A 244,915-nucleotide genomic window follows, 5' to 3' on the forward strand; every position below is an offset into this window, starting at 1 on the left:
AAAATACATAATTTCATAGCATCTAGCTCCAGTTTGTTTCATTTCATGTCATCTGTATACAAGGGGGCAGGCAAGCATTGCAATTGAATCTATGAAACCTACAACCATATGATGATTGATGTAACAGACCACACTATTAGATCTAAAAATGGGCTGTGGAATACACTTGATGTACATTAAAATAGTATTTTCATCTGTCTTTGCAGATGAAATAATTAGGTAGACTTTCTTCCCTAACTTACATTATTGACTTAAAAACTAGGCTGAAGGATTTTGAGTTGTGAGGAGTGTTGCTTCTTAGTTTGTGTCTTTAGGAATTATGTTCACATTGCTTTTTCTGAAATTGCTAGGCCTGGAAAAAAAAAAAAAAAAAGTAAGCTTAAATGTATTCCAGGAACTGGAGCTTAAAGAAGCCCTGTGCCAGACAGGCAAAGCTGGAAATGAAATCTCCCTTATCATAATCAAACAGCTCATCGTTCAACCTGAAATTGGAAGGGAAGGACCATTCTTTCTCCATTCCTGTTTTCCATCCATGAAGAGGCTTGGATGGTTCCACCAAGGGGCTCACCTGCCAGCCCACCCCTTCAGCAGTGTTCAGTTTTGCTTATCCCTTACCTTTTCCTGTTCTGGTGCCTGCCCATTACTCCCACTCCACCTGCAGCCATGGAATAGCACAATTTTCTGCTGAAATGAATGTTCATGAAATACTTCTCCTCCAGGGGCTGGGTAGCAGACTAAAAATGAACAGGGGGATCTGAGGGCTGCTGATAGTTTCCTCCAGAGTATGAGAAGGCCAGGTTTGCCAAAGTCTCTCTGTTGGCTGCTCTGGAGCCATCTCCATAGTTCTTTCCTGTATCTGGCACTTGTTTGCCACAGGGTGATTTTCTGGCTGGCCTAAGGCATCCGTACCCCTTTTGCTACTGGAGATCCAGTGGCACAGGCTCAATCCCCGTTTCAGCCTGCCCCTCCCACTGCTATCACATGCAGCTCTTATCAGGCTGCTGCTACTGTGGCTAACAAAGTCGGTGTTCTTGAGGCACATCCAGAAATCTGGCACCCAGCCCTCAGCTAGGGCTCAGATTCTGCAACAATAATGTTTACGTTGGCAGCCCATCGAACAGAAACTCGCGTCCTCTCCAGCTGACTGGTGTGATTCTAGCAATTAATTCAGCTTTTCCAGTCACAAAAGTTTGTTGATACAGCTTGTGGCTCTTCCTGTTTCCAAACACATCAGTAACTTGGAAAAAAAACTGGCTCGGCAGTCACAGAATCACAGAAGTGTTGAGGCTGGAAGGGACCTTTGGAGGTTGTCTGGTCAAGCCCTGCTCAGAGCAGAGTCAACTTGCAGCAGGTTTCTCAGGGCTGTGTCCTCTCAGATTTTCAGTATCTCCAAGAATGGAGACTCCAAAACAACTCTGGGCAACCTTTCCCCTTGTTTGATTTCGTTCCCAGGATAAACTTCTCATATTTAAATGGAATTTCCTCTATTGTACTGCATGTCCATTGCATTGCCTCTTGTCTGCTCGTTGGGAACCACAAAGAAGAGTTGGTCTCTGCCTTCTTATTCCTTCACATCATGGATTTATGTATATTTAATCTCTAACCTTCTCCAGACTGAACAGCTTCTTCAGTCTCTCCCTATATGACAGATTCCCCAGTCCCTTCGTCATCATCATGGCCCTTTGCTGGACTCTTTCCAGTATGTCCACATCTCTTTTGTACTGGAAAGCCCAGGACTGGGCCCAGCACTGCAGATGTGACCCCCACTTGTCACTGTCATATTTTCTGGAAAAATTCCTTTGCCAGGATTTCTCTCCTGGGAAGCTGATAAGTCTCAGAGGAAAAGGAAAACAATATTATCTTGTTTGCTTCTCGTGTGTTTTACTGCTTTGGAATGTGGTTTAGAGATTGTTTATCCAACAGGTGGTTTCATGTGAATTGTTTTTACTTATTGGCCAATCAGGGGCCAAGCTGTGTCGGACTCAGAGGAAAGAGTCATAAGTTTTTCAGTAGTATCTTCTAGCCTTCTGTCTGTATCCTTTCTGTATTTCTTTATTATAGTTTAGTATAATTTAGTATAATATAATATAATATAATATAATATAATATAATATAATATAATAATAAATTAGCCTTCTAAGAACATGGAGTCAGATTCCTTCCTTTCCTCGCCTTCGTCGGGGGTCCCTGAAAATGCAAGACCCACTAGTGCTGAAGAGAGTATCACTTCCCTTGACGTTGACCTGCTGGAGATACTTTCCCAAATGCAGCCCTGGATGCTGCTGGCCCTCTCTGCTGAGTGGTCACCTTGCTGGCTCGTGGTCAGATTGTTGTCCACCAGGACCCCCAGAGCCTTTCCTCCAAAGCTCTTTTCCAAGCTGTTGGTCTCATCCTGTAACTGGTACTTGGGGGTGTTAATATCTGGATTCAGGACAAGGAGCTACTGGAGAGGGTCCAGTGGAGGCCACAGAGATGATCAAGAGCCTGGAGCATCCCTCTTATGGGGAGAGAGGAGGGAGCTGGGTCTACTTAATCCAGGGAGGAGAAGACTGAGGGGGGATCTCATAAATGTGTACAAATATCTCCATGATACTGCCATAAGGATGGTACCAGATTATTTTCTGTGACGCCCAGTGACAGGTTGAGGAACAGTGGCCACAAACTAAAGCACAAAAAGGTTCATCTCAGTGTGAGGAAGAACTTCTTTACATTGAGGGTAGCAGAGCACTGCCCAGGAGGATTGTGGATTCTCCCTCTCTGGAGACATTCCAAACCCATTTAATGCATTCCTGTGTCACCTGCTCCGGGTGGCCCTGCCTCAGCAGAGGGGTTGGACTTGATGATTTCCAGAGGCCCCTTCCAAACAAAACTAATCTGTGGTTCTGTGACTTTGTAATTCTTTGAGTTGACTTTGATGATATTGCTGTTTGCCATTTGGAAGTATTTATAAATTAAATGCTTGGGATAGAGGGATGGAGATGGAAGTGTCTGAGGTTCCCATAAAATACACACATCATGTTTTACTTCATGGCTCTCACACTTGTAAGACCTCATCATCCTGAGCTCTGGAGGCTGTTAGAACTCTGAAAGTGGACAAAACCAATCCATACAAGGATTACCTGTGTAAATCTCTATTGAAACAAGAAGCTTCAGTTATTTAATTCTCTGTGTTGTAATTTGAATCCTAAAATGTTGTATTTGTAGCATTTATGCTTAAATGATGGCAATGCTGCCCTGAAATAAATATGTGTAAATGGAATCTTAGTTACAAATGAACCACTTATTTTCTGTATATTTATGTGACTGAAATTCATAGTTTCCTTTGTATGCTGTTTTTTTCTGCATTGTTGGTCTTTCCAACAGCAAGACCTCACTGTCTCTGCCTTCAGCTTACCAGTGGTGAGAATGTAGAGTGTCCATCTGGTTTCCTGAGTACAGAGGATACAGCAAAATGCTGGTTGTGAAATGTCACTGACTGGAATTGCCAAATGTCCTGAACATGTCCAATTTGTTCTTTGCCTTTAAAATGTTGCATGCTATTTTGGGGTAGAAGGACCTAAAGACCTAGAACTGTGTGAGAATTCTGGTCTGGTTTTTAGCTTTGATTTGCCATTCACATGGGACAGACAATGATTCACGACACGGGTTTACACCCATCTGTGAAATCTGTTACTTTGTGCTTTACCTTGAATCCAGACTTTCCTCTCTATATTGGATGGCTCAGAAAATGCACTCAAGACATTGAGAGCACAATCCTGGTTTATGGAAAGTCAGGAAGGAAGATGCTTTTGTGCTGCCTTTTTTCATGTATTTCCAAGCATTTGGAGATCAGGAAAATTCAGACCTGTTCCTTCACCCACACTGAGAAATTTAAGCACATTCAGAACCCTCTGCCTACCTTTCTTTACCCAAACTCACTGACTAATTTTTAACATTAACATAGTTTACTTTTATTTTACTTCTCTGGTTTGAAATGTCTTCATTTTCTTTCAGGTTTTATCCTGAAAATTTATCAATAGTACCAAAAGTTAGATTTGTCAAAAACATGTGGGACTTGAACAACAACATTTTAAAGGGGGTGCAGCAGAGAAAGGAAGTAGAAATGTTGCTAAAATAAATGTATGGTATTTACAATTAATCTACTCACTTCTAACTTGGCTGTTGGAGAAGGTCAGGGCAGAGACTCTTCATGGCATGGTTGTATGAATCTCTTTGGGTTCCTGAAAATCAAGGCAGCAGATTTTGACCCCTCAGCTCCATTCCTTGCATGGCAGGACATAGCCCAGTGCCTTGCCTCGGGCTGCCTTGCTCTCTGCTTTCCCTGCAAGTGCAGCTCCCCATGCCTTCCCTTCAGAATGCTTCATTTGAAGGTTGGAAGAATGGCCTTGAGTTTAAGATACTGGACTGAGATGCATCCAGGCTAAAATAGTGAAAAAAATGTTTTCTTTAAACAGATGTGATTTCTTGTGACCTTCTGTAAATCTGCTAACTTCAGCTTCCCCCTGCAAACCAGGTACTGTCCAACTGAGCTGGTTGGGTACCAGGTGGTAGGAGGGAAAACATAATTATTAATAATAAAACCCCAAATCCTGCTTCATGTACAGAACTCATCTCTTACAAGTAGGTCAGAGCCATTTCAGAGAGCATAGCCACAGTCCCACATTGTTTAATAGCCCCTGTTAATGTTTCACACTTCCCCCCCCCTTTTAAAACTTCCATTTCAGAGTCAGATGAGTCACTCCAATATGTTTTTTTTGTTTTTCCTTCTGCAGTTCACACATTGTCCCGGCACCTTGGCAGCAGCGCTGGTGAATCCAGGTCCCCCGGTCTGCGAAGGAAACACCCCTGAACGGGTCCCTGGGATTAGGCAGGAAGCAGAGGTTTTAATGAAGCAGACTCCATTCTTCCAAGGGGTGAAGGGAGGTAAAGGAAGCTCCTGTTGCTTATGTGATTATTGCTAATTACTGTAATTGAACATCCTCATGACAGGAATATTTGGTGCCTGAGGTAAAGCTTGTTTGCTTCCATTCCTCTTTTCAGCTGTCTCGTGGTGCCCTCTCGAGGTAGGAGAGCAGCCCCTTTTATTCCCTTTTTTATAGCTGCAGCTGCAACACGAACTGGAAACACAGATGCTGGTGAAGAAGCTGGGAAATTACTGTTTGCTGTGAAAAAACAAATCAAAGGTGCTAGAAATCCATGCAAAATCATTGGGGTTTGTTATTCCCATTTATAAAAGCACACTAGTCTCTTTGTTTCCATCTTCTCCATGAGACCCAGCACTTGAAAGGACACAGGGGATTCTTCTTTACAGTGCCCTGAGGCCACAAAGGTGCATGAACCAGCGGATGAGACAAGGTTAAAGGCTATTTCCATGAAGGAAGGGAATGCATTTCCCAAAACGTGCTCTTGTGCCCTTGAGGCAAAGCACAAAATGCATCAGGAAATGCTGATGTGTTTGGATATTAAAGTGGATTAGGAAAGTTGACACAAGGGGAAGGCTGACCTTAGGGCTCAAGTCAAACAGAGGGAGCTGTGCTTGTGAGGGAGGTGTGTGAGGGAGATGCTGGTCTCTCCAGGCTGGAGGAAGCCAAATGCCTTGGATGTCATCACCACCTCACTGTGAAGGACTGCAAACTGTTGGTTTCTTTTTAAATGTGACTGTTAGATGCATGGTCTTGAAATAACTCTCTCCAGGTGACAGCAGATTGTCCTTCCAAGGATGCTTCATCTTAAATTCATCAAGGAGCAGGGATTGGAAATACATTGGGTCTTGAAAAGGCAGTGAATTAATCCGTTTTGGTTTGGACCGGGACAGGGTTGATGCTGAATGTTTGGGGCAAGGACATCCAGTTTTAGACATGAGCACACTATGGTGCTGATTTATTAAAAATACTCCTTTTCTAAACATCTCTGCTACTCGTAGATAACTTTTGATGGGGATGAATGTAAACAGATGCTGAACAACATGCTGGATCTGAAGGCATAAATCCTCTCCACAGAGCAGCAAATTGAAGATTCAAGGCTGTGGTTGTGTTGAAAAGGGACTTTTTGAGCCCAACAAGGGGTAAGATGTTAATAAAACCTTTGTTCACTGTTACAATAGGGAACAGCTAAATGTGGTTTGGGGTTTCTGCCAATTTGACTTATACCCATTGCCACAAATGCCACTAAGGAATCTCTTAACATCTTACTAAAGAATGAAAAACAATTAATACTCTTAATTTTAAATACTGGAGTTAAATAAAAAGCTTTCATTTTTAAAATGTCATTTATTTCCTTTCCCTTTTGGTAGACTAGGGGCTTTGAAGAAAATTCACATTTTATGTGGCATTTACTCTCTTTTTGTGGGGAAAGAAAACCTTAGCTTAAGTGGCCTAAAACTGGCACTGTCTTTAATATTTATGGAGTTTTATTTTCTCTAAGGTGAAAGTTCAGGTGTTCTGAATCCTCCCAAACACATCCTAACCTGGCTTGTTTTATTATTTCTTTCTCTTTGGTCTATTTGGCTCTGTCCATCTGTGGTTTCTCCCCCTGTTGTCATCAGCAGGAGCCATGAGCAGCACATTCAGACCCAGGACTAGACAGAATTGCTGTGGCAATTGAAATAGCAACAACAAAAAGCCATGGAAAAATAAGACAACATTAAATTATTATTTCCCCTTTTTATTTCTTCAGCAAAGAAGGGAAAAAGGGAGCTGGTTTCTGTCTGCAGTCTTGCCTTTCACTGTGCTGTTAGGGAATCAGAGGATGCACATGATTTTGGAAAACCTGTGAGTGTGAGGTGGCAGGAGGTGTTGGTTTAGGGGCATCTCCACATGACATTATTGAATTATCTTGAGAACAGGTAAGAGATGAAGGAGAGAGGTGTCAGGTGTGTCTGGGTGCTCTGGTCAGGACAGGATGTCTGGAGCATCAGGGTCACACAGGTCCCATGGTGTTTAAAATCAGGCTGGCAGAATATGTTGGGATGACAGTCACAATCCCTCCCACCATCATACTCTCTGCTCTGCTCTGTGCCACCCCCTCATCTAAGGAAAGGTGGCATCTTTGTTCTGGTAGAATTAACTAATCAAATTACGCTGTTGGTGATTTCAATTATGAATGTTCCCTCCCATTCTTAAAATGTTTTCACTTGTTTTCTTGGCAGGATCTTGAGGATCTCTCCTGAGAGCTCCTTTCACATAGATATGCACAGAATGAATAGTTTATCTCCACCTCCTGCTGACTTTCATGAATAATTTGATGTAAAAAGCTAAGTTGGACTTCTGCCGTGTTGAATAAGTTGGGAGTACCAGCTTCTAATATTCTAGCCACAGAGAGAAACTGATTTTCTAGTTTTAGAGGACAAAGTGGCCTCTCTGGTTTCCACTTAGTTCAAATACCTAAATTTTCCCTCCTTCCCAACCATAACCAGGCTCCTTTGGGCTTCCCAAAAAATGAGAGAGGCTTCAGAGGCTTCCAGCTGACCGAACATCCCTTGTGAATGAAAACTCTTTATTTAGACAAAAAAAGATTTACTGGAATATATGACCATGACTTTTGCAGTTTCTTGTTTGCCTCCACAGGTATATGCCAGAAAATCCTGTGGTCACTCCTGAAGCTGAGCAGCTCATTTTATGGACTGCTTTTTGCTGCCCACTCTCACTGAAGGCAAAGAGAATTGCTTATCTGAGTAATGTCACATGTGTGCCTAAATGATTGCAGAAGACTGAAAGGAGCTGGGAGTAGAAATAATAGCACTACTTCATCTCTCACAGAGCAGCGCCAACAAAATAATGAAGCCTTGTGAATAAAGAACCAACATAATAATCAAGCTCTAACCATTTTTGGAAAATTAGCACTTCTTCCATAACAGTCACGGCTGCTGGGAAAATGGTACAAAATATTAACTGTCAGGTTAAGCACACCTTAATCAACATGTGCCAAGGCCCACTGATGTGTCCTCAAACCTGTTACTTAAGTACTTGTTAAGGCCCATTAAATAAACAAAATTTTAAAGCTTAATAGCATAAACCACATAAATAACATAAAAGAACCATAATGGTTGAAGGGGCGGGTGTTTAGCCCTTCTTGATTTAAAACAGTGAAGTGAAAAATGTTGGAGCCCTTGAAGGTGATTTCGAAGACGAGGAAGTGACTGTGCTACACAAACAGCAATCAGAGACAATTAAGAGAACTGGGACAAGTGCCTCATTCTCCCCGCAGACTGCATGGGAAATTGCACTTTACATTTCAGTCTCATTGCATTTTCAAATAAGGCCCCCAGCTATGTCATTTTTCAAGTCCAACTCAAATCAAAAGATATTGCTTAAAATCTTCCTATTACTCCAGAAGTAAAAGGAATGATTGTCTATGCTGATGAGCCTGGAAGATTGTCTTGGAAAGAATTTGACAGTTTTGTCTCCCGGTCCCATTATAGTGTTATTACTGCCCTGAAGAAGGCTGACAGAGGCTGAATGCCAGAGTAAGGACAAGGGTAGCTGAGGATGGCTCTGTGCTGCTGCAGATTTTGTGTTGGTTCTCTGCAGAAACAGCAGAGAAAATGCTCTATGCTGTGCATATGTTTTCTCTTAAATCTCAGCCGATGAAGAATCTCAGTCAGACCCTAAGTTAACAATACAACAGAACATACAAGCAAGCTCAAAAAAACCCTCATAAAAATGGAATTAATTAAAATAGGGAAATTGGAAAATAGTTATCCATGTCTAAATATAGCCCTGTGCCTATACAGAAAGCACAACCCACCACAATACTTTTTAAAGAACTTTCTGTTAAACATGGGAAATGTTCCAGTACAGGATTCAGAAATTTCCTCAAGTGTTGGAGCGGTCCCACTTTTGCAGCCTTCTCCCCACAGACGGGAGCACAATGGTCTTGCAGAGCTGTTGGAGCTGTTTAGGTTTGTCACAATGAGTGATGCTGCCCAGGAATGAGCCCTGCCCTCGTCCCTGGCTCCTCAGGGGGAGCCAGTGCTGGCCCAGCCTCTGCTGCTGCTCCAGCACAGGTTGGAGTGCAGAGGGAAGCAGGAGGAGACCTTGCATCCCTCTGACTGCCCTTGTGGTGCCCAACAAACCTTCCCTTAACCAGCCCTGACACCCCTGCTCACTGCCATGGAAGCTGTGAAATGGGGGAGCTGTGATGCATCCATAGATGTGATGCAAGCTTTGCCTTAAAGCAATTTTCCCATGGAAGTATCTGTGTCAATCTCATCTTCCTGTTTCCTTTGCACAGGGCACATTTTTATTTCAAAGATTTTAACTTAAACTCCAAAGAGATGCTCCCCTTCCCCTGTTTCCATCTGGTGACAAAGGGATAAAGGCAGAGACTCTGGGCTGAGATAATTTATTGACAACAAACAGCCATGGGATGAGAAATGAACAGTAACAGCAACAATATTTTAAAAACAGTGTACAAAAGGGTGATTTACACACAGAGGGTGCTCCAGTACCTCAATGCAATTCCATGTGGCCACTGAGACAAAGACAAAAAGGCAGACATTTTTCAGCCCTGTGTGGTGCAGACACATGGCATCACACACATCACAGTAATCATCAGTCCTACTGCAGGAGTGCTGAACTGTCAAAGCCATCACATCTGTGTGTGAAAATACACCCCCATGTGATGGGGTGAACCAGATGGAAACTGAGCATTGCATCAAAGTTAGCAAAGGTTTGACTTAGTTGTTGTATTCAATAGAACTCTTTGCTCTTTCACCAGGGCTGAGCCAGCAGACTGAAGTCTTTGCTTTTGCTACTCGCAGAAACAATCCAGTTCCACTTGGATCTCCAGACTGTGCCCCCTTCTCATCACCTGTGAGAAAAACTAGGACAGTGCTAAATGGAAAAGTTCATTTATAATGCTAATTAATAGAAAATTAGCCTAAGATCCCTCCATTCAGATACAATCAACTCTGCATAAATGAGGTCATCATTGAAAAAAAGAATGTAAATCAATTATTTCCAAATTAAAGATTCAAACTTTTATGTTTCACTCTGTAAAAATTGTCTGAGAGATAAATTATGGTTACAGTGACAATCTGGCTCTTGCTGCCCTCAATCCAGAACATAAACTATTTGTATCTCAGAAAAAAAAAAAAAAAAACCATGCGTTGTTGCCTAGTGATGGTTGTAAAGCAAATATACCCACTGAAATTAAGAGGCATTTATGAAGGAAATAGCCTGCTTCCAAACCAGGGATTTTAGAAGTAATTATTATTTGTGATGGCCCCGAGAGGAAGATTTTTGCAGGGTGGAGTCAGAAAGCACCTCCAGCATGATCGTTCACATATGGAACTATGTAAAAGAAAGAAAAATACTGCAAACCCACATTCTCTGCACTCAGAACTTTATCTCTGTCCACAGAACTGCAATGGATAATGTCTCTAGCAGAAATTAATTAATTTTGGTGGGACTTCCTTGGAGCACAGTACTCTTCAAATGATGTTTGCAAACTTGGGTCCTAACCTGCTTGTTTTAAATCAGCTTTAGCAAAATTACATTTCGGATGAGTTCTTGTCCCAAGAAGACCAAGAGGATTTTTGTGATTGAGTTTTCAAGCTGTACAACAATTCCTTTTTGTTACACATTCATGTACCTCAAGTAGGTAACTCTGAAGTGGAACAAACACATTTATGTACATAATGATGTACATAAACATTCAGTATTTATTGTTTTGTGTTCACTGGTATCTCTGTGGCTCTGCATCAATATCCCTCTGTCATTCTCTGAAACAGAGCCGAAAGGCCAACGGGAGCGAGATACCAACCTGAGATAGCAGTCTAGCAAGGAAGGCAGTGCTGTCACTGCAGAGGGACTTGGAGCAGAAGAAGTGACACTTGCAGTTACTGAGGCTGTCAGTCCAAATCCCTGCTGCTTTGGTACCCTGGGTAAAGATGGGGCCAACTCAAGAGCTGGCGACGCGCCACGCAGACAGATGGACACGGTGGTGAGCAGCAGAGGCTGTGCTGGAGCATCAAGTGGGGGTTCTGAAGGCAGCATTCCTAGCAGGAGACTCCAAACAGCTGGCCAGCCTGAATTTTTTAAAAACAATTCATGTTTTAGGAAATGCTGCAGTTTGTTTGGTTCTGGGTGGTGTTACACACTGAACAAGCTGGAGATGGGGAGGGGTGTTGTTATTCAATGCTGGTAAATATGGCCTGAGCTGCACAAAGAGAAGGAAGTGAAAAAGGGCATTCCCTCTGAGCCCTGGAGAGAGTGAGGATGAGAAATGAGAATAGAATTTCCTTGTGTTTTTCTGTGACAGGGCAAAACAGATCCCACACACTTCCAGGCACAGCAGCAGAGGGAGTGTCAAAGCTGCACATTGGAAATGGGGAGGAGAAATCTCCCCCTGGATTCAGAGGCTGGAATTCATCATAAACTCACACTTCAGCCTTCCTCTCCCAAGAGGATCAGAGTTAGGGGAGAAGCCCAGTGGGACAGCTCCTTCCCTGGGACAAGGATAGACATAGGATAACTTGAATTTTTATTACAAACTGAACCCCAAAGGTGAAAATTGGATACCAGTGCATTTCTTTTTTTAAAAATAAAATAGTTTAGAGGAGTTCATCTGTATATTTAGTTTTAAGCAGCTTATACTCTTGGACAACAAACTTTAAACAGTTTAATTAAACAATGCAAGTGTAACTAAAAATTAGGCTGCTCTATTAGAATGTGAATGGATGTTCCTCATTTCCATCAGCATCTCTTTGTCTTAGAATATTTAATCCCTTCTATTTGCAAAAGGTGAAGAGTTTTCCCAGGCAAATACTTTATCTGGACTGCACCATATTATGTTTTTGAATAATCAACCCAAGCTGCATGTTCTCAATTTTCTGTAATTGAGTCCTTATTTACCTTAAATTCCTGGGTTGCCTCATGTCTCTTTGCCAGCATAATGCATATTGGGCAATCAGGTCATTTCAGATTGCTCTTGTTTGTTTTGCACCTGTGAACTCAGTTTATGCTTAATCCTGAGACTAACAGACATAAAAGGCCAACACCAAAAAAATAAAAAGATGATGCATCCAGTGCAGTCAATATCATGTCCAGTCATGGAGTTAGAAGGGGACAGAATCAGTGAAGAGGTTGATGAAGGGCAAAAGCTTTTTGAAATTGGTTTAGGTTTGATAATTTAGAAACCTATTATGAACTAAGGTCACTAAATTACTGCTGGGTTCCTCTCTTTGGCACAGCACTTCTAGTGTCATCTTAGTTCATTCTTGCATATTCCCTGGCCATAAAGGTAACAGGCTGGGTGGTGGTCGTGTTGTACTCAGGATGTTTGGACGACCAGAGGCCCAGGACCATAGCTATCAGCAGTGACATTACCTAATTGTTTGCCTTATCTTGGCTGCAAAGAGCAGGCACAGACCATTGTGCACCACCAGCAGAGGGGACAAAGCTACCACCACGACCCCAGCTCTAAGACAATGTTACAAAGGAGTGAATCAGGATTTAAGTCTGCCTCATTTTTTTTAAGGTCACTGATTCTCTTTAGAGAAACAAAACAACACACAGACTTGTGTGCACACAAACACACACACTCTTAATAATTAAAAGAATTAACACGGGAATTAGTTTGTGTTGCAAACCAAGAGACTGTTGTTAAGTGGAATTTTGCCATATGCTCTCCAACAGTAGACACAAAGAAGAACCTTTTACCACTTAAACCTCTGTTTTGCTGTAGAGTTGGGATGCCCAGTGCTGTTGATTGGCTCGTTTAAAGAGCATTAATGTTTCTTGTGGAGTCTGTATATCAAGGATATCAAGGTTGCTTAGAAGTTTTTGGAAACTCTTTCTCTCAGACTGCTGAGCTTTTATTTTGAGGAGAAAGTAACGTAAATAATAAAAGACAGAGGTGCCAGTGGGCTTAGTGTAAAGAAGACTTGGAGGTTTATATTTCTTTCCCTTTTTTTTTAAACAGTCCAGCAGTCCAATTATGTACCACATAGCAGCAACTGGGCTAACACCAGCCATATGATGGAATAGCTTGTAATCCGGTTGTGGGTCTAACTCCATGAGACAGACTCCAAGTAGATGAGTTTTAAATCTCCTTAGAATTAAGAAGGGTTTGGCAACCAAATTAATTGTTTTGGAAAAATCCTGCTTTATGGATCACGAAGAGGATAAAAAGGGAAAAAACATGTCATCTGTAGTGGTTAGTCAGATGTTCTTTTGGAGTTACAACGATTTCCTCTCTAATTCCTCTTCTTGTTGACATTCCCGTTAAAAGAATAATGAGCACGATGTTCGTTGCCTTAGCGCTGCTCATCCCTGTGTACATTACGAAATCTTTGCATTAAGCCACCCAAATGGATTGAATCATACCGTGAGGCAGACACTGAAAAAACAACTGCACTCAGCTGTGAGCAGGCATGAAAGCCGCGCATAAACTGATACAAGCGGCGGTAATCGCCGGGACCCTGTACGGGAGTTTGTTTGAAAGCAGCGCCGGGGCCCAGGCAGCCAGGAGAGAGCCTCGCTCTGCTTTAGCAGGGCTGAATTATTTTAAGTCTTTGGGTTGTTAATATTGATGCAGTTACCCTTTTACCAGGGAGGTTGTGATGCGTTGGAAAAATGTGTTCTATGCATTATTAACGGCATGTTTAAATAATGAGAGACAATTAAACGATCGCTGGGTGATAGTTTCCCAGGTGTATTCCTGTTTTATATGGTTTGTAGATCTATACTGTACTCTCACAGAGGCTGCATTACTTAATTACCCTGTGCTTTCACAGTATTTTGGTAAAAAGTAGGTGTGCAAATAAAGGTATTATTATTTCACAGGTGGCATAAAAGCAGCTTCATTAAGGAGCTTGGTACTAATAGTGCTTTAATTCAGACAGCCAGGAGATGAGTCTTCACATGGTACATTAAACAGTGAAATATGCCAATTTTGACTCGATTTCTATGCTGCTAAACTACCCCACATTCATTTGCTTCAGCTTTAAGCCCTTCCATTCTCATATTCTCTAGCCCTGGTTACAGAATTGCAGCTTGCTTTTCACCTATCTCCTAACAGTTTAACATGGATGTCTGGGTCCAGCCCATTGTTCCAATTGTATATAGTTTAAAAAGCTCTGCAGTATTTTACTCTTTCCATTATATCTTGGCTTCCCTGAGCGCTCTGCTTACTGCATTTTGCTTGTACTGGCTCTGTTTTCTAAACCCATTTATGGCTTTTTTTTTTTCTGTACACACTTGTTCATTGGGGAGCTTAAATTGACTTCTCTCCATTCTGTTTCCTTAACTAAAAATGCACCATTAAGGTTGATTGAAGTCTTTTGAAAACACTTCATAAAAAATGAAAGGCCACAAGAAATTAGGCTACCAGTGTTTGCAAATACCTGTTTTCAGACAAATTGGTGGGAAGGAATAAGAACTGAAATTTAAAAATGCTACTGATATGTATTTGGTTGCTGGTTATTTTTACAAGAATTAAAAAAGCGTGTGTAAAACATTTTGAGGAATAAAATACCAAGACTTTAACAAAATGTGCTAGGCAGTAGCTTGTTTTTGCACAAAGCCTTTTCCCCAAAAAACCATCAAGTACAGTTCTGAAAACAGAAAATGTCAGAATGAGCAGAAGTATCTGGATCAGTTATTTTTATAATTTTCTATTATAGAAAACATTTTTTACTCTCAAGTATTTCTCTTTAACATTTGAACCATGGAATAACAAATTTATCAGGAATAGGAAGAGTTATTAATAAATTTCTTTACAAATGAGGAAAAAAGTTTAATTAAAGCAGTGAAACTTTGAGTGCCTTTCAGAACAAAAACATCTGTGCAGAAGTTGAGGATATTAAGTATGTTTTACATTATGTACATATATCCTTAATGAACAAAGCAGCCTCATTTCACAAATCCCCCACCAGGAATCAGGGAAGTCATTCTGAGCAGTGTTGAATTGTCAAGGAAACTTTTATGGACATATGGAAATGCATCTGCTTTAAAAAGAGAAATATCAAGAGGGATTTGCACAAAGTTAAAAGCAAAGCAAGTGCTTTAGAATCAAAAGTGATTACATTGAAAATGGCAGCTTGCTTGTCAGAGCAGCTGAGGCGGCTCCTCACCAAACAAAATACTAATTGTTCCAGCTGTTTCCAGGCTCTCCTAATACTGCTGCTTGTCATTAAAAAATATGTACTTTATAGAAATGTGGAAAGCTCTAAAAGAAAAATCATTAGATTTTGATTTATTTTTAGATTTTTTTTCCAGGCAGCTGCCAAACATATTTTATTTACAAGATGTGTGGCTTCTATGGCTTTTTCTCATTTTCAGAAATATAGATATTCATTCTGACAGTCATCTCACTAAGTGGAGACATCTAAAATGCAGAAGACTTTCAGTATAAGACTTTCATTGCAGAATAGGAGCAAAAAAATCTGCATAGGGTGAGTTTTACATTCTAATGGACTTAAAAAAAAAAATTAAAATCTTAATATGGAAAAAAACCCCCATACCTTTTGAGCCTCAAAATCAAACTCAGGCTTGAATTCATCAACAAAATTGTAAATGACAGCTGTTCTCAGACTTTGCCTTTAATAATATGATGAATTTAAGACTTTTGATCATTTTTATTTTCTGAAGGCAACGGAATCGCTTGCCAGGCCTTGGCTGTGGATGTGTTTGAAGGTGTATATAGCACAAACTGCAGGCTGTATCCTGTGCTTTATGAATTCTCCCCTTAATGGAGGAAGAGAGCAGTGAGATCAACAAGCAAAGTAGCTGAGTACAAGGAGGTCATGCAGCAGCTCTGAGTTCTGCTGCAGAGCTACAAGGAAACCCTGTCAGCTTCCATCCCATTAAACGAGCCAGGAGCTACGTGTTGGACTCGCTGGGATTACCAGCAAACCCCTCCCAAGCTGTCTGCTGGCTCTTGCTCACATCCTCCATCAATTATTCAGTTCCTTTTATGCAAATAATGTTTCATGGAAGCGATGGAGATTCATAATGGGGAGAAGAGTAACATCCATTTAGGAGAATTAAATGGTAGATGAAAAGCATGACACTTTGTGGGCAAAAGCTATTGAAGTGGTGCAGTAGCAGGGCTCTTTAAATGCATGCAGAGAGAGAGACAAAGTTTTGTTTGCTTTTTTTTGACAATCAGCACTGTACAAAATTAAATAAGGTGGGAATAGACACAGACTGCAGCCTCTCTGGTTCTGCCCAGGGGACAGAGAAGTGTGGCCTCTGTAGTAGATCTGTCTGTGCTCTGCAGGCTCTAAGCTCTCTGTGTCTTACAGGGGGTCTGTGCAGAAAGCCTGGATGCCAACGTGTCTGTACTAAAGAGAGGCTTCACTGCTCCTTAAGTCAGCAGTAACCAAAAAAACCAGGGCCATTTCTGCCTTCTTTTATCAGGCAAAACATTAGTTTCAATGCAAATATTGGATCAAAACTTTGTGTTGGCCCCATTACACTTCACAGGGCCTGCTTCTTTCAGAGATTCTTCCCACAGAAGAGATTGGTGAGTAAATGCAGACAATCCTGGGTGCATCCAGCCAAAGGACTGATCATGCCTCTGCTGCAAGCCTTTAAATCCTTGTCTGGGATTTTACTTGCAGGTTTATCCTTTGTCTTGTCAGTCAGCTCATGGTGGTTTTCCTGCTGAACTGTCTGTGGGCTGTTTGGCCACTTGTGTCTGGGTCTGCAGTCAAGTTTGGAAGTGGTGGTACCCCACTGATGTCTCCACACTGCAGAGGTGGTGGTGGAGCTGCCTGTGCTGAACACAAACAGATCAGTGGTAGTGAGAACACATCCGCCATCCTGTGAGCTCCAACATCAATTACAGAATCTTATAAAAATGTTGGATTTTATACCAGCAAGCCAGTGTTTGGTAAGGCAGAAACACAGAAACAGCACCACAGCCTCAAGGCTTCTGTCTGTGTCCTGCTGCAGCCCCTTTGCTGCACTGCTCCTCTTTGTGTGCAGGGAGTGTGAATCAAAAGCAACCAAAAGTTATTAAAACACAGAATCATAGATCCATTTAGGCTGAAAAGACCTTTAAGACCATTGAGTCCGGCCATTAACCCAGCTCTGTCAAGCCCACCATGTCCCTTCTTTCAATCTTTCAACTTCATTTGGGAGACAACAGCCAAGTGCTAAGAAAGTTCTCACGTGTTCTGTATTTCCTGGAATGCACATACAAGATCATTTAGACATAAAGACATCTCTTTTAAAAGCTTTGTAATGCAAGTGCCCTGTATATTTATGGTACTTCAGCATTTAACTATCTTTAATGACACTGTTTTTCAAAAAGGAAATTTTTTGCTACACCAAGAGAGACAGAAAGTGTGTTCTAATGGAGTGCAGTTAGCCTCCAAAAGCAAAATAGGCTTCCATTATAAAATTGTGCACTTAGAGGAGCCCTGGCTATAGGCAGAGATGGAAATTTGAAAGAGTGTTATGCAGAATAGATAAGTTCAAGAGAATTAAATTATAGATAAATTCAGAGAATCAAAAAGAAGCAGGGGGTACAGGAATATTTCTGATTTTCTGTTTGCCACATTGTGCTTTTGCAGCCCAAGGAGATAGAGGCTCTTCCCCAGCAACAGGCAGTGCTGTCCCTCTCAGGAGGAGGCAGCAGGCCAGTGAAACTCCAAGACCTTGGGAAATTTTGGCTGCTTTAGGATAATTCTACTCAGGATGATGCAAGGCTCTTTCTGTAGGGTTCAGAATTACACAGAGAGCACAAGAGCAAAACGCTGCTCAGAGCACTGAGCTCGCTCAGCCCTTTCCTCTCCCCTTATCCCACTTAAGGCCAATTGCTGAGTCTTGCCTTAAAATCCCGTTCTACCTCTGTGGGGCTGGAGCTGCCCTTGTACAAAGCACCAATTCTGCATGAGCAGTTCTACTCTTCTTCTCCCTCCACACCGCACTTTCACAACCAGCTCACTCACAAGCGACTGTCTCCTGTTGTTTTGAGCTGCTCCTCTGCCAGCTCCAGCTACGTTTGTGTGCCTCACTCCTTCAGGCTCCCTTGGCAGGTACAAACTGTGTTCCCATCCTTCTGCCTCAGAGGAGCACCTGGGAACTGCTGCCAGGTAACAGCCAGGCAGTGACCAGCGTGATTCAAGTTTTCTCTACCCAAACCCAGCCAAAATGTAAAGAATGGGATTTACATCTTCGATTTATCCTGTTACAAATCTGCCACAGCCCGGCTGAAGAGGGTCAGCCCTGGTTCTCCAGTGCTGTGTTGGGATCTCTGATGTGGAAATTCAGCGGAGCAACAAAGACACCTCGTGGCTGCCCTGCAAAGCACACACAGACAAAGCACCCGGGAGAGTCTGCTCGGGTGGCAATCTTCACCCTTACCCCCTGACAGCTACTTAAAAGTGTAATTAATACCAACCCCTCTTTCAAATCGCCTCGGAGAAACGAGGAATGATACTAATAAACTGAGTACATTATGTTAACTGTGAAGAATAAATAATGCACTCATTAGAAATGGGATGTTTGGTTCTGAATTAAGCTTAGAAATTCAAATTATTAGATTAAAAAACCCCTTAAAATTCAATTCAATAATTTAATTAAATCTGATATGTGAAGTGAATGTTGTGAAAGATTTATCAAGTCTAGAAGTAAGATCTTATAGTTCTCTAAAGTCTTCTAAGAACTTTAATTTCACACTAACATGCTAAGTTATCCACATTTGCTTTCAAACTACTTACAATTTTATTAGAAATCAGCAGGTACATGTTTAAAGTTTTGTATACCAGTATGTATTTTAAACCCCTATATAATACTATACACCCTACCTCAAACACTATATTAAAAAAATACGAAAAGTGAAATGTATTTTTAAAAAATAGATGGAATAATAAAGTCCATAATTACAATCAAATGTAGTTTTACTGTTATCCTTGACGTCGTCTCACACACACATATATGTGAGAAAGGCTCTACAATGAATCCATTTATTTTAACAAATTCGGATTAAACTATTTCTGAGCAGCAAAACAAAGTCTTGCACAGTGAATGTACCAGCATAAAACCTTGAGCTGATGTGGACTGTTGTTTTGTTTCCTTCCTCACCTTTGCATGAAAATTCATTGTATCATAACCAGGTCAGTAAAAAAGAAGGGTAATTAAATTAGATAATTAAGATCTTGGAAAATAGACCAACCCACTGTGTAGTAAAATTGGAGAGATCAGATTCTGCCCTCCATTTTTTTTTCCAGTGCAGATCTGAAGAAATCATGTTAAATCAGACTTACTGTAAACTAAAATCTTAGATTTTATTGCTGATTTCTAGCAGGGTGACTGAAAAGAGAACAAACCAAAGGCACCTCTGAGTCCCACAGGTATTCTGCATGTGTGTAAATGGTTGCTTCACTGAATTAAATAATTTCTTTACATAATTGATATTTCATTTTCATTATGCATTCATGATCACTGTATTAAAATGAAAGTACAAATGCCCAAACTCTCCCTTTGGTAACACCACTTAAGTCTGTGGAACAATGCTCAGAATAATTCTTTTTTTCCCCAGAATTTATCTCATTTTTGCAGTTCTTTAAACCCTTAGGTTTGATTTAGGTGGGGAGGCTAGAAACAACTCCACATTACACCACAGAGACTTTGTTTTTAAAAATATCTATTAATTTAGAGAAGTAATAATTATAATAATACTTATTTAATATATTAGCAAGATCACAGTCCTATCATGTACCCCCATGACAATAACTTTAATATGTTCTGTTCATGCATGAAAGCAGGAATTTGTTAATTTATTTTGAGTTCTGCTGCTAATACAGACAAGTCAGGGCTTCACCATCCACCTCACAACATCCCTCTAAAGCATCTTTAGAACTTTGTTTTAGAAAGAAGAGATTATTGCAAACAAGATGAAATACTGAATTTGCTTCCCTAAAACAGGACTAAAGAGCAGAGGAATGTGCCATTGATGGTTCCTGAGTTTCCTCTGGCATCTTTTAGCTCCAACTTGTTGATTTCTCTGGTTAATCAGAAAGTGTTCCAGTTGTGACACCATGAAAGCACCACTGCACTGGGGCACACGTGTCCCAGGAGGGGACCTGAAGAAACCCCATAGATAATAAAAAAATTATTAAACAAATTTAATAACAAATTGTTATTAACAAATAACATTTATTAACAAATTTAAGAACAAATTATCTCATTATCCCTCTCATCTACAGGCCTCTGGTGCATGGAGTGACTCAGTCCAAACCTGCTGCCTGATGCATGAAAGGATGAAATCCCAACAGTCTTAAAGCACAGGTGTTTCCATTAGGGTCCAAATGATCCCTTTAAAAATCCTCCTTTTTTTTTTTTTTCCCCTCCAATTTCCCCCTAGTGAAATATAATTTACAACTAAAATATTTAAAACAGAACAAAATGAAGCCTGGAAATTCTTAATATTCAGAAAAGCAGACAAATGCGATGCTCCCTTTTAAGCTGGGGACTGTAGTGGAGACTTTGTAAAAGAAGTGTAGAATTGTAAAAGAAAGTTGTTTTACTAAATGAGCAAGGATCCAGACTCCTTTTTTTGTACATGAAACAGTGCATGCCTTTGTACATTAAAGAGGTCATTACCATCCTTCTAATAGAATGGGAAAATTCAAGCATTTGTTACTTTTTGAAGAACAGTGAGGTGAAATTCTGTCTTTTAAGAGCTTTGCCTTCCTGGGTGGGTTGTTTCTTTTTGATCACATCAAAGGAAAACACTTTAAACTTTTAAAGAAAAAAAAAAATCTATTATACATAGAATATATTCTGTGTATATAGAATATACATAGAATATGCATATTCTATGTGTATAATATATTATATAATATATATATATTGTACATAGAATTACCTTAATTATCTCACAGTAAATTTAAGTTGCAATTAAAAATCATGCACAAGTGTTATGATTAGTTAGGCAACACACAAGCTGAGGACAAAAATTCAGTAACTGCACAAAGGAATAAGGGAGAAATGCATGGGTTCAGATGGTTTTTGGGGCTGGAATGCAACTAAAAATTTAGCTCAAATGATTACTTTAGTCTTCCTGCTTTGATGCATCAGTGAATCTTCCTTGGAGTTTAAAAAATAAATGCTGATTAAAGACAGATCCAGTAAGCAGAAACAATGAACTGTGATGCCTAACAGCATTTTTGTTTCATTTGTATTTAAGTTTTTTGTTCAAGATTTCTCCCTTTTAATAAAATCAATTGTAAATAGAAATTAATAGGTAAATATTAGTAATAACTGTAAAAGATGCTACAAATATCATGTCAGTTAATAAATTTAGGGAGGATAATACTTCCAAGCAATCTAACCACAGTGAGTAAGGTTTAGGCTGTCAAGACACCAGAATAGCTTTATTTTTGCCTAAAGAGATGCTATCTTTTTTACAGATTTAAAGAAAAAGGTCTCAATTGCCCTAAACCATCACTTTGTCTGGTCTGGAATTATGTGACTTGCTTAGTGAAAGGGAAACATTTTGCTGGCTTTTTTTACTGTCTAAGTGCCTTTGTGGTGTTCTTCTTCTAATTTTAGCATGTTTGATTTAATGAAAAACACTGTTAAATTGGAAACCCCCAGACACCAAACATGGAGTTGTAAAGTTAGAGCAGGCTAGAGATATGGGGAAAGAAGAGAAATGGGAAAAGATCAAAGAGCAGATGTGGCATGTGAGGAAATGCAAACAAAACTACTGGCACAGGATGCTTGCTGCAGCACCTCATCTACATGGCTTCAAAATACGTGGTGTCCACGTGTTGGATTTTTTAAAAAATGTATGAGGATCAGTTACAAAATAGGGAAAACTTCATGGATGCTGCTTTAGGCCAGAAAAGCCCATGTTTTAAATAGCTGAGAGAAGTAAGAGGATGCTGTGCAGAGGTGGAGTCCAGCCTGTGGAGGGGCCAGCTGAGGTCAGGAATTGAGCTCTGTGTAAATCAGCCGTGCTGTAATGGCACTTCCTCTGACCACTGCCTTCTCATCTGCCACATCTGAGTCAGCACGGCCCAGCTTTGTTTAAGTGAGCTTTATTTAAAGTGTTTCCCCTCCAGAGGTTTGGTGGTGTCAGTCGTGTTCCTGTGGAAACTGCTCCCATCACCACTGGCTTGTGTAAACACCAGCTGAAGCTGGTCGTGGAGAAACATCTTTGGGAAGAAGCCCTGAACTATCACTTTTTCAGCCATACAATTTTTAAATTTCTAGCAAAGAAAAATCACAGCTTATATGTGGTGTATAAATATGATAATACATGAAATATGCCTAAGAAAAATGTTTGTTTGGGACTAATCTTCCATGAAAAGCAACTTTGCAGAATGATTGCAGAATGAATCACCTCACTGGCTTACACACCTGATTTTGAGAAAATCTCTCCTGGTAATAAATAATAATCAAGGTGGAAATGTAAAAGTCCAAAATTCCAGGAATTTGTTCACGTCCCTGTTGTGAAGAAACATTTGATATGATGAGAAATGTTGGTGTAAAATTCAATCATGTGCTGGTTCCAGCCTCTGGCAGTCAGAAATAGCAAGATACTGCTGTTTGCATCGTAATTATTATTCATAATATTGTTTAACATAGTATTTATAATATTAACGATGACTATCTTAACTATAAAATATTAAACTGTAGATATTTAACCACAGTAACAGCTCTACCCACACATTTTCTTCCATACTTAATATTTTTAATTGCTAAGAAAAAGTAGATTTCATGCAACAGAAAACAAACAAAAAAAGCAAAGTCTTGAGTTAGGGATAGAAAAGGATTAAGTGTGGATTTGGGAGATACCAGCTTATTTCAGTTAAACAGCTGGCTCCTTTTTATAGTTCAGTCATTGTTCTAATTGCAAAATTTTAAATTGTTGTTAAAATGCTTTCTTAGATGCATTGCAAGTTTTATCAGGAGAAAGAGAGTAAATATGTTTTTAGTGCTCTGGAAAATGAGATAAAGAAAATAGAGAAAGGAAAGCAATGTTTGGAGAGCAGTGCTTTGGCTGCACCCCCCCATCCAAAAAAACCCCAAAATGGGAAGAAACCAGAACGTTTGGGGCTGGTAAGAGCCTCACCTGCCTGGGTTCTCCGTGTGCCCTGGTGCAGTTGCTGGTTCGAGCTGCAGCACTGTGATGCACCAAATGGTTTAGAAGATTAGTTGCTGCTCCTTTGGCTTGCCCAAGAACTCTTTCCACATGGATGCTTCAAAGATTATTTGTTGTAATTCCCGGGTTCTTAGGCTTATCTGTAACACAAAATGCACATGGATATTATCCCTGAGTGGCCTCCCCAGCTGCCAGTCACCAAGTTCAGCACACATTCTTATTTTCTTCTCAATTTTCCTCACCAGAACAATGTTTTCTTAATTTCTTTTCAGATCCTAGGATAGTTAAAATTTACAGTCTGAAATTGGTTAATAAATTGAAAGAAAAAAAACCAAACAAAACAACAAAAACCCCAAAGCTTTTGAAAGCATTGAAAGGCTAATTCTTCTATCTGAAGGTCCATCCAAGGGTGAAGAACTGAGAAAGATACAAATTTTTCCAGAAAACACATTTTCCAGCTCAGAGAAGGTTGTGTAAAAGTTACAGTTTTGCAAAACACCCAGGAAAGATAAAATTGTACTTGTTAAAAATGCTCTATATGACCATGTCATATGTAGTATGAAAGACTATGACTGTGTTAAGTATCCAGAATATCACAGAATCACTGAATAGTATAGGTTGGAAAGGATCTTAAACATTCTCTCTTTCCAATCCTCTGCTATGTTTGGGACACCTTCCACTATCCCAGGTTGCTCCAAGCCCTGTCCAACACGGCCTGGAAAACTTCCAGGGATGGGAAGGGGCAATGAAAAAATGTAACCTGAAGGAGTGCGACTGTATTAAGTATTCAGGAATCTATAATCCTATTTATTTATGTTTGCTTTCATTTGAATTATTGAGGAGACTCTCTTGTGTTCATGGCCAAGTATAAGATCAGAGCGAAATAAATGGTAAATGTTTTCATTCAGGTTCCTATTTGTTGTTTTGAGAGGATTATGTCTTGTAAAGTTTGCTGGCATTCCAGGAAATCCAGAGTCCCCTGGTGAGTTTACAGCTGGGAAATTATTCATAAGAAAAGAAAAAAACTCCCCCAAACAATAAAGATTCTGTATCATAGTCTTTATGATGGAAAAGTCTTTTTGGTCTTGCAGTAATATAAACAGTAAAGATCAACTTCTTGTGAGTAAGGAACTGTAAATCATCTCAAATTTGGCAGTGAGAAGATTAAAAGAGATTTAATCAATAGCATGAAACAAGAAAATATTATTATGTACAGAGTGTTCTGGTGTCTACCTAACCTGGTACTAAATAAAGTGCCAGCCTACTCTTCTGGGAAAAATCTCTTTTGAAGCTTAAGATCAAAAGCACTTTTTAAGCTTAAGCAACACCATACGGTTTCAATTCTTTCTTTCGAACAAGCACTTTAAAAAGCACAACTAAAATGCAACTGACAAACGCAAAAAATCTTTTGTGTTGTTCCACTTGGATGATCTAATGAGAAAATGGCTCAGTTCTGTTGTAGCTAATGAGGTATAACATCTTCACTGAACCTGAATATAAACCAGATACTTCTCTGAAGATGTAGTCTGAACATGCTTCTGTTGCTTTGCTCACTCATTCTGCCATGTTTTTATTTAAGTGATGTCCAATGAATAAAAGCACGGGTCAGTTTTGAAATAGAGCATTTATATGTGAAACAACTCATTCCGAAAGTGCTTTGAACTCTGTATACAAGCATTGTGGCTTCAAGTGGGAAAATGTGGTTTGCTGACTCCTGAAGGCCCTGAGTCTGCAAACAGAGATGTTGATGCAGCCAGCCAGAGATCTGTGCTGACACTTTTTTGACAGATGAAGTTCTGAGACAGAGCCTGACTGTACATGGATTTTAACCTACCTGGCTTCAGCAGTGACCTGCTATCAGTGTGAAAACTGAGTTTTGGCAAAGCAGTGAAATAGTGTCAACTCACAGCATTTGTTCTGGTGGGACCTAGAAGGTAACATCCTGCTAAAGAGTTTTATTTATACAGTAAAATGTTGATGGCAAGAAATTTATACAAGGATACGATGAAGATGCTGGTGTGGGGAGCAAAGGAGTGAGATTTAGTGCATCAAGAAGCATTTGCAGCTCATCAACAGTTTAGATGTGGCTGAGCATGGGGACAGCACCCTGGCAGCAAAAAATTTAAGGAGACAACTGGAAATAGAATATCCTTGTGCTATAGGTGTATAGTGGTAGAGCTTCTTACCATAGAACCATGCAATCCAAGAATGGTTTGGGTTGAAAGGGACCATAAAGATCATCTTATTTCACCCCCTGCCAGGCTAGGGACATCTTCCACTACTCCAGGTTGCTCCAAACCCCACCCAGACTGGCCTGGAACACTTCCAGGGATAGGGCAGCCACAGCTGCACCCTGTGCCAGGGCCTCACCAGCCTCACAGCCAAGAATTCCTTCCTCATACCTGACCTAAACCTGCCCTCTTTCAGCTTTACATCTCTGAATGTTGGTATGGATATATCAACTTCATCATTAAAGCAAAGAGGTGTTAGGAAAAGTTGAGCAGGTTGATGAGGATGTGAAAATAAAAGTGATTGTACTGATGCTTCTCATCATCCTTAATACTTATGTTTCAGATCTGTAAAAGAACTGTTTCTGTGCTTCATAAATACAAAACCGAGAGAAAAGGAGAGAATTGGCTTGCAGAACACAAAGTGGGAACAGACTCCACATCTCCTCATTACTCAGTGGATCCTTCTGGATACACCAATGTTAAAAGGACTACTGCAGACTTTTGAGCTGGAAGGAAGGAATTCCACTCATCAAACAAATCTCCAGTGAAGTTTCATGCTGTGATACAAGAAATACAGGTTTGCTGTGGGACAATGAGCTGCTTCAGTGAGTGGGGTCTTGGTGATGAACTGGACCACAGAGACAATGACCCTTCTGTTCTCAGGAGACACGTGCTGGGCTGGCCTCTTCTGTGGCTGTTATTCCTGTATTTAGGAAACCTAGCAGTGAATCTCTCTAAAAATCTCTGTTCCAGTGAATTTATACTGTAAAATGAGATGAGGCACACCCAACGAATGCAGACAGACTGACAGATGGGTGAGCACAAGCAGATAATGAGCAGTGAAATCGGTCAGCGTGGCAGGCAGTGAGCACAGCAGATGCCCAACTGTGGGAAGCTTTCTTCTGAGGTTCACAGTCAGTGAGGATTTCAGGGCAAGGTCTGGAGGAAAACAAGGTCCAGGCAGCCCCCTGTCACCAAAAGGAGCAGCAAAAGTTGAAATATGGCAAAAACGGGTGTTGATGACCAGTAGCAGTGGTCATGCTCATGAGGCAGGACACAACCTCACACTCCACAAGAAGGATGGCCAAAGGCAGGACTGAATCACAATAATGGAGGAGGAGCACTGAGAGCTGACTCAAACCAACAGGCTTGTGGCAAAGCAATAAATAAAGACTATTTTCTGTGTTATTTGTGGAAGAAGATGGGACAAAATAGCATCTTTCAAGACAAGGCAGTATGTTCTTCCATTATCAAATTAATGTTGGAAATAATTATGTGGGTGGCGATCATCAAGAAGGTAAGCTGGAGTCCCAGTTACTGATAAAAGATGGACAGGGAAGTTTTAAGGATGAGTAGTGCACCTTGAAATTACAGTTTCCAACAGTCAGGCACAACTGCTGTTAAACTGCATTATGTAGTGACATTATGAGGCAAGAGAGCAAGTTATGTCTGAAAGTTGAATGAAAAAAATATCAGATAGGGATACCCTGTGAAAGTGTGGGTATTTCTGCTCTTTCTCTTCTTGTTCCATGGGGATATAGTTGCATGGCATTGTGTTGTGGTTTAACCCCAGCCAGCAACTGAGTTGCCACCACTCATTGTCTCACCCCACTCCCAGGAGAAATAAGAAAAAGGGTAAAACCTGTGGGTTGAGATAAGAACACTTTAATAATTGAAAATTTAAAAAAATTCTTATAATAATTCTAATGACAAGGAGGACAACGAAAGCAGAGCAAAAATGAAACCTCAAAAATGAACCTACACCTTTAATTTTTTCTGAGTTTACAAACCCTGAGGTTGCTATAGAAATTTTATCTAGAAGAGGGAAAAAATCTATTTTAATGCTATGATAACTGCATTAGGGACCCATTATAGATTGCATTAATATTGTCCTTGATATCTGAATAACACTTATTTTACTTGTTCAAGAGGTTGGTAGGCAGCTCTCATCCTTTTTTGTGCATTTGCTGGCTGTCAAAACGCAGGCAATGATCAGTGGTTCTACCTCAGCAAAAGCCACTCATAAGCTTTTTGAATTGCTTGTGTGTTGTTTTGAACCACTTCAACGACAGTGGATGACAATGGGTTTGATTTCATTTATCTGCCATCTCTACTTAAAACAAAATATCTTCCTAAATAAAATCTGGGCATCCTGAGAAACAAGGCTCAGGTCAATCATGACGATTGGCATTGGTTATATATGTAATTAGGAAGAGTACATATGGATGACTGCAATTTGATTAATCACTGGCACGGATTTTGTAGGAATTATATCTGTATATTATAAAAGATATGTGCTGAAAAATTAAACCTATTACTTGGAGGTGTAAATGTTACATATATGCAGTCCCATTCTGTGGAAGATAGATTAAATCTTCTGCATCCAGACCATGAATATCAAACAAATAAATAAAACCACTCCTCTGTTCATTGAAGCCTGGGCACATGAAAAGAAAACAGCTGTAAACTGCTGCTTACTTTGGTAAAATACTTCTGGAATCACAGAATAGTTTGGGTTGGAAGGGACTTATTTGGTGACTTCTGTGTGTATTCTCACAACAATTGAATGACAGCATAATAAATCAACTAAATAAATCAACATGCTAAATAAATCAACACGAACTGTTCCACTCATCTGCTTGTGAAAGCTTCCTTTATGTTCTGACCTGTAATTAGGCAACATGAGCTAACAGATTAATAAGAAAGAGAAAAAACCAAGAGTTCTCATTTTACCTTTGCTTCTTCCTTATGACACAGCTAATGCAACAATGGGCTTGGAAACCCAAATTTCCACAAAATTGCTGAATATTGGTGGTTGCTGAGCAGGTGGAGGACATGAGATGGTGACATTCACACGTCACACACAAAACGATATCCAAACTGTACGTTGATAGGCAATATTAATTTGTGATAAGGTGTGTAAATATGTTCTATACTTTACTACACAGGCTTATCTCAACAAGGCTGCAAAATAAAGGGCTAATTCAATTTCTGGAGAAAGTATCAACAGGATCTGGGGAGTGTTTCACACATTTTTTTTTCTGTAGAATACCTCATACTTGAGAAAGAAAACAACAGTCGTTAAGAGGAGAGTATCCACATAGTGGGAAATTGAAAGCAGATAGAATAAATGGAAAAATAAAGAAATATACAGTAAGAAGTAAAAACTTTTTTTTTTTTCTTTTTTTTAAATGTGATGGAAAGAGCAAATGCAGAAAAGAGGAGATGGGGAAACAATTTGAGTGTATATCTATACCAGAAGTAGTCTGGACAATATTACTGTACTATTACTAACTGAAGATGGTAGAAGCATCAATAAATCTGAAATGAGGAGTGGGTATTTACTAAATACTTTTGTGCTGCCTTTGTGGGGGAAAAAATGTCAATGTTATATATGTTATCATATAGAATTAATCATACAGTAATAATGAAATTATTTTCATTTCAGTATTGACTTAAATGTTGTTTAATAGCAGCTACTGAGCCAAAAGCTGTTTAATCAGTGACCCTGAGCAAGTCAGATTCTAAGAAGATTCCTGAGAAACATCATGGAATAGTTATGTTGACTTACACTAAATTTGGCAACATCAGCCAGGTATCAGGGGTATTTAAGAAAGGCACATTTTCTCATTATTTAAGAAATGAAAGGAGAGGAAGCTGGAAGGTGTTAGAGTGAAAAAAATATTTTCCATCAACAAGAGGGGCATTCCTACAGTTACTGAACAATAATTTCAAGACCAGTCTGTGTAAGGAATGTTCATCTTCCATGAGGAAACAGACTCACAAAATGAGCACAGAAATTTGTGCTTTTGTGATGAATGGACAGACAGTCCATATCCATGTGTGCTTCTGTCAATGTCCCTTGCTTCTTTTCCCCAGAAAATCTGAAAACAAATTCATGTTTTTCCTACCCTCGAGATGCTGAGCATATAAAAAGAATGGAGGCAAGAAGAGCTGGGTGAAGTCTTGAGAAGGATGCACACAACACCTGGGTTCTATGGGGTTCTCTGATGCTCTGCCTCTCTTCCTTCTATAAAACTGACCAATGCATGGGTTGAATTCTGCATGGTGACTTTGCCAGGCTTGTCTGAGGTGATGAAGCTGAATTTGACGATGGATGTTGCCTTATATATACAGAAATGAGTAAATTAATCCTGACAGCTCCCGGAAGTTTCAGCCCCGAAAAAGTGCCCAGATGAGAAATGCAAGCTGAAAGGTGATTTGAAAATGCTTTTTAGGACACAGGCAGATCCAACATTGATGGGAAAAAGAAGGTGAAGGGAGTACGGCCGTCTCCTTCAGAGGATGACGAAAAGAATTTCACTTATGGAATGAGCAGAGGGAAGCAGGGTTAATGGCAGGATGAAGGACTGCTCAGACTACACACAGTGCTGCAGAAGAGCTTGGGATGAATCTAAAAAAAAAGCCTTCTCTATGCTCATGGAAGGTGCAGTAATCTGAACTGAGTGAACTCATTGATTCTAACAAGGAGTTGTGACTGCCATCGGAGCATCATACACTGTAAGACAGCTGAGTTTTCACAGGTCAGGCTCAAGGGACTGAAATACTATCTCAATATATTTCTCACCATCCGAATATATATTTCTAAAATTTTGTTGTGTGATGTGTTACAAATTTAGGAAGGAAAACAAAACTTCAATGATCAATCTGATTGGATACACATGGACAAAATCTCCTAGATCAAAGCAGCAGAGAGACAGGTGGTTCCTTTGCTCAGAATGAAATCCTTTGCAGTATGGTGAAAAAAATTCAATGTATGCCTGGCCCCCTATGCAAAGAAGGATCCAAAATACAGATGATGGCAGCCTGGTACAGTTGGTTGGATGAAGAAGTGGCCTAACAAGCTGTTCACAAGGAACTTAGCTAAGAAAAGACAACAAGGTGATGCCCCACATGCCATAGGTGTGAAAAACAAAGACACAAAACCAGCTACCTAATCTACTGGGTTTCTTCAACCTCAGAAGAGGTAAAAAAAGGGAGATCCATAACTACTGGCACTAAAGGCACCTCCTTCCTCCTCCATGGAGTACAGGAGAGATAAAATATATTTTAAAAGCTGATGGCACTTGCTTCTTCACATCCTTGCTGTCCACAGTCACAAGGCCACCTCTGAGCACAGCTGCTCCCTCTTTGTTACCTGATTTGGGAGCTTTTGTCCAGGCAGTATTGATTCAATGTGACTGTAGCTCAGCCATAATTCATGTAAAAAGGAAACGCAGTTAATCAAACAGAGTGTTCCTCTGCTAACACATTAGCAAAACTGCCAGTTACACTCTCCTGATTTGGGAATTTGATCTTTAGGGGGATGATTGGTCAGTCTGAGAAAGTTTGGTGCAATTCACTGATTTTGGATCAGATTGCTGCAACAGTACTGTAAAATGGAAAGAGTCGTTGCAATCAGCTGGTGATGAGTGATTGCTGTTGTTACAAGACCCACAAACAACAGGGTATTAAAGGAGATTAAAGATGTTTTCAATCAAAGGAAATTAGTTTATCATTAGTATTATTACAAAAAAAATAGACAAGACTGTGTTAGGAATCCCCTTTGGCATTAGGGAGGAAGATTTAACATGAAAGACATGAGATCATTGTTCTATAAATTCACACTGCAGACAATTCCAAACTGATCTGTAAACACCACCTCCACAGTTCTGAATTAAACAACAACAACAAAAAAAAAAAAAACAACACAAAAAACCCCCCCAAAAAACAAAAAACCAAAAAACAAACAAACCCCCCCCCCCACACACACACAAAAAAACCCAAAACCAAATATGAGCAGAAAAAATACAAATGTCGATACCAAATAGCTATTTTGTTTTCCTGGTTGTCAAATGGATTTCTTAGACAAGATCTGACTTTGGACACCTGGCAAGAAGTTTCCTGTAAAGGTAAGGCAGTCAGGGATCATGACTATGATCAGTTTGTATGACTGGCACTCTCTATTTCCCATCTACCACGGTGTATTAGCAATCATTGTTCAACACAGAAAAAAATCACAGAGTCCCAATCAAAAAAATTCAGATTATATTGTCAGGGCCCAAATCATCAAGTCTGTCTGTAAGACAATCACTTTAATAATCAGTACCATTATGTTGCTTTTTAATGACTAAAGAACATTTTTGGCTGTATTATTTTCTTTTCCTAAGTATTTATTTTACCCTTTATGAGTCCCTTCTCTCTGATGTCACAAAACATACATGACATATGCTAAAGCATTAATTTTCCTGGCAATTTTTCTAAACATGAGTTCCCAAATGCACACAGAATGAAATGCTACAGTTATCAGCAGAAATGTGTTTTCCTCTAGCAATTCTTTATTCTAATAACAAATTGAACTGACAGAGCAGCTTTTAACCTTTCATACTGGGCAGATTAACATGATTTCAGCTGATGGATCAGAACAGGTTAGGATGACCTTGGATCTTCCTCCACTGAGTCTTGTGGCTTTTTGCTAGGTCACTTTCCTGAGGAAACAAGCTAATGGGATTATGCTATGTGTATATCCATCTGCTGGCCTTACTGCTAATTTTTAAACCTATTGATGAGTTTTGGACCAATTTGTCAGACCAGCATTTCTTGCCTTCCTACAAATTCAGTGAAAATGAGCAGTTGAATGAATGTTATAAACTGATGGCCCCTGTGAAGGAAGAGCTGTAATACTGACTCAAATACAATGCCTGGCACAAATATTGGCTCAAATGCAATGCCTGGCACTGGAGGATCCAGGAGAGACCTGTTGTGATTGATCTGAGGAACCCTGAGAATTCACATCTGATTAAGCATTGGGTAACCCAAAGTTCCCTCCTAAAGCAAAACAGTTTCCCACAGTCCTGCTGCTCATCACCTACTACTTAATTAGTTTGTAATTTCAAGTGGTCTTTCAAGGTAAGAGATGATGCTCAGAGGGTTATTCTCAGTGTTTGCCGGTTTGAAATTAGATGTACTGGCTCTCCCCCTGCAATCTGCTTTTCATAATGGTGTTCAGCAGAACTCTGAAATTTTAATCCTGCCTGATCACAAGAAATGGATTAGTGTGGAGGGTTCAACATGCTCGTGGCAAAGCTCATTTGGCTTTAGACATGAAATATTCCTAAGCCTCTAAATTTTAGGGCAGGGTATATTTGAAGGGTCAGCATTAGAAAACTGTGTTGCTATATATATAGTAGAGAATTTATATTTATAGAGTTTGCTAGGAGAATTAATGTTTCAACATTATACTTCTGTGACATCAGAAAAAGGTTAGGTTCAGAATTGGCAGAATAAATAAACTGAGCACAGCTGCTGAATGTTCTAATGAATAATTCTCAGGGCCAATTTCTAAAGATCAGAGGGAGAATGCAAAGGAGCTGGCTGCAATTCCCTGAGTCACTCTGGTTCTGTCCTTACCTTTGCCACCAGCATCCTTTCTCTTTAAAAAATTGCTCAGTCTTCTTGAGGCTTCCCTGACACTGTCCTTTGAAATACTTCCAGAGCATTTAGAATTCCTGGAATCCTTAAATGAAGCAAGTAAATTAAGCACTTGATCTAGGCTTTAAAAGAACAAGCAAGTGTGTCTCAGAAGCACATCCATTGTACAGCCTTGATGTTCTAAAAAAGAAATTTTTCATGTGCTACAAGCAGGCACGAGCAAAATGTCACCAGAGTGGCACAGAAACTTGATCTAAAAAATGTAAAGGCTGTTTAGGAGATGTTTAAAGATGCAGAAACACTAAATACTTCATCAATACACACTCATTTACATTAAAAACATCTTCTCTCTCTTAAGTTTACAGATAAAAGCAAATGTTCATGAGCCCTGATGGGTCAGGCCATGGCCCTTTTATTCCACTATAGAGGAAGTGAATGAAAAATAGGAAAAGTGATAGCAGTGAGAATTAGACCCTTGTTAGAAACACAGATTGCTGAAAATGGAAGCTAAAATGTCAATGAAAACTTGAAGGCTCATACAGATCACAGTCAGGACCTAAGGAAATTCAAGCAATGCTGTAGGATTGAGCCTGTCCAAGGGTTTAAAAATAGTCAGAATACAGAAGGGAAAGATAGCTCCAATGAATGTTTCTCTACACCTTTGGGAAGAGCCATGGTGAGATACTTATAATTTCCATGGGTTAGAGAAAATATTCTGTATTTTGTTTGCAACTGAAAAGAATCTAAACATGCTCATGCTTTTAAAGCAGGCATTTCTGAATTAGGGAAATTAATGAATCAGTTGCAGAATTTTCAGTTAATTTTACACAAATGGTAGTAAGCTTGGGAACTTGTAGAAGATTATGAGCAAATGAAGTGATAAATGTCTTTGAGCAGAAAGATAGTAGGTTTAGATTAGAAATTAGGAAAAAAAACCTTAACTGTGAGGTTGGTGAGGTCCTGGCACAGGTTTCCCAGAGGAGCTGTGGCTGCCCCTGGATCCCTGGCAGTGTTCCAGGCCATGGGGATTGAAACAACCTGGGATAGTGGAAGGTGTCCCTGCCCATGGCAAGGGTTGGAACAAGATGATCTTTAAAGTTCCTTCCAACCCAAAAAAATTTATGATTCTCTGATTTTCCACTCCATTGTTTCTATTTGTCAAACAGTTACTCTTGCATTCTGGACTCAGCAGAATTTGAACATGACTGTTTCCAAGATCATGCTAGAATGAAAAATTTGATACCAGCCAAGATCTTTGTAGGATCAGTGTTTAATAATTAATTTCTGACCTACTGCCTGAGGCAAGGACAAAACTTCTATATTCACAAAACCCAGAAAATGAAATTTGCATTGTAAAAACAGATGCAGAACTTTTCCCAAAAATTTCCTTTTCAACAGTACCTGGTATAACTTGCAACAAAACAGAACATTAAGCCTCATTCATCTTTGATCCTGCAATATTTTGTGATGCTTCTGTGACTTCTTAATCAGAAATCAGGACTTGATTCAGGTCACTGAGAGCCTTTAACTGTCCAATGACACTCAGCTGAAAACGTGGCTGGCTTGGAGATAAAATAATTTAAAATTTCTAATATAACTTAAATAAAAGAAATATACTTGTATTTTCTTTCTGTTTGGTGTAATGTCACCTTGTTGGTGACAGGAGCCTGAGCTTTGCTCTGATTCCAGCAGAGCCACTGTGCCATCCATGCTTATGTTGTTTGCTGAAATCACAAGGGACAAGGTTCCTTTGAAAGTTTTGATTGTCCCCATTTTCTGTGACATTGATGGTGATAAACTGCTCTGGAATCACAGGGGCTAACTCTGAGGCTGACTCATCTTGCACAGCTCAATAATATATAAGATGTATTAGTATTTGTTTTTATAATCCAGGTATTTCATTTATGACCTAGAAATAATACCAAAAAAACCCCAAAAAAGCATCATAGGACACATGAGAAACACTTAAAAGATTTACATGTGGCACTGAAACCTCAAAGCATCACCACAAACCTGTGTTATATGTACAGGATAAGTGGGACTGCCCATGTTATATTAAGCATATCATACATGAAATACACACTTCTCACATCATGAGCAAAAATGTCTTTGTGAGTGAAATATTGGTATATTTTAACAACCAAATAAGCCAAAAGCAATCATAGAATCACAGTGTTTTGGGATGGAAGGGACCTTAAAGATAATCTATTTCCAGTCACTTACCAGGTTTAGTGCTCTGTAATACTCAAGAGTTGTTGACACATAAAGCTGGTGACAAAGAACACAGAAAAATTAGAAGTTTATTACGATAAATGCCTAAGGAATAGCAACAAAGAACCAGAGACTGGAACTGGTAGCTCTTATTATTTTGTTTACATCTCAGCATGTGTTGAAGAGATTAATTGGAGCTTAATTGACAGGACAAATAGACAAGGCAGCGTCTTTTTGGATGTTTCCTGGGTGCCCCAATGGAGTTCTGTTTCCTCTGTTGGCTTGTTCAAATTGTTTCAGAGCTGTTCTGTTCAAGTGGTTCGCCTGGCTTTGACTAGTACAAAACATTAAATTTAAGTGATCATTTAAAAAAAACCCCAACTTTTTAAAGAGTGTCTCAATGCATCAAATTTTTGATGTTTAAATCTGCAGGTTCTGATGAGCCCTTTAAATAATGCTAAAATGTACTCATTCAAGGGGCATAAAGCACAGAGAGAAAGATTTGTTCCAGAAGCTGCTTGGGCAACAGGGATGAATGAGAGTCAGAAAAAGGGCTGAGTGTTGGCTGTGTCCCCAAAGCTGCAGCCAGCACAGCTGTGCTGCTGCAGGCACATCCAGGCAGAGCAGGGACTCCCAGTGTGCACACACCTCCCCAGGGCTGGGAATGTCTCTCCCCAGGGCTGGGAATTCCCCTGCTCCCACCCCTTCTTCGGGGCAGCTGAGACAGCAGAATTAACACAAGGGTTTGGTTTTGATACCTGGCACAGGCCACAAATGTGTTTTGAATCCTAAGGGAAGGGGAAAAAAAGAAAAAAAAAAAAAAAAGGGATTATGTCTCAGAGATGTCTCTGTATTGGTTTCTCTGGGTCTGGATTGAAGGCACTTGAGACATTTCATGTTCAGACTCAGGTGTTTATTATTTCTTATCAGTAAAACAGTTTCACTACTGTGAGTTCAGCAGCAAGGCACAAAATGGCCAACAATCTCTTGTTACAAGGACTTTTAAGACTAAACTGTCCAATTAAGAACTGACACCTTGATTATTTTCCCTTTTAAACCAATAACTGATCCCACAGAGCTGCAATGCAGACTTTTCTGCCCAATTACAAAATGCCACCCAAACCCAGGAAGAAGAAGGAAGAAGAAGCATGAAGAAGAAACCCAGGACAACACCCTGTGCCCTCCATCTTGCTCCCATCCACAACACACTAAAAATCCCAAAACCTCAATTTCTCACCAAGTGATACACCTGCACCACTCTCTATAATCTGTTTCACACTTCTGTGGATTCCAGTCTACCTTGAAGTCTAGGAAACTTTCTCCATGAATGAGGGTCAGAATCAGTGCTCCCCTGGGGGCCAGAACACCCCAGAGTAGACAGAGAAATATTCCTGTCCCTGGGTTTCCACATCTCTGTGCAAAACTACTGTGTTTTATTCACTTGCTTAGGATGGGACTGCAAAAAGCAGTGAAGGCCCTGTGAGAACAAAATGCCACAACACAACCATGAGGCCTCTTACATTGCAAGAGCCTCAGAAGTAACAAGGTGGAGGAGCAGATTTAAGCCTTTACAACTGTTGAAATGCCTCCCCAGGAATTCCAAGTGCTGCTGCCCACCTTGTGCCATGGGTTGTGTGTGATGTCAAGACTGGCTGTGTTAGTAATGCATTTTTGTTAAATGTTTACATCTTCCCTGGGCCTTTTTAGCTGGGTCCCCCTCAGGTTGACGAAGTGCACTTTGTTCAAACCTCTGTTGCTCTCAAAAGTGATCACATCAAATTGATGTGATTCACATCAAAATATTTGGTTAAAGCAATCAGACACATTTAATGTTGAAGTACTCTTCTCTGTATCCAGAGCCCAGGACTCCCCTTGCTCAGTATTGGGCCTGTTGAGGAAGACCCAGGGTGCTCCAGGAGTATTTCTTTATTTGTTGAAATGAAATTACCATCATCAAGGTCAGATGGATGATAAATTGATACCACATTGATGCTGTAATTTAAATTGGAGGTCATATAAACAGACACCAAAGCTTTTGGCTGCTACTGATATTCAGTATTCATGACCCAGGTTCTGCTTTCCATGTGCATCCTGGCCCAGTCCTGTCCTGTGGGCTCACCTCACAAAGCAAGCATATTTCTGCTACTAAATGTTCCCTATGAAGGAAATGGAGCTTATTTTGTCACCAGATCATACATTTTATTTAAGGAAGTAAATTCATCATAGCTGAAGATAAGTTTTAGAAGTGTGTTTAAGTCTAGAGATGTCCCACAGTGAGCTCAGGCTGCTCCTGCTCAAACTCAGAACCCAGGCCAAAAGTAGATCAGAAATTACAATTTTGCCAGACATGCAGGCAAATTATCTAATGCTCCATGGCTGCCTTTAAAACGAGAAAAGTTCAACTGATGGAGTGCTAATAAAATATTGTCCTACTGCTAAACAATAAAAAATACTATAAAATGGGAATATGTACTGAATGAAATGGTGAAAAGTCAGCACAGGCTGTGGTGACTCTTCTTCAGTTTTTTGAAGCCTATTTATTCTCTAACTTCTTGAAATAAAAGTGCTCTGGGCAAGATGGGGGAGTCAGAGAGAAGGGAGCAGATGCTGTTGATGGAAAGGTGGCACCTTGGTAAAATAGGAAGAGAATTGTTATTCACCTCTTTCTCCTCTTCCTGAACATTGTCCCTAGAATTTCTGGGGTTTTTTTCCCTAAGGCTGCATTCTGGTGACGTCAGATTTCACAAAAAGGAAAATATTTTCCCAAACAACTGACATAATGACATGAAGTCATATATTTCATAAAATTCAAAGGACAGGGTGATAGTTTAGGTTGTGTCCTCTTTTCAGATACAGTCACTTTAAAATATTTTTTCTTTGAAATTTTGTGTCCTTTACACAATAAGATATGTAATTAGGATTCAGCCCAATAATTATAATTCACATTGCATAATAACTGATAGGCAGAGAAATACCAGTTCTAGTTATGTTAAATAAATGTAATTGATCAGAATCAAGCCCAAATGTTAATTTTTAACTTTTGTGTTTGGTTTAGGTCATGGGCCAAGCTGAATAACAAAGTAACAGTTATATAATGCATTCACTGCACTGAAAATTTGAGAAAAATATCTCACTTGTACCTGACTAAATATTGGCCTTAAACACTGTAAATACTGTGGGCTTTTTTCCTTTCAGCAGTCTGAGGCCTGACCTTTACTGTCAGTTCCATGTTCAAAACACCATAATCATGTTACAAATCATGAGACAGATTAATCTTTCTGTTTTTCTTTTCTTCTTCCACAATTATGTTGAACATAGGAAACAGATGCTGTTTTTTTTGAGCTATATAAAATTAAAGGCATTTGGAATCTGCAAACTTTCTGCTTTTTAATTAAATTATAAATGCAATGCTGAATGTAAGATGAGAGGAGCTCGATTAGTAAATGAATAGAAATCAAGTCAGGAAATCATCTTTCTATAACACTGACCTTCTAGAAACTGGGTTTCATTTCTCATAATCAAAGTGTACCAAATTCCAGTGTAAGACACTAAAATCCAGCAGTGTGTTCTGGCAGGACCAGCTCTTGCTCAAACACAAACCTCTCACAATGCACGTGGCTGCAGTCCCAGTTCCCCTATCCCAAGGAAGCCCACATTCCCAGAATGGCAAAACAGGGTAAATATATTGAGGTTTTTAAACTAGTTGTGATAATTTCAGAATGTTCAGTCAAAGGTACCTTTTTTTGTGAAGATTCATCAGTTTAATTCCTTTCCACCACTGGAGTTCTTTGCCACACAGGCTCACACAGACTGATAAAGGAGTTTAACTTGGCTGATACCCTGTGCAGAATAAACAACTGTCAGATTCCAGCATGAAAATCTCAGAATGTCAAAGTCTGACTTAGATCCTGAGAGCATGGACAGCTCTCCTGCAGTGCTTCTCTTCCTGCACTGTCCAAAACTACTCCATACTTGTGAGGATTTGAGAAGGAATTTTGAATGAGTTAGAGACAGGACCTCTGAGTTTTTTAGATGAGGCAATTTATTTTTCTTCTACACAGAAAGGAAGGGTGAGCTCAGCTCACACCTTTATAGCATGGTTTAGAAGGTCACAAGACTTCTAGTTATGAGACCTTTTAAGGATTTATTGACCAATAAAACACTGCCAACAAGGATATTTATGTTTTTCACCCAATCCTTAAATATTTTGTCTTATGGACTCATGCTACAGTGTAAGCTTTCTTAGGCAATCATGTTATGACACACAAACCCACAGTGCTGCATTCTAAACTTCTTGTTTACCTTTGTAACTGCTTTTATTTTTTTCTATATCTTAAACTCTAAAACTCTAAACTTTCCTCTAAATTTCCTTAATGCTTTAAACTATAAATCCACATTCTCACTTCTGGCACCTAAGTCTGTAAGCCTCTTCCAAGGTCTCAAATCAAACCCTGTGTTTAATTCTAAGCTTTGGCTTCCAGGCCCAAAGTTCTGGGAATTCCCTGCATTTCAGATTCCAACACATACTCTGGTATGATCACCTTCCAAATTAGCTTTCATTTCTTCCCTTCTGAGGACCCAGAAACAATCCCAGTTCCTTCAGAGAGAGAGAGGTGTTGCTCCTTGTGAGCACTGAAAAGCTTGGAGGGTGTATCAGAACAGATTAAAATGATTACTGAAGTGAACTCTGTTTTCTTGCAAAAAATAGGGTAATGCAGAATATATCAGAGGAGAAATATGATAGTGATTTAATCTGGTTACTTATAACTCTATTTCTCATTCTTATTTGCTCAAAGACTGTGGGTTTTAAGGGTGAAGATTTCCTCTGTGGTATTTGCATTTTGCTTTTTGCAGCCCTCACCCAGTCCCGGGGGATGGAGGGAAGGTGTGAACCTGATTTTAGTGTGGACCCATGGCTAAGGAGCAGCGTGGCCCCCTCACATCCACCCTGTCAACTAAACAAGCACAAACCTTTCAGAGAAGATTCAAGGAGGAATCTTCCTGCCTGTTATTTCTTAGAAAAAATGCATTTCAGCTGACCAAAGATTGTGTTCTGAGAAATGAAAACCCTGGCACAGCCCAGAGTCAGAGATGAGTTTAGAATACAAATGTTAATTTAACCTTAACTTTATGCTAATGAGTGCCTGCAAATACACACCACTGCCAGAAGTAGATGCATCACTTTCGTGGCATTTCCATGGCCTGAATACTGAATCAGCTCCTGGGTATTTGGCTTGATGGATTTAATTCATTGCACAAGCTGGAGAACTGTGGCCAAGGAAAACGCTTGCAATTATCACTTTCCCTTGGTGAGGGAGAAAAGACAGTTAATGGTTCTAATTCTAGCTTGGGAGTGCAGATAGGATAACTCAACAGGGATGTCAATGCAATAACAGGCAGGCTGCATCTTGGTCTGGCAAATGAATATTCTAATATAGATGTGGTACATATGAATAAAAATAAGTATTTAATCTATATAATGATTCTGAGTTTATTGTTTTATTAATTAAAATATGAACAAAAATAAGTATTTTATCTATATAATGATTCTGGGTTTATTTTTTTATTAATTAAAAAATATACTTTGGCAGGAAAAAAAAAGTGATTGTATTGTGAAATCTGACATTTGTAGCTGCTAGTATTTAAAACCTGTGAAATTCAATATGCAAATAATTTCATAAAGACTGGAAGCTGTGAGGCCAGATATCCTTTGGATAAATACTTCATTACCTTTAAGACTTCCTTACTTTTTTTTTTTTCAACTTTGGTTGAAATCTGAGCAATCCTAAGCCACTGCAGTGGCAGAGTCACACAACTAATTGGTGTCATGAAAAGATCAGACACATCTAGATATTTCTCACTCTTCAAACTCCTGTCTGGGAATTACTCCCAGTAGCCAAAGTCCTTTGTGGAGTTATTTAACGTGCCAAAATGCCACTGGGAAAGAATTCAGCAGTACTTCAGAGCTTCTTTCAAGGCTGCATGTGCCACCCCATGGCCATCTACAGTATCTACAGACTGTTCTTCCTGCAGCAGGAATTATTCCAGCCCTACAGCACATATTTTACAAGATCTCTCCAAACTTAAAAGCTTTTTTTGTTGTTGTTGTGGGGGTTTTTTTGGTTTTTTTGTTTGTTTGTTTCTTGTTGTTGTTAGTTTTTTTTGTTTGGTTTGGTTTGGTTTGGTTTTTTTTGTTTTGTTTTTTCTGTCAGACTCCTGCAAAGACTGAAACAAGGACCAGGTATCTTTATTTGACTGAGACCATGTCTTAAACATTTAAGGAAATTTAAGCATTATGAAAATAGAACTATAAAATAATATGAAATATACCATAAAATGTATGATAAGGGATGGCATGCAGCGAAAGTAAAGAGCAGTGAACAAGGAGACAGTTTGTGGTGTCATTGTTGCAACAGAATGGGAGACAGGTGCAAGAAAATCAGACCATTAACTGGGGAACAGGATCTTTTTCCTGTATGCTCATTTGGCATTTAACACCTGTGTAGTGCTTGTAGGAAGGACACAATAACAGCAAAATGATGTTGTGTTCAAGTGAATAGAAATGAAAATAGTTTAAAAACAGCTTGTAAAACCACGGAGCCAATCTGTTCCACGGGGGAGGGGGGTCTGCCAAACTAGTCCTGCACCACTCCCCCCAAAACCCTGGTGGGGAGCACTGGTGAGAAATGAGTGTGAAGAGACAATTTGCAAAAAAAAAAAAAAAAAAAAAAGAGAAAGGGCAAGGTAGGAAGAAGATCGTAATGAGAAGAAAAAGACAAGAAAATACATTTTGATAATTTAAAGTTTACACATACTCAGCAGTTACTAGGTACAACAGAGTGTAGTTAACACAAAATCCATAATACTGTTTTTCACTGTCACCATGAGATCACTTGTAAGACTTTTTTTTTCTCTTGCCTCCTTATAGTCATTAAGAGGAGTGTCCATGCTCAGTATTACATAAAAAGTCCCCAAAACAATACCCAACCAAGTTATTTTCCTCAGGACACCTTCCACTATCCCAGGTTGCTCCAAGGCCCATCCAAGCTGGCCTGGAACACTGCCAGGGATGGGGCACCCACAGCTTCTGTGGGCATCCTGTGCCAGGGCATCACCACCCCAAATCCCCAAGCAAACAAAACAAAACCCTCTAACAAAGTCCCAAAACATAATTATGCCATGAAGTGAAATACTGCATCTCTGAATGGGAATGCTCTGAAGCTCAGGGAATTTGTTTTGATCTTGGCAGCTGAAATGTTCTGAGCTCAAACCTGCTGTCCCTCAGGGAGATGAGATTTTGCTTTCAAGATTGAAAAGGTCTTTTTGCTCCCCTCAAGCTCTCAGCTTACATATAAAATAAACTTTTACATGCTTATGGTAAATGCACTTTAAAAAGATGAAAAGCACCGTCTTTACTAAAATTGTAACAATACATTCACAAATATTAAATATGCAAAGGAAGAAATGGATTCAGCTGTTCTGTCTCAGAGGTACAAATGGGCAACTGGCTGTCCTCAGAGCACTGGTGACACAGCTCTGAGCTGCTCAGGGCAGGGCTTATGACCTTGGAGCCAAATGTCTTGGCTCCATCACAATCTCAAAATTATTCTTGTAAGGCAGTTGAAAAAATGAATGCAATCATTGAAATTTCAAAGCTGAGATTTAGCCAGAAATTGTTTTGACTTATTTGCATGGATAAAATCCACCCTGTGAGTGTCCTGACATGCACGTGCTGTCCTGTGATACAATGAAATGCAATATCTGGCTGGGATTTGATTTATTTCTGAAGTCCAAGAGCCACAGAATCACCAACCATAGGGACTTCAGGGGGCTTCAAGGCACCTCTGTCTGGGTAAAACTTCTTAATAATCTTCAGTTACTTGCTGCTTTGCAAAATGTTTCTGTTCTTATGATTATAAAGTTAAGCAGGCCAATGCTGCATTAAATGCCTCGTAGAACTTAGGCACTTATCCTGCTACACTGAAAACTTCTTTTTACAGAAATGCTTGAAACTTCTTAAATTTCAGCCTCAGAATTCAATTGGGCACTCTAAATATGCATTTTATTTTCATTCCTATGATACTGTTTACTCTGAAGTCTCTGGTAGAGAATCATGATTGAATTATGCAGCATGAACTCAACTAATGTGCAGAAACGCATACAGAGAAGAAGCTAATAGTGTTTTTTCTCCTTTTGCACTAAATTTCTTTCAGTTCTTTCTGCATGATTTTCTTCTTTTTCCCACTCAGAAAAAAAGAATCACAAGCACTACCTCTAGCCTGTTTCATTTCATTATAACTTTGCTCTCTTGAGTGGAACCAAATAAATTTATTTTATTCAAGGGCTGCATTCCAAGTTAAGCACGAAATACCAATATCTAATCACATAGTGTTCCTTTTCTCTTTTTGCAGTGTCATATTTTCAATCTGTTTAAATCTTTCTCAACCAATCTTGGTTTGCAAATACTTACAATAGTTTCTACAGTCAAACTTGAGAAAAAACTCCCATACTTCCATCTGATTCTATAAGATTCTTAAAGAATCTGTGGTAATCAGTCACCTTAAAAAGAGAATCACCCTAGAAAAGAAGCAGGTTCCTTAGCTTTTTAATTAATGGAAAGTTTTCTTAAAAAGAATGAACTGTGAACGCCAAAGTAATTACTGCAGCTGTTAAAAATGTTCTTTCTCAAAAATGGCTGTGTGCTAAGATTACTCATCCAAAACCCTTTGGTTTGGCTTTCATCCCTACAAGGCTGATTTATTAATTTCTCCTTGCCAGAACAAAAAGATCCTTGGCTCAAGAGAGAGAGGCATTTAAAGCAAGCAGAATTCTATTTATAAACAACCTCAAATGCAAGCTCTAAGTAGAGGAGTACCTGCAGCTCTAACAAACATCTCTGAGCAGGGAAAGGAGGCACACCTGAGGTGGACAAGCTTGGAGTATTCAAGCAGAAAACAGTCCTTGAAATACTGCCAGTCTAAATTTGAATCTCCCCTCCACCGAGTGTCAAGGTTGTTCATACAAAGGTTATGTAAGTGACTTCCAATGCTTCCCTGCAAGAAAGGATGTGTAGCAACTCACAATAATCAAATTGCTGTTGTTAGGAGGCAGTTGGATAGCTTGCTTGTTCTTTCATATTTCCTTTTTAAAATCAAGACCTTCATATATAGAAAGAAAATAAAAAGGTGACAAAAATTCATTTGATGTGGGCTCAAAGCTTCAGCTGCCTCCACGAGAAGGAGTCCTTGGTCTCTGCACCCTCACTCAAAAAAACCCTCTGTTGCCTCTTGATCAAAGCACTTTTAGGGGTCCTGTTTGTGTAATCAAGATTTTCTGGTTCTGTTTTATGGATATATGTGCAAAGACTCCTGTTTTGATGCAGTTCCTTCTAAGAGCCCTTTGGTCAAAGCTCCTACCAGAGGTTTGAGGTATTTGGTTCAAACAGTGGCGAACCCAGAAGAACTGAAACTGGAAATGGATTCCTGCAACACATGAAGTGTTCTAGAAACTTGGTTGTTGATTTTGCTGAAGAATAGTGAACAGTGACATCATAAATGTAATAATTATTAATTATTTTCTGTGTCCACTCAAATTGTATGGATAGCATTTTGAAGATTGCTTTTTGTTACAGATGAAGATACACCAAGAAAAAATATTAGACTCTCTAAAATCTGCTTAGAAATGCAATCTTTATTCACATTTCCATTTACAACTGAATAGCCTTGATTAACATTTAAATTAAATGTCCTTTATACTAAAGGCACTGAAAATTAAAAATAAGTATATGAACAGATCCCACTGATATGTATTTTCTGTCCTTTTTGACATGACTTCATTTGTGGAAAGGACTCTATAGTACACAAAGATGAGCCCTGGGGAATTTTAACACAGGCTTTGGGATGCTCAGAATTGTGTATTTTGGGTATGACTTCAAATCATGCAAGTTGGTAGGAAATTTTTATTAGAATGAGAGAAAAATGAAACCATTTACATAAATTCTTGATAATAATGAGAATGATCATGATAAAAATGCAAGACTGGTACCACCTTCCTTTTTTTCCTAAGTTCCCAGTGAGGCTGACCTCTTGCAAATTCTGTATGTAAGCCCTGTGAATGTTTTAAACAATACAGTTTTAATCTAATATAGCACTGCAAATGCTGAAGAGCCTGCAGGCTAACAGGCAGATCATTCAAATGTAAAAACAAATTTGACTGGAGTCTAAACAATGTTGGCCTCTGTTGTGAACTATAGCTTCCTTTTGACATGGAAAGAGAGAATGCATTTTGCCAAGAGGGGATTAGCTTGGAAAGCCTCTGTAAATGATACTGAGATGAAAATAAACAGTTTCACAGCTGGGCATGAGGAACCTCAGAGATCGTGCCTGTGTCAGGAGTGCTCATTAGCTTTTGGCTGCAGCCCATGTCTTGGCCTGGGGGAAAGCATGAGAGCTGAATCACTGGTGTCAGTCATTTCCCTCCACCATGACACTGCAGCTCCTTGCAGTGAGGTGCCACTTCTGTTTGCAGTATCCTTGCCTGTGGAAATCAGAAAAGCAGAAACTTCCACAGACACTGAAGAGCTTGATCTGCAGCCTTCGCATTTTAGATTGATGTAAAAACACAGTACACAGACACTAAGCAGAAAAATCACAAACTTATGTTTCTATAGTTGTAAGTAAGAATATGCCTTAAGTGAGAAACTGTATTGAAAAGATGGTGAAGGTTTTTTAATGTAAAGTTATATATAGTTTATAATGTGGTTATATAGTGTAAGCTGAGAGTTTAGAAGTTATAATAGAAGCATATGTGTATATGTGTGACAGAAGCCCATTAGGCAGAAGTACTGGCAGTGCAGCAAAATTAAGTAAAAGTAATAAGTTAGAAAAGCGAAATAATCTTTGTAGCATCTATCCATTAAACGGAAAAGTTAAATATTTTCTTATAACAAAAAACTTGTAACTACTCTTAAGGTAAAACCACCTGCTTACTCTCATAAGTCCACAGCCTGTAAGATTGATATTTAGCTAAGTAATAAATTGTTCTTAGCCCAAAAGTAGTCCTATTCCTTCATTAAAAGCAGCAATAATGATACTTGGTAGTAAGGAGTGATTTATGGAAGTGCTCTGCTCCCTTTACACTTGTGCTTTGTCAGCTCTAATTTCTCAATCTTCCCTTTCCTTCTCATCATGATCCAATTTCTCTCTCTCCTTTTTTTAACAGGTTTGAAGACTGACAGTGATTTGGCCTCACGCATCCTTATCAGCATCTCCTGCTCGGGCTGCTTTTGTTTTGGGATCGGTATCTCCCTCTGCCTTTTTGCCCATTCTCTCCCAAGGGAAAATGGAGAAGCTGCAGCAATTCCATCTCCCTGTTGGGGTGTGAAGAGCCAGGGAATCCAGAAAGCCACAAGGTCTTCTGCTAGAAAAAGGCATTCACACATTTCTTCTCCTTTTATCTGCCAAATTTTAGATCACAGAGCTCTTGCTGGTTCTGGACCAGCTTCCAATTCAAAGATTAGTATGCGGGGAAAAATAATTCTTCATAGAAGATAATCTGATATCTAAGAGCCTAAGAAAAAGACAGGATAAAAGTTCCTTCTGAAAAGGAGTTTATGTCTCCAAGTTATACCAGAATAAAAAAAAATTCCAAACATACAAAAACCCCAAAACACAACATCCCCCCCCCAAAATAAAACAGAACAAAAAAAAAAAAAATCAAACTAAAAAAAAACCCCAAAAGAAAACAACAACAGCAAAAACAAAAACCCATATGGTAATCCTTTCACATAATACTGAAACTGAGACAAAAATCTGAATATATAAGAAAAGTAAAACCCCCTTTTTATTATGAAGAATCTCAGAAAATATTTCGAAATATTTGGACTTATGTATATGCAAAAAACTTTGACAGTTAAGAAAATCCAAATAATGTTTTAGCCTTAATTCTTATAAATTAAAGATACAATTTTTCCACCTTGTTCAACAGTTCTTTAAGTTCCCTACTTATTAGACATATTTATACACCATATTATTTAAGTACTATACATCAGACCACTTAGAAGAAAAGAAATCCTAAAAAGGACACGAGACTCTCCTCCATAGTCTTCATCAGGTTATTTTTCAATCAAAGTAGGTTGAACTTTTTTAGAGATTTTCAATCCAGGAAATTTCATTATAATAACAATAAATATTTTGCAAGTTTACACATTTTTGAAGACCATCTATTTTTTATTTTCTCAGAAGAACTATTACTTTGCACCACTGAAAACAAAATATCACTTTTAAAATCAAAATATTAATAACAAAAAGTTGTTAGGTAGTTCCAAATAATTTGGGATCCCACTCTCTGGGCAGAATTCTGAGAAAGCTTTTCAATCAAGGAACAAAGTAGTAGCAGCTACCCCAATTCAAGATAAATCATTATACAATTTAAAATTATTATATTCATTTCAGTGTCTTGTATCTAACCAGTTTCTTGCAGAAGGTTAAATTTAATTATATTTTTAAATATTGTTTCAAATGAGAGAGAAAAAAAATCCAAAAAGAGGTTCTAAATTACAGAACCTTCTAATAAGTAATATTTGATCCATACATAAAAAGGGGTTTTTCATTACTTAAGTGAAAAAGTGCCAGATCCTGATTGCTTTAAACTGTGCCTTCTTCCTTGAGCAGAAGAAAGGAGTGCTTGTGAAATAATATAATTATTATTGGAAGGTGCTGGAAATTGTATAAATTTGCCTAGAAAGGAAACTCATATTTAACTTCCCATTAAGCAGCAGAAGAATCTACAGCTCCTTGAGCAACAGGCAGTACTGAAACCTTTTGAATATTTTATCCAGGGAAAATGTTATATTAAAAAAAAAAAAAAAAAGTTTGGGGAATATTTTTTGCACAAAAACTTGGGATAATCTGAGAAAACCAGTTCTCTTTTTAGTCCCTCTTGATCAACATCCTCATAAGACAATCCATTACATCTGTACTGGAAATGCAAATATTATTCTATTTATGTCCATGCTGTACAAAATGCATTATGCAGTAGAATGTCTTAGTGCCATTACAGCCAATCAGAGGGAGCTGATTAACATCAAATGTGTCTTTTAAAACTTTCTCTGCACTGAAATCTGCAGTGTTTGCAATTTTGGCCCTGTGCAGTATATAGCAGTTAAGTACCTCTTTTTCTGCTCCCAAAGCACATTTACAGTCTTACAGGAGTGCTTTACACCACACCCCAAAATGCACCTTCTGTCTAAAATATTTTACAATTATTTTGAAATGTTTTCCTAAATTAATTTTCAATTATTGCATTGCAGAATCTGTATTTCTAATAGAATTATGATGGTGATCACAATAAAAGAAATTTGAAATTGGTTGGAATACTGCACTGCCTTTTTAATAAATGTTTTTTTCTTTCTGAGATTCCAGAAAAGAATATGGTAAAAGCCCTTTTGACTGCCTTCATAAGGAAGGGTGAGGAATTGCACTCACTTATCCTTCTACTCAATAAGATGTATTTACACAAAGCATAAAGATGAAGTAAAAACAAACCAGGAAGAGCTCATAATCCCCCAAAAACCTCAACAAAAGCCCCTCTGCATGTGTGAAAAAATCTACCAGAATATAATTGAGAGTATAAAAACCTCTGCCAGAATGTTTTGAAGCAATCACACAGCTGCTATGATTAATCCTTAGAATTAGCACTTATTAGCAATGAGTGGGGTTTTTGAGCAGGTTTAGTTCCTTTTGCTCCACTTACACGGTATATTAACCACACTACACGTGAAACTACCCTGAATAAACCTGGATCAGGCTGCTCCAAGCTCTATCCAGCCTGGCTTTGGACACTTCCAGAGATGGGGCAGCCACAGCTTCTCTGGGCACCCTGTGCCAGGACCTCACCACTTTCACAGGGAAGAATTTCTACCTGAAATCCAATATTACCCCACCCTCTGGACTTTAAAGCTTTTCCCTCTTGTCCCATCACTCCAAGCCTTTGTCAAAAGTCCCTCTCCAGCTCTCTTGTAGGTCCTTGAGACACTGAAATGTTATTTAAGATCTCCCTGGGGTTGGGTATGATGGTGGCTGGGAGATTCTAAACATCTAGATATTTTTATAATAAAAGCTATTCTGGCCATCTTCATAAGGAAGGATGAGGAGTTATGCACTTCTCCTTCCATTGGACTCAGTAAATAGCAGAGTAAATAATTCAGAAATAGCTGTACTCAAAGCCTGTCTCACATTTATGGGCACATCTTCTCTGTATCTTCATTATCGTGAAAATTTTCAGTTTCCAGATTCTTCCTCCTCAGAGATTCATTACTCCATGTTTCACCTGACATTTGCAGACTGGCCAGTTCCTGTGGCTCTCCCTGGAACCTTCTCCAGGCTGAAGTACTCCAGTTCTTCCAGCCTCCCTCCTGTGCTCCAGCCCCAATGGAACAGTGAAAACTGGATTTTTTTGAGCTCCTCAGCCCTGCTTGGCTGGCAGTGTGACAGAACCCCTTCCCCACCCCTCTGCTGGGCTGCAAATTTGAGCTGCAGTGACATCTGCTCTTGCTCTGTTCTTGAACGTGTAGTGGGGTGGAGTGAGGCTGATGAGCTGGGTTGTGGAATGTCAAAAAAAGAGGGTTAGGGTTAGGGAATTTTCCTCTGTCCTGTGCCGTGGGAGGGTGTCCTGTCAGTGGGGCAGGGGAAATGCAGATTAACTGTGCCAAGCTGCAGGAGTTTACTGAAGCTGAAATCAGTGACAAATGTGAGCCTCAGCTGACACAGGCCACTGTCAAACCAAAAAAGAAGTGCTCACTGAGCCATTTACACTGGAATAATTTTATCAGTGTAAGATCAATTTTAATTAAATCACTATGTTTTGTTGGGATTTTTTTTCCTACCATTATTTTGCTGACACCAGCTGCACATTTCCCAGGGGTAGGATTACTTGGCAGAAAATCAGATCCTCACTGAAACAAATGTCATCAGAGATGTCTGGTTTGTGAGTTTGGAGGTTAAATTTATTGAAAATTGGGAAGATTTTTGTTGAAGTCTTTGCATTAATTTTTTAAAAAACATTTTTAGTAGAGAGGGAAAAAATTGCTCAAGCAGCTGCTGCAGTTCTAAGGTGGATCCTCTGTCTGCAGCTCGCTACTTGCGCTGCTTTTTCCTGTCACAAGATGTCCCTCCAAATCCATATAAAGCAGAATCTTCCACATTTCTACGTTGCAAAAGATGTTTTGGCTTGATCTTGGACTTTGTATCTATAGGTTCCTTATTTCACTTACACAAAGACAAATATATATATATATATATATGTTTGTATTTAAATGTACTGCTTCTTTTAGCAGAAGTCTGTAACAAGTCTATGATTCCAAATATGTTCGTATGAATTAAAATATCATGGCTAGTACATAATGGAACAATTTGAAATTATGATAAAGAGATGTTAATCAACTGAAAATTGTGCACGTTTTCTATTTCAAGGAAAAAGCACCAAAGCAATCGTCTACTCTGAGCTTTCTTTAGAGATATTTTTATGGAATTTTGTGTAAGTGTTCTGTTCCCTTTACACCACCTCCTACAAGAAAGAGGGTCTTGTATAGCAAATTCTTTTCTTTCTCCTTGACAACAATTTATTCCTTTTTTCTTTCCTTTCTCATTGACAAGGAACTTTAGGGACAACCTGCTCTGCAAATTAATTTATGCAACAAGGCAAACTGACCATTTTGTGATCTGCTTGATATTTTTAAACAGTAATTGAATGAACAAGCATTAAAACTGGACATGGCATCCAAATTCAGGGATTCATTGGTACTATCAGCAGCAAATTGGAGCTGCTTTTGTTCCTGAGTGTCTGAGGAGATGACTCAGTGTTGGCAGTGAGGAAAGCCAAATGATCTAATTTGGGTATAGGGATTTCTGCTTGACTGGAAAGAGCTCCTATCTTACCAGGAGGGAATTATTGTACAAATCAACACCTTGGCCCTTTCTAGGTAACTGAATCATCTCAGAGTGACCTGCTCTGGCAGCCTCAAATCTGAGTGCCTAAGAGTCTTAATCCCTTTAGCTGCAGCAAACACACAGGGAAGCATTACAATATTCATCATTAACTCAGCTCATTAGAAGCTTGCTAATGTTACTGCTAGATAATCTTGTGGTGGTTCATAAAGCCATTAAAATGTATACTTGCATGTACAATATTTTTAAAATGTCTGGCAGCAGTTGCTAGGTTTCTCTTTCAATGTAAAGGATTTTCAAATCTATCTCAGACTGAATTAATCACTTTGAGTGTTATCTTTCACCTTCTGCTGTGGCACATTCTGCTTTAATTCTCCTAATGCCTTTTACTATAATTTGAAATCATTTCACAGCAGTGAAAGCAACTGTTTAAGTGCTGATGGTGCTTTGCTGCTGTATATTTACTTTTGGAATTGTCCTTGTACTTTTGCTGACTGCCATGGAAACTTTTGAAACTGATGTTCCCCAGATTCTCATGGATCACTCTGTGTCACAGATGTGTTTCTGTCTCTGCCTTCTCTGGTGTTGATATTTGATTGTTTCACTGACATTGCTAAACAGTGCAATTTTTTTTGCATTTTTTGTAGAAGAGTTCCCCATCCTTTAAAAAATACTGCTTGTAATGGATGTGTGGCTTTTTGTCTGCTTCTGCTTTGTATCTCTGGGGTATTTATGACTGTGTCATTTATTAATCCAAGTGCTTCTAGAATCATCTCTGCAAACCAGTGTGTGTCTAGATGAAATGTCAGATTAAATGGCAAGCAGTCATGATAGAGCTCATGTAAATATTTAAGAAAGATTACATTTCAGAAACTGGGCTCTCTGTGCCTCAGCCTTAATAGAACTGTTGTCATTTAGCTTTTAGTATCAGGTAAGATATATGAGACAGTTTCTGGATTGGGTGTTTTTTTCCTAACAATTTTAGCAGTAAAAATATTTGATATGAAATGCAGCTATGACTTATAAGCATTTAAAATAACAGATTTACAGACACTACCTGGGTAATGTCACCCCTTCAGCTGTGATTGGAAGCAGGATAAGCACAGGCAATAGTTGGAAAACTGATTACTTACACTGATGCCTCCATCTAACAAGGCAGAGTCCTTACTCTCACTGAAGTTGAGAAAAATATTACTGAAACTGATGGTGTGGAGTGGCTAAAACGGAGGTTAGACAAAATTAATAGAATAAAAACAGCTGAAGGCCTTCGCGAGGTGCACCTTGGGCAGTCAAAGCCTCTGAGGGGCTACACCCAAGATGGACAATGGTCACAAGTTTTTCACACAGTTACAAGTTAGGTCCATTTCCATATCAAGGGTTAATCCTGCAATTACAGTTTCAGGTAATGAAGTAATTTACTCCAAGTTTGCCTCCCCAGTTCACTGCTATTTGCATCTCTCAGGGCCTGAGATAATGAGGTGTCCTTGAGTTTCAGGCCTAGAGAGGAATTGTTCTGTCTGAACAAAAGGGGAGGACAGCAGCTGACAGGCTATGGAGTTTAAGAGTTACACACTAAAGCAGTACAGGATCTGAAAAACATAAAAGGCAAATCCTAAGGCATCAAAACAAGACTTTGAGGGTTTGATGCAGGAGTGGTGATGCAGGAGTGTGCTCATACGAGTCCCATGAGCCACAGGCATGGATGTGCTCAGGGGAGGAGAGCAGAGAGCACTTGCTTGGTTTTGGCAGTGCCAAAATTAGATATTATTTAGGGAGCACTGTGGCAGTATCCCAACCTAGTTACAGCCTCATCTTCAGGATTCAATGGGGTAAAAGTGTTTTTTGTCAAGTCTGTCACTTGCCTGCATGGAATGGGGCTGCTTCTCATGTATCTGCAAAAGCACAGAGGCAGGCTGAGTTATCTCAGATTACTTTGGGCATAGCTGCTGGGAGTCCCTAAGGAGGTTATACACCAACCGATAAAGCTTCACCTGTGCTTCTAAAAACAACAGGTAAGACATCACTTGTAGAATGTTTTATTATTGCAGTAACTTCCTCAGCCAGCTCTGGTCTGGCTGTCGTGCTCACAGACAGAAATGAGATCAGCATTGATCTATAAATTAGCAGTTGCCTAGTGACTCATGGTCTTGGCATGCTCACTTTATGCAAACAAAAAATATCACTATGCAGTAATGGATGCATGCCAATTTTTTGTTAGGGTCACTGTCCCAGAGCTCACAGCAATTTTTGACATAAATTTTGACAGGGAGAGTTGCTTAAAAATGGAAAATGTTGATGGAAGCAGGGAATTGTTCAAAAACCATCAGCTAGGTAGCTACAGAGGGATGTTGTTATAAACAGACTGCAAGGAGAAAAGAACATGCACAAATTATGAACCCAAATGTATGAAAATAAGCAGTATAGAATAAGATAGAATTTGCAGGGCACAAGTTAATTGTATAAGAAATTGACTTAAAAGCATATCTCAAAATGGCAAAAATAATTTTAATGATTATTGATCAATTTAATAAAGTTATCTAATCATCTTATTGACCATCCAAATGGGAATATGGGTTCCTGCCAATTAAATTTGCAAATGGCACAGACTTGTTGAGTAGTAAGTAATGAAGTTACACCCACAAAATTATTTGAATTACCTAATTAAAAGCTGATGGTCCAGCAATATGCACTTCAATAGAGCTAAAAGCTCTGACACACCAGGTGTGTATGGGCTACAGCTCCCAGTGGGATTCCAATCTTGGAAAGCTTTGGCTCAGAAAAGGGATAAAGGGCCATCCACAGCAAACTGCTGCAGCCTGAGCTCCTGCTCTAGTACTCTGCTTAAATTAACCAACATGATCCTCGGGTTTATTAAGTAGATGAAGACAGAGAAAAGGCCCAAAGAAGGGATTTTTCTTCGGTGTGCAGCACTCATAAAACAGCCCTTGTGATGGTGCTCATTTATTTTGTCTGAGATCCAGAAAAGGAGGCCGCAATCTCAGCTATGAACTGGAAAGCAAACCTGATTGTTCACTGCTGACAGATCCTCAATGATGGATGCTGAAATGAATTGAATAGGAGCTTATAAAAAGATACAGAAAATTACAGCTGGTAGCAGTAAATAGGGCTTTTGAGTATGATGAGGAATGGTACTGCAATGTCCAGCCTCTGCAGTTTTAAGTTGGCCAATGCACTGTAAAATGCATGTGAAGTATTGTCAGCATCAGTGGGGTTGTGCTGTGCCACTGCTGAATCCTCCTGAGCCATCAATCTCAGCAAGATCAGCTTAGAAATCAGCACCTGTGAAACTTCATCCTGGTATTTTCATGGACAATCTGGGAAAAAAAGTGCAAAGTAATGCTTTTCACTAATTTCAGCTTTATCCTTCCTTGTAAATTATCAATGATATCCAATGCACTAAACCCTTTAAAAATTACAGTTTATATTTTTCAAACCCTATGAATGGTAAAGTAAATAATTTCTCCGAGAGGGGGAACAAAATTCTCTAAACTTTCTAAAGAAGATCTGCATAGATAGGAATTTGAGTGTGCTTCTCATCTTAGTAGTGAAGAATATTTCCAATTTTTATAAAAGAAGAAACTGTGCTTGCACCATTTCACAGTGCTTTGAGAAACATCACTGTGCCATTCACATTCTCTGAACATGTTTCCTTCACCCAGGGTTTTTCTCCTGGGAAGCTGAAAGGCAGTGAAAGAGGTCTTAGAGAAAAGGAAAGCAATTCTTATCTCATTTGCTTCTCCTGTGTTTTGCTCATGTGGAATGTGTTTGGAGATTGTTTACCCACAGGTGATTGTTTCATTGGATTCTGCTGTGAGTTGTTTTGACTCTTTGGTCAAGCTGTGTCAGAACTCTGGAAAGAGTCATGAGTTTTCATTATAATCTTTTTAGCATTAAGTACAATTTCTGTATTCTTTAGAACAGTATCGTATAATATTCTTCAATATAATATAGTATAATAAAGTAATAAATCAGCCTTCTGAGAACATGGAGTCAGATTCATCATTTTCTCCCCTCGGGGGTGCCTTGTTTTAAACACATCACTGTCTTTGTCTCTATCCTTTTTGTCTTTCTTTTCATCCAAGGCCTGAGCAATCTTCACTGGTACAAAAGTAAATCTTCCATTGGACATGGAGTCATTACAGGCTTGTGAATCACAGAATCATGGAATAGTTTGGGTTGGAAGGGTCCTTGAAGACCATTCCATTCCAACCCCTGCCTTGGCAGGGACACCTTCTACTAAACCAAATTGCTCTGAGTCCCATCCCACCCAGCCTTGGACACTTCCAAAATTAAATCCACAGAAGTCTTTAATTTTGGCCCGCATTTGCAGTCTCTGTGCACTCCTGCAGCTCCACTGGATCCCATGAAATGATGCCAGTTTGTCCCCACTCAAGGCTGGATTCTGGTCATATTCTTCCCTGGTTTTGGCTTTATTCACACACAGGACACGAAACCCAACTGCCAGAGCAGGTGTGGAAGAATCATTTCAGTCTTATGGGGCATCCTTATGGACAATCCTTATGGACAATCCTGTCCCAGAGCCTGGAGACACCAGGATCAAGAACCCCTGCTCCAGGGTGGCAGGGAAGAGCAAAGAAAAGGAGTCAGGAGAGCTCTTGAGTAAATGCTGCAACAGCAGCTTGCAGAGGACTCTAGGAAATGTGAACCTCAAAAAAATTAGCACTGAATATTTTGTCTACCATTCATGGCAAAAGAATGGCTCTTGAGAGCAGCAAAGAAATGCAGTGAGGAATTCTCACCTGAGGAATTATTTTCCTGCATTCTTCCACAGTGAGCAGCACATCTCTGCCTCTCTGAGGCACAATGGAAATTGCAAACCTGCAGTACTGGAACAAGTGCCCTCAGCTTTCCAGGGTAAAATAATACTTTAATGGTTCTGTCTGTATGGAAAAAAAAAAACCAAAAACCAAAAACCAAAACTTGCCCAAGCCCTATAATCTCATTCTGACAGAAATTATGAAAAAAACCACCCTAGATCTGATATCAGCAAATCTTCCTTGAGCTATTTGTATCTCTTAATGAAAAGAACTGCTGATGTGATTTGCAGAACAAGAATGCTTTAAATAATTGTTTTAAGCATGTAATGGACTCCTACATAACCAGCTTAAGGAAGTCTTTAAAAGAATATTTGTATTTTATTTATTAAAAGAATATCTTGTATTTATTTTTTTCATGAATATTTTTGGCCTGCATCAGAGAGACAAGGCTAGCAAGCCACCTGGGAAAGGCACCCCTTCACTCCAAGCAGAATGGACTTTCTCCAAACCATACCCCAGTCCTGTTTCTGTAATCTGCTTCTTAAAGCCTCTGGTAGTGGAATTTCCAAAACCAAAGACGAATGGAAAATTTTAATCCCAATGAGCAGAGAAAGGTAGTGAATGCAAGAGAAAATAGTGTTATTCTTAATGACCCCTTGATATTACATTAACCTGTAAATTTTCTGTAGGATAGCAAGAACCTGGAAGTTTCAAAATCTCATCTGTGTCAGCTCTCTGAATTAATTGTGCAAATTTGTTTTCCTGTATGTTGCCCAAGGAATACCTTTCTTGTTCAAAGCCATGAGCTGAAGATTGATAGCAGGAAATGGAATTAATTTGCTTTTTGACTTTTAATTGTGATAGAGGAGAACCTCCCCCCCCCCACCCCCCCCCAGTTGAGAGTTTTGAACAGTGTAAGATATCAAAATCCTTCAAAATATAAATATTGAAAACATCCAAAACATAACTCTGTTTTTGAAATAATCTAACAGGAAATCATATTTAGTTGTCACCAGGTCCCCACTGTAAAAAAGTTAGCACACAGTCTAAAGAACTCAATTGCTAGAAATATAGAATTAATAATTAATAAAGTTAATATTGTGAATGAATAAGTTAATGAAACATCCATAAAGCTGCTAAACAATGTTGTACTTTAGGCAAAGGAAGACCGAGATTATCAGCTTGTATTACTATAAAACAACTCTATTTTGGAAAGAAGAAATTAAGGTTCTTTCTTTGTGTTATAGTTAATTTGAAAAAACGGGAAAAAAAAGAAAGTGAGGAAGTCCAGCCGGTTCTGAGGACCACAATTGATGTATTTCTTTTGAAAAGGAGCAGCAAAAATGTGTCTTTGATCCCTCTTGTATAGCCATAGGTAAAAATGTTCCAGGACAAAAGGATTATGTATGAGTTTCTGTTATGAAGTGACTGTGCTCTGACAGATTGATGTGCTGATTTTCCAAGGCAAAGAAGAATTTTGAGAAGCCCAAGTGACTGAATCCGTCTGAAATGTGGAATGATTCCATCAGGAGAGGTGTCAGCCAGTGCAGCCCTGAGTATCAAGAGTCCTACAACTCTCTTCAGTTGCTCTGGGAGGGGGATTATGATTTCAAAAGTGTGGCTGAAAGGCTGCATTCACGCTTCTGGGAATTATTTTAGCAATATAATACACCAGTCTTTCTGGGCATAATATAGGAAGTAGATACTAGGGCTCAGGACACTGCAATGTTTCATTTTTGGAGTGAAGAAAATGTTTCCTCTGATGCTTCTGTTGTTTGTGTGACATCTGATGTTGAAAAGTTCATGTCTACACCTTCTCCAGACCTTCATCTTACCACTGCTCTCATTATTTATAAGAAAATAGAATAGAAAAGAATGATAGACTATAATAAATAAAAAAGATAGAATATCTTTTTGTGTGATAGAATTTTGAGTGATAGAATAAAATAATTTAAAAATCATTGGAAGAGACCTTCAAGATCATTAAGATTTAACTCCCACTAAACCATAGCATGACCACGTACACCCACTTTGTGAACACTTCCAGCAATGGGGGCTCCACTATTTCCAGGACAGCCTGTTCCAATGCTTAACCATTCTAAAAGTGAAGAAATTTTTTGTTTCCTAATATCCAACCTGAACCTGTCTGGGTGCAGCTCAAGACCATTTCCCCTTGTACTATCAAGACCTGGACCTTTTGTGCCCTTTTAGATGCAACTGGAGAAAGAGCAGAAACCAAACACCACCACCCCCCCACCCCCACAAAAAACAAAAACAAAACAAAGCAAAAAAATCTTGAAGAAAAAGCAAAAACCCACACATGAAGTCCAATGTGTGGCATTCACATTCTCTGAAAGAATCCCTTTACCCAGGATTTTTCTCCTGGGAAGATGAGAATCCTCAGAGAAAAAGGAAAACAATTCTTATCTCACTTGCTTCTCCTGTGTCGTGCTCATATGTGGAATGTGTTTGGAGATTGTTTACCCACAGGTGATTGTTTCATTGGGTTCTGCTGTGAGTTGTTTTGACTCTGGCCAATCAGGGCCAGGCTGTGTCAGGACTCTGGAAAAGTCATGAGTTTTCATTATTATCTTTTTAACATTTTAGTAAGTATCCTTTCTGTATTCTTTAGTATAGTATAGTTTAGTATTCTTTGATATAATATAGCATAATAAAGTAATAAATTAGCCTTCTGAGAGCATGGAGGCAGATTCATCATTCCTGCCTTTGTTGGGGCATTCCCTGCAAATACAATCCACATGGCCTAAAGGCAGTCACTGTTCATTCCCACAGTGGGGCAAGTCCTGGGTGTGTTCTCAGGAGGGAATTTCCACCCAGTACAACAAAGAGGAAAATTTATCTGTTGGCAGAAATACAAACACTGACACCATCAGGTGGTTGGCTTCCTGCAGAGGAAGGGAAATGTGGCTCCCCAGAATGTTGGTTGTTGTACAGCATCATATTCTTGAGCACATCTTGGGCCAGCTGTGCTTCAAATTGTTTATTTCACTAAACTGAACCCTTTATAAAACCCAGTGGAGCAATAGTAACAAAGGCTGGTTTGCTACCAACACCAACACTCACGTGTGAGCAGAGAAAATGCCTTCTGGGGTTAGGGGGTTCAGCAGACTTAATGAATTCAGCTGATGAGACTTTTTTCTTGGTTGTGCTTCCCACAGACCAAATTAATTCCAACAGATGAGTAAAAGATGGAAAGACATGCTAATTAGCAGCTTTTTTTAATGAACCAGTTCTCTACTTCAGAATCTAATTAGCTTTCTAGATAAGGCTTAGGCTGAAGTTTGTTTCTCCAGTGTAAGGATTATGTTCCTATTTTTCCAGTGTTTGAAGAGAAATGCTTTGGATTGATGGATATTCACTTCTATAGTCCTTACTTATATATTTATAAATTGTATATAAACTTAAATAGATGATGAGGGCCTTCTCTCATTACAGCTCTGGGGAATTAAACACCACATAAATTCCTCCAAGACAGAGAAGGCAGAGGGAACAGAAAAGATTGCAAATTGTGGGTAAGAGCATTTTACCAGAGTGATGGAGAGCAGTCGTGGTTGTGAGACAACAAACTGAGGGAGAAGTGAACAGGAGGACTCTGAAGAGAACCACAGTAAGAGGAGAAAAGACAAAAAGAATTTCCAAAATCTATTTGCTTTTCTTACAGTTTATATGTTGAAGGAAGAAACCAGAAACTATTTAATGGAAAACAAGGATAGAAGCAAATGTGAAATCTAGATAAAAATAGAAAAAACCAACTTGCTGTTTAGGTTTAATTGTCTGTGAGGATAAGATAATCTCCTGACAAAAGTCCTGTAGGCTTGGGGGGAAAAGGTAAGTATGACAAATAGTTGTGCTGAAAGAAATAGAGTCATAACACTCTGTTGTTTGCAGCCCAGCACAGTGGATTTACTACCATGAAACATGCAATTTTAAAAATTCAAAGTGGTACTGGTGAGTAATTTCTTCCAAACTCCCAGGCTACAATTTTTAATCAATTTTTTTGAGGAAAGAGGCTGACATGCTAGGCCAGGGCCAAACTTGACTAAATTTGCATTAAGTCTGATTTCAGAAACATTGAGGAATTTAAAAATAACGGATGCTAAAATATTCTCTGATTCATGACATCCATGAATAAATCCACAGAGGAAGTGCATGTACTGTGCTGCAATGGTGGTGGCAGGTAGTGAATAAAGCATTTTTGACTGTCTTAGCATGTCTGGGAGACAAGCTCTGAGCTTCAAGGCTACACAAGTAGAGGACTGAGGTGAGTTAATTTGCTGCTTGGTGTTGGTACAGGTCAACCACAAAGGATACTTTAAAAAATCCACCCAACACCTCAGCAGCTTCTAGCAGTGTGACAGATCTAGGACTGTGCTGCCACAGAGGTAATAAAGACAGGCTCAGGAGTCTGCTTTTCCCTTCCAAAACTGGCTCACATTTCTAGGGACATGCTGAAAAAAAAATAGAGGAGAAAGAATGAGAAAGATGTTAAATTTGGCGATGATAATGAAACTCTGCATATTGAACGAGGATCAAGTTAGACTGATTCTCTCTTGCCAGGGAAATTTGATTGCTTTTTCAATAGAATTATAAAATGTAATGGAAAGAGGGAATCCAAAATTTCCCTTGTATTTGATGGAATATGTATTTGAAACATCTCAAAACTTAATTCAAGGGGATTTCGAGGGGGTCTGGTGTGAGACCCAATAATGAAACCAGCCGTGATCAGGTGAAGTCTTCAGCTTTCCAATAAAACAATGACATCTCAGATGTGTTTACAGAAGTTAGTGAAAACACAGCGTGGTGCTGACTCCATCAAATCAGTGACAGAGGGCACTGGAGCTGCTCCTGCTGCAGGGGAAGGAATGGCCATGCTGATTTCCCCACCCAGACACATCAAACTCAGCCCACACTGTCCTCATCTCTTCCACTCAAAGTTAGGGCCAAATTAGTCTGCCTGCAGTATATGTGTCCCTGAGGGCTGTTTGTGAGATTATAGTGTGAGAGACAAATCAGAAATGGGTGATGTGTGGATGGGAAGCAGCAGACTGTGCAACATGCTTCTAAATTCTGGTTCAATGGTCACAACACTCCCTACTCTCTCACTGCAGTGAGGTTTGGTGTTGACAATAATCTTGGAAAAGGATTTGGTCTTTCTGTGGGATTCTAATGCCTCTAGACTCTCAGTCACCACAGGAGATACCAGAGGTCCAAGCTGGGTAGAAGCCAGGCAGAAAGCAACAACTTTTTTAGCATTAGTTTACACACCATTTTAAACTCTAGAGTTTTGGGTTGCAGTTGGATTCAAAAGATGATTATGTGGGTCAGATTCTATTGCTCCTGTTTGGTTGTTGTTTTGTTTTTGTTTTTTGTTTTTGTGTTTTTTTGGTTTTTTTCCCTGGTGTTCCACCAGGATTGGAGGAGATGGATGAAGCTCCTGTTAAGACAGCTGTAACAAATCCAGGTGGCCTCCAGGCTTCCTGAAGAGCAGGGCCTCCAAAACCAGTGCACACGAGTGGCTGAAAGGATCTCTGTCCCAGCAGAGCTGGAGCAAGGATTCAGAGCTGTGAGAAGAATCAGCAAGCTGGGCATGAGGGAGGGAAGTGGGGGGAGGCTCAGTGAGCTGGGAGCAAAAGAGTGGGAAATGATGGCTGGGAAGGGGAGGCAGAGAGGTCAGAATATTCAAAGGATGGATCCTCCCAGTAACAATCAGGGGGACAAGTGCTGGCTTTGTCCTGCTCATCATACCCATAAATAATGTGGAAAACAGAGAACAGTTGATGGAGCCCTGGATACTGAGAATTTCAGACTTTCTGTGCTGAAAGGCACAGACCATCAAGAGAACACTACATTTGACCTGAGGCCATGGAGAAGGCTTCCACAACTGAATGATAGAACTGGGATTATGAATGTGGAGTTTGAATAGAAGTGTGTAATATCACGTGGTGGAAAATTTAGAGTTTAAGGTTTTAAAATATAGTAATATATATAAAGCTAAGATGGAGGTTTCAGGGTGGAGGCTGGTCCTTCTTCACTTTCTTCATGGCTTTGGGTTGTGTTTTGTAATTGGACAGAAGTTCTGCATTGAGGGACACGAGGGATTATAAAAGTGAAAATATTTTAGGTGTCATTTCTTAATTGGATAGTTTAGCCTTAAAAGACCTTGTAGAGAAAGATGGTTAGCCATTTTGTTAGTAGAAGGCTGTAGAACTCACAGCTTGTAAGACTGTGATATAGACAAGAAATAATAAACATTTGAGTCTGAACATGAAATACCATCTCAAGCACATCAGTCCTGACCTTGACAGAGGCAGAAAAGAAGTTAAAGAATTGAAAATCAGTGATGTGACAAGGACTACAAATTATGTGGAATTAGATTAGTAAGAGCTAAAGCTGTCTGCAAAGAGTTGCAAAAGGGACCTCATAAAATGTGAGTAACTGGATCATGAAAGTGTAGATATCAAACTCCACGTTGATAGCTGGAAGAGGAACAGGCATGAGGAGATATGCACCAATGAGCTCCAAATTAGCTACCACATCTCAAGAAAAATTATCTGAGTCATTGTGGATAATTAAATCAAAATATCAGGAAAATATTTGGGAGCAATGAAAAAAAAAAAAAACACAACAAAGAAACAGACAAAAATTTAATTACAACTGAAGGGTGAGACAAAAATCCAGCACACTGCAGCAGCAAATCCCCAGTGTACCCACACCTTACATTGTGCAAGCAGTGTGACCTCTTCCCACTTCCTCACTGACAATTTTTTTTTTTAAATATAGCTAGAAAAATCTCAGGGAAGAGTACTGAAAATGATCATCAGCATGGAATATTTTCCATACAAGGAGAGGCTAAATAGAAGTGCGCCCCTTGGAAAGCAGAGGACTAAATCACAGAGGTGTACAAAATATATAAATTATGCTCCACACATGGCATGGAAGAGGTAAGTGAGGAACTGTAGCCATTATTTCTTACTGTACAAGCACACCATGAAATCATCAGCAGGTCCTGAACAAACAGAAGGAAGTATTTCTGCAAGCAGTCTATAATTAAATTGTGGAACTCATTGCTACAGGATGCCATGGAAGCTGAAAGCATAAATGAATTAAAAATGAGATTAGACAAATTTATGGATTTGCCTCCATCAAAGGCTGTTAAACAGAAGGATGTGGTTTCAATATCTGACTCAGGAAATCTTTCAGCAAAGATTGCAGGAAATCTGCAAGGATATGTTGAGGAAGGAGAGCAGAGGATTTTCAGTCCTTGTGAAAGGGATCATTTGGCACCTGATTTTCCCCTGTGCACATTCTCTAAACAGCTGAAACTGGATTGTCTCAGACACAGGATGCTGAACAATCCTTTGGCTTGACTCATTATGACTCTTTATAATTCTTACTTTATTTCATTTCTCCTTTCCCTTTATCTGCCTTCAGTTTTTATGACCAAGCCATTGGATGAACAAAGTCTCTCAGTAGCAGAGGCAGCTGCTGTCTGACCAGACTTCACAACCCTTTTTGACTTCTGGGGTTGTTGGACAGTTTTAGCTGTGTCTTGTCTTAATGCTCAGCACCTGGAAAAAGCAGGGAGGATTTTCAATTAACTCCTGGGTGCATGAGCCATAGAATTAATTTCCTTTGATGCACACTGGAAGTTTTTTGAAGACTCTGCTAGGCAAGACTGGGCAAACGTCTGAGGCACACCATGGACTGAAGGCACAGCTCTAACTGCTGGGGATGACTGTGAGCTGAGCTGGGCTAAAAAAAATCTAATGAATTTCCATTATCTAAAAGAGCACTTAAAAGCACAACTAAAAAAAATGTGCAAACAATCCAGCACTGGAACAGGATGCAAACACCAGTCAGGAGAAAAAAAATTGAGCAACTAGGAAATGGAATCTGGAAATTAGTTGTAAAAAATTACCTCCTTTGTAAGCTGATACATCTGGGAATCACTCTCCCTTTCCTCTTCCCCATATTCCTATTCTCAAGGGGAGGCAGGAATGTAAGTAGGTGCATAAAAAGCAGAGGTTAAGTGCACAGCAGCAGGGAAGTGAAATGACAGTGATATATTGAGATGGAAATGGGGGTGGTCAATTTGATCTGCGTATACAGGGGCATTATGCCATGAAACCTCTTGAATTTAACCATGGTAGAAGCACATCTGTGACACTGCAGCTAAATTCAGAAAACTGTTAATAACAAAATTAGAATGAACTGCACCAAGTTTAAAACCCACAGCAAAATGAAAATAGGGAATGACTTTAACAAAGCCATGAATACATCAGCAAAGAAAACACGAGGAGGGGGAAAAGTTCTTTAAGCTGAAGTACACTGCTGGCACAAGAACAAATAGCTGTAAACTGGCCATGAATAAACTTAGGATGGAGATTAGAAGAATTTGTCTAGCCCTAAGAGGAGTGAGTTTTTGGAACTGCTTTTTAGTAGAAACAAGAGAGACAGATCACTCTATTTTCAAATGACAGAGAACAGCTTATATGATATTGTTGCCTGAAATAGAAAAGGACTGTTTCTGGCAAGCCAGGAAGTCCCTTATATCTTTATATTTTAAGCAATTCTGTATTATAAGATGAAAGTAGATTTGAGATCATAAACATTTGAAGGGCAGGGAGAGAATTAGTTTCTTGAGAAACTTCTGAGAGTGGTTATGCAATATTTTCTCAAAGGGACTCATGGATGACTCATCATTTGGGTTGTCTAAAATAAGGCTGAATAAAGCAGCAATCCAGGTAATTTCAAGATGTGCCAGCACGAAGAACAAGTCAGTCTTAATTGTCACTCTTCATCAGGACTCATGTCATGGGGCCTTGGTGATTCAAACCCTGGAGCTCAATGGCAAAAGTACAAAACTCAGGGAGGTGGATTCTCTGAAAGCTGCTGAAAAGGAAGAGATGGTGGCCAAAAGTTATGAATGTTGGCCTGGGGATTCGTAATTGCTCACCCCAAGTGGTGTAAGGTTCCCTTTTTGTTGGCATGAACAAGATCTGCTTCCTAGAGAGGATGATGCAGGAGGAAACATTTCATGTGGAGGATGCTCATGGACCCTGAGCCACCTGGGCTAGAGGAAGGTGTCACTGCCCGTGGCAGGAGAGGATTGGAACAAGATGATTTGCAAGGTCCTTTCCAGTCCTCACTATTCTCTGATTCTATGATTTCAAAAGGAGGTTCAGGACCACCAATTCCAACTACATAGTTCAAAATGTCATAGAAGAACCTCAGATTTGGGGGCCACGTGGCTTCTGAAAAGTTCACAAAACTGAGGCAAAAATAGCCATGAAGGTCAGTGTCTAAAAGATCAGACCTCAGGTACAAGGGTTGGCCAGTGCAGACTGAAAAATTAGCTACTAATTTTAGTTTTGCTAATTTTTAGTTTTAAAACTAATTTTAGTTTCATATTTGAACAGCTTACTACTCTCTGGATATTGCTTGTGTTTTGTTTTGGTATTTTTTTAATATTAACCTGCCATTTAACTTCGAGTTTCACATTGGGAAAACAAGATGTTGGAAATGTTGAGTGATCCCCTCTCCCCTTTCTCAGGCACACAGGAGGGTGTTCTGTCATCAGAATGACAAGCACAGCAGAGGGCTTCTGTTCAGAGCTGCTGGAACTGACCAGTGGTGAAAATGATGGCATGGAGACTGGAATTTGTGGAAAATTGGATGGAAAAGGAGGTCAGAATGTTTTTGTCTTACAAGAAGAGTCACTGGTGCTTGGATTTAGTGCATTTTTGAGATAACCTGGATCCTTTGTAGCTTATCACTGTGGCACTAGGACAAGGCATGCTTTAGGTAAATAGTCATAAGGTAATGACTTCACAGAGGTGTTTTTAGCAAACTAGAAGAGATCTTTAACAAGATGAAGGTACAGATTGTGGCTTCATTGATTGGCTGTTTTAATAGAAAACAAGCCAAAGTTAAAGTAGTCATGCTTGGGAAATTAAGCTCTCCCAATGAGTTTTCTGATTTTAATTAAAACTGCAGTTTTGATTCTTTGCATTGTAAGACTAATTTCATGCATATCAGTACAAGGTCATTTCATTGTTCTCAGAGATATCTTTTAATCTGCCCCCTTGAGACTTGCATTCCTTGATTAAATAAATATGCTCTGGGAGCATTTATTATCTGACCGTGCCCACTCACACATCAGATGCCAGGCAGTTACCCTTTCTTCTTAATATACCATCAAATTGGTAAAAGCATTGGAATTCTGGGCTCTGTCCAACACTGACAGATGAATAATTAAAGTAAAAAAAGACTTCAAGTTCTCACTTTTCTCTTTCATGATCTCACTTGATGTAACTTTCAATACTGAGAATACCAGAGCTGGACAAAACTCTGACAGCAATACTTTTACCACCAAAAATATAGGTTCAGAATCATTAATTATTTCCTACTGATTCTGCTAAACTGCTTCAGCTGGGAGATGAAAATGCAAACCCAGAATCCAAGCTTCTGCTTTGAGATAGTGTAATTCAGTTTCCACGGAAGTGACCATATTAACCAAAATGATTTCCAAACTTACTGTATATAAAACAGCGAACATTTAAAAATGCAGGAAAAGCCCCTCCATGCATCCACCATTAATGAGCACAAAGGTAACAAATCTGGTGGGTTGATACAGCTGCAAGTAGAGAATGCTAAGAAAGCTCTGAAAAGTCAGATAAAAAATGGAATGGCAACTAATTCCTCCCTGTTTCCACAAGTCAAGCCTCAAGCAGCATCACGCAGCTTTTAAGTCTTCAACTCTATATTGACTCATGCAGTCACTTATTATGTGTTCATCTCACTTTGATTCATCATCCCTAGCTGGAGAGTCAGACTTGCCAAGATTCTGCCTTTTCTCAGAAGCCTTTTTGGGAATGTCACAGGAATTCTGTGGTGTGACACGGAGCAAGGACTCAGTTGTGGCATCCAGGCTAATTTTGTCCAGAAAGAGCTTGTGAAACCTGTCCTACCAACAGCTGAAGAGAGACACTGCTGACCTGAAATGTTTCCTTTTAGCATCAAACCCTCCTTCCATCTGGATTTAGCCTTTCTGTCCTGCAAGTTCATCTGTCTGTTTTTTCCCCCCAGAGCCCATCTCCATTTTTCATTGTTGGCTGAGGTCCTGGACCTCACAAAGCTCCTGCTGCCTGGGCTAGATGACAGGATGATGAGGACATGTGGCCTTTCCGTCCCTTGAACACAGGAAAATCTTGGGGGAGGGTTGGTAAGACTTCCAAGTATAAAGTGCAGAAAATATTCAACTCCTTCCACTTGCTTGAATTTTTCTCTACAATTCCCCAAGCTGTGTGAAGGTCAAGAGCTCATTTCCTCTTAGAGCATCTTCACTGGCTCTGCTCTGTCTCTGTTTTCTTATCTATTTCTCTACCATGTTCAGCTGTAATGAGCTGATAAGAATTCAGATAAGGAAATTACAGTGAATGGGGTGTTGTTATTTTTTCTTCTTGGACACAAAAAGGACAGATTCTGTATGCCTTACTCTGGGAAACCTTCCCTGTAGCTGCTTGTGAGCTGTCACAGAGCTGTAATCTGCAGTTCTGTTTTCATAAAGGCAATGTTAAAGGCCAAAGGTTTATGTTGATGCAAACTCTGAACTTTCCAGGGCAGCGAATAATTTCAGCATTTTGAGGAAGATAAGGATTTCGTCATAATCCAGCAGAGGGCCCTGGATCTGATTTCACTTTTTTTTTTTTTTTTTTTTTTTTTTTTTTTTTTTTGGCAGAAAATTATTTTACTTATACAATGGAGCTGTTCACAGGAAGCCAGCTGAGCCTTGCATTCAGTTCAGGTTTTAATTTTTTGGTAGAAGTTAAGTTACATTAAGAAAAGAATATGGCACAGGTTATAAAAACAAGCTATCAGACTTATTTATTTATCTACTAACTCCACTGCAAAACACAGAGAATAAAAAATGATGATTTTAGAGGTTATTTATATCAGGGATTAATCCTGCCTGGTTTTGCTTTTTCAGCACTGACATCAGCTAGAATTTGGGGAATGTAGGCTTGTGTTCATTGCAGGCATTTAATTCACAAAATAAAGCCACAGACGAGTAGAGCTGGTGAGAATTTGCAGGTTGTTCTCCCCAGTTTGAATAATGTGATATACAGAATGCACTACAAAGTGATTTTGAAATGTAAAACATTAATGTTCCCTTTGAAGGGCTGATATCAAGTGCCAAATGATATATCAATTAAATGGAAAACAAATACCAGCCCTGCAAATATTGTACAGAAACAGCTTCTTTGAAGTCAATGGGACTAATTACAAGTGTAAAATAAAGCCTGGTTGTATAGCACTTCAGTTAACTGGAGTTTAATTCCATGAATTTAATAAAAAATAGATCTCGGAACAACTCCAGCTCAGCTTCACGCTGACAAAGTGCAATTCCTGCCTGGCTCAGCCATCTGTGGGTCTCTGGTACCCAAAATCCTCAGGACAGGGTCTGACACTGCACTGCAGAGCTCCACAGTTCCCATCTCAGAGGTGCAGTGTGTGGGCACTGACTGGACAAGGGTTGTGTTCAGTGTTCCCAAATCCTCTGGAATCACACCCAACCGTGCCATTCAAACTCTCTGAACATGATTCCTTTGCCCAGGGAAAGGAATCTTCCTTCTCCTGGGAAGCTGAAAGGCAGTGAGAGGCCTCAGGGAAAAGAAAAACAATTATTTCATTTGCTTCTCCTGTGTTGTGCTCATGTGTGGAATGTGTTTGGAGATTGTTTACCCACAGGTGATTGTTTTGTTGGTTTCATGTGAATTGTTTTGACTCAATGGCCAACCAGGGCCAAGCTGTGTCGGGACTCTGGAGAAAATAATGAGTTTTGATTGTTATCTTTTTAGCATTCTGTAAGTATCTTTCCTGTATTCTTATTACAGTATAGTATAGTATTCTTTAATATAATATAGTATAATGAAGTAATAAATCAGCATTCTGAGAACATGGAGTCAGATGTATCGTTCTTCCCTGCCACAGGGCTCGCTGTACATTTACAATGCCCAACCTTCTGCTCCAAAGGGCAGCTGGACACATCCAGAATTTCCTGTTTTGGGATAGAGTTGCTGTGCTCAGGCTTGGCTTGGTGACAGGCATCAGCCTCTTCCTCGGATAGCTCCTTCCCATGAGCAATGTTTAAATTAAAAGTGAGAGGTGGGGGGTTCTGAGCTGGATTTTAATTTATGGATTAGCCCTGATGGATGCTGTAAAGCTGTTCTTGCTTCTAATTTGTTTACAAAGCAAGAAAATTAGTTCTGTGCCATAAAAATGGAAGAAAAGACAAATATGTAGCTCATAGGGGGAATATGATTCCCAGCTATCAAGGTTACACTGAGGCAGCAATTGCAATGTTCAGCTTTTCCACTTAGATGAAATTTGATCTCTCAGGTTACCAGGAGCATCATATCTTTAGATGTACCAATGTCCTGCACATCAACATCCTCATAGCAGCTCTTGGAAGCACTGCTGATTGCTCTCAGGTGACAATTGCTTAGAGGTATTTCTGGGCAGAAAACATTGTTTTCACCAAGCATGTGTTCCCTTTCAGTGCAGTTCTGTCAATATTTTCATATTGCAGCAGTTCTGGATCCTAGGAATGGAGGTTGTGCCTCTCAGTTACACTAAAAGGAGCAATCTCTTGTGGGTTTTGGAGGGGATTGTGGGTTTTATCTCCACAGGCTGAGTCTCTGGTGCCCTCTGTGCCATGACAAATCATCAATGAAAACCATTTGCGTCTCCTCCAGCTCACAAGCTGTAATCTTTGTTATCCATGGGTTTCCAGAGATGTGCAAATGGTGCATAATCAACACTCAGAGCCTGATAAAGGCATGGATCAGCATAAATCAGGACTCAGAAGCCAACCCCTAATGGACTGGCTGAGGAGCTGGGTAATGTACAGAGCACTCTGTGCACAAATAACTTCTGATGTAATGCAAGGGAATGAGAATTCATTAAAAAATCTGTTTCTGCATCTCTGGCTGTACCTTTCAAGTACCAGCCCAGCTGTCCTATGATTGACACAATTCTGGCCAGACCATTGTCCCCCTTTTTTCAGCTCCTCCCTAAGCAAATTTGTGGATATTTTAATTGTAATTATCTTTTTGTTTGCTTTCAGTGTTTAACCAGGATCAAACCATTGCCCATATAAACTTCTGGGATGGTCTGCTCAGGGCTCACACGGACTGTCTTGTCTCATACTTTCCTTTCAGCTGGATCATTAGCAGTGCAATTAAATAGCACCAGACCCAGTGGTGTCAGTCTGAACATTTTCCTCAGTGATGACTGGCCTCTGAAACTGCTCTGCCAGGACTCACAGAAGGAAGTCCTGTTCCATGCAGCTGGGAATCTATACAGGACAAATTCTAATGCTTCTTCTTTTAGTATCTCTGGGCTGGGCTCCCAGGATGAGCACTGTAAAAGGACTTTTAAAAAGATAATAATAGAAAATAAAATATTTATATATATATATATATATATTAGATTATAGATAGATTATATATAATACATACACATAGAAATATATAAAATCTATATTCTATATAGATTATATATAGATTTAATATATCTACATATAAAAATAATAAAATATTATTATTCTGAAGATGTTCCTGAGCAGCACTTGCAGTGGCATGCAGAGATCCTGCTGCCTCATGGAGGATGCACTTGCAAAGAATATCCTCAGATGAGACCATGGATTCAGATCCAGACTCCTGGGCCAGCCCCCTCCAGGACAAGGAGCCATTTCAGTAGCTGTGTGCTCTGGAGGGGAGTGCAGAGCCTTTCACACCCTTGGGTGGTGAATCCAGCTGCCAAGCCCTGCTGAAACTAGGCCAGTGCTGTGTGAATCTTGTGTGTCCCACCTACTCACCTGTCTACTCTGCTCAGCTCTCCCTCTGCAAAGAGGTTGAAGCTGGAAGAAGGGAGAGCTGGCCTTGTTGGGTTTCCTCTTCCCTGACACCTGACCAACACCCACCCATGGCTGTGCCAGCTCACAGGTCTGACAGTTCTGCTGTTTGGGCTCCTGCCACTGGATTTCCTTGCAGAAGCTTCTTTCCAGGGAAACAGAGGTGATCCTCAGCGCTCCTAGAGCAGCTGCTGATGTGCAGGGATGAAGGATGGAGCAGTCAGTCAGGCTTACCCAGGGAAAGCACCACCTTTAATCACGTTGCATTACAACTGGAGGGCTGCAGAAGCTGAAAGCTCTGGCATGATGTGGGAATTAAAGGGCCAGGCAGGGTCTCTGTGCACTGCTGTGATGCACCCAGCAAACCTCAGAGCAGTGAAAGTGAAGGGAGGTTAAATTACACAGCATGCAGGGAAAATGCTGTTATTTAGACTCTGGTGTTGTTGAAATTGCACTTAGTAAAGATCCAAGGTGAACCAGTCTCCCCATTTTACAGCATGTGGTAAGAGTGGGGCTATCCAGGAGATAATTTCAGAGAGCTGCAGTTTTGGACTCGGTACCTGTCTCATCTCTGAAGTTGTTCTTTGCAAAGGGAAGCACTCCCTACACAGCTGTTTGTCTGGGAAACCTGGAAGGGTGTGATCACACCTGTCCCTTCTGCCTTTCCTGGCCTTGACCCGTTGTCCTGGCACTGAGAAGCTTGTGCCTTCAGAGCAAAGCTGGGTCTAAGACCCCTGGCTGGTGCAGACACTCCAAATTCCAAAGCAGTCTGGAGCAGGAGCCTGTGGTGGCTCCCAGGAGGGCTCTGGGGAAGGTGGGGAGTGGATGATGCCTTGAAGCTGAGTTTGGGGTACCTCTTTCCAGAAAGACCTGAAACATTGCCACAATTGTGGCAGAGGGGGAAAAGATGGAAAGGACCTTGGAGGAGCTGCCTGGCCCTGCTTCACTGCCAGAGCTTGTGGAGATGGACAGGGAGAAGGGGGAAGACCAAAACCCCAAAGGGCTCCCTGGGAAGGATTCTGTGGACTGAAAGATGATGAATGGCCTCTGCTGTGGGGCAGCACCCACAGGTCACCTCTCCTCTCAGGCCTTTTGCCTCTCTGTGGTGACAGTTTGGAGTGGTTTGGCTTGCCCAGGAGGAGTTGTTATTCTCACCAGGTTTCCAGACTCTCTTTGGGTGTTCCAATACCTCTCTATGCCTTGTAAGGTGGGTGTGTGCCAGATGAACCCCACAGCTCTGGGGCTCCTAGGCTTCTGTGTCCAAATGGGATCTGATTGCAGGCTGTGGAAGGGAATTCCTGCCTGCTGGCCAGCCCAGTGCTGCCACACACTGCCAGAGGTTTGCCTGTGTGAGGGTGAGGATGTGAGACACATGGAAAGCAGGGGGGCTGCAGTGCAGATGTGGTGAACTGAAAAAGAGACTGCAGCTCCTTCAGTGTTGAAATATTTTCTGTGGGACCGGGGAGGTTGTTTTACTTATCTTCATTTTCCTATTTATGTCAAAAGCCCCCTTTTCCCTTTTTTATACTCTTTCCTTTTTCCTATTGCGATTCATTTATTCTAAAACCTTGAGAATAAATCCTCAAGGAAGAGGAGATTATTTTTTTCCATTGCTGAATCCCTTGATATACCCTGCCAGGTCCTGTGCTCTTTACTGGTAATGTTACATCTGAGACCACAAATCCCCTCAAGGTTCAAAGTCACTTTGTCCCAGCATTGTGCAGCATCCCCAAACACAAAGGGCTGTACTGGAAAAAGAAGCAATTTGTGTGTCTGTGTTCTCAGACTTCATACATTCAGAGGTTTATAATGTCCAAAGGGTAGATCGAGATAATTAAATACCAATAAGCAGAGATAAATGAGCCCCATGCAGGTCAGACTGCTGCACAATACAATACCAGCTACCAGGAGCTTTTGTAAACACTTTGAAAATAAAAAGAATTCATTTTTGTTCCTTGTGCCACTTAAAACTCACACCTCTCTTAAATAGGTATTAGATTAAATCTTCATCCAGCCTGATTTTCCTATGGGGACCTTAAAAAAACCCCTGTAAATTAACTTCATGCAGGACAGCCCAGGTTGTGCCAAGCTCAAAGTTCTCTTTACAGCATGAAAAATGGACGAATCAAGTTTTTTTAATGTTGTCTTATTGCTCCTGTTGATTTTTTCACTCATGCTGGCAAACCAAAGCTTTGCTATCAGAAATGTATGTACCACATCTGTGATGGTCAGTAGGAGCTCAGGGTTTGTATCCAAGGTTTGAAACCAGACCTCTGGTTTTCCCTTGCAATATTACATGGTGATGAGCAGTGCTGACTATATTGCATGAGGCTGTTCCAGGTCACCTGAGGACTGTACAGGAAATGGTGAAATAAAGTCCTGGGTTGCACTGCAATTGGGATTCCTGAAGCAAAAAACCCAAAAAACAAAACAACCCCAAACCAACCCCCCCCCCCCAACCAAACAAAAAAAACCAACCCAAACAAAAAAACCCAAACCAAAAAACAAAATCAAAACAAAAGAAACAATAACAAAAACAAAAAAAATCAAAAAACCCAACAAAAAACTAAAAAAAATACCACAAAAAAATAAACCCAAAAACCAAACCAAAGCAAACAAACAAAAAACAAAACAAAACAAAACAAAACAAAAAAAAAACAAAAAAACCCACCCCCAAAACACCACCACCAACAACAAAAAAACACCCAACAACTTCAAGCCCAACCTTTGACCAATCAATGCCCTGTCAACCAAACCATGGAGTGCCACCTCCAGATATTTCTTGAACATCTCCACCACCTCCCTGGGCAGCCTCTTACAATGCTCAACAACCCTTTCCTTGAAGAAGTTGTTCCTGATGTCCAACCTGAACCTCTCCTGGTACAACTTGTGGCCATTTCTTCTTGTCCTGTCCCCTGTTCCCTGGGAGCAGAGCCTGAGCCCCCTTAGCTCTGTCCTTCTGTCAGGAGTTGTGCAGAGCCACAAGGTCCCTCCTGAGCCTCCTCTTTTCTCCAGGCTGAGCCCCCTTCCAGCTCCCTCAGCTGCTCCTCATCACACTTGTTCTCCAGGCTCTTCCACAGCCCCTTCCCTCCTCTGCAGCCTCTCAGGGTTTTTCTTGTCATGAGAGGCTCAAAACTCACCACAGGATTTGAGATGCAGCCTCCCCAGTGCCCAGTACAGAGGGACAATCACTTCCCTGGTCCTGCTGTCACATTTTTTGGTACAGACCAGGATGCCATTGGCCTTCTCGACCACCTGGGCACTCTGCTGACTCCTGCTTGTCCCCATTTCTACTCAGTAAGCAGAACACACAATCCACACTCTTCCTTCTCAGTCTTTTGCTGTAGCAACCCTGCCTTGTCCATGGAGCAGCCTCAGCCCACGATAACCCTTTGGTCTGTGGCCATGAATCATTCCCAGTGGCTGTGTGCACACATCCTGATGATGCTGCCTTATCACAAGGCCTTTGTGATGGCCCATTGCTCACACAGCAGAGCTGCCAGGGGCTCAGTGCTCTCACAGCCCTGCTCCTGAGAGCTTCAGTCCATTGCACACTCACACAGACTTGTGGGGCATCCCAGGGAGTGGATGCAAAGGAAAACTGGGAAACCTGAACAAGGATGTGCATTAAGAACTAGGGGAAAACATATTTTTAATAATATATTTTTATTATTAATTTCATTAATATCAGTGTTGATATCATCAGAATCTTGCTGAACTCATGATCAGACATTGTATATGTCAAAAGGGGAAGCATGAATTTGGAAAATTGATCTCCTTTGCTCATGAGGTAAACCCTGATGTTATGGGATGGGATTTGGCATTACAACCATGATGACTAAAATCATTGCTGCTGATGTGCAGCAAACATGTCCTACCTTGAAATAAAGAAACTTTCATTAGCCTGGGCATGTTCTTGACTGTGAGGCTGGTGATGCCCTTGTCCCACTGCCCACAGAAGCTGTGGCTGCCCCATCCCTGGAAGTGTTCCAGGCCAGCTTGGATTGGGCTTGGAGCAACCTGGGATAGTGGAAGGTGTCCCTGCCCTTGGCAGGGGGTGGAACTGGATGGTCTTTTCTCTCTTAAGTTCCTTACATCCTAAACCATTCTATGATTCTCAGGCAGCAGCAGGACAGAGTGAGGATAAGGGTGGCAATTCCCTGGGAAGAGAACACAAATGGAAATCCTCAAGGCTACTTTTGAGGATTTTCATCTTGTATTGTGGTTTAACCCTGGATTTCCCCCCACCTTGTCTGGAAAAAGTGGAAACATGTTCAGTTTTCAAGCATAGGCTTGCTGTAGCTGGACAGGGTCTGAAGCCTGCCTAGGGATGCTGACATAGAGACCACAGCTGGAGATCCACTGCTGCAGCAGGCAGAGAGCCAGGTGGGAAAGGAATCTTCTGGCTGGGGCAATTATGCTTGACCTGTCACATGACAAGAGAGAGGCCCTTCTGCAAGGCAGGGGATTTATTTCCTTGACCTGCCAGTGCCAGAACACTGTGCAATGCAGGAACCATCCCATACCCTTCACCGGAGCCCATTTCCTCATCTCTAAAAGGACAGCAAGGAAACTTGTTCCTAGTTGACCTCAGAAGTGGCACAGATTGTGTGAAAGCAGAGACCCTGCCCTGTGCTTTCACCTTTGCTGTATCTCATCCTGCTGCTGCTCTCACTGACAACAACAACAACAAACCAACCCCCCCCCCAAAAAAAACAACCAAAAAAAAAAAAAAAACCAAAAAAAACCCACCAAAAACCCAACAAAACCCAAAAAAACCCCATTTCTCATTGCCGCGGTACACACATTACTTTTGTGAGGCAGTAAGCAAGCAAATATAATGGCACAGCAACAACAACAACAACAAAATCAAAATTAAAAAAAAAAAAGAAAAGAAACGAGAAATAAAAGGCCCCCCAGACACCTGCTGTGAGTTTATTTTGACAAGTGCCAATAAGCTGCGATCATGTCGCCGCGTCCTGCAAACAGAGCGGAGCCAGCCGCGTAAACAAACCCGGGGGCAGAGCGCGGCTTCCCTCGGGTTAGGGGCTGGCGGAGAGAGGGGATCGGGCCGATTTTAGGGTGGGCTTGCGGGCAGCTCCCTGCCCTGCCGGTGCGGGAGGAGCCGGCTCTCCCGGCCCGGCTGCGGCGCCTGCGGGATGCTCTGAGCGCAGGGATGCGGAGGAGGGGGAATGCGGGAGGGGAGAGGGAGGCGTGTGCCTGCCTGCCCGCCTGCCAGGGGGCATTTCTTCCCTTCCCCGCACAAGCCGATGCCTACCCTGCCGAAGCGGTTAAACGGGGGAGAGCGGCAGCCCGGCTGGCAGCTCGCTGCCCTGTGATATGCCAGCCACAGGGTGACGCAAGGGCTGCGAGGCTCCAGCTAACAAGCCATTTCCACCTGCGTAACAAGCGCTAGCGGAGATAGAGCGGCGGCGGCTCCCGCTCCGCGCAGCCGGCCAGAGCCCCAGCAGCAGCATCCAGCCCGGCGGCAGCGCAGCGCTCCCGCTGCATCCCCCGAGCCGGAGAGCAGCGGCCGCCTGGCAGGCAGCATGTCAGCCCCGCCGGACCCGCAGGAGCTGCTGCTGGCGGGCGCGGGGGTGCACTGGGCTGCGGACGGGGCTCCGCTGCGGGATGGAGATGGGGCTGAGCAGCGGGAGCAGCTGGGTTTCGGCTCCGCCAGGGAACACCCGCCCGTTGCCATGGCGACTGCATCCCCAGGTAAAAAGGAGAGGGGTACCCAGGGATGCTCAACAAAGGGGCCCTGGCAGCAGCGTCTCACCGTTGTCTCGTTGCTGAGGTTGTCTCTGTTTTCCTCCCAGCCTGGCTGCTTGGAAACATTGCCAGTTAGTGAGCGCATGTGGGGAAACAGAAAATAGCGAGGAATTGCGGCCTTTGCAAATAGTTATTTTTTGCTGATGTGGGGGAGGGGGGACGCAGGAGACAGCCAAGTTAAAAGCTCTTTGCAGTTTGTTAGGCACAAGACAACGAGATTTCAGGCAAATGTCGAAAGGCATTTGATTTCACCTGGCTTGATGTGGATCTGTCCTCATTTGTCGTACACCTGTTCACATCTGGAGTGACAGATCTCAATGGACTTACTTCAGCTATTCCCTGTGCACCTGGAATTCCTGCATGGCCACTTATGTTATTTCAACATCCAGCTTTTAATGGTGTGCCTATTCTGAAATGTTTGCACATTTTGTGCATGCTTTTGGGACTTGTTCATTTATTTGTGGACTTCTTGCTTGCTGTGTTTTCCACCTTTTGAGCACAGATGTGTGTTCAACTTCAGGTACATTCAGTTTAGGGTCTGCAGGTTCATTGATTTTCAGTTTATTTTTGGGATGTGTTCAATTTCCTTTGGTTTAGGGTTGCTTTCTTTAGTAGGTGTATTAACAGCAGGTGTATATCTGTTAATGGACCCCAGGAGGCTTCAGATCCCCATAGCTTCTGGTAGAAATGTTTGGGGAAAAATGACTCTCTTTCATTCTGGGTGACAATTCTCTACTTTCTTTCCCCCTGCTGTCAGAGAACCCAAAGAGCCAGAAGCCCCAGCCCTGGGGGAGCTGATGCATCCCATCTCCCTGGGAAGTAGATGTTTCCATTACAGAGCCTGAAGCATTAAAGTTGTCTTGAGTAAGTTGAGGGTCAGGGCTGGGGACAGGAATCGATCTCTGTTATGCAATAGCTGCAGGAGCATTAGGAACTGCGTTTTTGGGCTGAGTCCCTTCTAATCCCCTCCAGTCAATCAGCACAAAGAGAATCTGGCCAGGAGCAGCACAGTCTGTGTGGCTGTGTGTGTGTTCTGCTCATACCCACACGTGTGTGAGTGTGCGTGGTGCCCGTGTGCGCTCCCGACACGGATGTGTCCCTGCTGCCTCTCTGTCTGTCTGTCTGTCTGTCTGCCTGATGTGACCGAGCTCGGGGGTAAAACAGGACCTAACACCCCGCAGCTGATGTGGGAAATGTTTTGCCCTGTAGCTCTGGGCAGGCAGCTCGTCTGCTGATGTGCTGCTCATTCGCTGAGCTGAGTGTTGGGTTGTGAAACGTGACTTTCCACTGGAGGCAGAGGGCTGGGAATGCCAGGCTGTGGGAATGTGTGAAGAGGGGCAGGACTGGGGTCTCCAGGTAGGGCTGCCTCAATCATACAATGGCACAAAGAAGGGGGGAAAAGAATCTTGTGAGTATATTTTTTTGTTCACTGGTGGATAAAAGTGTGGCCATGCTGAATCTTAGCATACAGAACAAAGAGGGGTGGTGTCTTAAACTGTGTAAAACACCATTAAATGGAATCACTGTGGAACTGCTTGCAATTAATGAAGGCTTCTCCAGGCTTGACATGGCTGTAGATTTACACTTAGAGAAGGCTTAATAGACAGATGGAAAGAAAAGAAAAAGAAGGAAAAGAAAAAGAAGAAAAGATTAAAAAAAGAAAGAAAGAGAAAGAAAGAGATGCAAAGAAAATTTTCAGCTTTTGGAATCCTCTGCAAAGGGGTTTTAGACATGTTTGTTTGCTTGTGCCAAACTGTGGCAAGGTGGAGGCAAAGTGAGTGATAAAGATATTTTTTTGGTGTTTGCTGGCTGTGGACTCTCAGGCTGTCAAATCAGCAGTACTGTAAGAGTAGTAGCGTGCTTTAGACATTTCCCATTTTGTTTTCCCTGTTCAATAAAGAACTGTTGTGTGGCTGTGTGCGTGTCTGGCCGACCATGGCAGGCAGAGCAGCATCCCAGGCAGTGCAGCCCTGCAGTCTCCCTCTGTTTGTGCCTGCAGCAGCTGTATTTCTGTGCCACACTACCTAGAGAGCCACGACTCCCGCCCCCTTCACCGGGGGAAGTAAATAATTTCCTTGTTCTCTCTGTGTGACTAAGTATTCATAAGTTTCTGAATAAGAAGACTGTCATATTGTTGAATATCTGAAACTGTCAAGCTTTTCTGAAAAGTCTTTATTTCTCCTGCTCAGAGAGAGATTCCTGCCTGTTCCTAAGCCATAGGAATGGACCCAGCAGGAGATACACAGCTCCAGCTTTTTTACAACACTGCCATAAACTCAAACACTCCTGACACAATGGGCTGTCTGGGGACACTTTAGACAAGGAGCAATCCATCCAAACAAGAGTGAACTGGACAGAATAATTCTCAGGTAGCTTCCCAGCTCGTCCTGTGTTCCTCCACACCTGTCAGACCGGTCTTTTTTTTTTTTTTTTTTCCTTTTTTGTGAAAACCGTGGTTATGCTTTCTGAGGCAAGAGCAGGGTCTGGAGTCTGGGAGATTCTTTAAGCATGAAAATATATAGGGGGAATTTATCACAGGTTGTGCAGATATTTTTTTTTATACAACCTAAAAATTTGTAAACTTTCCCTGATCTTGGCTTTTGTTTTAAGTTTGAAAACCAGCCAGGGATTGTTGAAAGGTTCAGGAATATTTTCAAGCTGGCCGTGGGCCCGGCTTTGAGCCAAGCTGGCTTTGTGTCAAAACCTGGTGAGTGGTTTCTGAATGATGAAAAGCAATGGATTTCACTCCCCATTCTTTGGATCAACCAAAATCAGCAGTGATTGAGACTGCAGAAAAAAATTCCCACGAGGAGTGGAAAGCTCAGAGATTTCTCAAGTAAAGTCTGGGCAACAGGGAGCTGCAGATCCCTCATCAGCCTCTCCTCTTGCAGGGCTCCAATGAAGATAAACTCCAGTAGCTTCTGATCAGAGATAAGGCTGTTTCTCTTGCTTTTTTCCTTGGCCCCTGAATTTTGCTGAAAATGTCTCCTTCCTCAAAGTTTTCTTCCTTCCCAAAAATGAATTTGGTTCAGGGTGAGAGGACCTTGCAGGCAGCTCTTGTGAGGACTGGTGAGGGAAGCAGTCCTGAAGGGCTGGTGAGGAATTACATGTTGGTGAAGAGAGCCCCATGTCACCCAACACACCATCTGGTCACAGATTCTGTTATTTTATTTTTATGCACCAACAGTGATTAAAGTCCCTGGAGAGGAATTATTTCCAAAAATATTACACAGGCTAACAGGCATTCCCCAGGATAAATACATATGGTTTCCTCCAGAGAAATGGCAAAATGGTAGAATGGACTGTACCTCCATGCTGGATGTGTTCTTCAGAGAAAAAAATAGCAGGGAAAGGGCAGGAACTCATAAAAATTGTGATTCCTGTGTAAGGATCTGGGAAATTTCATGCAGCCTGGTGCATGGGTGGGTGTCTGCAGGGTGATAGATCACTGGTGTCGTGCCCCCATGTCCATGCAGCTGAGATTAGAGAGCTGCCAGCTCCCGCTCACTCCAGGCCTTCAGAGAGGCCACAGCATCAGGACATCCCTGGCAATCCTGGCTCATTTCCAGCTGCCTCCAAAGCCAGGTCACATGTGGGGTCCAGCTGCCCAAAGGAGGGGAGGCCAGTGCCACAGGGGATGGCATCAATAACTGGGACATGTCTATAGGGACAGGATGGGATGGTGAATATGGCCTGTGGGAGCCCTCCTGGAACAGCATCCAGGGGCTGGCTGGGGTCCCCTGGGGGATCAGTGGTGTGGAAGCCCTGTGCTCGTGGGAATAGAGCAGCCATTTGGTGTGTGCCAGTGAGGGGCTCAGAGCTGCTTGGATGAGGCAGATGAGCTGAGGAACAGCCTCTGCCTGCTGAGGAGCAGGGGGAGACCAAATCCCAGGAGTGCTTCACGCTCTGATAGGAGCAGATATAACACAGAAGACTGTGAGGGGTGTTGGCTCCCACTGCTCCATGATGAGGACTATCTAATGTCAGTGCTTTAAGTAAAGACCATTTAAAAAAAAAACCTTTCTAATCCCCATGGGTTTGAAGGTATGTGCTGTGTACTCAAATGCTCTCACCATGAGATACCCACCAACCCAAGCCTCTGCCTGCAAGGGACTGCAGTGAGGAGCTCCTGCCATAAGCCTCAGTTTGCATGGATAATGCTGCACCAATGAATCTCAGTTTATGGTTTCTCTCCAATTACTGGCAGCTTTGCACCTCAGTATGAAAGAGATTTCTGGTGGTTTTCAGGCAGGTTGAGAGCCCCGTGGTTCACCTGGGTGGAGAGAAGCAGGCATGGACATGAGTGTCTGCACTGCTTGGGTTTGGCACTGACACTTCTTGGGATGTCAGATCATGGACAAATGCAGCAGATTCCTCAAGAGAAATGGCTCTTTGTGGCCTTGCCACCCCTTCCCAGGTGTTGCTGTAGGAAGATCTCCCCAAACATCCATAGCAACGTGCTGCTTAAAGCCAGTACACTGGAAAGGCCAAGACCCAAAGCCTAATTTTTCAAGTTGCTGTAGAAAAGCCTTGATATGGTGGATCCACTGATCCAAGCATGACACAGGGGAGCCTCAGCAGGTGTTTGGAGATATGTCCTGAAGTGCCAGGCAATCCTGCTCAGACTGACCCACCTGAGGCCAGATTTAGTCTCACTTTGGAAGAGTATATATTCATGCCAGTTCTACTGTCAACATTTTAGTCCTTTCTGATTTAGAGAACTGAATTTAGTTTTTCCTCTGCTGTCTGGATTAGCCACTCACAGCTTCTGATCTACTGCTGTGAGTGAAGGGGACAGAGATCATTTGGTGGAGGTTCTCCCCATTCCCTGGTGTTTTGTTAGTGCAAGCAGATTCTGCAGAGGGACAGAAACAAAGCGGATTTCTTCTTGGATCTTTCTGTTCTGGTAATCCTCATAAAGCTTGAAAAAGTAGCCTAAGCCCACAGTTAGCCATCCAAAAAAAAAAAAAATCCTGTTGAAGTACCACCCTTCATTCTCACCTGGGTAAAGTTGGAGCAATGGCTCCTGTTGGGCTTTTCCAGAATTGCTCTGCATTTGGGGTGCTCTCAGAGGTGCCTAAAACTCCTGGCATAAAATCTGTGCAGCAGTGTAGTACCCAACTCCATGCAGATCAAAATGCAGCTGGTTTTTCCCTATTCCTCACAGGGATGCAGATAGTTCTGCCTGCTTTTACAATGCTCTGCATTTTACTGCCACGCTGATGAATTTCCTTCAGCCTTCGGGGCTGCAACTGGGTTGAGGAAGAGGATGAGGCAGATGAAAGAGTAAAGTAGTACCAGGGAGGGTGACTCACCTGCCTTATTTTAACCTTCATCACTCAGTAATGAAATGTTTTATTTATAGATGAGGAACTGAGGGGGAGAGTTTGGGGAGGAGGAGAATGGTGTGGAGAGGAGAGGCTTTGGATGTCCCAGTTACTGCAGGTGTTGGGTTTTGTGAGTTGCAGTATTTTTCTGGGCTGTGAATCTCCCCTGGGCTGGGTAGTTCATTATCTCTCACTGCTGCCAGGGTCCCAGCAGACACATCTGTCTCCTTTTTCCTTCAGCTCTGGAAATGCCACTCAATGACATGTCTTATGCCTTGTTTTTACCATAAAACCTGTACTGTGCAGGTGTCAGTCTGTCTGGGGACAGCAGCCCCAGAAAACGCCTGCATGTTGTCTCTGTTTCAGTCCTCCCAGAAAAGTCTGGGCAGATCCCAGGTCTGTTTAGCACTCACACACCTTCCCACGAGGGACCCTGCCCAGCTGCGTGGCCTGGATTTGGCCAGGATGCTCAGGACTAGAGTTAGGCTCTGCTTTCAGCCCTGAGGTCTGAGTTCACCCCGAGATCTAATTATTTACTGCACAAGAGTGTTAGCTCCAAGTTCCTGAAGCAACCAAGGAGTTGTGCTGCAGCTCTACATCTCAACTCACAAACTCCATCAACAGGGAATGGAGTTTTTAAATGGGTGACTTCTTAGGAATTTCCCTCACTCTCCCTCCTTAGAAGCTGGTGCCTGTAAAATGGGCCAAGTACGCACGGAGATTTTTCATTTTTAATGTAGCATTTATGTCTGTTCTTCATGTGCTGTTCTCCTACTTCTAAATCAGGATTGCTTTCAAAATTTTGGAGGTTCTTGTTTTTCTTAAGTTGTTTGCTGTTTGCTTGGTTTTTTTTCAAAAGAGAAGGTGGCCTCCACATGGCAAACCATGTTTCAAATAATGAAGCATTATTTGTAATTAGTTTTCTAATTTAGGAGAAGCTGTAGAGTTGGCATGATTCAGCACTCAGGAGCACACCTCACATTTAGTGTTCTTGTTTTTTGAGACATTTCTGATTTATGGTCAGTCTGTTCCTCCAAGAAACCTTCAACAGTGAGAATAAATTCTTGGCAGTCACCTGCAAGGCAAGACTTGAAATAGAGAGAACCTTAATCATCTATTTCAGTCCTCCTTGTTTCAATGAAGTATTTAAGATTCTAATTTTATGGAACGTAAGTGCATTCTTTACAGTTATTAAAATTAAGATGGTCTTAAGTATATGCATAAAGGTGAGAATGTTTTGTTTAATTTAGGGATAAATGAGGTAGAAGATATATCATGTATAAATTGGCTTTATTACCCATTAGACCAGACTGCTTCAGGACACTTGTATGTAAAATGGAAGCACCAGCACTTACCCATCTCATTACAGCACTGTGAAAATTAACCTTTAAAGAGATCAAAAACTTTGAATGAAAATCATAATCATGTTGCTGTAGTTTATTTTGATCTATCATGTGCTTCTAGGTGAGAATAAAAATTGTTAGAAATGACTACATCCTTCATAAGCCTGTCACTTTCAAATATTAAGGTGTTACCTCACAAACATTGGCTTTGTGCTTTAATATTCGTTAAGAGAGGGCTTTCCCACCTTTATTTAAATAACAGCTGATGAAAGAGTTACTTGCATATTTCTCTCACTGCTGTTATGAGTCGCCTGCCCTTGATGCAGCCTCCTGCTATCATGGGATCTGGTGTGAGGAAAGGTAGCTGCTCCTTCAGAGATGATTTGGACACAATTGCCATTAACAGCTGCAGATTCCCACCATCCCTCCCTGAGCAGTGGCTCCCATCCTGGATGCAGGGCTGCACTGGGGTGCAGGAGGTGATGGGGCAGGGAAGATGCTTTCTGCACCAGGGTGACTCTGCAGACCTGCAGAGTTATGTCAGCTCGAGGTTTTCTGTGCCATTCAGGACATGAGTTATGGCTTATTTTTCAGCAGTGCTGAATTTATTAACTGCAGCTGATTTATTGCCTGTAGCTTTAAAGACATTGAAGGGACTTATTAACTGTGGCCAGTAAAAAGCAAATGCACGGGGCAGCCTTGTCAGGCTGGAAACTTTCCGGCTTCCAGTCCCTCAGGATCTTGTGCTTCTCATCTCTGAGGGGTTTTTTTCCTGTCTAGATTGTCAGTCCATGTCTTGGGTGCACATGTGGGTGCCCCTGGGTGAGCCCTGTGGCTGAGAAAGAGGAAACACCAAGTCTGGCCAGGGCTTTGTAGCCCAAACACAGCCCTGGATGCCGTCCTTCACCCCGCTGGAGCCCTCATGGACATTTCAAAGGCACAAATGCAGAAGTTACAGATCCAAATGACATCCCCAGCTTTCCCTGCACTGCATTAGTCACTGGCTGCGTGACCAAAGAAAAATCCTCACCCTGGGCAGGCTCTGCAGCACAGCACAGCTGTGCACAGAAGGGCTGCAGACAGCCTGAGCCATCTGAGATTCTGCTGATGTTCTGCTGCTGAGCCTGGGCTCCTCCACAGCTCCCAAAACACTCAGGGGCACCTGTGAAAGAGCTGCTGGAGGGACAGACTCCAGCAGTTCTTTCTTCTTCTCCTGCATTTAAGGGTTGTGATTGATGTCTTGTGAAGGCTGACCTAGAACAGAGGCCAGACAGAGCTAAAGAACAAAGCAGGGATTTATTGAAAGGCCTCAATGCATCCACCTTGGGCAGCACAAGAGCCCAGCCAGGATTACACCCAAGATGAACCAAAATGGTCACAAAATGGACAACTGGTCATGGGGTCTCTCACTTTTATAAATTCTGGTCCATTTGTATATTGGACTTAATTGTCCAATTACAGCTTTAGGTTATGAAGCTTATCCCATCCTTCCTGGTTTTCTCTCTTCATTCCAGTGTTGTTTCTGCTCTTGGGCCTGAGATTTGGATCATTTGTCCTTGGTCCCCAGATAGAGCAGGAATTGTTTGGTTTCCCTGCTCTGTGCAGAGAGCTCACTGTCTCCTAATATGAAGCTCAGAAGCACACACTAAAGCAGCACAGAATATGAAAAATATAATAGCTAAAACCTGAGGCATCATGATCAGCAAGAGAGTTCTGCCATTCACAGGCCTAATCCATCCCCTAAGTAGGGGTTTAACCTCCACAAACATAATTTTGCCTCTCAGGAAGGTGGGGACTCCCTCACCCCACACAGGGTTTGGTGCACACGTAACCAGCAGAGCAGCTCTGCTTGGAAATGGTTTTAATGCCAAGCTCCTGGGCAGGCAAAGGGCTGGATCCTGAGCACAGCTTAAAGGTTGCTCTAAATCTGCCAGCACAGTTCAGGTGCTCACCTGTATCCAGGTGCATCCCTCTCCCTGTGAGAGGCACCGAGGCCAGGGCAGGGCTGGGAGGTGAAACCTGCAGCCAGCAGAGCTGGGGATCAGTGTCTCATCCCTGCTCTCTCTGTGGAGCAGCATTCCATGGGCTTTGTGGGAGGGGGAACGAGCTTTCACAGCTCCCAGCTCTCTCCTGGCTGCTGGAGCACGGAGGGGTCTGAATCCCAATCAGCTTTAATTGGCTCTTTCCCTTGATGTCCTTAATGCAGGGGTAAAAAGGGATGCACTTGCTGCTCACGTGCGGGGCAGATGTTTTGCATTTCGTGATATTTTCATTCCTGTTGACTTCAGCAGTGGAGCACGACGCAACACGCTGGAAATGAAATGTGCACTCAGCTGAGCTGGAGGCTGAGCTGCCCGTGCAGGTGTGGCTGTGTGATAGCAGCAGCAGTCATTTCTTATTTGCAGACTGATTTTAGAAAAACGGGAAACGTCTCCTCCCGCTCCTTATGAAAGTTACAAAAATGTGTATTGCAGCTTTTTCATCCTCTCTTTAGTGTTCATCTCTAGGGATGTAGCATGTTGCTGAGTTGGGTTTTTTTGGTGTTTTTTCCTTTTGTTACAAAGGTTTATAGCTTTGGTAAACATTGAGCAAATGCTCTAAACTGCAATATTGCTGTGCACTAAATTTGAATTGAGACAGTTGCCTTTGATGTAGGGCTAACCTAAAGCTGAGGCTGATTCCTCTCTTTTGCAGCTTTTGCAGTTCTTCAAAAAAAGACATAATGCAGCATTTATGTAGTTGCTGATTTCTCCACTGCTCTAGCAAATTATCACTGGAGTGGAATGTAGAATTGATTCCTCAGAATTTCCTGGTTGTCCTGAAAGTCTCTGTTTATAATTTGTGATTATCAGAGCTTAATTAGCTTGTAGAAAAAGTGTTGGGCCCAAGGGTGATGCTCCAAGATGATGTGTGAGAGTTAAAATCCCAGAGGAGTCACCTTCTCTGAACACATAATTTATGGGAAAAATAAAATAAAATAAAATAAAACAAAATAAAATAAAATAAAATAAAGTAAAATAAAATGGGTTTGGAAGTTCTGGGTAGTAACTCTATTTATCACTTTAACTAGGAAATCCTTATAGCAAATTGGCTGGTAAGTGGCATCTTTATTGCATGTAAGAGAGGATTTTTGTAGATTATTAGTGTTTTAGGTGGCATTTATTCTTCCATGTAAAAAGTTCTGTGAATGTTTAATGAGGGTATATTGCACACAGGACTGAAAAGTCAAACAAGCAATTAATTGATTGCATGGACAGATGTGGAGTCATTAAGTAAAACCTGGATTACTTTTACATGGATGAAATAGGAACTCTGCCTATGAAAATGCATACCTACCTCTGCTGCCAGGAGAAAAGACTGAATTTCCTGAAATTTAAATTTTTTTTAGAAATTTGTCATCAGACAAAAAATCCTTTCCACAAGAGATACATAGATTAAAATAGTATTAATGAAAATAGTGAAATCTTAGAAATAAGTGCATATATTTTCAAATTATTCTCAGATCAATTCATGTTTCACCTTATTTGTCTGGCAGCAGTGTTTAGAAAAGTACCTTTGCTTTTGTAGGAAGACATTTATTCCAAATATACATAAATTCCATTTCAAATGCACTAATTCCAGCCTGCAAAGTTCTTGATTCTATTTTAGAATTGCCATGTCATGTACATTTTTTTCTGTTGTGTTTTTATTTTTTTTCCCACTATCCCAAAAAATACCACTGGAGATTATAGAGGATTACCAGAGCAGTTATCGTAGTAAAAGCCAGTTGCCATTTTGGGAATATTTTTTTTTTCCCTCCAAGTCCTTTTGACATTAGCCTTTATAATTCGGTGCTGTGTAGTAGAAGTTCAGGTCAGAGCTGAGGAGACAGGCCTGGGGATTAATGCTGTGTGAAATAAATGCAATCTCCCTCCACTTTGAACGTGCTAAGCAGACCATGCATAATCCCTGGAATATTTGGTGGATCTGCCAGGCCTTGAAGATGGCATTTGTAATATCTGTCTAGCTACATGTATTTTTACATCTTGTCCCTCCATGTGCCATCCAAACTCTATTTAAAAGTGAGGAGAGGGGGCTGAACAAAGAGTGAGAAGCAAACCATTCCTAGGAGGGGATTTTAGAGTTTGGGCTTCTTTTTTCCCCTGCCTCTCTCTGCTGTTTCTTTTTAATGAATCGTTCTTCTAACCCACTTTAAATTGAGCTTCTAGCATGCTGGATGTTTTGCAGATGAATCATACTGTGCACTGCACTTATGCATATCTGCTGTGCAAGTACACTGTCAGCTTGTATTTGATAACCTACCAGCAAGCAGGATCTTTTTTTATGGAATCTTGGGATGCTAACGTTGTTCTCCAAGTGAGAATAATGCAGCCACTGTTAATAAATCAGCCTGGGTCTGGGGATGTCTCACCACTTTCACTGCATCCTTGATTAGCATTATCCTCAGAGGTATAAATTAAAGAGGAAAATATATAATCTGGGAAGCTTTCCAGCATCATCTTTGAAAATGAGAGCTCAGTGCTTTGCTGGGATTTCTTTGGTGGAGGAATGCTAATAGCAAAGCTGAAGATGTGCCCTGATTGCACCCTAAAGAGTAGGAAGATGTACAGAATAGCTTATTTTTTTTTTCTTTGTCATCAAGATAATTTCTGATGTGATCTGCACTGGTGAACAATTTTCTACACGGTTCTGTGAATTGATCCCAGAAGTGCACCTTTAGTTGCTCCATTTTCTACTACTTGTTCTCTTTGTCTGACATCTGCATAAAACCTGGAGCACGGTTTCCCACCTCAGCCTCAGCCAGCTGTGGGCACAGCCCCTCTGAGACTCTGGCCAAATCTTGAACTTCAGCAATAAAGGCTTCAGGAATTTCTTCTGACTGTTCCTACAAGGTGTCACCACAGCTGGATGGTAACTCCTGACACCTCCCTCCCTGCCAAGGGAAGAAAACTGTGCTGCAGAATGTGCTGATTTGCAAAATCAAAAAAAAAAAAAAAAAATTCACAGGGAGGGTTTGGTTTTTGCAATGTTCCAGCTGTGCTAAATGAGCAGAAAGGGGAGTTTTCAGCATATCAGCAACATCTTGGAAATGGAAATGCCACATCTTCCAGCACTTTCTGAATAAGTTTTCCCCTTCCCTGCCCATAATCCACTCAGCATTGACTGGAACTAGGAGTCTGGCATGACTTGTGCTTGGAGTTTTGCTGTACAATGTCTGTGTTTCTATTTGCTTTCCCTCGGCCAGCTCTCTGCCAACATGTCTCTTTGCTTTCCAAGAGATGGCAAAAAGCACAGAAGGCAAGACAAAGCTGTTGTTCCTCAGGTTGCCTTATGGGGAAGCATAAGATACCTTTATTACGATTTTTCTGATGGAACATCTGCCCCACAGGGTGGTGGAAGGTCTTACAAAAAGCCTCCAGGAGCTGCATTGGAACTCAGCCTGGGTCTGATGAGGTCTGGGCAGTACCAGGCTTCTCCAAAGAGGTTTTTGCTTCATCATCAGTGACTCAGTTTACAGGGCCTTTCAGGCTGAGACTCCTAAAAGTCATTCCTCTACCCTAAAAAAAATGTAGGACAGTTATTTTTACTTAGTTCCTGAAGATAGTTAATTTTTTTTCCTGCATGTTATCACTATTAAATTAATATTGAGGATATTTAGTTATGTTTTACAAAGACATTCACCCTTCCAGCTCAACAAAATAGAGGGAATACCATGTGTTATTTGCCAGCTCTACTGACTTTGGTAGATTTGCTGAAGCAACGTGTTTCAACATTTCCAGACATTTTTCCTGTGGAGCTTTCTCTTCCATAGAATGGTTTTCTGTTTCCCCTTGATTTGAGATGAAAAGAAAATTAAAAATAATATGAAATTTTCCCACAGGACAGAATTTCTTTTGCAATAGCTCAGCTTCTAGGTAATGTCAGGAATAACACAAACCACTGTGATCAGTGTGCTTAATTTCAACTCTGCATTTATGACTTATTCCTTGACATTTCTGTCTGAAGAATAATGACATAAACCCACTATTCTCAGCTTGGAAATACCCATTAAAACTGAGAGCTACTGCAACAGCAACTAGGGTTTGTGAGCATCTATTTAATGCAGTCAACAGGGCTGTGACCTTGGTTTTCTGTCACTGAAATGAAATTGCCTCCTGGTCCAGCCCATCTCATGGCTGTAACACCAACCAGGTTATTTTCTCTTTATGGCAGATGACTTTGCCAGCACTGTGGTGAGGAAGGCAAGAAGTGTTCCCCAAGTCAGCAGCTGCCCAGGGTCCTTGGATTTCAATAATTATAATGGAATCACAAATTACAGAATAGGTTGGGTCGGAATGGGTCTTAAAGACCACCCAGTTCCAGCTCCCCTGCCATGGCAGGGACACCTTCCACTATCCCAGGTTGCTCCAAGCCCTGTCCATCCTGGCCTTGGACACTTCCAGGGATCCAGGGGCAGCCACAGCTTTTCTGGGCACCCTGTGCCAGGGCTTCACACCCTTACAGCAAAGAATTTCTTCATAATATCTGACCTAAACCTACCCTCCTTCAGCTGAAGGCCATTCTTCCCTGTCCTATCACTGCATGCTCTTGTCCAAAGTCCCTCTCCAGCTCTCTTGGAGTCCCTTTAGGCACTGGAAGGGGCTCTAAGATCTCCCTGGAGCCTTCATTTCTCCAGTCTGAGCAGCCCCAACTGTCTCAGCCTGTCTTTATAGATCTATTCCAGACTTGTGGTAGCTCTCTGCTGGACTCATTCCAACAGGTCAACATCATTATATAGTGCTCCTTCTTTACTCACTTAAAAGTGTGACTTGCCTGCTGATGCCAAGCAAGGGAATTAAAGTGAGGGAAGACAGAAAATGAAACTCTTTCTTCTTAGTCTCTATACAAGAGTTTCCTTTTGGAAAAGCCCTCCCCTTCTCAAGCTGTGGGAGCAGGAAAGCAGTGCAGCTCCCCATGAGTGGGAAGTGAAGCCTTTAGGAGCCATCAGGTTCCCTTTCCCGACCCTGAACTTGGAGCTGCAACAACTGCTCCCTCAGATTTCCTGTGCTGCTTGTTTTAGTCAGCTTTACAGAAAAAAACCAAAAATTAGTCTATTCCAGAAGTTTTCAACCAATTCAGTCCCATTCAGCTGGATGACAGCAACTGCTAGAGCAGGTAAAATCCAAAATTTACCAGGAGTCCTCCTGCCTGCTTCCAGCACCAGGTGTCCCAGGCTTTAGTAACTTTTAGAAACAAAGAGCCAGATGTGAGCAAAAAACATACTGAGCAAAGAACCTGCAGAATTGCTCACTCAGATTTCTAGTTACAACTGCTCTGCTGTGCCAGGCACAAGCCAGTTTCTGAGAAGATTAATTAAAGAAGCTGGTTTCTAACCTTGTGCAGCATGGAGTTGAGAGGGAAAGGGGTGTTTGCTCTTGGTGCTTGGTGAAACTGACAGGAGAAATGAACTACACTAAAAATCAGTGTAGGCAGAAGGGTAAAATTGTGTAAATTACACAGGAGTGTCAGTCCAGGGAGGAGAGGAAGCCGGCATGGAGGGGTAAATGGATGGCAAGAAAAGAAACCCAAACTCTCAAAGAGTTTGGATTTCTCAAGCAATGGATTTCTCACCAGTTTATGAAGGGATATAGTGACAGGGGTTAAGTTTATAAATTCAGCAGATGCCTTTTTGTCCACGTCTCCTGTGCTCACAAGATCTGGAGGCGAAGTTTTCCTGCAAAACCATCTCCCTCCAGCCTTTGTTCAGTTGGAGCAATTAACATAATTGCATTTAAAAAAAGCCTTTGAATGCATTTTTGTTTCTCAGTTATTTCTTTCAGTCAATTGAAAGGGCTTGAAATCCCCATTCTTCAAAGCACAGACAGATCTGTTGAGCCTTTCACCATGTGAGTAGTACCTGGAGGAGTGCTGAGCTACAGCAGGAGTGCGAGTTCACTCTCCAGACCCTTGGAAGTTGGCTGAGCTCTCCTAACTCCTACATCTAGCACTGGGAAACCACAAGGAAGACCATGAAAAAGCAGAATGGTCTTGGCCACCTGTATAAACATTCAGAATAAACAGGAGGAGGTCATGCAGGGACAGGGCACCTCAGCAGTCAGAGCCAGCTTCCCAAACTGGGATGGGAATCCCCAGATGAATCCATCAGGGAAGGACTGGGGTGCTGAGGGTCACAAGCCAAACCCTAACCACCACAGGCTGCAAATCTTGTGCTGTTTTGCTAAACAGCAGATGCCAGGCTGAGATGTGGTGACGTTCTTTTGACGTGCAAGATGCAATAAATGGCCTGGGGATGAGCGTGTGTCTAGTCTGGAACACAACACATCAGGAGCAATGCAGAAAACCCAGAGGAGAGGCACCAGAGTGATCAGATGTCAGGGAAATTCAGCTTAGGAGGTGAGATTGAAAGAACCAGGCTTGTTCTGGTTCTGGAAGTTCTGGAATTGTCTGCCTGGGGATGTGGTGGAGTCACCATCCCTGGGTGTGTTTAAAAGCCTGGGTGTGGCACTGGGTGCCAGGGTTTATTTGAAGTGTTGGGGCTGGGTTGGACTCGATGATCTTGAAGGTCTCTTCCAACCCAGTGATTCTGTGAATTCTGTTTAAGCTAAAAGTGAGAATCACTGGGGCGCCAACCAAGATCAGTCTCTAAGTGCTTTGAGTTCATGAAAGCCCAAGCAAAGAGCCTGACTCAACCCAATCTCCAGAAATGTGTGCGGCTTCAGCTGCAATATTCAAATTAAACATTTGGAAAAAACCCTGGGACAATGTGGACCTGTGGAACAGAGAAACCCAGGTTGCTGGGTGGGTGGTGGCTGCAGTGGTTCTGGAGTGAGCAGTGCAGAGGGACATCACCTAGATGACAATGGAAGTGATGCTGCTGCCTGGGGCCAATGATGGAATCAGGGCTTTCAGGTCTTTCAGGTCTTTCTGGCCCATTTTTGGTGAATCTGTAAGCTGAGGTGAGGGATGGCAGCAGGAAATGCACTAATTTTTTATTTTCCCATCTTACTTTGGTTCCCATCTGGTGCAAACCAGCAGCTTCTCTTCCTCTTTGAAAATGTGCATCAAGCACAAGTCACAGAAAAGTAGGAATGGCTGATATTTCTGTGTTTCAGTGTCTTTCTTATGGTAATTATTTATTTTTTAAAAGAAAAATAGCTTTATATGTGTTTTACACAGAAAACCCAGGTTTCCTTAGGGAGAGTGGGTGAATTGACTCCTGCAGAGAAATCTCAACTTAGCATTCAGTAAGCTGGACAAACAGCAAACTTCAGCACAAAATAATAACAGGGATTTTTAATAAATGCAGGCCTGGCAGAGAGAAATTATAGAAGATAAAGTGTGCAGTGATAGTTGGATACTAAGAGCATAGTGCCTGCATCCAAGGAAGGAGGAAATGGAAAAAGATACAGCAACTACAGTCTTATTAAACTGATTTAATTAGTGTTGTTGCAAACATAAAGGGAAGATGGGAAAAGCGCATTTATAAATGTGGACTGTGAAAACAAACTGGATAGTTTACTTCAGTAAGAGTTTGATTGTTTTCTGACAGGCTTACAGTGAAGTTTAAAGCCCAACACTGCTTGGAACACCTCTGCTGGGGAGATAGGCTGAGAGATTTGGGGTTCTTCACTCTGGAAAGAGAAGACTCCAGGGTGACCTCATAGTGACCTTCCAGTACTTAATAAAAGTAAGCTTATAAAAGAGAGACAGTGACTTTGTACATGGGCAGATAGTGATAGGACAAGGGAGAATGGAACTAAAATTGAAAAACTTTTAAACTAAAAGAGGGGAGATTCAGAGTAGATACTAAGCAGAAATTCTTCACTGTGAAAGTGATGACACCCTGGCACAGGTTGTCCAGAGAATCTGTGGCTGCCCCATCCCTGGAAGTGTCTAAGGACATGATGGAATGATGGATTTGGCCTGCAGCAACCTGAGATAGTGAAAGATGTCCTTTATGTACCTGGGATGAAGCAGTGAAAACAATGAGAAGGACATCAGAGAAAAAGAGTTGAAGTATTAAATACCTAACACTTGGTTCCAGTGTTTCTGATTTGCTTTGAAGCAGTTTTAATTCAATTAAAAAAAAAAAAGACAAAAAGTTTCCAGTTTTATAGAAATTAATTTTTCCAGTCAATTATTTTAAGTAAAAAATTTCCATGCTTCTGAAAGGGCAAGGAAATAATCAAAGAGCATTGTTTGGAGAAATATAGCACCTCTTCCCAACTGTGCTAATATTGGTGAGAAAACAGCATTTCATCAGACCAACTTGTGAGTCAAATTTGGAAATGACTCCCTTTATACTTGGGCTCTGTGGACTGCTCATGAATATTGGAAGCGTGAGCTGTGCTGTTTAATTGTAGCTTCTTGTATGAGTCACATGATTATTTAATGAGGATCCTTGATTGGAGGCATGAGCAAACACATCTCTTATACACACTTGATTGTGCCAATTTCGGGGCTCATTTTCTCTCAGTGCTGATACATAACACATTTGTCATTGGCCTTGGCAAACATTTCTTTACCAGAAAAAAAAAAATAATTTCTCAAGTATCAACAAAAAATGATACATGGGTTTAGCTAATATAAAGTGTGTAATAGAACAACAGAGTCATAGAATCACAGAATCATTGAGGTTGGAAAAGACTTTTAGGATTATTGAACCTAACCATTCCCCCAGCACCAAGGCCACCATTAACTCATGTCCCCAAGTGCCACATCCACATTTCTTTTAAATCCTCCCCTTCACTACTTCTGTGTCATCTCCCTTGTAACAAAATTAAGAAAATAAAATGAAGATTCACTTGTGAGATACACTTGGGTGGCAGCAGCATGTGGGAATTTTATTAGGTGAAGTCAGAATCCTCTTCAGGAAAGGCTGACACATTTGCTTAGCTCTGCTGTAAGCTGGGTTCTTGGGGTTTTTTGGTGTTTCTGGTGTGTTTAGGTTTCTCCCGGGCATGAGGGTGGCTGTAATTCTCACCTCAGAACAAGAGTGGGTGTTGCAGCTCCAATATAGCTGCTCCAGTGCCACATCCTCTGCCCATATCTGGGTCTCATCCTGCATCCAGCATTAACGGAGATCAAAAGTTCTCCAAAAAACCAGAGAAAAGCTTGGGTAGGAAGGGACTTCAAAGGTCATCTAGTTCCAGCTAGAGGAGATGGGTACTTTTTACCATTTGTGGTACACGGCTTGTGTGACAATTTTCTCATGGAAGTTTCTTTATTAAGTTTGGAGAATAAAACCTTTGTGTTCCCCGAAGACTCTATTAAAGCACACAGCCACACCAAATTTCAGGAGAGACTTCTCTGAAGTACCATTTCATTGGATTTAAAGCTGTGTTTCATGAATATAAAACATGACATATGCGATCTTCCCTCTGCCTAGCAGCAAAGGCTGATGCTGATGTAAGACAGAGTCAGTGACCTGCCTGGATTGAAAAATTATCTTCATTTTTTTTCACTGTAAAGGTCAGTACAGTTGCACCAGTCCAGGGTACTTGACCTACTTGCTTGCTGAAGTTACAGATTTTTAATAGAGTACAAAAATGAGATTATCTCTTTGGAAGCGACTCCACAGGTACAACACAGTCATTTTCTGTTCCAGCTATGATTCCACCATTCCAAACACTAATGATTGTTTTGCAGCTCAAGTGAATGTTGTAGTGGCATGGTTATTTCCAAAAATTCCTTGGTCTATGTGTTGGTTTAAATTATTAACAAACTATCCTTTCAATCACACTGTCAAGCCAGCCTCAACCCCTTGAACAACAAACATAATCAAAATAAAATTCTTTCAAAACAAAACATTGTTTTTTGAATAGATTCACTGACCAAAGGAATGACAGATTAAGGAAGAAAAAAGAGAAAGAAATAGCAGGCTTGGAAATCTGAAGCTGGGCATGGAAAAAAAGAGGGGATCATGGCAGTTCTTTGAGTATGCAGAAATCTCATGTTTAGAAACAAAAAATGGAGAATGGTTGGCTAGAAAACATCTGTAAGGTCTGGTGCCAGATGGTTGTTTCCTTTTTGATCAGACCAGTATTCTTCTCATAAAATATGAAGACCCAATTTTCATGTTTTTCAATATTTACAGATCTTGGTCTGTATGTAAGAAGGAAAATAAGGTCTCAAATAGAACTCTGTGCATGCTTAAAATAATTTTGATATTCTTTGCCTTGCTGACTCAGCCTTAATGACCTAAGATTTTCAAGTTCTGGGAATGCCCAAATCTTTTCTCAGTTGCTGGTCTGGGAATGCTACACCCCTATTACAGAAAGGATTTTATTTAGAGAGGCAAACTCTGGCCACTTCATGATTAGAAGGTTTTAGCTTATGTTCTCACCACAGCAAAATCTTGTTGAGCTGGTAGCAGGGTGGCATTGACTAGAATAATTTTCCTTAATTTCTGCTTGTGGCTGGTGGTGCAGTTCTTGAGTGAGATATTTTAAACTGCTGGAATACACTTTCCCCCATCAACCATTATGAAAAGCCAAGGACAAAATCCATTTTTTAAACAGATCCCTAGACTTCTGTTTTAGAGCTTTGAGGTATCATTGTTTTCCCCTCTTAGAAGGGAACATATGCATTTTATGTAACCTTGAGTAGCTATAACAGCAAATTGTTATGTTTTCTACAAAATAATTGTGTTTTCTTTCACAGACCAATAGTCTTAAACTTATAAACCTGATATTAAAGTAGTGTTCAATTGTGGGGGGTTTTTTCATTTGATTGTATGCTATTCTGAGATAAACTTCCATACAGCCTTGACATTCAAATGCTGGGATTTGAGTGGAGCTGTAGTTAACATCATTGTCCCATGGGGCAAAACCATGATTTCTGAGGAATTAAGAGAAGTTCTTTTGCCGTTTTCCATCTGGGGTTTTCTTGAGGCTATCTTGAGGATGCTCCCATCCACCTGGACGTCACCTTTGCAATACAAGATGCTCCCACATTTTAGGGACCCTCAGGTCCACCACCTGCTGAGAGCCTCATGTTTTGGGGATCTGAGGAGAGGACATGGCACAGCTGTGGGTGCTGTGAACACACCTGGGAGGGCTCCAGGCTCTGCTGTCCTGTTCCAGCCCTGAGTCACCCTCCTGTCACCTACCTGCTCTGTGTCCCTGGTGCCACATGGGTCACTGAAAGAAAGCCAAACCTCTCCATTACTGAAAGCAAATCACTTCCTGCTCAGGCAGTGAATAGCATTAGAATTTTTTAGGGTCTTTCTTCAGTTTTAATTGGATTTCAGTAATTTAAAATTCATCAGAACTTTGATAGCATAGTCTGAATAATGCATTTGTTCACTCAAACACACTTGGGCGTGTTGCAAACACATGGTGCAGTTATTTTGCCTGAATGATGTGCAGAGGTTCTGGTGGTCAATAGGATGGGCTGGAATAAGCAGTGTGGGCTCAGCCACGGGGCTGAGAGAAGAGGTTTCTTCTTCCCTATTTCTTCTGTTCAGCCAAGGGTGGATAGAAGGGAAATTGAGGTTTGAAATGCCTCTGCTTTGAGCAGAGCTTGGACTGGAGCCCTCCAGAGGTCCCCTCCAGCCAGATTTTCCCTGTAATTCTGACTTTTAAGACTTGGTTTTATCACCTTTCTCTCTACTTTTCTTCTACCTACTGTTCCTGACCACTTCCACCTGTTCTCCTAATTTAGCTATAAAGGTAATTGGAGCTTTTTTAAAAGTTGGCTGCTGGCCCTTGAGGCATTTCTGCCAACCAACAAAGGGCTTGGGTTGCTTCTCAAACCCCACTGCCTTTCCTGTTGCTCTGCTGTGTAAGTCCCTTCATTCTTTCTGGTTCACACTCTGAATTAATGAAATAAAATATATGTATTTCTGCCTGAGACTAGGAATTTTCACTTTCCTCAGGAAAACAAACCAACAAAACAAATAAAAAGTTGTTTTTATTAAATCCCAGGTGTTCAATTTTCTCCCTTCCATTTCCTTCCACTCCACTTTGGAAACTACTTATTACTTTTATGAAAAGTCAGCTTGGGAAAAAGGCACTGCACATAAATTGCAGCACAGTCTGCCACCACCACTGTGCAAGCAAATCTTTCTTCTTAGCTAAAATAACTGCCTGAATTTGGCAGAAACTTCCAAACATTGGGGTTGATCAAGTATGGGCTTTTCACTCAGTCACCTATCAAGACCCCAAATCGCAGCCTTCCTCAATTCTGGCAATGCAGCAGGGAATTCCTGTATCCCTTATTTGTGCTGCAAAAGCCAGTTTTTAACAGTGTAAAGCAGAGATTTGCACTGGTGAAGCTGCTGCTGGTTTCAAGGAGAAATAATCTGGCAATGGAGTGGTTTTTTCTTGTCTTATAGGAGTGAAAAGCTGAGCTGAAACTAAGGAGAAATGTGAAGGTGCAGGGGTGAGTTTTCTGTGAGGTGACATGACCGGGCAGCTGGAATGGGGACAGCCATCTCTTCTGTGCACATCTCTTTTCCTGTCTTTGTCCCTCTTTTCCCCACCCTCAGAGGTGAGGAATGGTTTTCCCTTGGAGCTGGCGCTCTTTGCCGGCAGCGTTTTGTGCAGAGGGGTGGTGATAACAGAATAAGGGCAAGGTAGTGACAAAAGTGCTGATGTTTGCTCATGGCTGGAAAACCTGATTTACACCTGAAGTCTTCATTTCTCCAGGGGAAAAAGGGTTTGGCCATGAATCTGCTGCTCCCAGTTGCACAGTGGTGGGACCCAGCTCACATCAGCTGGTTTGGACCAAGGCAGAGGGAGGAGAGCAAGAGTGTCTGGCCCCATCTCTCCTGCTGTGGGTTGGCTTGTTTATTTTCTGGCCTAATTTCCATGGGCAATGTGCACTTCTCCTGCTGCTCTGCTCACTCTGAGGTTGTTACAACTCTTGAGCAAAGCAGGAAAGGAAAAACAAAGCACCATTATCTGTTTCAGTCAGTAGCTGCAGGCTTTGAGGACATGCTGGACCAAAAGTGGTGCTCACTTTGGATTCTTCAGGTCTGGATTTTCTCAGGAGAAATTCCCTCTGTTGAATGCTGTGGTATGAGGACAGAGTGATGTGGAGTGGGTATTTCCAGGGAGACCAGAATCACAGATTCTGTGAATCTGCGTTGGAATCTTCTCTGGGTTGGAAGAGACCTTCAGGATCATCAAGTCCAACCCAGCCCCAACACCTCAACTAAACCCTGGCACCCAGTGCCACATCCAGGCTTTGTTAAACACACCCAGGGATGGTGACTCCACCACCTCCCCAGGCAGACAATTCCAGACTTTATCACCCTTTCTGTAAAAACCTTTTCCTAATATCCAACCTGTATTTCCCTTGGGGCAGCTTGGGACTGTGTGCTCTGGGTTTTCTGTCAGTGCTGCCTGGAGAAAGAGACCAGCCCCACCTGACTACAACCACAGTGGGAATGAGAGAGCTCCAGGTAACGTGAAGGCAAAGCAGGATGTTCAGACAGAGAGAGAATGGGAAATTGCTCAGAGAGATGCTGTTGAGAGGAGGCCAGAGCCAGCAGTTCATTATGGATGAGCCACCTCTCCAACCATCCTGGGCAGTGCCATGCTGTGTGAAGGTGCCATCCTGGCCTTGTGAGCTGCTGTGCTCTGCCTGTCTGCACAAAACAGAGCTCTCAGCAGGACTGAGCAGCTGCCCAAGGACAAAGGTGGACATTTGCCACCATCCAGGCTGTAAAAGGTGAAGGGTTTGAAAACAGTCAGTCTCCAGCTTGTGATGGTGACTGGTCTACAGAAGGATTGGGAAACCAGAGGACACCCATCAGGACATCCAGTTATAGAGGATTACATGGAGATTGTAGTCAAGTGGAGGATGGGAATGGCACACAGAGGTTTGTAGGATAGAGGGGTGAAGGTATTGACAGAAAACTGCTGTGTTTTGCTGCTAGTTTATAGAAGCTGTGAGGTGTGCAGCCCTGCTGAATCACATTTATTTCCTAAGTGTAGTTTTCCAGAAGTCAAACTGTGCTGCTGAGCCTTCATTCCTAAATACTCTAATACAGTCTGCCCCAAATGCCATCTGCTGTGCCATTTATCTGCACAAAATAGAGTCTTTTCTCACAGCAGAAACTCCAGCAACCCTTAACTGGGTGGAGTGGATGAAAACATGTATTTGAATCCTGAAAAAATATGAAGCCTATTGTTAAGCCTAAATGTGTTTTGAAAGGAGGCCTAAACAAAGAAGAAATATTTACCACAGATATTTACTGCCTCTTTTTTTTTCAGAATTCAGCCTCTCTGTTGTTTGAAAAATCTCAGCTGGAGTTCCTCCAGTAAGACCAATGACATGCACAACTGCTAGGTTCTTTTTCTCGGGCCAGGTCTTATGAACCCTCAAAAGGGAACCTAACACACCCAAGGATAGCTTAGCTATTACCTTTGGAGGCAAAATAATGAGCAGGATGGCTTCTGCTGCAGTGTTAGAAACAAAAAGGTTTAATAAAAGGCAAAATAACAAACAGAAAAACTCGAGCCAGGTACAGCGGTCTGCCCCTGGTATAAACACCTTCACAAAAGCCTCTTCATTCTTTTGTTCTCTTCTTTTTTACCTGATGGGCTAGGCGGGACTTTTTGGCTTCTATCCAATTACAAGGCCCCGAGTTTTTGGTGAAGCCTCTGGGGTCCTATGAGGTGGCTTTTCACCTAATCGTTGAGAGAAACTTCTGGGCTTCTTTCCTTTTTTGGGGGACAAAGGCTAGCTTTGCCACTCTGTCATTACGGGGCACATCTCTGGCACCCCTGCATGGGCTGTGCCCTGCTGTGAGTGCCAAGGGTGACATGTGGGGTGGCAGACCTGGACCCTTGGTGAGCCAGCAGAGCTCCACTGAGGTCTCTTCTCTTGTTCTTTGAGTCCAGGTGGGCCATGGATTTGCAAAAACCCCTTCCAAAACCCTTCTCTGTCCCAGGACTATCCTTGGGAAGGATGAATCTAATCCCTCATAGTCTGCACTTTTTTGAATTTTCCCTGCTGTGTTCCTATCTTCATTTTCCCAAGAACATATTTGGCAATTGCTTGGGGGACTTCTGGACTCCCCTTTCTGTTTTCTTTGGACTGCAGGCATGGAAAACTGCATGCACAGTATGCTAAATACTTTCATTAATTTCACATTGTTTATGAGTTACTCTGTCTCCTGACCCCTCGCAGCAGCTGACTAAGCTGGGGTTGAACTTCCTCTAATCTGAAAATTGAGAAATTAGGCAGCTATACCCCTTAGTTATGAAACTGGGATGGATAAAATATGAAGACCATCAATCGCTCTAGTGGAGCTTCTCTCTAGCTGGAAGCAGGAATACCAGGAGTATGAAACCAGATGGCTGGGTGCATTTTTGGGGAGTGTGCACCACCTCTTTTAAATGCTACACTTAAGCCAGGATGTCCTTTGTTTATGTTCTGAGTAGGAAAATGAAGCCCTTAGCACTGTGCTCTGTTACAGTAGGAGTTAAGCTGTGGTCTGGTATCCAGGCCATTTCCAAGGAGATGCGATGTTTGCAGGTCATCCCGAGTATCCAAGCTTGTCCTACTTGCAAGCAACCAAGCAGCTCTGCTCCTACTGGGGAATGTAACCTCACCCTGCTTGGTTTTGCCTCCCTTTCTCTCCTGAGCACCAGCTGGACATCCCTTTATTTGCTCCTGTAACTCCCCACACAGGAGCTGAGTCACAGGGTCCCTGCTGGTCCCTGTTGGTTCCTGCTGGTCCCTCCTGGTCCCTGTAGGTCTCTCCTGGTTCCTGTTGGTCTCTGTTGGTCCCTGCTGGTCCCTCCTGTCTCTGTTGGTCCCTGCTGGTCCCTGTGGTTCCTGTTGGTCCCTGCTGGTCCCTGTGGTTCCTGCTGGTCCCTGGTGGTCTCTGGTGGTCCCTGTGGTTCCTGTTGGCCTCTGTTGATTCCTCCTGGTTCCTGATGGCACCTGGTGGTCCCTGTGGTCCCTGCTGGTCCCTGTAGTTCCTGCTGGTCCTTGTGGTCCCAGTTGGTCCCTGCTGGTCCCTCCTGGTTCCTGCTGGTCCCTCCTGTCTCTGTTGGTGCCTGTTGGTCCCTGTTGGTCCCTCCTGGTCCCTCCCGGTTCCTGTTGGTTCCTCCTGGTCCCTGTTGGTCCCTGCTGGTCCCTGTTGGTCCCTGTGTTCCCTGTTGGTCCCTGTTGGTCCCTGTGGTTCCTGCTGGCTGTCACAGCCCTGGTGTCAGACAGGCCCCCTCTCCACCAGCCTGTCACAGCCAGCCCCTGCTGACACCACGTCTGAGATGCCTCCTGCTTCCCTCCTTCCCATCTGTCTCGTGGGGAAAAGCACAAGGAGCAGCCTTATCTGCTCTGACAGGCAGGGTTATGCAGAGGAGAGCTCCTCCTGGAAAGCAGATGGGGCCAATTGAGAGTGGACAGGGAGATGTGCTGAATAAATCTGGACCAGCCAGTGCTTTGGGCAGGTGGTGGGGAGAACACGTGTGCCAGGCATGGAAAGGTAACCACCTTGCACAGGCTTGACTTTTGGCTTTTGTAATCTGCTAAAACTCCCATGCAGGGGCTCAGGGACATTGTTGTAAGAATAATATTTATTATTGTCTCTACTGAATGGTAAAAATCCTGCCAGATCATCCTGTATGATGGTGTTTCCCTTATGGGAGTGGCTCCAGCTGAACACATGTGCTGCTGGGTGGGACGTGAGGATTTGCTCTGCAGCTGTGAACATGGTTTTTGTGTGGCCTTTCTGGCCCATCCAGGCAGACACCTGGGGCGCCAAAAACAGTTAAATGCATCTTCAGGAAAAACTAGGAAGAATAAATGGGTCTTGAGGGCTATGAGCAGATTTCAGAAATATTTCTGCTTCCTGCTTTGATCTGTTCCAAAGACGAATTAGCTGCTGTTTCTGTGTTTGGAAATAAACTGTGAAAAGGGGCATCCTTCAGAAGATACTGAGCTGTGAAAGGTGGGCTCCCATTGGGATGCTGAAATTGAGGGTGAAACCCCAATGGAGCGAAATTATCACATGTGGACCCAAAGTTCTGGAGAAGGGTCATTTTTCCTGACCTTTTCCCCTGTCCCTGCTGTTAGTGAAACCAGGGAGAATCCCAGGATGGTACATGGCAGTACCTTGTAATGTGCCCAGGGTCACTGACCTGGCAATCTTTGAAGGCATCAAGAAACATCCCAGTAAATACAGCAGGGGGATGTTTTCCCTGTCCATAATAGGGAAAGCTCCTGGAGGTGTTTGAAGAACGTGGTATATTTGCTACAACTTTGTTTTGACGTTTTCCAGAACATTTCTCATGCTGTTTGCAACCAGAAGCCAAAATTTAGGTAGTTGTTGCTACTAAAAAATTGAAATTCTTTGATCTAGAGCTGTTCAAAGCAACAGAGACACAGTGCAGGACAGGGAGAAGGAGGAGGGTCAGGAAGGGGGTCAGTCTTCCTGGAACAATTTCCATGCCATCAGATAGCAACATTTTCATGCTTGGAATGAAAAACAAAAGGCTTTGACCCAAGGAAAACTCAAAGTGCAGCCTGGAATAGTTTATTTTATTTTCTGTGTTAGTTGGTTCTTGTGTCCATTCATGTGTCCAGAGAAGGGCAGTGGAGCAGGGGAAGAGTCTGGAGCACAGGTCTGATGAGGAGCAGCTGAGGGAGCTGGGGGAGTTGAGATTGGGGAAAAGGAGACTCAGGGGGGATTTTCTCACTCTCTAAAACTCCCTGACATGAGGACAGAGCCAAGGGGGCTCAGGCTCTGCTCCCAAGGAACCAACAACAGGATGAGAAGAAATGGCCTCAAGTTATACCAGGGGGAGTTAGGATTGGATAATACGAAAAAATGACCACCCAATGCCTAGAGGTGGTCAAGCATTGGAATAGGTTGCCCAGAGAATTATTACAAATGCCATTGCTGCAAATGTTCAAGAAAGATGTGGATGTGGCACTTTGGGACCTGCTTTAGAGGTGATCATGGTGGTGTTAAGTGTGTGACTCAATGGTCTTAGGGGTCTTTTCCAGCCTCAACAATTCTGAAATTCTGTGATTCTGTTCCTGTTAGACGGTGAGCACCTGAGATCAGCCACTGCATGTCTGCCTGCCCATCCCATGTCCAACTGCTTCTCCATCACTGGGATGCACAAGAAGGAAACTGCAACAACCAGACCTCATAGGTCTGCTGGGCTTCAGCCCTTATTGCCCCATCCTGCTCTGGAATCAATGATTCTAGCAGCCCATGGAAACCCCTCAGCCTTCTGCTTGTGTCACTTTGTAAAAAAGCAGGCATCTTAAGGCAGGCAGGGGAACCCTGCTGGGATGCTGCTATTTTCCCAGTCCTCTGGATTTGAAGCATTTGCTTTGTGGTTCACCTTTAAAAGGACAAAAATGCTGATGAGCCTGAGAACAGGCTGAACCCCTGGTTACACTCAGGAGCCTTGAGTGGTGTTGATAATGAAAATCTTGCAGGAAGGACTAAGACAGTCCAGGGCTGCACCTCTCTGGGAGAAGGATCTCAGAGCACAGACAGGATGGGCATTGGTATCTGCCTGTGGAGATGAACCTGCAGTGTTGGCCACTGACATTTTCCCCTGTGCACTGCTCCTGTTAAGGTTAATGGGAAATTTTAAAGCCAAATTTTAAATACCTTTTTAAGAGGACTGAATTTTAGATCAACTCTGTTTCATTTGTCTTTTGGGCTGGTTTCCTGACATTCAGTGTGAAGAGGTGTAAATAGGAGGGGACTTGTCCCTGTGGGTTATAGTCCTGCTGACTTTAAAAAATGCCCATGGTGGGGTTTGCCAGGAATGGGGGGAGTTATGTGAAAAAAAGACTCCATCAATCACAAAATCAGAACAGAGGATCATGAAACACAGTGAGGAGTTTTTTCCTACTCTTTTAGTAGGAAAGGTGCCTTTTCCAGCAGCAGTTCTGCCAGATCCCCTGCAACCTGCAAGGAGCTGAACAGATGTAATAAAAAAGAGAACAGTGGAAGTACATCCTGTACTTCTGTTGTGGTTTTGCCCTCATGGTGCCTTTGCACAACCACTCTTGTTGAGGTGGGAGTTCCAGTGCAGCTCAGGGACTGGGCTTTGTGCTCCCAGTGCTGCTTCCCTCTGCACCCTCCCCACACGCTGTGTCTGTGCAGCAGGTCCTGGCTGCTGGCTCTGAGGGCTGGGGGTTCCCACAGATAGCTGGCATTCCTAACTAGCAGCTTCTTCTCAGCAGCTGAGCATGCCAGGCACTTTAATCACCTTCCTGTTGGCAAACACCCTCAATTCTCCCCTCTAGGATGGGCAGAGGAGGCTCAAATCTGAGCCACCACCACCCTAGCCCAGGTCTGAGCGGGCAGGGGAATTGCTGAACTGCTCAGAGCTGTGGCAGGCATGAACTGTGTCCAGTTCTGGGCCCCTCAGTTTAGGAAGGACGTTGGGATGGTTGAGCACATCCAGAGGAGGGCAACGAGGCTGGAGAGGGGCTTGGAACACAAATCCAGTGAGGAACGTTTGAAGGAGCTGGAGTTGTTTGGCCTGGAGAAAAGAGACTCAGGGGTGACCTTATCACTCTCTGCAACTCCCTGAAGTCAGGTGGGGCTGGTCTCTTTCTCCAGGCAGCACTGACAGAAAACCCAGAGGACACAGCCTCAAGCTGCACCAAGGGGAATACAGGTTGGATATTAGGAAAAGGTTTTTACAGAAAGGGTGATAAAGTTCTGGAATTGTCTGCCCAGGGAGGTGGTGCAGTCACCATCCCTGGGTGTGTTTAACAAAGCCTGGATGTGGCACTGGGTGCCAGGGATGAGTTGAGGTGTTTGGGCTAGATTGGACTCTATGATCTTGAAGATCTCTTCCAACCTGTTGATTCTGTGATTCTGTGAGCACAAAGGTTTTTTGGGCTGTGCCACCTGGGGCCTTTCTGCTGCTGGGAGAGCATCCTCCATGGGCAGTGGTGCAGGGAGGTGAAGCCTCCTTTAGCTCTCATAAGGAGACACCAGCCCAGCAGGCTTGTCTGCCTCTGTGAGACCCAGGGATGGCCTCTGCATCTGCAGCTCATGTGATATTTTTGCAGCTGATTTGGTAAATAGCAGGGGTTTTACTCTTTGTTAGGTGGGTGAGTGACCCCTCAGCTGTCCCAGCCCTCCAGAGAGCTCTGTGGCTGCCTAGAGAGAGGTTGTGAAGCATCATTTCCACAGCCTTGTGCAGATAAATTAGGTTTCAGTGAGCTCACACATGAATAAATGCAGTTTTGGGACAGGTTATCAGTGTTGAGGCCTCATAAAACCTGTGAGGGCAAGACACAAGTGTTTGCTGAAACTGTGCAGTGAGTCTGCTTAAGCACCAAGGAAGGGGAGATCTGTGAGGAAAAGTGGCAGACCTTCCCTAAAGCCTGGAAAACACCTGAGAAAAGAGGAAAGTACAGCAAGCAGGACAAAGCCTTGCCTCCAAGCCATGGTCTGCTGCAGGACTGGGGTGAACCCTGAGAGCCCAGGCCACTGCAGCCCTGCAGGGAGGAGGATGAGGAGCAAGAGGAGAAGGAGGAGAAGGAAAAAGATCTCCAAGGACTTCCTTGCAATGCAGTGGGAGGTGTGGGGAGGCCCTTCTCCAAGGGGATGTCCCCAGATTGCCAAGGTGCCTCTGGCACTTCCCCTTTCCTGTGCCATGCTGACACCATGGTTACACACCAGCTCTCAGTCCCAGGCTGCTCCTGCAGCAGCAGCAGCAGCAAATTCATCTTTGCCCCTTGCCAAATGTGGATGTGGGAGAGCCCATTCACTGGGCTGGGCTGAACTGTTAATTAGGAGCCCAGTCTGAGGCTATCAGGACCACCCCAAAAAGAGATTTAGGGACATACCCTGCAGTCCGTGGTGTTGTTAAAACCAGTAAGTACCTGAGCCTAACTCAAGATTTCTGTCTGCATCCTAATCCTAGGGCTGAGTGTCTCAGGGTCGCCTTTCCCCCTCTCCACAGATTTCCCTCTCCAGCATCTTGGAGGCTGCACCAAGCACCTCTAAATCCCGCTTTCACCCCTGGAGAAATTCTTGGTGGTGAGAAAAGTGAGGTCATGGCCCTCCAAACATCACATTTAACAGTGCAATTAAGGGGAAGGCAAGGAAGCGTGCTGGATTTTCACTGGTGTTTATTACTATTCACCCATGGAACTGTAGGCCATGGACCAGTTTTGTGAATAGGCATTCTCCCATTTTTTTGCAGCCTGGTTTCACATGACAGCTATAGCACAGATAATGTTGCTGCAATAACAATTTGTTGGAATGTGTTGGGCTCCAAACCTGCTTGGTAGTGATTTCTCTGGCAGAGGGGAGAGCCCCTTTTTAGCAGCATATGGAGAAATGATGGAGAGCCCTCTGAACCAGAACCCTTATGCAATTATGTGTGTTTTTTTGACTCCAGATCCTAAGAATGTCTCTCTTGAATAGCGTGTTTCTTGCTAGTTCGTTCATCTGTGAATTTCCCTGGCAGGTAGCGTATAAATAGCTCTGAGACACAGGCGATCCACGAGTTCTTTTCAAAATACAGCATTGAGTCATTTTAAAGCCTCCTACTGTAGCTCTTTTAAAGATTAACTCATTATTTTAAGTGTGAGATTTGTGCCTGAGAAAGAAGGATAAAATCCTGGCTTAAGATGTTCTTCCAACAACGTACCTTGTTTAAAAACCACTGAATAAAATGTCATGGGAGCTGGCCTGTGAAGTGATCAGGGGACATCTGCCCATCCCCACCAGGCTGTTCATCACCCAGAGGCTACACTGCTTTCTAGAGCCAGGAATAGAAACCAGAGTTCCTCATTCCCAGGAGCCCTTTGCCATGTAGGGCAGAGCAACCCAGCTGGTTCCCCCCAGCCTTTTTTCTCTGCCTGACCCCAGGCACCACTCAGCTGTCAGTAATTAGGGCAGAATTAGGGCAAGATCCCAGGGGATGGAGGCTGCTGGAGCAGGGCTTGTACAGAGGGCAGAGCTCTTCTATATATTGAGCTGAGCCTCCTTTACCACCTGGAAATGTTATCCAAAGGGAATTAGGGGATTTGACACACTTGTACAGGTCTGGCATCCCAGCAGGTCACAGCAACAGCTCTGCCCCTGGGTATCCAGAAATAGCAGCTGTGTCTGCAGTGCATATTCAGATAAACACCTGCTGTCAGTGCACTGGGCATCCAGAGCCTCCACTGGCACGGGCTGGAACACAAAAGTAAGCAGGAAAACCAAAAAGACATCATTTCTCTTGTGATATTGCTCATGGTGAGCAGTGTTAGCAGCCTGAGGAACAATAGAGTGTGGCTGGTGCTGACTGCACTCATCAGATGAATAACATATTTCATTCAAGCAATAGGAGAGCTCCTAAACAGACCAAAATGTAGTGTCCTGCTATGGAAGCAGCCCAAGACTCTTCTCATGTGCAAAATACCACTGCAGTGCCTGTGCTTAATTAGTTAAGGACTGTTTTATGCATTGTCTTTCACATGGATCTACCCCAGCACAATTTTCAAGAGCTGGGTCAGGATTTACTTCCCCATTAAGTTTGACCAACTTTTTTTTTCTGGGACTGTCTGAAAATCTGAAGTGGGATATGCAACCAGATTAAGCCTGCAAAGAGAGTTTCCATAGGATACCTGGGTGGAATTTTCCTTTCTTTTATCATCAAAACATGCCTGACTGCCCTGCCCAGAGCTGCTGTCTTCTTTGCTTGATGCATTGTGCACACATATATTGGAATTAGTCCCGTGCCTTCAGTCCATCCATCTGAAATGTGGCATCAGGATTCTGCCCTCACCATGAAGTGCAGTAGTGACTTGCAGGGTCAAAGGAACAGAGGCAATTTCTGTAAATCATAGACATCTCTGACGTCTTTAAAAGTTCAAGGTGAAAATCAAAAATAGCCATTTGATGCCTGAGACTTTTGATGCATCTTTAGCTTGTGGTTCTGCTGACAGGAGCTGTGTGACTCACACAAGCCATCAGCACCCTGCTGTTTCCCAGAGCACTTTTAGGGCTCCTCCCTGGGACACTTCTGCCACATCTGCTGTCAGCCAGGGCCCACAGAGCAGCAAGATGCAAAGCTGAAGCCCACAGGGACACAGCACAGTTTATTTGGGGCTCTTGGGCTGGGACAGACCAAGTGAGTGGGAAAAATCTGCTGAAGATCAGGCCCTGTGCTGTGGTGCAGATGGACCATGACACGCTGAAATTTGCAGTCTTAATGGCTGCTGATGTTATGATAAAGTAATATATCAAAGTAAAAAGTGTTCCTTCTTAAAGACCATGAATAGATTTGAACCCATCTATTATTGAAAAGGCAATAAGCAATGTGCTGTGCTGGGTCTCTTACAGGGGCTCCAGGATGCATTAGTGCATTGCTCCTTGGCAACCCTGGGAGGTTGCACAACTTGAAACTGTAGTTACCATCCTGAAGAGTTCAAGTATCCATAAGAGCTAAAAATACACAGGGAATTGTGGTGCCTGAGTGTGGGCACCTGGGATTCAGCAGAGTTGAGATGGAAGTGCAGGAGGAGGAGCACGTGGCCTTCTCCATTCACTGGAACAGTTTAATGTAAAAAGAGGGAAAAAAAAAAGAAAGCAAAGCCAAAGATCAGTTGCATTTCATGGATGGAGGGTTACTGGTGGAAGGAAATGGTCCTTGGATTTAAATCAGAATTTAAAATTGCATCACTTAATCTGACATCCTGCAGAACTCATGCTTAAAGATTTTATCTTATAGTGCTATGGCAAGGTCAAACTCACTCTGTCAGTAATTACCTGGGAAGTCAGAGTGTGTTTCTGTGCATGTCCACACTTGGAAGGGATGGGGAATAGAAGAAGCCTTTTCATTTCTTCCTAGCTTTTGGTATATTTTAAATAAATTCCCTTACGTTGTGTGCTTCTTCAACCCTTTAATGGATTCTAATTCACACGTGCTGCCTGTTCTCATCGTGGGTGTGGAAATATCAAAGCCAAGTGAGTAAACAGATGGGGAAATTAAGTGGAGTGCCCCAAGGCACACCCCTCTCCCCAGACATGAGTTTGCAGCCCTGTGCTGTGTGCAGGCTGCCTGACCCCATCTCTCTCTTCTGTACTATCCACGAGTGTGAAAACACACAGAGATTTTTTTATCAAGTCCTCTTTTGCTCTGAGGCTCAAAGCTGGAAATTATTTCACAGCACTTCTTTTAATCTTCCTTGACAGCTTTTTTGTTTAAAAATAAAGGGGTTATGACAGTGGGATAAAGCAGCACTCACAAGTGTTTGCTGGAGTTCTGATCAAGTGCTAGGTGGCTCATCCAGCAATGCTCCTCTTCATTTCCATGGGGTTGTTCCTTGATAATGTGGATATTTGTTATTCATAATCTGCTGCTGGTTACTCTGATCATCAGCTGAAGGAGACAACATAATGTGAGTTAATTGTTTAGTTCTGCAGTGTCTAATGAGCAGTGTATATATTCCAATATAACAATTTTCCACAGCTCCATGGGAGGGAGTATTAAGTGTTCAGTGACAACATGCAAATTATGAACGTATTTGTAGAAAGCAGAACTGAGGGACAATAAAAGGGCCCAGGTTTATGGATCATTTATTTGAAACTAACAATGTGATAGTAAAGGAGGTTCAGATTAAAAACCTAGATATGCCATTTGGGAACTCAGGTGTAATTCCTAGCTTTTTAAAAGTTCAAGCCTTTTACAGATCTTATTGAAAGCAGTGGGAGGACATCTGTGAAAGATGTGTTTGGTTAAAAGCAATCCAGCCTTTTTGTCTGGCACTGGTGATACAGTTCCCTCCTAAGAAAATTTCTTGCCAACCTGTTTTCAGCAAGGCAGTGCTTGATTCTTACTTCCAGCCCTCAGGAAACCATGGATCTCAGGTGAGCACACTCGGAAAATGTCTGTCTTATTATCACATCCAGCTTATAATACCAATCAAGGTCAAGGCACTATTGAGATTAGTACTCTACGGATATGTAATAAAAGAGATTCTCCCTCAGAGGTGCACAGAACCAAAATAGTAAATGGTCCCAGTTCCACTGACATGACTTCTTTGTGTTTCCCGTTTCTCCTTCACTTTCTGCCTCTGGCTTTCCAGGCTGTAGCCATTTGAGGCAACACTCTTTCTTTTCTCAGCTTTCAGCCCATAGGAGTATAAACCACTGCTGGGGCTCCTATTTCAATTAATTGAAATTGAAATTATCGATACTAATATTACGTGCACGGCAGTAATGGACTGTGTTCTTGTGTGCAAGAGCACAGGTTTTTACAGCCCTAGGGTACCAGTGCCTCAGATGTGCACCAGAGAGGCAGGTGACATATTAAAAAGCATTTCTCTTTGGGAAGTATGGCTTGAAAGTCAGCCTTGAACCTGTTTTGAACCTATTTTGGGCACCCTGCACTTATGTATTCTAAGAACAGTGCAGTGTGGAGACACTGTAGGAGACAATAAACCCACCTGCAATGCAGAGTGACTGAGCATGAGTGGGGAGCAGTTGTATCTCCTCACAGAGAGCAGCACCAGCAGCTGCTACTGCTCCACCTCTGCTTTTAGCGAGCACAACAGAGCCTTTGAAGAGCTCTTGAAATTCCCATGTTGCTTCTTAAGAGACAGGCAAGGCTTTCCGGGCTGGCTTTTTAAAAGGGTATTTCATTGTCATTGTCTGTTAAATCTAGATTATTAGAGGTTTCATTGACCCCTGGACGCAGTGATCAAAGGACATTTGCCACACTTGATGGCAATGACAGCCACTGATTTCAGCAGAAGGATTAATGAATTAGTTGGGTGATAGATATCTTTCTTTCTTTTAAACACCCAAGCCAGAAATCAATCCTTACAGTGACAAGGTTTAGTGTGCTAAATTCCCTTGGCATTACAAACTCTCTCTTTCTTTTCCTACCCTTGAAAATAAAAAGAAAGCAGGCAGAGAGAGCTGATGCCGTGTGGCATCCCACGCGCTCGTGTTGCTCCTGCAGTCTGTTGCTTTTTGGGATTCACACACACATTTGCATTTGCAAGCGCCACTATTGCTTTGCAGTAAACACTGCTCACAGCTCTCTCCTCAGAGAATCCAGATGTCTTCCTCTCAGGACTCTGCATTTCTCTTTAGGTTTCTCAGCCCATTGCTGCCTGCACTGGATGTTCTTTGCTTCTGCATAGAAACCCCAATCCTCATCACAGAAATTGCATTTCGTGGTGAGGATGTTGATTGGGAGGGAAAGGTCTTTATCTGCCAAAAACCAAGGTTCAATTTCATTCTCCTGATTCCATCAGGTGCCCATGGATAGGCCTGTGCTAGGAGCACTTTTCCCATACAGCCAACTCTGCCTCCATCAGCTGTGTGCTCTTTGATTGCACGTGGTATGTGCAGGTATTTACTGGCTTTTGTGAGATGAGTAAGAGAAGGATTTTATTTTTTCAGTAGTTGAGATGCGGGGAGGAAAAAAGGGAAAGAAGACATCCAACTCATTTTTTTTTAGCAAAGGAAGGAGCAATCTGAATGAACAAAGGGGTCAGACCCCTCTTGTTGGTGAAGAAATGAGGAGTAAATCCTGATCACCCTGAAGTCTGGTGGAGTTCCCAACGAGTGCAAGGATCAGGATGCCATCCTGTGAAGTGCTGCTGCAAGTTCAGTGAGATCTGGAGAAGGGTTCATGTGTTTACTCTCCCTCCCCCTTCAGTCCAATCTTTGTGGTGTTGTAACACCTCAGACTTGGCCTTCAGAGCTGTTTTTTCCAGAGTCAGAGCAGCTGCAGCCGTGATGGCCTGGGGACACGAGGCACAACTGGTAAGGAGAGATAACAACTTCTAATGGACCAGCTAATATTGGTAGGGAAAACAGACAGCTCCCAGGCACAAGTGCTCCCTCATGTCTCCTCATGTTTGCCAGGGGCTGTCTCCAGCGTTGTGGACATTCAGAATGACGATTTGCATCTCCAGGGCACAAAGTTCCTGCTGACCAGGATAAAGGACCAGCTCCTCTAGCTCAGCACAGGCAGAGGGTGATTGTTATAAGTGAGCAATTCTATAATTTTGTTTGCATCCCTGGGTAGGAACCTTTTCTTTCTTTTTTCCACATGATTTGCCAAATCAGGACACTAATCAGGTTCAGATGGCTACTGGGAGCAATCACAAACTGCCTTTCCCCCCCTGTTTTGCTGCAGTAAAGGAAAGGAGAGGGGTTTTAACAATCTGTAGGCTTTTCCTAATCCTTCTAGGTGAGATGTGCAAGAAATTTTCTCTAACCCCACTGGTGTGCTATTGTATTGCAGGGACCCTTGTGGCAGGAAGGAATGATGAATCTGACTCCATGTTTTCAGAAGGCTAATTTATTTTTTTATGGTATTATATTAAGGAATTCTATACTAAACTATACTCAAGAATACAGAAAGGATACTTACAGAATGCTAAAAAGATAATAACGAAACTTGTGACTCTCTCCAGAGTCCCGACACAGCTTGGCACTGATTGGCCATTGAGTCAAAACAATTCACACCAGAATCCAATGAAACAATCTCCACACATATTCCACATGAGCAAAACACAGAAGAAGCAAATCAGATAATTATTGTTTTCCTTTTTTTTTCTGAGGCTTCTCAGCTTCCTAGGAGAAAAATCCTGGGCAAAGGGATTTTTCCCAGAAAATATGAATGTGACAGTGTGTCATCCTGGGGGACTGAAGTTATAATATAATAATATGAATGTTCCAGTGTTAATGTCTGCTCAATGAGAGACGCGAGTAAAGAGCAGATCAAGCCAAGAGATGGTTGCACTCAAGGATAGTTTTCATACAGCAGACATCTGCAGAGAAAGAGAGACAGAGAGAAAAAAAAGTCCCTATTGAAAGATTTTTGGCTGCATGCAACCACAGGCAGCCTCCAGGGAGAGCTCTGTGGAGCCACCAGGGTGATCCAGCCGTGGAATGGGAAAAGGCTTTTTAACAGCCTAGCCTGTGGATGGAAACACTCCATGGCACACCTGCTCTGCCCTGTGTGCTCCCTGATTCCAGCAGTGCCAGTGGGACATCTCTGAGCCCTCCTGTGCTGCTGCTCTTGGCCCCCATACAGCTCAGCACTAGCCATGGGGCTGGCCATGCCACCAGCATGTCCCCTGCCTCACTTGGACCCTCTGTCTCCTCTCCCCCTCTCTCCATAACTTCTTGTAGGAGGAAAGTCACCTGTTGGAGCTTGGCTTTTTGCTGTCTTTTTTCCAGAGGCAGATGGGAAAATAGAAGTAATTTGACTTTTGATGCTCTTTCACCTTTTTGTCTCCTTTATAACCTCAATCTGCAGGAGAGGAGTTCCTGTAGGAGGAAACCAGGATGACTATGATGTACCAGGACTGCACCAAGGAAGATAGTTTGATCTGTAAAGCAGGGAGATTTTATTTGGAAAATACTCAATGTCACTACCAGAGGCCAGTGTTTTCCTCCCTGCACAGGCAGTGACTCAGCTGGTCTCACGCACGTGGAAGATCAGGGGCTCAAAAGGGATTTGATTTAACATGACCTGCTGTTTCAGCTGGTGCACATGGCTCCCATAAGCTCACAACTTATCAAAACATGTGCCTGCAACTGAGCATCTCATCTGTCACTGGACTGCTGGTTTGCAGATGGGGGATGCTGTTCATTCAGCGTGGGTTTGGGTGAAGATTTATTACAGGACAAATGCTGAAACCATCAAAAAAATAAAAGGGGTAGGTGAGGTTTTCAGTGCATTGCTTGTGAATGGAGCTGCTGACAGCCAAATACTTCAGCAGAAAAAATGATTCATTTCATTGCTGGTTGAGCCAAAGCAGAGGGAGTTCACCTGCCTTGAGTAGCTCTGCCCTACATACCCCCTGTTACTGCACAGTTCACCTTAGTGGTATTTTTAGTATAGACTAAAATCTTTCCGTCTTAAAACATGGAAGTTTCAGCCAGTGATTTTAAAATTTGAGATTTGCATTAGGATTTCTACTCATGCTGCATTTGGAAGGTAGATTCCCTGCCCAGCAGCAAGGACTGGGCTCTGGGCTGGTCCAAGCCCCTCAAAGGCATTCTGCCTTCTGCACTCACCAGGAGAAGCAGATTCTTTAATGCCTGAAATGGCTGACTACAAATCTCACTCTTTCCCCCTAACAGTTACAGAGCACAGGTGTTTCAAAGCTGAAATCTGGAAAATAAAAAAGCATCGTAGATCCTTTACCCCCTCCCCTCCCCTCCCCTCCCCTTTCTTAAGTGGTATTGAGGATTACCACATGTGGTTATATAATACCTTCCCTCAGCCTGAGCTTTTTAGCAATTAATTAGTCAGGGATTTGAGGGAAAATATGTCTAAAATGGTTTAATATTTACTTACTGATCCTCAAATGTGCCCTATTTTGTTGTAGTTGCTGTTCTAAAAGCCTAAAGAAGAAATTTTTTTTTAAAAAGTGGAAAAATCTATGACAACATTTTTTGTTCTCATTTTATGTATCTTTATTGAGTGCCCAGGGGTAGGGAGGATATGGAAAGCTAACACATAGCAGGGAGAACATCACTGCTACCATCAACAGGTTCTGCAGAGCCTCTTCCACCCAGCCAAAGGCAATTCAGGTACTTCTCTTTCTCAAAATGCTGTTTTCTCACTGTGTCTCTCAGACAAAACACTTCCATAACCCCCAGCATGGCTCTGAAATTGCTCAGAGCTGAGGAGTGTGAGATCTGCTTCATTCAGTGCCCAAGATCAAAGTCATGCAGGTTGTTAACACCATCCTCTGAGCCATGGAACAACCTGCTGGGTCAGCCAGAGCCTCTCAAAGCTGCTGGCTCCTAACAAGCCCTGCAAAACCTTTGACTGCTTGGAGGTCTGTGGGTGAACTGTGCAATGTAGGGCTCATTTATTTACTGCTGTCTCTCACCAAAACCCTTAGGATAAGGAGAGGAAAAGTCACTGAGCTTCCTTGGCTCAGAGGGGAACTGAAAATAGAGGATGTGCCCTGTTACAGGTATCTAGAGGCACAGCTTTCAAAGCATAGCTGTGGTTTTTTTCAGCCCTGTATGTGCTTTGTTGAGATGCTCCTTATCCTTTGGAAGACACCACTGCCTTTTCCTCCAATCCCTCTCCTTTCTCTGTGCTAAAAAGGGCTGTGGAATATCTTTGTCCCTAATAAAAATCCCACTGAAGGAGTGTTTCCAACTTTACGGGCTTCCCTTCTCATTCCTGCCTTCAGACTGCAGCTCACAGCAGCGCGACGAGTGGGTGCTAATTATGGAGAGCCACGCTGCACAACAGAGCCCTGCTGCTGGTGAATACAGAGAAATTGCTCATTAGAGCAGCATGGTATTTAGTCAGATTGGCTTCCCTAGATATTAACATTCTGGCATTAATGCAGACTGGCAGTGTGGTGCTTGAATGAAACCATCTCAGGGTGAGATGTGTAGAAGGGCTTGTGAAATGTTTGTCCCACCTGCAGGGCATTTCTGCTGGGGGTTCCCATGTGCTGCTTTAGAAGAAAAAAAACACCCTTAGATTTCAGTAACTTCACATACAGAATTTCTTGGTGTTTTTTTCTTACCCCACAGGACATGGTGCATCATGCATATGATTTATTTTGCTGGAATTAAATGTGCTGTGCTTGATTCTCTTTCTGCCCATCCAGCTTTTCACTGTGCTGTCTGGTGTGACAGTGCTGTGTCCATGGTGCAGGTGGCAGGGCTCTCTGCTTGGTGGCTCTCTGTGCACAGTGAGACCACCCTGGGAAATGCATTGTTTGTACCTCTTGTACAGAATAACTCCTCTCGGGATGTTCTCTGGTCAAGATGACCCCGAGATGTATTAAAAGTCTATTTTCCCCAACCCAGCTGTTGAAGGAGTCAGAAATCTTCGGCTCATGTTCTCAATGTTGTTTATTATTTTTTATCTAAAACATTTTCTGTCTGGCCTGCCGAGATCTATTCTGCAGGTCAGTCTGAGGCACACTCCCCCCACCCCCGGGCTGGAGTTGTCTTTTATACTACAAATTATGTATTCGATATTTACAATTATGTTCCAATACTTATCACCTATGTTAGACAGTGACTTTCTAACCTAAACCAATCCCAAAGTGCCACCATCACCAAGAAGATGGAGGCTGGGAAGAAGGGAGAAGTGCAGGACAATGCCCAAATCCCTCCATCTTGCCTCCTAGACCCCCATAGTAAAAACCCCTAAAATTTCTCTTTTCACCCTATAACTACTACTATTATGCTATCTGAACTTTTGTGACCTTTAATTCTTCATACAAAGGTGGTAATTTGTTCCATGGGTCGAACTCAAAGCCACAGGGGTCTTTGGCTGCATTCCAGGGTCTCCAACCCCCTTGCAGGGCTTCAAAACCCCCTGGCTGGGGCTCGGATCATCCAGGACCGTCAGAGGGACATCCTGGGCTCTGACAAACTCCATGAAGGAGGCTCAGCCAAAGCTGGTTTGAACACAAAAATCTTCAGGTGCCTTGTTTTAATGCGGGGAGGCTTTAGCATGAAGGTTTTATAAACAGCAAGGACCAAAGCCTTTTTCTGGCCACAGCTCCTCTTCCCCCCTCTGCAGCATCAGGACACCCCAGCCTGGCTCTGCAGAGCTGCCCACGCCTCTGGAGCTGCCAGGGCTCTGCTGGCTGCAGGACTGGGGCTGGTCTGTGCAGCTGAGTGAGCTGGAGCTGCTGCTGGAGCCACAGCCACAGGGAATTCCTCGATCCCATGTCCTGCCCTCCTGCACCTCCGGGCTTGCAGCAGCCGCTCCAGTGGGCTGATGTGAGTGCTGTGAGCACACCCAGAGAGGGCAGAGATGTTCAGCAGCCAGCAGAGCTCATCCAGCCACACACACTCCAGAATCTCCTCTCCTACAGCCCTCTGGTCTCCACTTTGACTGCAACACCAGCGTTTGCTAATTAGCTGTGCTTTATCTAATTAGCACGCAAATGGGAGTGCCTCCATTCTGTGCCCAGAGCTGAGGATTTATGCTGGGGAGGGATTGGCCCTGGGGCTGGCACGGTGTGTCCTCACCTCTGTGCCCTGGGAAGGTGTGTGACAGTGTCCCTGCAGTGGTGTCACCCTGCTGGTCACTGCAGGAGCTGGGTGTACCTGCACTAAATTGTCCCTCCATTGCCGACCTGTTTCTTGCCTGTGAGTTTAGTGTGTGGGTTTTTCCCTTTTTTTTTTTTTTTTTTTTTTTAAATAATGGACATGGTATTTTGCCTTGGGAAATAGAATGTGTCCTACATCTGCATCTATTTTAAGACTCTGCTCTATTGCCTGCTACCAGCTGGGGATATGGCTGGAAGGAGCAGTGGTTTCATGTTATAAGAGGAAATACTGGATATTTCTAGGAGCCTATAACTATGAAATATGTTTCTAGCCCAGGATATTATGCTCTTGGGGATAGTACTCATTTCACCTGGCTTTAGTGTCTTAAAAACCGGCTTTCTGTGTTATCTTGGTGGAATAAGACATATTTAAGATGTAGAATAAGACACACAGAGAAAGCAAATTATTTTGTTTCTAATATTTGTATTTAATCAAGAAGAATATTCTTTTCCTTTGTATGATGTGTTTGAGTTTAAGAAAGCCAGTAGAGATTTTGTTATGGGAGCCTTTTAATTGTTGTGGTCTGTCCAGATTAAAGTATCTGGCAGCCACAGCAATCTCTCCCAAAATTAAGACAGACAGACAGAACCTCTATGTGTCAGAAAAGCATGAGAATGTTTCCACACAGCTGAAATTCAAAGATTTGGAAGCAGGTGCCTTTCTTAATGTTGCACATCTGATGTTTATGCTTGTGAATGTCTCCTAGTCCACATCTCTCCAGCTCAAACATTGGATCATTTTCATCCTGACTGCTTTGTTGTGTCCCACGTGTGTTTTATTCAGTGAGTTGAACAGCATGGTTTTAGCTAAATCCCACTTTAGGCAGTAATGTGGCTCAGAACCAGCTCCATATGGGAGTCCAGGGGTCTGACTGCATCCTCTGTGTGTCCTGGCCCCATCCTGGAAGGTTTTGTGCCCTCAGAAACCCCCAGGTGCTCTCTTGCCACAGCTCTGGATGTGCAGTCTTGGGTGATGCTGCACAAATACCACTGTGCTGCATGCCATGGCGCTTGTGTTCACAGATTTAAAAAATACAAAACACAAATCAAACCAACCAACCGAAACAGAAAATCCTTCCAATAACCCCAAAAAACTCAGTGTCCAGAGGTGGCTAAGAGGAAGCCCAGGGCAAGTGTTTTGTGGTCTCTCTGGATTACTTTTTTTAGTGTTTTGGGCTGTGTGAGAAGAGGCACAAGGGTACAGAAACGTGATTTTTTTTAACTCAAAGGTGAGGAGCTACTTGGTAAACCTGGCATGAACTATTCCATGGTTTAGGGTGGCTTTCTCTGAAGTGCTTCTGGTTTGGTTAAAACAGCTCTTTGCTTCACAGAGCTGGATAGTTGGTGGGTCTATGTGCTGTTCATGAATTACCAGTTAATAATCTGTTTTCTGAAGGGTTTCTCACCGCATTCAGTAGTTCTCCAGTTTTTCTTTTCCAGGGAGGTCCAAAACCACTTGTAAACCTGCAGGTCACCTCTGAGACTGAAGAGGAGCAGAACTTTCTCAGAGTTTTCCAGCCACTTCCATCTAATATTTAAGACACAGCATAAAAGTTACAGTTTATGCTGTAGCACCGGGGAGTGAATTTTGTATTGATTTTAAAATTAGTCATTTTTAGCTTACTCTTTTATGCATCAAAAAATGGCCTCAGCTTCATTAAGAATGCTGTGTATTATTAATATACCTCACTAATTTAATCTTGGCACTGGGATAGTAAAAGCTCTTAAGTCATTGCCCTGTCCTTAAAGTTGGACAAGTGAGGTAGTAATAAATGTGATGGGGAGCAAAGCCAGTTCAGAAAAGAGCTGTTGGTCCCAGCCCTGCTTTCCTCACACACCTCTTTTTGGGGGGTCACTTTCACCTCCAGCTGGGTGTGCACAACAGGTGAGTCTGGAGGTGCAGAACTCGCCACCTGCAGATCTGATTTTTGGCACCCAGGCCATTAGTTCAGAGGTTGGGAAGCCCAAATAGTTGATAAAGCAGCTGATTTGGGGTGAGGAAAAGGGCTGGGGAGGGAATCTGCCCTTCCCTAGGATATTAGTGCCTTATCCTTGTTTTCAGGAGGGCTGGCACAAGCTACACCCTGGCAGGGTAAGTGCAGGAGCCTCTGTGCAGCCAGCTAGAGATGGAAAGTACCAGTGCTACAGGCACTCCAAGGCAGAAGAGGCAATTTCAGTCCCTGTTCTTGTGCTGGTTTATTTATAAGCTGTTAAAGATGAATAAAGTGATTTTTGGAGCAGCCAGTGGAGCCTGCACATTTCTGCTTCCAAGTGCATGGTCTGATTCACCAGTTACAGACTCCTGCTTGCTTTGCCATGTCCTCTTTTTGTGTTAGATTCTCCCATGTTGGACACTGCTGTTTCTCAACTGGCATAAAAATCTAAATTTTGCAGGGTACGGACCCATCCTGGTAAACCAGCAGCCCTTCTGTGCAGGGTGCTTCATGTGACACCTCCCACCAGAATTACTGGCAGTTGTATTCCTGCTGACTGGACATGGCTCCATCTTCTCTGCCAGATTTGTGGCCAAGTGGCACTCATTAATTTAAAAATACTTTTGGTTGTGCTCTTATTTGGCAAAGAGCAGTAATTTCAGCATTAGATGTACATTGATAGAATGGTTTGGGTTAGAGGGAGGTAAAAAACCATCTTGTTCCACCCCCTGCTATGGGCAGGGACACTTTCCACTAGACCAGTTTTTTTTCCGTGTCCAGCCTGGCCTGGAACACTGCCAGGGGTGGGGCATCCACAGATTCTGTGGGCAGCCTGTTCCACATCACCCTCACAGACAGGATTTTTTTTTCCTAAAGTTTATTCCTCTGCTCTAAAATTATTTTGCTGCTTGCAACCTGCTTGCTGTTATGGCATCCTGAAAATGGAGTTCTTTATCATTGTTCTGCTAATGCAATTCAAGGTAAAAATGTGGAAAGAGACCCTGCTGTATCTGTTGAGTGCACTTGTTCTTCTCTGGCAGTAATCTATTTTACACAAAGGTGTGATTTTGTAGCAAGGCCGCCTTAAAAATGAAACCAACAAACAAAAACACCTCAAAGCACTTTGTGGGCATCATTATTTACCCAGGTTATTTGTTGAAGTCTGTTGTTGCACAGATATTGAGGTGTGACATCTGAGTTGGACTGATAGTGCTTTCAACTATCCCATCCTTCTTGGTGTTAGTTCAAGGAATACATCATGACAGATGGCATTGTTTTAAAGCTTGAGTATGCTGTGCAAAGCACTGAAAAAGCCCTGAACCTTGGAAAAAGCATTTTGTAAATTGGCATTCTAGAGTCTCTTTAGCCTCCTTAGCATCACTTACAGCTGGACACATGACACACAGAAGCACTGTGGATGTGCCTTTAGGAACAGAAAAAGACAGATAATTTTAAGCTCTTGGATATTTGAGGATGTATGAGGCAGAAGGTATTGTCATCATGTGGTTTTATTGTTGTAAAAGCAATTGTAGTAAAAGTTATGGTAATCCCTGGTGTTCTGCTTCAAAGCCCTTTGAAGTCTGCAATAATGGCTCCACCGAATCTTGGCAGCCTTTGAGTCCCTTTTCCCATTGTGGAGTGGCACTGATCAAACCTGGAGCTGCAAAGCTCTTCAGAAACACCTCCCTGTGCATTCCCTGTTCTCCAGGCACTCAAAAACGCAGGCACAACCAGCATTTTAAAAGTTTCTTAGATCTGTTGATGAAAAGGACTCTCTAAGAGCTTGATATTATTCTGCCATCACATGTCAGGTTAGTGGGTTACAAAGTCTGTGCTACAGTGAGGAGCTTGCTGCCTTGGATGTCTGCATGAACCCATTTACCTCCACTTTTATGCTCTGATGATGGAGCTTTCCTTTTGGGACCAAACTCTGTTATGATCAGTCTTTGACCAAGCTCAATAGATGCCTCTCTGTTGCTGCTTTGTCTGAATGCAAGAGCAATACCCTAAAAGAGAGTATTTTTACATTTGAAAATGTGCTTTTTTGGAACACTTTGGGTCTGTTCTAACCACGGTGCTGCAGTAGGGCTGTGTGAGACCCCAGTGGTGTTTGCTGTGGCTGTGAGGGATCACCTGCTGAGTGCACACGAGTGAGGGACTCATGACACACACCCATTTTGTGGGGTGAGCAGTGACCTGAGGTGGCCAGTCACTTCCTTGACCCCCCCATTGTGGTTTTGGGCACATTATTTAAATGTTCAGTCTCACAATCTCTCGCCTGTGGGATCGGAAGGGTCGCTCCTCTCCTGGGCTGGCCTGTGCAGGGTTGTTCTTTCCAGCAGGGATGCTCTGCCCAGTGACTGCAGCACTGGCAGGAAGCAGCTGGAGCCTGTCCCTGCTCTGCCATGCCTGCAGTGCTCCATTGCTTGGGAAAACAGGATACAAACCTGCAGCACTGCCTTGCAGAGCTGTGAAATTCCACTCTGTTTTTGTAAGCAGCCTGATGAGGAGCTTTGCTGTCCATAGCTCCCTCACTGATCAGCAGGTTGTTTTTTGTGTTTTTTTTTTTTACTGTCTTTCTTGCTAGCATTGTCAAGTCACTCGGTGACACCTAAAAATGCATTTTCCAATGTAATTGTTCTGACAAACCCCATTATTGCCTGATTGGGGAGCTCCTACTCTGCACTTAGAGATTCACTGCAGGTCCTGCTGAGAGTGAATTTAAAAAGCAGTGAGCCTCTGCTCTCAAGGAGCAGTTCCTCTCCTTGTTTAATAATGTCTATAGGAAAATTCCCAGCACTTGGCACAGCCCTCCTGTCTGCCTGTGTGCTGTTCAGATCATCCCAAAGGGTCTTGTATCTAGAATGTGTCTTTTTACCAGTTCTGGGCTAAGTTCTGTAGAAACTTATTAATTCCTCCCCTGGTTTGTTCCTATAGGGGATGGAGGTGACCTGACTGAAAGCTTTATGTAAGTAGAAACAATTCAGACTGGCTTTATTGAGTTTTCAGCTAGGTCTCAAATACATGAATAGCTGCAAAACTGGGATATACATTCTTAAAAAACTCTAGAGGTAAAAATACTCTTTGTAGCAGACCTGGTCTCAGTTTGCTGTGATCATGAGCTGGATGTGGAGAGCAGCTTGAGTACATAGAGAATTGCCTGTTATCAGCTAAATATTGTGCTGAGCCCCTGCACAAACCCCCAGGCCTGTGGCATTTGCCTTTCCATGTTAGAGACCTGCTGGTCAGGTAATTCTGCACAAAATACATCCCCAGCCTGTCTGCACTGAGAGCAGAGGCCACGGGGACTCTTGGGCTGCTTTGGGGCACAGGAGGGATTCAGGTGATGCTGTGAGTAGCTTTTTATTTACAGCTGCTCCCAGCACAGCAGACAGCATGTAAAGAGAGCAATTAAGGGAAGAGGGGACAACCATGTCAGAAAGGTGAGGAAGTACAGGTCTGATGGAGGAGATGAGGCTCTTGGAGAGGGAAGCAGGATGTGTTTGCGTCTTGCCTTCATTATACATGGAAGAGAAAATACTGCATTAATGGGAAGGTATTGAGCTGCTGCTATCTGAAGCTTTTTAAACTGAGTTAGGAGGAGAATTGGCCAAAGAGATTTTTGGGAATGGGAAAAGCTGAAATTGAATCCACTCTGGAAAGCAGAAGGCAGAAAGGACAGGGGAATTAAGCAAACACTATTGTGGTACTTGTAAATGGAAAAGGATTAGCCTACAGCTGAATGGAGTGAATGCTCTGAAAATCCACAGGGAGAGGTCACAAATTTGCCCTGTATTTTTTCAGGTGAATCCTATCTCCATCTTGCCCATTATCTAGTGAAGAAAGAAAAGCTGCCTCTCTTCTGGAGGCAGCTCTCCTGGGTCCACATCCCAAGGACTGGGTTTGCTGTATTTGGCTGGTTTGCAGTTACTGCATTTTTTGGGCAGGTCAGTATTTGGCTGGCTACCTTTGCAAGTGTTTTGTTTAGGGCTTTGTTTAGGACTCCAGCTCCAGAAGTGGTTTCCAACACAAAGACCTATGGACCTTAGAGCATGAGGTTGGTGGGAAACATGTCAATGAGCATGGGGGCCTCTGGAGAAAGAGGGCAGTGAAAATGGCAAAAAAAAAAAAAAGGGGTTTGTTGAGGCTTGCTAGGTGAAGAAATAGCAGAGGAAGAGAGAACTTAAGGGCAAGAAAATTCTCTGGGTGGGCTGGGAGCTGGAGAAGGAAGAGCCTGAGTAGGACTGAATTATAGACAGTGAAGATGTCTTTATAACTCATGAGTTGTAGCTTTTTGTATTTGCTATGACTTAGCAAAACATGGGCTTGTATTCTGTCTATTGCTGTGTTTTATGCTAAACATGTAATTAAGAGGTCTGAGTAAGAACCTGTGGGCTCTGCAGAAGGAAGCAAGTTACTGCAAATCAAGTCAACAGAGGGAGAAACTCCAGCAGAGAGATTGGAAGCAAGAGCAGGGCAGCACAGGCTGAGAACTGCAGCACACATCCACCTCCTCTTCCAGCCAGGGGTGCCACAAAACACTGAAAACTTTCTGGGATCTGAGCTTAACATTGAACCTCTCTTGAGTTAAATAATGATGATAGGGTAAGTGGGCTTCTATTCCATGGAGTGCTGGAATCCAGGGATGGTGATAAAATAGACAGTGCCCAGAAGATGAGGGTCGTGGGTCAGGGATCTTGTGGTGCCTGGCAGAGCTGAGGGCCTGGTTCCTCATCTCCTGTGCCCTGGACCTCATCAGGGTGCTGAAGTGACTCTCCTGGATGTGGGCCAGGCTGCTTTGGAACTTCTGAAGTTTGGGATGGTGAGAAACAGCCACAGCTCCCTGGCCATGTTCTGTGCTCCCCAGCTCCCTGCTGCTGCCTCAGAGCTGGGGTGAATGACCTGTCAGGGGTGCTGGTGAAATACTCCCTGACATGATGGTTTATCCTGAGATGTATTTAACAAAATAAATATTGGAATGATCCCCTCTGTCCCCTGGAAGGGGGATTAAAGGGAACAGGGTTGTGGGACTGTGCAGCATTGGATGGGCTCCTGGAATCTCCAGGGGTGCAGGGATGGTGACAGGAGGCTGTGTCCCCTTGGGGTGGATGTCCCCCCAACTCTGAGGAGGTGTGAGGGGCTGTGAAGCTCGTGCCTGTGGATGTGAGGGGCAGGGCAATGCAGGCAGCCCCCACTGCTGCCTTCCCTCCACATCCTGCTTTCTTGACAGCCAGGAAAGAAAACTTCTCCTCCACACACGTGGGGAGGTGACGCTGGGGTCGCTGGGCCCTTCCCTGCAAATTAGCTCGTGCCTTTGCCAGAAATGACATCATTTGTTGGGCAGATTTCTTCATTAGGGAGCTTTCTAATCTCAGACATGAGTGGCACAGAAACCCTCCCTGCTCCCCAGGCACTGAGGAAGCCAGGCTGCACTGCCAGTCTCTGCAGCACACTCTGCTTATTTATCATTCATGGCATCATGTTTGTTTTATGACAAATGAACTTAATAACGATTTTCACAGTGGAATACACAGAAAAATGCACAGAATAACCATAGCTGCAGGTAGAGAAAGCCAAACTTAATTTAGAAAGGATATACAGGAGCAGTCTAAGCAGCTGAAGAATTGAATTAATCTAATAACAAGATTCAGCTATACATAACTCTTCATGCTGAAACAGAAGCCTTGTGAGACAGGATGGTGCTCAGGTTCTGCACTGAACTTTTTTTTTTTTTTTGTGCTTAATGCTCAGCCAAATCATTATTTGTTGCTGAAAAGTGCCTTTGGGTGTTGGGAATATTTTTTCCCCCCTGTGTCTTAACGTGGAGGAGGGCAGGAATTGCAGATCATTTATTAATGCTCTACTCCATTGTGGTCTTAATCTCCAGCAGATGGGCCAGGATACTCTGGCTAACATTCAGTGTGAGCCTGCTGACTTGCACAGAGCTTCCCTTTTCAAGCACAGTGGTGCAGGGACTAGAAAAGGCACTGAGTGTAGTGGTCATCCTGGAATGTGATTCCAGCAATTTCAGAGGCTGAGAGCTAATCCCTGTGCTTGGGAGAGAAGGGGATGTACATGGGGATGTGTGAGCACACATGGATGTGCCTTGCTATGGATGTGTTTTGGAGTAGTTGGGTTTTGCTTCTTGGATGTGGTGTTTACTGTGTGGCCATGATTGCCAGGGAAACTCAGATAACTGCTTTCTTGGCTCTGATAATACTGTATGCTCCCAATTTCAGCACCATTTCTGCTCCTTATCAGTGTTTCTCTTCCTTTCATGATACCAGAGCAGAAATTACTATGATTGAACCAGAAAGAATAATGCTTCAGAAACCATCCTACTGCTATCTGTGGATTTTAATGCTGCTCCAGCCAACTGAAATAATGGTGTGAGCTGCCTGCACTGCACTAAAACCCATTTCTGTGTGTAGAAACATCATTAGAGTGGCTTAAAGCACACAGCATTAAAGTAGAATTTAGGGAAAAAAAATAAAAGAAACTTTCTAGAGTGTAGCAGGAGGCATCCTAGAGTCTCCAGGAGATTTAGAGTCCAGGGTGGAGAGCTTTCCTTAGGAGACTGGCGACAGTAATTTGTTCAGTCTAGCAAAATGAGAGCTCCAAGGGAGGGATTGCTTTCCATGAATATTTTCAAGGGTCAAGAGCTGATGCTGACAGAATAACTAATGGATCAGGGTTGGTGATGAATAAATCCAGGCTGGAAATTTAGGAGACTCCTAAATATCAGATAGATTGTGTAACAACTTTCTAGTGAGCATAAGGAATCAAAAACCAAATTGCTTTTTAAGGCAGAGGTTGATGTCCTGAAAAGGCCCTGTGACAGTGTTTGTCATTTGGCAAGGGGGTGGCTTTGCCTGGTGACCCAAATGTTCCCCACTTTTAGCTCTGAATTTTGTGGAAAACTGGTCCCTTTGCCTATGGAGTGTCCTTAAAATGAGTTGGGGAGCAGCAGGGAGCAGCTTGGTTACAGAAATCTGACTCTTTGGTTTAAAGGTGTGGTAGCTGCAGGTAAATAGAATGGCCTTTTCTCATCTGAGGACCCCAAAAAGTGGAGTTGAGAAGAAAGCCATGGAGATCCCAGACTCTGGGGGGATGGAAAGGGCAGGAGCTCCAAGTGTATCACCTTGTTGTGTACCAGCTCTTGCCTTGCACATCTGGAAGGCATTTCCCTGCTTCCCTTTGCCCCCTTCAACAGGCTGCCATTCCCTCCCAGCAGCATCTCCTGCCAAGGGCTGGGAGGAAATAGATTTATTTTTGAGGGCTGCAGTGCTGATAGGCAGAAAGGACTTTCAGCCATTTCCAAGGCTGGCAGCAAGCCTCAGACCTGAGATCTCCGTCTCCTCCTTGAAGTGTGGCATCAAGGCAGGGTGTGCTTGAAACTCTGCAACCTCTCCCATATCTCAGACCCTCTGAGGGTTTTGTTCCAGCACTGCCTGTGCTCTGCAGGGCTTTGCATGGGATGACAGAGGAGAGTCACAAGAGACACTGATTCCCATCTGGACATTTGTGCATTCTCCATCTTCTGCATGTGCATTAGCAATGAATTACCAGGAAAATGTGCTTCCAAACATCAAGCAGCACTCCTGCATCTTCACAGCCTCTGCTGCTGAGCCACAGCCCTGCCAGGAGTTCAGCACTGCTGCTCTGTTTTCACCCAGCTTCACCTTCCTGCCATCTCCCTGCATCTCTGCCTTGTTGCTCTGGCCACAGGACACAGCCCAACCAGCTAAATTCATTACAGCCATCTCTGCTGCAGCCAGGCCTGCTGCAGCTCCAATCCCAGAGACTTTGGGACTGGACCAGAACTGGGAAACATACTAATTTTTAAGCAAGGATATGTACCTTCAAATTGCCCATCAATTTAATGAGGATAAATTGTGCAGGCACTCAGACTCTGGTGCATTTCACTGATATTTTTAGTGCCTGGACTCTCAGGAGGATGCATCTCTGTCAGCCCAGTGGCTCTAAGAGGCAGCTGAGTAAAGTCAAATTGCAAATGGACCAAAGTCTTTTGTTTTTATCTCTCATAAATGTGATACCTCCATTGCCATCTTATAAAATTCACCAATGTCCTACTTCATAAACTTCCAGACAAATAAGACTGCACAATTTAGATAGTGAAATCTAGCAGCCAAAGAGAAGGAACATAAATTAAAAGGGTAGCTGGAAGATTGTTGCCTGAGTCTTGTTGAACAGTGTTTAGCTCCTGCATCTCTGCTCAGGGGTGTCTTCAGCCACCTCTCAGGGAGATGTCAAAGCAGGCTAAATGTACTTTATGGTCAAATGTCATGAGGCTGGGGTGGAGAGGTGGGCTTTGTGCATCTCCATGTGCACCCAGTGGCTCCAGCTGGAGTTAGAGCAGCCTCGAGGCAGAGCTAAGCCAGCCTCCAGCAGCCCTAAGGGGAAGAAACAGGAGGTGATGCTTCCTCAGACTCAATCCCTGCCTTCCTTGGTCTCCTACCCAAAAGAGATGGGTGGTTTTTTGCAAATTTTATGTTCTTCCTGCTGTAACTGGTTAAATCATCCCCAGCTGGTGCTTATAGAGAGGGGCAGAGCAGCTGTAATGTGCAGGGAGCAGGACACAGCAGCTTATTTGACTGATTCAAGCACATAGATGACCCTGGGGGAAAGTTCAGCCTTAAATCAGCACATTCTGCCTTCAGCTAATCCAGTCCTTGCCCAGCATTTCCCACTGCAGCAATTCCCAGCCCTGCTGATGAGGATGCACAGAGCATCCCTCCAGCAGCATTTCTGCTCCGCACAAGGTCCCCACACCTGATATGGAACCAAAATAGCACCAGGCTGGTGCTCCTGGACCTGTTCCAGGCTATCCTCTGGCAGACTGGCATGGTCATGGTGCAAGAAGCTGCTGCCTTGGTGCAGGCAGCAGGACCTGCCCAGCAGCTCACGTGGTCACCGTGTCCCTCTGCCTTTGTGCACGTGCTGTTCCTCGTGCTCTTTGCTGCTCCAGACTGGAAAAGCTCATTCGCTGCAGGAAGACAGGTAAAATGCCTGAGGAGGCAGGTAAAATTCCATACAGGGAGGCCACCAGCTCATCATTCACTCCCAAACCTCCTCCTCTTCATGGCTGTGTGCTGCTCTGAGAATAGCTCCTTGCCACAGCCTCCTCTGCAGGAACAGTGTTATTTATTCACAGGCGTTGGGCTTGCTCTGATAGTCTTGCTGAATTTATGCTAAAAAGAGATCTGCCTGGTGGAAGTGCCTGGCCCTTCCTCCAAAATGGAAGTGAGAAAAGCTCCTTGTGTGTTTTTTGTGCATGGTCAAAAATAGCATCCCAGAGCTGTATGTTGGATAAATATGAATGAGGGAAGAACAAATGTAGTAATTTTCAGAGTCTACAAATGGACAGGTCTGTGTGTCTATCCTAGAGCTTCTAAAATTTCTTTTCTCTTCCATTTCATACTCCTGTCTCTGCTTTCTTCTCTTTCTTTGTCCTTTGTTCCCATGGCTTTAATTCTCCTGCATCACTCTTTTTTCATGTAACCCTGCTCTGCCTATTTCTCTCCCTTCCCATCAGTGTCCTTCATTCTGCTCCTCCACACCACATCTTTTTCTTCTTTCCCAATACTTCTCCCTGTTTTAGCCAGTGCTCCCTGTTCTCCCTCTTGTCTCCTCTCCCTTTTTACTCTGGGAACTCTTGATCCCCAAAGCCAACCCTGCCCTTGGGTTGCCAGCACAGCCTTTGGCTCAGGAGCAGGGATGGCAGCCAGAAGGAGGTGTTTTATTGCATCCTGGGTGTGCAGACAGAAATACCTCACTGAAATGGCTGTTTACACTTGCCATCTTGCTCAGAAATCAGACATAAGATCCTCAAGCCTGCATCTGGTGTAGTTAAATGGATGAAAACGTTAGAAATGAAGAGTCTGCCCATATGTTGTGAGTGCCTTACAGTGACAGACCTGAATGTTTATCCACATGAAGACCCTTTCACACTATTATACAGTGTTAAATGGCTTCAGGGTAAGTGGATTCAAGCCAGAGAGGGTATAAATAGCCTGCTGGAAATGCTCTTCATGCTGTCTCCTATCCTCAACTTCTCTCATCTCTCCCATTTCCAGTTTTTAAAGGAGAAAAATGTTGGGTTTTGGGATATTTCAGGTCAGTCTGGGTGCTGTGTGGGCCTCAGCAGCTCTTTTTGTGTTAAAACCCCATGGCTGATGTGAGCATCTGATGGGCAGTAAGGAAAGACTTGCAGCCACCTGGATGAGAAAGCATCAAATGCTATTTAAAATTTCTTGGAACCTCTAACTTATTGTGGAAAGCCATTGCCTAACAAATTAGTTATGTTTAACCTCACAAAGCCATTTTTCCTCTTGGAAGAGGAATTTAATGGAAGGATGTAGTTACTTCTGTGTTAGAACATGAGCAGCCTTGTTCTGCCTCCATCCAGGGCTCTCTGTCCATCCTCAGCCCTGCACTAACCTAATTTAATGTGTGCTGAGGAATGGGCACTGTTCTAACATTCAACATTAAAAAAAAGTGTTTATTGTCCTTCTTAGTGAAAAGGAAGTGTTCAGAAAGTTCTACTGAAAAATTAAACCTCTGCAGCATCATACTTTAAATTCTTCTCAAAAGAGGAGAGGGGAAATGTCTGTTTTAACGTGTTTGCTTGGGCTACCAAAAATCCTCATTGCCTGTATTTAAATTAGAGCATATTTTGCTCACTTCTGGAAACTTTGCTGTGAAGAGGCAGCTTTGGACAAGCTGGGCCCTTCAAAGTGGGGTTCCTTTGGCTTTTTGGCCTTCCACAGCTATGTGCCACAAGTGATAGCACTGAGGAAGACAGGACGTGGTTGATCCAGTGCCTGGATCATCTGCTGTTGGAGCAATGGGAAATGGAAAGCCAGGATGTCTCCTACCCCTGCTGCACAACTCCTTCCAATAGATGGGATTTTGGAACAGCAATTTATATTAATACTCAATAGGATGTTGCTATAGTAACTATATGATGTGGTGAATAATTTCATGGGCTTAAATCCAAAATGCTGGGAGCAAAGATGGGTCTGAGCATGATTTAGGACTTTGGTCATGTGGCTGCTGTGCTGGAATTATTGGACTTGGGAAAAAGTTAGGGTAGAAGATAAAAGATGCTACTCTGGCTCTGAAGGGAGCTGGACCCTGTCAGGTGCAGCTGGGGTGGGAGAGTGAAAATCAAGGACACTCCAGAATCCTCCCTATGCACCAATTTGCATGTGCAGCCACAAGGGACCCTGATGCACAGCAGTTCCCTTTTGGTATTAGAAGTTTGCTGTAAACCAGATCTGACATTTAGCTTCAGGTCAAATTAAATTGATTTGACCTAGAATGATTTTTATTGGTTTGTTTTTGTTTCACGTTAAAAAAATCGTTTAAAAAAAATCTGTTACATCTCAGTTCCAAGTAGAATTAATTACTTCCCTTTAATTTTCTCTCCTGCCAAAGTGAAGAGTCTCTTATTTGCCCAGTTTTCATCTGCAGTGCTAAGTTACAAGAGGCAAAATCGGGATCGGGCTGTTTATGGTGGTGCCAGGAAAAGACATGGCACCCTCTGGAACCCTCTCAGACGGCAAAACTGGAATTTTTCCCCTCATCCAGATGTGCTGTAATGGGGACATGGTGTGTGGGCACACCTGTGCTCCCTATTCCACCCCCTGCCCTTTTCTATCAAGAAATATACCTTGTATATATGTAGCCCAATTTTATATATTAACTTCAAGCCACTTTTTCTCCCATCCTCTAAGACTGTGACTAATTCCCTCTCTTCACTTATACCTTGAGAATATTTATAGCCTGTGATCCTGTTCTTGCCCTCCCTTCCCTCTGCTGTGCAATATAAATTTATCTGTAATTCCCTCCTCCAAACTGGTCCCTGGTGTCCTGCCCTCCAGTGCTTGTGCCATCAACACCTTCTGTAGCTTCTCTGCATCTTTCTGTTCTTGTCCTCCTAAACAGGAAAAAAAAAAAAAAACAAAACAAAAAACACAGAAATGCCCAGCTCCTGGCTTTTCTGTGCTAAATGTACAAACAAATAACAGGATCTCGTCTGCTGCCCTGTCCATCCCTGCCAGGGACTTTCTGTTTTGCATTGCAGGGTTAGTGCATGAGCTCCTATTGATATTATTTCTGTTTGTGGGCTGGGTCTGCCTTTCTTGAGTGCCCTGCTGGGTGTTCAGTGGTGCTCAGGCTGCAGCACTGCACACACACTCTCCCTCTGAGGGGAGCACGCTGCATCCTGGGCACAGAGTCACCCCTGGGGCATTCCCAGCACCCAGAGCATTACAGAGGTTTGTAATGCAATGAATGATTACCAGTATCTGATACTGCATGTAAAGACCTCACTCCAGGACATCTTAGTGTTTTAATTCCCCTGTTATCACTTTATCCATCTGACTGATATCCTCTATGTATGTTATGAGTTGATTACCAGAGGGAGCTGAATGCCAAAATTACAAGAGAAAATAAAGTTTCCCGCTCAGTATTTTTCCTGTGCTGCCTAGAGCCAATGTTATAGCCAAGAAGGCTATTAGATTAAATTCTCTAACACTTTTATTTTGAAGCACACGCCAGAGGCTGGACATGACTGAGCAATATGTGCTGGCAGCACAAGAAGTCAGCTCTGTCCTGGGCTGCAACAAAACCACTGTGGGCACTGGGTTGAGGGAGGGAATTCTGCCCCTCTGCTCTGCTCTGGTGAGACCCCACCTTGAAAGCTGCATCCAGCTGTGGAATCCTCAGCACTGGAAGGACATTGAACTGTTGGAGTGAGACCAGAGGAGGCCACCAAGATGCTCCAAGGGCTGGAGCTGCTTTGCTCTGGAGACAGCCTGGGAGGACTGGGGATGTTCAGTCTGGGAAGGAGAAGGTTCTGGGGTGACCTAATTGAAGCTGTTCAGTACCTAAAAGGAACATGGACAGGACTGTTTACAAGGCATGCACTGACAAGACCTGGAGGAAATGGCTTCTAACTGTCAGAGGGTGAAGTTAGATTGGAGATTAGGAAAAAATTCTTCCCTGGGAGGGTGGTGAGGCCTTAGCACAGGTTGCTAAGAGAAGCTGTGGCTGCCCCATCCCTGGAAATGTTCCAGGCCAGGTTGGAGAGGCTTGGAGCACCCTGGCATAGTGGAAGGTGTCCCTGCCCGTGGCAGAGGGGTGGAACTGGATGGTCTGTAATGTCTCTTCCAGCCCATTCTATGATTCTAATGCTTAAGCTAATCTAGAAGTGATGCTCTCCCAAATGCCCTCTGGCTCACTGACTGGTAGACTCTAAAAATGGGCTTTTCCCAGAGGATAAACTGCTTCACTTGCCCTGAAGTTTTCTGGATCTCCTGTCTCTTTGAAAACAGTGCAGAAAAAACTGCTTGCCATATTTTCATATTCTCTTTGGACATTTTTATCATTGTGGCACAAACCTGTGGGAGAATCAGCAATATCTGCAGAGATGTCCTGTCCAAAACTTGTTCTAGAAGCTGCTCTCTCCTCAGCTGAAGTGCTGTACCTGGTCCATCTCCTGGGAAGGAAAGGTCCTTGTTGGTCATCCCAGATGCAATTCTGACTGTTGTGTAGCTGTTTTCCAAAAGCAGCTCCTGCTAGAGCCTGAAGCAGGAGAACTGCCCTGAAGGTCACGCATTTACCCTGTCTCTTCAAGCAGGAGCACCTCCACTGATTGCATCTGAGAGTTCCTTCTGTAACTATTCTCAAAAATTCCCAGTTGCTCAGGACCTGAAACCTTCCTGGCCTGCACAGGAAACTATTTCAGTGCCTTCTGCCTCCTCTAGGGCCAGGGTAGGAGTCCTGGGTGTTCCACTGGGGGAAGGGACATTCTTTGGAGGAAAACAGACCTGTCTGGGCCTGAAATTTTGAGTTTTCATTGCAGCTATTCCTAGAAGTCCTGCGGCAGGTGTGGATGGGGCAGCGGCACTGACAGAGCAATAGGAGAGCTCTGCCCCTGCCTTTCCCTGAAGCTTCCACAGGCAGCAGGGGCCTGACCCAGCTCTGGTAGAGCTGCATGAGGTTATCAGGAGCTGTGTAATTATCCCCAGCCTTTCCCTCGTGGAGACAAAGCCCAGCTGAGCTCCAGGAGAAGCTGCTGACACGGAGGTTGGTCCTGGCGCTGCTGCGGAGCTGCTGCCCCCCTCCTGCTTTAATCACACATGGCAATCCCAGCAAATGGGTGGTTTGCATCCAGCTTGCTCTGCCACAGCCTCCAAAGCTTGCAGGAGTGCAGGCTCTGCTGTCATTAACTCTGCAGAAGGCTGGGATGTAGCCACCAAGCTGGGCTGTGGGCAGCTGGGTCCCTGCAAGGAAGGAAGGAAGGAGCAGGAGCATCTCCTGGGCTCGCAGGGAGGGTGACAATCAAACTAACTTGTGTACCTTGAAATCTTGATTATACCTTCACTCTGAGCAGAGTTCAAACTCCTGGCTGCTCTCCTGGGTGGGTGAGTAAGGGTTTCTCTGGGTCTGGGTTGAAGGCTCTCCAGATGGTAGTTCATGTTTGGACTCAGTGTTTATTATTTCTTATCAGCCTCACAACCATGAGTTCTGCAGCTTTTCATTAGCAAGGCACAAAACAGCTATCTCTTATTACAGGTCTTTTAAGACTAAACTATCCAATTAAGAAAGGACACCTAGATTATTTTCCCTTTTAACCCAATAACTGATCCCTGGAAGCCCGCAATGCAGGCTTTTCTGCCCAATTACAAAACATCACCCAAACCCATGAAGAAGAAGGTAAAGAAGAACAACCAGTCTCCACCCTAAAACCTCCATCTTGCTTCATATTTATTTCTGTATTATAAAATCCCAGACTCTAAGTTTTCCACCCTGTGATATTACACATCTAACCAACTACACACTCGTAACCCAGTGCTATCAATCAATTTTAGAAGCCTGTTTCATGATCTTAGATCAAATGCAGTGTTCTCTTGTGGGTCTGTGCCTTTAGGCACAGAAAGTTTAAAATTCTTAGCATCCAGGATTCCAGCAGTTTTGGTGTCATGTACTCACAGTAAAGGGAGGAAGGATTTGTGTTGGTTCTTCCACAACATAGAGTGAAGGGTGAGATAGGTCTAAAAAAGTCCTCCATGGGGGTGAGATGTCTGGGGAGGATTTTCCTGTCTCTGCTTGGAGTGAAGTCATCTGTCACAGGAGAAGAGACACAGTGGCAGGCAAAGAAAGGAGAGCCCTTGAAGGCAAGGACATTTCTAGCATTAGTTATAGCACACATGGTCCAATCCTCCTCCAGCAGAAGCTGGAGCCAGCAGGTTGAGGCTGATTTATGACTGCAGTGGCTCTGCCCCAAATTCTGCACTAGTTTAAGAGGTTTAATATAATCTTGAAAACTTTTTTGATTGACTTTCAGGTGCATCCTTGGTGGCACCACCTTCTAGAAACAGGGAGAAATCCCTTAATGTGCAAGGAAACCCCATTAGCATTTGGATCAGAGTCTGCTGCCTCACCTGCCTCTGCAGAACCTCCCCATTTCTCTTTTTTCTTTAAATATTTTCTGATATCACATATTCTGTATCCTGCTCAGTGCTCTGCAGGGATTTTTGTCCTCATGTTTCTGTTGCTGCATGTAAAGGCAGACACCAGGAGTCAGCACACCTGGTCCTCTGGCCTTTCTGGAGCAGGTCATGCTGAGGTGGGAAAACCTTGGGTGGAAAGAGAGCTTGATGATGATTTTTGATATTTTTTTGTGTCTGCCTGCATCAGCCTGGCACTGCTGTGTCCTCTCTGACCTAGATTTCCTGCTGTCCCCTGGGCATTAGATTTGATCCTGATTTATGGCCAGTAATGCCTTGTCTTCAGACTCTATTTGTTGGCTCCCAGGGCCTCATACTTCCTTCCCTGGTGACAGTTTTATTCAGGTGTAACTCTTGTACCTTTGGTGGAGTCACTCCTGATTTACCCCAGCCCACAGTGCCTGACAGCTGGTTTTCTCCCTGAATTACTGTGCCTGACACATCACTGTAGGTGTTAGGCATTGTCACAAAATTAATTTTCCTCTCGAGAGCCCTCAGTGATTTCAGCTGAACTTCTTTGCAATTGTGGCTCTGTCTCCCTGGAAGATTCATGCAGCTGGAGTGGATTCAGCCTTGGGGGATGGGGAGCCAAGTCCAAGTGCAAGACAACCCTTTTTGCCTTTTCTCTCATTTTTATACATGGCTTTCCATGAAATTTACACAATTTTTTGTGATCAGGTATGAGAGGCGTGGAGAGAACTCAGCAGTCCCTCCAGATGTGTGACAGATTCTTACTAAAAAACTTTTATTTCAGCAAAATAAGAGTATTTCAGTACTCTTCTCCAGTACTGGGTTTTCCCTCTCTGTACAAGAGCCTGGAGCTGCAGAGCAGTGATTTCTGTCCCAGGTTTATTTCAGCATCAAAAGCAGCTGGCTTTGGAATTTCTCCCTTTTCCAGGCTGAGATGGAATCTGTAACTCTGTGGCTGGGGATTGACTTGGAGCAATCATGAAAAGCTGAATTTAAAAGGACCTGGGACCCAGCAAAGCTGGGGCTGGGTGGGCTGAAGGTGCCTGGGACAGGGAATTCCAGGGATGGAATCTGGCCAGGAGAGAAGGTGGTTCTGCAAGAGAAATTGGAGGACAACCTGGTCTTCTCTAGGGGTAAAAGCAGCGAGCAGCTGAATTTCCTGAATCATGCTGGAAATGGGATTTTGGTATTTTAAAACTTAAAAGAATGAGACTTAGCCAAACACAACCAGATTTTGTGAGATGCCTTGGAGTCTATTGCTCTAAAGGGAGTTGGGTCCCATTTCAGGTAATGGAAAAACATGATTTAGGTGCTAATTCACTTAGTGCTTGGAGTATTTTTGTCGTGGAGCTCAGTGAAGTTTTATCATTCCAGGGAAAATGTGACTAGAGTGAAATAAGAAAGAATTAATCTTATAAGTGGGCTTTAATTATCCTCAGGAAATTGCATTTCAAGGTATTTTAGGTAGTATCATGGTGTCATTGAAACCTATCAACCAGTCATCTTACTATCACTGGAGTGAAAACCTTTTTACAAGAACCAGATTTTTGTTAACTCGCTAAATGGTATTTATTTTTTTTAAATAATGCTGGACATTGAGCAGCATTTGCAAATCTGTGCACATTTCAAACCATTCTTGTGCTTTCTCAGGCCTCCTTTTAAAATGCTCTGTATTTTTCATGCTGTCCAGAGTGCTGTGGAGAGCTGTCACAGACCTTATGCCAGGGTTTTACTGCCAGGTCAAATTGGAGGTCTCTGAGACAATTTATTGAAGCAGAAAGCCCCGAGGGCAGGTGGGGGTGGGAAGTGCTGAATCATTTACGATGGGTTCACTTTGCACACTGATGGTTGGCTTTGGGGCACCTGTTCAGCCTCCTCTGCCTGGTGCTGTGAACCCTGGAGTCCTGTGGATGCTCACAGCAGCTGAGGATCTCCAACATCACCAAACCTGGAAGCTCTGCTCCCTTGTTTGACTTGCCTTGGTCTGGGGTGCACCATGACACCCTCAGCAGCAGCAAAAAGTGGACCCTGGTGTCTTTTTGGAGAGGCACTGACAGGGAAACAGCAGCTGCTGTGCTGCAGCACCTGTGGCCAAAAAAAAGAGATGCTGTTAATATCCTGCTGGGATGGAGTGGACCTTCTTAATCTTATTAAAAGTTCAGCAGTGTTTCCTACACATCCTTCCCACAGGTGAGGCTGCAGCACTCCAGAGCACAGCCAGGACCTGATCCATGCCTGCCCAGCTGTTGGAAGAAGCCAGAAGCTGGCTAGGGCAACAGGAAAAGCCCCAAGGCAGGGCCCTGGGGAGAACTTCCTAAAATAATATAAAGTTTAACAAACATTATTTAGCATTTCATAATCATCAATGAACATATTAAGTGGCAGTGACCTGGCACCAGCTGCTGAGGGGAGTTTCTCAACCAGGCAAGCTGATGCTCCCAAAAGTGTTAGGGCCTCTAAGGGTTGGATATTGAGAGGGATTTGTCTCCTGCTCCAATTTCTGTGCTTACAAGAAGGTGGGGAATTGATAAAGGTTCCTGATCCTCAGCAGCCAAGGTTTTTGGGGGTTGGGAACCCAGCTGACCCCCTTCCCCCATACATTTATCATGTGGAGGACTGAGACTGGGTACTCCTGGGTCTGGAACCTGCAATGCCTGCTTACAACAGACAGCTAAAGCTGTGGGGAAAGTGATGCAGCTCCAGCTGGGAGGAAAGGTTTTACATGCACCAAAGCTCATCATTAACTTGTTTGAATATAGGACTTGCTTCCATCTCAGGGGGGGATGAACCAGAAGCCATTCCAATGAAATCAATTGAGTAATCAATAGGACTAAGCCTGTTTTTCCCACACTGTCCTCTTGCCCCCCTACCTGTGCAGGAGCCAGCAGCTGCCATGGCAATGTTTCCTCTGGTGGCTGTGGATCTGGAGGGGAAGGATGGATAACCTGAGGCACAGCTGAGGCACTGGCTCCCCGCTGTCCCCAGGAGCTGAGGCACAGCTGCTGGAGGCAGGGGCAGCAGCCTTCCTGCTCCTCTCTGTGTCCCCAGCACGTTCGGGACCGTGCAGAGAACACCGGGAGCAATAACAGAATAGGATCAGGAACCCTCCCGATCCATCCGGCTTTCCTGCAGCATCCATCGTGCAAATGAATCCCCAAACGACTCTCGGGGTGTGGCCGTCCGTGTCTGCCAATGCCATTTGCGGGATTTATCTTTGTTGCAGACAGGATGGTGAGAGTTCCGGAGGAAAGGAAGTTGCCAACCTGTAAAGTGGGTTTGGGGATCCCGAGCTAAAACAAAGAGCACCATCTCCTGGCAGCTGGGAATAGCTGGCACTGCTTGCAGGGATGCACGCCCCGTTGCAGTTCTCCTGCAGGCAGCCTGCTGCTCTCTCTGTCTAGCCCAGAGCATCTGCAGGTGGGATGCTGACAGCTCTGGCCACTGAGAAAGGCAAATCCAGGGACAATGAGAGCTGATCCAGTGGTGTTATCCACAGCACAGTGATGCCTCTGTGAGCATCTCAGCACTTTGAGCTCTCAGCCATTTGGGTTTCAAGCTCTACTCGAGTTGGCACACAATTGCTAAAGTACTTTTGTGTTTTCTTTGGGTATCGAAGTGTTTGGGGCTAGAAAATTCACACAGGAGGGTCTTGCAGAACAGAGAGCATGACTCTCAAGTGGTGCACTCAAATATCCCTGAGGGTGGCCAGAACCTTTTGAAGCAGGGCATGATTTGGGCTGAGGTTGAGAGATGCCTCTGCCACTCGTGCAAGCTGCCCTTGCCACTGCCAGGAAGGCACTAGTCAAGGACATTGGGAAATTTGGAGTTTGCTGAGGTTTGGGTGGAATTTGAAATCAAGCAGAGAGGGAAGGACAGCTTGGTCTGGATCCAAGAAAATGGTGTGCTTTGAATTTGGAGACAGGCTTGGGACTGCTGGTCTGTCTGGGTATGGGAAAGAGGAGTGGGAAAGTGATGCAAGACTGAACATCTGCATAATGGTGTGTGTGGATACAGATGAGAATGCAGTGAGACATTATGAGTTTTAAAAAGGAAAGCGACTGAGTAGGGGAACTAAAAGGACACAGCGAGACATATATCAAGGTCAAAACCCAGGAACAATTGTTTCCCTTTTCCCCCTCATTTTTAAGTGTAAGTGAGGAATAAAAAGAAGCCAAGGTCAACGAAAGGCTTTTTACTAGTGGCTGATGACAAAACTGTAAATCTAGTACAGAAAAGAAAGGCAGGACTGTTCAATAACTACTTTTGTTGTGCATTTGGAAGAAAGCAGGAAGATACATTTTCCAAATGGTCATGGCTGAATTATAAAAATGAAATTATATTTCTAATTGATTAGTTACTGCAGGCCAGGGATTGTTGAAATGGGACAGGGTAGAGCTGGGTGGACATGGGAAGGAGCTGGGAAGAAGCTCCCTGCTTCTGGGAGCTTTCATCCCTGCAGCACTGGAGCAGCCAGTAATGACCCCTGAAGCTCAATATCCAAAGCAAAAAGTCAGAGCCAACTGTTTAAAAGACTTACAGGACTTTGCTGGAAGCTGCTTGTTCCCACTAGTCTGCTTTTGTCGGAAAAGGTCACTGAAACCTTGACTCCTACTATTGCAACCAAAAAGATTTTGTCTTCTCTGCACAGCTCCAGGCTGTAAAAGCTGCATCACCTAATTAAAGATTAGTTCTCCCCTCTCTTCTTCTGAAAAATTAATTTTGAGCAAATCAGTGACATGCAATAAATACAGAACCTTGCACTGAGGGGTTGCCAGCTTTGGGGAACTGAAATTTCACATCACAGAATCATGGAATGGTTTGAGTTGAAAGGAACCTTAAAGCTCATCTTGTTCCAACCCTCCTGCTGTGGTCAGGGACACCTTCCACTAGACCAGGTCCCTCAAATGTCACTGTCTGTGCCAGTGAAGATCACCAAAGCTGCATGTGAAGCTTGACAAATTAATATGAAATAAGGTTATTTTCTTGAAAGTTGAGCACAGTATTCTGAAGTGATCAATTTTAATAAGGCCAAGAATACTCTAGCTGGGGGAAAAAAAGGGAATCACTTTTATTTAAATCTGCTCTTTTTCTTGACTGTGATCCTCAGCTAACTTTTTGTTCCCTGTTCCAGTGTGCTGCAGCAGAGCAGCTTGCCTTCCTCCAAATTGGTCTTCAGCTGCCTTTCTTAAATTAAGAGCTACTCTGCATGGAACCGATGATTTCTAAATTATTTCCTGTGTCAACTGCTAAATAGCTCTAAATCCAGTTCCACAGGAGAGGATTTCTGGAGCATTCACTTATTCTGAGCAAACAAAACAGTCATTTTCCAATTATTTTTTTTCCCTTTGCAGTTGATGAAAACACATGTAACTTGCTGAGCATCTCAGCTGGGCTGGAGTGATTGAATCAGAGCCATTACTTCTTAGCTGGTTGCAGGAAGTGAAATTATTTCCCGAGGGCTCGTGTTACAAGAAAGCACAACTGCTGCTCTCAGGAGCTGAATAGCTTTCCTTCACCTGAATTGGCAGGCAAGTTTTTGGGCAGTTTTGAGTGAAATCCAGATTAAAAAACCCCCCAACCTTTGTAACAAGGGTAAATTCAGACCTGATACTGTCATCTGTTACCGGTGCTATTCAAGGCTTCTCCTTCCCACGGATATTGAACCAAAAAAACTTAAAGTCAGAGAGGGCATTGCTTAATCACCAGCCTCTGAGTACACCATTCTTCAGCAAAAATCTGCTCAGCTATTATCAGTTTCCATGTCTTTAATAGCCAGTCTAATAGCTGAGAGATTCACACTTCCCAAATGAGAGGCAGTTTTGGCAACGGCTTTAAATCAATCCCAGTGGAAATAGGAAGTTACATTAAATCCTATTAATTAGGCAATTTCAGCTGTCTTCAGTGCTTTTGACTCTGCTGTCGCCTTGAGAGTTGGGATGCCCATATGTCCTGCTAATGTGAACCCTCCCTTTGCTCACATATCCTGTAACTCTCCCTCCTCCTCAACCCCAGTAGAAAATGTATTTTCTGTTTTCATTTTTATTTGCTATTTGCAAAGCTGCTGCAGGAATAAACAAAAAGGTTTATGATTGACAGTGAGTCCATTCTAAATCAGCTCCTGTGTTAACATCTGCTACAGTACTGGGTTTGTACTATTTGAAAATATGATGTTTGAAAATGTGATGTTTGTGTCAATGACTATTTCAGGGTTATATTTCTTTCTGCCGAGGAATAACCTAAATAATAGGATGGTATTTTCTCAACCTCTCTTTATCACCGTGAGCTCACTTTATCACTCCTGTGAGCTGCTCTGGCTATAACTCCTGCTATGAAGCACCTGACACAAATGTATTAGAAACCTTTTCACTGCTCTATTGATCAGCATTGCTAAGAGCTGCAAATGCTTGTGCTTCTGGCTCCCGTGTACTGTGGACAAAGCACAAATGAAAGCTGTGAGCAGCAGCTGTGAATATTGCTTTGGCTGTGGCTTCAATCTCCTTCGTCTCTGTTTGTGCTCCCTCTCTCCCAGCAATAGTGGGTTGTTTGTGGGAATGGATTTTTGCCCTCTGATGGTGTTGTGACAGCGTATTCCTAGTTAGCAGAAAGTATTCCACAGCCATCTTGAGCTGGTCCACAGCCCCTCAGGGTCAGTGGGACTTTTCTAGTGGGTCAGTGGGCTTTGGATCAGGTCCAGGAGGCACTGAGGAAGCATTTAGTGAAAGAGCAGCCCTGAAACCCTGTGATTTAGACAGCCACTCGCCCAGCACAAATAGTAAATTACAAACAGCAGACACTGGCAGCAACAGGCATGAATAGTCTGTAGTCAGCAATTCACAGTCTGGAATATGTTGGTGTAAACAATGCATCAGATAATTCCAGCTAACCAACACATTTGTGAAAATCCAAGCCTGTTCATGGATAATTTTCAGAAAGGCAAGTTCAGCAAGAAGAGCACTGGCAAGGAATAGAACCTTTCCCTTTTTGCTTACTGCTGATTTAGGAATGTGTTCTGGGTATGAGCTGTCATTGCAAGGCACTGGATGACCTCAGGTAGAACCTGGGTGTTGGGCAGCCCAGTTTATCCCTTATCCTGCTTTGGTTTCACTGTGGTTTTCCACTTGGACTTCATTCTCACACAGCTCTGCTGTTGGGACAGAGTTATTGGGAGCAGTGAGGATGGGAGCTGCCTGCAGCAAGTTACAAAAGCATCTTGCAGCCCTGAGTGAGCTGGCAGGAAAACAGATGGTGAAATTTGGAGTAGGTAAATGTAAAGGTGCATAGAGAGAGAGGGGGAAATAAGCCCCAAGTTCACATCTCTGTGGTGACCCTCATCACTCTGAGGCAAGAGCTTGCCTTGATGATAAATATTTCTATAGTAAGTGCTACACAGCAGTGAGAACATCCAGCTGAAGGCTGGGAATGACTGGGAATGGATGATTTTCCACCTGCTGGCTGCAGCACCCCTTGTTCTGTGCTCTCTTGTGGCAAAGGCTGCTACAAATCCCTGGCTGTGGGGATGGAGCTGCTGCCTGCACTGTGTGTGCAGGAGCAGGTGAGCAGGGAGGACTGCACCCAAAGCCAGGGAGGATGAGGACACAGCAGCAGGTAGCACAGGTAGGATGAAAAAACAAGGAGTGGCACTTTTGTGTGGCTTTTTTCCCTATGCCACCAGGTTTCCCCTTGAAATGGGAGGGACATGTTGTTCCCAGCCTAGAGGCAATCCAGGGAAAAGAAATTGCTTGTAAGACATCACAACGCTGAACAATGCAGAAATAAGATGAGGGAAACAACCACTCTGCCTTTGTGCAGGGCTTGGGTTGCATGTGTGTGTCAAATCCAGTGAGGCTGTGCAGTAAAATAAAGCCTTCAGCTACAACTCTGAAGTATTACAGAGCAGAAAATACTCCTTCAGGGCTCCCTAAATGAGCTGCACATGGCTGACGTACAGAGGGCTGTGGGGAAAAGCAGTTGTGTTGGTGTTTAGAGATGGCATCAGTCTGTGTGCGCAAGGAGGAAGGAAATACTCAAATGCAAGTACCTCAGGAGCTTTCACATGGACATTTTCCAGCTTCTGTCCCTTTAGTGTTGTGATGAAGTCTGCACTGTGTGTGGTAGCCCAGGCACCTGTGGAGCAGGTCAGGAGCCTCACATCCCTTGCAGGTGATGAGCAGAGGTCGGAGAAAGCCAGCCAGCTCCTGTGATGCTTCAGCACACGAGGGGTTAACAGGCTGCTCCCTCCCATAGGCACCAGCTCCTGCAGACTTTGCCTTTGTTCCTCCTCTTCCCATTCCCTCAGCCCCCACAGGAATCCTCTCTCCTCCCTCCCTCGTGGGGGATCTCGCTGTTCCTGTCCTCGAGCTGTGCTTTGTATGGATGCTGCAGAGGGAGAGTGGCCGCTGTTTCTAATTTAATTAGCATCATCCCGAGGAGCTGAGAGTGTGGCAGAGGGAATTAGAGGCATGAAAATGATGCACGGGTTTAACCACCTTCATGCCAGCAGGATTTCTAGATGATGCACACGGGCTACAGATTTCTGAGCATGTGTAAATCACTAAATGAGGATGTTGAGTCTCTGTGTTTCACAAATTTATAGAGAAATTTTAAGAGAAAATTTTAGAGAATTTAAAGAGAAAATATAATCTAAATCTGCTTGCCAATTTGCCCTCTCAATTTCTGTCCAGCAGAATTTTTTTTCATAATGAAAACTTCCTTAGGATGAAATTCCTCAAGGTCTATGTATTAAAAAAAAAATTGGTTTAGTATTGGACATTAGATTTCTTTTAAGGATATGGGATGCTGAGCCCCTGGGTTGGATTGTGAGAGATGCTGTGAGGTTGCAGTCACAGGAAGTTTTTTATTTACAGGCTGGGCAAACATTGGCTAGGAATGCTTAGCTACTATCAGGATCTTTATAGCTATTTTAAGATAGAACAGCAGCTGGAAGCCTTGTGTGACAGATGTGCCACTATATTGCCCAAAGGTATAGAAAGAGACAGTCCCCAAGAGCTTGCAAGCGAAGTCAAGTCTGGTTCACAAACCAAATCTAAACTCAGCAGGGGGTGAGTGTGGCTTTGCAGAAAGTTGATGCAGGAATCATGCAGGCTTACTGTGCCTGTTTTTGTGTGTTTGCTGCAGGTGTCACAGGCTCGTCACATCTCTTCGACTACGGCTCCACTGCCAATGGAGGGGACAACTCCTTCTACACCTCCCTGATCTCCGATGTCCACTACACCACCCCGAGGGACTCCACCTATTTCACTGGCATCTATCAGCAGGAAAACACCCCCATTCCCTGCTCGGGCAGCACCGAGGGCTTTAATGCTCTGGGCCATCCTGTTCAAGACGTGACTGGGTTTGAGTCCCGCGGCTTGTTTAGCTCAGATTCAGGAATAGAGATGACTCCTGCAGAGTCTACTGAAGTCGACAAAACCTTAGCAGATCCCATGAAAATAGAAGCTTACAAATACATGGACATGAGCAGATCAGAAGAAATAAAGTACCAAGAAAAACATGACTCTGACTCGGAAGATGAGAGCCCAGGCCTTAGCGATAAGTACCGGGGAACGCCCGTGGGGTCCAGCCAGGCCGCCGAACCTCCACGGGCGCCTTCGGAGAGCACAAAGGCAGCCAAGGAACACGACCTGCTGGAAGACAGAAAGTCTGGGGGTCAGCACAGCCCCTCTGTGGCTACAGCCCCTGTCAAGATCACGCTCACTGAGACAGAAAGCACCAAGGAAGCTGCCAGCAGAGAGCCGAGCCCGACCCAGCCGGACACCGGCCTGAAGCCCAGCCATGAGGTGGTGCCGACGGTGACGGTGTCAGAGCCGGAGGATGACAGCCCAGGATCTGTCACACCACCCTCCTCTGGCACAGGTAATGCTGGTGCTGGTGCAGGGCACTGAGGGTTTTGCTACTCCAGAAGTGGTTGCAATTGTGCCCTGCGCATTGGAGAATTACCGTGGGTTTTTGGGGTGAGAGAGGGAATTGATGAGTCTCCATGGCCGGAGGTGTTTGTGCTCTCCTCTGGCACCAGTTTGTGTAGGCAAAGTGAAGGGGGAGGCAAACTGTGCTCCCCATCATGGCACACTGCTCAGGATGGGCTGCCCTCCTGCATGGAAAGGGATCCAGGTCTGCTGAGCCCAGTCCTCAGGGATCTCTCCTCGAGGGGAAGCAGTGTCCCTGTGGGCATCACTGGGGCATCTTCATCTAGGCCATGGTTTGAGCTGGATCCTGGTGGTCTGGGGGTCTCTTGGTCACCCTGGCTGCCCTGATTCCCCAGGGGAAATGAGATGTGTGGGATCAGGACAATGCAATTGACTGGGTTGATATTATGGAAATTTTAATGGCTGGCTTAGCATCTCTTTGCCCCTGTATAAAATAAGGCTACACTGTTAAAAAGCAGTGCTGTTTTCATATCAAAGTGCTGCTTTTATAAAGTGCTGAGGAGGGAAATGCTGTCACCTCATTTACAAAGGGAACTGGAGGGACAAAGGGCCAGTCTCTTTAAAAGACTCCTGATTGCTGTTGGGGGTTACCCAAACCCCATGTTTATACAGTTTCCTCCTGTCTGATTACTGCAGTAGTGCATAATATCTAGTCCTCATTTTCCCTATTGTAGACTGCTAAAATATAGAAGTGACATAGTCCTTTAAAAAGCACTAAAGTTCTGTGACAGAAAACCGAATTTTTAGACGGAAAATTAGATTTCAGTGTCCCGGATCAAAATCCTTTAACAATGAACATTTGACAAAGAACATCCCCAAGCTGAAACTTCCATTGCTTCAATTTCATTTAGAAGCAATAAAAAACAAAAACACCCCAACAACAACAACAACAAAAAAAAAACAAACCCAAAAAACCCCACAAAAAACCCCACAAAAAACCTCAAAAACCCCCCCCCCAAAAAAAACGAAAAACCCCACAAAACCCCAAAAAACTAGAATTTCCTTAAAATGGCAGTCTGGCACCCACACTAATACCTCCCCTTGGAGAAATATTTGGTTCCTACAGAAAAGTGAGGGAGCATTTCTGCACTTCCATATAGGAAAAGGAGATAGAGACCACCACAACCATGAATTTATTCTGCCTGCATCAGCCAGAAACTTTAATGAATAGACTTTAGAGCCACATTTTCCTTCTTTTATTTGACTGAGTGAAATCACACACTGCTCCTGAGACGTGCCACTGTTCATCGATTTACACTTTTTGCTACAAGGTAATTAAGGACTTCAGGCACTGTTTCTTATTCAGTCCTGGTGACTGTTCAAAGCTTTCTTGGGGATGCTGGGTATCTGTATCCCATCAAAACTTCTTATCCATCCTGTTAAGGAAAGAAGAAGGCATCTTCTTCTAGAGGCTGGCTCTCAAGGGGTGTTTCCTCTGGATTTTCCCTCCTTTTCTGCAGCTGGGAATGTTCCATGCCCAAACCCCACATTCATAAGTGATGAAGAAATTTAAAACCTGCCTTAGCTATTCCCACGCAGTGACCCAGCAAAGTGACTCCTAGGTACCCCTCAAGCATTCTGGCAAAGCTGCCAGTCACCCCCTGCTTGGATCAAGACTTTTGAGAACATTTTCCTTTTAATCTCATCTTTCTGGGGAAGGAAGCCACGGTCTGTCCCTGCCCTGCACTGGCGCTGAAAGGCCGTGGGTATTTATCCAACTCCCAGTGCCAGCAGTGAATGTGACACCCTGCTGCTGGCCACAAAGGACTGTTTTATTCACAAGGTGAATGCCAGGGCTGGGAGCTGCACTCTGCCAGCACAGGGAGGAGCAGGGTGAAGCCCAGGGACAGCGTGTTGCTGCGCTACCAGGGCTGGAAGTCACATGCCTGCTTGGACTCGTGCCGGGCTCAGTCTGGCTCTGGGAGAAACGCTGGCATGGCGTGATGCAGGAGAGCAGAGCAGCTTCCCGCAGCCAGACAAGGATGCTCGAGCTCCCAGTGGACCAGAAAATTCCCAGCATCCAGATGGGAGTGTGGTGTAACACTGTAATCCTGTCTGTGGTCACAGTCTGGGGTGCAGAAGGGCATTTTTGTGTCATCTGCAGCCACGGGCTGGAACCTTCTCCACTCCACTGTGGGACCCAGCCCTGTGGGTACCTGCAGGCACTGTCCTGCCATGGGCCTCGTCACCAGCATCTGCTGGAGGAAACTTGGGGATTTATTGTCCTGGTGGCTTTCTTGACTCCTCACAACCTGCAGTGCCACTTAGTGACACCATCACATCAATAATGAACACCCAGGATCCCAGAGGACAAATTTCCATGTGTGCTTGATGGCTGTGTTGATGTGACTGGGGAATGGCAGTCAGAAAAAGCAGACTAGGCTGTTAATATTTTTGTTTTGTTTCAAATTTTGGGTGACAAGACAAGTCATTATTTTTGTTAATATAGTTCATAATGATATTTAGAATTACAGAAAAAAAAGGTTTCATCCTTGGATCCAACTGAGCTAAAAGCAGAGAGAATTCACCACCCACACCCCGAGAAAAAACCAAACCCCTAATTAATTAAAAAAAACCAACTAGTCAACAAACCAAAAAAAAAAAGAAAAAAAAAAGAGAAAAGTTTCTGATCTTAAATTTTCCACACCTGAAAGCTAAAGTTTGGCAAAACTACAGTTAACCACACATGGATTGTTAGGATCAGCAGAACCCAGCAGCCCCATGTGTGTATTTGTCCCCAGAACAGAGGAGTATCACTTGGTGACAGTCTGATGCTGTCATGTGTGTCCTGAGCCCATGCTCCTCCTAACTGAGGATTTTCCTGGTTAAAACCACGTCGTTGAGTCACTGGTCAAGCAGTGCCCAGCACTGCCTTGTACCTCAGATATTCTTCAGTCAGTGATGCTTCTTTTGTAAGGAGTACCTGCATGGCACATGCTGCCTAAGGTCAAGCTGTTATTACTGTTAGTCATCCCAGACAGGGACACTGTGCCTGTGCTCCCAGCCCTGCTAGAGGGACACGTGCTGCTGTGAAATCTGTTCTGTTGGTTCCTGCTGGAATTTTGGTTATTGAGAATTTTAGATTTTTTTGTGTTGATAGGTATTGATTTTTGAGAGAACATTGCATTTGATTTGAGGTTATGGAGGAAGTTTTTAAAACTGAATAACAGAATTAAGATTATAGGTGTGTGGTTTGAATAGAAGGTGTGAAATATTATACAATAGAAAATAAACTATATATAGTTAACCACAGTTATATTTTAACTATATATAGTTAAACAACAGAGTAGAAAACTTAAGAGTTTAAGGTTTCAGAATATAGTAATGTATATAAAGTAAGATGGAGGTTTTAGGGTAGAGGTTAGTTTTGTGGGGTTTTTTTGTTGTTGTTTTTTTTTTTTTTAATGGGTTTGGGTATTATTGTATAATTTGATAAAAAATTAATTACATTTATATATATAATTATATATAATATAGATTTATATAATGTATAACATATAATATATTGTAAATATATACTACACAATGTATATTTACATATATATTATATTATATTATATTATATTATATTATATTATATTATATTATATTATATTATATTATATTATATTATATTATATTATATTATATATATTATATATATTATATAATATATATAATTATATATAATATAATTGTATAATTGTAGTGTTGTATTATGGTATTAATGATAGTATTATATTATTGCATTATGTTATTTTACAATACAATTATATATTACTGTGTAATATATTATGTATTATATATTATTGTATAGTACAATATATTATATATACTATACAATGTATATTTACATATATATTCTATTATATTATATATAATATACATTTATATTATATAGTCTATATAATTATATATTATATAATTGTATAATTGTAGTGTTGTGTTATGGTATTAATTATAGTATTATATTATTGCATTATGTTATTTTATAATACAATTATATATTACTGTATAAGATATTATGGGTTATATATTATTGTATAATACAATATATTGTATATATACTATACAATGTATATTTACACATATATTCTATTATATATAATATATATTTATATTATATAATCTATATAATTATATATTATATAATTGTATAATTGTAGCGTTGTATTATAGTATTAATTATAATATTATATTATTGTATTATATTATTTTATAATACAATTATATATTATTGTATAATATATAATTATAGTATTACATAATTAGATTAAGAATACATATTATAAGTATATACTATATATACTTTTAGTATATATATACTATAAGTATATTATTATTATATACTGTAAGTATAGTATTACATAATTAGATAAAATATATATATAGTATGAGTATAGTATTACATATTATTACATAATTAGATAAAATATATATATAATATAAGTATAGTATTACATAATTAGATAAGAATCTAAGCTGCTAGAAAATAAGATTATTAAATTTTTTCCTTTTTTTTTTTTTTCCCCCCCTCCTGTATGGCAGAACCGTCGGGCTCCGAGTCGCAGGGCAAAGGCAGCCTGTCGGAGGACGAGCTCATCAGCGCCATCAAGGAAGCGAAGAGCTTCTCCTTCGAGCCCGCGGAGGCGCGGGGCCCCGCGGCCGCGGCCGCGGAGAAGCGGGAGCCGCGCCCCAAGCCCGGCCGCCCTCCCGCCGCCGACCCCGAGGCCAGCAGCGCCGAGTCCGGCGACTCGGAGATCGAGCTGGTCTCCGAGGACCCCCTGGCTGCCGAGGAGGTGCTGCACTCCAACTACATGACCTTCAGCCACATCGGGGGGCCGCCTCCGTCGCCCGCCTCCCCCTCCATCCAGTACAGCATCCTGCGGGAGGAGCGCGAGGCGGAGCTGGACAGCGAGCTCATCATCGAGTCCTGCGACGCCTCGTCGGCCTCCGAGGAGAGCCCCAAGAGGGAGCAGGACTCCCCCCTGATGAAGCCCAAGGTCATGGACATTATCAAGGAGGAGAACAACTCGCGCACTGACGCCTCGGACTACGAGGCCAGTAAAATGACAGAGAGCAGGATGAACAGGGAAAACCTGGCAGAGTCCTCGTCCTACCTGAAAAGCTCCTTTGTTGCGCCAAAAATAGGCGCGGAGCCCCCGACCTCTGCCGTCAGCACCGAGGAGCTGAAGGAAAGAGTAAAACTGAAGAAACCCATCGAAGAAACTGTTGTTAACCAAAGTAAAGTGTCTTCCAAGGACTTTGGCAAAAAAAGTCCGCTGGCTTCGTTGCTACTGCCGTTTTTAAATAAGCAGAAAGGTAAATGCAGATGTTATGTTGGTTTTGGCAGCGCTGCTGAGAGGAGGGGGAGGGAGAAGCGCCTGTTCCCTGCAGGGCAGAGGTTTGAAGTGCGGAGCAGGGGGAGCTGCAGGCACAGGATACCCTCAGGTGGAAGCTGGGCACGCCTGTGACAATCCACACAGCATCACTGACCTGCCCATCCTCCTAGGGAGCAAATAAATACCAGCAGCAATATTTTTTAGGTTTAGTCACAGATACAGGATGGTGCAACCCCAGAACTGTAAGGCTGATTTGTACATCAGGTGTCTGGAGGACAAAGAAGAACAAATAATCATCTTACCTTTTAAATACTACTTGCTCTGTCCCAGGGAAGGGGTGCGATCAGGGATGTGGTCCTGCACCTCTCAGAAGCGTAAGGATAAAGATTTTGGAGATGCATTTATAAAAAAAAAAGAGAAAGACTTGGAGGAGGAGAGGAGTTGGGTTTGGTGAGTCTGGGTGTTTCTGGAAGTGTTCAAGGCCAGGCTGGATGGCCAAAAATTGATTTTGAGTGCAGGAAAGGCATGTAAATAAGGGCTGTGCAAAGGAAAAGGCCAGCATTCAAGCCGACCCCAGGAGCAGTCTTGCTGGTTGTGCTGCTGCCAGCCTGTGGGCTCTGGGGCTCTCTGGTGTTCCTGCTGGGCGTGCTGGCACCACGGCCATGGCCCTGAATAACAAGGTGGGGCACAGCAAGAGCGTGTGTATGCTTTGTACAGTGATCTCTGCTTAATGTCTATTGCCATCCAGTGGCAGTAACAAAAATGGGCAGTGACTTCCCAGCTCCATTTTACTGGAGTTGTCAGGATTGGATGGAGTGCAGCTATTGCCACGCTGCTGATCACCAAGCAGCCTCTCCTGCTTTTCCTCATGGTTGGAATGATGGCTCTGCTCGACGCACCCCGGGATTGGCTTTAGCAGGAGTTGTGCAGTTGTTACCTGAGTTAGTACTGCCAGCTCCTCCTGCAGAGCTGCAGCAAGCAGCCCTCACATCACTCCTGGCATCTCCTGCCAGGGGTGGGCACAGCCCTCACACAGCAGGGCTTGGAGCATGTCTGACTGTGGCACTGCAGGAAGGGAGGCTGCCAGCTCAGTTTCTTCTTCCTTTTTATTATTTTTTAAAATTATTATGTGCTGGACTTGCACATGGCTTGGGCATACAGCGAATTTCAGAAAAGACCTGCTGTCCTGGAAACATCAATCCTTTGGCCCAGGGCATTTTACAAGAAGCCCAAAAGAAGCCTGGATCAAGGCAAGCTGAGGAGCTCTTTCTTTGGCTGAGTCCTTCTGTCTTCTCTCATGGTGCCTTTTGGCCACTCTCTGCCAGCATGGCCTGGCTTACCTTGTGCTGGTGTCCCACAGCCTGAGGACCTGATCCTGGGAGGAGATCTCCCTTATGCTGGAGGATCATGTCTCTCTGCAGCCCCTCCTCCAGTGACAGTATTAGAAGATTCTTTCTTCTTGATCCATTTCATGAAATATGCAGCAGCTTGTTACCTCTCAGATCAGATGCCTGATGTCTGGATATAAAAAAGAAAGAAATGTGGACATTCAAAGTAACGGTTATTTTAATTTTGTTTTTGCTTTATGGCAGAATTTCACTTAAGAAAAGCAAAGCCCAGGCCTGGGGCTGCGGGCTGTCACTCACAGGTCAGATGACACAATGGGCAGGACCCAGGCTCCAGGCAGGATCCTGCTGGACACACAGTCAAATAAAATTAATCATTTCAAGTGCATTATTCTGCAGCACAGTCCTGTGCCAACCTGACACAAAGCATCTTGATTTTGATGCCTTATGAAAGGCTTTCACAGCGCTGCTCCAGTCATTCCCCTAGAAATGTGTGTCCTTACCACACACCCTGGGTGGCTGCTGTGGCTCTAAGCACCCATGAGGGACACCAAGATTCAGGGCCACCCATTTCTGTGTGGTATCCTGGTGTCTCTTAGGCAGTGTCACAAGCTGCAGTCAGGATCAATTCTGTGTTTGTGGTGACAGTGACAAATGCCCTGGGTTGAAGAAGGTGTTTTCCCTCATTCCTGGTGCCTCTTGTGCTGTCCCATGATGTCCAGGGCTATCCCAGAGTGGACAAGCACTAAGCAGTGTGGGCTTTTCCCCCATTTGGTGTCACAGACAAACTGATCTTACAGAGTTTCTCAAGGAAACGGTTTTCCAGCAGAGATCTGGGAAAGACCTGAATTTCTTGGGAATGCTTTTTTGTTCAACTAAACAACGTCTGCATTGAGTTAGCACATCCCTGCTGTTGGAGGAGCTGCTAGTGAGGCATTTTTCCACGGGAAGGGGATGTTTGGTTGGGTGCTTTAGCAATCTGAGGCTCGTTTCTCATCTGCATGCTCTCACCAGGCTGGCTCTGCAATCAGCAGCAAGCCAGGCCAAGGCTTAAGCATACGGTAATGTTAGTTTAATATTTTAGTGCCATCTGCTGTAAGTGCCTCCACACTCTGGCCCATCTGTTTTCTGTGCTTCAGTTTGCTTTTTATGGGGCTCTGGTAGCTTTGCATCCTTTGGAAAGCCCCTGCTTGGAAAAGGTGTAGGGGAGAGGGATGTCCTGCCTGGGGGTGGAGTGTCCACACCTAGTGATGCTGCAGGAGGAGTGGGATAAAAACCTGTCCAGAGAAGTAAATGTGTGAACCTAGTCCTGGTCTTGCCATGAAATCTTGGAGTATCTTGGTCAACCTCTGTGGTTCCTCCCACATGGAATCATTCAGAGGGAAGGGGCCTGTGGAGGCAGCTGGTCCAACCCCTTGCTCTCCTAGAAGCTTGGTCAGGTGGCTCAGGGCCTCCTCTGCCATCTCTGCCACCTCTGTCCATCCTCCCAGCTTTCTTAAAATCCTCTAATCCCATGGATTCCCACAAGGCAGAGCTCTGGGGGAGCTGAGCTGGAGCCTGCAGGTCTGGGTCAGTCCTCTGCTGATGCCTTGGCACCGTTGCCTGCGGGCAGAGCAGGGTAAAGGAGAGGTGCCACTCAGTGCAGCTCAGACAGAGTGGGCTGGCAGGAGCTCCACGAGGTCCCAAGAGCCCATCTCCTGGCCCACAGCCACGATTCCTGGTAGAACACTCTCGACAGATGCTTGTGACTCATTTGGAAAGGCCTCTGTTGGCAGATCCTGCGCTAGTTCCAGGTGTCTCTCAAAAACTGTTAACAGTCTTCCATCCTTCTTTACTTTAGACTAAGCAATTCTGGTTTCTTCATTTTTTTCCCCTCTGTGGTTGTTTTTGAGCTTCTTAAATTGTCTTGTTCCCTCTGTTTTTTCCTACCATTGGGTCCCAGACATCACCTCCAGCCACTGTGACTGGAGGAGTTTCCCCACACCAGCACTGACACTTCCTCTGCCCATGGAGGAGGAGAGACAACTCCCCAAATACACATTTCTGCCCCACCTCCCCACTTGTGGCCATTTCATGCAGTTCAGCTGCCACCTGGCAGCTTGTCACCCATCCAGCTGTGATAACTCAGCCAGAGCTGAGCTGGAGATGTGCAGGCCATGCTGGTGGCAATGAGCAGCAATGCACGCCAGTGGGTCTGTGCTGTGCAGGATTTGTCCTTCACTCCTTCTTCAGGAAGCAAGGAGTGAGTTTGGCCCCTTCTGGCCTCAGGAGTGGTTGCAGTGTCACCTGTCCCATCTGCAGAGGGGACACAGAGAGCTGGAAAATAGTCAGGTGCTGACTTTGGAGTTCTTCCTGGAGTCCTGGTTTGATGGGGGCATAGCAGGGTCACTCAGAGGAGATGCCTGCACCGTGGGAAGGATCAGAACAAAGCAAAGAACAGGGGATTTTCTCCCTAGGTAGTGGTTTGCTTGGGCAGGGGCTGGGATCAGTGGTGATTACTGCACTAATCCCTCTCACAGTGAACACCATGCACATACCAGAGCATGACCTTTTTATGACCTTCAGAAATGTCCCAGTAAATCTCCCCCCTTCATTCCACAACCTGTGTTATCCATAGCCTGAACATTTGGCCTGCTTCACCTCTAGCCTCTCTTTCCTTCCCTGATCTTTGTCTCTGTTGGTGAAAATTACTCCCTGTCTACTGGGTAAGGTCAAACTTTTAATGCATGTGTGTCAAAGCATCTTAAACACAGTGACTAGATGCTCAGAGGGGCTTTTAAAATTTGGTATAGCTCTAAAGTGGGAGGATCACATGTCTTCTCCTGGGACTGCTGTCTACTCTACTGCCTGTGAGTGTTAAGTACTGAGCTATAAAAAATTATAGGCTTTATCCTCCTGTTTTTATATGTCTTCCCTTCCAGAGCAAGGGACAGCCTCTGAAGAGCTGTCATCAGTTGCAGCACTCAAACAGAACTGTACCTTTCTGACAGATGTGACAGAAGATGGTGTTTACAAAATCCTCCTGCCAGGTCAAGATTACAGAGTGACCAGTAGAAAAACAACCAACCAAACCCCAGAAAGCCACTTGTTTGTATGCAGGGAGCTGATGGTTGTGCCAAATGTTTGAGTGGCAAAGCCCAGGCCAAGCACAGAGAGTTGGGAGGTGTCTGTATATGGATGCCAGGAGCCCCTGATACAGGGAATAATGTGCTGTGACTCCATGATTCAGAAAGGCTGAACAAATGCTTTATTAAGCTATACTATATTACACTAATACTATATTAAATTACATACTGAAGAGATATTATACTAAAAAGATACTAAAGAAAAACCCATGACTGTCTGAGTCAGCCAGGACACAGCTTTTTCTCAATTGGCTAAGGAATCAAAAAAAACCTTCACCAGTGTCCAATAACCAAATCACCTTGGGTAAACTGTTGATGTGTTGTGGGTCCCAGGATGAGGGAAGAGATGAATCTGAGTCCATATTTCTTAGAAGGTGGATTTATTATATTATGATATGATATGAAAAATGCTATACTAAAGCTATACTAAAAGAATAGAGAAAAGAATGCATCAGAAGGCTAGGAAAGGAATGAATAATAAAAACTCTTGACAGACTCGGAGTCCGACACAAGCGGCTGTGATTGGTCATTAAGTAAAAACAACTCACATGAGACCAGTCAAAGATGCACCTGTGGGTAAACAACCTCCAGACCACATTCCACAGCCATCAGATAGTTACTGTTTACATTTCTTTTCTGAGGCTTCTCAGCTTCTCAGGAGAAAATCCTAGCGAAAGGATTTTCATAAAATATCACAGTGACAGTAAACAATCTCCATAACACATTCCACGTGTGCAAGACATGAGGAGCAGTGAATAGAGATGGGAATTGTTTTCTCTCCTTCTCTGAGGTTCTCACTGCCTTCCCCAGGAAAAATCCTGGGAAAGAGAACGATGTCTCCCTCTGTTCAGAGAATGTGAATACCACATCTGTAGACAAACAAGAACCTGCTAACAAGAGGAATGGAGAGAAGAGGTGTGTTATGTGCAAAGATTTGTCTCTGGGAGTCCACAGATTCCTGTATCCATGTCTGTGTCCGTGCCACACCAAGCTGAGCATCCAAAGCTGGCTCAGTTCTGCTCCTGGGAAAGGTTGCAAGGAGACAACTGCTCTTTTCACGAGTGATTTTTCTACTAATTCAGGCACACCTCAAGTGCAGCATCACTCATAGTTTAAACGCATTTAAGAGCCAAAATCTTGACACAGAGTCCCTTTTGGTGTCTCTTTGTGTCAGGAATTCATTACTCAGCTTTCGGACAAGGCTGTGACACTGACAATCTGATGATGCCCAGATTTTGCAGATGCCTGGATGTAGGGATGCTTTGCCTGGGTATTCCAGCAGATCTGAGAGATGTCATGGGCAGTGGAACATCTAGCACCTGTGAGATAGCAATGATAGCTTTTCTGTGGCTGCCACAATATACAGTGAGAAGTGATGTTTACTCTGGGCATACAGAAACAAGAAAAAACGCAAACTCTAACTCATAAATAATGAAGGGGTGAAAGTTATAAAACCTGTAAGGTATTCTGTAAATTATTATCTATTAATTACATTAATATACATAATATGTATTTGTATAATTATAATATAATTAATATATAATAATTGATTAACATAATTATGATAGGATGTATTATAATATATTAATTATACATTCATATATTTATATATTATAATAATACCTAATTATATATTATAATAATTATATACATGTAAATTGTTGTTATATTAAAAGTGCTTGATTAGAATCACTGAAAGGTTTGGGTTGGAAGGGATCTTAAAGATCCTCTTGTTCCAACCCCCTGCCATGACAGGGACACCTTTTGCTAGGCCAGCTGGCCTTGAACACTTCCAGGGATGAGGCATCCATACCAATTCAAGGTTTTAGCTGAGAAGGTGCTTAGGGAAGTTTATACAATGGAATAAAGAGAGGTGAAGGAAAAAATCAAAATATATTTCTTGTTTTAAACACTGAATATTTTTCTCATTAATGCAGTTTTCTAATAAATTTAGTGTTTTGCAGGGAACTCCTGGAATGTTTTGTCTTCTGATCTATAAATGCTGCTTCTTAACCTCTGCAGTGCTCTGTGAGCTGGGATTTATGTTTTTTCACCAATTTCATTGATTAATTCATTTGAAGAATTTGGACTAATTTCAGGTCAGATTTAAATTAAATTAAGCTCCAGTGATACAAAATATGCTTCTAGGTCTCAATGAGAGGTGGAATACAAATTCCTGAACCTGTTGGCTCTAATTTCTCAGATGTTCAGCAGAATAAGGACTTCCTTGAGTATTGCTATTTGTGTCTGGTAGATATCATGAAGTTAAAATTAATGTATTTGACTGTAGTGAAGGTTAGGCATGTGATAGATTTCCACTGGGGATCAAACCTGGAGGTGGGTATTGATTTTCCTGGTGTTTTTCCTTAGCTTCCAAAGGTACACTGCTGATTGGGACATAATAGCTATATTGACTGAAAAGGGGATTTATTTTTTTGTTTTCCTTGGGGAGCTGCTGAGTTCATATCAGTTCAGAACAATACAGAAATTAAGGGACATGCAATGATCCAACATTCAATCCAAAGGGCTTGAATTCCCTCCTGAAGGAAACATCTCGTGTCCTTGTCACTTCAGCTCTTCATCTTACCTTGGTTAGCACCTTCCTTTGTTCTATTCTTTTGCAGTATATTTTTTTCTAGCTCTCCTGACCTTTACTCAACCTGGGCAATTTAATTTGCTATTTTTTTTTTCCAGAGAGACATCACAAATACCTTCTTTCCTCTCTGTCTCTCTCTGTGGTTTCATGGGAACTGTTGTGGTGAGAGGTCATTCTGGTGTTCTGGTTCTGCTGTGTTTCATTTGTGTGTGAGAAACACAAACAACTGTGGGAAAAAAACCCTAATGCACACGGAAGACAGGTTGGTTTTGTTTCCAGTAATCTCCTGCTCCCACCACAGGTCTGCCAGATGCAAGCCTGCCTGTGGTGGGGATATATGGGCATGTCAGAGTCGCTTAAATCAGCTGTAGAAATGAAGGTGAAAGTTTGTCTTTTTGGTGGTGATCACCAGTTTCACAAGAGCTCTGGGTCTGGGAGGGTCCAGCTGAGTCTTGTTTCTGAAAATCTGGCATACAAAGCTACTTCTGAAATAGGTGTTTTTCCACTCAAGATGGCTGAGCGATTGTTTCCTGCATGTTAAAGGCTCAGAAGGCACAAAACATGACAGATTTGCAGCTACCTTACACAGCAGTGAATTTTTTGTGGGGGAAAAAGCCCTGCCAGTTGGGTTGCTTTAGAGCCAGAACCTCTTTTTGGGGGGTTTATCTTCCTTGCAGCTTCTACTTGACTCACTGTTTGAGTCTATGCACTGAAAGCCCTTTGATATCACTTGCTCAGAGAAACCCTTTCCCAGCTGGTGCCAGGAGATTTTATATGGAATTAGTCCTCCAGTACTTCCCTGCAAGTTTCCAACATCACTGGAAAAGATGTGCAAGATTTCTCCCAGTTCATATCACAATAATTCACAGCTCAGTTCATCAGAGTGCAAGCTGCACTGAGAGGTGACCTCAGGAGAACTCTGAGCTGGGGTAACTTCAGAGGCACTAAAAGGACACAGATAATCAGTATTACCTTTGCAAAAAAGCCATGTCTTAGAAAGGGAGATATAAAGCTTCCAAGGCAGCAAATTGAGCTTGCCTTAAGGATTTGTCATTAGACTATCCAGACTGCCAGGTAATGTAGCAATCTCAGTAAAGACTGTCCTCTTTCCAACTGGATCCTAAAGAATAATTTTCTAGGCAAACAGCTTTTGATGTTGCTACATCATCCATCTGTGATGAGGGCAACACATTTCCTACAAATGAGAAAAATGTACTTTTTTTTTTTTAATATCTTCTTATCTTTTGAATAGAAGATGCAGTGAGACTGCAAAATTCAAGGGATAAAGCAAATTCAGATTTCCAGGGTTTGGTACCACCATGGCCTGGCTGGTACAAGCTCTCTGCCTTTCTTGGTGTTGCTTGGGATCCAGAGTGGTGTAGGATCAAAATCCAGCCTCTGAGAGCCCCAGGACACTGCTTTCTGAGCAGCTCCCATGAAAGCAGCCCAGGGTCTCTGCTCACTCAGTGTGTGCTGTTGGCAGAGGCAGGCATCGCACAGACAGGTTTTTCTGCTCTCTTTTAGGAATAGAGACAGTTCCTTACAGAGGAGTGTGTGAGGTGGTCCTTGCACACTTCCTCATGAAATGCTGATAGCATCAACAGAGCAAGGTCTGTAGCTGAGCAACCAATAAGGTAGGGGAGCCTGAAGAAAAGCCAGCAGAGATTAATAGCCAGGATTTCTGAAGGTTACCTGATCAGCCAGTGTAGCATTGAAACACAAACAGCTGGGCTTACTTGCTCAGGTTAAGTGTAAGGGTTGTTCCAAAGAATTGGAAATTACTTCCCAAAGAGGGAGAACGGGCTGTCTTCCCTGTTTGCCTGGGATTCCTGCTCTGGAGAATTGCTGCTGCAGAAACCATGGTTCACCCTTAGCTGAAAGTGAAAGGCTTATCGCTCCAACCAGGGAGTGATAAATGAGTGGGATTTAATAAAAGCCATAGTAGCAATTGTGTCCTTCTGAAATGAGCACTCACCTTACCCTTCATGTGCACAATTACTGCAGCTGGATGTCACACACTGACTCCACTACACGTGCACATCCCTTTAGTCTAGAAAAGCTGCTGAGAAAGGATGATATTGGCTAATTTATTGTGTGAGTAATTGATTTGTTGGGTGTGATGAATTGCTTTCACTGCAGTAACACCAGGAACACACAACAAAACTGGGAAATTACCTTGTTTTTTTTTTTTTTTCTGAATTCTGGTTTGTGAGATCATCCTTATTGCATGGTTATTGAACTTTATATCCAATAGATATCTGTAAAAAATAGCTGTTTTTCCATCATTAACAGAAGCAGTGTGCAGAAGCAGCAAGGCATCCAGCAGAATGATTAGCAGCACACCATTCCTATCAAAGAGGGAATTTCCATATATATTGTTACATTTCCATATAACTATGGCAGTGTGATTTTCACTTGTAGATTTTTCTCCCCCAGCAGCAATAAAGGGGAGATTATATTGGAATGAAGTTTAAATGGAGAAAAGGACCAAAGAACTGATCCTACTAAGAGCTGAAACAGCTTTGGCATGTGTTTAATGTTGCTGAATTATTCATTGAGCTGGCTGGCCAAATCGACATTGCAAAAGGAAATAAATGAGGGTGCTGGAGGAAAAATGCTGAAGGATGTGTTAGCCAGATGTGCCCAGTGTCACAGAGCTCACAGGGAACTGGGGCAGTGACCCCACCCTGAAGTGCCAGTGGCTGTCAGGTGCAAGCCTTTTGTAAAGGAGGGAGTGGATGTTTTGCTGTGCACACAGCAGTGACTTTAGTGGCATTTGTGGGCCCAGATCAGCTCAGTTTGGGATGTGAGAGCTTCCCTTGGAGGGGAGCATTGCAAAGAGCTGGCAATGGCCAGCAGGCCACTGCTTGGGGTCACAGGGGTTGATGGGGCAGCTCATGGAGCATGCAGGGCCATGCAGACTGAAAGGTCAGACACACCTGTGTCACACACACCTGGCTGGGGAACAGGACATCTCTTATCCCTTTTAGAATTTTGCTTCTTTCTGTTCCTGCACCCCTTGTTAGGCTATATCAGTGCCTTCCCTCAGTGCTTCCTCTCCAGGTGAGAGGCCCTTTCCCTGACCTTTCCTGTCTGCAGCTATTCCCCCTCTTCCCTCCACTTCAAATCCCGCAGAAAGAGAGCAACCATGGCTCATCAAATTGTCTGTATCACTACAACCCACAGCAGCAGCTGAGAGGAGTGTCTGCATGAGCAGTGGTCACTTAGCTCATGCTTGGGGATCCATGGAGAGGAGTTAAAAAGACCAGTGTGACAATCCTGGCCTCACACGCTGTGGTTTGAATCCTGCCTGGGGAGTAGAATCATTTCCTGGCACCTCTGCGTCTGCTAAGAGTAGAAATGTTGCCTCAAACACTGTGTAAGTATCTCTGTTACATATAGCTGTGCTCTCCTGGGTATTCTGCAAGGAAACATTCAGAGCACTTGGCTTCTGCTCCTGTTGCTCTTGCACTGGTTCAGAGATGCTGAGATGAGATTTTCAGGATTTATTCAGATGGGAGCTTTGCTTTTTCCCTGTGGGCAAGGCTGGAGTTCAGAGCTGCAAACTCTGTTTGTGGGTTTGAGTCAGGCATAGACCCATATCATACCTGTATGTATAACCCTCTACCTGCAGGTTTTAAAAATCAGCGTTAACTGTGGGGTTTGAATATTTCCAGAGAGGTGAGACTGCAACACACTTCCAGCTGTCACCCCCACGGGATCTCACTTCTGCTGACCAAAGTGAAGAAACTGTAAAATGCTGAGGCATCCCCTATGCTTCCTTTTAGCATATTTCGACCCAAAATAGGAAGAGAAAGGATGTAAATATTTACTGGAATTGTGTATCAGAGAGCACCCAGGGATCTGCATTTGGATAATCTGCATTGCAAGGGAAGTCAAGGGAATAGCAGATGACTTTGAAAGGCTGCATTGCTGGATATGTTTCTTAACATGCACAAATTGCTCCCTGATTTCTCAGGAAAAAGAAAGCTCAGGGCTGATTATTGTTTTTAGATCTCATTTTAGATGTAGTGCCTGGAGACCCAGTCAAGATCAGGCTCTTTTGTTAGCCAAGATAAGAGCAAGCAGTAAGGTCCTTTCCTTGGAGAGCTTGCAGGGTGAATTTCACTGTGAGGAGGATTATTAAATGCAGGAATTGCCACCTTTTTGTGTTGTCTGAGGGCTAGCTCTGCTTTGCCTGGTGCCTGCTCCTTTTTTCAGCCCCCTCACAATAGTGTTACCCTTTGGGTGGAGTGGTGGGTGGAAAGGTGAGGGAGAGGGGAGAAAAAAGAGGGGTCTGCTCTGTTTTCTTCTCAGACCTTTTCCCTACTTAGATGCATCTGAAAGGTGAGAATTGGCAGACTCATGTGTTAGTGAGTCACTACATGCCTGAGAATGCCAGCCAGCCCCGTGCCCCCCTAGAGCATCTGTCCCATCACGGAGAGGAAGGATGGGGAAATTGCCAAACATTTGTTCTATAGCACAGCCATACAGAAGTCTGCCCACTGATGTTGAACGAAGAGATGTCTCTCCTCCTTTTCAGGAGCTGTTGGCCCATTGCCTGCAGGTAACATAAACACAGGACATTATTGCCAATCCCCACACCCCAGCTCTCTGATCAGTCTGATTCAAAGCTGCTCCCATTCCCATTTTATTTGAACTCAGCTTTAAATATAGCTCACAGAGAAGGATGCAGTGGGTTTGGTGGGAGATGAAGCAGAGTCAGCCCCTGGGATCACAAGATTCCTCCTGCCACACACTATAAATGATGCTTCTGCCAGGCATTAGAGGAAAGGAAGGACACAAGGGCCTGAGGACCAAGTGCTCTGCTTTAATTATTCATCTTTAGCAGTAGCTATTATTATTATTATTATTATTATTATTATTATTATTATTATTATTATTATTATTATTATTATTTAAGAGCCTGACATATTAACTGCTGGCCAGTTCTTTCCTTGATTGTTACCATCCAGTGTCCTGCTCTTGGGCCAAAGCAGAGCTCTTCTCCATCATGCCAGCTCCAACCCTTTGCTATATCCCACTAATGCAGATCTCCTGGACCTCCTCTCCAGGCTTATTCATACAAAGCCAGGCAGTGCTTTGCTGCTGGTGTTAATCCCAAGTTTGTGCTGGGTTTCCCATCAATTTTCCCCTGAGTCTGACTCAGATGCTGCATACAATGCATTCACAGGAGCAGCTCCCACCAGCAGTGCCAGCACGCCTTACTATCATCCCCATTTCTCCCTGAGAGGCACAGGCCTTGTTTACTCCTCTTTTAATAACACAGATGGTTTTAATAGTTCTCTGCCTTCGCCCCCACTTCTTTCTCCTTGCCTGTAGTCTGTTTAATGCTTCCTTCTAAGTGATGGCTTTGTCACTTAATCTCATTAAAACTTCTCTCCATTGAACTCCGTGAGCTGCTTATCAGACCGTAAGCCTAATCTCCCATTTGTAATTAATTTGTTCTGTGCCTCCTACAATTTGGCATCATTAGATAATGGCATCACCCTCAAGGTCACTGATACACAGCACGAGGTAAACACCCCTGGCTCCAGCACAGGCTGCCCTGCTGGCCTCCTCCTTCCTCCTCCTCCCTTGGACACACAGCTTGATCTTATTGACATGTTTCTCCCTTTCCCTTAGCCAATTTCTGATGATGCTTCCTGTCCAGCCTGTGCTGCTGTGTGACTGCAGATCAATATCTCTGGCTGTCTACAAGCAAATGCTTTTCTGATACCCTCCCAGTGCAGGCTTATCCACACCAATTTTCTGCTCACCTTTCAGTTCCTTTCTGCTTAGTCCAATAATTTATTTGCAGTGTTCTTCCTTCCCTTACATGCTTTTAAAACTTGCAGAGCCTTTTCAGAGAATCCTAGCATCACAGAATAATTAGGTTTGGAAGGGACCTTAAAGATCTCCCAGTTCCAGCCCCCTGCCATGGCCAAGGACACCTTCCACTAGACCAGGTTGCTCAAAACCTCATTCAGCTTGGACTTGAACACTCCCAGGTGTGTCCTGGTGGGCTTGGAGTTGGGAATAGGATACAGGAGCCTTTCACCTTCAGGCCTTTGGACCCAAGTGGACACTCAGTGGTTCACTTATCAATAGCATAGGTAGAAACAACTCACAAATCATTATTACAGTTCAATCAAAGCATGATAATGCCCAAACCAGTATTATGATTTGACATCCATATTTAAAAAAAAAAGAAAAAGATAAATCCCAGATTATCACATCTTATGGCACCAGCCAGTATCACCAGGTGATTTCCACTGTGAGATGAAGAACATTAAGCACTAGCCAGAGCTGAAAACCAGTCCAGTGCATCCTCCCTTTAAGCCATGTGTTCACAGGCTTCTAAAGCAAGAAGAATACCTTCTGTAGTACTCCCATCTGCTCACTGGGATTTGCTGGTATTGAGTTCTCTGAGACCTTTGCAGGCTCTGGAAATAGGGTCAGTCCTGGTACAAGCTCAATCTCCTCATTTTCCCCAGTAGATTTATTTTCATCTCTCATATTTCCCTGTTTGGATGTAGTTTCTAAGAAACTCAAATGGATTTGACCCATTCTTTCAAATTTTGCTATTCTCTGCCTGAAAACAATCTACTAAACTTAAGTCCTAGATGCACACAGAGCTGTCATTAGATCATAGGTATCGTTATTCAATACAGTATTGACCACAGTATTCAGAAATTCAGCATTCAGGCAGCTACAGAAAACAGCTCCAAATCCATTACACAGAGAGCTGGGGGAAAGAAATCTCCCAAACACAAAAAAACCCTCAAGATTTTTAGCTCACTGGAGCCTGCTACTCTGTTCTCTAATTGGCAGTTTTTTTAAGTGTGCCTAATTTTTCTTGCCTGATAGTCAAGCAAGAAAAGAAACCCAGACCTACCAGTGAGAGATTCTGCAGCCCTTGGGGACAAGGCAGGATGCTGTAAAAGAGATTTATGTTTTTCTGGGGGTGGGTAAGTGCAGGAAGGACATTTTGCATTTGATCCTGTGATGGCTGCACACAGACCAGCCCTGGTGCCTTGCTGGGAGCTGGCACAAGGCCACCAGGTAGATCCAGCTCAGCCACTCAATAGCAGCTACAATAAAGTCACCCAGTGCCACATTTTGGCCAAGAGGCAGCTCTTACCTGGGGATAAAGGTAATTACTCCCAGTGAAACGTGCCTGGCTCAGCAGCAAGATGTATTTGCAGCTGGCTGGTGAACTGTTAGGAGCTGTGTGTTTTCTGTGGGTGCAGTGATGCCTCAAGATGCTCGTTTAAGGCCAGGAAAACTTCATGGTTATAGTCAGAAACAAGTTTATCCTCAAAGGATGTGTTGGTAAGTGACTGACTGACAGGTTGTTTCAGGAGATTCACTCCTGAGATCAGAGTCAGGATTTATCAGCAGATAAACCTTTCCTAAACAGTCCATAAACCTAAAACATCCTTGGTTTGGTCTCTCTCATTCCTCCAAACCATGCTGAAAACATGTTTTATTCCATTTATGTAACTGCCTTTGTGTGCTGTGCTGCCATTCCCTGTGCTCACACAATCACTACACCAGTGTGACCAACAAAAGAGCAAAAATCACTTTATTTGGCATATATTCTGTTTCCTCTGAGAATAAGCCCAAGTTTGTTTTGTTCAGCTGTGACGCACTTGAACCCCTGTCCCTGAAGAGAATGTTGCAGCACTAAATACCAGATATCTACTATCAAAAGGGATGTTTAAAAATGCAGGTGTTTTTCATTTTTAATGATCCATTTGTCTTTTCAGGCTCGTGAGCAGGCAGTGAGATTGCTGTGATTTGCAGCCACAGGCTGCCCGTTTCCTCCTCTGCTTCCATGGAAACACATGTTGGATGAGGCAGAGCCAGGCACAGACTTAAAGTACATGATTTCCAAACTATTTGCTTTTCCTTGCAAGGAGTCCTTTACCTCCTGTTTTTACAAAACTCTGTGTAAGGAGGAAATCTCTCTAGGGAGAGGCAGCTTTTTGTGGTGTCTGACTGGTGTTGATGCACAGGTTTGAAAGTATAATCCCTGAGCATGCTCAGAGGTGAAATGCATGAGACAGCAGGGACAGTGAATTTTGGAGCTGGTGTCACTCTGGCTGTGGCATTTGGGATCAGAAGAGTTCTGCTTTTATGTCAACTCTTTGCTTCACTTTCATCTCCTCCCTGGAGAGGTGAGGATTGTACCTTCTTCTGCACTTCAGGACCCCCAAGACACCCAATTTGCACATGTAATAGCTCCTCGTGTTCTCTGGGCAGCCCCTCTCCTCCCTGGTACAAACCTCTCTCCCTCAGAGTGAAAACCAGATTATTTGCAGTTTGATGGTGAAATGAGGGAGGGCTGGGAGAAGGGCAGCAGCTCACAGAGAGCTCTGTGTCAAAGCTCAGTACAGCTCTGGTGTGTTCTGTGTGGGGAATTCATTCAGAAAGAAATTGTAGGAGAAAATGGACCTAAAGTGACAGCCACCAGCTCCTCCTATTCCTCACATGCAGCAGTCTCCTATTAGAAGGGCTCTCACCCTGCAGGGACTCCAGCTTGCTCTGCCACCCAGGGCCAAGCTGGAATCCACTGCCATGGGAGCCAGATCCTACTCTGGAGGAGCCAGATCCTGCTGTGGTGGCTGGGTTTGCAGGATCTGAGCCTCACCCCTGGCAAATGCACACTTGATATCATCTAGTTGACTCCTATTTGTCAGTAAGAGGGGAAAAAAACCCTTTCAGATGTGGTGACTCTAATGAGGCACTGAGGAAAACAAGTTGCTGAGTGCTACATTTGTAAGATATCTTTCCTGCATGGAAAAGAAAGGTATTTTACCTTCCATCACCTGCAAAGCATTCATATTTTGAAGGCTGCTCGTGTCTGTGGCAGCCTAAGCACAAAGCAGGGCAGAAACCTTTTTTACAGAACAAACCTCAGGCTGTGCCCTTTCAGCTGCAGGAGAGGATGGAAGGCTCATCACAAAGCCCTGTTTCAGGCATCAAGAAGTAAATGTCACTCCATGTTGTCTGATGATTCCACAAGATTCACACTAATCAGAGCCCTTCATTAATTATTTAGCTTCAGGGAAATGTGCCAAAGGGTTCTGACACTTGGGATGTACAAAGTAATTGCCACGTTTACTTCCCAGCTAATGGGGAGGCCAAAATAAATTGTACCAGGCTGAGTGGCTGTGTGTGTGTGGGCAGGGGCAGGACCCTCCTGCCCTGGCATGTGATTCCATCCATACCCCAGGGCCCAGAGAGCTTCCCAATGTCCCAAAGAGCTCAGGGTTGTCCCCTGTGTGTCAGCGTGGGCTGGACATGTCCCCACGCTCAGCCATGGCCATCTCCCTGCTCCCCTCCATGCAGCCTGTCTCCTTGCATCATGTCTCCATGTGCCTTCTGCCCACTCCAGGGCTGCTCTGGCTCCTCCAGCCAGCAAAGGAGCTGCTGGTGGGATTCTTCTGAGCTTCCAGAGCAGGACTGGACCCTCTGTTGGGAGCAGAGCAGAGCCACATCCTGCACAGAGGGCTCTGCTCCCTCCTGGCTGCTGAGCATGGGGTGCCAAACCAGCAGCTCCCCCTGCTCCAGGATAAGTAGGTCTCCACTGCAGGTTTGCAACCTGAGAAAAACAAACAAATGCAGAGCAGCGTGGCTATATTTATCTGAAATTTAGAAGCTGTGGTTCACAGGGAACTTTGATCACTTTAAATGTCAGGCAGTCTGGGAAAAGAATGAGGGGGGGGAAAAAAAGCACAGTTAAAAAAGAAAGTGTTTGGAAAAGGTAAGAGCTGCTGCTGCTGCTGCTTCCAAAACAAAGTCCTTCTCTTCTGGCCCCCAGTATTAATCTTGAGGGCTGGTGTCTCTCAGCATCAAGCTGGGGGTACTCAGAGGTTGAGGTTTCCAAAGCCCAGCCCCACAGGTGCTGAGGACCAGCTGGCCTCAGAGTCCTGCCCAGAATTCAGCAGGAGCTGATCACACCCCCTGCACCTGTGAAAGAGGAGGTTCATCCAAAACCAAATACAGCAATTGAGCTTGGGGGTTGGGTTTTTTGGTTTACAAACCAAAATAAGATTGTGGTTTTCTTGAATTTATAATAATTTGAAATTAATGTCATGCCATTATGGTTTATCTCTGCTTCATCTGCAAGACATTAATTTTAAGTATCTGGCATTTGAAATTCAAGAGCCTCACAGGGGATATTGTGCTTTGGATCCCTGGGTGGATTTATTAAGAATGAACTAACTGATATAATACCATGAGGTATTTGGAGGTACCTGTCTCAGTCAGGAAGTTTCATCAAAGCCCCATGTACTTAAATGTTTGCAACGAGGGAAACACTTAAGGAAAGCAGTTCTGAAATCCCAGCAGACCTTTGGTGAATCTTGCCCAGACCTATTTTACTGTTCTCTTTGGAAATCCCCCATTTCTGTGAAAGCCAAACCTGTTGCAAGGGAATTCACTATTAACGCAGAATATGTAGTATGCTTCCTTCCACCTCACACTGCTCGTGTGCAGAGCTCTGGGATACAGCTATTTCTGGATCTCTGCAAATCTGCAGCTACCCTGAAATTCCTGATGATTCTACCATATCCACATGCTGTGGTTAAATGTGCTGCCAATAAGGGAAACACCTTCCCTTGTTTAGTTTTGTCCAGTGGACTTTCAAGCTACTTATGAATTTATAAATATGAAAAAATAATTCTATTTTCCATGTATATATTAAAATCCACTCTATAACTTCTATTTTGCTCACCCTCATCCCAGGATTGAGAGCTATCAGTCCTTCTGCAGAAGCAATCAGGAAAATGTGGTTTGTATTGTTTAACAATATCATTGGGGAAATCTGAATTCCTCAGGCTTTTTCGTTTGGTTTCCTAAATATGAAATAGTTTTGCTGATCTATCTTTAATCCTTTAGCCTTGAGAATGGGAAATTAAATTGTCTTTTCTCAGATACTTGATGTCAGCCTCCAAACCAGGATTTTCTCATTGTTCAGAGGGAGTGAGGTTATATGATAGCCAAGTGCTCAGAGATAGGATCTGTTCTTCAGAGAGAAACCCATTTCCACAAATTCAGTGGGTTCATCTGGGTTCTACACTTTTTTCTTCTCTTTTTCCTCCTTTTGCATCTGTTTGCATAAGATAACTAGTTTTAGGGATGACTGAAGTTCCTAATGAGCTGGCTCCAGGGTGTGGATTTTCGTGGTATATTCTGCTGATTGGATGCTGGAAGCTTACTTGACCTTGCTTATGGTATCTTCTGTAAGATATATACATGTGATCTGTCCTCTTCTCTCTGCCCCAAGTAAGGGGATGTGCTGGGGCAGGGCCAGCCCCCCACTACCCAAACCATTTCTGCTTTTCTGTGTCGCTTCATTTCAATTGATGTCCTAAAATGCCACACAAAACCATTTTCCCTGTTTGTTTCCCCAACAAACACAACTCTGACCACTTTTCAGCCAACACTTCTGGCACATCATTTCCTGATCTAATTCTTTTAATTGCCCTAGAGGCCCATAATAACATTTAAAACTCAGAGTGCTGCTTTGCCCTCCAAAGCATTTTTCCAGCCAGTGCCCACACAGACTCTCAACAGAACCCTGCCCTGTTCTCTCCTTGTTTTCCCCTTCTCACAGCCTTGCACTGGCCCTTCTGCCTTACACATCACTATTTTGTGTCCTTCATTGCTCCTTTTGGGTTCTTTTCCCCCACTTTGTGCCACCCAGCACCGCTGGCATTGCTGCAATAAGCAGCTCCTCCATCACTTTTGCGAGCACTGTAGGCTGTGTTTGCTCAGGACAGGATCAGCTGCTTCTTCACCTCCCCCTGTCCACCCTGTCCCCCATTTCTCTGCAAGCTCAGCCAGGATTTCCCCATATTAAAAGCCAGCTTTGCAGGCTGGGTATGACTGGAGCTGTCCCTTTGCAGCGAGCATCTTGGTACCCAGGTGTCTGCCATGCAGGCTGTTGAATCCAGCAGTGTGTCGGTGATTTGCTGCTGTTTTCCAGGGAAAGCTGGGGTTGCCATGACAATTGTGTGCCGGCCGAGCCGGTGCATGGCTGCAGTATCCACACACCTCCACCACAAACGCGTTTTGCCCTCCCTGCAGGGCGGGGTGGGGGATGTGAGGATGCCCGTGCTGAGATGCCTGAAGCAGTTCTCCAGCATGGTGAGAAGCTCAGGCACTTCTGCAGAGCATCCTTCCCCAAGGAATATTATTTTTTTTGGCACATCTGAAGCTGGGGAAAGGGGCTTGATCTACATTAAATTATTCTGCACCTTCTCCCCTGGCCTGAATTGGGCTGGCAGCAGGAGTGCCAGGCACTGGAGCAGTGGAGCAAGCAGAAATGCTACAAACCACAGCTCATTCTCAAGCACCCCTGGCTGCTTATGAGCATCCCAAACTCAATTCAAGGCTTGTGGCACTGCTGCAAATGTAGCCTCAGGCTTCTGAGCCTCTGCCTGCAGGCTGTTGGTTTAATTTGCAGTCAGATTTGCAAAATTTGTAGCTGCATTTTGCACTTGGGAAGAGCATCCCAGCCTCTGAATCAGCACCTGGAGCTTCAAAACTTGGGTCTGATCCCAGCAGAGCTGGAGCAAAGGGTGGCCCTGCAAGCTGGGAGCAAAGCTTTGGCATTTTTGTGGGAACATCTTTCCTGGGGTGCACCAGAGCTGCCTGAGCTCAGGACTTGGATGTGCAGAGGAGCCCAGGGCAGGACAGGACCTCTCTGGTGGTTTGTGGCACTGCTGTGTGGCACAGCCTCACTTCCCCAGCCCAGGCACTGGACACCAGACCTTGCTTCAAGAATTTGCTGAAAATGCATCATCATCATCTCTTCAGGGCATGCTTGACCGAAGAAAAGAGTCCTCTGTGCCCATTACACAACACCAGGCAGGATTTCACCATTTCCAGGAGCAGTGCAATCCAAATTCTTCTTTACCACCCCCTTCATCTCCCCTGGTCCAAGAATGGCAGCCAGTAACACCAGCCTTGCAAGCTGTGCTGCAAAAATGAGCAAGGCTCCTTTGCTGGAGCTGCAGATGTTGTGCTGGGTGCTGCAGAAACAGAGCTCAAACAGCAGACCATGCCCCAAATTTAAATAGACCGAGCAGACCCAGAGACCTCAGAGAGATGATTCCCAAGGTCACGTAGTAGGAAGCCTGTGGCAGATGTGGGGACTGAACAGACATCTCCTGAGGCTCAGCCACACTGTGGTCTCAGGATTCTCTTCTCTTTTGTCTTCCAGTACATTAAGAAGATCAGTTAATGAAATGGAATTAATAATGCCAGCTGCAGCACCAGCAATGCTGTAGGAGACAAAAAATTCACAGCACTGGCTTAAAAACAGAAGGCTTGAAAATGGTAATAAGCTGCAAGCACTTCCTTTGTAATGGGGGAGTGCAGGAGGTCAGAGAGGGTTTTAGGGTCTTTTCAGCTTTACTGATCAAATCTTAAAGGAGGAATGAAGATGTAGCAACTGCCTCCCCCAGAGGAGAGAAACTCATGATTTTAAGGTTCCCAGCAACTGAAAAAAGTGGTCCCACTGGAAAGAATCAAAAGACTTTTCTAGGTCAATGGCAGGAATAGAGCCTTTATTTCTATGAACCTCACAGCTCAAAAATAACATTAAAGAACCAAGAGAAATTATCTACCTCTGAAGAACCAGGAGTAAATCAAAACTGATTGTTATGTGTTAGTTGTGCTGCTGCCTGCAGTAATCAGGGAGCTGAAATGGCAGCACAGGAGTCCTGGCCATCTCTGGGATGGCTGCTGAAGAAGGTCTGTGCCGTGTTCACTGAGGCACATCAGAGGCTCAAAGCCCAAAATGATTTCTTAACAACAATGTTGAATCTAAGGAGTTCCCCCAATGGGCTCATTCACTAGGACTCAAAGAAAGGCCACCTTGTTCCCAGGGAAGGAAGCAAGCACAAAGCTTGTCTCACCTGGGTCTTTCACCAACTCATTTGGCTCGTGCCACTGGCTTGCTGCTGAAAATCTTATGATAATAACATCTTATTATGCAGTTATATACAGTTATTATGCAGTTATAGACAGTTATTTTACAGTTATATATAGTTATGTAATCCTCTTATACAGTTGGGAGTCTTGAACTTGGAGAAGGGGACACCTCAGAGCACCTTCCAGTGCCTAAAGGGGGCTGAGAAGAGAGCTGGACAGGGATTTTAGGCAAGGGCATGGAGTGATAGGAGAAAGGGGAATGGCTTTATCTGAGAGAAAGCAGGTTTAGATCAGATATTAAGAAGAAATTCTTCCCTGTGAGGCTGGTGAGGCCCTGGCACAGGCTGCCCAGGAAAGCTGTGTTTGCCCCATCCCTGAAATGTTCCAGGCCAGGTTGGATGGGGCTCTGAACCACCTGGGATAGTGGAACGTGTCCCTGCCCATGGCAGGGGTTGGGAATTGGATGATTTGTAAGGTGCCTTCCAATTTACACTTCTATGATTAGATATATCCATATCTATCTATATATAGATATATACATCTATAATCTCAGCCTTTGAGTAAAGATGGGTATGAAGAGCAGTTTTGCTGAGCAGAAAGTGAAACAGAGGCAGCAGAGCAGAAGCTTAGCACGTCTCAAAATCACACTTCTTGTCCTTGTGAACAATCCAAATATTTTGACTGATGATTAAAAAAAAAAACCCTATAAATCCAGACATTTCAAGACTTAAAAAGAAATTGCAGGGAGGCTGGAACATTATGTGACATGCCAGGACACAGGGCTTCTTTTATTGTGATTGTTCAGTTACAGACTAGTTCTGCCAGCTTAAGACCATATTGTCTTTTTTTACCAGCTTATTGATTCCTTTTGTGGTCTGAAGACCTGAAAAAAAGGTAACTCATCACTGTGTTACATCTTCTAAGAGAGTGGCAAAGACCTGGGGCAAAAGACAGCAAGGACAGAGCTGTCTATGTGCTTCCTGTACTGTGAGAAGTGATGGATCTGAAACAGCCATCAGCATCTCCCAGCTCATGGCCTTGTCATTTGAGCTGCCTCTGAGCAGCTCTGCAGACCAGAAAATGTGCAAGAATGAGCACAAGACAGTGAAAAGGAAGAGAGCAGAGCCAGGACTTGGCCCATCCTTCTGCTATTGACAGCCTCCTCACGAAAATGTAATTGCTGGCTGCCCTTGCTTGGATTGCTCGGGCAAAAATTCCCCGTTGCTCTTTAGAGCTTCGAGACATATTAATGCAACTTTTAAAATAGCATCCTCTCTATTTTTGTTGCTAATGCTAAGAACAAATTAGCTTAGAAAAATAACCCAAATGATCTCCCTTAATGCTATTGTTCTCCTAAAGTGCTAAGTGTCAGGATCTCTCAGCACCACGTTGCAGATCTGGCGCTGCCCTCAATGTGTCCCACGGAGCCTTGACGTGGAGTGATGCAGGAAAACGCAGTCAGTCCAAAGTGCCTTCAAAGTCACTGCACTCCAAACAGTGGTTTGAGCTCTGTCTGTGGATTTTTAATCATTAAATCATCTTTGAAACCAACTGAAACCAGCTGACTTCCACCCCTGCCTTCCAACAGGGTTGTTAAGGGACAGCCCCGAATTTTAGTTCCTGTGGTAGAACAGTGGGTGCTTCTGAGCTCTTATGGACTGTTATGGTCCATTCAAGTATATTTACTTAAAAAGCCTTAAATGTTGATAACTCTGACCTCATCAGAGCTCATCAGTGGTGCACAGGTGGGCTGGGTCACCATGGAAGGCCCTTTGGAAGGAACAAGGTAGGGCTGGCGTGCCAGTCCTGCTGCAGCATTTCCTGTGTCCCTGGAAGGAGCACAGCCCTGGTGGCCACACACCATGGCAGGGTATCCCTGTCCTCTGCAGAGCTACAGTCTGCACCTCATTTGTCCATCCAGATGTGGGTGCCCCGTGCTTGGAATTGTTTAAGACCAGCTTGGATGGGGCTTTGAGAAACCTTGTCTAGTGGACAACATCCCTTCCCATGGGCAAAGGGTTTGGAACTGGTTTTGGAGTCCAAACCATTCTATGATTCTATGATTCTGTGATCTCTTTTGGAGTTGGAGGGATGGAAAGAAATGAGGCAGACAATACCCTACACATGTGTTCATTTGGCCAGTGTTTTCCTGCAGTGATCCCATGGGTACCTTCATTTTACTGAGTGCTTACCCCACACGTCCTGCATACACAGATCATTATCTCCAGCAGAGCTACAGAACAGGCAAATATTGATGAGCCCTCTTGGCTTGTGGCTGTGCCATTAACACTGAGCTTCATGTGACCTCACTATCACATCTTAAGATCTGTAATAATTTCAGTAACATCCATAGCAGAAGGAGGCTCCCAGTGGACAGTGCTCTGAAGGGAAGCAAATTCCTCTTACTGCTTTTCATCCTGCTCCTATTTATGATCACAGGAAAGCTCTCCTCCAACACCCAACTTTTCTGCAGCTGATGCCAAGATCTCTGTGCATGTCTCACCCTTTTAAGATCCAGGCAGTGCAATGTTGATTTGTGCCTTCCAGCCTGCTCCTGGTTTAGTTCTGTGGCAATAAAGCAGTTCTTAACTTCAGGATTGATGGCCAAGTGCTTAGTCCTAATTCTGTCTCACCCCTTACTGAGTGCATAATTCAAAATTTCATTGTGGAAATTCCTTTTTTTTTTTTTTTTTTTTTTTTTATTAATCAATAGCCATTTTAGTGCTGGATCCACCCGGTGCTGATTGGGATTTTGTGCAATTTCTGTAGTCACACACAGAGTGGCTTCTGCCCCCCACCTGTCTCAGGTCCTGGGACAAGTGAGTGCACACTGGAAGCTCTTCTTAGCCCACGTGCATTTGCTAAGTGTCTTCATCTCACTGTTCCAGCGCACTTCTGTTTCTAACACCAATGCAGTGTTCTTGTTACTGCTGGTAAAGCGATGGGTTCTGGTGCCTGTGGATTAAAATAGTTCTGGAAGTAGTGTGGGAGAGTCCAATCACATGGGCCAGGTCTGAAGAGACACTTTTCCAAAGGGGAGTAAGAATTTAAACAGGAAGCCTGATGGTGTGGTTCGTTTTGGTAGCCTGGAAGAGGGAAGGGAGACATCAAGTCTGAGGTGAGAAAAATTTCTACAAACAATGAAGGCAAGGAGAAATCCTTAGTGGGATGTTAAATGTATGTGGACCACTCTTCTGTCCAAAGGGAATTTGTCCTTCCTACTGGACTGAGAAATTTGGGTTACAGAGAGACCAAACAGAGATCATTTTGCCTTCTCTCTGCTGTGTTGCTGGTGGCACACACCCAGTATGAATGTGTAGTAATGAATTTTACCCATGCACCATCTTTGGGGTGTCTATGGCTATTCCAGAGACAAGGATGCAGAAGTTTCATGTGAATTATGTCTCTGTGTTATACACACTGCTTGTAAGTACTTCATATTATGGCTTGGTGCTGGGAACCCCATTGCAGAGCTGCAAAGGGTTTGCAGGGCAAAATGCATCAAGAGGGAGATTTTCTGCTCTTGCCAAGGGTCTAAACCAACTGGTCCATGCTTAGAAATCATCCCTTGCCAACCTCTTTCTTGCTTTATTTTTTTTGTTTGTTTGTTTTTAACAAAGCCAGGAAGAGCACAAAATCCAGGTTTGTAGCATTATAGATGGTTTAATCTTACTATATGCAATGATAGCTGAAGCCAGTTCTGCCCCAATTAGTTAAGGATTTCCCTGTTAGGGGAATGAAGGTGCTGGGTTCAAGCATAAGCAAGTCTTTTTGGGGATCTCAAGGGTGGTTTATAAACATGAACAATAGCTATTGGCCTCTCTAATCCCAGCAGAGTTTCCTAGGCAAAGAGTAAGATAACAGTATGGTGAATTTCCTTAAATTTTGGCTTTCTTCTATAAGATGAGTTACCTGAGGGAAGGATAAGTGACCTAGAGCTGCCAGTTGGAGGAGATACCTGTTAACTCAGGTACTAAAGACCTTTTATTTTTGGAACCAAAAGAGCAGAGGGGTTCAAACTCTATTCCTCACACTGATGAGTATGTGACCCACTGTGTTGGTGTCTGTTTCCACATAAAAAGCAAAATTCAGTAAAACACAGTAAAATGAAATTATTTCATGAACTGTCATGATCTAAAGGTATAACTCCAGCCTCAGAGCTGAGAGATGCCCAGCTGGGGTCACTCTGCCCAAAATGACTGGACATAGTCTGATAAACGGGTCACTCTTCAGTGAAATGGGGTGACTTTGGGGAGTTTCTTAATATTCCTAGGCACCCCAAAATCTGAAAATGCAAACAGGTTGAGTGGCAAAAGATTTTCTTTCACAGTGTTTGCAAAGTATGACCATTGCATGGTTATGATGTCTCCGCAAGGCTATTAATAAAAGTTTATTGGTGGGGAAACTGAGGCAGAGACTGTGTCCTGCTGGGGAGGGAGTGGTGGGGCCCACCACTGTTAAACTGAATATTAAAATTCAGCTATTAGTGGGCCTTTCACAAATTGTCCTGTATTCCTGCATCTTTACACCTCAAATCCTGATTTGTGCAGCATTTTGGGCAACGGGAGGAGGCAGCACACCCAAACCTGGTGCACCTGGGAGTCCTCAACACCCTGGTGTGGCAGGGCTTGGCATGGGGGGCCACACAGGTCACCCCATGCCTGCAGGGTTTTCCAAAAAAATATAGCAAAATAGAGGTTGCTCTGCAGGGCTTGAATCCTGACCTTGTTTATTTTCCTGCCTGCTCCCCGACCCCACCCAGCTGGGCAGAGGGGAGGGAGGCACAAAAACCTGGAGGGGTTTGTGTGAGATCTGGCCTTCACAAAAAAAATACCAAAAAGGAAAGAAAAAAAATAAGAAAATACCAGATTCCATCACTGTCAAGAAATTTCTGGAACATGAACAGTCACAACCACACTAACACACAAGAAACACTGCTCACCACCCCCCCCCGCTATTTACCCGCACCCAATTTGTTTTTATTTCTTTGCCATCAGGTTGCCTTAACCATTTCTACGGCTTAGCAGGCTAAGCCGCCCGAGCGCAAGCTTTTGATTTGAAAAGGGACCGCATCCCCTTTTCAAAGGAGCCTGCTCCCTAGGGCAACCACATCACACTGCTGATTTGCTGCAGTGGAGACCGCAGCGCGTACAATATGCCCTCCCCCTCCGCCTGTGCTGCTTACAGCATCAGTCCGGAGCCGAGCGGGGAGACGGCAGCGGTACCCAGGAGCCCACCCATGCTCGGGGATGCCTGACTGCTAACGCAGTGCCCCCGACCAGCAGGACCGGCAAGCCCTCAGCCCTCCGAGATGCAAGCCAGTGCCGATTCCACCAAGATGGACTGTCTTTGGAGCAACTGGAAATGTCAGGGTATTATATCTGTTCGAGTGTTGCATGCTAGGACTGCATGGCAGAGGAGGCAAAGGCAGGATCCATCCATTTTTGCATTGTTCACCTGCGGGCCTTTGCATGCTGTTTGCTCTCCCTCCCCGCGGAGCTTTTCTTTGGGGGTAATTTAAGAAAGAAGGAAAGATTTAAAGCCCGTATTTCTGTTCTCGGAATGCATTTCTCCCATCCTCAGGTGTCTCACCCTGAAAGCATCCAGGATACAGGTCCTCCCTTCTTCCCACCTTGCGGCTCCTTCCCAAAGCATCCGCCCTTGCCTTTAGCGGCGTCATTCCCCATCCTCGACTCTCTCCGTGGGGATGTGGCTGGCATGATTTCCTCCCTTTCGGGCTTCAGGGAAGCCGGGTGGCGGTGCGCTGGTGAGGCTGGCCAGGGTGGGAGGTGGTGGCGTGGGGCTCCTGGGTGCCTCCTGCCCAGGGACACACCCAGGGCTCAGCCTCGTGTCACACAAAGAAAACGCAGCTCCGCCAAGGAGGGCGACAGAACCGGGGCACGGCGGGATGGCCCCCCGCTTCCTACTTTGCTCTGGGATTTTAATTTAAAAAAAAAAAAAACTACATTAATCCTTTCATTATGCCCCCGAGCACTCGTTTCGGGGGGTGAAATATTGCGGGGGTGTTGTCTCGCTGCCGCGTAGGCGAAGGGAACAATGGCATCTCCCTTTTGGGTTGATTTTCGGCGTGTTTTGAGCGGGTCGGTGTCTGCGCTGGGTGGGGCTGGCCACCTTCCCGGGTGCCTTGGACAGCTTTTCAGCCATTTTTAGTCGGCTTCACACTTCCCAGCCAGCATCCAGCCTTTGTTTTGATAAAAGACAGTCGCTGTGACGCTGCTCGGTGGGCAGATTAGAGGCAGAAACGCTGGCGGCTGATCCTGCCGGGCAGGCTGGGGCTGCTTCGGGCAGGCTTTGTTGGGATGTGGTTTTGTAATTTTAAGGTGCGTGTTTGCGCTGAATAGCCAGTTCATGGTGGTGATGCTCGCAGCAGGGTCCCTGGGAGGGAGATTACTCCATGGCATCATCTCATTAAAGGGTCCAGGATGCTTGCAGGCATAGTTTCATAAACGCGGCTCGATGCAACAGAAGGTGGAAAACCTTCCCGAAGTGTTTTTTGGGGAGGGGTGGGGATGGGGAGACCTTTCAGACGCCTGTCTCTAGGGAGCTGGATATTTTTGCAGTCTCAATTCAGCATCTAATTGTATTTAGGGGCTGAGGGTTTTTTAAGGAAGATGAGTAGCTTGAAAGTAAACAGATGCACCTGTTAAATGCCAGGCTCCAGCAGCTCCGGCTTTCCACACCGAAATGAAGGGCAAGGGTTTTCCATGTGTCTGTGGGATTCATTAAGCTCAAATGAGAGAGTCACAGCCAAACTTCAGGGTCTTTTCGTCTGAGCTTTGCAGATGAACTTCCTCGTAGGGTGGGGTTTGGGTATGGGTTTTTCTTCAAAAATGTTCAGTATTTTGCTGATTCTTTAAAAAAACATTGACTTGCTGAGTCAGATTGCTGAACCACCTGTTTTTAGAACCAAACTGAGTATTTTCCTTCTCATCAGAAAAAAAAATAAATTCATAAATTAAAAAAGGGAAATAATGAATGGCATGCTGCTCTTGTTTAATTAGTAATTAATAATAATAGTGGGGTTTCTCTCCTTCAGTGCTTTCCCTTTTGAAAGTGGGGTAGGTTTTATGAAAATATGTCCCATACTGATTTGAAAAAAAAATTCCCAGTCTGAAAAAATCAACGCAGTTAAAATAAATCACTTGCCTCACTTCCATAGCATTAGCATTTTTTTTTTTCCTTGGGTGGTGCTTTATGATTCCAAAATGATCCTGCAGAAAACATGAAATAGCCATAGAATATTATTTCTGTCATCAAAATTCTTTGATCAGTCCCAGATAAAATAGAGGAAATTTAAAATTCAGGAGAATGAAGACTAAAGACGATTCATTGATTCCTTTAATATCTATTATTCATGTTATCTCTGTTTCAACCTGGAATATCAGTTTTGTGCAAATCTGGAGTTGTATAATTTTGCCAGCTTGATTGTCAATGGAATTATGGTTCCTCCCTGAATAGTCTGGAATGTGTCTGTGTGTGTAACAGATGCAGAGAGAAACCTCAGTAAATACAGAACATATTTTTATGGAAATTATGGAGATTCAACAATGAGGTTAACAAAAGTTTTGATTACTGAACAACCAAGCCTGCAACTAGCTGTATCATTGGATTGATCCTATAGTATTTATAACTGGTGTAAAATCAGGTGGGGATCATGAGAAGCTGCAAAGATTCTTGGTGAGGCTTTGACTTTGCCCCACTCAGTTGAGGTACTGCTATTTCCCTTGCAGTGACTCCACTGCTGCTGCTGCACACGTTTAGAAATATTGGTTTTTACCTGCCCATCTTGCAGGTACAGCAGGATTGGAGCAAAGGTAGATCATGATCCAGCGCTTGGGTGAGCAGGACAGTAATTCACCCCTGCTGGGCATCTGCTTAATTCAGAATATTAACAGGGGTGGCTTTGGGGAGCTGCAGCGCCTTCCACGCCCAAGTCATCTCCGCACTGGAAGGTGATGCATTCGAAGCAGGCTGGGATGGAGCCATGCATAATGCATGAGTGTGAGGAGAAATGTCCCTGCCTGGGCGTGCTGGTGGCTGTGGGCCTTGGAAGAACAGCCTATAGCCTGTGCCAGCCGTGTGTGTGGCACAAGAGTGTGACACAAGAGTGTGACAGAGTGCACAGCTTCCCACGGGAGCTGCTGGGCGAGGGCAGCCTCCAGCTGCAGGTGAAGGACAGGTCCCTGTGCCTGCCCCAGGGGCTCAGCTCAGCAGGATACAGGTGGCTTTGGGGAATTGCAGGTTCACACCCTGCTAGAGAGGGTCTCTGGATTAGGAAGGACATAAATCCATAGAATATCTTGAGTTGGGAGGGACTCACAAGGTTCCTCAAGGTCCAATTTCTGGTCCTGCACAGACACCCCAACAGTCCCACCCTGTTCCTGAGGGCAGTGCCCAAACACTCCTTGAATTCTGTCAGGCTTGGTGCTGTGACCACTGCCCTGGGGAGCCTGTTCAGTGCCCAGACACCCTCTGGGTGAAGAACCTTTTCCTGATATCCAACCTAAACCTCCCCTGGCACAGCTCCAGCCATTGCCTCAGGTCCTGCCAGCGGGCACTACAGAGATCAGGAGATCAGTGCCCAAGTTTGCACCCCAGCTTGGAAGAGTTGTTTGGTGTCAGTACACTGATCCTCATGAATATTCCCTTTTCCACTCTTCCTTCTACATGGCAGCCCTTGTCTGGTCGTAAGTGTCAGGTTTGCTCCTGCAGCTTCAACCTTCTGCAAGTCTTATTAAAAAAGAAAAATGTAAAGATCCAGAGACATTAAGTGTTCACAGAAATGATCCTAAATATCACCCACATTATAATTATGACTTAATGTGGAAAAGGACTGCAGACTTCATCAAATCCATCTAGTTGACATAACTCTGCTGGGACTGCACTTATTGATTATCATTCCTTGGCAGCTGTTTTCAGAGAGCCAGCCTCCTCACTTGATTGATACATCCACTGGTTTCCAAAGGGTGATGGGAAGATGCAGCAACTGCTCATGGCAATGTTCCTCACTTTAAGAGTGATAAAGAATTTCAATGACAATAATACAGTTGCATGCAGTTAATCTGTAATCTTATTGACAGTTGTGAAGTCTGCCTAATTACAGCTTTATAATGAGAATAAAACTTAGGCCTGTTGGTGCCTTCAGTGCTTTACTGAAAATACTGTGGTCTGATCTCTCAGCTGGGATCCATTTGATAAAGATCTGCCCCAGTCTTTTGTTCTTATGTTGGATCTTGGTAGGGCTAAAGCCCTGATACCAGCTCAACACCTGCTGTAACCAATATAGCTCAGTTTCATAAAACTATACCAACTTGTGGGGAGTTTATTTCCTAATTTCACAAATGGTTACCTGTGAAGTTTGAAGGAAATTTGTCAAGCTTGTTTACGACTTTCAGATTTGCTGCTTTTTTTTTTGTCACTGATGCAGAAATTGTATCAATTCTTCTTCCAGCACATTCTTGTTGATGGCAAAAGGAATCAGTGAGAAAATGTGCTCTGCTGAGCCAGGACAGAATCACAGAAAGGTCTGGGATGGAAGGGACCTTAAAGACCACCCAGTTCCAACCTCCCTTCTATTGCCAGGGACACCTTCCACCAAACCAGTTTGCTCAGAGCTATGTCTTTTAAGACCTGATGGACAATATTTTTTCATTGCCAGAACAAGGTGAAAATTCCTCCATAGTAAGAGTACATTGAGGTATTCCCTGAGGATTAATTTAAACTCCATCAAGGAGGTAATGGGGGGGCAATAGCTGAAGGCAGTATTGGAGGGCTGCTTTTGTTTTCATTAGGTCCCTGGGAAGTGAGTTCTGGTGAGGCTTTTATGATATCAGCAGGGGTACTTTCTCCACATCATATTTAATTATAAGTAACATAGGTGTGAACCACTCATTTTGAAAATCAGCAGATTTTTGAACGTTTGGATGGAGTCTAAGAGAGACCCCAGGTCTGTTCCTTTGGTCCAGGAACATCTCAGGAGAATCTTCACATTTCCATAGCATTATGTGCACTCAGAGCCTGCATTCAGGGACTCTGCTTGGTCTCCTTGGTTTCTGCACAGTTAAGGTGAGAGCCATAACATCCTCCCCAGAACCTGCCCAAGGCAGGCAGGGGTACAGTTTGATGAGCAGGAGTTGTGTCTTTCTCCTGCTGCTGTGCTCAGTCCTGGTCTTAAAGCACCTCTCACATGAAAATGAAAATAACAGCAGCGTAATCGTTAATAGCAGCAACAATCACATAATAATTAATAATTAATGATAATAAATGCTACAGTAGACTCGTGTGTGGTGTGGTTGAAGGGTTGATTTCTTACTGACAATCCTCTTTTACTGCCAGTCCTCCCTTGTCTATCCAAGCCTGCTCTGGTGCCCCACATTAGACAATCCATCAATGTGTCTTTGCTCATGTCTTGATCTTGTAAATGTTGTAGGAAATAACATGGAGGCCATCAAGGTTTTCCTTTTCCCTGATCCTATTCTTGTTCCAGGTCTCCTCTCATCAGACTCTGGGGACTGAGAAGGTCTGAACTTTCAAGTTAAACCTTGAAAAAAGTGGATGATAAAGTTATAAAGCTGAACTGAGGACAGGAAGTTAATGGTCAGAGTGTGTTCAAGAGGTAGAGGCATGGAGAGATTCCTCAAGGCTGGAGATGAAGGATCAGGAGATATGCCTCATGAAACAGCACAGATACCCTCTCTTGGCTCTGCTGTTCATCACAGCAGTCTCCTGAAGGAAGCAGACTGCTCATTAAACTGTGTATCCATCTGTATTACATTAGAATAAAATCTGTTGTGGGGAGGGGAGCAATGTCCACATTGGATCCTTCACTGGAGAGGAGAGGGAAAGGCTGGTCCTGCAGCCTGTGGTTAAACCTGCAAACTGGGCTTGCTTTGAGTGCAAGCAGTATTTATTTCTACTCAAAACCTATAGCATTGTCTCGTTTGTTGTCAAATACTTTTGTGACAGTACTATAAACAAGCTTGTTCTTCTTAAATTGTATTTCATGGTTTTTTCACTCCCAGAGGGTCTGATAAATGCCTTATGAGGTAATTTATATTTATGAAGTTGTAATGTTACACTGTGTGTGGAAGTAAATGCTGTGTGCAGAGAAGTTTTTCTCACTTCTCTTAAAAACTATTATTAGATAGGGAGCAAAGCAGTACAACCCATTGATTTTACCTCCTAAGCAGGCCTGATGGTACTTCCATGGTGGGAAGGGCAGCTTGATAATTTCCAAAGGTGTTAGTAGTGTACTACAGAGTATACAGCCTTTTATGTAATCATCAAGGCCCATGGGCTTCATTTGAAGGCTGGGGGCCAGGGGTTTACTTACAGTTTTGTATTAACTTCCATAGAAATTCTGCTTTTTGCATGATCATTTTTCACACAGTTGTTGCAGTAGAGGAAAGGCTTGCAAAGTCAGAAGGAGAGAACAGAGATTTTCAGAGGAGAAGCTGTGGAAGATTTGAATTGTGCAGTCCCTGCTTGGTTGATCATTAATTTTCATTCTAAAATGCTTTCTTTGAGACATGGAATGGAAAGATTCCCATTTTTCCTGCAAAAGTATTTTTGGAAAACATAACCATGTAGGAGGACATTTTAGCTACAAGTTGGTTTGGATCCTCTATTCTCCCTCTGGGATCTCTGCTCAGGAGGCTGGGCCTGCAGGTGCCCCACAGCACGAGGCTTCTGGGGACCACAAAAACCCCCAAAGCCCAGACCTTGTGTTTCCAGATCCTAACAAGGATGGATTCAGGAGCATTTTTAGTCAGTCTGCCTTGGCACTGCCCTTTCCAGCCCCCACATCTGTCTTCTGGCTTTTTTGACACCAAGTGCTGAGGAGCAGAAATATTTTCTGCTGCAAGCCATGGTGAGAGCTGTGAGAGCTTTCAGGCACTAGGGAGCTATTCCTTGCAGGCACAAGCACTGCCTGCTGCTGCTGTTTCTTACATTTTTGGGGTTAATTTCAGTTTGCCCCACAAACATAGGTATTTACCAGCTGTTCCTTGTACCATAGAGTTCACCTTTGCTAGCCTGTGGCCCCAAGTGCAGGATCCCATTCGTTTAGCCAGATGAGGTTCTGCCAGAAAGTATGGCTTTAAAGCACTGTTTTGGCACCCTTGAAAAATCTTGCAACTAGAAGACCACTTGAGTAGCATTTTGCAAGTTCTGCTGTGAGTTAAAAAGCACAAGCAGGCGATACTTGCAGATAAACAGCTCATCAGACACGCTTCTCCTGAAAAATTCTTCAAAGGCAGTGGCAGTGACCTGCAGCGCTGCTGTCTTAAAGATGGCTGGTAAGTCTTCCTTAATAAATGCAAATAGTTTTGAGTCTGAGGCAGTTCTGGCAAAACCCAGAGTCCTTTTATACCTCCACAAATGACTCAGACTTCTGGCGAGTTACACTGTTAAGAGTGCAAAGTGAGTGATGTTGCTTCCCTCCTTCCAGGAGGCTAAAGGGAGATCATGGAAAGCTACAGCAGAACAGCTTCTGCATGCTAATGGGCATGGGCAGGATTTTTTTTGAGTAGTGATTTTCAAAACAGAAGGAGCCCGACCCTCAAGTGAAGCCAAGGCTGATTTCAGTGCCCAAACCCCTTTTGCAAATCCGCGCTGCAAACTGGGTGGTTTGAAGTTGGCGTTTTGGCTCTCGGAAGTGGACCTTGCTTAGCCAAACAGACTGAGCCCCTGTCCAATTGCATGCACATCACACATCCACAGCCTCACGTGGCACCAGCCTCCTGCCTCATGAATATTCAGCATGCATTGCTCAGAATTGTGCCATTGTGGTGGGGTCTGGGCAGCACCATGCACACACACACCCCTCCCCAGTAAAACGCCCGGCGCTTGCAGGACCCTGCCCCACACTAGAGCCTTTTATTCTTTCCCTTCTGATTGATCAAAGCAGTCAGTTATTATGTGGTTAATTTGTGCCATGAGGTATCCTCTGTCCTTTAGTTGATCTGGGGAATGCTGTAGCCACCTTAGAGCTGGGCTGGAAGCTGTCTCAGCCTGGCCAGCGTGGGGCTGGCGCGTGCTGGCGAGTGGCCCTGCAGAGGAGGGCGTGTGTGAAAGCTGCAGTTCCAGCTCCACTCCTGGCCCTGGCAGCCTCATTCCCACTGCATCCCCATCTGCTGGGGAGGATGCTCTGAGCCTGGCTGGTTGTTTCTTCAGTATGCCAAGGAAGTGGTACAGGCAGGAACAGGCAGATGCCCTTCAGCAAAGGCTCAGGCGCTGGTTATACTTAGTGACCTGTTGAAAGACACTGTACCCATGGGATCAGAGAGTGTTTGGGAGGAGTTGTTTGGTATCTTAATCAGTTTTACATGAATATCGGGTGAGATAAAATTCAAAGCAGACATATAAATGTGGTGGACTGTGGGGATTTGTGAAGGAATTTCGAATGAGTCAGAGACAGGACTCTGAATTGCTTTTGATGATGTGATTTATTTTTCTTATCTTCTACATAGGAAGGGTGAGCTCAGCTCACATCTTCAGTGCATGGTTTAGAAGGCCACAAGACTTCTAGTTACAAGACCTTTTAAGGATTTATTAACCAATAAAACACTGCCAACAAGGATATTTATGGTTTTGACCCAATCCTTAAATATTTCATCTTATGGACTGCTGTTACAGTGTAAGCCAGTTTCTTAGCCAGTCATGTTATGACACACAAACCTACAGTACTGTACTTTAAAACTCTAAATTTTCCTCTACTTAGCTGAAGGTGTCTCTGCTTTAAACTATAAAACCACATTCTCAATTCCAACACCTAAGTTGGGAAGCCTTTTCCAAGGTTTCCAAATCAAATCCTGTGTTTAACTCTAAGCTTTGGCTTACAGGCCCAAAGTTCTTAGAATTCCCTGCATTTCAGATTCCAGCATGGGACAAACTCATCTTTAATTTTAATTCCTGTTTAGAATTTTAAAAAAGGGTTTGAGGAAGGTTGATGCAAGTCTGGGTTCACCTGGTGGTCAACAAGAAAATTTCTCATTTGTTTGCCCCTTAGTCTCTATTTACAGCACCAGACACTGATGTGACAGTGTTTTGGCTTTGGTGTAAATGGTTACAGGAGAAAATGGCACTGAGGAAGCCAGGCAAAGGATCCCAGCTGGGGCATTCTGCACCCAGAGCACCTCTCTCTGCTTTTAAGGGAGATTTGTTTAGGCAAGGAAATGTAGGAGAAAAATGTGTTTAACTACTGTTTCAGCAAGGAAGCATTTCTTTACCTGGAGGGTGGTCAAACTCTGAAACTGGCTTCTAGAGAGACGGTCTGTGCCCCAAACCTGTTAGTGTTTCAGAGGTATTCTGAAAATGCCCTCAAAAACATTCTTTAGGTTTTGGTCAGGCCTGAATTGGTCAGGCTGTTAGAGTAGGTAATGGTTGTAGGTGCCTCCCAACTGAAATAGTAAGTTCTATTCTATTCTATTCTATTCTATTCCATTCCATTCCATTCCATTCCATTCCATTCCATTCCATTCCATTCCATTCCATTCCAATAATGTAAGAAGCCTTTGAAGTGACTGAAGCTGCAACTGAAAGAGAAAACATGGCTCTGACAGTTGTAGCTCAGATGTTTTTAGCAGCATGTAAATTCCGGGGGAACTGATACTGCTCAGATCCCTGAGGTCTGTCCAGCCAAAGTCTTCCCAAGTCTCCACTGATTTCTAGTTCTGGATTCTCCTTCCCTGCCCAAGGAGCTTTGAGGTCCACCTCCCTCCTGTATCACCTTTTGCAAAGAGGTTTGGCTCAGCCCTTTCTCCCTAAGGGAGAGGAGGAGGAATGGCTACAGGAACATCAAATCCCACCCGAACAGCTGGACAGGTCAGCAGTGCTGCAGCTCCCTGTCCCTTCGAGGGAGATGAGGAGAAGGCAGATGTTCTTCCTGCCCTTGAGAATCCTGACAGACCTGGCAGGCTGTGGGTGAGGGGAGTGTGCTCCCAGCATGGACCTGGGCACTGAGAGAGCCATGTAAAAATCATTGAACTCCTATCTACCTTTTCTGTGCTGAGATTTTCCAACTAGCAGTTGGCACTTTTTTTTTCCCATGCTCATGGGAATATTTGCCTCAGGTCTAAAAGACACAGGATCCCTCTCTCCCAGGTCTGCTTTGGCTGGAGAAAGAGGCCAGATGCTTTTTCATCTCCTCCCTCTCACATGCACTTGTTCCCAGAACTGTGTCACTTGGCCTCTGTCCATCCCTCTCTGATCCTTTCCTTACCTGATACAGCTGAGTAAATATCCCAGTCATTCCATGGCAGGAACAGATGGCTTTCAGGATATACACACACCTGGTCAAGCCTGTCTTGAGTAACTCAGCATCTTCCCTTTGAAGGAGAATGAGAAAATGCACTTTGGCATCTCTCTGCATGAGAACGCAGCCCACTGCCAGCCTGCAGGAGTATGAGTTTGAAGAGCATCAGAGGAAAAAGGCTTAGTTGGTCATTATGGATCTTATAATTAATTGGGATTGACTCAGGGAACTCTATTGGAGTTCAGTTTGTATTTTTTGCCTCAGTTCTCTTTTGTTTGCCTCTCTACTGCCTGTGTCCCAGGGAATGTTTTCCCCTGGCACATGTCCTTTTTCTGCCATCAGCAGATGATGTACCACATACCCCAGCTTGCCCGTGCCTATTTAATTTAATGTTGAGGTTTTGTGTGATAGACAACTTAAGTATCTCAAAGTCAGATTTGCATAGATCTCCAGTACTCTGACAGTGTAATTTTTGAGCACAAAAAATATCAGGTTGTGAAGACTCACAGAACCTTAGAATGGGTTGGAAGGAAGCTTAAAAATCATCTCATCCCACCCCTCCTGCCATGGGCAGGAACACCTTCCACTTGTTCCATGCCTCATCCAAGCTGGCCTGGAACACTTCCGGGGATGGGGCAGCCACAGCTTCTGTGGGCACCCTGTGCCAGGGCCTCAGCACCCTCATGGAAAATATAACATCTCCTGTCCAAATGCTCCCTGGTGACAGCACCCAGTTGTTGTGCTGCAGGATTTTGAAGTACCTTCACTGAAAAAGAATATGAAAAATGACCACACCTGCACTCTTGTGTTGTGGATGCCATTTTGTAAGGATGGTTTGCAAGGCTGGAGTTGCATGCTCCATCACTTCATTACTGTGAGCAATCTGGGGAGCTCCAGCTGTGTCCTGCAATACAGCTGTGTCTGCTGCTACACCTCCTCATCCAGGTGCTCTGACAATGCTGGAACTGCATTTTGGGGCACTCCATACTCCCTGCCCCAGGGTTTCTGCTGAAAGCAGACATGGGCGCATATCTGTAAGAGACTGGTCCCTGTTTTGTGGAGTTGGCACCCAGGATCCCAAAACAGGCACCAAGGTCCATTGTCCTGTGGCTTCCATGCAGCCCATAGGATCCAGCCATGTGTGCTCATGACCACAGGTCCAGTGCTGAACACTTAAAAACAGTAAAAGGTTCACATATAGTGTATATTGATGGAGAATATAATTGGTTGTGAATGGTGCATGAAGAGAGGAGAGCTCAGTAATACAGCAATTTTTGCATTCAAGCCCATCACTGTAAAGCAAGGCTAATATGTGTAATAGTAATGAGTAATATAACTCATTGACTCAAGGCAGACACACTGTGATGACTCACAATTTTTGGAGATTTGATGATAAGGACTAAGAGGCTGGATTAATTTTGTTTCTTTTAGTATCGGTGACTTTATTTTTTTTTTCCTGACAGATTGCAGTTTTCCTGAATTTACTCTTTGTTCAGAATGATTTGACAAGTGGCATCTCTCAAATCTGTTTGGCTGGTGCTGTGTTCAAGCTGTTCTTGAGGACTTGTGCAGTGTGTGAAATTAAAGCTGTTTTGTTTAGGTTGTCATGAGCACATTCTCTGGCTGGATGAAGAGTCCTCTCAGAAACAGGTTGTGGGTGTAAACAGATTAAATTCACCTTTGTGGACTGGATATTCCACAATCCTTTCATAAAATTTTGCTATTTTAGTGGATGTCTCTGATACTAGAACTTTTTGCTGGAGAGGTTGAAATAAAATATAACAAGTGGGTGGAAAACACTGTAAAAGTTAACTGCTTTAAAAATGTAAAAATGCAAGACTTGAAAATGCTCTAGTGCACTTGTTTGTTCTAGCCAGCACCTCCCATGGACAGGGGAAGTTATATAACAAGCAGAAAGCTTTATTTTTTTCTTTTTTCTTTCTGATTCTGAGGCTGGATTGAGTAGCAAGAGAGATTATTCTGTATTTGAAGGCCTTATCTGAAAAATGGTTTCCTACTTATGGAACTGTTAAGCAGTGGTAAAACCAGGAGTCTTTTCCTTTCTCAAAACTTACGAAATAACAAAATTAAATTGTCAAAACTTTGAATGGGAAAGTGGTTTATTGTGGCTAGCCCCAAACTTTCTCATTCATTTATCAACATCCAAAACCGGAAAACGCTTTGATCAAGCATTTGGCATTTGAACTTATGAAAAAGAAAAACAAATTAAAAAATTAGAATTTTCAGGCTGAGTAAATGCACGGTAGGTTGAAATCTTCCATCAGCCCTAGCAACAACACAAACCCCAGCTTGCACTTGCCTTGCTGCTGCAAGAGACCCACCCACCGTGCTGCGGTTGGCGATACTCATCCATCTTATCTAACCCAGGCACAGGCACAAGCAAAACAAGGATTTCAAGTAGGTCATGGGTTGTAATTTCCTCAGCCCATCTCTCCACTCCCTTTGCTGCTCCTGCTGAGGAGCTCCTGTTGGTGCTGCTGTGAGCAGAGACGTCGCTGCTCCCTGAGGGTCACACAGGGTATGTAGGGGCCACCTCCGATGGCTTTGCAGCTCCTGCCTGTTGTATTTGCTGGGAAATGCCCCAACAAAGGCGGGAATGATGCATCTGACTCCATGTTCTCAGAAGACTAATTTATTACTTTTATACTGTACTATACTAAAGAATACAGAAAGGATACTTACTAAAATGCTAAAAAGATAATAATGAAAACTTGCGACTCTTTCCAGAGTCTCGACACAGCCTGGCCCTGGTTGGCCATTGAGTCAAAACAACTCACACCAGAGTCCAATGAAACAATCACCTGTGGGTAAACAATCTCCAAACACTTTCCACATGAGCAAAACAGAGGAGAAGCAAATGAGATAAGAATTGTTTTCCTTCTCTCTGAGGCTTCTCAGCTTCCCAGGAGAAAAACCCTGGGCGAAGGGATTTCTTCAGAGGATGTGAACACTACACCTGCCTTTAAGTATTTGTTCTTCTCCCCCCAGCTATCGACCTGTTGTACTGGCGTGACATCAAGCAGACGGGGATCGTGTTTGGCAGTCTCCTGTTGCTGCTCTTCTCCCTGACCCAGTTCAGCGTCGTCAGCGTCGTGGCCTACCTGGCCCTGGCCGGCCTCTCGGCCACCATCAGCTTCAGAATCTACAAATCGGTCCTACAGGCCGTGCAGAAGACGGACGAGGGCCACCCCTTCAAGTGAGTGGCTTTCTGCTGAAATTCGCCTCTTGCTCATAAAGAGGGAAAGAAAGATATTTTCACAGTTTCTCAAAAATTGTAATGTTCTGTCGGCTTAGTTCCCAGAGGGAAAAAGAAAAACGAAACACCATAAAAATTGTCATCCTCTAGGACGTGGGATTTTTTTTCTCAAAAAGATACCGGAAATTTTAAGCAAACGGAGAAAAGGAGTTTCTTTAGAGCTGGTGATAATACAGCATACCTGCAAGAGAAAAGATCATTGTTTCTGGGCACAATCTATTGGGCATAGAAGGCAACTATCTATATCTTTTCTCCAGCAACCCGATATCTAAGTGATGGTGCCAGTGCCAATGTACTCCCCACTCTCCACAGGGTCTGGGGGGATTGCTCCACAAGAACAGTGATCCTTTCTCCTCTGATGTGCCAACCAGTTGGTAAATCAGGTCATGGAACTGGTGTGGTTTACAGACAGACACTAAAAAAGAATCTTGTTGGGGTGCTGCTCCTCCTGCTTCACTTGTGTCAGTTCTGAGCAGTGACTCAGGATGGCAGGGGCGTGTAGCTCAGAGAGCAGCACAAAAACTTGAGGGGGAAACTCTCAGGTCAGATTTGTATTCCACTTTGGGTGAGAAAAAGAGAGAAATCCCGTCAAGACCAAGCTCTGTGTGGGAAGAGGGCGAGGCTGGAGGCAAAGAGCATCACCCAGTGAGATGGGTCATGGAGGGTGAAGAGGGTGTGCTCATGGCCCTGGACCTCCAGGGAGGGGATTTCATTGCTCCAGCATAAAGAAATGAGGTCTGGGAAGGAGGGAATGATGGGGGGGATGGGTTTGAGCGTGAACAGCCGGGGAAACTTCCCAGGTTTGTAACAGAACCTGTGTTTCTGGCAGAGCCTACTTGGAGATGGAGATGAATCTTTCACAGGACCAGATCCAGAAATACACAGATTGTCTCCAGCTATACGTCAACAGCACAGTCAAAGAGCTGAGGAGACTCTTTCTTGTTCAGGACCTTGTGGATTCTTTAAAAGTAGGATTGCTTTAAATATTTTTAATCCTTCTCTAGAGGATCAATCTACATTTCAAAGAGCTGCTTCCCATGTTGACAGGGTTGTCATGAAACCTAGTTTTGTGTAGCTCCAAATATGAAAGCTGCTCTGCTTTTTGATTTAAAAACTGTTTCCAGCACTTTAGGGGTTTGGCATTTGAATGTATTGATAGGTAATACAGGATGTAAAAATTTGCAGAACCAGTTTAGCTCCACCTCAGTTCTAGAAGCATCCTAGCATTATGCTTTTTATTGCTTTGCTATAAAATAATGGTCCCCTCTGTTAATCTGGATTTCCTCTGGTGGCATTACCTGCTATGGAAGAAGATCTTCTTTCACTCCCTGCTGAAATAACTACTGATTTTTAGCCTTATACTCAAGCAGGTGTCCTTTAGAGTAAAGGGAAGATCATTAAGAGAGCAGACATAGGTTAGCCTCCTAAATTAGTAAAGAATTTTAGGAAAATGTATACCCATCTTTCAGCCTCAAGTTTTATCAGCCCTGGGATTACCACATCATGGCTCTGTTTAACATGTTTGGGATGACCCCTTCCATCATAAAAATTGGATGCAGAAATCTGCTTATGCCTTTCTTAATCCAGAGTTCTACATGGATGCAATTTAAGCCCTAAATAGAGATGAAAACTGAGCTAAGAGGGCAAGAAGCAGAGAGAATGGGGTTTATACACCTAGAAAAACTACCTCATTCCTAATGTGCCTTAACCACTCTCTGCCACATTAAAAAAGGCTAATGTGCCATTGTGTTAGCTAGTTAAGCAAACTATTTTCTTCTCATGCTGGAGGTGATGTAATGATCCATCTTTAATTTAGTTTGCAGTACTAATGTGGCTGCTGACTTACGTGGGAGCCCTCTTCAATGGCCTGACTCTTCTGATAATGGGTAAAAATCAGCATTTCTTTTAAAAATCTATTTTTAACTTGAACTCCCTCCGGATTTCAACTTAGACAAAACAGCCTATCCCTGGCATGCCTTGCCCTCAGTTAAACCACCAACATTTATTTCCCTTCCCAGTAACTATTCATTGCTCTGTTATGCTGTCCCTCCTGCTAGAGCTGCTTGGCAGTTCATGGTTTTGTGCAGCTCCCAGTCCCAGAGCAATGGGGAATTCCATATTTGGGAGGCTTGAGCAAAGTGCACTTTTAATACAAAGCTCCCTGGTGGATCAGCTGACCAAGTGGCATGATAATGTGTTTGCCACCAAAGTAGGTCTCTGCTCTGGGGGAATCTGATCTGCAGGAACATAACACTGTGCTCTTTTTCTCCTCAGCTGTGGTGTCTATGTTTACTCTCCCCGTTGTATATGACAAGTACCAGGTAGGTCTGTCTGTGTGGTGCATTTGGGGTGCCTCACTGGTTGTTGCCTCGTTGACTTGGTCTCCTCTTGCTCTCTGCAGGCACAGATTGATCAGTACTTGGGGCTGGTGCGGACCCACATAAACACGGTCGTGGCAAAGTGAGTTCAGTGGCCAGCTGTGTGAGGTTGTGGTGCCCTCGGGGGTGGCTGGGACCTGGGGGGTCCTGGGGACACTGTGTCCTATCAGTGGTGTCCTCCAGAGAGGTTGAGATTCCTGGAGGAACCCTCCCAGCTGAGTACAGACTAAGGCACTCCATCCTTCTGTCCCCTTCCCTGCTCTTTGGGGGAGTTGTGGGCAGAGCAGCCCAGTCACAGACTGGTGTCCACACTGGTACCTGGCCAGGACAGACAGGAAGGAATGAGTTAATTCTCTTCCCCACTGACCACTCTAAGCCTGTTTTTTTGCATGAGCTGATAGCATTAATGACCAAAGTGGGAATTAGTACACCACCCTGTCACAGAAAGCAAATACCTGGAAGCACTGTGATCTTTAGTGTTTCAAATCCCCACGAAACAGGAAGAAGACCTGGGTGAAATTTTGAAATTTTGTTCTGAAAATTCTATTTTTAGGCTCTCTTCCTGGCTTTCTATAGACAATAGACCATGGAGAAATAATGTTGGGGGGAGAATATCACTGAACATATCCCTAGATTACATGAGCCACCAGAAACCAGGCCTGTAAGCACACCTAGATGGACATCACTTCTGTTTCTCATGGTACTTTAATTCACCTGTTGAGACAACACACTGAGCGTGGACTAGAGATTATCCTTGCATAAGAGTCCAAGTGGGGAACCACTGGAATGGAATAACTGCCTCCCCATATAATCCTTTTTCTTCTTTATTTTTCAGGATTCAAGCTAAAATCCCAGGTGCTAAGAGAAAGGCAGAGTAAAGCAGACATCAAGAATTCATCGAATACAGTAGTGCATAATGGGGAAATCTGGAGTGAAAACAGCTCTGTTCTTACACTTTACTGCAAATTTATCATTCTTTTTTTTTCTTGACACCATAATCTTAGAAACATGAAACTCAGAAGCAGTGCTTTTCCCCTGCTGCTTCTGCACTTAGGATATTTGCAATCACTCGTGTCAAGCACTAAAGTATAGTAAAGAGAAAAGTGTACTAGATGTGGTTTTTTGTGTTGCTTATAAAGTGCATGATGGTGAGAGCCTAAATAATATTGACCTCTTTATTTAATTTTTTTTTTTTAGTGTTTTTCCTTCTTCTATTGGCATTGCTTCTATAACTTTTAATGTTACATGTGGCTAGGGGCTTTCCTGCTTAGCGCACTTGATGCAATAGTTAAAATTGCTTCTACGTCACTGGGTTGCTGGTTGGATTCATCTTTATTAACTATATAGAATTGTAGACTGATGTTTTAGTGTTTTCCAGCACAAATAAAATAAACAGTAATCAGTACTTATGGTAATCAGTTTTGTATAACTCAAAAAAAAAAAGAAAAAAAGAAAACAAAACCCAGTACTTTTGTCGTAAAGGATTGACAGGCTGATTTACATGTATGGTAACTGGAAAGTTCCAGCATGTTCAATTTATTACGATTTGTATTACATTCTCTGTAGTTCCTAATGGACTTAATTATGGACTCTGAATATTTGCACTTATGTACTTGATACCGAATGCAGAAATAAATGTTACTAAATGTAAAAAGTTCTCTTTCTTGTCACCACTGGGACTACCTTAATATTTGGGAACTGGACACATACTGTGCAAAAAGGAGCATTTTCCTTCTTTCTCTCTCCTTTGTAAATCAGCACAGACTTTGCCCTTACATCATGGTGCAGCCCAACGAGTAGTACCTAATTAAGAGTAAGTAGCTCATCTAATATTTTTACATCTTAATGACTTTCCTTGGAATACAAAGATCTCTGCACATTGTTTGTTTATTTTTGTTGGTGGTCTAGCAAACATCAGGTACATGAACCAGGGTCTCTTCCTCCATTTGCTCACTGTGCAAACCATGAGCAGCACAGCATGGAGGTGTCAGCACAGCACTAAGGGATCTTCAGTTTCCTTATCACCAACTGCTCTCTTACCCAAAGCTGTTCTCTGAAATCTGCTTTAGACAGAATCAATATCAAATCAAAATCCAGAGGCTGGGAGCTGAAACAACCATTTACTCTGGTTCAAAGGTGAAGGTTTTTAAAAATTAGAATTTGGTGTTTGAGAACCATCAGAGGAGAGGAACAGCTGTTGAACATTATCCAAAGTGCTTCAAAATAAACAAATGGTTAAGTGTTTGATTTGCCTATTTGTGGAACACACCTGTGGAATTATTTTTTTTAATATAAAAATGTGAATATCAAAATATCTTCAGCCAAATTGCTGGTTCTGTCTTTTTCGATCACAAATGTTTTATGAAGAATTAATTTTTATACAAAGACCTAGATTTTTGAATACTTATCCCAACTTTGTAAATTTGAAGTCTTTCCTTAGATTCATTCATTAATTCACCTTTGTCTCAGTTCCACATGGCCACAGTCCAAAGCCTGTTTTGTATCTAAATGTAAAACCCAAATGCACACACGGAGTTGGTAGAAATATTGATATGGCTGTGGGCTAGTTAATTCTTGTGACAAGTCTCAAATACCCTTACTTTCATTTCAGTTTTATATCTAAATGTTAAAATACTAGGTTGGGTGTTAAATGTCACCTGGAGCTAGATGGGAACATTTTTCCTCAATGAGAAACTGGATGTCTCAAAAGAACATACATTGCTCTTGATCAAAAGGAGTGTGTTTGCTTTAGCAGAGGCAGTTTGCAGCCAGGAGTTAAAATTCAACAGGAACCCCCAGCTTTGCTTTGGACTTCCCTGTGTCTCTGAGGAAGGGAGTGCAGACCTTACAAAGCGTCCTTGAGGATAAAGATTCACCACCAGAATTATTATTACTTACAAGATGAGTGCGTGGGCCCAACATACTGATTTTGAAAATGATCCCATTTAATGTCCATCCCCCTGCTCCTATAAACGTGTTCTTCCCTCTCACCCCCAGAGCAGTAATATCCAAGACTGGCCTTGTGCAATGCTGAACCCTAAGCACAATTTAAAAATTACATCTCCTGCATATTTGGAAGTAAAGGAAAATAAACCTTCTGGAAGAGTACAACTATTCTCAAGAGCCTAAATCAAGAGAGACCAAGTTTCCCATTCTTGTCTCCTGCAGCATCACCCTCTCTCAAACCCCAATTCCAGCCCTCAATCATCCTGACTGTGCCCCTGCACACACACCTCTCAAACCCACATCCTTTTCTCACATCCCACCTTGCCAAGCAAACTTCCCAACATCCTCAGAGCTGCTCTGACTTTCCATATATTTGGCAGTAAGAGGCTGCAAGTGCTGCTGAGCAGCTGGGGTGGCTTACCCTGGTGGGTGGGACCAACTGGGAATCCCACACTGGGATTGGGAGAAGCAGAGGGTTTCAGGCAGGGTTTGAATGGCTGATGCTGCTCATGGCCACCATCCCTTTACTGGGATCACAGCAGCACTTTCTGTGATACCTTTGGACATGGAAGCTTGGAGAAAGCCAACATCTGCTAATTCCTGGTCCTGCTACCCACCTTGCAGTAACAGAGTCCCTGTGCATATGGGGAGTGAAGGTTGGTGGCATCCTTGGTGTCCCTAGTAAGTCTCATAGAGCAGCACCTTGTGGAGGGGTTGGACATCCATTTTTTTTTTGTTTTCAAACAAGTGTGGGGGAAAATAACCAACACATTTTAAAATATTTGTTAAAATATTTTAGTGTGATTACAGTAGATGGCTGAAGACAGCAGAATAACACATTCATGAACTATGCTCTGACATACCCAGGCTGTGAACCTTTGGCTTCTTATCTCCATTTGCAAAGTAAAAAGCAGTAGGAGGAAAGCTTGACTACTAAAAGCAGCAAACCTGTGGGTGTTTCTAGGCAGGTGAAACCTGGGAAGTAGCCCACTCTGCCTGGGTAAAATGCAGGGGATGGTGTTAAACTATTCATTTATCTTCAAATTGTCCCTTGGGTGAGGAACCTGGACAACAAATCACCAGTGATTCAGGGGTCAGCTTTTCCACCTGCTCCAAAGCTGCTTTAATGAGCTAAGCCAGTGATGGGAGTTTTGAGGACCCACCTCACCAAGAGAGGTTGTTCAGGTGGTTGGAGGAAGGTGTGTGCCAAATTCCTGGCTTGGGCTGTGCCTCCCTCATCTCTGCATGGTTTGTGATGTTCCATTTCTGGAGAGGAAGCTGAGAGCTCTCCAGGGTGGATGTCACAGGCTTATTTAGAGGCAGGGACAGGTACAGACCAGGCCTTTCCATGGCTGGGAGCTGGCTGGGTAATGCAAATAAAACTTTTCATCTGTTCAACATGATGCTGCTCTTCAAGGAAGATAACAAATCCACCTGCTGAGCTGGGCTTTGAAAGCCAGCCCAAATGACTGGTCTAATTTGCACTGAAAGTAATTTAACTCTGATATGAAATCAGGAGTGCCATGCTGGCAGGTGACAAAAATTTGTCAGAACATCTACATGAGTCTTTTCTCATCCTCTGTGACTTTAAAATATCTTCTCCATGGTTTCACTTGTATTTTGCAGAAACTTTATAACCCTGCTCCTAAACTGCTGCCTGTCAAGTAGAGACTCAATGATTATTTAAAAGTTCTGTCAGAGCTTTATGTCACTTAAATGTCTCTTCCTGTACCTTGAAATGATTACTGCATTGGTATTTCATGTGAAATGTGAATATTCTCTAAGGTCACTGGTTTTGATTGCCTGGTTCTTGGTGCTTCAGCAACATTCCACTCCTCTACACACGTATTTGCCTCTGTTACTGATCTCTTTTACGCTCCTTCTGCTCTTTAATATTTAGCTAGTAAGAGTAGGATCATAAAGCACACGAGTGTCAGGAAAGCCCTGGAACTGGGAGGAGATAAGAATGTTATAATATTCTGTGAGCAGCTAATCCATTTAAAGGGAATCTGTCTGCTCCCCCATAGCTTTTGCTGGTCCCCTGCTTGCTTTCAGATGGCAGCTGGCTCCCATCCCTGTCCTGGTGGGTTACAAGCCAGTCAGCTGTGAGCTTACCAGCCTTTCCCTCTCCATATGGGCCCAGGGAAATATGTGGCAAGCCCAGTGTTTGCCCAGTGCAGCTTTGAGTGGACCAAGTGTGATGTATTTCTTCCTGACTCCTCTTAATATATTCTTTTCTTAGGCACAGGATTAAAAGCTGCTCCATCAGTGTGTGTGTGTGTCTTGTATTTGCAGGGTTCCCAGACAAAGGAAGGAAATGATGAATCTGGCTCCATGTTCTCAGAAGGCTAATTTATTATTTTATGATATTATATTATATATACTAAAGAATGCTATACTAAAATTATACTAAAGGATACAGAAAGGATACAGCTAAAAGATACTGCTGAAAAACTCATGACTCTTTCCTCCAGAGCTGGACACAGCTTAATCCTGATTGGCCAATAAGTAAAAACAATTCACATGAAACCAATGAAACAATCACCTACAGCATTCCAAAGCAGCAAAAAACAGGAGAAGCAAATGAGATAATTATTGTTTTCCTTTTTCTCTGAGGCTTCTCAGCTTCCCAGGAGAGAAATGCTGGGCAAGGGATTTTTCCAGAAAATATGACGGTGACGTGTGAGTTTTCTGGGATGCCAGGAATGAGGGGAGTGAGGCTGCTGGCACGAGGGAGCCTGGCTGGCACAAGCAGCACTGCAAGGAGTGTGGCATTTGGGTCAGGGTGAGATACGTCCACTGACAGGAGTCAAAAGCTGCAGTGCCTGGAGCAGAAGGAGGAGTGGGCCCTGCTCCTTCCTGCCAGGCTTCCTTGGTGCTCAGCACCTGTGCAGGAGAGAGTGGCAGAGCCCTGCTCTCTGACAAAACAGGGGAAAGATGATGACAGTGGGGACCCTTCTCCACAGGTGCACAGGGAAAGGGGAGTGGATTGTAGCAGGTAAATGGCCTTGACCTGCTTCTCTCACTTATCTGAACTGCTCATTTCCTTGTCTTTGCTGTCTGCTCACAGGGGAACAGCCAGACCACTGTGTGCTGGAGCTCTCCTCTGGTCAGCATCTGATCCAAGTGGCTGCCACTCCTGCAGCTCCCCTAGACAGAGCTCTAAATCCACAATATGTCAGATGATAATCTGGGGGCACCAGCAGGTGTGTGCAGGGCAGGTTAGTTACCCGTGCAGTTACTGTTCTGTTCAGCATTCTGGCAATCCCTCCACACCTGGGACATGCTCATCTCTGCACTGCCCCGTTCTCCTCCTCCCTTTCACTCCTGCTGCCCAATCCAAAGCACTGGGAGATGCTGCAGGCAACAAGGGCAGGATTACAGGATGGACAGAGCTGCAGAAGTCTGTCTAAGAAAACAAAAAGACCAAGGACACCTGTGCTGAGATGCTTTCATTCCTTTTCCCTCCTGTCTGCCGCTCCACCAGCAAGTCAGACTCATTTCCCTTGTTCATTGAATATTAAAGAGGTTTCAGCCTCAAGGCTGCAATTTCTGCCTCCTCATGAGTCTTTTTGTTTTAGTTGAAAAAATAATTCAGTCCAGCAATGCTAATTGTCATTCACACCAAGGTCCCCCTGCACACACTTCCCTTTTTATGAGGGAGCTGTAAAGAGGATTTAGTTACATTTTTACTACTTTTGCACAGCCCTCTAATTTAGATGCAGTGATATAAAGTACCCCAGACTCATCTAAAAATGACAGAATTATAGAACCCCAGAATGGTTTGGGTTGGAAGGAACCTTAGAGCTCATCTAGTTTCAGCACCCTGCCGTGGGCAGGGACACCTTCCACTATCCCAGGCTGCTCCAAGCTCCATCCAGCCTGGCCTTGGACACTTTCAGGGATGGAGCAGCCACAGCTTCTGTGGCCAGGGGCCTCAGCACCCTCAGAGCTAAGAATTCTTGGCCAATAGCCCACCTAACCCTGCCCTCTGGCAGTGGGAAGCCATTCCCTCCTGTCCTGTCACTCCGTGCCCTTGTCCAAAGTCCCTCTCCAGCTCTCTTGCAGCCCCTTTAGGTTCTGGAAGGGGCTCTCAGGGCTCTGTGGAGCCTTCTCCAAGCCGGACAGCTCCAGCTCTCTCCGCCTTTCCTCACAGCAGAAGTGCTCTGGGCCATCTCTGTGGCCTCCTCTGGACTCACTTCAACAGGTCTATGATCTACAGTATCATCAAAAATTCTTATTTTATAGATGTGCCAGAAACAACAAAAAATATATGTAACATCCAGGCAGTGGAATGACTTCAATAGCAGATGTCTTTACACAAAATATTCCTCATTTGCCAAGTTAGACATGAGGTCTAATTTAATTTCTCCTAATTCTACAGATGCTTGCTTGGAGAAACCAGCATCCACACAATCATTACACTGAGTGAAAAAGTATCACTTTTGGCACAGTTAAGCATAATTACTGAACAGTTAGCAGCAGAACATCAGCTTGACTTCTTAGCATTCAGCAAATTTGAGGTGCTTAGCTAGGAAGAGGTGGGCTGTAGCCTTTTTAGAAGAACCTACCTGGGGAAGCACCGCTTGTATTCCTTCTAGCTGGAAATCCTGAAGTCCTGGAAACCTTCTTCACACCTCTCTCACCTCAAAAATTATACAATTCACAACTTTTCCCAGATAAAATATAGAAATACGATGTACTGCGGAGAGAAAAACTCTCAAAAACCATACTCTGAGTTTTCATGTGCCAGCCAAAAAAAACCTGAAGGGGTGTAAAATTCTGACAGTACTACTGTCTCTTTTGAACACCAGACTTTCAGGAAATCAGCTTAAATTTTAATTCTGACATCATCATGTAATCAAGAACCTCTCTTCATCTCAAGTGTTTTCTCCCGCCCACTTTCCCCTCAGCAGTCACACGTCTATGACTCACATACTATACCAACAGTGAAAATTAAAAGAAAACATTTTTTCCTACTGCCATTTAGCCAGAGGTACTCCCACAGCTCCCCAGTCACAAGAGACTTGAGTAAGTCAAGCCTTCTAGGGAGAAATGGGGCTGTCTCTGTTATGCAGGATGAACTGAGGTTCAGAACTAGATTTTGCAAAGGAAAAATCAGCCAGAGAAGCCTTTAAAGTACCTGGAGTCAAGGTGTCATGAGAGAAATTGTGAGTAAAGCAGATAAAACCTTGATTAATGCAAGATTTTTAAGGAGATATCCAGGAGCAGATGGGAATTGGTAACATAAAATGAAAATAAAAAAGCTACTGAGCTTTGCTAAAGATACAAAGTGGTGAAGTGTCAGGATGGGATGCCAGAGGGAAGAAGGGGGTTAATCTTGACACCCATGAGCAGTAAAAATCAGATTGTAATTTGCATTGCAGAGTTCTGTCCTGGATTGATAACAGAAAATTACCTTGTTGGCTACAAAGCTGCTGCTTAGAAACAAATACTGATGGGGAAATTCTGGTTAAACACTGTTTGAAAATGGGGCAGAAAAATGCTGTTAGGGCTGTACAAGGGAATGGCGGGACTGGAGTCCAAAGAGTTCAGCTTTACTTTTGACAAGCCAGAATTGCTCTTTATGTGTACATTGGGCATAAACACAGGAAAGCTAAAATCTGTCCAAGCTGGTGCTTAATTAAGGTGCTAAATGATGACATGGGGAAAAAATTACATTCCATGGTTTGTACGTTCATATTTGTTATTGGTCAAGGAAATAAACACTGACTCTCAAACAGGAGTTAGAAACAAGCACTGTGAATCTCTGAGTCATTCAAGGTGGGAAATAGGTTATGTAAAATGCAGAGTGTCTTGTTGATAACATGTGCAGGTGGCAGTTCCCCATGTGGCTCTCCTTCATAAAAGGAGAATTCACCAAAAAAAGTGAGTTTACTAGACAGGATTGAAGGGAGCCACACACATTTTTCTCCCCCAGCAATTACTGCACCAGGAAATTTAGCCAGCAGAGAGTGCCTGTGTTTATTTTTATGTAATATTCTCTCAGGAAGAGAATATTACATGGATGTGGATATGAACAAGCAGATCTGCTGAAGTCAGAGAAGCTCTGTCCAGATCACATGAACTCAAAATTTGGCCCATTCTCCTTGGGAAGAAAAGATTGCTGTTGTCATTTATTAGTAACTGGCAATGTCTGGATCCCAAGAAAGATGTTCCAGGCTCAGCTGAGGTGCTCAGAGAGGCAGGCACAGGTGAGGCCATCATTAGGCTTGTGACAAAATTTTAAAAGCTTCTCAGTTCTTCCAAATGCAGATGGTGCTTCATGACTCCTCTTGTTTCCTGGGAGTTAGAAAGATGTTATAAAGATAAATTGGTTTTTGTCTTCCTCTGTGAATCTGATTTGCTGTGCCATAATTTTGCAGGTAGGGAAAAGAGTAACCAGATTAGATTCAGGTTGTGATGGATAGGTTAATAGAAATGAGTGCAAACAAGCCCACAGGGGATTTCTGTTTGGTATAAGTAAACAGAAGTGGAAAAAATCTACTACAATTCCCTTCCTAGTTTTTAATAAACTTGACAGCATGCAGGTGATTTAGGAGATGGAAATTTCCATTCACAGTGAACATGCATTTGTTCAGACTGAGAGTTGTAGTGTGAGGAAGGAGGGAGCAGATCCTCCTACACAAAATTACCTCTGCTCACTCAGGCCCAGCACCCTGGCTCCTGTAGGCTGGTGCTGCATTTCCCAGCTGCTCTCACCTTCAGCCTGGGCAGGGATTTTTCTCTCCCCATTTGATGATTATTCCAGTAGCTGAATTTATTTCAGGTGCAGGGCAGCAATAAATCCTTCGAAGTCTGGGGCTAGAAATCAGAGTATTTCTGAGCTTAAATGTCCTGCAGCAGCAGTAAAACAATCCTACCTCAGGACTTATCCTTTGCTTTTGCACTTTATGTGCAAAAGTCTGTAACTTATTTAGCACCTTCATTTTTGACAGGAATTTGAAAGCCACACCTACAGATAAGGTTTTATTGGACATGCAGAGGCAGAGTGATGGCAATGGAAAAGGCATTTCTCTAGGGGAGGAGAGAGCCCTGTGGAGGACCTTTGGTGTAGATATCACCAGACATCTTCTTTTAAGTGTTGAAGGTCTGAAACTCCTGTGCAACTCTGCAGAGCTGTGAAGCCCTGGCTTGAAATATCTGCTGGAAAAAATAAGTGGCTATGTCGTATCAGAAGTTCTGATTTTGAGGCTGTTTTTACAGGGGAAAAAAGAGATATTATACAGTTCATCAAGAAAAGGGAACATTACTATTATTTTTCCATTAAAATGTAATTCCACTGGTGTGTTTGTACAAAGCTGTGCCACCACAACTGTGGGACCATAATACATTTTAAAAAAAAGTGAAGAATAGGTAAATGTTCTACCTAGAATCGTTTTATTGCTTGAAAAGGAACCAACCTATAATTCTTCCTCAAGAATAATTTCTAGTTGAGGGGCTAAACTCACCAGGAGAGTGGAGTACTTTGGTATTAGAGTGCTGGGTTAATGGTTGGACTCGATGAGGTTGGACTCTTAGAGGTCTTTTCCAGCCTCAGCAATTCTGTGAGAATAAGAATAATTTGTTTACTTGGGCCAGAGCTGCCTGACTTTCAGTCAGGTACAAAAGTGCAGCTACCAAGTTCACTGAGGCCTGAGTCCTGTTAAGATTTGAAAAGATATTCACAAGAAGAGGACCTCCTCTTCTTCCTAGCAAAGTTTAGTTGCTGATTATTCAATTGGCTGTCATCTAATGAGCAGATTACTTTTTTGCCCCCCATAAAGCAAAGTAAAATGGGCCTTCTGCTATTCCAGGCATAACTGTGTTCATCCAGATAATGATATTTTGCCTGCAGGGCAATGAAGACATGGACCCATCTGTCTGGGGGGTGAACTGGAGACACTTTGCCATTGAAACCACAGGAGAGCAGTGCTCCAACCCACAAAGCAGGGTGCACTGATTTCCCCCATGCCTTGCAAACATCAGGAGGAGGGATGGGAAGATGGGATCAGGTCCTGTGCAGGTGCCTGACACACAGATCGTTTAACACCTGGCTGTCCTTGGCACAGTCCAATTTCCAAGGCAATTTCTCAGGGTGCTGGAGGTGAAGGATGGCCCCAGCTTTGCTGATGGTCCCTGGCTGAGCCATAAATTGATGCTGATTTGAAGTGGGGAAGGTCTCCAGGAGCAGCCTGGCAAGGTGGCAGCAGCTGTAAATAATGATGGAGAGAAAGGGGCCATCTCCTACCAGGCTGATTGTCTCCAGAGGAAAGCTGCAGCACTTTTTATTAGACTTTTTTAGATAATTGGAAAGAGGTGAGGCTATCCTGCTGGTTCTTTGTTTCTTCTGTTTTCTTTGATTCCTGCCTGTTTCTCACAGAAATGATCAGCAATGCCACCTGGTATTCCCTCATACAATCACTACTCCATCTTCAGTTCTGAATTGAGGATATTTGTACTTAGACCCCCCTGTGATAACTGTAAAACACAGATGGCTGCATTTAAACACATCCATGGGCAAGCCCCAAAATGCAGCTCAACTGCAATGTGCAGCCTTGGAAGGGAAAATGAAACATGCAAGGTTTAATACTAATATTTTTTAAACTTTTGTGTTTTGAAAGTTTGGGTTGCAGCATAGTCTCCAAGGCCAGAAATTATTTATTTTAACTGCTAGAGGTATTGCATGCACTGTGTTTTGTGAAATGACCTTCTCCTTGTATTGTGCATGTTTTCTCATGTGGGGATATTTGGAGCCAAGGATTAATAGGGAAAATGGGTCCCATTTTAACTCATCATTTTAATTTTTTTTTTTGTTTTGTTTAAAGTTCTGCCTAAGAAAATATAGTTACCCCCATGATGTTACCCCCATGGCTGCAGTGGCCATGGACTGTATTTTTCTGTATTTTTCTGGGGTAATGTAAAATACATGAAATCCAAAGGGAAGAGTCACAGCAAGTGTTTGGTGGGGAAGGGCCATGTGTTTCTAGATGAGGGGGCTGCCATGGTTATTAATGCATTTCCTCCTTGTCTTTTTGGTTTTACTCTCACATATGGGGCCATCTGGTTCCTCTGTGGGACTCCCAAGACTTTTTGGCAAGCACGTACATGAAGATGTCTGGGGTTTTTCCTCTTTGAGCCTTTCTACTACATCTTATTTCTGGAAACCCTGCTCAAAAAAACCCCGAGAGCTGCAGTCTCTACCTGTCACACCAACCTGGCTGTCAGCAGTGTTGATGTTGCAGGGCAGCCTTGGGAAAATCCTCCTTCGCTGACGAGGCTGGTGGCACATGGAGTGACTGCTCCTTGCACGGTGGATCCGTGGCAGGTGGTGAGACACAGATGCTCCTTGTCCCCTCGGCCTCTGAAGTGATCAGGTGGCCTGAGATCTGAAGGCAGAAGGAAATTTAAAATATGCTCAGAGCACAAATTCATTCCTTTCAGGTCTTGAGAGGTTAGAAGCTCTTGAACTGCCCTGAATGTTAATTTTTTTTTCCCCTGTGCCATATCAGATGAGAACCTGGCTATGGAGCTGTTGGGCTTTCTTGGAAGATAAATGTGACCTATTGAATGCCATTTATCACGATGAGTGCTGTAAGAAATACAGCCTGCTGTCAGGGTACCTGGATGGATTACAGGGATGCAAAACTGGAACAATTCAGCAATCAGCATCTTGGTGTGAAGGCCTTCCTGAAAGAGATGAAGTAATGGCTAAAAACAGAATAAATTTGTTTCAGAAGGCAAAATTAATCATCATGCAGAAGGATTGCTTCAAGTGCAAGCAAGGAAATTGCACTATGAGTAATAAAGTTGCCCAGAGAAAAAAGCACCAAATAAACTAAGTACCAGGAGACACATTTCAAACAAATTTTATCTACCTCTAAAATGCCCCTCTTTGAGATGTAGGGGCAGATGTGGCTGAGCAATCTCCAGAGATGGATTCCACACTGCCTCTGGTTATCACTCCAAATTGTCCAATTTCACAACGTTCAAAACTTTCCATCCTTGTCAAATCTGTTCAACTGTAATGGAAAGATATTCCTGTCTAACAAAACTGGCTTCTTATAAATAGTGAGGATTTGGCACAGCTTGTGCTTATGACATGTACAGCACAAAATATTCACTCTGCAGGCCTCAGCTGTCAGAATAAGGACTGGATGGGATGGGAGCCTGAGCTGCCCTGTTGCCTTTGGGATGAGTTTCAGGGCAATTTGGTTTCAAATGCTGCACATTTATAATGTCCCTTGAAGAGCTTTTGACCAGGAGGTCAAAAAAAGGCATTCACAGATCAGATAAATGGCTGGGGGTGACATGAGCCGATTCATGAGCTGTAGGATGGTCTGGAAACACTTCAGCAGTAGCTGTCCATGATCTCAGCACTCTCTGCCCTCCTGGCCACTGTCAGGCTGCTCTCCATCCTGTCCCCAAAGGAGCCAGGGGCGTGAGGAGGGATTTCAAGTGGGGCAGAGCAGTGACTCTGCTGTGTCCTTGGCAGTGCTGCCAGTGAACAGGGAAGGGATGGAGGCAAAATCCCTGCAGGGACCTAAAAGCCACGTGGATGTGGCACTCGGGGACATGGCTTAGTGGTGGCCTTGGCAGTGCTGGGGGAAAGGCTGGACTTGATGATCTTGAAGGTCTTTTCCAACCTAGATAATTCCATGGGTTTTGGGAACACGATGTGCAAGCAGTGCTCTGCTGAGCTGGTGCTGTTCTGAAACCAGAAGTTTGTGCCTGTGGCAATGAGTGAGAGAGTCCTGGAGGGATGGAAAAGGGCCAGCTAATTTTTTTTTTAATATCATCTTAATTTTTAAGCCTCTTTTAAAAGGCTTAAATGTTTGATTAGAAAAAGAACTTCAGCAGTGAAGAGGTTGGGATAAAAGGCTGGCTGGATTTTGGAGGAGCATATAGGAAAAAATGGCAAGACTTTCCAGAGGAATCTTTCTCCTTAATAAAACCCTTATATTTGAGAAAGCTTTACTTCACTAATGTCAGTTTATGGCTGGCATTTATTTTTGGTTTAGAAACAGGCGTTAGAAGGAAATTGAAAATATCTAAATGCTTTATCTCAAATTTTCTTTTTTTTTTTTTTTTCTGAATGAGGTGTTTAATCTAGGAAACAGATACTTGGATAAAGCAAGTGAAAGAGACATTTTAGTGCCTTTCAGTGCCTGGAAGAGGCCTCCAGAATCCTGCAGAGGGGTTGTGTACAACGGCATGGATGGTCAGAACCAGAAGCAGAGGCTTCCCACTGACAGAAGGCAGCACTTGAGTTAGATTTTACCATCTATCTTAATTTATGCACAATATGCCTTAAATTTTCTGATGTTTCTGGGGAAAAGAACTTACATCTCCATTGATCTGAAGGTGGCAAACAAAATATTTGTGATTTCGGGCTGCTATTGTTAGAAAGAATTTCCTGGAATTGCTACAAATTGGTGAAGCTGGGGCAAATTCTGCCCTTCCAGAACACCCACTCTGCTGTTTCCTGAATATTTGGACTTGTTTTCCAGCATTTCTCCTGCTGATATTTCACAGAAGATGCCATGCCAGTGGCTGGTGACCTTCAGGATGAAGATGGGCAGGTGAGGCTGAGGTAGGAGCTTCTCCTGGCCTCTGTTCCACCCTTGGTCGTGGGGCAGCTGCTGGTTTTCCAACAAGTTGGTAGATCAAATTAAAACCAGAGCTCTCAGCTGGCTGAGTGCCTCATCTTCACTACAAATTCACTTATTCATGGATTACAAATTTTCTTTTTCCCCTTCCTATGAGGACTTAGGCTCTGTTACAAAATCAGGATATAAAAAAATTTCACGCCACTCTAACTGGTACAATAATATTTTGGATGAATTCAAATCCCTGCAGTCATTACTCCAGCTCAAGCTAAATTAAAATTTACAACACAAAGAGTAGCTTCTGGACTAATACAAATCTCACTTCAGGCCTTGACGAATCCGGATTAGTATTTTTGGTTGAAAAAAGACATAATGAAGGCATGAGTGCCTGGAAAAATTCTAAAGATTAGCTACACCCTGCTTAAGAGAAAATTATTTTGATCCACAGCTCTTAATTCAGTTTAATAACTTCTGTAAACCTCTCTGAATGACTATTTTAAAATATTAACTCAGCAGAATTGGGGTTGGAAGCATTTTGTCACTGAAAATTTTACCAGGTCCTGTGGACTTCCAACACTGCTTGTGCATCTGCCTCTTCTGTGCACCAGGAGGAGGAGTGTGAAAGATGCTGACCTACTTTAGAACAAGGGAAAACAGCTTTAGCAAATAATTTTAAAAAAATCCTTCTCTTTCACAGTAATTCTTGCAGAACAATAGAGCAGTATTTGACACTTAGAAACCATACATTCTAATTTCATTGTGTTTTTCATTTAGGAAAACACTTGGAAAATGAAGGCTCTGCATTCAGTGGGGAAATTGTGCAGTGTCTTGAAGGTACTAATGCTGCTATGAAGAAATTGGTATGGGAAATGCAATATTTAGCCTCAAACATATGGGAATAAATTACTTGGTAACCATGGAATTAATCTTTCACAGTTGTACTATTAGAAGTGTTCTTTTGTGTGAATTAAGAGAGAGACAAAGGCATTTTGGGGTGACAGGGGGGTGCTTGCCTGCACTTTGCTGCCTGCAGAGATTTGGCTGTCACAGAAAAAACCAATCTGACAAGGGAAGATGGCACAGCTGATCCAGGCCTTGGCTCACCTGGAGGGGTTTTAATGAGGGAGCAGAAGATGTGATTTGTACATTATAGGGGCTGGGGAAATTTGATATGTGCCTACACTTCTGTCAAAGTAAAAAGAGTGAGGGTCTTGTGGTCAGTGATGTAAATTGTGACTCGGGGCTGAGGTTCTCCTCTGAAATCCGTTGTGATTTCATTGTTTGGTTTTGGGCACGTGTATCGGATCAGCAAGGTGACCCCATTGTCTGGGAGCAATGATGCATCTGACTCCATTGATTCAGAAGGCTAATTAATTACTTCATTATACTATATTGTTCTATACTGTATCACACTGCATCTAAACTGAAACTGAACAAAATCTGTGACTGTCTCCTGACCCACTGACCGTCAGGACGCAGCTCCCAGAAACTGGTCAAGAAAACAAAACACACCAGAATCCAATTACCAAAATCCTTCAGGTAAACAATCTTCATAGAATTATGAGTACCTTGAGTTTAAAGGGAACCACAAGGATCATCAAGTCCAACCCCTGCACAGGGCATCCCCAAAAATTCCACTGTGGCCTTGAGAGTGCTGGCCAAACACCTCTTGAATGGTGACTGCTTGATAATAAAAGACCTGGCAGCAATTGTGAGCTGGGGATGGCTGCTCACAGGTAACAGAAGCCCATAAAAGCCAGAATGGTTTCAAACAGAAGGTGTTTTAAAAGCATCCCCATAATGTGTTTATCTATGCAGGTGTAAAGCTTCTAAAACTTCCCTTTCTCCTTCAGTGTGTCTCTAAATCACCTCTTTCAGGCCAGCTCTGCATTAGTCTATCAGGTGAGTGTTTTATGCAAGGTGCTGAAATCATAAAGCTGCTTTCTTTTTCACCACTTCAGCTAATTGAGGATGCAACTCACAGGAAAATTAAAACCTTTTACACATTTATTTTACACCTCCAAATATTTCACCTTGCCAAGGAAAGGAGAGTAATTTATATGCATGCATGCAGAGCTGGCTCTGCAGACAGCAAAGTTCAACAAGAGAATTTCTTTCCACAGTTCCTCAGCAGGTGATTGTAACTTCCAGAAAAACTGAAGGAGAAAGGTTGAATCGGATTTATGCATAAATGGTGATGCCTTAAAGACAATCTTGTTCCAACTCCTCTGCCATGGGCAGAGACACCTTCCACTATCCCAGGTTGCTCCAAACCCCATCCAAGCTGGCCTGGAGCACTGCCAGGGATGGGGCAGCCACAGCTTCTGTGGGCAGCCTGTTGGGCAAGGTGAGCAAGCAGAATGATTTACCTAAATCTGGAAAATATCCAGTATCGAATAACTTTTTTTAAAAATCGTCAGGAGAAAGTGCTTTTTCATCAGTTACTTCGTTGTCATTGTGGATTTTTTTAATTGTCAGAAAGAAATTTGAAGGCATAGACGTGAATGTCTAGAAGAGACTATAAATAGCAGCAATCTTTGCTTCAGAATGCAGAATTTTCCAGGAGAAATTATTGCAGAGATGACAGGTAGTCTTGACTTAACCAGTCCTGAAAAAATCAACCCCCCAAAAAATACTCCAATAACAGAATTGAATTGTATAAGCGTTTGAACAATTAAATTAATCTATAAAATAAATCTTACTGGTATTATATTTTAATAATAATAATTAATAAGTTGTTAATGGAAGAAGGTGGGTGTTTGCTGATGGGTGATACTGTAATAAGAGTCTAAACGAGAGGAATCTTTACTGAAGACCCTGCACAAGCACTAGAGGAATGACTGGAAAACTGCAGCACTTCCTTCTGATCCTGAATTCCTTCTGGTCCCAGCTCTGTGCTGCAACTTCCCTCTGTGTGAGGTAGGGATAATGATACTTAAACAGATGTGACATTTCTTCTGGGTGGGGTTGACCTGTCCAAATGTTTGTCTCTTTTAGAGAGCAGAGGCATTTTCAGACATCCTGGAAGAGCTGTTTAAAGCAAGTCAGAATCATTTAGGTTGGAAAAGGCCTCCAAGATCATCAAGTCCAACCATTCTGCCAGCACTGCCAAGACCACCACTAACCCATTGTCCCCAAGTGCCACATTCACACATTTCTGAAATCCCTCCAAGGATGGTGACTCCACCACTGCCCTGGGCAGCTGTGCCAGTGCAACCCTTTCAGTGAATAGATTTTTTTCTCTAATACCCAATCCAGACCTCCCCTGGCACAACTTGAGGCCATTTCTTCTTGCCCTGTCCCTGCTTCCCTGGGAGCAGAGGCTGAGCCCCACCTGGCTGCTCCACCCTCCTGTCTGGGAGCTGCAGAGAGTGAGAAAGTTCCCTCTGAGCCTCCTCTTCTCCAGGCTGGAGCTGGAGCTCATCACAAGCTGGAAGTTCCTCTTTCTCCCCTTGGCTATGACAGGAGGCTAAAGCTTCAGCTCCAATTTAGAAATCCACATGAAATAAAGTCTGAGCTCTATTTCTCTTTCTTTCCTTTGGGTGTGGCTTGACTTGTAGCATGCCCAAGGTTTATTCTGCTACCACCCTTCTCTTTGCACCGTGGTCACAAAACAAATCATTCAGGGGGCTGGTAGAGATGAAAACCAAGGTTTCCTTTTGTTGGGAGAAGCAAGGGAGTTGCAGTTCTTTATCCAGCTGACCATGAGGCTGCATGACTGTTAGTGGAGGCACAGGAGGAGGGATGGCCTGGCAGGGTGGCCACAGAGAGCAGGACTGGCTTTTTATGAATACTACCAAATCAGATCAGCTTTAAATTCATCAAGAAACAGCAACCAGGCCTTTTCTTTATTTCTCTTTTTTCCTTTTTTCTCCCCACAGCTGTGTTTGATGTTTGTTGTTTACTTTCTTTTATAGCCAGTTCCCTGCCTCACCTCTCTCTGCCCACAGCATGTGTCTGCTTTGCAGCCAGAAGGATGTTTGTACTTTTTGCTCCCATCCTGCACTCCCTAAGTGAGTTTTTTTGTAGGGGTGATGTGTTTCTCATCTCTGAAGCTGAAGAGATGCTGTAGTACAACACCCCTGCACAGAGGAGCTTTATCCCCAGTGCCTCCATGCTCTTCCCTTTCACACAGCAGTGGCTCTTCTGGGAGAAAATTACTGAATTTCAAGCCAGGTGATCCCACTGCTTATCCTGGGCTGCCAGAGGTTATTGTGCAGAGGATTTTTTTGGGGAAGAAAGGAGTAATTTTAGCAGTTCACTATATGTCTAGTGAGTTTCTTAGATAAACAGCATGAAAAATATCAGTTGTTGTGTGAGAGCACAGCAGGCTTCTCCTCACTGATAAATGCAAATGACTCAGGGAAAAAGTGGTGGGACTAAACTACAGGAGTAAATGCAAATTATGTGATTTCTGGGATGTCAGAATCGCAGCTATCCTGTACCAGCTGACAGCATCAAGAGTAGAGAAGTGAAGATTATAAATCAATCCCTTAATACATTATCTTATATATCTAAATAGCTTTTTATACCTAAGAGGCTTCCACGTGTTTTGCACTTATTTTTTAGCCCTTGTTACTGCTGCACATGAATCCAGTGCTGCTCAGACACATCAGCTACATCTTGCTGTGCTGATGGAACTGAATTCCTGCATAAGAGGCAAAGAAACCCTTTGGAAAGAGAGAATTCTGCACCATGGCATGCGTGGAAAATTGCACTGAGATCACTGAGAATATAAATATTTTCAAAACATGGTGAGCAGTGCTTGGCCCTCACCCCTGCAGCTCACTGCTGATGTTCCTAAGCAACTCTCTGCTGCAAGAGGTTTTTAAAATCTTTTTTTTCTGGAACAGCAGAGCCTGCCTGCTGCTGCCTGCCTTCTACAGCCCTGGTGAGCTCGCCGAGGGAAAACTGGAGGTTTAACAATTAAGGAGCTGCTGCAGATAAAAAATCACAGAATAGAATCATTAAGGATGGCAAATCCCTCTAAGATCATGGAGTCCAACCATTAGGCCAGCACTGTGAAGCCCATCATTAAAACATAGCCCTAAATGCCACCTCTACACGTTTTTTAAACCCTCCAGGGATGGTGACTGCAGCCTGTGCCTGATCACCCTTTCAGGAACTACATTTTTCCTAATATCCAATCTAACCCTTCCCTGGCACAACTTGAGGCTGTTCCCTCAATAAAAATCAGAGTTTTCAGCTAAAAAAAAAAGAGAACAGAAGAATTCTGTATCAGTAACTGTGCTAGAGATCCATCTTCTTCTTCGAGAGTTGCTCCAACAGAGACTTGGGAGATGTTTGTTTTCTCCCTGCCAGATTTCATGTCACTGTCACCTTCTGCCACACTGCTAGAGCTGTTCAAAAATAAATCACAATGCCCATTCTTTGGGGAAGACTTCCTGCTTTCTTTGTTCTTCCAGTGCTTGCAAGCAGCCCTTCCAATTTTAATGGAACTGGTGGGAAACAACTGCACCAGAAAAAGCATAAGTTTCTAGAAGTTAAGCCACAAATTAACTGGAATTTTTCACTGGAGCACAAAGTCTTGGATGGTGTTATCACAGCTACTGGTCATGTCATGCTGTATTGTATGTGTATTTATTTTGTTCACGTGGGGATAAATTAGGATTCATTTCAGCAAACCCAGAAAGGTGGAATCACAGAATGATTTGGGTTGGAAGGGACCTGCAAGATTGTTTTGTTCCAAACCCCCTGGCATGGGCAGGGAACCCTGGAAGGAGATCGTCTTCAAACCCTTCCAACCCAAACCATTCTGTGCTTCTGTGAGTGGGATAAAAAGGTAAAGGCTTTGAAACCTACTCCCAAATCTGAATATAATTCCAAAAATGAAATTACCTTCAAAATTATCTCAGATGTTGAAATTTGCCTTCTCATATGTGTCTCCACAGTGGCACAGGCAGAAAAGTGACTCCCTTGGATGCCCATGTGCAGTTTGGACTTCTGTGTGTGTGGTATATATAAATGTACTCACAGACATGGAATGTGATTTTTTTTTTCTGTGTCAGAACCTCTCAGAATGTCACATCTGTATTGATGCCTCTTACAGACTGTGAGACAAACAAACACATACTTGGAATTCATTCCCTCCAGGCAAACTGCTTAAAATAAAGGTACCTGCATTTCCCAGCAAGCTGTGAGATAAGGTTTTACTGGTTTTTTATGTTCTGTCCTACTTTCTGTTATGTATATTTGATATACTTTCTGAATGATAAAATAAAGACAGATTACCAAATTAAAAATTATTTAGATTTTTTACTAAATCTGGTATAATCAGGTTCCTACACTGGGATAAGATTACATGAAATTTGATCAGGTCCTAATTTGCATGATATATTAATTAGTCATAGTTTCTTTATTTTACAGAGTTTAGTCATTTGGTACATAGCTGTTGTTTTTGCAGAAAATTATTTTCTTCTAGGCTAAGTTTTGTACTCATTTAATTATGGAAGGCTTCAGATGTTTTATTTTAAAGTGTTAAACATTGCACAGTACATTGCTCAGTTAATTGCATTATTTTTAATATGGAAGAAATAAATGAAAAGGAAAAAAAAAACCCTGAAGCTCATCTTCCAGGAAAATCTTCCAAGAAAACAGTTGAATTTAAAAGCCCAAGTATAAAATTTTTGGACCTATAGCATTTGATAAGTCTGAATTCATTGGTACATTATACATAAAATTCTTTGGGTCCATCAGTGCAAAGGTCAAAGTTCAATTTCATAACTGGTCAAAGTGTGGGGCATTTATAGAGAAATGCAGTCCCTAACTTTTAAGAAGAAAATGAGCATTTTTTGATGTCTGACCTTATTAACTGTTAATTTCTTGGTTATAAAATCCCTTTCAAAAGCACAGGTCTGTATGGACTGTTTTTACCAGATTCATGGGAGAGTTTGCTACTCTTTTGGTCAACTTATCAGGACATTTTTATAAGGAATATTAAAAAGAGTCAGTGAGAGGCTGATTTGGATCTCAGTCCCTCCCACACCTCTGGAGGAGCAGCTGAAAAGGAGACATTAAAATAACAGATATTTAGTGGACGCAAACCATGATGTGAAATAGGAAGAAATTTAGAAAAGAAGACTGTTCAGACATTATGAAAGAGTTTGTACTGCTCCAGAATTTTAACCTGAGTAAATCCTGCAGTGAGGGTCAATATAGTAGATTTCACAGGTTAACATTTTAATGTTTCTTTTCATTACCAATCTTCATTGGTTATTTTTTTAACTCTTTCTGTGACTAAATGCAATTAAATACACAACGTACAGCCTTAACTACTGCTCCTTCAGTATTCTTTCTTTGCAGGCTATTGAAATTCAACTGTGAAATCTCAGAGGGGCTAGAAAATATTAGATACTCTTGCAGATATTATGAAAATTTTAAAAAAATCCCACCAGTGGCAGTAAAGGGATTAATTATCTGCTGTTTTGGAAAATTCATTTGTTTTGACATATTCTGTTTTATTTTTATAGGCTATATTTAATTCTCATAGCAAAACTGAAAAAAAACCCCAACTGGAAAAAAAAATGGAATTTAAAGAGACAGACATTTTGGCATTCTCAGAAAAGAGAATATGTAGCACAGAGGTTTCTCCTTCTGAATGTCATTGGAATTGCAAGACATTGCAAAAGGTGTGAGCAAGAAAAATAATCCAAATATTCTGTGGACTTATCCATGTTACATTCATGGGACTCAATGTGCAGATCCTCAATTTAGCACTATAATAATAATATAATAATTCTACATTTATTATTACTTTATATTGTATATTATATAAATTATAAAAATATATTATATGGTATATATTTATAATATATATCATGTGTAATTTATATATTTATATAATTATTTTTATATGTTAATAATTTCATTATTATTTTTATTCTATATTAATTGCTTCTCTCCTGATCTGCCTTTTGAAGGGTTGTAGAACAAAAATAAAGGGGGAAAAGTTGAGACTCTTCCTGATGAACCAAATCCTGCTTTTGAACCCACTTCCCTGTACAATGTGAGCTCAAAATCTCTACAGAGAAGAAAATATGAGTTCCTGGAAACTTGTGTAAAGCCATTGCTCAGAATTCTACTATTTTTCTTGGTGGCAGAACTATTTCATTAATGTCCTCATGAAATGAATGTTGCCATTAATTAACAATGTAATTACTGTAAAAAATGAGCTGCAGCCAGCATCCAGCCCTGGCCCTTGGTCTTGTGGGCAGTTATAAATGTCTTATCTTTACTCTGCTGAACATTAACTTCAGTAGAAATATTTTTTGCTGGGGAAGTTGACCAAGTTGTTTGAGGGTCCAGGGAGTCATGATCTGATGATGACCAGAGAGCTGCAGGCCAGGAATGTCACAGCCTGAGTGGAACAGAAGCACTGTCTTCTTTTGTTTGTTTTTTTTTTCTTTTTTCTTGTTTATTTTTTCCCATTGTGCTGCATTTTTGCAGCTGCTGAGTTGAGTTAAAGAAAATATCTCATCAATGCATTTTTCCTTCACATTTTTTGCCACATGCTCCCCAAGCCTGGTCAAGATGGATTTCTGCTTCTGTATTTGTTTGCTATAAGGGTGCTGGGGTTTCTTATTCCTCTTTTTTCCCTTTGGTTTATCCTTTCTTCCTCTGAATCAGATTTCTTTCTTCAAACCCTTCTTCAGGTGGGCTCGTGCTTCTTGCACAACTCCTGTTTTGTATAGGAAATTTAAAAAGGAAACAATTATCCCTGGTTCTGAGTGCATCCTGTAAAACACACAAATACATAATGTTTACCCAAGAAAGAAGTATAAATCTGTGCTCAAACTTTTATCCTTTACCTATTTTCTCCCTGTGTACTTTTTCTGTGGAAAATATTGCCTCTCCCCACAAGCTTGACTTGACTTGCAATTTAAGACCTTGGAGTAGAAATCCTGCTAGTTCTGTATGTCCTTGCCCTCTTTGCCAGTTTTATTCTCATCAGATATATCAGAGGGAATTAATGAATGAAGATGGAATGGAAAGGAGCACAAAAGCATGTAGACACATCTTCACATGAGAGACATGAAAATTAGAGTGCATGATTTTTTTCTTAATATTTTTTTCTAACAACCTCCTAAATATGTCTACATTGGTTTTGTCTCTTAGGATTCAGCTTGATTCTGAGTTACTGCTTTTGCAATCAAAAATTGCCCAGGAAAAGAAGGATTTCAATAAGGAACCTGGAAAGGTAAGAGAGATATATTTATCCTGGCTCAGAGCTTTTACTACAGAGGCCATGGGCTAATGTTGAAAGACTTAAAAAACATTGAGAGGTCTGATGAGCTTGGAGGAGAGGTTTTCTGTGCTGGGATGCAAAGAAACGGAGGGTGATGAGGTTAGGATGTTGATTTGGGAGGGACTAAATGTGCAGGAAGAGCATGGGTCAGACAGATGGATGTGGGAGCATTGTGGGGAGGTTTGTCAGCAGGGCTGAGGTCAGGTTCCTGGTCTTGAGTGTTGAGTGTGCAGATTTCAGAGTCATCCTGGCTGACTTGCTCCGTGCTTTTTTTTTTTTTTTTATGTTTATGTTTTATGTATTGACTTTCACTGTGTTGGGGGAAAATGTAAATCTGGTGGAGGCTGTACACTGATCTGCCCACGGGGGCTCTCCCAGCTTGTCCACAACCTCTCCTCCAGCAGTGAACACAGCAAACAAGAAGCTGGGCCATTAAAAACTCTGCCATGCTGGGACCAGGCAGCACGAGCTGGGAGCCATTCTCCCCATCCCATGGCCACTCCACCTGCTCTTCTGCAGCATCCACAGTGACCCCAATCACCCATTTTCCTATTTCCTGTGTCTCTTTCATTTTCCTGCACGTACCTGCCTGTGCTGGGTTTCAAGATGTGGGTGTGGGTGTGTGTTCTATTTCCCATCTGTCAGAGTGGGGCAGTTATCTTCCGTTCACTGGGCAGTTTTCTTTGTCTCTCCCACAGCCAATCCTCCCTCCAGGAGATCTCTGCTGTCCATGGCCAGGGAGTGTCCCTGCATGGCTGATCAAATTCCAGCATCCCATGGGGAGATGCTCCGCCCAGGGCAGGAGCCAAGCATTCCTACCTGGATACAATCTGAGCCTGGAACAGCACAGCAGCCTCTGCCCCCTGCATTCCCAGAGGAGCAGCTTTCTCCTGCCCTGCATTCCCACAGGAGCAGCTTTCTCCTGCCCTGCATTCCCAGGGGAGCAGCTTTCTCCTGCCCTGCATTCCCAGAGGAGCAGCTTTCTGCTGCCCTGCATTCCCAGGGGAGCAGCTTTCTCCTGCCCTGCATTCCCAGAGGAACACCAGGCCCATCTCCAGCAGCCCTGGAGCTCCAGAGGAAAACTCCCCCCTTGTGCAGGATCCCTGCTCCAGCAGAACCACAGCTGGCACTGCAGGAGGGCTGAGCCCCCATGGGATGGGACTGTGCCACCACCCTGACCCACAGGGGGACAGGGCATGTTCTGACTCTCTCAGGGTTGTTTTGTATTACTGCCTTTTTAATTTTATTTTTATTTTCTTCCCTAATAAAGAACTGTTATTCCTGCTCCCATATCTTTGCCTGAGAGCCTCTTAATTTCAAAATTATAATAATTTGGAGGGAGGGGTTTTACATTTTCCATTTCAGGGGAGGCTCCTGCCTTCCTTAGCAGACACCTGTCTGTTCAAACCAGGACATTGCCTCCACTGATATTGCATGCCTACCATCCCATCTTTCATTGTCAAGCCTTCCCCATTTTAGGCACTGGTCAAAGTTTTCTCTGAATTATTGTAGTAAATCTGTTGGAGTGAGTGATGGTGGTCAAGACATCCCCCAAGGCTGCTGACTGTCGCTGTTCCTTAGAACAATGAGGAGCTTCCTTCCCAAGGAAAGTAGGGCACTGAAATGCTGAGTGAGAACCGTGCAGCTTTCAAAGGTTCCAAGGCTCCCTTGGTCTGCAGCAGATGCTCTGTCCCCAGGGGAATTGTCTGACTCCTCGTCACCAGTCTGATCTGAGACAGGATAAATCAGATGCCAGGAGTGCAGGAAAGATCCCCTTTGCATGTCTGACCTTAGAAAGGTGGATTTACAGCCGGCCTTGAGAATTGTTCTCATTCTGCTGGTGCACAGGTTGTGCTCCCACATCACCAAGGACAGCCATGGTCCTGTAATTCCTCAAGCCTCCCTAAAAATCAGGGCTGAGGCTGTCACTGCTGAGCAAACCATTGTGGTGGATTCATTCTCATGCTCTTTCTGGCAGCTGAGCTAAGCAGAGCATACAAAAGAGATGCCAAATATACCTTGATACTTTTCTACTCTGACTTTCCCTTAATATGATCCCTTCTAAATGAGATTGTTACCAGAGGATTACTCTTTCTTTTGTGTCCTGAACAGAACTAGGTATAAAAAGCAATTGCAGCTGTTTATTTTCACGTGGTGCCACACTGGTAACACTTTCTTCTTTTTAAACTTTTCCTACTTTGCTTTATTCCATCCTATTTTGATTAAACAACTGAAGTTGCTTCCTTTTCTCCTCCATTTTTTTTTGAGGCTTTCAGTATTTCTTGCACTTGCCCTCCACTACTTTAATCTGCAAAATGCCTCAGTCTGCATGCTGTGTTATGGAGGTGATGTGTGTGAGGGGAATAAATTCCTTTGTAGGAACTATGTCAGATCAAGCTCATTCTTCTCTCTTTGGAGCATTACAGTCATGCAAAATATCAAAGCAGCTCACAGAAATGAGACTCAGTTCACCTTTCTCTGCCTTCCTCACACGCCTGTTTCTACCAAGGGAGCCATTTCCTCTGTTCTCCATATTTTACTCTTTTTTTCCATTTTTTTAATGCTGATTTTTCTGCTACAGTCTTTTATTAAAAAAAATTAAAGCTCGTGAGAATATTCAAACATCTACACTTTGAGCTTATCTGATGTTTCTAGCCTTTGATCACAGGAGTGGATATGACAGGTTTACCCAAGTTCAGAGTCTCAGAGGGAACAAAAACAGGTAGTGCAGCACTTGACATTGAAGTCCTGCACAGAACTGAGTTCAGAGTCTTGTGCTGCTTCACATCCTGGGCCCAGTTTCATTCCTTTGTTTGGCTTTATTTCCTGGGTATCCTCTTGTCTCTCTGTTTCCCAAGTCTCCCAGCCTGCATAGATTGTCCCTGTCCTCCCTTTCTGTGCTTTACCTGCTGCAGCAAAACAGAAGTGATGTATTTTTCCACTGAAAAGTCATTTAACTTGTGACTTGTGTTTCTTTGGCCTTAACCAAGATGAGACTCCACTATGCTGAGAGATGCACATGCATCAAATTAGACTTTTTTTGGCCAGAGCTACTTGTGATTATATTTAAGTGCTCATCAGGAATAGGTGAGTGAAGTTCAAATAGCTTCATTTCCCAAAATAGCTATGCTGGGTAAGGCTCAGAGCTGGTCCTACCAGGATCCTGTCTTCTGCAGTGATCAATAGTCCTCCTTGGAGAAGTAATGCAAGAACAGTCAAATATAGAATGACCCTTTTTCTGTATAATCCCCATGACAAATGGAGTGTCAGGAACTTCTCTGGATGAGGATGATATCTGCTTTTTAATAGCTTTTGATGGAATTTTATGCTATGCTGGATCTTCACTGCAATGTTCTCCTATCACTGATTGATTCTTTTAGCTCACATATACATTTATCCTCGCTAATAACTTACATAATTTATTTAGTAAGGACAAGATTTCTCCTGTTTTAAACCTGCTGTCTCAAAAGTTTATCAGCATCCTGCAGTTCTTGTCTTATGAGAAACAGTAACTCATCTCCTCAACTGCTCTAGCAAAGGTGTGTGTGATTTTTACACACCTTTAATCTACATCCCTTCAATTGCCTCTTTTTCAGGCTGAGCACAAAAAACAGTTGGAAAAATCACCCTTGATAATTGTTACCCATGCTTTACTGACTGAATAGAATAATGATTCCTGTTAGTTTGCAGGAGGTCTGGCCTCATGCTGGAATTAATCTGTTTTTCCCTGAAGGACTCAGGTGATAGGACAGAACAATTGCTTATCATATCTGCAGATGACAAACATGATAAGAGTGGGAGCACCCTCTGCAGGGCAGAACTAGAATTAAGAATTATTTTATCAAGCCAGAAAAATAATTTAAGGGAAAAAAAGGTTAATAATAATTTTTAAAAAATCTGTGTTCTCGCATTTAGGTAGAAACAGTTGTTTGTGCAAAGCCATCATGAGGGAGGTATTTAAGCACAGATAAACAGACTTAAAGCTGAAAAGTTGAACATAAGTCAACAAAGATTTGCAGCAATGAAAAAAAGCAAGAGTCAGAGCAGTGTGTGTGAAAAGGTGGCCTGGCAAGGTTTAAGGTTTATGTTCTCACCTGTAGCTTTGGTATAGGACAGACCTGGAGTTTAAAGGATGAAGATTATTTTGAGATTGAAGAGGAATTCAGTAAAGATGATGAAAAAAAAGTTGAAGAAGTGTGCAACTTTTCCATTTAAAACAGGTAAATCTAAGAGAAGACATAGCAAGAATTATCAAATAAATAAAAATTCCTAGCAATACAGTAAGCTTTTCTCCTTGCCCACTTTTTCAGACAAATAACTGGAAAGATAACAGATTTACCAGAAGAAGAAGGCCCTTAGAAAGCACTGACAGCACACAGAGGGAGGCCCTGGAATCAAACTGGAATCAGTTGTCTGAGTTTTGCAGAGACAGAGTATTTCTGCCACCAGGGTTTTTAAGGACAAATCAAACATCTGTCAGGGGTTCTTAGGTCTAATTGATTCTGCTGTACAGCAGAGATGGACTAGGATGACCTTTTGAGATTACTTTCAGTATTCTTTCTTCTACTGTAAAAAAAAAAAAAAAAAGGAGAATTAAACCTAAGCAGGCTAACCTTGGAAGAAACCAAGAGAGAAACAAAAGAGAAGTATGCAAAATTTAAAAAACCAAAAACCAAAAACCAAAACCCAAACCCCAAAAACCAAAAACCAAAAAAAAGGGAGATTGGTTAAGCCAATCAGTTACTGACAGACCCTGCTTTTATTCACAGCACCTGTCTCATGTTCACTGTCTAAAAACCTTTCCTCTGCTTTGCAGAAAAGAAAGATGAAGTTTGGAAAGAAACAAAGAGGAGTATCCAAGGGCAAGGCACCTGCCTGAGGCATAATCAATATCCTGTGTCTGGTGCCTTCAGCCAGGGATTGTAGGAAAAGGCCTGGGATGCAGCTGAGGTGTGGAATAGGCTGTGAAATGTGGAATTGGTGCTTTGAAATTATTCTGTACATCTTTCAGGCCCTTGGCTATCAGCTCTGTCTGATCATATCTGTCTGGAAACAAGATGGAATTTTGCTGGGTGCTGGTAGAGCTGACCCAACATTATTGAGTCCACACAATTTTGTGGGAGCAAAGGAGGAGCAGTTTCCCTGCTTGAGCATGACCTGTGCTGCTCTGGCTGTTCTCACCCATTTTATTTGGTGCCACAGACACGAGTGGTTTTCGTTGGTTTTGGAAACTCCTAAAATTTGTTCAACAGGGTGAAATGGATGATGCTGTTGAAAGAAAAACTGTCTTTTTGATGTCAGAGGAATACACTGCCCTTGGTATTTCCATAAGCAAAAACTCATTTTATTCTTCCTGACCTCTCTAGAAATAGTGAAAGTATTTGGAAAATATTTAGAAAACTGTGGTAATATTCAGTTGTAATTATTTTTTTTCACAGACCAATAATAAAAGAATATATTTTTGCAGTGAACTCAAGCCAGGAATAGGCAAAAGCCTGAATGACCTGACAGTGTTTCATGGTAACATATTAATATCTACTTCAAAACAACAAATAAAGAGAACTTTTTTAAGATGACATTTTAAAGAAAATCTTTCAGTCTTTTTAATTTTTTGGCACAGCAATCTACCCCATTTTAACTCGTAACTCTGTAGTAAATCTTCTCAAGCAATGGTCAAAGAAGATCTTTATTCATTCAAAAGATGAACTTAAATGTTCTAGTGTACTGGTTTGCATAAATCTATTTCACTTACTATGTAAAAAACAAAATTGCATTTTTCAAATAAGGCACTACTGTATTTGAAGCCATATGAGGCAAATTATTAAATCTGTGTTTTCCAGCAAGGTATAAAATCTTGGGTATAAAAACATTTTTTCCTGATATTATTCCCTTTGTTGATTTGATATTCAAGCTTTCCTTAAATCTGTACCTCATAATGTTCTTGCTGTTCTCATGCAGCTCATCAGCCTTGTAATATTTTTCCAGTTGGGTGTGGCTTTAATTTTTAACAGGAATTCAAATAAACGATCAAGTAAGTTTTTTCACCACTTATCTTGTCAGAAAAACAAACTTTGGGGTTTTTATGCAAGGATTGGGTACTTGAAAAGGTTCCTGCAGAGCTACAGGTCTGGTTGCCAGTCAGGCTGTGGGAAAACAAGATAAGCAAAACAAGTTTTTTAACATTTTGTAAGGGGCTTTTTCATTTTAAGAAAAAAAAAAATTGTACTCGGTGTCACTACACGAATTTCTGGAAAGTGAGTGGGAAATACTGAACACAGTGCCAGTTCTAACAACAATTCAGCAATGAGAGGAAAAGATCAGTGGTTTTTATAGCAGTCTACAACACAAGCTGGAAGGACTGGATACTCTGGATGTCAAAAAATCCTGAATGGGTGATCACTGCAAGATATACTGAACTTTTTTATTTTTCCACATTTCTTTTTTCCTTCTAAATCCCAGAATACATTAATTCTTAGCTGCTTTCATCAGGCACTGTAGTGATGGAACAAGGGGAAACAGCTTCAAACTGAAAGAGAAGAGGTTTAGATTGGATTAAGGTTAGGAAGGAAGGAATGAGGGTGGGCAGGCCCTGGCACAGGGTACCCACAGAAGCTGTGGCTGCCCCATCCCTGGAAGTGTTCCAGGCCAGCCTGGATGGGCCCTGGAGCAACCTGGGATGGTGGAAGATGTCCCTGCCATGGCAGGGGGTGGGGACTGGATGGTGTTTTAGTCCCTTTCAGTCCATACTATTCTGTGATTCTCTGAATCTGTAAAACACAAGCAGTGTGTCCAATCTTTCTGCTGCACATTGAGGCCGTTTATTGGTCTCTTTCTCCAGGCATCACTGACAGAACCAGAGGACACAGTCTCAAGCTGCACCAAGGGAAATACAGGTTGGATATCAGAAAAAAGTTTTTTACAGGAATAGGGATAAAGTTCTGAAATGTCTGCCTGGGGAGGTGGTGCAGTCACCATCCCTGGGTGTGTTTAACAAAGCCTGGATGTGGCACTGGGGGCCAGGGTTGAGCTGAGGTGTTGGGGCTGGGTTGGACTTGATGACCTTTCAGGTCTCTTCCAACCCAGTGATTCTGTGAAGAACCAGAAATGCTTTAAGGCGTTCCTTAACTTCCTTTATCATCCTCAACTACCTGGAGAGCTGTGGTAATAGCAATGAGGGGGTTGTAAAATAGTCTGAGCATCACTGATCTTCCCAGAACTGTGTGTTTGCTTTTCCACAAAGGATAAATAAAAATACCAGACTTCAACTCCTGCAGTTTGTGTCTGGCTGGTTATCACTGCAGGACTGTGGTTAATTAATGTTCTTTAAAATTTTCATGTGAGCAATAAGTACTGCTGTTTCTGCGTCTGCCATTATATATATAGATATATAAAATTCTTTTAATGCTACTGGGAGAAGATGATAAAAGACTTCATTAATTTGTATTTCACATTCCAGGTTTTGCTGAAGGCTAAAGCACTGGAGTCCAGCAGAAAGGTCAGTGGCTGAGGTGCCAGGCAAGGTCCATGGAGTGCACTGCCCTCCTTTAAGTTTTGCTTTTAATAGAATCCCTCATCCTGCTTTCAAACTCAACACACTGTTTTCCAGACCTAGCAAAATATGTACTCTTTACCTGGGACTTGTTGTCTTTTTAAAAATAAGATCCAGCACATTTAAACCCAAGATCCAGTGTAACATTTGAGCCCAATACACATAGTCCACAGAGAAATACAGATGAAGTAAAGACCTTAGATGTGGTATTTTAACATGAATTTTAAGCCCATGCTTTTAGAACTCTCCTTTAGATGACTGTGTCTGCAAATTAAACATTGTACACAGCAGTACAGACAGTATTTGATTTAAGATCAATTACTTCCTCAATCCCTAAATAAAACCTCACTTCTGCATGCACGAGTGAGTTTGTTTGCACACAATTTATAGGTGCAGTGAACCTGTCAAGTGGCATTTCACATGAAAATAAAAAAATCACATAGAGCTATGAGGAAAGGTGTATCAGATGTTACAAAAACAAACCTTCCAAGGAGGAGAGTGACAGCTCGAGGCAGCCTGGCTGAGGTGACACCTTTCAAAGCCTCTGAGCTCCTGGCAGACTCTGTCCTTAGCAATGCTGGCAGATGATAGAGTGAAAAAAGCATTATTGTCACAGACATATAGAAATATGCACTGTTACAGCCTGTGATCCATACAGTGAAAGAGTTTGATTTGAGAGGATCTTCTTACTTTTGGTTCTGGTTTTGGCCCTTCAGCACTGCTTTGCATCTTCCTCTAGACTCTTTATAGCATCAAGTTTTGGTTGACCAATACTAACCCAACTACCAGGAAAATAAAATCTTTAATCTGATCTATTTAATGCCCTCCAGGAAGGTCTCCATATATGAAGCACACAGAGTATAAACTCTACCTTACAGAGAATTTTACAGTGAATTTCTTCTTCTTCTTTTACAGTGCATTTCTTCTCCAGCAGTCAGACTCAAACATCATCAGGAATCATGCACGTTTTATCTTGTGCTGGAAGGAAGAAGACAGTCTGTTTCCACTGGTGGGGGACAGAAGCTAGAGTATGTGATGAAAAAATGAAGTTCTCTGGTATATTCAAGCTCTATTTTTTTATTAAAGTCTATTGAAAACCAGGCTCTATTGTTTTATTCAAATATCGTGTTAGGAAGTGAACAATACACAAGCAAACCATTGTACCAGGATGTGTCACAAGCTTTTTACACAAATTCACAGTGATAAACAGATAAAAAGACATTGCTTTTCATCTATACCAGATACTTAGGAAGAATACAAAGTGCAGCTTTTTAATATTATACAGTCTCACACAGAGGTGTTTCACCAAAAGTCTGGCACATAAACAACTTCTTTTTGAAAACAGAAGTTTCCAAAGCGTGACAAGCACTAAAATTGCTTCATCCAGATCACTGGGACAGAGTTGTTGGCACAGGCTCCTTTCAATGTCCATTCCCACCTTCAGAGAGGATCCGGGAGGGCTCTGTGTACTTTGCTGTCATCAGGTAGAAGAGGGCAGGGGCAGGTACCAAGGCAAGCAAAGGCAGGTCCTGCTCAAGCTTATCCAGTTTGGAAATGGAGATGATTCCATAGGCATGGAGTAACCAGTGGCTGAAGAGGACAACGAGCCTTTTCTTCCTCACGAGCAGATCCTTGAAAAACTTGCAAAATAAACACAATATCCTGTTAGCATTCAGCCTGTTAGCCAGTACCTGACATTTAAGAGATGTGACAGGTAGAGCACAAAAAACATGTGAAGCCTCCTGGGTTTGAGCCCTTCCAGCACACACCCAGCTTCTCAGTGAACCATCAGAGGGAATTCTGAGAATTCCTCCAGCCAAGAGGGGAAGGGATACAGGAAGAGGCTTAAAAGTAAAATACACCACTGAGAAAATGCAAGAGACAAAGTGGTCTCTGCTCATTCAAGTATTCTTTACTCTTTTAACACAGGAAACACGTTTACCCACCTCCACTTCAGAAGCAGACATGTACACAGCCAGTGTAACCAAAGAGAGCACCAGGATGATGTATGGGAAGGCATAATCTAAAGACAAACAAGCAACACATTAGCAGGCAAAAAATGGCACAGTTTATCCTTCAGCAGAGAGTTCTTGCACAGGTGTGAAGCAAACTGAGCTGCTCTAGCTGCCTCTTAGCATGGCACCACACAAGCACAGCAGTGAGGGTCAGCCAAGCACAACCTGCACAGCTGCTCCCTCTGGGGCTCTCTGCTGCTTCTCAGTGGAGTTACTCAACACTTACACCACAAATTGAAAAATGATAATGAGAAAAGTAGTCAGCCTGAGTGGGGATTTTGTGGCACCTCTCCAAATGTGACAAGAATGGCTATTTTTGGTTTAGCTTCCAGCAATCTCCCCAAATTTACACTGAAACCCATCTCTGAAATCAGACAAACTCTGCCTTAGCAAAAAGTGGAACTAGCTCACTCTGAAGTACTTTCCTCTCCCACCCCCTCTCCCCCTTTTTTTGGGAAAGGGACAGTCTCTAGCAGCACTGGCTGAGGCAAAGTAGTGTTGCTCACACCTGGTGAGGACAGAGCTCCTAATGAGCAACGTTTTCAGGTGAAACTCTTCAAAATAACCCTAAACAATATCCTTATTCCTAAAGCAGGAAGTGTCCCTTCCTTCTGTCCCTTAAGTCCTTTTTTAGTGTGCAATTATAGGTGTGTTCAAGAGAGTTTTTAGGAGGGAACTCACAGAGGAGGCCTCCTCCCACGGCCTGCAGCACGGTGAGGATGGGGAAGAAGTAGAGTGCTGCATAAATGCTTTTAAATCTGTCAGACCTCCCCAAACCACAGGCAATCTTCTTAACCAGGAGAGGCCTCAGCAGCATCATCAACACGAGGCAGAAGGCATAATAGATAAACACAATGGTGTACCTGCAGAAAAAGAAAAATTCCTCAAAATGTGCAGTTTTCTCATAGAGATTCGGGTCACAACCAAGGAATTTGGGGATAGTCAGTGAAGTCTAAAGATTTTATGGGTAAAAGGTTTAAACACAGAATGATGGGTTCACTTTTCCTTGGGGGAAACAGTCAAGATGTTTCATTTCCAAGGAAAGGAAAACAAAAAGAAAATAAGTTTTAAGCTACATACTGACAGGCTGAGAGGACACAGTCTCAAGCTGCACATGGGGAGGTTCAGGTTGGACATGAGAAGGAATTTCTTCACAGAAAGGGTGACCAGACACTGGAATGAGCTGTCCAGGGAGGTGATGGAGTCATCACCCCTAGAGATATTTAAGGAAAGACTGGAATTGGCTCTAAGTGCCATGGTGGTGCTGGGCTATAGGCTGGACTCAACCATTCCAGAGATCTTTTCCAACTAAATTGATTGTGTGATAGCCTGAGCTATGCCACTTCCTTTGATTACTCAGAAAGTCATGATGTGTTGCTAAATTTACATAAAACAGCTCAATGCTGTTGATTCAGGGGATTGATTGTCATTGATCCCAGCTCTACACCTGAACATTTCTGGCAGCTTGGAGGAGAGGCAGGGGGGCACACACACAGGGGCACTGACAAGGGGCACACACTGACAGGGGCACACACTGACGGGGGGGCACACACTGACAGAGGGGCACACACTGACAGAGGGGCACACACTGACAGGGGGCACACACAGGGGCACACAGTGACAGGGGCACACTCACAGCGGGTACACGGCCTCGTGGGTGCAGTGCACAGTGGTGATGTAGTCGGGGCTGGGGTTGTAGAGCATGGTGTACCAGTCCGAGAGCTTCTTGACGGGGCAGGAGCGGATGTGCAGGGAGCCCACGGGCTGGCTGAGCAGCAGCGTCACCACGGCCGCCACGCTGCACTCCAGCAGCGCCGTCAGGTGCTGCAGCACCGCGCTGGAGCTGCGGGACAACAGCCACGAGTCACTGCCGTGCTGCCAGCTCCTGCACACCCCAGCAGCCCTGCAGCCCCACAGAGCCTTCTGCAGGGTCAGAGCCCGCTCAGTGTGGCAGCCCTCTGACAGCCTCAGGTGAGTCAGAGTGTAGAAGAAAAGAGCGGTGAGGGGAACGCACCGCACGGCTCAGAAAACGTGACATTGCTGCTTGTGATACAAGCAGAGCTGCCAAAGCTGCAGGTCCTCGTTGAAGGTGGTAAATATTCATAGATTAAACATTCCCAGCCCACTATCCCCACAGAATGATTTGGGTTATTAGGGACTTTAAAGACTATCCAGTTCCAAGCCCTGCCATGGGGCTGAGGGTATCTGGTGATTATGCCCCACAGGGACAGCTCAGTACACTCCAGAGCCACCATTCCCTAAAAACTCCAGCCTAACACCTAATGGCCACATGCAGCTGTGGATCTAAACCTCCTTTTCACAGAACTTCTCTGACATAAAGGCCACAGCAGCTCTGCTATCAAGACCCAAACCCAGAATACATATTCCTAAAGACAAAACTCAAACCCATCCTCTCTCATTGCACTTGTGCAGCCCTGCTGATACTGACCCAAGGGAAATGATACAACCTGCTGCTTCTGCCTGCTGGGAGACCAAATCCAGCCCAGACTGCCAGATGGACTGTGCACTGCCACTTTAAAGAGCTGCAGACCATGCCCTGAGGGCAGTGACTGGAGAGGGTGCCCTGCAGGACACTTACATTTGTAAATAAACCCTCCTACAGCTGCTCTAAACTTCTGTGCAATCATATCAGCAAGGGTGGATGGGGCTCTGAGCAACCTGGTGTGCTGGAAGGTGTCCCTGTCCATGAGAGAATTGGAACTGGGTGATCCTTAAGGCTCCCACCCAACCCAGACCAGTTCAGGATTCCAAGAACTCAGTTCAGCATCTCAGACAGATCACTGGTGGATAAAAGATTTCCAATTTTAAACAACTCATCTAGAGAAAGGGTCCACAAACCTCTTCTTTCCCGAGTACCACTCAATGAAGAACCAGTGTAAGACCAGGGGCAGCATGGCCATGAAGCCGAGGTACAGCCAGTCATAGCGGTCTGGAGAGCCCAAACACTCCCGGCAGATTTTGTTGTCATCGGTTCTCTGGCCTCTGGGACACACCTGCAGGAGGCAGAGGGTGGACTCAGAACACCACCACCAACATCAAATCACTGCACTTAATGCAAAGCCAGCTTGGGGCAAGACACAGACCAATTTTTAAAGAGATGAAACAATAACCCCAGTAATTTCTCAGCTTACACTTGCTCTCTCTGGCTCGTCTTTTTTAATATAAACAGGGTGAAGCATGATTAAAAGCCTTCATGCAAGCCTCCATCTTCCTCTGCTGCTGTCACGCCGCTCCCTTCCATCCCAGCTCCCTCAGCAGGCTGCTCACAGCCACGTTCTCAGTCTCACCCCTGCCTTCCTGGGCCTGGCTCTCCCTCAGCGCTCCAGTAAAACTTCAGTGACGGATTTCAGCACAGCTCTCCACGCCAGCCCGTTCGCTCCCGGTTCGCCCCCGTTACCCGCGGGGGCCGGGCCTCGCACTCACCCCGCACTCCCCGTACGTCTCCAGGGAGCCGTTCACCGACAGCACGGTCCTGCCGCAGTACAGCCCGAGGCAGGCGGGCTGGATGTCCACAGCTGCGGGGAGAGCGCGGGCCGCGTTACCGGGACGGGCACCGAACGCCAGTCCCGGCCCGCTCCAGCCGCGGACAACCCCCTCCACCCCACCCGCGCCCCCACCGGCATTCCCAGCCCCGTCCCGGTGCCTCGGCCCGGCCCGGCCTACCGGCGCGGAACATCGCGGTAACCCAGCAACGGCGGCCCGGTACTTCCGCTGCGGCGCTTCCGCTTCCGCCGCGGCTCGGCTCCGCCCGGGAATGCGGGCGCGGGAACGCGACGGGGCGGGAACTCGGAGGCGTGGCCTAAGCAAGGGCGTGGTTACCGCAGTGGGCGTGGCTGTGGGCGGAATAGAAAATGAGTGGGCGTGGTGTGGGCGGGGACCTGGGCGGGGAAGCCCGAGCGGGGCGTGGCCTCCCGCTGGTGGGCGTGGTCCCCGGGGTGCGGGCTGTGTGGCGATGGCGGCGCGGGGCGGCGGTGACAGCGGCGACAGCGACGGCGGCGGGGCGGGACGGGCGCTGCCGCCGCACTCGCCCTCGTGCGCGGTGCTGCAGACGGTGGAGATGCACACGGGCGGCGAGCCGCTGCGCATCGTCCCGCGGCTGGAGGCGGCGGAGCAGGCGGCGGCGGCGGGGCTGTCGCTGCTGTCGCTGCGGCGGGAGGTGGCGGCCCGGCACGACCGCGTGCGGCGGGCGCTGCTGCACGAGCCGCGGGGCCACGCCGGCATGTACGGCGCCGTGGTGGTGCGCGGCGGGGCGGCGGCGGGCGGCGCGCACCTGGCGGCGCTGTTCCTGCACTGCGCCGGCTACAGCGCCATGTGCGGCCACGCCGTCATGGCCCTCGGCCGCTTCGCCCTCGACTACGGGCTGGTGCCGGCGCCCTCCCGGCCCGAGACCGCCGTCCGCCTGCGCTGCCCCTGCGGGCCCGTCACCGCCTTCGTGCCCTGGGACGGCCAGCGCAGCGGCAACCCCGTGCGCTTCCACAGCGTGCCCGCCTTCGCTGCCGCCACCGGTGGGCACCGCTGGGGTTGGTGGTGCTGGTGGAGGGGCTGGTGGTGTGGCTGAGGGTGTGTGGTGATGATGTCCCTAGTCCCACTGTTCTTCAGAGGTCAGGGATGATGTAAGGTGCCATAGGAGTACTCCAGTTATCATCCCTCGCATGTTCCTTCACTCGTGGCTCAGCAGTGCTGCCTCCTCACCTGCCTCCCTTTCTCTGCTCAGACTTGGCCATTGATGTCCCTGGCCATGGGAAGGTGGTGGTTGACATCGGCTATGGTGGCACCTTCTACGCCTTCCTCAGCGCCGAGCAGCTGGGCCTCGACGTGTGCTCTTCAAAGACCAGGGACCTTGTCAGTGCAGCGAGTGCAGTGACAGAAGCGGTGAAGAAGCAGGTATGGACGAGCACTGTGGAATCCCAGCATGTTCCCTCTGGGGTGACTGTACAGACATGCTCAGGATGGTGGGAGAGTCCCATCCTTCTGGCCCCATGTTGAATTTCAGAGTCCTTACAAGAGTCCTTACAAGTCCTTACAGGAGCTTTTCCTGCTTCTCTCTGTCTCTGCTACTTGTGAAACAAGAGGTGGAAGTGTAGCCATGTGGCCGTGTCCCCTCCTCTGGTCTCTGACAGAAGCTGCAGTGCACACATTGCTGCTGTTGTGTGTATTTGTGACCCTCTCTGTGCTGTTCCCAGTTCAAGCTCCATCACCCTGAGAGCGAAGACCTGGCTTTCCTCTACGGCACCATACTGACAGATGGGAAAGATGCCTTTAGTGAGGAGCCCACCACCAACATCTGTGTGTTTGCAGATGAACAGGTACAGAAACAGGCTCTTCTCTGGCACAAGAGGCACCACAATTGTCCCTTTGTCCCTTAGATCCACTGCAAAGAAGAGAGACTGTTCTGGTTCTTAGTTTGGGCAGTGATTGCTTGTGCTGCTGTCATGTCTCTGCAGAGCTGAGTGTTGATGCACACATTCTGGTTTTGCTCCTAATAGCAGAAATACTTCTGCACACCTTAGATGGTGGCATTTTAAAAAGGTTCATACCCAAAACCTGTTGATTGGAATTTGTCAGGAGTTCAGGAGCTGAGACAGGATCCCAGCATAGTACATGTCCCTAAAGTCCTCATCCAGGGAACATCTGCTGGGGATGAACAACAGGAGAGAAATGGGGTGTTAAAATTCTGTTCTTGTCTGCAGTGCATAAGGTATCGCATAAATGACAGGGGAGGCTTTGGCTGGACTTGCCAGCAGTGAGCAGTGTGGAGCACAGGGACAGGTCACCTCTGAAGCTGGCCAACACTGTGTGTTTTTGGAGATTTTAAAAACCAGGCTGGCCTGGCGTCCCCTCAGTGTAAGGAGAACCAATCTTGCCTTGAGGTGTGAGGATGGAGCAGGTGACCTCAGCCCCCCTCAGTCCTTTTGAGATGATGCTGGGAAGACTTCAATGCTCCTAAATAGTGTTTATTAGATCATCCATCCCTAACTGTGCCAAAGCCAACCACAGTCCAAAGTACCCCAAACCTGCTTCTTTTTTCCTTCTCAGTTGTGATGTATCTGGATTCTCTACAAAACCCTGGACTGGGGGGGTTTCCCCTGAGTGCAGTGTAAAGGTGGCAGAGAGAACTGAGGGGAGCAATCTCATTTTGTATTAGACCCCAAAATGTAGAGCTGGTCCATCTCTTCTGCTGTAGGTTGACCGGAGTCCGACGGGCTCGGGGGTGACAGCTCGCATTGCCCTGCAGTACCATAAGGGACTCATCCAGCTGGAGCAGAGCAGAACCTTCCGGAGCAGCACCACGGGCTCCTTGTTCACTGGGAAGGCAGTGAAGGCAAGTGGCTTGTGCTGGACTTGCCCCCTGTGTCAAGGGCTGCTGGAAATGTGCTCAGTGGCGGAGCAGAAAAGCCTTTCTGTGCCCAGAGAAGGGTGTAGGGAAGGAGGGAGGTGCCCGTGGGTCTTGCTCTCCCACAAACCTGGCACTAAAAGGATTTTAGGACCTTGTTGTGTTGTGTGGCTGCTTTGGGATGAACCAGGGCAGGGGTGTCTGCATAAATGTCAGGTATCACTGGAATTCTGTGGGGCTGGGAGAACCCTCTGTTGCCTCTATCCTCATCCTGATCTCTCTGCAGGAGGCCAAGTTTGGGAACTACAACGCTGTCATTGTGGAAGTCTCAGGAGAAGCCTTTTACACTGGCACAGCCACCTTCACTGTGGAAGAGGAGGACCCACTGAAACACGGCTTCTTCTTCAAGTGACACAAGCCACGGGTGGTGGCAGAGCCTCACTGATGGTGCTGTGCTTCTCCTGCCCATGAATTTCTGTTTTGCCTCTCCACACATTGCAACAGGAGCAGCCTTGGGTGGTGTGACAGCATTTGTCACATTTCAGGATAACAGGCTTGTTGCCCTGTTGTGATTAGCATATTAGGTGCACTGTGATTAGCATACACAAGCTGCTCTGAGAAGATGTGGTTATTTTTCTTCCCTTTTTTTTTTCTTCCCCATAATTCACAGAAAATGGAGCTGATCTTGGAGAGCTGCCTTCAAATTTATGTGCCTTCTCTATGTCTGCAATTTATTAATTTCAAAATTAGATTTCTATTAAATGCCAGCTGAAAACTCTGCCATTTTCCTCGTTTTCACTCCCAGAGCTCATTTGCAGGATTCTGCTGAGAATGTCATGACTGTGGGTTTGAATTGCTAGCTCTTGTGTCCTGCTCAGCCAGCTGTGCTGCTCTGTCTCATGCCCCAGCTTCCCTGCTCAGCCTGTCCAGACAACCCCTTCCTCACTCATTTCACCCCACCGGGGCTCTCCTGCATCCTGGGGCTGGATGCAGGTATTAGATCAGAATTTCCTGTGCTCCTGCTGAGCATCCACGCTGTGCTGCTTCCCTAAGCCTTCCTCTCTTGCTTATCTTGGACCACTGGCTGCAAATACCCTGTGGTTAACTTTCAACAGGAGCAGCTGTGTTTGAAAATCTGAGCCATTATGACCTTTGACTGCTAATTATTTACTGATTTTGTCCCAGTCCGGGGGCAGCTTGTGCAGCAGAGTGCAGTCAGTGCTTGCTTTGCCAGGGTCCCTCCAGGGAAAAACCAAGCATTTGCAGTGGCAGGAGCAGACCTTCAGACCTCTGGAGGCCTGTCACTTCCACTGTGTCTCTGGATAAAATGGTGCTTCTTAAATGAAGACACTCATGGGAGGAACTGGCCCTTGTTAAAATGAGACATGAAAATGAGAATGATCATCTCATGGAAGCTCATGCAGCAGAAGGATGCATACTGGTGAACTTAGATAAGGTTGGCACAGAAAAGCCTGGGAGGAATTTCATCTGTCAGCTTGAAAATAACTTTGTAGCAGGAGGAAACAAAAGTCCCCTGATTTATGCAACTGCTGAGCTGCCAATGAGGTTTTTTAGGATGGTGTCTGGGGCTCCTGCTCCCAGCTTTCCTGTAACTCCCTTGTAAATCCCATACAGCCTCTGGTCCAGAAGAACAAGAAGTGACACACAAATCCTCCGTGCTTGCAGGAGCACACTCTACCATGTGTTTTCATCTTCTGGGCATCTCCTGATCAGCCCCCAGCCTGGCTCCTTGGAAAGAGCTGGGACAGTGAGTCGAGTCACAAAGCCCAGCACAGGATGTTTGGAGGTTCTTCAGGCATTAATTGGGATGCATCCTTCATTACCTATTCTGTACCCCCATCCTTAAGGAAATTTTCAGGTAGGGACAGGCAGCTGTAGCATGGATGAGAGTGGGGGGGGAAAGGGTCCTGCTGCCCATGTGGGGGGTGTCCCTGGCCTGATCCCTCAGTCTTACACCTGATGATCCCTCAAGCCCCATCCTGGTGATGGCGTGATGGTCCTGGCTTCCAGCTGAGAGTCTGGGGGTAGCCACTCCTCCGTGCTGGTGTGCGGGGAGAGGATCTGACCGGGGCTGCCAGGGGAGCACATCTGTGGGCACCCACGGGAGGATGATGCCGCTGTGGAGTGCGGTCCCCCGGCCCCGCTGCTGCTCTGTGGGGGCTCCGCTCCGCCGCCGCCGGGTCCAGCTGGGCCGGGCCGGGCCGGGCCGGTTCCCCGGGCAACGGCGGCCGAGCGACGTCAGCGGCCGGGGGGGCCGGCAGCGGCGGGGCCGGCAGCGGCGGGGCCGGCAGCGGCGGGGCCGGGCCATGAGGCTGCGCATGGAGCCGGCGGCGGCCGTGCCGGGAAACCTCTCCCGCGGCGGCGGCGGCGGCAACGAGAGCGGCGGGGCCGGGAGCGGCGGAGCGGCAGCGGGGTGGTCGGCGGCGGCGCTGGCCTCGCAAGCGGCCGCGCTGCTGCTCATCTTCGCCCTCTCGGCGCTGGGCAACGGGGCGGTGGTGCTGGTGATCGCCCGGCACCGGCAGCTCCGCACGGTCACCAACGCCTTCGTGCTGTCGCTGTCGCTGTCGGAGCTGCTGGGCGCCCTGCTCTGCCTGCCGCTGGCCTTCCTCAGCCTGCTCAGCCGCCCGCCCGGCGCTTGGCTCTTCGGGCAGCGCCTGTGCCTGGCCAGCGCCGCCCTCCACGCCGGGCTGGGCATCGCCGCCACGCTCACCATGGCCCTGCTCTCCTTCGACCGCTACTGTGCCATCGTGCGCCAGCCCCGGCACAAGATGGGCCGGCGGCGCGCCGCGCAGCTGCTGGCCGCGGTCTGGCTGGCCGCCCTGGCGCTGGCCGGGCCCTGGTACGGGCTGGCGGGCGAGGGCCGTCGCGAAGCCCGCCCCGGCGCCTACCGCTGCGTCTACGTGCTGCCCTGGGGCTCCTCGCGGCTCGGGCCGCCCTACGGCGCTGCCCTCATCGTGCTCTGCTACCTGCTGCCCTTCGCCGTCATGTGCTTCTGCCACTTCAACATCTGCCGGGCGGTGCGGCTGGCCGAGAGCCGCGTGCGGCCGCTCACCACCTACGGGCACCTGCTGCGCGCCTACGGCGAGATGCGCACGGCCACCACCGTGCTCATCATGATCGTCTCCATCATCTGCTGCTGGGGGCCCTACTGCATCCTGGGGCTGGCCGCCGCCGCCGGCCGCCTGCCCTTCTCGCCCACCATGGACGCCGTGGCCAGCGGGATGGCCTGGGCCAACGGCGCCATCAACCCGCTCATCTACGCCGCCCGCAACCCCAACATCTCGGTGCTGCTGCGGCGCAGCCGGGAGGGCGGCTACAGGACTAGGAACAACATGGTCGCCTACCTGTCGGTGCCGGGCCGCCGGCCGGAGCCGCGGAGCCGGGCCGAGCGGGTCCGGGAGCGCTACATCAATCGGCAGAGCGGCCCCCCGGGCAGCGCCGTGTCCTCGTCCAGCCCGGCCAGCGGGGGAGAGGTGGCCATGTGGGCCTGCAAGACTCCCGCGGTGCTCTTCTGCCGCGATGGGCAGCCGGACACTGTCTCGGAGGCCGCCCTGAAGGCCAAGGCGGGCGCCATCGACACCAGCCTCTGAAGGGATGTGGGCCGGGATGGAGGCACCTGGCCCCGGCGGTGCCTTCCTGAAGGAAGTCCTGCTGCTTGGAGCCCTTTGCAGCCGGATATCCAGGGAACTGTGATGGGACTGTGTGTCTTCTCCACTGTGTGAGCGCTGCTTTGGTGACCCCATCTGCGGGCAGCAAGAGCTCCGCAGGGAAGGGAAATCGCCCTCCCTTTTCAGCAGGCAGCAGTGACAGCCACCGAGCCCAGCCGAGGCAAGAGCTCGGCTGCGAGAACGGGACAGTGTTTTTGCTCCAGACCTGCAGAAAGTGCCACTGTGAAGCTCCGAGGCTGACACACCAAAGCAGCCCAAAGTGACTGTGTGAACTGTTTGTTAAGTGCCAAAAAAGCAACTGAGAGCTGAGCACTGGCAGCTGGAAGCCGCTCTGAATATACCACACTGTGAAAAACCGCATCATGGCAGGAAAATGTTGCTTTTATCCGTTAAATGTGGCAGTGCCAACAGTCATAAAGTCACAGACTGTAGGACATGCTGAAAAAGTGATCTATTTTTATGTATTTTTTTTAAAATTTAAACTGAAGCATAACAAGAAAAGTAATTATGAAAGATGTATGATACTGGGAGGGAAGGAAAGGAAGGTAATACCTCAGGTGTCAGAATTTCAGCAGCCTTTTCTCTTTTTTTGCAGGTACGGTCAATTTAAAATACTATGAATATGAGAGACAGGAGTTCCTCAGACTGACTGAAAAGGGTGTGGGCGTAAACTGTGGTGTGCACAAGATGTATGTTTTCTTTTTGAGCTCATCCGAAGTGTCTCTCATCTCCAAGGGTTTTACCATAATTAGAGGAGCTGTGTGAGAGCAATGTCTGAAAGGAGAGGCAAAACAATACCATGTGTTCTCTGTGTGCTCTGCAGCTTGTGAAAATGTGTATATGCACAGAACAGATATTGTTGTATTGATGGCAGCAATCCATTGGAATACAATATTTAAAAGCCAGTTGTTTGCTGTTGAAAAAAAAAAAAGGAAAATAACACCATGGAAATGCGATTGCACAGCATAAATTTGAACTAATTTATCAGTGTAATCTTTTTGTTAAAGAGCCCAAAGCCTTAAATTAGTATTTTGAATCTGAAAACTAAGATTTGGCCTTCGTTTGTCTTTGCCAGAGTTTAGTGTGGGACAGTATTTTGTCTTGTACAGGCTTTAAAAATACAGTGTTTCGGTTCTACCGGATTTTTCATCTGCTTGTGACACAAGTGAACGCTCTATCATTATTTTGTAAGTGAAGAAATAAACTGTCTTTTATGCAGGAAATGAAAGTGTCTCAGCCTGGCATCATTCTCAGGCCAGCCTTGGGAAGGGAACTCCTGTAAAAAATTGCCAGATGAATGAAAGCAGAGAGACCTAACTGTTTGTGAAATTTTAATGCAGCGGTTTCCATGCTGTAAGCACTACTGTAACTTTCTTCTCTGATGCTCCTGAAGCCCATGAGGGAAAGATCTGACCCTTGACTGCTCAGCACTGCTGATTTGCCCTGCAGCTACTGGATTTTGCAGGTTGAGCAGTGTTTTCTTGCTGTGTTTCAGAAAGAAGCTGTGCAGAAAGCCCACAGCTCTTCACAGGAGCTGTTTGACAGGGGTGGCTTGTTGGAAGAGCAGGAGAGGAATTCCTGGCACAGCAATGCCTGGCTAAGTGTGAATGGAAAGGGGTGGTTGTGAATGATGAGATTGGACTGAACTCTTACCTGGGTAGCTGCAGGTGGTAACAAGGACATTGGGGGGGATAATTGATCATGCAGAGCATATGGCTGAAAGTCCCTGGAAAGGGTGGTGCTGTCTCGGGATTTCTGCTTTCAGGATGACCCAAGAGTCCCTTTTTCCCAGCCTGCTGGCCAAAGGAAGAGTTGGGATTTTTCAGCTAGTGTTTACAATACAAGGTTGTTTATTATCTATTGTCCAAAATATTTTCTCTCAGACCAGCAGAGGTCTGGTCTGCAGGTCTGTCAAGGGCACACTACACTGCCCTGAGGCGGTGCTATCTCTTTATACTAAAAACTATGTGTACTTTATTTACAGTTGTTTTCCAATACCTATCATCTATGTTAGACTGTCTACTTCTACTTTAGGCCAATCTAAATGTGCCACCATCACCAAGAAGATGAAGGCTAGGAAGAAGAAGGAAGAAGAACAGGACAATACCCATGTCTCTCCATCTTGCCTCCTAGACCCTTATAGTAAAAAATCTTCAAAATTCCACCTTTCACCCTGTGACAACTACTATTATGCTACTTAAACTTTTGTCACGTGTCTGACTCAGCACTGAACAACCACTGATTCCCTCTTTTTCATATGGTTTCCTTTTCTACTGATTTGATGTACCACAGGCCAGGGAAGCTCCTCTGTGGCAGTCAGCTATGGCAAGGGAAGGATTGGGGATGTCAGGACTGAAGGAGCTGCACTGGGAATGGAAGTAACAGAGCTTTCTAGGAAAGTGGTAGTGAAGCTGCTATGACACAGGTTCCAACATATTTTTGATGAGTTCAACCTGGTGCATGTTACTTTTGCATGTGAGGAATTGAAGGAGGGCAGCTGGCTGTGGTCTTGGAGGCATCACAAATTGGCACATTTCTGTGAAAAGCTAACTTGGGCTGTAGCAAGGGGAGATTCTTGACCTGATCCTTTTTGACATGGACCTGCTGCAGCTTCAGTAGAGAGCCAGCTTGTGTTTCAAAGCTGTGCCTGGCCTGTGCTCCTCATAATCACAGAATCATAGAATAAAATCTGTTGAAAAAGGCCTCTTAGGTCGTCAAGTCCCAGCGCTGCCAAGTCTAACACTAACCCATGTCCCCAAGTGCCACACCTACGTGTCTTTTAAATGCCTCCAGGGATTGTGACTTTACCACTTCCTTGGGCAGCCTGTACCAGTGTTTGGCAACATTTTCTGTGAAGATATTTTCCCTAATATCCAATTTAAACCGCCTCTGGTGTGACTTGAGGCCTTTTCATCTGGTCCTGTTATTTGTTACCTGGGAGACCAGCCCCACCTGACTACAACCTCCCTTCAGGTAGTTGTAGAGAGGTCCCTCCCAAACCTCCTTTTCTCCTGGCTGAACACTTCCTCAGCCACTCCTCACATCACAGCACTGTTGAACAAGTCAGGTGGCAGAAAGAAACCAGTGGCTTAAGCCACTGTTTTACTCTGGCTCTGAAACCTCTGCCCTCTGTGGTTGCAGCTGCTGGTTCTTGGGTGAGGAAACATTGCAGCAGGTGGCTTCTGGCCAAGCCACTATGGGACATCACCCCACATCTCCCACATGCCTGTGCTGGTGTCACCCTACTTAGAGATCTCCTTTCTCTGAAGGCAGGAAGACACTACAAAACTGGCTCTGAGGCTCCAACCCTCCAGCTTCTTTCCTTTTTCCTCCCTTGAGATGAGCCTGGACAAAGCAAATTGCACAAATCTTATTTGCTTAACGATATTGGGACATATTTTAGCGAACCAAAATCTATTATTCTGTGGATTATTCTGTGCAGGATATTCAACATAGGAGAAAGAGGAGTTCAAGTGATTAGAAGGCCAATTCAGCCCTGGATACCAGAGACAACTGCAGTCAGAGGCAAATTAAAAATGAGTCTTTGAGCTCTTTAGTCTCTTGTTGACTTTCCAGCATATTTGAACCCTCAGTTTAAGAGTACCTTACTATTTGGCAATGATAACATGCCACTGACTGAACTAATGCATTATATCTTAGAAGGAAAACATTAAGTCTTGATGAATGACAAGCATTTCAGAACATACTGCTCCAACTGCATGCAGTGGTAGTTTTCCTGCTGATTTAATCATCAGATTCATTCAAGTAGTTATTTTCCACTCCCTTCCTAATCTGTGGATGAAGCCTCCGTTCAAAGCAAATGCTGTGTGCATAACTTAGGAACTGTGAACAATTAGCAGTCCAATTAGCAGTATTTACAAGTGACAGCCAGATGGGCTGTAATAGCTGCCATCAATCACCAGAACGGGGAGAGCTCAGGAGTATGAAACACCCCATTGCTGCCTCTCTTGCAGCACTGGTGTTAATTCCTGTATCCAGCAGATGCCAGCAGAGACCTCAGCAGCCAGCAGAGCTGTCCCAGCACTGATCCTGAGAAAAGCTTTTCTGTTAATGAGATCAGCCCTCAGAACTGCTGCTTCCCAACTATGAGCACTCAGGGTAGGGGTTGTGACTGATGCCCAAAGAGCGCCTCACCAAAACCTAATTTGACAGATTCAGCACGTGCTGCTCTTTGGGAAGTTTGTTGTACAGGCTGAAATGAATAATTTGGAAAGCACATCAGAAAAGTGGCATTTTGTGCATGCAGGCCAGGGCTGCAAAGCTGCAGCCTGGAGGGCTGGTGAGGTCAGTCCCAGTGCTGGCAGCATGCTTTGCTCAGCAGCACAGCTGCCTCTGCACTCTGGATGCTTTTGTATTTTCACATGATGACTCTGACTATTAATAATAAATGGGTGCACATCTAGATCTGCTTGCAAAGCATTACAGAGCCACAAGGTAAGTGCTAGAAAGAAAAGATCCCAAGTCCTCCAGGAGGAATAACCCACAATAAGATCCAGTCTTGGGGGACCTCATGCCCAGCTGCACAGTGCTGCTTTGCTCTGCAAGCCTTGGGGTGACCAGTGGGGTGAGTCCCAGTGGCTTCACTGGGCTGAATGTGGGAGGACAAGGACAACCCTCCCTCCTATAAGCATGGCCAGCCCTCCTGCTGTCCCCAGTTTGCAGAGGAGTGATGGGTTTTCAGTGCCATGCAGTGCTGAAGCATCCACATCACCACAGCCAAAGTGCTTGGGCAGCAGCTCAGCATTTCCCAGTATTTTTTTTTTCCCCAGGAAATCACCGCTGCAAGAAGCAGGAGGAGAAGTGACGTGGGGAGAGACAGACTGTGAATCCCTCTCAGTGGCATGAAATGGATGAGTCACAGGGGAAATCAAAGTGAGAGTAGCAGAAACCCCAGGGCACAACAGCGAGACCTGCACTAATCTGTCTGGGGAGCTATGGATGAGCTCAGCCATGGAGACCCCGGGAGGCTGTGACAGTAGGAAATTTAACAAGGGGGGCTGTGTGCTGGGGCTGTTTGTACTGGGTGGCAGAGCACACTAATGTGCCCACAGGCTCATTGGAGATCATAAGAGATGAGTAGGATCCAGCTGTGATTCAGCAGAGAAAGTAAATTCACCCTGAGAGGAGCTGCTTGTTATTTGTGTTATTTCTTGACTGGCACTGAGCTCCTCCAGGTTCAGCTGGTTTCACAAAGGCAAGAACTGCCAGAAGACCACAAAACCAACCAGGGAGCAATTTCTGAGTAGTTGGGATCCTTAATTTTAAACATCCATTATTCTCACCTTTATTTCTAATCTTATCTCTTGCATAGTCAGTTATAAGCTAAGGGAACATCAAAATGTAATCATAAAGATAACTAAGTTGTTTTTTTTTTTTAAGTTTTGTTTAGACCAGAGGATTGTGCCTTTCCTTGGGGCCTTTTATTGTGTGCACTGAAGAGTTAAAGGTGTTTGCAAACCACAGTAATCCACACATTTGCTTTGCCTTCAGACATGGGGACACCTCCTTGCCACCATAAAGAAAAGTGGAAAGATGCAGCTATGATGACTTTGGGAAAATCACTTAGGAAAATTATATTCCTCAGTTTCTTGGGATGGAGATTGGGAGTGAAATTGTGCTGATCAGCCTTCCACATCTGGAGGAACATCCATGTTTCTCCCAGGGGCCAGAGCTACTCTGGCTGAAGGCAGCAGGCATATCTCCTCCTCCTTCTGCCAGCAGCTCTGATGCAGAGGCTTAAACACTTTGGGTAGTGCTTGGGGGCTTGGCCAGAGACATTCACTGAGGGATTCACACTCAGAGCAGGAGAAAATTGTCCCCATGTTGGGGCTGCACATGGACACCAGGCTGGCTCCTATGTGAGATTATGGAAAACACCAGGCCAGCCCAGCCCCCCTCACTCCCATCAGAGACCAGCTGGGAGGATGCTGGTACTTCAAAACCCCTCTGGATGGACCCTACAAATTAACAGACCCCCCGAAGCTCATCTATCCTCAGGGTAGATGTGGACAAAACCAGCAAAATAAATTTATCTGAAATTCATCTCGCCCTCCCAGCAATTCCCTCATGACCCCATAAATGTAATTTGCTTACCTGATTTAGCAACATACTCTGAACTAATCTCAGCATCAGGGATAAAAAATGCTCTGAGTAACCAGGTCACTTATTTTTTCCAGTGGAATCTAATGTGCTGCAGCACTTGTGCCTGATGTATGCCTGTGGCTTCTGTGCTCAGTCTGGTGCATTTTACAGAACATTTGGTAATATAGCATCCCTGGGGTCATGTCAAGTTCTGAACACAGCATCTGAATTGTGGAGTCTTTACAGAAAATGTAACTCAAATGGTGATTGCCTCCTGCTATTAAATTGGAAAGATTTGCCATAGAAACCAGGCCTTGCCTGAGTGCTTCTCACTGATTTCACAGCAAAAAGGGTTTTAGGCAATGATCAGGAGCTGGGTGAAGCACAAAACTGGGACTTTTAAACTTTTTCTCAAGCCCAGGGGATGCTCTGCACAGAGCCTGGCAAAGTAAAGCCATGTCAAAGCACACAGGCACAAATTCAAGCAGATGGAAAAGCTGCTGTCACCCCTCAGCACCCAAAGCCCAGGTAAAGCCAGGGGCACTGTCCCAGCCCAGCTTACAGCAGTGTCCTGGCAGGCCAAAGTTGTGGGTTAGGCAGTAGGAACAAAGCTGTGTCCTGCAGACTTGCTGTGCTGGTGCCCAGGATAATCCTGGTTTAGAGCAGCTCTGCTTGCTGCTGCCCAAAACCAAAGCGAGTTCATCCTGCCCCTCCTGCAGAGCCACCCCCGAACTGAGAGCACATGAGCAAATACTGGAATATGGGCCAGTAAAGAAAGGAATGGAAAAATGGCAATTCCAATGACTTACCTTCACAGAATTGCTCTGAGAACTGGGAAATTCCAGCTTGATTTCAAGCTCTTTGCAGTGTGACAAAACAGAGTGCATACAAAGTGTAAGGAAAGCTGGGTAGGAACAGGCTCCCAGCAGAAACCCTGGCACTGGGGCGAGCCCTGGGGACACTGTAGTGGAGTGGGGCATTCTGTGGTAATGTCAAAAGCCATGGAAGTAAGTTCAGGTGACCCATGAAACTGTTCTGAGTTACTTTATCTTACACACATGTCCATTTGTGGTGCCTGCACGTACATACCCTGTGCATCCACCTGAAGGTCGGGCATTGCCAAAAGTCACAGAGAAGCCACAGGCTGTGACCTTCAGCTGTTTGACTGGAATTACAATGGAGAGAAAGAAAATTAACCCTCCTAAACCATGCTGGGGGAAACTTCCATAGAAAGTTTAGCATGAGAACTTTTCAGACCACAGTAGAGTTCACAGTGGAAAACAAGAAGAGGAATTGATTTTGTTCTTGACAGCTCTGAAATGCTGAAGGTGGAAAGTGCCAGCAGATGGCACTTCGCTCTGCCTTTGCTGAGCCTCCTGTGGGGCCCGGCAGCACGGGATTTCTCCCTGGCTTACCTGCACACTCTCAGCAAGCCTGGTTTAAGGCTAAAAATGGCACAAAATGCTCAGAAGTTTCAGGTCAGAGCACTCCTGGTTCAAATGGAGACCTCTCCTTTTCACGTGCATCTGTTGGAGCACTCTGAACAATGCCAGGGAGAGAGCTCACAGGAGATATGTCTGCAGGATTTGCTGCAGGAGATGGAGTGGAGATGGGGCTCATCCCCTCCCTCCTGCTTCCATCACCTTTGTGTCCTCTTGGCCTTTCCTGTCTCCCCCAGAAGCAAAGCTTGAATAATTTTTTCACCCAAGGCACAGGCTGATAAAATAACCAGCTTTTATGGGAGTTGAGAACCACAGAATCATAGAATTATTTGGAATCACAGAATTATTTGGAATCACAGAATCATTTAGATTGAAAAAGATTTCTAAGATCATTGAATCCAACCATTCCCCCAGCACTGCCAATCTCACCATTAACCATGCCCCCAAGTGCAATATCTACATGGCTTTTAGATACCTCCAGGGACTGTGACTCCACCACTGCCCTGAGCAGCCAGTTCTAATGTTTGCTAACTCTTTGGACGAAGAACTTTTCTCTAATAGCCAATCTAAACCTGCCCTGGCATAACTTGAGGCTTTCTCTTGTCCTGTTCTTTGTTACCTGGGAGAAGAGATAACTCCCACCAGCTCCACCCTGCTGTCAGGGAGTGTAGAGAGTGAGAAGGTCACCCCCGAGCCTCAATTTCTCCAGGCTGAACCCCCCCCAGCTCTCCCAGTTGCTCCTCATCAGACTTGTGCCTGTTCCTGTGGCAGTCCAGCAGTGCCAGCCCTGCACAAGGACTGCAGATTTGATCAGGCTGTGTGATAGTGAAGATGGCAAAGTGCAATTTTACCCCAGAGCATCTGCTTGAGGTGTGACACACAGGCAGTGACAGTGGGGACAGGTCCCCCAGCAGAGGTGGGAGCAGAACTGGCAACATCCCTGCTTTGCCTACCCTTTCCCGAGGGCCTCCAGCAGGGATATCAAAGTCTGACAGCTCCATTGGGCCCACGGTCCCCTTTTTTTGGGATTAAATAAATGGTCCAAAAGTCCAGCAGCTCCTGGCAGCGGCACAGAGTGGCTGCCAGCGGGATGGAGCCAGGTGTGTCTCCCCATCTGGCCGTGCCTGCCCTGCTTGCTGAGCTGAGCTTTGCATGCAATGCTGCACTGCTGCCGTGCCTGCAGCAGGCATTGCCACAAGCCCTTGAGTCACCTTTTCCCAGCTGGGGGCGATGCCAGGGATAACAGGCTGAGTGCGGGAGGTGACACCTGACACTCCTGCCGCCCCAGCCGTGGGCAGCAGGGAAAGCTGCCGGGCTGGAGCCAGGGCTGGCTCAGCAGGTTTGGTGCCACCAACCCGGGTAGCCCCATGGGACAATTCCTCCAGGAGCTCCCTGGCACCAGCGGGTCTGGGCAGGTTTGGACCATCCAGCACACAAGGGTGTGCTGGCTCATGGTTGTAAGAGGAGGGAACAGCCAGGATTTGGGGAACAGGAGCCTTTTTTCGAGTGGAAGCCCAGCCAGCCAGGACATCAGTGGACATGGGCTCACACAGCGCAGGTGTGCCAGTCCAGCACAGTGCCCATCCTGGTCCCCTTTCCCCTGGGATGACAAACATTGTATCTGAAATTTGTATTCTTAAACAATAGATGCTGCTAATCCAGCCATGTGGAAGGGTTTGAAGTCAAAGAAGCTTGAAAGTTACTAGGATATCTTTTTCCATCAAGTATCTTGGTTGAATAAAAAGCTGTGTCCTGACCTTGCTCACATCTCCCACATCCACCCTGGCCCCATCCTGGGGACCATCCTGTGTCACACAATGGCGTGGCCCAGGAAACCTGCAATCTGCCACAAACTAGAATTTCAGGTCCTCATCGGTGTGTGGGGTTTGGCCAGCTTGTTCACATCTATTTATGGACAAACCCCAACCAGCCCTACGCTGGGGACACGGAGATTTATGATGGGAAGAGAAGCTGAAGCTATTCCTGTTTTCCTTGGGTCCTATCACCACCCAGCCCTGGGCTGCTTTCCCATGGCATCACCAGCCCACGGCTGCCAGGGGTGGTGATGGAATCTGTGCTCCCTGCCAGCCCCAACCCAAAATGGGAAGCCCATGGGCCAGAGCACAATGCAGCTGCTCCCACTGGAACAGGCAGTGGGGTCTGGGGGTGTCTCTGAGTGCTGCAAAAATCACTCAAGAGCGTTGGGAAAAGA

The 244,915-nt window shown here is 43.9% G+C and overlaps 4 protein-coding genes and 5 long non-coding RNA genes across 16 annotated transcripts; 5 read left to right on the plus strand and 4 right to left on the minus strand.

The window, feature by feature from the left end:
* Nucleotides 1-22,240: 22,240 nt before the first annotated feature.
* Nucleotides 22,241-37,239, minus strand: LOC135302031 (uncharacterized). 2 transcript variants are annotated; one of them, XR_010363717.1, is made up of 4 exons: nucleotides 37,060-37,239; nucleotides 32,709-32,814; nucleotides 23,038-23,207; nucleotides 22,241-22,409 (listed from the first exon to the last, which is right to left on the minus strand). It is a non-coding gene; the product is annotated as an uncharacterized LOC135302031 (long non-coding RNA). The 2 variants fall into 2 exon arrangements; XR_010363718.1 differs by lacking the exons at nucleotides 32,709-32,814; nucleotides 37,060-37,239 and adding an exon at nucleotides 36,558-36,827.
* Nucleotides 37,240-58,936: 21,697 nt separating this feature from the next.
* Nucleotides 58,937-65,330, plus strand: LOC135302032 (uncharacterized). 2 transcript variants are annotated; one of them, XR_010363719.1, is made up of 5 exons: nucleotides 58,937-58,998; nucleotides 59,140-59,216; nucleotides 59,366-59,532; nucleotides 62,485-62,645; nucleotides 65,258-65,330. It is a non-coding gene; the product is annotated as an uncharacterized LOC135302032 (long non-coding RNA). The 2 variants fall into 2 exon arrangements; XR_010363720.1 differs by lacking the exon at nucleotides 65,258-65,330 and having other exon boundaries at nucleotides 62,485-63,771.
* Nucleotides 65,331-75,543: 10,213 nt separating this feature from the next.
* RTN1 (reticulon 1) lies at nucleotides 75,544-193,385 on the plus strand. Of its 3 annotated transcripts, XM_064422977.1 has the most exons (9): nucleotides 75,544-76,339; nucleotides 143,656-144,393; nucleotides 148,992-149,765; nucleotides 189,086-189,293; nucleotides 190,183-190,321; nucleotides 191,170-191,239; nucleotides 191,628-191,674; nucleotides 191,755-191,813; nucleotides 192,567-193,385. In XM_064422977.1, the coding sequence occupies exons 1-9, from the start codon at nucleotides 76,171-76,173 to the stop codon at nucleotides 192,607-192,609; spliced, it is 2,247 nt and encodes a 748-aa protein (XP_064279047.1). In that variant the 5' UTR covers nucleotides 75,544-76,170; the 3' UTR covers nucleotides 192,610-193,385. The 3 variants fall into 3 exon arrangements, with proteins under 3 accessions (XP_064279047.1, XP_064279049.1, XP_064279048.1); XM_064422979.1 differs by lacking the exons at nucleotides 75,544-76,339; nucleotides 143,656-144,393; nucleotides 148,992-149,765 and adding an exon at nucleotides 175,736-176,174; XM_064422978.1 differs by lacking the exons at nucleotides 75,544-76,339; nucleotides 143,656-144,393; nucleotides 148,992-149,765 and adding an exon at nucleotides 176,506-176,569.
* LOC135302494 (uncharacterized) lies at nucleotides 173,479-176,533 on the minus strand. Its single transcript, XR_010364090.1, has 2 exons — nucleotides 176,395-176,533; nucleotides 173,479-173,888 (listed from the first exon to the last, which is right to left on the minus strand). It is a non-coding gene; the product is annotated as an uncharacterized LOC135302494 (long non-coding RNA).
* A 6,344-nt stretch (nucleotides 193,386-199,729) lies between the features above and the next one.
* Nucleotides 199,730-224,145, plus strand: LOC135302496 (uncharacterized). Of its 4 annotated transcripts, none has more exons than XR_010364095.1 (7): nucleotides 199,730-199,848; nucleotides 206,188-206,270; nucleotides 207,061-207,120; nucleotides 212,199-212,261; nucleotides 215,422-215,503; nucleotides 223,008-223,046; nucleotides 224,016-224,145. It is a non-coding gene; the product is annotated as an uncharacterized LOC135302496 (long non-coding RNA). The 4 variants fall into 4 exon arrangements; XR_010364092.1 differs by lacking the exon at nucleotides 212,199-212,261 and adding an exon at nucleotides 213,777-213,935; XR_010364093.1 differs by lacking the exon at nucleotides 212,199-212,261 and adding an exon at nucleotides 213,777-213,935 and having other exon boundaries at nucleotides 206,188-206,259.
* LOC135302033 (uncharacterized) lies at nucleotides 200,772-201,460 on the minus strand. The gene is made up of 2 exons (XR_010363721.1): nucleotides 201,334-201,460; nucleotides 200,772-200,980 (listed from the first exon to the last, which is right to left on the minus strand). It is a non-coding gene; the product is annotated as an uncharacterized LOC135302033 (long non-coding RNA).
* A 12-nt stretch (nucleotides 224,146-224,157) lies between the features above and the next one.
* JKAMP (JNK1/MAPK8 associated membrane protein) lies at nucleotides 224,158-228,938 on the minus strand. The gene is made up of 7 exons (XM_064422980.1): nucleotides 228,800-228,938; nucleotides 228,560-228,651; nucleotides 227,975-228,129; nucleotides 226,752-226,958; nucleotides 225,797-225,978; nucleotides 225,047-225,123; nucleotides 224,158-224,740 (listed from the first exon to the last, which is right to left on the minus strand). The coding sequence occupies exons 1-7, from the start codon at nucleotides 228,810-228,812 to the stop codon at nucleotides 224,522-224,524; spliced, it is 945 nt and encodes a 314-aa protein (XP_064279050.1). The 5' UTR covers nucleotides 228,813-228,938; the 3' UTR covers nucleotides 224,158-224,521.
* Nucleotides 228,939-229,060: 122 nt separating this feature from the next.
* L3HYPDH (trans-L-3-hydroxyproline dehydratase) lies at nucleotides 229,061-232,248 on the plus strand. The gene is made up of 5 exons (XM_064422982.1): nucleotides 229,061-229,641; nucleotides 229,851-230,020; nucleotides 230,320-230,442; nucleotides 231,321-231,458; nucleotides 231,757-232,248. The coding sequence occupies exons 1-5, from the start codon at nucleotides 229,089-229,091 to the stop codon at nucleotides 231,880-231,882; spliced, it is 1,110 nt and encodes a 369-aa protein (XP_064279052.1). The 5' UTR covers nucleotides 229,061-229,088; the 3' UTR covers nucleotides 231,883-232,248.
* A 1,284-nt stretch (nucleotides 232,249-233,532) lies between these two features.
* GPR135 (G protein-coupled receptor 135) lies at nucleotides 233,533-235,226 on the plus strand. The gene has a single exon (XM_064422981.1). It carries the CDS (start codon nucleotides 233,600-233,602, stop codon nucleotides 235,079-235,081), a length of 1,482 nt encoding a protein of 493 aa, XP_064279051.1. The 5' UTR covers nucleotides 233,533-233,599; the 3' UTR covers nucleotides 235,082-235,226.
* The last annotated feature ends 9,689 nt before the right edge of the window (nucleotides 235,227-244,915 follow it).

This window comes from Passer domesticus, chromosome 6 (assembly GCF_036417665.1).
Source record: "Passer domesticus isolate bPasDom1 chromosome 6, bPasDom1.hap1, whole genome shotgun sequence".
Lineage (NCBI taxonomy): Eukaryota > Metazoa > Chordata > Aves > Passeriformes > Passeridae > Passer > Passer domesticus.

What these genes read in the sequence shown, in the direction of transcription:
- RTN1 (XM_064422977.1), top strand. Translation starts at nt 76,171, where the DNA reads ATGTCAGCCCCGCCGGACCCGCAGGAGCTGCTGCTGGCGGGCGCGGGG. An exon ending in GTTTTTAAATAAGCAGAAAG is followed by an intron (nt 149,766 to 189,085) that starts GTAAATGCAGAT and finishes TTCTCCCCCCAG; the next exon opens with CTATCGACCTGTTGTACTGG. An exon ending in GACGAGGGCCACCCCTTCAA is followed by an intron (nt 189,294 to 190,182) that starts GTGAGTGGCTTT and finishes TGTTTCTGGCAG; the next exon opens with AGCCTACTTGGAGATGGAGA.
- JKAMP (XM_064422980.1), bottom strand. An exon ending in AGACGTACGGGGAGTGCGGG is followed by an intron (nt 228,130 to 228,559) that starts GTGAGTGCGAGG and finishes TGCCTCCTGCAG; the next exon opens with GTGTGTCCCAGAGGCCAGAG. An exon ending in CACGAGGCCGTGTACCCGCT is followed by an intron (nt 225,979 to 226,751) that starts GTGAGTGTGCCC and finishes CTTTTTCTGCAG; the next exon opens with GTACACCATTGTGTTTATCT.
- L3HYPDH (XM_064422982.1), top strand. Translation starts at nt 229,089, where the DNA reads ATGGCGGCGCGGGGCGGCGGTGACAGCGGCGACAGCGACGGCGGCGGG. An exon ending in CGCCTTCGCTGCCGCCACCG is followed by an intron (nt 229,642 to 229,850) that starts GTGGGCACCGCT and finishes TTCTCTGCTCAG; the next exon opens with ACTTGGCCATTGATGTCCCT. An exon ending in TCACTGGGAAGGCAGTGAAG is followed by an intron (nt 231,459 to 231,756) that starts GCAAGTGGCTTG and finishes ATCTCTCTGCAG; the next exon opens with GAGGCCAAGTTTGGGAACTA.
- GPR135 (XM_064422981.1), top strand. Translation starts at nt 233,600, where the DNA reads ATGATGCCGCTGTGGAGTGCGGTCCCCCGGCCCCGCTGCTGCTCTGTG.